The sequence below is a fragment of the Bufo gargarizans genome, chromosome 1 (genome assembly GCF_014858855.1).
Source record: "Bufo gargarizans isolate SCDJY-AF-19 chromosome 1, ASM1485885v1, whole genome shotgun sequence".
NCBI lineage: Eukaryota > Metazoa > Chordata > Amphibia > Anura > Bufonidae > Bufo > Bufo gargarizans.
The window spans coordinates 495,235,590-495,523,947 of NC_058080.1; the positions used below are offsets into that span (position 1 = coordinate 495,235,590).

General features: G+C 44.1%; 8 protein-coding genes across 14 annotated transcripts; 4 read left to right on the forward strand and 4 right to left on the reverse strand.

The window, feature by feature from the left end:
* The first annotated feature begins 8,566 nt into the window (after positions 1-8,566).
* LOC122923525 (myosin-6) lies at positions 8,567-29,665 on the forward strand. Of its 2 annotated transcripts, none has more exons than XM_044274356.1 (39): positions 8,567-8,685; positions 10,085-10,121; positions 12,537-12,739; positions 12,862-13,005; positions 13,183-13,339; positions 13,857-13,884; positions 13,969-14,074; positions 14,555-14,647; positions 14,858-14,921; positions 15,750-15,848; positions 16,005-16,108; positions 16,374-16,512; positions 16,812-16,930; positions 17,020-17,169; positions 18,163-18,333; positions 18,690-18,999; positions 19,545-19,615; positions 19,775-19,862; positions 20,200-20,317; positions 20,399-20,522; positions 20,612-20,748; positions 20,873-21,128; positions 21,244-21,486; positions 21,560-21,736; positions 21,824-21,969; positions 22,057-22,147; positions 22,345-22,734; positions 23,127-23,372; positions 23,464-23,660; positions 24,120-24,303; positions 24,379-24,544; positions 25,518-25,642; positions 27,332-27,640; positions 27,736-27,939; positions 28,096-28,221; positions 28,339-28,614; positions 28,739-28,834; positions 28,926-29,060; positions 29,550-29,665. In XM_044274356.1, the coding sequence occupies exons 3-39, from the start codon at positions 12,545-12,547 to the stop codon at positions 29,571-29,573; spliced, it is 5,808 nt and encodes a 1,935-aa protein (XP_044130291.1). In that variant the 5' UTR covers positions 8,567-8,685; positions 10,085-10,121; positions 12,537-12,544; the 3' UTR covers positions 29,574-29,665. The 2 variants fall into 2 exon arrangements, with proteins under 2 accessions (XP_044130291.1, XP_044130299.1); XM_044274364.1 differs by having other exon boundaries at positions 19,548-19,615.
* Positions 29,666-32,809: 3,144 nt separating this feature from the next.
* CMTM5 (CKLF like MARVEL transmembrane domain containing 5) lies at positions 32,810-60,040 on the reverse strand. The gene is made up of 5 exons (XM_044274376.1): positions 58,784-60,040; positions 55,252-55,404; positions 44,315-44,413; positions 35,204-35,297; positions 32,810-33,059 (listed from the first exon to the last, which is right to left on the reverse strand). The coding sequence occupies exons 1-5, from the start codon at positions 58,877-58,879 to the stop codon at positions 33,043-33,045; spliced, it is 459 nt and encodes a 152-aa protein (XP_044130311.1). The 5' UTR covers positions 58,880-60,040; the 3' UTR covers positions 32,810-33,042.
* A 5,256-nt stretch (positions 60,041-65,296) lies between these two features.
* Positions 65,297-91,975, reverse strand: LOC122928052. Its single transcript, XM_044280524.1, has 5 exons — positions 91,856-91,975; positions 79,519-79,621; positions 77,345-77,590; positions 74,223-74,327; positions 65,297-65,371 (listed from the first exon to the last, which is right to left on the reverse strand). The coding sequence occupies exons 1-5, from the start codon at positions 91,939-91,941 to the stop codon at positions 65,297-65,299; spliced, it is 615 nt and encodes a 204-aa protein (XP_044136459.1). The 5' UTR covers positions 91,942-91,975.
* Positions 91,976-96,309: 4,334 nt separating this feature from the next.
* Positions 96,310-114,148, forward strand: EFS (embryonal Fyn-associated substrate). 2 transcript variants are annotated; one of them, XM_044274389.1, is made up of 8 exons: positions 96,310-96,447; positions 96,685-96,756; positions 99,910-100,020; positions 102,587-102,898; positions 102,973-103,083; positions 105,451-106,428; positions 106,545-106,622; positions 113,558-114,148. In XM_044274389.1, the coding sequence occupies exons 2-8, from the start codon at positions 96,751-96,753 to the stop codon at positions 113,975-113,977; spliced, it is 2,016 nt and encodes a 671-aa protein (XP_044130324.1). In that variant the 5' UTR covers positions 96,310-96,447; positions 96,685-96,750; the 3' UTR covers positions 113,978-114,148. The 2 variants fall into 2 exon arrangements, with proteins under 2 accessions (XP_044130324.1, XP_044130332.1); XM_044274397.1 differs by lacking the exon at positions 99,910-100,020.
* A 5,110-nt stretch (positions 114,149-119,258) lies between these two features.
* On the reverse strand, positions 119,259-137,324 carry LOC122923558 (polyadenylate-binding protein 2). The gene is made up of 7 exons (XM_044274404.1): positions 136,969-137,324; positions 135,778-135,892; positions 134,920-134,987; positions 133,779-133,885; positions 121,700-121,787; positions 120,056-120,204; positions 119,259-119,970 (listed from the first exon to the last, which is right to left on the reverse strand). Exons 1-7 carry the CDS (start codon positions 137,290-137,292, stop codon positions 119,931-119,933), a joined length of 891 nt encoding a protein of 296 aa, XP_044130339.1. The 5' UTR covers positions 137,293-137,324; the 3' UTR covers positions 119,259-119,930.
* A 58,094-nt stretch (positions 137,325-195,418) lies between these two features.
* On the reverse strand, positions 195,419-199,136 carry BCL2L2 (BCL2 like 2). Its single transcript, XM_044274416.1, has 3 exons — positions 198,622-199,136; positions 196,436-196,859; positions 195,419-196,358 (listed from the first exon to the last, which is right to left on the reverse strand). Exons 2-3 carry the CDS (start codon positions 196,850-196,852, stop codon positions 196,209-196,211), a joined length of 567 nt encoding a protein of 188 aa, XP_044130351.1. The 5' UTR covers positions 196,853-196,859; positions 198,622-199,136; the 3' UTR covers positions 195,419-196,208.
* A 1,611-nt stretch (positions 199,137-200,747) lies between these two features.
* Positions 200,748-208,811, forward strand: PPP1R3E (protein phosphatase 1 regulatory subunit 3E). Its single transcript, XM_044288009.1, has 2 exons — positions 200,748-201,304; positions 207,002-208,811. The coding sequence occupies exons 1-2, from the start codon at positions 200,891-200,893 to the stop codon at positions 207,494-207,496; spliced, it is 909 nt and encodes a 302-aa protein (XP_044143944.1). The 5' UTR covers positions 200,748-200,890; the 3' UTR covers positions 207,497-208,811.
* Positions 208,812-214,494: 5,683 nt separating this feature from the next.
* HOMEZ (homeobox and leucine zipper encoding) lies at positions 214,495-278,939 on the forward strand. Of its 5 annotated transcripts, none has more exons than XM_044274462.1 (6): positions 214,495-214,615; positions 215,422-215,541; positions 220,660-220,759; positions 220,888-221,097; positions 228,104-228,392; positions 277,027-277,154. In XM_044274462.1, exons 1-5 carry the CDS (start codon positions 214,604-214,606, stop codon positions 228,349-228,351), a joined length of 690 nt encoding a protein of 229 aa, XP_044130397.1. In that variant the 5' UTR covers positions 214,495-214,603; the 3' UTR covers positions 228,352-228,392; positions 277,027-277,154. The 5 variants fall into 5 exon arrangements, with proteins under 5 accessions (XP_044130397.1, XP_044130388.1, XP_044130380.1 ...); XM_044274453.1 differs by lacking the exon at positions 277,027-277,154 and adding an exon at positions 238,337-239,135; XM_044274445.1 differs by lacking the exon at positions 277,027-277,154 and adding an exon at positions 232,766-234,274.
* Positions 278,940-288,358: the final 9,419 nt, after the last annotated feature.

The window sequence follows — 288,358 nt, forward strand, 5'->3', positions numbered from 1 at the left end:
GAAATAAAATGTACAGTACAGACCAAAAGTTTGGACACACCTTCTCATTCAAAGAGTTTTCTTTATTTTCATGACTATGAAAATTGTATATTCACACTGAAGGCATCAAAACTATGAATTAACACATGTGGAATTATATACATAACAAAAAAGTGTGAAACAACAGAAAATATGTCATATTCTAGGTTCTTCAAAGTAGCCACCTTTTGCTTTGATTACTGCTTTGCACACTCTTGGCATTCTCTTGATTAGCTTCAAGAGGTAGTCGCCTGAAATGGTCTTCCAACAGTCTTGAAGGAGTTCCCAGAGATGCTTAGCACTTGTTGGCCCTTTTGCCTTCACTCTGCGGTCCAGCTCACCCCAGGTCCGGTGACTGTGGAGGCCAGGTCATCTGGCGCAGCACCCCATCACTCTCCTTCATGGTCAAATAGCCCTTACACAGCCTGGAGGTGTGTTTGGGGTCATTGTCCTGTTGAAAAATAAATGATGGTCCAACTAAACGCAAACCGGATGGAATAGCATGCCGCTGCAAGATGCTGTGGTAGCCATGCTGGTTCAGTATGCCTTCAATTTTGAATAAATCCCCAACAGTGTCACCAGCAAAGCACCCCCACACCATCACACCTCCTCCTCCATGCTTCACAGTGGGAACCAGGCATGTAGAGTCCATCCGTTCACCTTTTCTGCGTCGCACAAAGACACAGTGGTTGGAACCAAAGATCTCAAATTTGGACTCATCAGACCAAAGAACAGATTTCCACTGGTCTAATGTCCATTCCTTGTGTTCTTTAGCCCAAACAAGTCTCTTCTGCTTGTTGCCTGTCCTTAGCAGTGGTTTCCTAGCAGATATTCCACCATGAAGGCCTGATTCACACAGTCTCCTCTTAACAGTTGTTCTAGAGATGTGTCTGCTGCTAGAACTCTGTGTGGCATTGACCTGGTCTCTAATCTGAGCTGCTGTCAAAGTTTTCCCAATTGTTCGGACTGACTGACCTTCATTTCTTAAAGTATTGATGGCCACTCGTTTTTCTTTACTTAGCTGCTTTTTTCTTGCCATAATACAAATTCTAACAGTATATTCAGTAGGACTATCAGCTGTGTATCCACCTGACTTCTCCACAACGCAACTGATGGTCCCAACCCCATTTATAAGGCAAGAAATCCCACTTATTAAACCTGACAGGGCACACCTGTGAAGTGAAAACCATTTCAGGTGACTACCTCTTGATGCTCATCAAGAGAATGCCAAGAGTGTGCAAAGCAGTAATCAAAGCAAAAGGTGGCTACTTTGAAGAACCTAGAATATGACATATTTTCAGTTGTTTCGCACTTTTTTGTTATGTATATAATTCCACGGGTTAATTCAAATTTTGATGCCTTCAGTGTGAATCTACAATTTTCATAGTCATGAAAATAAATAAAACTCTTTGAATGAGAAGGTCTCTAGAACAGTTGTTCTAGAGATGTGTCTGCTGCTAGAACTCTGTGTGGCATTGACCTGGTCTCTAATCTGAGCTGCTGTCAAAGTTTTCCCAATTGTTCGAACTGACTGACCTTCATTTCTTAAAGTATTGATGGCCACTCGTTTTTCTTTACTTAGCTGCTTTTTTCTTGCCATAATACAAATTCTAACAGTATATTCAGTAGGACTATCAGCTGTGTATCCACCTGACTTCTCCACAACGCAACTGATGGTCCCAACCCCATTTATAAGGCAAGAAATCCCACTTATTAAACCTGACAGGGCACACCTGTGAAGTGAAAACCATTTCAGGTGACTACCTCTTGATGCTCATCAAGAGAATGCCAAGAGTGTGCAAAGCAGTAATCAAAGCAAAAGGTGGCTACTTTGAAGAACCTAGAATATTACAGATTTTCAGTTGTTTCACACTTTTTTGTTATGTATATAATTCCACGAGTTAATTCATAATTTTGATGCCTTCAGTGTGAATCTACAATTTTCATAGTCATGAAAATAAATAAAACTCTTTGAATGAGAAGGTGTGTCCAAACTTTTGGTCTGTACTGTATGTCTGTACAGACCAATGTATCTTTAAAAACATGCCCACGAATCAGGGTCGTAAATTCACCAGATTGATGGAGTAGAGCAATGTGAGCGATTAAGGCTGAACATCATAATATGTCTATGTATGGCCAGTCTGCCTAGTAAGAACAGTATTGTAACTCAGCCATGTCAAAGCGCTAGATACCAGAAGCGCAAGTAAAAGCAGGTTTCAGCAATATCTATGTTATGGATTTAGTGGAACAACTGCAGCTAAAAACTGAGAAACTCCACAAAGGTGGATTTTGGATAGAAGGTAACTGACCAGAACAAAAAGACCTAACAGACAATCTGACAGCAAAAGATTCAGGACAGAACGGGCTTAGCAACACATTCAGACATGGAAAACTTCCGGAACTCAGGCATGCAGAGACATAGACTTGGAGCTTATTCAGACTTGAATCAAGACTTCAGGAACCCAGGCATACAAAGAAGGCCAGTCCAAACAGTAACAACTGCAGGGACCAGCAAACAAAGGGCACTAACTTCAAAAACCTAAACATACCAGAAAGTAGCAGGCTGACATGGAACTTCAAGAACCCAGATATATCAAAAAAGACCAGTCCAAACAGTAACAACTGCAGGGACCAGTGCACACATGGCAGACACTTCAGGAACCTGAATACACCAGATAATAGCAGGCAGACAAGGAATTTCAGGAATTCAAACACACTAGGCAGGGACAGGCAGATACAAGGCAAAGCTTCAGGGACTGAGACTTCAGAAGCAAACATTGTTGCACAGCGAGAGTCTGGCCACACACTTCAGATAGAACCTCCCTCAGACAGAGCTCATAACTAAATAGCATAAACTAAGGAGCACATAGACAACATATGTAGATTTAGACACAGACTGGGTAATTAACCTCTAAGGAACCAGATTGGAGAGAGTACACATCACAATAGAGCTATTCACACCCACAAATAATATGCAGCCCGTAAGCATTGAACAGAGCTGGAGGTGTACTGCCACACCGACATATGGCCCTAGATACATATCCACAAGTATTCGGCAACCAGCCCACACAGAACCTCATGAATTCAATTAAGTGATGCAACAATGTTATTGACAGACTGCATTAAGATTATTACCTGTGGAATTACCCAACTACTCTTAATCATTCAACATGGGAAACTGTGAAATGCTGCCTAAAAATCCCCTGATCCTATTATACCCTGCCTCACCCCATTTTGCACCATCTCATAAGTAAAGATACTTTAGCTTTAGATGAGTAGAAAGGGTCACTTCATTCTGTGTTGATCATTCTTTAAGGTGATAAATTGCATGAAAATGTTACACTCGTGAGCCCCTCTAGCTAACTGTATCCCTTTTATCTCTAACCCCATCTGGATTGGAAGTGAGATTAGTAGCAGTTGCAATCAGGGCTACCAGATGCTAGAGAAGAGTGTTGTATTCTTATGTAATGTCCTTGTTATAATGTAATTTATTCTATGGTATAGAGGAAGGGAAATCCACTGGCTTGGAAGTGCAAACTTAGTTTCCAGGCAAACATGACTGAAGATGAAAATGACCTTGTAGAAATTCATATCTGAACATCCAGGCTCTAAACAGGCTGAATTAGCCTAACTTTAAACCCATGATACTGCATACCTTCCAAATTTGAAAAGCCGAAGAGATGATAGCAGGAGTGCATGCCACAGCAATTTTTTTTCTACTATGCCACGCCTCTAACTTCACCTATACATCTCCAATCCTACCCAGTCCCCTTAGTGCCCCACATGATAATTATTCCCCCTTTGTGCCCACACACACAGTACTTATGTGCCATTTGTGTCCCCACACAGTAGTTATGTCTCTCTTGTTCCCTAACACTGTAGTTATGCCTCCTTTGTGCCTACACACAGTAGCTATGCCCCCTTACTGCCCCACATAGTAGTTATACCCATACTGTGCCCCCACACAGTAGTTATGTCATCCACACAGTAGATACGCCCTTTTGTGCCCCAACACAGTAGTTATACCCCATTTGTGCCCGCACACAGTAGTTATGTCTCCTTACTGCCCCCACACAATAGTTATACCTACACTGTGCCCCACACAGTAGTTATACCCCCTTACTGCCCACACAAAGTAAAGCTCACATTGTGCCCCCACACAGTAGTCATGTCCCTCTTACAGTAGTGTCCCCTGTACTGTTAATAAAAAAAACAGTAATAGTAACCTAGTCCCTTACCCCTGATGATCAAAGCACCTTCTGTGCTCCAGAGCAAGCTAGATGCAGTGACATATAGAGCCTGCTGGGCTGATTCTGCAGCCTACACAGCCCGGCAGGCGCAATATGTCACCACGTCACTCCTGCTGGGGAGAGCAGGCCAGTGAATAGTGAAGCAGGTTCCTGACAGCTCCCTGCTTCACCATTGCATTCAAATGTATCTATGTCCTCAGGACACAGAGGCAGTTAAAATCGGGACCTGCCACAACCATCTCGGGACAACCATCGAAATCAGGGATGGTTCCACCAGATACAGAACGGTGGAGAGATATGCTACTGTAGATAGACATTTCCTCTTCTTTCTTGTAGTGCTCTTTTCTGCTCTTTCATTGGGACTCATGGCTTTAATAGATTACGTTAAAGGGAATGTCATCAAACAATGACCTAATGTTTAAATCACTTTTTTATGTTAAATATATTTTTTTTGTTATAATTTCTGGAAATGTTCATTTAAATTTTCTATGTCACTATCTAACTATCTATATTTTACAGAAATACCTAAAATTGTGCAGTTTTCGCACTTCCCAATAGACATAGGAATACATTAAGACTTCCTGTTCTGTCAAAACGTCACAATTTGTAAATTCAGTTCACCGCTACGAGTAGATGGTCCAGCCACTGGTGAAGACGATGCCGGCAGCAGGTTATATACAATGTCCAAAAGATCCACATTTCACCTCAGCGGCTTCGTCAGGAAGTTGGGCTTACCTTTTGCGTTCATCATGTCCTCAGGTACGTTCCACGTATAGTACCACGGTATATCTATACATGGTCCCATATCACATCCATATTAGGCCCAGGATACCATCCGTGGGGCATTATTATATCTTGATATCCAGTGACCGATTCTATTTGTGACATTTTATTTTATATGTCTTAGTCTTGGATGTCTATGTATATATATATTTCGATGTGAGGTCCATGGACAATCAGTGATTTATTGATTCTGCTTTATAGCATATACCCCCTTCTGGGTTAATTTCACTATTTGCTATGCAGTATTGGTTGTCCATGCATCATAATTATTTTGACCTGTAGGCTATCCATGCTTATTCTTGTGTGGACACACATGGTCTCGCAATTGTGTACACTGCCCTATGTTTCTCTGTATACTGTTTACCATCCTGTCTTTTCCCTTATTTATTATACTTGAGAATAAAGTGATATTTTGATATATTATCTCCACTTGCTTTTTTTGCTCATAGATTAGATACTATACAGGTGGTATGTGTTGCTGTCTAGGTTGGACAGAGAGGTGTTTGTAGGTTTAATAGTCTTCTTGTATATTAGTCTCCTCTTTGAGTGTGTCACATCTTCGATATCCATTGTGATACAATATCAGGTTTTACATTCAGAAATGACCGTTGGCCAAGATACAGTTGAGGTCCTCTGTTCAAAGTGATTTGATAGGTGTCATGATTCAATATTTTACTAGCAATTCCTAGCAATGTTTTAGGAACAGAATGAAAACTCAGATTTTACTAACTGCATCTAACTAAACTGATCTTATATTGTGCAGAATGATTAACACATTGATGACTGGAATGCACACTGGACCCCTAATTGTGCTCTGTGGTATGTTGGACATTCATCTAGTTCCTTTATCTCATAGCCCAGATACATATTGGAGACCCTAGGAGCAAAATCTGCTGCCTGTGATGCCTTTCAGTTTAGAACGCAACCATCATGCTGGCACTGCTATGGGAGGGCACTGCATTGCTGCCACTGTTATGGAGGTTGGGGGCTGTATAAGTTCTATTTCAAGCAGCAAACCAGCCAAAACTGTTACCGTGTTATGCCTGGTGCAGAAACTATTGCCGGAACTATTCCTTCCTTATAATTGCCTGCTCATCACTGGAGGAAAGAGCTGCATTAACATGCTTCACTGTATGGGGACGAGTGATGATTACTGCAATCGTTCATCCTTAAAGGGGTTGTCCGGGTTCAGAGCTGGACCCATACATGACCTCTTCTGCACTCATTTAGCATGTCTGAGTGGAGCATCGGAGCATTTCTTTACTACCGTTGACGTCCCGGGCTTCACATGAGTATGCTAGGCAGAGACTTCTGCCTAGCAGTGATCCTGGTGACATCACTGGCACAAATGGGCGGTGTATAGCGCTGCCCTAGGCTGTTTTAGAGCTTAGGGCAGTACTACAGAACACCCATTTGTGCCGGTGACGTCACCGGGATCACTGCTAGGCGGAGGCTGTGAGGATGTGAACAAAACAGACCTGGCCCTGTACGATGCAGCACAGGGCAAAGGGGAGCATCGGAGCAAGAAATGCCCCACTCAGACACGCTAAATTAGTGAAGATGAGGTTATGTTCAGGTTCAGCTCTAAAGCCAGACCTCTTCAAAGTCTCTTTAGAGGGGATAATTCAGTAGGCGATTCTCAGGAAGGAAGCATTCCGCCTGCTTGTCAATGGAGGAGACCACGGCATTTACATGCAGCAATCTTCTCCACAGTATGAGGAGGAGCAATCGTTAATGCCATGGCTCATCCCCATACAGAATGATTGTTTGACGTCAGAAGATTGTCTTTAGACAACATAATCTGCTGCCGGCAAACTATTTAGTTGACTACACAAACGATGCTCGTTTATCAGGTAAAAGGCAGCACTTTTACACTGCCAGATAATCGCTAAGGAGCGTTCCTATGAACGCTCCTTAGCGATTATCTGCCGGATTCTAAGTGTAAAGGGACCTTTATAAAGAGTTCTTGTTTCTTGGCAGCAGGTCACACAGATCTGCTGCATAGAAATGATGAACTAATATGTTGCATCAACAATTAATTCACCTGATGAACGAGTGTTTTGCTCATTCTTGGAGTGATCGCCAGCACACGGGCTTATTATCGGGAATGAGTGTTCGTAGTAACATTTGTTCCGATAATTGGCCGACAATTGCGCATGCGATGTAAATCTGCCTTTAGTAACATACGCAAGACTATTGTGAAAGGACAGATCATATATTTCTCTTTTCAAGGACAAAATGGAAGGATTATTGAACCACAGAGTGTTTCCAGCCGTGTCTTATTATCACATTGGTCCGGCCAGCAAATATCTGCTTCTCTACTGAGGGCAGAAACACTAGCTGTGTGTGTAGAGGAATGGATTTCTATACATGTCAATTAATATTTCTTTCTGAAATACAATAAGCGCCGTTTATTCACAGGGTCTATTTTGTCTCCAAATATGAATGACATAATCACACAGTTTTTTTTGTAAAGATAAAAAATGGGTGCCTTTGTTTCCTATGGACAAAAAGAAGGGCTTTGTACAGCTACTGCGGCAAACAATGGTCGCTTTTTTCAGTCTCAAAAGCACAAGCACTCAGTGTACTGTATATCACTGACAATCGAGATGTTTCCCTGCCTCTATGATCTGCAATGGAGGAGTCAGAAGTCGATTTGTGCTTTCTTATTGCTCTATAACAAACATTTTCAATGCAAGGATCCATTTGTGTTAAGCTAACCCTGTACCATGTATAGATGATGCCATTTGACTTGCGCCACATTGAAGGTGTACTAATAACTTTCCGTGTGGTGACCACAGACATACAAGAAACACAAGTGAAGTGTCAATCTCTGCACAATACTGTGACGCTATATAGGCAATGAAATAATAAAACGACATCATTTCTAACTTGTGGTAAATGTGCTGTAAACATTATATTCAAATGTTTCCTCTCTTGACATATTAACGCAATATATATTTTGATATAAAAAAAAAGACCTATGAGGGAATGTATCGGCAAAGGCCACATAGAATTTAGAGCGCATTGGGCAGCCCTTGAGATACAGGAACACAAAGGGCATTGTGCTCAGACGCATCTTTAAATAACTTTCTGAAACAGAAGGTTGCGAAGACAGAATATTGCAGCGAGGAGTGAATTCTCCGTGTAGACAGCTCAAGGCCGCCACATCTCCTGAAATAGCTCCTCACTCTCACTCTGTCCATTGTCCTGTCCTCAGGAATGCACACAAGTGGATCCTAAATCCAGCTCTTCCAAAGAGCACTGGGGTCAAGGAGCAGAGGAGGGGGTAAGAGTGTGAAATTTTAAGAGGTACCAGCCTGTCCTTACATGGCAAACCTTTTTTGGTGTCATCTGCTGTGTGTCATTCAGGAGTTGTGTTACACAGACTGCACACACTTACGCACAACCCCCCCCATCCCCACCTAATTGCAGAAACAATGGTCCATAGGTGAATGGAGAGCTGGGCTGGACAATAGATTTAGGAAAGGAGGAGGAGGGGGGGGGGGGACATCCCACAATAGAATGAGAAAGATGACATGTTCCTAATAAGGTAGGAAGATGAGGGTATAAGAGAACAAAAGAGGGCACATGTGCTATTGTCACCAAGGCAGAGTGAGCGGCCAGGTCTGGGGTAAGTCCATTGGGCATACATACACAGCAGGTCCATGCACAGCTCTTCTATGCCAGTCAAGAAGATGACAGACCCAACTTATAATTATGAGCATCTCTGAATTTAACATAACATTTTTTTCTACAACTACTAGGTCAGTCTATAGTAGCATCTATGTAGGCATGAATGTAATTAAATGATATATAAGACACCATAACAAAGTGAAATAGAGGTACCATTAGATATTAGGGACACTTCTTAGTGCCTATTCATTACATCCCATTCTTCTTATGTTATATCCTTTTCACATGCCAGTAGCTTTACACCTGGGCTATGTCCAGGACCCGGCAGAAGATGTGCCCATACACAATACACTTCTTTATGCATATCTAGCAGGTTGTGTTCTGTATAGGATTTTAAAGCGTGATGAACAGGTTAAACAGGAATATGCATTCCAGAACTATTCGTTTAAGTGCCCTTATAGAAGAGAAACATTATTACAAGCTCAATAATAATACAAATCAATATAGTTATCTGAATAAGTATTTCCATGACACATTTTCACTCATAGGAGTTGTCCATAGGACCCTTGCTTTAGGTCCCCTCTGCACACTGACATCCATCTAAGGACGGTCATAAACATTCAATAGCTGTCCGCCGAATGATCACTTAGCCAACAGCTATCTCGCCCAACTCCCCTCATCTTCGTCTTAGGGACTGAATGGAGACAAACAGATCCCCTTAACTATAATTGGGTTTGTTCGGTTTCTGTTCAGGACTATTTTGACAGAATCTGCGACAGAGGTTACCAACAGGTCCTTCAACGCAGATGTGAACAAAACCTAGATTATTATGCCGAAAGTTTTTTTTTTTTTATGTGCTCTGGTTTTCTGTAAGATAATGGAGGGCTGTGGGGGTCTTGGGTTGTCTGCAATAATCAATGGATTGTGAGTCCATCAACTGCTTTACAATCGCTGTATATATAGCTATGCTTTCCTATTTCTTATTATAACTATTATTTGTTAAGAAAGCAATTTTGAATGATGGTGAAAAACATAGATGCACCAGTGATATAAGTAGTTATTAAGATTACACATCGTATATATAAAGGGTGTGTGCAATGTAGTATGAGTGTAAGGTAAACATGGTATTATGGTCACTTTGGGGGAGTCAATGATATACAGAGGGCTCACATAATGTTAGCATGTACTTACATCCACATTTCCTGCACCTCAGTTATCTATCAGGCATTCAGCTCATTGAACTCTCTCATCTCTGAATAGCTGGATGCCTTTTCTCTGCATCCTTTTATCACTGGACCCTTATCACTCCTTCCTCAAAAATGTTAAATACTCTGTCCCAGATTCAGCTTCTTCCATGTCTCTGCTTCACATCTGAACCTTTCTTCTCTGTTTTACAGAACGTGTCTTCTCTTTGGTCGCGTTACTGAGATCAAGGTAAGAGAAAGTGACCTTCCTTGACATATTTTTATTTATTTATTTTATGCACTTATATAGCGCTACTATATTCCGCAGCGCTTTACAGACATATTCTGAAGAGACAGTTACATTTTTATCTAGTAGATTCCCATATTTACATGGATCTAGACATTGAATACGTTCAGACATTATCAAGACACAGGAAAACTATTGTAGTTATATAGCAAGAACAATTAAATTTATTGCCTGCAACCTGCATCTAGCTGTTGTTATACTTCAACTACCAGCATGTCCTGACAGCCAAAGGGCACCAGGGTCTGCTTGGAGTTCTGAAACATCTGGGGAAACCATGGGTGTACATTATATGGAACCAGCAGAAGGACCCAGTTCGCACGGGTATATTTCATCTATTTGATTTAATGTTTGTATCAACAGTATCCCCCATAACAGTAACCTCTACAGCACCCTACCCCTTTAACAGTGAACTCCACAGTCCCCCACCCCTTAACACTGACCCCCTCACAGTGCCCCGCCACTTTAAAATGGGACCTCCACAGTAGCCCATGCCCTTAACTTTGACCTTCACAGCAGCCCCCCCCTTTTAACAGTGAGTTTCACAGCACCCCACTCCCTTGACAGTGACCTCCTCAGGGGCCAGCCCCCTTAACAGTGACCTCCACAGTACGCTGCCCCCTTAACAGTGACCTCCACAGTACCCTGCTGCCTTAACAGTGACCTCCACAGTACCCCGCTGCCTTAACAGTGACCTCTACAGTACCCTGCTGCCTTAACAGTGACCTCACAGTACCCTGCCCCCTTAACAGTGACCTCTACAGTACCCTGCTGCCTTAACAGTGACCTCCACAGTACCCTGCTGCCTTAACAGTGACCTCCACAGTACGCTGCCCCCTTAACAGTGACCTCCACAGTACCCCGCTGCCTTAACATTGACCTCTACAGTACCCTGCTGCCTTAACAGTGACCTCACAGTACCCTGCCCCCTTAACAGTGACCTCTACAGTACCCTGCTGCCTTAACAGTGACCTCTACAGTACCCTGCTGCCTTAACAGTGACCTCACAGTACCCTGCCCCCTTAACAGTGACCTCTACAGTACCCTGCTGCCTTAACAGTGACCTCTACAGTACCCTGCTGCCTTAACAGTGACCTCACAGTACCCTGCCCCCTTAACAGTGACCTCCACAGTACGCTGCCCCCTTAACAGTGACCTCACAGTACCCTGCCCCCTTAACAGTGACCTCACAGTACCCTGAGTACCTGCTGCCTTAACAGTGACCTCACAGTACCCTGCTGCCTTAACAGTGACCTCACAGTACCCTGCTGCCTTAACAGTGACCTCACAGTACCCTGCTGCCTTAACAGTGACCTCACAGTACCCTGCTGCCTTAACAGTGACCTCACAGTACCCTGCTGCCTTAACAGTGACCTCACAGTACCCTGCTGCCTTAACAGTGACCTCTACAGCAGTTGCCCCTTTAATAGTGGCCCCTGCCACTTAACAGTGACCTTCACAGTGTCTGCCCCTTTAACACTGACCTCCACAGCGGCCTGCCCCTTTAATGCTAGGGCTACATGACGACATGTGTCGCACAACATTTTGTCTCAACAATTTTTATAATGGTAGGCTATGGTGTCGCACTGCGACATGTGACATGCTGCAACTGCGACACGACAGTTGCAAAAAATCCATCCAAGATGGATTTTTCTGCGACTTTTGCGTCGCAGTCAAAGCATGTCACATGTCGCAGTGCAACACCATAGCCTACCATTATAAAAATTGTTGCACGACATTAGTGCGACATCAATGTCGCCCAACACATGTAGCAGTGTAGTTGTGCCCTATGTGTCGCAGGACAATATTCGTGTAGCCCTAGCCTAAAGCTGACCTACAGCAGTGAAGAAAAATGGCTAGGTTGTTATGGAAACCTGGAGTAAAACTGTGTGTATGTGGAGACTAAGGGCCTGTGAGCTTCTATTGGCTGATAAGGGACATGTGACCGTGTGTATGGCAGTTGGGATATGAAGAGAAAGACTTGCAGGCTTGTATTGGCTAATGCAGGTCATTTTTTGGGAATATCTCAGGAACAGTACGTCCTAGAGAGCTGTGACCCCCACAAGATTTTTTTCCAGGTAGCAAGGGATGTGTATACCAAGTTTCATTGAAATCGACGGTTGCGTTTTTGAGTGATCGCGGAACATACATACATACACACATATATACGTCCTTCTTTGTATATATAGATTTAATTAACATCAAGTTCAGAAACTTAAGGCATAAAAGAGACATCTTTATCTCCCCTTTTAAGCGTATCTCATTTTACAATAGTTAGGGAAATGATATTAATAACTTTCTTATGTCATTTATACAATGTATCTAAATATATCTAAAAAAAATATTCTTTCATTCCTGCAGACTTCACAATGGGTGACATGTCAGATTTCGGAGCTGCTGCTCCCTACCTCCGAAAGTCTGAAAAGGAACGTCTCGAAGCCCAGACGCGTATTTTTGATATCAAAACTGAAGTTTTTATCCCAGACCCCCAGCAAGAATATGTAAAAGCCAAAATCACCAGCCGAGATGGAGGGAAAGTGACAGCTGAAACTGAAGGTGGAAAGGTATGAGATAATGTGAGGACAGTGGTATAGCTTAAGAAGTACAGGCTTATAGCAAAGCACTATCAATGTGTGTCACAATGTTTTACATAGTTTGGAATCATTGCTTTTTTTTATTATTTCAGACGGTCACGGTAAAAGAGAGTGACGTTTGCCAACAAAACCCTCCCAAGTTCGATAAAATCGAGGACATGGCGATGCTGACCTTCCTGCATGAACCTGCCGTGCTGTACAACCTCAAAGAGCGTTATGCAGCCTGGATGATCTATGTGAGTGATTACTAGAGGTTTTTAAATGTCTCATAGCATAGTATATTCTGGAATTATTGCTCCCTCTAATTAGAATTTTATCCTAATGGTTTATACATCACTTCTTTTCTCACCAATAAGACAATATGATCAAGATGTTAAATTACAGCAAATACATGTTATTCTGCTTCCTCATAGACATATTCAGGACTGTTCTGTGTGACGGTGAACCCCTACAAGTGGCTTCCTGTCTACAATGCAGAGGTTGTGGCTGCTTATCGTGGCAAGAAGAGGAGTGAAGCTCCTCCTCACATCTTCTCCATCTCTGACAATGCCTATCAGTACATGCTGACAGGTCTGATTCCTTCACCTTTTTCATGTTTGTATATGTACACTTAGGGGTGCACCTAGCCTTTCTGCTGCCTGAGGCGAAAACTGAAATGGCACCCCTCCCTGCCAATTTCTTAACCTAACCACTTCCCTTCAGCCCATGGCCCTTCCGCTGCCCCCCTCTTGCACCTACCTGGTGCTGCCTGAGGTGATCGCCTCACCTGGCCTCATTGATGGTACACCCCTGTGTACACTATAAGTACAGCTACCGTTTCCACATTGTATTACTTACAGGAATTTAGGCTAGCTTCACGCAAGCGCTAGTGATCCGGCAAGCTGTTCTGGCAGGGAACACCCTGCCGAATCTCTCTTCATTCTGGCATTGGCGGGCGCATGAAAGTCTCCGTTTGGCCCCATTAACTATAATGGGGACTGGCGGAGATACATCTGCAACCCGATGCAGAGAATCGACCTAAAGAAAACCACTGCCCGCATATGTATGTATGAGACTTTTTACATAGCCTTTATTTATTCCCTCTTAGATCGTGAGAATCAGTCCATCCTTATCACGTGAGTTTATCCTTTATATTGTCTCATTCATAGACTTCAGAGTACAATCACTGCTTTGCTTATTTCTCCTTTTATGTTTCTTAGTGGAGAATCTGGTGCAGGAAAGACTGTTAACACCAAACGTGTCATCCAGTACTTTGCCAGTATTGCTGCCATTGGAGGAAAAAAGGATGCAGCCGGTGCCAACAAGGTAATGGGCATTGCAATCAAGTGGTGGGTGAAATCAGTAAAAGTACAAGTAAAAAGTGGTTGAGCTAAGAATGTAATGTAATAATAAAAAGGTATTTGCACTAGCAACGTTTATTACTTATATACAGTATAGGCTATAATGTACGCTCTCTGGGGATCTTTCCACTGGACCCCCATGATCATTATAGCTTAGGTTCTGAGTCTATGGGGCTGATGCAAATAGCTTTGTGTTATGCACAGCTCTCTTTTCCATCTTTCAGCTGCCTTTTCATTCAAACTTCTCCTTACCATGGTTGTGTAGGTTAGGAGGAATTGAGGGGTGATCAGCAATCAGACATGTATTGCCTATCCTATGGTAGATGATAAATGTTCTTAAAATAAATACCCATTTAACAGATGGTGAATGTGAGGATTGTGAATGAGAAGAATTGGAGATGAGCTATTACAGCAGGTTTGTGTAACCAATAATACTTTATTCTAGGGAACTCTGGAGGATCAAATTATCCAGGCTAATCCGGCACTGGAGGCTTTTGGCAATGCCAAGACTCTCAGGAATGACAACTCCTCACGATTTGTAAGAATCTTCATTTTACAATCCCTTTGTTTTCCATGTAGCTTTTAGTCTCATTGTTTATGTCGCACTATATACATACTCTGTTACCCATTAGAAACCTTTTATATATGTCTTATATCCTGTACATGTCTTTTCTTTCTCTGCTCTTTACTCCCACCAGTGGTGTTCAAATCTTCTGACCGTCTCTTTTTCTGTCTTCCCAATCCTCAGGGTAAATTCATCCGAATCCACTTTGGGGCATCTGGAAAGTTGGCTTCCGCTGACATAGAAACTTGTGAGTTTATTCAACTCTCTTTCTGAGGCAGATAGATTAGGGATCAACAACCATATGCCATAAGCGAAGCAATGACTGTCAAGCTCACATCAAACCCTATGGCATGGACAGCACAGATATAAATATTTCTAACCCTCCCCCTATACAGTTGTATGACAGTGTGCCAAACTGAGGAGCACACTGTCATTGTAAAGGTGGAGAAAGCATTAAATGTCTCAAATATTTTGAATGTTCTGTCCATCTCATTCCAAGCATTATTGAGTGAACTGGATCGACACACTACTGTCTTAGTTTAAGGGGGTATTCCAGTTATATCAAGTCATCCCCTACCCACAGGCCCCTGGGACTCCCACAGATCATGATAACGGGGTCCTGTACCCCCAAAATTAACCAAATTTTAGGTTGAGCAAATGCACTACCGCTCAATTCATCTCTAGGGTACTACCAGAAATACCAAGGGCTGTACTCAGCTATGTCCATCAGTTCTATAGAGATGAATAGAGCGAAAGAGCACACACTCAACTAGATGCACTATGCCTTTAAAGGGGCCCATTGAGTACATGGCCCCTGTTCTCGTGATAAGTTGCGTCCCAGCAGCAGGGACCCCACCAATCTAACAGTTATCCCCTATCCTGTGGATAGGTGATTACTTGATATAACTGGAATACCCCTTTAATGTGGAACTTTCTGTCAAGGAAGCCCAGAATGAGTTTCAGAGATCCCCATGGTTCCACTGAACCAGGATTGGGAAACACTGGTCTACACTAATGAGTATTCTCACGTTTCTATTAGCATAAAGCTAATGTGTTTTCAACATAAACTCCCCAGATCTCCTAGAGAAATCCAGGGTCATCTGCCAGCTGAAGTCTGAAAGAAATTATCACATCTTCTACCAGATCTTGTCCAACAAAAAACCTGAACTTCTTGGTGGGTATTTCTTTATGTTTACAAGGTGATACTAACCATTATTATTTAGATTCCAGTTTCATATTATATATATATATATATATATATATATAATTTTGAATAGAACAAAGTATTCTTACTTTTCTATTTCTAAAACATTGTGGTTTTTATTTGCAGACATGCTTCTGGTCACTAACAACCCATATGACTATTCCTACATCTCCCAAGGAGAAGTCACAGTCGCCTCCATAGATGACTCTGATGAACTTATAGCAACAGATGTAAGGAAACCTATATTATTTAACCTCAATAAAGTCAGTGCATCTTCCATAGTGATGGATGTTTTACAATGGTAAAACATTTTTGAGGATTGTGATTTACAAAACTCCATCACAATTAACCTCTTTTCTCATCTATTCCCAGCTAATGCCAACATGTCTTCTATTTTCTTATTTATCACATTATCTGCATTTACCAAAATATTCTAATATTCTGTCTGGTTTCTATGTGACATTCTTGCTGCCTGTTCTTTCATGCTGAACACAGAGTGCCTTTGATGTCCTGGGCTTTACTGCTGAAGAAAAAGCTGGGATCTACAAATTAACTGGCGCCATTATGCATTATGGAAATATGAGGTTCAAGCAGAAGCAAAGGGAAGAGCAGGCAGAGCCTGATGGAACTGAGGGTATGATCTATACAAATATGTTTAATGGCTCAATCCAATTATTTTATTATGTCCTTCCATTATTGCAGGCATGTGTAGTGCTACAAATGAAATATCTATCTATCTATCTATCTATCTATCTATCTATCTATCTAACTAACTATGTCTATCTATTTATCTATTTATCTATCAATTTACTGGTTTGAAAGGTTGCACAGCAATAATGTGATAACAATTCTAGCAGTGTTGGTTCCTGAGCACATATTAGATGATAAATAATCCATGTTCTGTTATTACATGAACCTTTCTTGCATTTCTAGAGGCTGACAAATCTGCTTACCTCATGGGTCTGAACTCTGCTGACCTCCTTAAGGGGTTGTGTCACCCTAGGGTCAAGGTGGGAAATGAATATGTCACCAAAGGACAGAGTGTCCAACAGGTTAAGTATTTTTATTTAATATTGGAATATGTTCTTTCTCTCTCTTTCTTGACAGTCCTTTTCATTCCAGACCATTTCTCCATATTCAGGTGTACTACTCCATCGGTGCTCTGGCCAAGTCAGTGTACGAGAAGATGTTCTTGTGGATGGTGGTGAGAATTAATGCCACTCTGGAGACCAAGCAGCCCAGACAATACTTCATTGGCGTGCTGGACATTGCAGGGTTTGAAATTTTTGATGTGAGTATTAGGTTAAAAGTGATACTGTACAAGAAAATTGTTATGTAATAACTGGTATATGGTTAAGACTACAAACCCTGTCATCTACATCAAAGACTGCAGTAGACACCAATAGAGTATCTTTCAAAATTAACTTCACACTCATTTATTTATATTATTTCTACCAGTCTCAACAGACTTGGGATTGGGTTAAACTGATTTAATCCGCTGTTAATTCAAGTAAATGTAATTGAATGATTTTTGTAAAATGTAACCGATCTATTTGTGGCTAAAGAGGCAAAAATACTGAAAAATAAATAAAATAAGTAAATTTCTAGCAGTTGTAAATTAGCAGAACCATCACATTGAGAAAACCCATGTTGAATATTGTACTATTAGCTAGCTATTATATTGTAATCCAAGAGCTTGAGCATGTTCTTGTATACTTTAAGAGAGATCAGATAAGTGCTTGGAACAAAAGAATGGAATAAAGAGGCTACACATATAGTATGGCATAAATTAGCCTCATTTGTCACCATCCAGTGTCAGCATGACTGACCATACACAGAAGATATATGTCAGCCATAAGACTTTTCAGCAAATAAGCTCTCTCATCGAATCCCCCCATACACATGCACAAGGCCAAGGCTTTTTGTGTTCTGTATGGGGGGAGAAAAGAAATCCACTGTCAGACACCTCTGGAGATGGCTTAACTGTCCGAGAACAAAAGGATTGGGCATGTTAAAATTCAAAAGTCCAGCCATTATCACTCCTGAATCTTCCATCAGTGGAGAGTCAGAAGATCCCCATACAATTTGGACTGGATGTAGCAAATATATATGTAATCAGTATTAGCTGAGGTCATTATTTATTGTGTATTTAAATACTATGATATTTTAATGTCTAAAAGTTTGTGTCAAGTGTTTATTTCCTCTTTATTCTATTTCAGAAACAGCAAAAACATCTGTGTATCCCATTGACCATCACTTATTTTCCATGTGTTTCTATCTCTAGTTTAACAGCTTTGAACAGCTCTGCATTAACTTCACTAATGAGAAGTTACAGCAGTTCTTCAACCACCACATGTTCGTGCTTGAGCAGGAGGAGTACAAAAAGGAGGGCATTGAATGGGAGTTTATAGACTTTGGCATGGACCTTCAAGCCTGTATTGATCTCATTGAGAAGGTGAGAGTATTGAAATCATGGAGTCGTGAAGTTCAATGCTAAAACCAACTTTTTCTTGTGTATATAACATGCATTTAACTGTGTGTAATTTTTGAGACGCTGTTGCCATAACCTTAAAGAGCTACCTAGACCATTGTATAATTTCAGTGATGTTGCAGGTTATGTACTCACATCAGTTATGTCAGTTATAATGCCACACCCAAGAAAGATCTGAAGAAAGACCTGGCATGAAATATTAATACAGTTTTCATATATTTACTTCATCCTTTCTAGATAATATGTATCTCTTTGTGCACATACTTTGAGTAAAGGTTCTCTTACCTTGATGTATGTTCTAACCAACCATCTCTCCACAGCCTATGGGTATCATGTCCATCCTCGAAGAGGAGTGCATGTTTCCCAAAGCCTCTGATGTGACCTTTAAAGCAAAACTGTATGATAATCATCTTGGCAAGTCCAACAACTTCCAGAAACCAAGAAACATCAAAGGGAAGCCTGAGGCTCACTTTGCTCTGGTCCACTATGCTGGTACAGTGGACTATAACATTCTTGGCTGGCTGGAGAAGAACAAAGACCCATTGAATGAGACAGTAGTGGGGCTGTACCAAAAGTCATGCCTCAAGATGTTGGCACATTTATTTGCCAATTATTCTACTGGTGATTCAGGTAAGATCTTTCTTAGTACATTCTTCTATTCATTTTAAAGAGGACCTTTCACTACAATAAAAAATCTAAACTAAGCATACAGACATGGAGAGCGGCGTCCAGGGATCTCCCTGCGCTTACTATTATCCCTGGGCGCCGCTCCGTTCTTCCGGTATAGGCTCCGGTATCTTCATATGTTCGGCTCAACTGGGGGGAGCCTGCCTGCATCTTCTTCTCCCAGGCTGGAGTGCTGGCCAATCACAGCTCATAGCCTGAGAGAAAAATAAACCTCTCAGGCTATGAGCTGAGTGCTGCGATTGGCCAGCGCTACAGCCTGGAAGAAGGAGACGCCGGCAGGCTCCACCCAGTTGAGCCAAACGTATGAAGATACCGGAGCCTATACCGGGAGAACGGAGCGGCGCCCAGGGATAATAGTAAGTGCAGGGAGATCCCTGGGCGCCGCTCTACATGTCTGTATGCTTAGTTTAGATTTTTTATTGTAGTGAAAGGTCCTCTTTACTTATCATTAAGTGACGACCAACCATATAATTTTTTCTATTTTCCAGCAGATGGGGGCAAAGGAAAAGGTGCTAAGAAAAAGGGCTCTTCTTTCCAGACAGTGTCTGCTCTGCATCGGGTGAGGATCAAGTTTTAAATATCAATCATTATTTGAGTCTTAATAATTATCACTAATTAAATATATCTTAAATGTTTCTCTCGCTGTATAGTCCTTGCTTGCTGTTTACATGTCTTGTAGGATGTGTCTTTTGTGAACAGCTGTTATGTATTTCAACAGGAGAATCTTAACAAACTAATGACCAACCTGAGAACCACTCACCCACATTTTGTGCGCTGTATTATCCCAAATGAACGGAAGGCTCCAGGTAATGTTACATGAAATATAATTTGGTTTTCTTTAGTATAGTAATGGCAATACTGGCCCAGGGTGTGTCAATGTTGTATTCCACACAGTACAGATGTTTCTACACTTTAAATACAGTTATATCCACTCCATATACTTGGTCACTGCTCCATACAACTCATCCCTAGCCTGGACATATTGATGGGTAGGGATAAGCTGCTGGGGTCCCTCGATCATGTGATAAGTGGGGATCCTTGCGGTTGGAATCTCAATAACCTAACATTTAACCTCATCAAAAGTTGTAAGCTGGAATATTCCTTTAGGTAATATCCGTGTTCTCATGGTGTGCTTTTTTGCAGGGGAGATGGACAATCCCTTGGTCATGCATCAGCTCCGCTGTAATGGTGTGCTGGAAGGTATCAGAATCTGTAGAAAAGGATTCCCCAACCGAATCCTTTATGGTGACTTTAGACAGCGGTAGGTCGGCTTTCCAACCATTTTTGGCAATCTATTTGAAATGTAATTAAACCCCAATACTAAATATTATATTTTCTATAGTTACCGAATCTTGAATCCTGCAGCTATACCTGATGGGCAATTCATAGACAGCAGAAAGGGGGCAGAAAAACTTCTAGGATCATTGGAGATTGATCACACTCAGTACAAGTTTGGACATACAAAGGTGACAACATAATAACCTTTTCGTTCATCTAAAATCATTACATTTTTCTTGAATTAAAATATCAACTACTATATCATTTTTACATACAGGTGTTCTTCAAAGCTGGACTTTTGGGTCTACTGGAGGAAATGAGGGATGAACGTCTTTCTAAAATTATTACACGAATTCAGGCACAATCTCGGGGACTATTGATGAGAAGGGAGTTTAAAAAGATTTTGGAGCGCAGGTGAATAAAGCAAATCAATAACCAGGCCTAGCAGTTTCTAATTTTATTTTCTTGTAGGACATGTGAAGTGCTCATATTATAATGCTAATATCTTTCTAATATACTTTGTGTTGCATCTTCTCAGAGATGCTCTTCTGGTAATTCAATGGAACATCCGTGCTTTTATGGGAGTCAAGAATTGGCCCTGGATGAAACTATACTTTAAAATTAAGCCTCTGTTAAAGAGTGCAGAGACAGAAAAGGAAATGGCAAACATGAAGGAAGAATTCCAGAGATTAAAAGATGCTCTGGAGAAATCTGATTCTAGACGCAAGGAGCTGGAGGAAAAGATGGTCTCTTTGCTGCAAGAGAAAAATGATCTGCAGCTACAAGTTCAATCTGTAAGTATGAAATAGGAACATATGAAAGTAGGAAAAAAGTACAATATTTTGTTTCCAGGATACAAGATGATGTGAATTCGTAGGGAATCATTTACATTTCTGCTTTAAATTTTAGGAGCAAGATAACTTAAATGATGCTGAGGAGAGATGTGACCAGCTAATCAAAAACAAGATTCAACTGGAAGCCAAACTAAAAGAGCAAACTGAAAGACTGGAAGATGAGGAGGAGATGAATGCAGAACTGACTGCTAAAAAGAGGAAACTAGAAGATGAGTGTTCTGAGCTCAAGAAGGATATTGATGACTTAGAGCTCACCTTAGCCAAAGTGGAAAAGGAGAAGCATGCTACAGAAAACAAGGTGAGAATTTTTTTCTTTTTCATGACATTTTTTTTTTTACTTTTTATGTGATACACATATTTGTTTCTTCTAGGTCAAAAACCTGACCGAAGAAATGGTAGGTTTAGATGAAATTATTGCCAAACTTACCAAAGAGAAAAAGGCTCTACAAGAGGCTCACCAGCAAACCCTTGATGACCTTCAAGCAGAAGAAGATAAGGTCAATGTTCTCACTAAATCAAAAGCCAAGCTTGAGCAGCAGGTTGATGATGTAAGTGGCACAAATCATTTCATTCTATGCATGAAGTAAAATAGTTGACTGTGATCACCACTAATGGTAACCACTTGTTCTGCACAGCTTGAAGGATCCTTGGAGCAGGAGAAGAAAATACGAATGGATCTAGAAAGAGTCAAGCGTAAACTTGAAGGTGATCTGAAATTGACACAAGAAAATGTAATGGATCTTGAGAATGACAAGCAACAGCTAGAAGAGAAGTTAAAAAAGTAATAACAGAATGCATTACATTATATAATTCAGTGTGTTCCCTACATTATGTGCATCTTATATATATAATTATCTTCCTGTTTTAGGAAAGAATTTGAGTTTAGTCAGCAAAACAGCAAAATAGAAGATGAGCAAGTACTAGGCATGCAACTACAAAAGAAACTGAAAGAGAACCAGGTATACACATTGCATTTTACCAGCAAAACATTCAGCTTGTCAACTGTCCTAATATGGTTTCAAATACAATATACCAAGTTACATGAGGGCCTTTTCTTATACATCATGATTAACTAGCATTTACCGGTATATTACTTTAAACTTACTGATTTACATTTTTCTTTGGTAACTGATATATATTTCCACCTCACCTAAAGGCACGTATTGAAGAGCTGGAGGAGGAATTGGAAGCAGAAAGAACTTCACGGGCTAAGGTAGAAAAGCTTCGCTCTGACCTTTCCAGAGAGTTGGAAGAAATTAGTGAGCGTTTGGAAGAAGCTGGAGGAGCCACCTCAGTTCAACTTGAACTCAACAAGAAACGGGAGGCAGAGTTCCTGAAACTCAGGAGAGATCTAGAAGAGTCCACTCTACAATCAGAGGCCACTGCTGCTACTCTAAGAAAGAAGCATGCTGACTCTGTGGCTGAACTCAGTGAGCAGATTGACAACCTTCAGAGAGTCAAACAAAAGCTGGAAAAGGAGAAGAGTGAACTCAAGCTGGAGCTAGATGATGTAGCATCTAACATGGAACAGGTGATAAAAGCCAAGGTGAGTAAAGGAGATTAAAAATAAATATTCTATGTATTGTCTTCTTTTTAGAGCTCTTTATTGTATATACATTAATTTATGTACTGCAGTTGTGTAATCCGTATTTGCCAAAAGCATGGCACTCCAAGGTGGAGTTTGAAACTTGGTGTTATGAAGACTAATACAGTACTACTATTACAAATGTAAATGCCAGATGCAAGTAGATAACTAAATTGGATCAGAGTATGTTAAGAATATTACAAAGACCATTTGTGACATCAACTACTTCCATATGCTCAGTGCTCTAAATTATTAATCATAATGTATTACATGTGCATTTATTTTGATTTAAGAATGCAGATATACTGTATGTTTTCTTATTAATTTATTTCATTGACATTATCTTTGCACAGGCGAACTTAGAAAAGATGTGTCGCACCTTAGAAGACCAAATGAACGAGCATCGAACCAAATATGAAGAGGCTCAAAGATCACTGAATGACTTTGTCTCCCAGAAGGCAAAGCTGCAAACAGAAAATGGAGAGCTGTCACGCAGACTAGATGAAAAGGAAGCATTAGTATCTCAGCTGACACGAGGAAAACAAACTTACACGCAACAGTTGGAGGACCTTAAGAGACAACTGGAAGAAGAGTCTAAGGTAGTCCAAGAAATGTTGTAAACAGTATCTTTAGATGAGAGTGAGAACATCTTCTTCATTTCAATGTCAAAAATGTTTTCTCTCTCTAAAGGCTAAAAATGCTTTAGCCCATGCTCTACAGTCTGCACGCCATGATTGTGATCTGCTCCGAGAGCAGTATGAGGAAGAACAAGAAGCAAAGGCAGAGTTGCAAAGAACATTGTCTAAAGCCAATTCAGAAGTGGCCCAATGGAGAAACAAATATGAAACTGATGCCATTCAAAGGACTGAGGAGCTAGAGGAGGCCAAGTGAGTCAAATCATTTACGCTATAACCACATCATTGCTCAATATACCTTTCAGATGGAATTAACAGGACTTATATATTTAAACTTGTGTATGATTATGGTACATACTTCCTTGGTTTGGTTGATATATTCTGTTTTGTTGAATTTTGCTTGGCTCCATCCCTACATTGCTCTAGTAATCCACTGCTTCTCTAACATAGGCAAGTTTCTGAATGCATCCCAGCTTTAAAATTCCTTTCAACAGAGAAGCTTTTTGCTTGGATTATGTTTCATGCTTCTGTATAAGACGAGCATAAAGCTTGTTTGTTAGAAGGCTCTTCTTCATTCGGGGCAGCCAAGGTGGGTGTAATGATTTGTGAAATGCATGATACCTGTATATATTTGCATGTGTGATGTTTAGTCACCCAAGTTTTTTTTTTTATTCTGAAAATCTGCACACTTCAATATGCCTTTTCTGGTAGGAAGAAATTGGCACAAAGGCTTCAGGAGGCAGAAGAAGCTGTAGAAGCCGTCAATGCAAAATGTTCATCTCTTGAAAAGACAAAACATCGCTTGCAGAATGAAATTGAGGACCTGATGGTAGACCTGGAGAGGTCAAATGCTGCATCTGCTGCATTGGATAAAAAACAAAGGAATTTTGATAAGGTGATTATAAGCGACTAATTAGAGAGCTTTGGAAATGTGTTGTGTTATATCTGTAACAATCTCTTTGTTATTCAGATCCTAACAGAATGGAAACAGAAATATGAAGAGTCGCAGGCTGAGTTAGAGTCCTCTCAAAAAGAAGCTCGTACACTTAGCACAGAGCTTTTTAAGCTAAAAAATGCCTATGAGGAGTCCCTGGAGCATCTTGAGACTTTGAAAAGGGAAAACAAAAACCTCCAAGGTATGTTTTAATAAACAGGCGATCATGATCTCACTAACAACCAGTAAACTTTAAATCTTACTTCCAGTTACAGCCAATGGACACTTTGATATCAAATAGTTTTTTCAACTTTGATGTGGTCATAAATCAGCCCAAAAGAGATGGGCTGGAGCGATGAACAGATTTGCTAGTGAACGGCATCCTGCAGCCTATAATGTATTGGAATAAATGCAGGCTGCAGAAGCCAAACAGTCCAAAATTCTTAAAATAAATGTATTGCAATATTTTTTAAGACCAGAATACACACAATCAAATAAAAAAATTATGATCTAAATGTGTTAATAGAGGTTGTGCCACAAAAACTATTCTACATCATTTGTAACTGCATATAATTAAACATTTACTATAGCCACTGAAGTATTCAATAAAAATGTATATGTATAGTGCCACCTGCTGTTAGTTCTTTTAATTATTTCTCTGTCCACCTCACTGAGGTGGTCGCACATGCTCAGTTTAAATCCTCAACTGCCACGAGACATATTTGTGGCCAATTTGTGGCAGTTACAGGGAAAGAGCTACAGCTACAGGAAAGAGAGGCGATGTGCCCCTGAGAAAAGACTCGCCTCCTGAGCTGCAAGCCTAAAATAAATCTAGCAGAACAATTTCAGCAATGAATGGGGAGATCTGTTGATCCATGTGAGGTACAGGGCTGGTTCTAACTTTGTGAGAAAGAGATTGTCATGTCTTCTCATGTTTTATATCAATCATGACATAGCCCCTTTAGGACAGTGACTGCTATTTAACTCTATGGTATTCTAAGCTTTTGAAAATAAATCTGAGAACCAAAACAAATGGCTGCTGTGTATAGTCACATATTATCTTGAGAGGTTTGGAAACATCAATTAACTTATATTTTTTTATAATTATTTGCATATAAATACCATGAATCCACTATTAGTATGGATTTACTATAAGAAACATTTTGTTTTCACAGAGGAAATCTCAGACCTAACAGAGCAACTTGGAGAGGGTGGAAAAAGTATACACGAACTGGAAAAAGTTAGAAAACAACTAGAGCAAGAGAAGCTGGAACTCCAGTCTGCTTTGGAAGAAGCTGAGGTGAGCAAAAATTAAAGGGGTTTTCCAGGCTCATCTACCTTCAGGATAGCTTGTCAACATCAGATTGGTGGGGGTCACACACTAGACACCCCCAACAATCAGCTGTTCCCTGCAGCTTTCTGCATCAGAAATATCACTTTAAACATAGCCAGAGGCACAGCTCTATTCAAAATGTAGTGGCCATAGTTGGTTACTGCTGCTCAGCTACCGTTCTACTCTGAGCTACGATAACCCTGCACACCCGAGAGGCTGTGGCCTGAAAGGTGGACTGGCCATAGACTCTATAGGGAAATTTTCCAGTGGGCTGACCAACCAAGCCCTCTTCGTGGCTGCCAGCTGGGTACTTAATGATCTGATGCTCTCAGTAGTAATTAATGCTAGGGGCATCAGGTACTTATGTGCCTGTCCAATGGCTGCAGGTGCCCTCAACATACATTTGAATACTGCAGTGGGGTCAGAGTTGCTAACCGTCCAGAAATTTCTGGACAGTCTGTAAAAATAGGTGACTTTTTTCCTGTGTCCGTGAAAAAAAAAAATAGATGTGTCTGTGATTTTTTTTTTAGGCTGCTGGTACATGACTAGATTATTTTTGGTGGTGATTATCATCATTTTACAGCTCACAGTAAATGCTGGTAATGAGTTCTTATCACTATATTGAGTATTAGACATGTATCACTTAAAATCTTATCATTCATTATAGTTTTCCAATTTGTCAGTAACAAATGCTGGCTGTCCGTGATTTTTGGATAAGGTGTCCATAAAAAAAGAAAAATTCTGTTTGGCAACCCTCAGTGGGGTGCAGGAGGCAGTATTTTGTGCTGCATTGTGGTATTTGGCTCTGCTGGGGTGGAGTTTTGTGCTGCACTACAGTATTGCTGGCCCTGCCTACTTCTGTTGCACCTGCCTATTTGTGTTGTCTCTGTCTACTTGTGTTGCCCCATCTTCTGTGAATTTGGACCTTCCTACAACATGGGGCTTCTTTTAGGTTTCCAGTCCACCACTGGCACAGCCACACCTTTGAACGGAGCTGTTCTTCTGGTTCTGTTCAAAGTGCTAATTCTGATGCTGAGGACTGCAGGAAACTGTTGATCTTTGGGGGTTCCAGGCATCTGACCGCCACCGATCTGATACTGATGACCTATCCTGAGGATAGGTCATCAATATGTGGAGCCTGGAAAATCCCTTAAAAGGTATTTTCCAGGACTTTGATATTTATGACCTATCTTTAGGATAAGCCATCATTATCAAATCAGTGGAGGTCTGACACCCGTAACTCCCACTGATCAGCATTCTGGCAGCTGTTGTGGCCACTGGAACAAACACAGAGAATAGAGCCAGAAGCACAGCTGCATTCACTGTGTAGTGTCTGTGATGGTGTACTGCAGCTCAGTCCCCATTCTAGTGAATGAGAGCTGAGCTGCAGTAACAGGAACGTCCACTACACAGTGTGCAGAGCTATCTGCTTCTGGCTCCATAATCTGTGTTAGTTCTTGGGGTTGGGGCTTCTGCTAGCAGCTGATCGGTGTTTGCTAGCTGTCAGATCCCTACCAAGCTAATATTGATGACCTATCCTAAAAATCAGTCATCAATATTAAAGTCCTGGAAAACCCCATTAAGTTAAGTTTAAGATATTGAAATATGGGTATGTTCTCTTGTATAGCCAGTCCAAAGTCTGACTTTTCTTTTCAGGCCTCTTTGGAGCATGAAGAAGGGAAGATCTTACGTGCCCAACTTGAGTTCAACCAAGTAAAGTCTGAGATTGAGCGCAAATTGTCAGAGAAGGATGAAGAAATGGAACAAATCAAGAGGAACCACCAGCGCTTGGTAGACTCACTTCAAACGTCGCTTGAAGCAGAGACTAGAAGCCGTAATGAGGCCCTCAGGATTAAAAAGAAGATGGAAGGAGACCTTAATGAAATGGAGATTCAGCTTAGTCAAGCCAATCGTGCTGCAGCTGAGGCCCACAAACACTTGAAGTTGGCACAAGGCAGTCTTAAGGTAAGTTGTCCAGTTGTGACGTATGAATGCTTGTTTATAAACACATTTAATTATATATTGAAAGATACTAAATAAGTTGATGTTACCATTTATAGGACACTCAAATTCATTTGGATGATACACTGAGAGTCAATGATGACCTAAAAGAAAACATAGCAATTGTGGAAAGGAGAAACATGCTGCTCCAGGCTGAATTGGAGGAATTGCGGTCTCTGGTGGAGCAGACAGAGAGAGGTCGCAAGCTTGCAGAGCAAGAATTAATAGAAACAAGTGAGAGAGTCCAACTTCTGCATTCTCAGGTTAGTATCCTGTCTTTTGTATAACTCCAAAATTGTTGATGCAACCCACCTTTCCCACCTACATGTTTTAAAAAGCCAGGTTTATTTTCCAGTTCCACATTTTGGCATTTTTATCTGTCTGGTGATGGTCATAATGTATTATGTTGTGTCATGCAGAACACAAGTCTAATCAATCAGAAGAAGAAAATGGACTCTGATAATGCCCAACTGCAGTCAGAGGTTGAAGAGGCAGGTCAGGAATGTCGCAATGCAGAAGAAAAGGCAAAGAAAGCAATTACTGATGTATGTATCTTATAAACAGAAAGTTCAAAGTATTCAGTTCTTTGCTTCCTGCATGCCATGATGACAGAAGAATTGATGCATAAATAATGAACTTTATACATATTCTTTTCACTACAGGCTGCCATGATGGCGGAAGAACTAAAGAAGGAGCAGGACACCAGTGCTCACTTGGAGAGAATGAAGAAAAATATGGAACAAACAATTAAAGATCTTCAGCAGCGCCTGGATGAGGCTGAGCAGATTGCCATGAAAGGTGGCAAGAAGCAGGTGCAGAAGCTGGAGGCTCGAGTCCGGGAACTGGACAATGAGCTGGAGGCCGAGCAGAAGCGCAATGTAGAGTCTGTAAAAGGCATGAGGAAGTATGAGCGACGCATTAAAGAACTCACTTACCAGGTATGATATAAAGGTTTATTAAAAGTTGAGTTATACAATTTGTGTGCCATTCATGTAAAATGTATAATGATAATGTATATCACAGTGTCAATGTCTTCTGTATATCTGTTCTTTGTCTTTGTAGACTGAAGAGGACAGAAAGAACTTGGCCCGCCTGCAGGACCTTGTTGATAAGCTGCAACTTAAAGTGAAAGCTTATAAGAGACAAGCAGAAGAAGCTGTAAGCTTATTGCCTTACCTAAATAGGTCCCATCTTCCTTTTGATTATTTTATGTTTAATTACAACACATTTCTTTGGGCTTTACCTATAGGAGGAACAAGCCAACACAAACTTGGCCAAATTCCGTAAACTCCAGCATGAGCTTGATGAATCAGAGGAACGTGCAGACATTGCAGAGTCTCAAGTCAATAAGTTGAGAGCCAAAACTAGAGATGTGGGAGGCAAGGTCAGTATTGGCAATTTCAATAACCATGGTGCATTTTAATACTAATTAAAGAACTCTCCCTAGAATAGTAGTAAGTCAGTAATCAGGACTATAACTCCACAACAGGACTGTTCTGTCAGTAGCTTCTACATAGGTATGACATTCACAATTCTCCTGTTGTTACTGTTCCTTATGTATGTAATTAATGATGGTGTTCTTCATTCAACAGACAATTCACATATTATATAAAATATAACCCACTGTTGATCATATCGAGTCATCCATCAGGTTCAGAGTAAATTATAGTAGACCTACCATGCCTTTATAAAGTAAAACATATCTTGCTGAAGAGAGGTCCCATTAATATGCCATAAAGTTCCATTTTAGGACAACAGTCCACAGTAGTCATAGAATAGCTTATGTTGGAATTATTCTGAATTATTTTAATTAAATTATGTAACTGTCTCATCATCACCTAATATATCTTCTTTTTGTATTCTGTCTCCACAGCAAAAACTCCATGATGAAGAGTAGATCTGTTCCAAGAAACTAGTCCTGATATTGTATTACCTACTGTACATACTATGTAACAAAGTTAAAATAAAGAGTGCAAAGTGCAACCCTCATTGATTGACTAGAATGTCTTCTGTACACATTCACGCTTGTATTGTGCTTTGTATACAATGACTTCATCAGAACTGAAAAAATGTGAACATGCAAGCCAGTATAGCCGTAAGCTCACATAGTTTTTTGCTTTTATTATACTTGGTGACTGTATACTAATCTGTGGCCGCACTATGCCTCATTATTGCACTGTGTGTGTCTTTTGTGTGTTTGCATCTGCTAACATAGTGGGGTAAAATTAGTGGTTGTGCCAAAAATTATGGTGCATGCTTGCATCACTATTTTGTTTCATTTATGACACACTAGACATGCTTTATTTGAAGACAAGTTTTGCACCAAATTTTTATCTAATCCTACTTTGTGCCTCCATTTTTGCCACATCTTTTAGAGAAAAAAAATACACTAGCTACAAGATGGTCAAAAAAAGTGGTGTAACATTCTAATAGTATAAAACCCTGTGGTGCATTGTGTTGCAAAAATGAATTTTTGTGGCACAATGTGTCCCAACAGACTACCTTACACAAAACAAAAAGTAAAAATTTACTAGCGGTGCCACCACAGGGAAAATGAAGCATTACACAGTGTCCATTCACATCAATATGTCAGTGCCAGTGTGTCTCCTGGACAGAGCCCTCCTCCATTAATCCAGAATTCACTAATACGACACTGCATTTTCTAAACTGGACAAATCATTAAAGCTGCCAACATTACATATCAGATAGAATTAGATAGAATGGCTATATGATGTTTGTATGACAATATTAAAAGGGTCATCCAACGAAAAATATTCTAAATTTTATAAACCAGCTCCTGGATCTGAATACATTTGTAATTGCATGTAATTAAACATTTAGCATAGCCACATAGTTATTCAATAAAATGTATCTGTATAGCGCCACTTGCTGTTTATTATTTACCTCATCTCTCTGTGTGGTCACACATGCTCAGTTCCATCCTTCAACTGTCACCAGTCATAGCGTCTGTTAGTGACAGTTACAGGACATGCCCCCTGAGCTGCTAACCTAAAATAAATCTAGCACATCAATTGGAACAATACATGGAGGGAGCCAGCGTTGGACTGGCCCACCAGAGTTCCAGTTGAAATTTCAATAGGCCCAAGCTCTGACACAATGAATAACCCCTAATAAAATAGAGCCCCTAAAGTCTAGGATCAGATAATTTAATCTGGAGCTAATCTTGGAATAAGATCAGGGATGGACATAACATGTGTGCAGACGGTGCAGCTGCAGAGGGGCCTAGTAGGAAAAGGGGTCTACTATCATCTTATCAAGAAAACAACAATAAAATCTGCAGGTATATCATTAAACAACTTGCTAGAAAGGAGCTCAATGATAATTGCCTCACTGACCACAAAGTAGCTGTTATATATACGGGCCCACATACTTTTCTTGTGTGGGGGCTCACTAAAGTCCATAAGGGTGGGCCCTCAGGATCATTTCTTCTGGTAGGCCCAAGGAACTTCAGTAAAACTCTGGGTAGAGTTCCGGATCCATGTAAGGTACAGAACTGGTTCTAGCTTTGTCAGAGAGAGGTTTCCATGTACTATATAATATATGATTTTCTTTCATTTACATTAATCTTGGGATAACCCCTTAAAGGGGTTGTCCAGGTTCAGAGCTGAACCTGGACAGCCCTCCATTTTCACCCCGGCAGCCCCCCTGACATGAGCATCGGAGCAGTTCATGCTCCGATGCTCTCCTTTGCCCTGCGCTAAATCGCGCAGGGCAAAGGCATTTTTCAGAGTTCCGGTGACGTACCGGGGCTCTCTATGGGGCTGACAGGCAGCCCGGTGACGTCACTGGCACTGATGGGCGGGATTTGGCTCTGCCCTAGCCAGTAAAACGGCTAGGGCAGAGCTAAAGCCCGCCCCTCAGAGCCGGTGACGTCACCGAACACACTGCTGGGCGGAAGTTACCGCCCGGCAGTGTGTTATTAAAAACGAAAGAGCCTGTGCCCTGCACGATCTAGCGCAGGGCACTGGAGCGCATCGGAGCATGAGATGCTCCGATGCTAGGCTCAGGGGGGCTGCCGGGGTGAAAATAAGGGTATGTCCGGGTTCAGCTCTGAACCCGGACAACCCCTTTAAGTGATAAAATGTTGATCTGTTATGCTGTATTTGGTTCTCGTTCTGGAATGGTGTGTGTGTATGATGTTGTCAGCTGAACATGGCCAATTGTTTGTCACTATGGCCCTTATTTATCATGCCTTCACTCCAGAATTCTGCATTCAAAAAGTTGCAAATTGGTCCTTTTGGACTTATTTGTGAAAAAAAGACCCATTTTATGACTTTTTCAAGACAGAATTCTGGAGTGAAGGCATGATAAATAATGCCCATGTGTGTGTTTATGGTGTTGTTAGTTAAACATGGCCAATTGTTTGCCACTATATAAAATAAATTGTAAACTTATGAAAAGAATAGCCAAGAAGCCCATACGCCTACATAATACTGTATATGCATACAACAAGATGGAAAGTTACTTTTATTATTCAGAAAATGAAGGGATGCTGTTCGCCATTCATGTGATGCCCACAAGATCTATATTTGCTGAATTCTCAAAATAAGTATAGGTTAAACATCAATAAACTATGAATTTGAGGGCCTAAAGCAAAATGTCAGTTGGGGCTGTACACCTCCATGGGAACCTTTTCACATTGTCTATATAGTGCAATCCGCACACAGAATGGTATAGAGCAGAAGGAGCTGAGCAGACTGATATATAGTTTTGTAGAAAAAGATGAGTTTTGTAGGTAGTATTTCCCTTTATAATCCTCTGGGTGGCTCATCAGAGCACTGCTCAGTTAATAAATTGTCATTGCAGTCGACTTTCATTTGGCCCATGACAAAAAAAGAGTAATTAAAATATCCATCATAGACAAACTTACTAAACATCATACACTTTAATAAGCATTTACATTTAGTGTGTCTAATAAGGTTATCTTCAGCCCAGAATATTGTGTAACATACGCAATCACATGAATTTTAAGCACACCTGTATAAACTCACACGACCATTAGTCATTTTGGTCGTTAAAAGGGTTGATATAATCTCATAGTCCACCCACCCTACACTTTAGTAGAACAATAAGTTACGTATGCTCATACAATTCAATAATGAGTCTTATACGTAGAATAAACACACATTTAATAGGCACAGATGTAGTACAATCTTCACATTTATGTCTCCTATATGAACTTTGATGTGTTGGCTCAGGACAGGTTTGTTGAGAAATACCGAGAATGCAGAACAAGTTGAAGGTGAAATGAGTATTGAATAGATTATAATGAGGATTTTAACCTTATGATGTCAGAATGTCTCTGTTTTAATCCCATGTGTCAGTTTTCAGTCCTTGGGTGGTCATTATGGATTAGCAGCACCTAAGATATAACCAAGTCATGACATGTGGATGTGGAGCAGCATTTGTAAACTTCCAGTCAAAAATCCATTAAATAGTTTATAAAATAAATTTGCTTTTCAGCACAAATAGACAATGTAACCACTGTGGATAGTCCTCGATCAGAAACAGACGTACAATTAGCTATGACAAAGGTGAGCACATTGTTTATGGCTCTCTAGGAAATCTTTCACAAGTGTGCCAGTAACTGTGAAACCCCTGAAATGGGCATACATGTGATGTAATGCAGACCTTCTCACACTGCGAAGCAGGTCTCACTGGGGAGGTGTCCCAAATAAATGAGAAGCTTTCACATAAGAGACAGTAGCAGAGGCTATTATTTTTTTTAACATAGAAGTTGCCTACAGGACTTTTGTGCAACTGTATAGGTGTGGTACATATGACATGTCCACTCCTGATCTATGGTATCAGTATTGTTATTTCTAATATAAACTGAAAAATATATTGTTGTTTCTTCTACTCTTACTACTAGTAAATTTAGATAGAACTAGCTATTAACATGAGGTGTGATGGAAAGACATTTCCATGGACATTTTTATTTATGCTTGATCTCAGTCATTTTTGGAAAAAAGTTCTATTTGTACAAAATATGAGACGGAGTAAAGAATTTCTCCTTGTAGGGGCACCTAGTAGGAGTAAGGAGTCTTACAGGCCATGCAATGCTCCTCTGGAAAAAAGGGTATGCAAATTTGCCCTCTTTCAAAAAAAGAAATAAAAAGGGGAGTTTTTAATGCCACCAGATGTAAGATAGCTATCCTACAAATCAATGTTCAATCTCCTAGAGGAGCTCTGCCTGGCCTATAAGACTCCTTACACCTAGCAGGCGGTCTCCCACAAGGAGAAATAGTAACTCCCGGATCCTGTCGAAGGCCTCTCAACCAGATAAGCCAGTTCTCTCTGCCCCTCACAGATGGCAATCACCCCGAAACGGCTGTCTGAAGATGAGGGACTGGCTTAGGTATAATCCTAAATGATGTCTCAAGACCTGCTTAAGACGTGGAACATTGACTTATAGGATAGCTACCTTTCATCTGGTGGCATTAGAGGCTCAGCTTCTCTTCTTGTTGGAAAGAGGGCTAATTTGCATAGAAAATATTGGAGTACATATGGTTTGAGCATTCCAATAAGGAAATGTTTCAGAATATTTGTATTTATGGATATTCTCGTGTCACTGCCTAGTTGAAGGCATCTATGTTGGTCCCATGTTCATATGTACCCGCATTGCTGGGAAAAAAAATTAATATATGCAAATGAGCTCTAGGAGCAATGGGGGCATTGCCATTACACCTAGAAACTACACTTTCTCTGCAACTGCCTGTCCTCTGCACTTTGATTAACAGGGCCAGGCAGGCGTGATGACATTTACACATGAACATGGGACCAACACAGATGCCTTCAGCTACCAAGCACACATGCAACAGGTCAGCCAGTTTCATAGGTACAAAGCTGTTGACAGATGCCCTTTAAAGGGGTTCTCCAGGAATTAAGAAAATGAAAATACTTAAATATTTATACTTAAATTTATTATAAATATATTCCCAAATACCTTTCATTAGTTATAAAGTCTTATTTTGTCAAGGGAGCAATCATTAGGAAAAATAAAATGGCTGCCGTCCCATTAGTACACACAAAACCTGTCCATATCACACAGGAAGACAAGTTACTTCACAGCGCTGAGCTCTGTCTCAGCTTCTCTGTACTTCATGTCTCCTCATGAAGTTCATTCCTATAGAGTCTGAAGTTCTTATCAGCTGTATTCAGGATCATAATCCCTGACAAACAGAGCTGAGAGGAGGATGAGGCAGCTCTTTACCTCAGTGTTATGAAATAACTCGCCCTACTGTGTGAATAGGACAGGTTTTGTGTGTTCTAATAGGAGGCAGACATTTTATTTCTCCTAATGATTACACCCTAGACAAAATGAGCCTTTATAACTAATGAAAGGTATTTGGGAATATATTTATAATAAAGTAATTTTTTACTATTTTCAATCATTTTATTTTCTTAATTCCTGGAGAATCCCTTTAAGGTCAGTATTCATCTCTATGTACGTGCAAAGGAAAAACATCATGTATATTGGGGTTCACATAAGTCAAGTGTACTCACCATCTCCGGTCTCAGCTGTCCGATCTGTCATTTCTATCTTGTAAATCATATAAGCATCATAACAGAATACTCCTACCAGTAGGAATCCAAAGAGCTGGAAAAGGACCAAATGAAGGCGTTAGAGATGTTAATGGAGAATGTCTTGGATCACACCAATTAGGTGCTATAAAAAAATAATAATATATATATACAGTCCTGTGAAAAAATTAGGACACCCTTTGAAAGCATGTGGTTTTTTGTAACATTTTTAATAAAAGGTTATTTCATCTCCGTTTCAACAATACAGAGAGATTAAAGTAATCCAACTAAACAAAGAAAACTGAAGAAAAGTCTTTTCAAGATCTTCTGTAAATGTCATTCTACAAAAATGCCTATTCTAACTGAGGAAAAAGATAGGACACCCTTGCCCCTAATAGCGAGTGTTACCTCCTTTGGCTGAAATAACTGCAGTGAGACGGTTCTTGTAGCCATCTACCAGTCTTCGACATCGGTCTGAGGAAATTTTACCCCACTCCTCAATGCAGAACTTTTTCAGCTGTGAGATGTTTGAGGGGTTTCTTGCACGTACAGCCCTTTTCAAGTCACCCCACAGCATCTCAATGGGATTCAAATCTGGACTTTGACTTGGCCATTCCAGGACTCTCCATTTCTTCTTTTTCAGCCAATCTTTGGTTGATTTACTAGTATGTTTTGGGTCATTGTCATGTTGCATGGTCCAGTTCCGCTTCAGCTTTAATTTTCTAACTGATGGTCTCACATGTTCTTCAAGCACCTTCTGATACACAGTAGAATTCATCGTGGATTCTATGATGGTGAGCTGACCAGGTCCTGCTGCAGCAAAGCAGCCCCAAACCATGACACTTCCACCTCCATGCTTCACAGTTGGTATGAGGTTATTTTCTTGGAATGCTGTGTTTGGTTTACGCCAAACATGTCCTCTGCTGTTGTGTCCAAATAATTCAATTTTGGACTCATCTGTCCAAAGAACATTATTCCAGAAGTCCTGGTCTTTGTCAACTTTATCTCTGGCAAATGTCAGTCTGGCCTCGATGTTTCTCTTGGAAAGCAAAGGTTTCCTCCTTGCACACCTCCCATGCAAGTTAAACTTGTACAGTCTCTTTCTGATTGTAGAGGCATGTACTTCTACATCAACAGTAGCCAGAGCCTGCTGTAGTTCTCGAGATGACACTTTAGGGTTTTTGGAGACCTCTTTTAGCATCTTGCGGTCTGCTCTTGGGGTGAACTTGCTGGGGCGACCAGTCCTGGGCATGTTGGCAGTTGTTTTGAAAGCCCTCCACTTGTAGACTATCTTCCGGACAGTGGAATGGCTGATTTCAAAATCTTTTGAGATCTTTTTAAATCCCTTCCCAGACTCATAGGCTGCTACAATCTTTTTTCTGAAGTCCTCTGACAGCTCTTTTGCTCTCACCATGGTGCTCACTCTCACTTCAACAGTCAGGAGCACACCAAACTAAATGTCTGAGGTTTAAATAGGGCAAGCCTCATTCAACATGCAGAGTAACGATCTACTAATTATGTGCACCTGGTGTGATATACCTGTGTGAGATCTGAGCCAATTTAAGAGGGAATACATGTGAGGGTGTCCTATCTTTTTCCTCAGTTAGAATAGGCATTTTTGTAGAATGACATTTACAGAAGATCTTGAAAAGACTTTTCTTCAGTTTTCTTTGTTTAGTTGGATTACTTTAATCTCTCTGTATTGTTGAAACGGAGATGAAATAACCTTTTATTAAAAATGTTACAAAAAACCACATGCTTTCAAAGGGTGTCCTAATTTTTTCACATGACTGTATATATATATATATATATATATATATATATATGAATTTAGAAAAGTGTATTCTATATTGTTGGACGTGAATCTCTTCCTGCAGACACTTCTCTAAACTTTTAGAATTGCTAACTTGTGTGAAACAGCACCAAATCCTTATATTAAGAGACCTTTAGGGTGTCCTAATTAGCACCAGGGAGAAAAGAGTAAATATTAGATGACTACCGCTGCTATCTGTATGGACACAATAGGCAGCAATAAGAAAGAAAGTGTTATGTGTTTATGTGTTATGAAGCCTTTTATTGAGAATTCAACAAGACAACAAGCTAATAAGGAAATGTGTGAGGGTCTCTTGCACATTGCCATGCTCCACTGCATAGTTACCTGTGCCCATGCGCGAGCCGGTCTGAAATCAAATGTGGTCATCGGGAGCAGGCAGTTCCGGGAACAGCATGATGAAGGCCCCCGGCGGCTGTTCCTGGAACTGCCTGCTCCCGCTGACCGCATTTGATTTCAGACCGGCTCGCGCACGGGCACAGGTAAGGGCTTACCTGTGCCTCGCCGGACTTGTGAGAAAAGATGGCAGCCCGTATGTGTTCGCGGGTGAACAATGCGAACTGGCCATCACTGGTGGTGAATATCTCCAAAACACTGTGTCGTACAGCGCAACATATGGCACCACCGACACACAAATTGTAGTATTCATGAGACCATACACTCGATTTATGCTCAAGAATGCACTTCCGGTCTTATTAAGCACCTCCGGACCGCCTAACGCAGATGTGTGGTCCGGAGGTGGCAGCCCTGCGCAGAGTCACGCATATATGCGTCATCTCGCGAGGGCCGGGATTTCCTGTGAACGCGCACGCGCTCACAGGAACGGAAGGTAAGAGAGTGGATCTCCAGCCTGCCAGCGGCGATCGCTCGCTGGCAGGCTGGAGATCCGAATTTTTTAACCCCTAACAGGTATATTAGACGCTGTTTTGATAACAGCGTCTAATATACCTCCTACCTGGTCCTCTGGTGGTACCTTTTGTTAGGATCGACCACCAGAGGACACAGGTAGGTCAGTAAAACACTACACTACACCCCCCCCCGTCACTTATTAACCCTTTATGAACCCCTGATCACCCATGATCACCCCATATAAACTCCCTGATCACCCCCCTGTCATTGATCACCCCCCTGTCAGGCTCCGTTCAGACGTCCGTATGATTTTTACGGATCCACGGATACATGGATCGGATCCGCAAAACACATGCGGACGTCTGAATGGAGCCTTACAGGGGGGTGATCAATGACAGGCGGGTGATCACCCATATACACTCCCTGATCACCCCCTGTCATTGATCACCCCCCTGTCATTGATCACCCCCCTGTAAGGCTCCATTCAGACGTCCGCATGATTTTTACGGATCCATGGATACATGGATCGGATCCGCAAAACACATGCGGACGTCTGAATGGAGCCTTACAGGGGGGTGATCAATGACAGGCGGGTGATCACCCATATACACTCCCTGATCACCCCCTGTCATTGATCACCCCCCTGTCATTGATCACCCCCCTGTAAGGCTCCATTCAGACGTCCGCATGATTTTTACGGATCCATGGATACATGGATCGGATCCGCAAAACACATGCGGACGTCTGAATGGAGCCTTACAGGGGGGTGATCAATGACAGGCGGGTGATCACCCATATACACTCCCTGATCACCCCCTGTCATTGATCACCCCCCTGTAAGGCTCCATTCAGACATCCGCATGATTTTTACGGATACATGGATACATGGATCGGATCCGCAAAACACATGCGGACGTCTGAATGGAGCCTTACAGGGGGTGATCAATGACAGTCGGGTGATCACCCATATACACTCCCTGATCACCCCCCTGTCATTGATCACCCCCCTGTAAGGCTCCATTCAGACGTCCGCATGTGTTTTGTGGATCCGATCCATGTATCCATGGATCCGTAAAAATCATGCGGACGTCTGAATGGAGCCTTACAGGGGGGGTGATCAGTGACAGGGGGGTGATCACCCTGATCACCCCCTGTCATTGATCACCCCCCTGTAAGGCTCCATTCAGACGTCCGCATGTGTTTGGTGGATCCGATCCATGTATCCATGGATCCGTAAAAATCATGCGGACGTCTGAATGGAGCCTTACAGGGGGGGTGATCAGTGACAGGGGGGTGATCACCCTGATCACCCCCTGTCATTGATCACCCCCCTGTAAGGCTCCATTCAGACGTCCGCATGTGTTTTGTGGATCCGATCCATGTATCCATGGATCCGTAAAAATCATGCGGATGTCTGAATGGAGCCTTACAGGGGGGGTGATCAGTGACAGGGGGGTGATCACCCTGATCACCCCCTGTCATTGATCACCTCCCTGTAAGGCTCCATTCAGACGTCCGCATGTGTTTTGTGGATCCGATCCATGGATCCATGGATCCGTAAAAATCATGCGGACGTCTGAATGGAGCCTTACAGGGGGGGTGATCAGTGACAGGGGGGTGATCACCCTGATCACCCCCTGTTATTGATCACCCCCCTGTAAGGCTCCATTCAGACGTCCGCATGTGTTTTGCGGATCCGATCCATGTATCCATGGATCCGTAAAAATCATACGGACGTCTGAATGGAGCCTTACAGGGGGGTGATCAATGACAGGGGGTGATCAGGGAGTCTATATGGGTGATCACCCCCCTGTCATTGATCACCCCCCTGTCATTGATCACCCCCCTGTCATTGATCACCCCCCTGGTAAGGCTCCATTCAGACATTTTTTTGGGCACAAGTTAGCGGAAATTTTTTGTTTGTTTTTGTTTTTGTTTTTTCTTACTAAGTCTCATATTCCACTGACTTGTGTCAAAAAATAAAATCTCACATGAACTCACCATACCCCTCACGGAATCCAAATGCGTAAAATGTTTTAGACATTTATATTCCAGACTTCTTCTCACGCTTTAGGGCCCCTAAAAAGCCAGGGCAGTATAAGTACCCCACATGTGACCCCATTTCGGAAAGAAGACACCCCAAGGTATTTGCTGAGGGGCATATTGAGTCCATGAAAGATTGAAATTTTTGTCCTAAGTTAGCGGAAAGTGAGACTTTGTGAGAAAAAAACAAAAAAAATCAATATCCGCTAACTTATGCAAAAAAAATAAAAAATTCTATGAACTCGCCAGGCCCCTCATTGAATACCTTGGGGTGTCTTCTTTCCAAAGTGGGGTCACTTGTGGGGTATTTATACTGCCCTGGCTTTTTAGGGGCCCGAAAGTGTGAGAAGAAGTCTGGGATCCAAATGTCTAAAAATGCCCTCCTAAAAGGAATTTGGGCCCCTTTGCGCATCTAGGCTGCAAAAAAGTGTCACACATGTGGTATCGCCGTACTCAGGAGAAGTTGGGCAATGTGTTTTGGGGTGTCATTTTACATATACCCATGCTGGGTGAGAAAAATATCTTGGTCAAATGCCAACTTTGTATAAATAAATTGGAAAAGTTGTCTTTTGCCAAGATATTTCTCTCACCCAGCATGGGTATATGTAAAATGACACCCCAAAACACATTCCCCAACTTCTCCTGAGTACGGCGATACCAGATGTGTGACACTTTTTTGCAGCCAAGGTGGGCAAAGGGGCACATATTCCAAAGTGCACCTTTCGGATTTCGCAGGCCATTTTTTACACATTTTGATTGCAAGGTACTTCTTACACATTTGGGCCCCTAAATTGCCAGGGCAGTATAACTACCCCACAAGTGACCCCATTTTGGAAAGAAGACACCCCAAGGTATTCCGTGAGGGGCACGGCGAGTTCCTAGAATTTTTTATTTTTTTGTCACAAGTTAGCGGAAAATGATGATTTTTTATTTTTATTTTTTTCTTACAAAGTCTCATATTCCACTAACTTGCGACAAAAAATAAAAGATTCTAGGAACTCGCCGTGCCCCTCACGGAATACCTTGGGGTGTCTTCTTTCCAAAATGGGGTCACTTGTGGCATAGTTATACTGCCCTGGCAATTTAGGAGCCCAAATGTGTGAGAAGTACCTTGCAATCAAAATGTGTAAAAAATGGCCTGCGAAATCCGAAAGGTGCACTTTGGAATATATGCCCCTTTGCCCACCTTGGCTGCAAAAAAGTGTCACACATCTGGTATCGCCGTACTCAGGAGAAGTTGGGGAATGTGTTTTGGGGTGTCATTTTACATATACCCATGCTGGGTGAGAAAAATATCTTGGTCAAATGCCAACTTTGTATAAAAAAATTGGAAAAGTTGTCTTTTGCCAAGATATTTCTCATTTTCCGCTAACTTGTGACAAAAAATAAAAAGTTCTATGAACTCACTATGCCCATCAGCGAATACCTTAGGGTGTCTACTTTCTGAAATGGGGTCATTTGTGGGGTTTTTCTACTGCCTGGGCATTGTAGAACCTCAGGAATCATGACAGGTGCTCAGAAAGTCAGAGCTGCTTCAAAAAGTGGAAATTCACATTTTTGTACCATAGTTTGTAAACGCTATAACTTTTACCCAAACCATTTTTTTTTTGCCAAACATTTTTTTTTATCAAAGACATGTAGAACTATAAATTTACCGAAAAATTTATATATGGATGTCGTTTTTTTTGCAAAATTTTACAGCTGAAAGTGAAAAATGTCATTTTTTTGCAAGAAAATCGTTACATTTCGATTAATAACAAAAAAAGTAAAAATGTCAGCAGCAATAAAATACCACCAAATGAAAGCTCTATTAGTGAGAAGAAAAGGAGGTAAAATTCATTTGGGTGGTAAGTTGCATGACCGAGCGATAAACGGTGAAAGTAGTGTAGTGCAGAAGTGTAAAAAGTGCTCTGGTCATGAAGGGGGTTTCAGCTAGCGGGGTTGAAGTGGTTAATTGACTACCTTTAATGATAATTTTTGTAGTTATCATTGAAATGAATCTATCAGGCTAAAAGTTTGTGCCATCAGACAAGTCTAATAGTTGTAAGAAAAAAATGTCTGGATCTAAGCCCTTATTGAGCAATAATTTGCAATCATCATAATAGGATCAAAAGTCTGCTATTAACAAAATTCTTTATGTGCATAGGCGTCCTTACTTTACACTGTATATGTGCATAGAGGCACAACATTTATATCTGAGTGTGCTGTTTTATATATCCAAAACCATAAACAACTAAGCAGTCTACCTGCATATAATAGAAATGCATACTTCCACACCCATGTAGTCGAGCTTCATATTTTTGACAGGTGGTGCATTGTTAAGCAACGTAAGCAAAGATTGAATGCTAAAATGACTGATTTGAGTGAAGCACATTCCCTCCACCCCTTCAAGGAAGTGTGGCCAAAGGAACACGGGGAGTTAATCCTCATTGTGACATTGCTCTGTGTTCATATGTACTGAATTGGAAATGTTAAAATGATCAATTTACACAAATTAGCATGTACAAGAATATATTTTGACTAGCCCACTATACCTACAACCTATAGCATATTTAGATTAACAAAGGGCTCTCGTTCTTATCATGTAAAAGTGTAATAGTGTATATGTAAGGCCTCATGCCCGAACATACGTATTTTGCGGTCCACAAAATACCAATACCTTGTTCATTTCACAATTTCCACAGGTCCCATTGTAAAAATGCCTATTCTTGTCTGCAAAATTGAATTTTTTTTTGGGGGGGGGGGGGGGTGGGGGGTGGACATGCTATGTGCTGCTTGCATTTTTTGCGGCCCCCATTCAAATGAATGGGTCCGTAACCAATCCACAAAAAATTTGCATCAGAAACGAAAAGGAAATACGGTCATGTGCCTGCGGGAGATAAGTCCAGGTTCACAAAACAGTAAACACTAATACCAGCTACAGGTTTCACTGGTGCTGCAAATCAAAGAAAGGAGGAATTCAAAAAAGTTGCTTTTTTATGGATTTTTTTCTATAACATGTTCTTTAGTTATTTCCTCAAATATCTAGCAATACTGATATCCATTAAATATTATAACGATAGGTGAAAAGGTTCTACTGGTCACATAGACTGCTGTTGGCGCATACTGTACCTCTGAATTTACACAGATACAAAGAGGTTTTTTTTCTCATAGATTCATAAAAAAAATCTCTGTGGAAAAAAGTGTGATGTTCCATCATATGTTCTCCCCCAGATGGAGTTCGTACGGGAGCATGATATGGACTCCAAGGCCCTGATTTATGAAGATTGGTGTGCACTACTACGGTTTTGGTAGGGTATGACGAGATGCAGGCCTTGTCATAAATGACATGCCTCCTCCGACAGTCCATCTACCCGACTGAAATCTATGGCAGCTCGGAGCGGCCGCAGATTTCAGTCATCATGGCAGTTTGTGACGTAAAAATTGATGAAGGTGCCGGGGTTGATGGCCTTGTCCACACCCTGCACTCAGCACGCCCCCTTTTCAGAAACTGGTGAGGGAGGTGTAAGAATACCAGTTGCAACTAAAAACAAAAAGTTATTTAAAAGTTATTTAAAAAGTCACAAATCTGGGGTTTTGCAACTTTTTTAAGCTTAAAAAAGGCATAGGAGGACTATTGAAGCCTCCCACCAAGTACGTTTGTACTGGGTATGTTCATGTGGCTTTGTCATATACATGAATCCTAAAAATTCTGTAGGAAAGGCCTATCACCACCTTCATTTGAAGGTGATTAAAAGGGGTTATCCAGAAATTATTTTATCCTATAATGTTGTGGTCCATGTTGCAATAAATTAGTTTCAAATAGTTTTTTTTTTTTATTCCAAACCTTTTCCCTGCTCCAGACCAGCACCACAAGACCTCTTCTGCCTGTTTGCTTCTACATCTCGTGCTGTATCGATGTGAGTCTCCCCCTTCGGAAGGTACAGCCATCAATGTACATGTTGTCATCAATGATGTTATGTACATGGGCTGTCTGCACATGTGTGGAAACTGCTTAGCACCCATGCACCTTGGGAACCCTCTTGTGTCGTTGCAGGACCATCCTTGTGAAATGTAGTCAACAAGCTCTGGGGTGTAATTGGTGGGTTTTGTGCTTGCATGTGGGTGTAGTGGGTGGGTCTATAGTCCAAGCTAAGTGGAATATCGGGAAGGAACTGGAGGGCGGAGGAGAGGTGTGTAGTGTTAGGAGGCAAACAGTAATGGAGAACAGGCACCCAGCGGCTTTGGCGCCCACTCCATGTTGACTTTATTCTTGATGCTCTTAAAGGGAGTGTCTACCTTCAGCAATCAACCCGTATCTCAAATACCACAGGCCTTCACAACAGTATTATGTCACAAGTAAAGTAACAGAGGTGCATGAAAATACTTACAGCTGCTGTAATTGCTCCTCCATCTCCTGAACTCCGTGCAGCAGCTACAATTGAGACCACCACAAAAATGACTGCGGCTGAGACACAGCGCATGAAATCCTAAATGCAACAGAGGGCTGTATCAGTACTAATGGAGACATTTACATTATTCATTTGCAGGCGATGTAATATTAAAGTTTATAGTATTTACTTTACATGGTGCATTTTATCAATGAGATAAAAGCAATTTGTTCTAAGTATGTAAGGCATGGTTCCCATAGTTTTATCACACAGGAAGGGAACAACATTGCTAATACAATACAAATTAGCACCATATTTCATTGCAGTGTTATTATACCTGTCAACTTCATTAAAGGGAACCTGTCAGGTTAAACATGGTGTTTGAGCTGCAGGTATGCTGTCATAGAGCAGGAGGACACGTGAAAAAAGAGGACGAGGTTAACAAATGCTACCTGGGTCAAAGGTATCCCAAGGGTAGTGTTAGACCAGAGGCGCCAAAGGTGATGGTAGTGGAACGGATTTGGAAGAGTAAAAGAGATGGGTTACGGGAAAATAGAGAAGGCAGCTGGAAATAGTGCTACCAAAGCTATGCAAGGATAGAGCAGGTGGAGCTGACTGATCTATAGTTTTATGGGAACTGATTCACTGATAGCTTGTGTTTCATTCATTTATATTCCTGCACATTCTGTGCTGTGAAGTCCAGGAGCCGGTCCTATCAGTGATTGACAGCCTTCCCTCTATGACTGTGTATACAGAGATAGCTTGTATTTCATTCATTTATATCCCTGCCCATTCTGTGCTGTGAGGTCCAGGAGGTGGTCCTATCAGTGATTGACAGCCTTCCCTCTATGTCTGTATATACAGAGATAGCTTGTGTTTCATTCATTTATATCCCTGCCCATTCTGTGCTGTGAAGTCCAGGAGGCGGTCCTATCAGTGATTGACAGCCTTCCCTCTATGACTATGTATACAGAGATAGCTTGTGTTTCATTCATTTATACTCCTGCCCATTCTGTGCTGTGAAGTCCAGGAGGCGGTCCTATCAGTGATTGACAGCCTTCCCTCTATGACTGTATATACAGAGATAGATTGTGTTTCATTCATTTATATTCCTGCACATTCTGTGCTGTGAAGTCCAGGAGGCGGTCCTATCAGTGATTGACAGCCTTCCCTCTATGACTGTATATAGAGAGATAGATTGTGTTTCATTCATTTATACTCCTGCCCATTCTGTGCTGTGAAGTCCAGGAGGTGGTCCTATCAGTGATTGACAGCCTTCCCCCTATGACTGTATATACAGAGATAGCTTGTGTTTCATTCATTTATATCTCTGCCCATTCTGTGCTGTGAGGTCCAGGAGGCGGTCCTATCAGTGATTGACAGCCTTCCCTCTATGACTGTATATACAGAGATAGCTTGTGTTTCATTCATTTATATCCCTGCCCATTCTGTGCTGTGAAGTCCAGGAGGCGGTCCTATCAGTGATTGACAGCCTTCCCTCTATGACTGTATATACAGAGATAGCTTGTGTTTCATTCATTTATATCTCTGCCCATTCTGTGCTGTGAGGTCCAGGAGGCGGTCCTATCAGTGATTGACAGCCTTCCCTCTATGACTGTATATACAGAGATAGCTTGTGTTTCATTCATTTATATCCCTGCCCATTCTGTGCTGTGAAGTCCAGGAGGCGGTCCTATCAGTGATTGACAGCCTTCCCTCTATGACTGTGTATACAGAGATAGCTTGTGTTTCATTCATTTATATTTTTGCACATTCTGTGCTGTGAAGTCCAGGAGGCAGTCCTATCAGTGATTGACAGCCTTCCCTCTATGACTGTGTGTCATGGTCTTACCTCCTTGCTGTTCTCCTTCGTTTGACATGTGCTGGCGGCCATCTTGGTTTCTGGGTTTCTTGTAGCCTCCCACCCTGCGGCTCCTCCTTCCCACTGGGAGGAGCTGGATGCCTAGCTCATATATATAGGAGGTCTGTGGCTTCAGTTCCCTGCTTGGTCCTCCTGTGCTCACATGCTTCTAAAACTGCTGCTGCTTCTGGTTCCTGATCCTGGCTTCGTCTGACTACCCTGCTGATTCCTGATCCTGGCTTCGTCTGACTACCCTGTTGGTTCCTGATCCTGGCTTCATCTGACTACCCTTCTGGTTCCTGATCTCAGGTTTCGCAAGACCCTGCTTCGGTTTAGCCATCCGTTTGGACTTTTGTCTTACAGCTTTATTTTCAATAAAGCCTTCTTATTTCCACTCATCTCTTGTTGTACGTCTGGTTCATGGTTCCATGACATTAGGACCAAGCCATGAATTCTGACGGTACAGGGCCATCCTCGCTACCTACGCTGGTTGCCAGACTTGATCAGCAGGATCACCTGTTGGGTCGGTTCGCTGTGGCGTTGCAAACCCTGCTTGAACGCACGGCTCATTTAGCTTCCGTTGCCGATGGGTCGGTTGTCGCTCCTGGGCCCGCTCCTACTGCCGCTCCGGTTGTTGCGCCAGAGTCTACCCCGACACCTGTTGCTGCGCCTGCGGTGTTTCGGGGTATGACCGGTTCTGCCCCCCTTCCACAGCGCTTTGGGGGAGAGCCAACTCAGTGCCGAGGTTTCCTTAACCAGGTGGGCATTTACTTCGAGTTGCTGCCACATGCCTTTCCTACTGAGAGATCAAAGGTGGGCTTCTTGATCTCGCTGCTCTCGGACAAGGCCTTGGCCTGGGCCAGCCCTTTATGGGAGAACAACAATCCGGTGGTTGCCGAGTTTTCCGGTTTTGTTGCTTCTCTTCGGGAGGTATTCGATGTGCCGGCTCGTGCTGCCTCTGCTGCGAAGCTCCTTATGTCCATCAGACAGGGTTCACGATCCGTAGCTGAATACGCCATTGAGTTTCGTACCCTGGCAGCAGAGGTGGGCTGGAATAATGAGGCTCTGGTCGCTGCTTTCTCTCATGGTCTCTCGGATGCCTTGAAGGATGAGGTTGCAGCTAAGGACCTACCTGTGGAGCTCGAGTCTCTTATTTCTTTCCTGATTTTGATTGACACCAGACTCAGGGAGAGACCTTCCTTTCAGGAGAGCCTGCGGAGGCCTTCTAACAGATTGGCGCCTACGTTTGCTGTCCCACCCGTGCCTCCCTCTCCTCCCACGCCTCCTGGGGATGACTTGTCTGGGGGTGAACCCATGCAGCTGGGGTTTGCTCGCCTGTCCGAGGGGGAGAGGGTACTCCGGAGACGCGAGGGCCGATGCATGTACTGTGGTCTCGGTGGGCATTTTCGGTTGGCATGCCCGAACCGTCCGGGAAACGCTCGCACCTGAGATCCTGTCGGGGGCAGATCTTGGGTGGAGTCTCCTCGTCCCCGGTTTCCCGTGTTGACAAACCACTGATTACTGTTGTCCTCTCCTGGGTCGGGGGCTCGGTGACGACCCAGGCGTTGGTGGACTCTGGTGCTGGTGGGTTGTTCATTGATAGTGTGTTCGCTGCCGCCAATTCCATTCCTCTGCAGCCTCGAGGTTCCCCACTGGCTCTTGAGGCGATAGACGGCAGACCCCTTCTGCCGCCACACGTGACTCATGAGACCCTTCCAGTGGGGATGGGCATTGGTGCCGTTCACAGAGAGTCGGTCTGTCTCCAGGTTATTTCGTCTCCACACTACTCGGTGGTCTTGGGGTACCCCTGGCTCCAGAAGCCTAATCCGACTTTCGATTGGAGATCGGCCGAGATCCTCTCGTGGTCACCGCAGTGTGGGGCTAGTTGCATCCATGGGCCTGTCAAGTTGCTGTGTACTTCCTCGGACTCTCTGTTGCCTCCTGAATACGAGGAGTACCGGGATGTATTCGATAAGGTGCGTGCGGTTGCCCTACCTCCGCACCGCCCATACGATTGTGCCATAGAGTTACAATCTGGTGCCGTTCCTCCTCGTGGCAAAGTCTATCCACTGTCGGTAGCGGAGAATGAGGCCATGGAGGAGTACGTGAGGGAGGCGCTTTCACGCGGACACATTCGCAAATCCTCGTCCCCGGCAGGGGCTGGATTTTTCTTTGTGAAAAAGAAGGGCGGTGAGTTGAGGCCTTGCATCGATTACAGGGGTCTCAATCGCATCACGATCAAGAACGCTTACCCGATACCCTTGATTTCCGAGCTGTTCGATCGCCTCAAAGGGGCCACGGTCTTTACCAAACTCGACCTGAGGGCGGCATATAACCTGGTAAGGATCAAGGCGGGCGATGAGTGGAAGACCGCGTTTAACACCAGGATCGGTCATTATGAATCCTTGGTTATGCCCTTTGGGTTGTGCAATGCGCCCGCAGTCTTCCAGGAATTCATCAACGATGTTTTCCGTGACCTGTTGCAGCAGTGTGTGGTGGTCTATTTGGATGACATCTTGGTATATTCTGAATCCATGGAGGCCCACATTCTGGATGTCAGACGAGTGTTGCAACGGTTACGAGAGAACAAGCTGTTCGGTAAGCTTGAGAAATGCGAATTTCACCGATCCCAGGTAACCTTCTTAGGTTACATCATTTCCGCTGAGGGGTTCTCCATGGATCCTGAGAAGGTTTCGGCTGTCTTACAGTGGCCCCAGCCCAGTGGTCTTCGTGCCCTGCAGCGCTTTTTGGGCTTCGCCAATTATTATCGGAAGTTCATCAGGGACTTTTCCATGCTAGCCAAGCCTCTCACGGATCTGACCAGGAAGGGCAGTAATCCCCAGGTCTGGCCGCCCGAGGCCATCCGAGCTTTTGAGGCTCTAAAGTCCGCCTTTGTATCGGCTCCGATTCTGTCGCATCCCAACCCTGGGTTGCCGTTTGTCCTCGAGGTGGACGCGTCTGAGACGGGAGTAGGCGCCCTCCTGTCTCAGCGTAGAACACCAGAGGGTCCTCTGCTTCCTTGTGGGTTTTACTCCCGGAAACTGTCTTCCGCGGAGTGCAACTATCAGATTGGTGACAGGGAGTTATTGGCCATCGTGCAGGCCCTTAAAGAATGGAGGCACTTGCTCGAGGGCTCGGTGGTTCCGGTTCTCATCCTGACGGACCACAAGAATCTGACCTACCTCTCTGAGGCCAAGAGATTGACACCACGTCAGGCCAGATGGGCTCTGTTCTTGTCACGTTTTAATTACGTGGTCTCCTACCTACCCGGTTCCAAGAACATCAGCGCGGATGCCTTATCACGGCAGTACTCCGAGCTGTCCGGGGAGGAGTCGATTCCGACTTCGGTCATACCTCCGAATCAGATCCTGGCCGCCATTCGCACCAGCCTGACCTCTCCCCTGGGTGAGCAGATTTTGGCGGCTCAATCTGGTGCTCCCTCTGGGAGACCCAACGGCAGGTGTTTTGTGCCTGAGGAGTTGCGCACTCGGTTGTTGCAAACCTACCATAACTCCAAGGCCGCGGGGCATCCTGGAAAGAATCAGCTGTCCTGGGCTGTTTCACGTCTGTTCTGGTGGCCTTCTCTACGTTCCGACATCGCCGCATATGTAGCGGCATGCTCCGTTTGTGCCCAGAGTAAGTCCCCTCGGCACCTTCCGTTGGGCCTTTTGCAACCCATAGCCACCGGGGAGCGTCCATGGTCACACCTGGGGATGGATTTCATTGTGGACCTCCCTGCATCCCGAGGCCATACGGTCATTCTCATGATAGTGGATCGGTTTTCCAAGATGTGCCACTGTGTACCTCTCAAGAAGTTACCCTCTGCACAAGAGTTGGCCTCGATTTTTGCCAGGGAGGTCTTCCGGTTGCACGGTTTGCCCAATGAGATTGTGTCGGATCGGGGGAGTCAGTTTGTGTCCAGGTTCTGGCGCGCCTTTTGCTCCCAGTTGGGGATTCATCTCTCTTTCTCATCGGCCTACCACCCTCAGTCCAATGGGGCCGCAGAACGATCCAATCAGGCCTTGGAGCAATTCCTTCGTTGCTATGTCTCCGATCACCAAGACAATTGGGTTGACCTCCTGCCTTGGGCTGAGTTTGCCAGGAACACGGCGGTGAACTCTTCCTCTGGGACGTCTCCCTTCATGGCCAATTATGGGTTCCAACCTGCCGTGTTACCGGAGGTATTCTCTCCCCAGGATATTCCGGCTGTGGAGGATCACCTTTCCGTCCTACGTGCTTCTTGGGTACAGATCCAGAGGTCCCTTGAGGTCTCTGCGCAGCGCCAGAGACTCCAGGCTGATCGCAGACGAGCGCCCGCTCCTTCCTACCAGGTCGGAGACCGCGTATGGTTGTCCACCCGCAACCTCAACCTTCGAGTGCCCACTCCCAAGCTGGCGCCTCGCTTTGTTGGTCCCTTCCGAGTGCTTCGCAGGGTAAACCCGGTAGCCTATGCCCTTGTGCTTCCTCCTGGCATGCGGATCTCCAACGTGTTTCATGTCTCCCTCTTGAAGCCACTGGTGTGTAATCGTTTCACTTCCTCGATTCCTCGGCCTCGTCCGGTCCAAGTGGGCAATCGTGAGGAGTATGAGGTGAGCAATATCCTGGACTCACGCCTGGTCCGCGGCCGGGTGCAGTTTTTGGTCCATTGGCGTGGTTATGGTCCAGAGGAGCGTTCCTGGGTTCCCTCCGCAGATGTCCATGCTCCTGCCTTGCTCCGAGCCTTCCACACACGCTTCCCTCAGAAACCGTTCCTTACTCCGCAGAGGAGGGGCCCTTGAGGGGGAGGTACTGTCATGGTCTTACCTCCTTGCTGTTCTCCTTCGTTTGACATGTGCTGGCGGCCATCTTGGTTTCTGGGTTTCTTGTAGCCTCCCACCCTGCGGCTCCTCCTTCCCACTGGGAGGAGCTGGATGCCTAGCTCATATATATAGGAGGTCTGTGGCTTCAGTTCCCTGCTTGGTCCTCCTGTGCTCACATGCTTCTAAGACTGCTGCTGCTTCTGGTTCCTGATCCTGGCTTCGTCTGACTACCCTGCTGATTCCTGATCCTGGCTTCGTCTGACTACCCTGTTGGTTCCTGATCCTGGCTTCATCTGACTACCCTTCTGGTTCCTGATCTCTGGTTTCGCAAGACCCTGCTTCGGTTTAGCCATCCGTTTGGACTTTTGCCTTACAGCTTTATTTTCAATAAAGCCTTCTTATTTCCACTCATCTCTTGTTGTACGTCTGGTTCATGGTTCCATGATACTGTGTATACAGAGATAGCTGTCAATCACTGATTGGACCGCCCCCTGGACTTCACAGCACAGAATGTGCAGGAGTATAAATGAATAAAATACAAGTTTTACTGAATCTTTTCCCACAAAACTATATATCAATCTGTCAGCTCCTCCTTCTCTATAAAATGTTGCCTTCAGAATAATTTACATTTTCATGGTGACAGGTTCCCTTTACATGCTACAGAAAATTAAAAGGGTTGTCTAGGATTTCAATGTTGATGGCCTGTCCTCAGGATAGGCCATCAATATCTGGTCGGCAAGGATCTGGCATCCCACACCCCTACCGATCAGATGTTTCAGAGTAGCTCCTGTGTCAGCTGTTCCCACTGAAGAACAGCCTATTTTGGTACTTAAATGGGTTGTGCAGGATTTTGATAATGATGACCTATTCTCAGGATAGGCCATTAATATCAGATTGGAAGGGGTCTGACACCCCCAGCAATCAGCCGTTACCTCGTAGCTACTCTGAAACAGCTGCTTAGTGGAGGTGTGGGGTGTTGGACCCCAGCCAATCAGATATTGATTGCCTATCCTCAGGATAAGCATGTTAATGTTAAAATCTTGGAAAGCCCTTTAAGCAGGATAAACATAGTTGTGTATTTTGCAATTTCTGTTAAATTCACAATTTAATTATATGTAATTACATTTAGGGTCTTTTTACATGGGTCAATTTCAGAACCTGACAGGAAGTGTATGTATAAATTAATTATCATTCGTTCAAAGGGCCTTTTACACACGCAATGTTCCTCATTCAGAGTTCATATTGTTGACAGCACATTGTAATAGACAATGGATGTGGACCCACTGTGCTTGTTGGTTTGACTTTAGGCTTTTCCTGAGGGCATTGCCTTTGGGGTACCCTGGTTTTCACCCTTTAACCCTTATACAGATCTGGTTTTCACTCCAGGGGAGTCACCAGGTCACTACCTCTTGGAATAGTTGAGGTATAGCTGGCAGCTGACCCATGGGGGCAAGAGACACCAGGTGCATAACACCAAGGGATCAGTCTATACTCCTAGTCAGAAAACGGGCCATGATCAGAGCAGGCAGAGTACATTTAAAGGGGTTCTCCAGGAATGAAAATATTATTTTATAATAAATATATTTACAAATACCTTTCATTACTTAGAATGGCTCGTTTTGTCTAGAGAACAATCATTAGGAGAAATGAAATGGCCGCCGTCCTATCAGGACACTCAAAACCTGTCCTAATCACACAGGAGGACAAGTTACTTCACCACAATGAGCCATAGTGCTGCCTCATCCTCCTCTCTGCTCTGCTTGTCAGAAATCATGATCCTGATTACAGGTGAATCTCTGTAGGAATGGAGATGATGAGGAGACATGAAGTACAGAGAGGAGGGTGGGGATGTGGCTAATGAGCAGCAGCACTTGTTTACAGTCTCCATTACCACAGCCCCGCATTACCACAGTCTGTCCAGTCTCCTCATGAACTAAACTGCTCAGAGATTCAGCTAAAGTTCTTATCTTTAATCAGGATCATAATCCCTGACAAGTAGAGAGGAGGAGGAGGCAGCTCTTTACCTCAGTGTTGTGAAGTAACTTGTCCTCATGTGTGATAAGGACAGGTTTTGTGTGAACTAATGAGACAGCAGCCATTTTATTTCTTCTATTGATTGCTCCCCAGAAAAAACAAGCCATTATAAATAATGAACGGTATTTGGGAATATATTTATAAAAAAGTAATATTTATGTATTTTCATTTTCTTAATTCCCGGAGAATCCCTTTAAGTTTGAAAATAGTCCAGAGAGCAGGGCAGGTGGCTCAGGGTAAACGGGTACAGGTCAAGTCAGGCTGCAGAGAAACCAGGAGACGGGCAGACATCGTTACACGGGCAAATGGATATAGCTCTTTTACAAGGTCAAGCAGACAAGAGGACCTCACGGGATCTGTACAGACCTATTGCTTAGGCAACCACTGAAGGAATCAATAGGGTATACAGTATATAGGAGCAGCGGATTAGCATTTGGACACAGCCATGAAACAGCTTACAGAGCAGGAGAAGATTAATCCTTGTAGTGTTGCAGACTGAGGTTCAAAGAATACAAGTCCTAATATACACAGGACATTGATACCCTGTCCTGCTGCCAGAGTGCTGGAACCACAACAGAGGGTGAGACAGCAGCAGACACAGGTCGCCAGCGTAAACTGCTTTTAGATCTTTGTTTCAGTTGTTTCTGTGATGTAGTGAAATATAATTACACGCACTTCATAAGTTTCAAAGGCTTTTATCGACAATTACATGACATTTATGCAAAGAGTCAGTATTTGCAGTGTTGGCCCTTCTTTTTCAGGACCTCTGCAATTCGACTGGGCATGCTCTCAATCAACTTCTGGGCCAATTCCTGACTGATAGCAACCCATTCTTTCATAATCACTTCTTGGAGTTTGTCAGAATTAGTGGGTTTTTGTTTGTCCACCCGCCTCTTGAGGATTGACCACAAGTTCTCAATGGGATTAAGATCTGGGGAGTTTCCAGGCCATGGACCCAAAATGTCAACGTTTCGGTCCCCGAGCCACTTAGTTATCACTTTTGCCTTATGGTACGGTGCTCCATCGTGCTGGAAAATGCATTGTTCTTCACCAAACTGTTGTTGGATTGTTGGAAGAAGTTGCTGTTGGAGGGTGTTTTGGTACCATTCTTTATTCATGGCTGTGTTTTTGGGCAAAATTGTGAGTGAGCCCACTCCCTTGGATGAGAAGCAACCCCACACATGAATGGTCTCAGGATGCTTTACTGTTGGCATGACACAGGACTGATGGTAGCGCTCACCTTTTCTTCTCCAGACAAGCCTTTTTCCTGATGCCCCAAACAATCGGAAAGAGGCTTCATCAGAGAATATGACTTTGCCCCAGTCATCAGCAGTCCATTCACCATATTTTCTGCAGAAGATCAATCTGTCCCTGATGTTTTTTTTTGGAGAGAAGTGGCTTCTTTGCTGCCCTTCTTGACACCAGGCCATCTTCCAAAAGTCTTCGCCTCACTGTGCGTGGAGATGCGCTCACACCTGCCTGCTGCCATTCCTGAGCAAGCTCTGCACTGGTGGCACTCCGATCCCGCAGCTGAATCCTCTTTAGGAGACGATCCTGGCGCTTGCTGGACTTTCTTGGACGCCCTGAAGCCTTCTTAACAAGAATTGAACCTCTTTCCTTGAAGTTCTTGATGATCCTATAAATTGTTGATTGAGGTGCAATCTTAGTAGCCACAATATCCTTGCCTGTGAAGCCATTTTTATGCAACACAATGATGGCTGCACGCGTTTCTTTGCAGGTCACCATGGTTAACAATGGAAGAACAATGATTTCAAGCATCACCTTCCTTTTAACAGGTCAAGTCTGCCATTTTAACCCAATCAGCCTGACATAATGATCTCCAGCCTTGTGCTCGTCAACATTCTCCCCTGAGTTAATAAGACGATTACTGAAATGATCTCAGCAGGTCCTTTAATGACAGCAATGAAATGCAATGGAAAGTTTTTTTTTTTGATTAAGTTAATTTTCATGGCAAAGAAGGACTATGCAATTCATCTGATCACTCTTCATACCATTCTGGAGTATATGCAAATTGCTATTATAAAAACTTAAGCAGCAACTTTTCCAATTTCCAATATTTATGTAATTCTCCAAACTTTTGGCCATGACTGTACACATGGCAATGTGTTTCTGACAAATGATTTTTAGTGCAACCCATGTAAAGGGGCCCTTACATGATCCTTACATGATGAGGTATAATAATATAAATGCAAACCCAATACTTTTTCTAATGTCATACACACCATGCAGGGCCAGTTGAGAGCAGTGACACGCAGATGGTAGTGACTTGAGAAAAGGATGAGGAACATGAGAGTGATTATAAGCTCAATCAGGGGGGCTGCCAAATAGGAAGATATAGAGGCTGCAAAACAGATAAATATCACAAAGCAGAGGACCTGTGGAGAGAAGAAGAGGTGGAAGGAAATGAGGATCACGTTCGACATGACATGAAAGCACTCAAGTGCAGTGGTAAACTGCAGCAGTGATGCCCACCTGGATTAATTATTAGCAACCATTTCACTAAATTTCTTTACCCCTGCCAATATTTTTAGTGATAGCAATTAATGATTAATTGATTTAGATAGTTTATTGTTTGTTTTATTTTTTTAAAGAAATGTTCTGAAATAAATTAAATAATCCAGGGGAACATCAACTTCATTTGATCCTAGTCTTCTCTACTTATTTTGACAAGCCTGATTTTTGAAGGGAATACAAATCTTATCATTAGCCAGTGGGGGGCTAACTCTCTACACCCCCGCTGATCAGCTGCTTAAGAGATGACATGATCAGCTGCTTAAGTAGATGACATGCAGATAGACGGGCAGAGGAAAACAATGATGAGCCTGCAGCGTTCACGTGTGCACTGCTGACCCTTCAAACAGCTGATTGGCAAGGGTGTGTGGGATCTCCACAGAACTTATATTGGTGGCTCCTCCAATATTCATTGAATCAGACCTAAACATTTACTGACAAAGAGAAGTGAGAAAAATGACCTTAGCTATGTAGATTCACCTTTGGTTTCCCAACCACCATTAGCATGTAAATGAATAAAGAGATTACAGGTTGCCCTTCAAAGCAAAGTGTATTATGTCCACCCCAAACAACAGGATGTTATCCTGCTATCCTCAGCTTAAATTACTAGGAAATGACTGCTTAACACTATATAAGGGACTTTGAAGAACTATGAAGGGGTTTTCCCACCTTAGACCTCTGCAATACATATTATAGGCAGCATCGGACTGGCCCATCAGATTACTAGAGGATCCTCCTGTGGACCCAGGCTTTGATACTACAGTTGACCCAAAAGGTCCAGGAGAAAAAAAACATTTGGAGCCAATAACTTTCCACCCGCTAGGGTCTATTTCCTTTAATCAGACTCTATTATATTCTATTAATGATATGGGATTTGGACCCTTAGAATAATTTCCTCTGGTGGGCCAAATAACCCCAGTCCAACCCTCGTCATAAGTGGGGGTCTCACCTCTGAGGTTCCCATATATTAGGAGAACAGGGGTTCACTGTTCCCGTTCTGCCAGGCGAAAATAATACCAGCTGCCTATAACTAATTGCCATCCTAATTGTTGCACTATTAAAAGGATTATCCGACCCCCGAAATGTCCCCCCTATATGCCTGGGCCCCTCACATGCAATATACTTACCTTGCTCCCCAGCAACCACGTCGCTGCTCTATCTCCCCGTGTGAGGGTGAAAACATCTGGTGTCGGAGGAGGAGCCGCTAATGGCAGGCTGTGACGGGCATGAGCCTCCCTAGCATCATGGGTGACGCAGCGGCAGCCGTGAGGGGACCAGGAGCTACGTGGGTGCCAGGGATCAAGATAAATATATTGCGTGTGAGGGACACAGGCATATGGGGGGACATTTCAGGGGTCAGATAACCCCTTTAAGGTACTTTCAGCTAGGCTGACTTCAGCCTGGAATGAGCTGCGATTGACGCTCATGTAAAGAAGCTTTTACATGGCCAATGTTAGTACGTTTGTTCAGCCCCATTCGGTTTGCATATATCAGAAGCAGTGATGTGCTGTCAACCAGCGAGCATTTTAATGCTTGCATAAAGAATCTGATCAACCGATAAATGAGCGTTTGCTTGTTTGACGGCTGATTGCTGCCTTTTACCCTGGCAGATGAATAAGAATGCACATTCTTATGAACACAATCATTGTCCCAGGTAAAAGGGCCTACACTCACAGTACAAAGGAAATCTGCCCCTATGTGATTTAGGGTGAACAAGAAACTCAGCCACAAGTTACACATTATCTGGATCATCCCTTTTATGAACAGAAACTAGCTTGTTAAAAGGCTCAAGGAGAATATGCAGAGACATGTTTAATGGTAATAATTCAGTGAGGTCCTAGCATAGCAGTAATATACTCTGAGGAGGCTTGACATTGAGCTACAACAGGGACACTGGTGTATGCATTCACTTCTAGCATACACATGAGCAGTGATGGCCAGTTCGCAGTGTTCGCCAGCGAACACATGCGGGCTGCCATCTTGACTCACAAGTCCGGCAATGCACAGGTAAGCTCTTACCTATGCCTGTGCCGCGAGCCGGTCTGAAATCAAATGCAGTCACCAGGAGGAGGCAGTCACTGGCCATCACTGCACATGAGTACAAGCAGACTGTAAGGTACTACTATTACCATTTTTATAATAATCAACATATTGGGGGAGATTTATCAAAACTGATGTAAAGGAAAACTGGCTTAGTTGCCCCTAGCAACCAATCAGATTCCATCTTTAATTTTTTAGAGCTTCTTTGGAAAATGAAAAGCTGAATATGATTGGTTGCTATGGGCAACTAAGCCAGTTTTCCTTTACACCATTTTTGATAAATCTCCATTGTAAAATTGGAGCTAAAATGTAAAAAAATAAAATTTTATAAAATATATAAAAACCTAATTACTTGTAGATATATATTTCTCTTTGTTATATCGCCCAGTCATATTCCACAGCACTTTCCAGACATCACTCATTGTCCCCAGAGGGACTCACAATCTAAACTCTGGAGGAAACCACACAAACACAGGGAGAACTTACAAACTCCAATTAAGTTGTTGCCCTTGGTCAGCCACTGTGCTGATAGATATAATGATAGATAGATAATAGATAGATATAATGATTGATAGATAGATAGATAGATAGATAGATAGATAGATAGATAATAGCAATTGACAGATAGATAGATAGACAGATGATAGATAGATAATAGAGATAGATAGATAGATAGATAGATAGATAGATAGATAGATAGATAGATAGATGGATATATATGAGCTAGATAGCTAGAATGATAGCTAGATATGAGATAGATAATATACAAAAGAAGGGCAGCACAGCAGAACAAAGTAAAAGAGAAACAAAGTAAAAAAAAGTCTCTTGGGTGCCAGCGGCTGTGGGGGCGATCCACCCAACCTACTTACATAAACTGACAAGATTCCACGGCACTTCCAAAAATAATGTGAGTTTATTTCACCAGAAAAAACAGCAACGTTTCAATCCACTCAGTGGGATCTTTCTCAAGCAGTGATGATCATCATCTGGTCACTGCTTGAGAAAGATCCCACTGAGTGGATTGAAACGTTGCTGTTTTTTTCTGGTGAAATAAACTCACATTATTTTTGGAAGTGCCGTGGAATCTTGTCAGTTTAGATAGATAGATAATAGAGATAGATAGATAATAGATATAGATAGAATGATAGATAGATAGATAGATAGAAGGGCAGTGTCTCACAACGTCCAAGTGCCTTTGCTTACCAGCTCTGCCAGTAGAATACGTCCTTTCAGCGAGTTGAGAAATTCTTTATCCAGAGAAAAGCTGCTGGAGCTGTCTTCACCTTCCTGTTCACTCATCCCCAGGCAGGGGCCACAGCAAAAGTATAGAAAGATGAGAGTGATGGAGAGAATGAAATCCAGAGAAGTCGAGAAGAAGCTTACTTGGTAGATGGAGTGAGAAGGGATGGGCACTTAGTAATGTGGATGGTTGTGGAGAAAAGCTGGAGAGGATGTTAAATCTACACAGTAAGTAACAGAATTTGGATTGTTAGGAAGAAGCAGGTAGGGTTATTAAGATGTTGTATGTGATACTGGGACTAGAGGGGTTAATAATTGTAAAGTTAGATGTTAGAAAATGCAGTAAATCTAATAAACTGAAGCGGAGAGGCCGGAGATGCGGAAAGTGAAGCTTCTTCCTGAGTATCTCCTGATGTTTGCATGGATGTCTGAAGTGAAGTTGCAAATGATCCAGATTTGTGTTACAGGAAGAGGGGGAGGGAAAGAGACTCAGGGAGGAAAAAGAAGGAAAGAGACCGACACAAACAGGGTTTTTTTGTGGAGTGAAAGGTTGAGATTTCTAGAAACAGAAACAGTGCAGAAGACATGAAATATGTCCGGAAAACGGTTGGAAAAATGAGTACTAAAAGGGGCAAAATAAATGGTTTTAAGAAAATGCAGTTTCTCATTTGATTGTAAGTGTTTTGTACCCCATATATCGGTGCTATAAGCTGAGGCACACTTTAAGGCCTCTTTGCAACAGGATCCCACCTCCCACTCAACATACTGGTGGCTCCTCTTGTGACAGAGGGACATTTGAGTTCCATCATAAACTAGTATTACTGTACCAGAAAATGGAAAAAGAACCCCTGGAAAACTTCATGAGATTGAGTTGAGACTGACGAGAGTATAAACTGCTAGTGGTGCTTGGTCAATGATCACACAAGCAAGGTGGTGCACCCTTTATTTTGGGTTCTGTAGCAGGGTACATGTTGAGGCAGGGTCATAATAATATTGGGTGGCATCTTCCCTTGCTGCGATACAGGCTGCCACCCTGGCATGGTAACGGTCATACAGATGCTGTGAATCCTCCTGTGGTATGATATTCCAAGATCTTTCATCTTGGACCCGTAGTTCAGCCAAGGTGGTTAGTGACTGCTGTGCATGGGAGATCCATCCCCGATCCAGTCCCAGACATTCTTAATGGGGTTGATGATCAAGCTGAAGAGGGGGGGGGGGGGGTTGTTGTGTAGCATGGGCAGCATGTAGGAGGGTGCTATCTTGTTGGAACACAACAACTCCTGAGTCACAAAAGGCAGTAGGCCTGGTCCCACAATGTCCTGGACATACCGAAGGCTGGTCAATGGTAACTCCACAAATATCAGACAGGAATGGCAACAGTAGCTAATGGTGCCGCACACCATGACACCCGCTGCTGGTCCTGTGTGTCTCTGCACTATGCATGTTGGCAGTAGGTGCTCTCCAGCCATCCTGCAAACTCTGATATGGCCAACAATGGCAAACAATAGTGTTAAGTGATGAAAGTAGGTTCTGACATACTAAATATGAGTAGAGCAGAGTATTTCTATGCCATTTATATAATAGTAGGCTGTGTTAATTTGTGTAGTTCTGTCATATTCAACTGTATTTAACATTCAAAGTGAACCTGTCAGCACCAAAGTGGGCCATAAACTGCCAGCATTACCTTAGGTAATGTTGTTTTACATGATCATCCACCTCCGACATCTTAGACAAGAAGATTAGTCAACTGCTGAGAGATTCCCTTTAACAGCTATGTTTTCTATGACAATGACACCTCGGTAAAGCACAATGGACCCCATTAAAAGTGAGCAGGCCCATCAGACACTACTACTATCCATTGTACTATGGATCCAGCAGAGTATTGTAGCTTATGTCAGCAGATTACTAGTATTCTTACTGCACCAGCGGTGTTACTGGTTAGGCATTATCCTGTATGATACTTGCACCCAGTACAATATACAAGTACTTAAGGACAGAATTTTGTTTTTGTTTTTTTATCTCTGCATTTCAAAAGCCAATAACTTATTTTCCATTGACATAGCCATAAGAGGGCTTTTTTAAATTTTTTATTTTTTTTTACGGGATGAGTTGTATTTTTTAATGCCACCATACTGGAGTATTTTTAATGTATTGTATAACGTTTAAAAAATGTTAGGGGTTACAGTAATAAAACACAATTTCACCATTGTTTTTAGGGTTATACTTTTATGTGTTCAATTAGCAGTAAAAATGACACAATGACAAAAAAAATGTGTGTTGTGTATCATATTCTGAAATCCAGAACTTGTATATTTTTCTCTCCCGAAGCTGTGTAAAGGCTGAATTTTTTTGTAGGCAGAGCTATAGTTTCAGTTTTTATTGCTAGCATTTTGGATTGCATGTAACTTTCTGATCACTTGACTTAAAAAAGACAATTCTGCCATAGTTTTTTTTTCTTTTTTTTTTCTTTTTTTTTTTACAATGTTTACCATAAATGATAAAAATCATGGTATTTTATTATTTCGGACATTTCACTTGAATAGCAGAGGCAGGGTGTAAAAGAGGCAGTAACATGGAAGGCCTAGGCCCCTCTGAAGGCCCCCAGCTACCATGAAAATACTCGGCATCACAAGATTGTGTTTGCGGGGTGCCATACGGAACACAGAGGAAATCTCCTCCCTCTGTCTAACCACTCAGATGCTGCACTCGCTATTGACCACAGCATCTGAATGGGTCAAACTGCTGGGATCAGGCCATATCTCCGATCCTTGGCACCTGCAAGCAATAGTATGGGCTTGTCATCACAGCACCAGGATTTTAGGGAGGCGAGCATTAACCCACTAATTACAGCAAGATAATAGTACAGCACTGAGCGGGAAGGGGTAGATGTAGGTGAACAAGGATATTAGGACTAATGGCTTCTGTAGAAAGTGTGTCTATAAATTCTGTTAGAGACTGAAGTGGTCATTCTCTTCTGAATAGCACTTCAAGCAATTTGCCCAAGGTCTGAATTACATGAAAACTATCACCCGGAAACCCCTGAGGTCAAATGACCAGATAACAATGTTACAACCTAAAACTATCTGCTCCTGAGATTCTATCTCAACTGATGACTTCATCCTTGTGAAGATACTGACAGGAGCCCTGATAATCATCTTTTGTCATCTACAAGGTGGTCTGTCCACTTCATGGATGACTCATTTGTTTGGAATGGCACTAAATCAGAATTTGACCTTTTTGTCCTATATATCAGTGACAACATTATGAATTTAAGATTTACACAGGAATTTCAAGAGAGAAATAGCACGGGTTTGGATGTAGTTTCAGTAGGAGTGAACGATTGGGTCAAGAGTATACCATATAGGAAGAATGACTGCTGGGAATTCGATTTTGTCAGCTCATTCTTGCCAGCAACATGTTATAGATAACATTTGATTCATAGACGCCATAATGCTACAGGTGATGTTGCCTTTGAGATTGAAATGAAAAAATCTAGTAACCGTCTCTGAGATTCATTGAATGGTGCAGAGGAGAGAGTTAAAAATATCATAGTGATTTATTAATGGAGGTGAAGAGCAGTCAGAAAATAATATCTAAAGAGAGGAGCAATGTCACATTTGTAACCACTTACAGCAATTTAGCCAGACTAATAATAAAACGATACTTACCTGACTTGGAACAGGATGAAATACTAAGGCTACATGCACACGGCCGTTGTGTGTTTTGCGGTCTGCAAATTGCGGATCCGCAAAACACAGATTGCGTCCGCGCGCGTTCCGCAATTTGCGGACCAGCACGGACAGCCATTAATGTAATTGCCTGTTCTTGTCCGCAAAACAGACAAGAATAGGACAGGTTATATTTTTTTTGCGGGGCCACGAAACGGAGCAACGGATGTGCTGTCCGCATCTTTTGCGGCCCCATTGAAGTGAATACTGCGGCTCGGATGCAGACCAAAACAACAGTCGTGTGCATGAGGCCTAAGGCAGATTTTGAAAAAAGTTGTACATTTTGTTTCAAGGAGAGTTCTCACTTTGGGAAATATCCTTTCTTCTCGCCTAGTTGTAGATGATGGTAGGAAAGACACTAGTAAAACATGGTAAAACATCATTTTTTATGTGGACATGAGAAAAATACCGGTATACCATGCACTTTTGTTTCTATGCCAAGTTTTTTTCATGAGTTATTTTGCAGACATATGAAATATGCAGCTACATCAATTCTAATACAGTGCATGTTATCTATCTGAGCACTTGTAAAGAATGTCTTCAGTATGTAGGACAAACAAAGGGTCCTTTGAAAGTTCCCATCAGACGTCATATTTATTATGCTGCTACCAATAAATCTACAGTACCCATGTTATGTAAACATTTTAGGGATGTACATGAGGCTCATTTTTCAGTTTTTAATTTTTAAAGAAGTTGAAAGAGTTTTTCAGCCCCAGCAGGGAGGTGATTATATGTCTAAGTTACTGAAATGCAAATTGTATCGGATTGTTGTATTACAAACACGGTATCCTACGAGCTTAAATTGCCGGGAGGATCTTATATTTTTTTATTAGACCCCCCACAACTATTTTTGTAGTGTTATTTGTGCTAGTGTGTGAATATGCGCTTTATTGGTTTGATGTAACATATGTTTGAATGATTGACACTTGGATAAGTCGTATATACAACTCGACTGATTGTACGCGCCTGTTTATATGACCAGATCACAGTTTTTAAGGGCAATGATGAAAAAGGACTTTGTAGTCTGAAACGCGTGAACCGGTTCCTGTGTTACACTTTATATAATGTAACTTGAATTTTAAAGATTAGAATCAATTTAGAGATTTTATGGAGATCCAAATCTGGTGATGGATATTTCCCATTTTCTGCTCCTGATTTTGGCTTCCAATACTGCATCAGGAAACCTGAATGTATGTATATATAAAACAAAAAGGACTCAATGGAAGGGAATATTGCACATTTCCTTGCAGTTTTTCTGTTGTTTTCTGAAGACTGAAGACACAGTCTGAAAGCAGAGAACAAATAATTGCCTACTGAATGTGAAGATTACAAGTTTCTTTATATATAGATTGAAAGATTGATCCAGCACTCCAGTAGTAAAGATAATAGTGACTTTTATTCCAACATGGTTAAAAAGTTGTTACACGGGGCGTGGCCTGCTGTAAGTCGCATGTGAGACGCTCCTGCTGAAATCCTGTCTATACACCCTGAGTACCTGTTGTACGCACTCTGGACCGACACAAGGGACGCACCATTCGGTGGGGATCGAGATACCATCCTCCAGGAGACAGAAATATGCCCAGGAAGGGTAAACTAACGCCTAGACCTGAACAGGAGCTTACCTTCCAACATGGCGCGGGAGAGGAGGAAGGGGAGGGGCCGCTGCATAGCAGCACCGCTCAGCAAGTATGCCCGCACACCGGAGCGAAATAAAGAGTGACACAGGGAGAATATGGCGCATGATTTTTCGTCCGAAGAGGGAGAGAAGTCCACAGATGATGATGGGCATAATGATGAGACCTCAGCAAGGCTTCCAACTAGTAAACCAAAAAAGGTGGCTGGGGATCAACATAACTCCTCTGACAAGGAACCTACCTTGAAAGATGTCATGATGGCAGTTGCAAACTGCAATACCACTCTTAAATCATTATCCCTGCAAGTGGGAAGCTTAAGGGAAGATTTGTCCTTTATAAGAAATTACCTACATAAAATTGCTGAAAGAACCACTAAAGTGGAAAAAAGAGTGTCAGACCTAGAATATGTAACAGGGCCTCTCAAAATGGTGGCCAAGACGACAGCTCGAGATATAGATGCTTTGTTTGCAAAGACAGACGACTTGGAGAATAGGTCAAGTCTCAATAACATCAGAATTGTTGATGTTCCTGAGAAAGTGGAAGGTGCCAATGCCACTGATTACATAGAAAATTGATATCTCAAAAGTTTCAAGACAAGGGACTTTTGCCTCTACAGGTGAAACTCGAAAAATGTAAATATCGTGCAAAGTTCATTTATTTCAATAATGCAACTTAAAAGGTGAAACTAACATATGAGAGACTCATTACATGTAAGGCGAGATATGTCAAGTCTTTATTTGTTATAATCTGGATGATTATGGCTTACAGCTTATGAAACCCCAAAGTCACAATCTCAGGTACCCTTTGCTCAGGGGTATGGATTAATTAGCTGACTAGAGTGTAACACTTTGAGGCCTAGAATATTGAACCTTTTCACAAAATTCTAATTTTAAGCTGCATTAATGCAATTCCTTTTAATCTGCATTACTGAAATAAATGGACTTTTGCACAATATTCTAATTTTTCGAGTTTCACCTGTATATGCTGTGGAACGGGCACACAGAGTCCCCACTAGACCACTTCCACCTGGGAGACCACCATGTCCAATTTTAGCTAAAATACTTCATTACAAGGACAGGGACACTATACTGAAACAAGCACGAGATCACCCGGATTTATCCATTAATGGTGTCCAAATGTCGCTTTATCCGGACTTCTCCACCGAAGTCCAGAAGAAAAGTGCACGCTTTCTGGACATTAAACGAAGATTTTCGTATCCTTCAGATATCTTATTCCATGCTATTCCCGGCTAAACTGAGAGTAGAGGCTATGGGCAACACACAATTTTTCGAGGATCCGGAGGAAGCACTAAAGTGGTTGGATCTACATGAAAAGCAACTGAAGATGAAAATGTTGACACATGAAGTATAGAAAATCGGGAGGACTTGCTGGTCTAATATTCTAATATGGGTTTTTTTTCCCCTGAAGGGGTGTTTAAGGTGCTTTGCTTCTTGCCCCTCCCTCATTTCCTTTTCAGTTTATTATGTTCCAGTTCGGAGGAGGGGGGTCAATACTGTTGCCGGAAGTACTGACCCAAAAGGGACTCAATATTAAGTTGAAAAGAGTAACATGTGGGACTTTATTAAGAGACTCTAGCCGGTGCAGTTTTAAGCATAGGGCTGGGTCATGTTGCAGAATATGTTGGGCAAAGGAGGGTGGTTCAGCCCAGGTTGGGTAGACTATATGGTCTATTACAGGGCACATTGTTTACAGTTTTAATATTGGGATGCAGGGTTGGGGGGGGGGGGGGCGGGAATATTGGGTACACTCCAGCATTGGTAGGTTCTCAAGGGTCGAACGACGACCTTCTAACAGATGGTTTGCGGTGCTTATGAGACAGAATTACTGGATTCTATTCAATAATGACTCACATGACTAAGATAATTAGCTGGAATGTGATGGGAATGGCCGATGCAACGAAACGCCAAAGTATATTTACATACTTGTCGAGGTTTCACCCTGCTATTTACTGCCTACAGGAGACTCATTTGACCAAACAGACAATACACACTGTGGGGAAGTCACTAGGTGCATTTGATGTTCTCCTCCCATTCCAGAGGGGTAAGCATTTTAATACATAGTAATGTCCGTTATGAATGTATTAGAGAACTTGTTAACCCTGAAGGGAGATTCATTTGTCTGTATTGTATTCTAGATGGTGTGCATATGATTTTGGTAGTAGTTTATGTTCCCCCTTCTTTTTCAATAATTCCTTTAAGACTAATACTGGATTTCTTGGCCCTATATGCAGGGACTCCCTGGATTTTAGTAGGGGACTTAAATAATAATCCTGACGAGAACTTAGATAGATGTAGGGTCGCCGGATCTGGAAGACTTGCAGGCCCTTTATCTCTAAATAATTTAATGACAGAAGCAGGCTGTTGGATGTTTGGAGGTTACAGCACCCGGCAGAGCGTAAATACTTATGTACCTCTTCCACTTACTCTTCCCTATCAAGAATTGATCTGGCCCTAGCTAATAGGGATGAGCGAACCCGAACTGTATAGTTCGGGTTCGTACCGAATTTTGGGGTGTCCGTGACACGGACCCGAACCCGGACATTTTCGTAAAAGTCCGGGTTCGGGTTCGGTGTTCGTCGCTTTCTTGGCGCTTTTTGAAAGGCTGCAAAGCAGCCAATCAACAAGCGTCATACTACTTGCCCCAAGAGGCCGTCACAGCCATGCCTACTATTGGCATGGCTGTGATTGGCCAGAGCACCATGTGACCCAGCATCTATTTAAGCTGGAGTCACATAGCGCCGCCCGTCACTCTGCTCTGATCAGCATAGGGAGAGGTTGCAGCTGCCACGTTAGGGCGAGATTAGGCAGTGATTAACTCCTCCAAAGGACTTCATTCAGAGATCGATCTGCAGCTGTGGATGATTGAACTGCTGCTATTGAATTGCTCACTGTTTTTAGGCTGCCCAGAGCATTTTTCAGTCACTTTTTTCTGGGGTGATTGGCGGCCATTTTGTGTCTTGTGGTGCGCCAGTACAAGCTGCCACCAAGTGCATTTAACCCTCAATGGTGTGGTTGTTTTTTGGCTAAATCCTACATCAGGGTCAAGCTGTCACACCAAGTGCATTTAACCAGCAATAGTCTGTTTATTTTTTGGCCATATACTACATCAGGGGCAAGCTGAGCCTGTCACCAAGTACATTTAACCCTCAATGGTGTGGTTGTTTTTTGGCTAAATCCTACATCAGGGTCAAGCTGCACACCAAGTGCATTTAACCAGCAATAGTCTGGTTATTTTTGGCCATATACTACATCAGGGGCAAGCTGAGCCTGTCACCAAGTGCATTTAACCCTCAATAGTGTGGTTGGTCAAGCTGTCACACCAAGTGCATTTAACCATCAATAGTGTGGTTATTTTTTGGCCATATCCCAGTCTAATTCTGTCAGTAAACCTATACCTGTCACCCAGCGCCTAAATACTAGGCCTCAAATTTATATCCAGCTAAATCTGTCGTTACTGCTGTACTGTTGTGGCTGGTCAAGTTATTTAGTGTCCGTCAAAGCACAGTTTTTGTTCTGGGTTGAAATACAATTCCCAATTTAGCAATTTCCTAATTTAGTGGTTTCTGCTGTATCAGAGCTATTTTAAATCTATCCCTAAAAGGGTATATCAGATTCAAGGTGCACATAGGGTCATTCTGAATAACTTCACACACACGCTACTGTGCATTTCCAAGTCTAATTCTGTCAGTAAACCTATACCTGTCACCCAGCGCCTAAATACTAGGCCTCAAATTTATATCCAGCTAAATCTTTAGTTACTGCTGTACTGTTGTGGCTGGTCAAGTTATTTAGTGTCCGTCAAAGCACAGTTTTTGTTCTGGGTTGAAATACAATTCCCAATTTAGCAATTTCCTAATTTAGTGGTTTCTGCTGTATCAGAGCTATTTTAAATCTATCCCTAAAAGGGTATATCAGATTCAAGGGTATATCAGATTCATAGGGTAATTCTGAATAACTTCACACACACGCTACTGTGCATTTCCAAGTCTAATTCTGTCAGTAAACCTATACCTGTCACCCAGCGCCTAAATAATAGGCCTCAAATTTATAGTCAGCTAAATCTGTGGTTACAGCTGTGCCTGTATTAGTGTAATACGGTACTTAAATAGATAGCCAGATAGTGTTAGTTGTCTTTAAAAAAAGGCCTGAATTTGAATTCAATACATTGGGTCAAATAATATTTTTGTTGTTGTGGTGAACGATAACAATGAGGAAAACATCTAGCAAAGGACGCGGACGCGGACATGGTCGTGGTGGTGTTAGTGGACCCTCTGGTGCTGGGAGAGGACGTGGCCGTTCTGCCACAGCCACATGTCCTAGTGTACCAACTACCTCAGGTCCCAGTAGCCGCCATAATTTACAGCGATATTTGGTGGGGCCCAATGCCGTTCTAAGGATGGTAAGGCCTGAGCAGGTACAGGCATTAGTCAATTGGGTGGCCGACAGTGGATCCAGCACGTTCACATTATCTCCCACCCAGTCTTCTGCAGAAAGCGCACAGATGGCGCCTGAAAACCAAGCCCATCAGTCTGTCACATCACCCCCATGCATACCAGGAAAACTGTCTGAGCCTCAAGTTATGCAGCAGTCTCTTATGCTGTTTGAAGACTCCGCTGGCAGGGTTTCCCAAGGGCATCCACCCAGCCCTTCCCCAGCGGTGGAAGACATAGAATGCACTGACGCACAACCACTTATGTTTCCTGATGATGAGGACATGGGAATACCACCTCAGCATGTCTCTGATGATGACGAAACACAGGTGCCAACTGCTGCGTCTTTCTGCAGTGTGCAGACTGAACAGGAGGTCAGGGATCAAGACTGGGTGGAAGACAATGCAGGGGACGATGAGGTCCTAGACCCCACATGGAATGAAGGTCGTGCCACTGACTTTCACAGTTCGGAGGAAGAGGCAGTGGTGAGACCGAGCCAACAGCGTAGCAAAAGAGGGAGCAGTGGACAAAAGCAGAACACCCACCGCCAAGAGACTCCGCCTGCTACTGACCGCCGCCATCTGGGACCGAGCACCCCAAAGGCAGCTTCAAGGAGTTCCCTGGCATGGCACTTCTTCAAACAATGTGCTGACGACAAGACCCGAGTGGTTTGCACGCTGTGCCATCAGAGCCTGAAGCGAGGCATTAACGTTCTGAACCTTAGCACAACCTGCATGACCAGGCACCGGCATGCAAAGCATGAACTGCAGTGGAGTAAACACCTTAAAAACAAGGAAGTCACTCAGGCTCCCCCTGCTACCTCTTCTGCTGCTGCCGCCTCGGCCTCTTCTGCTGCTGCCGCCTCGGCCTCTTCCTCCGCCTCTGGAGGAACATTGGCACCTGCCGCCCAGCAAACAGGGGATGTACCACCAACACCACCACCTCCGTCACCAAGCATCTCAACCATGTCACACGGCAGCGTTCAGCTCTCCATCTCACAAACATTTGAGAGAAAGCGTAAATTCCCACCTAGCCACCCTTGATCCCTGGCCCTGAATGCCAGCATTTCTAAACTACTGGCCTATGAAATGCTGTCATTTAGGCTGGTGGACACAGACAGCTTCAAACAGCTCATGTCGCTTGCTGTCCCACAGTATGTTGTTCCTAGCCGGCACTACTTCTCCAAGAGAGCCGTGCCTTCCCTGCACAACCAAGTATCCGATAAAATCAAGTGTGCACTGCGCAACGCCATCTGTGGCAAGGTCCACCTAACCACAGATACGTGGACCAGTATGCACGGCCAGGGACGCTATATCTCCCTAACTGCACACTGGGTAAATGTAGTGGCAGCTGGGCCCCAGGCGGAGAGCTGTTTGGCGCACGTCCTTCCGCCGCCAAGGATCGCAGGGCAACATTCTTTGCCTCCTGTTGCCACCTCCTCCTTCTCGGCTTCCTCCTCCTCTTCTTCCACCTGCTCATCCAGTCAGCCACACACCTTCACCACCAACTTCAGCACAGCCCGGGGTAAACGTCAGCAGGCCATTCTGAAACTCATATGTTTGGGGGACAGGCCCCACACCGTACAGGAGTTGTGGCGGGGTATAGAACAACAGACCAATGAGTGGTTGCTGCCGGTGAGCCTCAAGCCCGGCCTGGTGGTGTGCGATAATGGGCGAAATCTCGTTGCAGCTCTGGGACTAGCCGGTTTGACGCACATCCCTTGCTTGGCGCATGTGCTGAATTTGGTGGTGCAGAAGTTCATTCACACTACCCCGACATGTCAGAGCTGCTGCATAAAGTGCGGGCCGTCTGTTCGCGCCTCCGGCGTTCACATCCTGCCGCTGCTCGCCTGTCTGCGCTACAGTGTAACTTCGGCCTTCCCGCTCACCGCCTCATATGCGACGTGCCCACCAGGTGGAACTCCACCTTGCACATGCTGGACAGACTGTGCGAGCAGCAGCAGGCCATAGTGGAGTTTCAGCTGCAGCACGCACGGGTCAGTCGCACTACGGAACAGCACCACTTCACCACCAATGACTGGGCCTCCATGCGAGACCTGTGTGCCCTGTTGCGCTATTTCGAGTACTCCACCAACATGGCCAGTGGCGATGACGCCGTTATCAGCGTTACAATACCACTTCTATGTCTCCTTGAGAAAACACTTAGGGCGATGATGGAAGAGGAGGTGGCCCAGGAGGAGGAGGAGAAGGAGGAAGAGGGGTCATTTTTAGCACTTTCAGGCCAGTCTCTTTGAAGTGACTCAGAGGGAGGTTTTTTGCAACAGCAGAGGCCAGGTACAAATGTGGCCAGCCAGGGCCCACTACTGGAGGACGAGGAGGACGAGGATGAGGAGGAGGTGGAGGAGGATGAGGATGAAGCATGGTCACAGCGGGGTGGCACCCAACGCAGCTCGGGCCCATCACAGGTGCGTGGCTGGGGGGAAAGGCAGGACGATGACGATACGCCTCCCACAGAGGACAGCTTGTCCTTACCTCTGGGCAGCCTGGCACACATGAGCGACTACATGCTGCAGTGCCTGCGCAACGACAGCAGAGTTGCCCACATTTTAACGTGTGCGGACTACTGGGTTGCCACCCTGCTGGATCCACGCTACAAAGACAATGTGCCCACCTTACTTCCTTCACTGGAGCATGATAGGAAGATGCACGAGTACAAGCGCACGTTGGTAGACGCGCTACTGAGAGCATTCCCAAATGTCACAGGGGAACAAGTGGAAGCCCAAGGGCAAGGCAGAAGAGGAGCAAGAGGTCGCCAAGGCAGCTGTGTCACGGCCAGCTCCTCTGAGAGCAGGGTTAGCATGGCAGAGATGTGGAAAAGTTTTGTCAACACGCCACAGCTAACTGCACCACCACCTGATACGCAACGTGTTAGCAGGAGGCAACATTTCACTAACATGGTGGAACAGTACGTGTGCACACCCCTCCACGTACTGACTGATGGTTCGGCCCCATTCAACTTCTGAGTCTCTAAATTGTCCACGTGGCCAGAGCTAGCCTTTTATGCCTTGGAGGTGCTGTCCTGCCCGGCGGCCAGCGTTTTGTCTGAACGTGTATTCAGCACGGCAGGAGGCGTCATTACAGCCGCCTGTCTAAAGCCAATGTGGACAAGCTGACGTTCATAAAAATGAACCAGGCATGGATCCCACAGGACCTGTCCATCCCTTGTGCAGATTAGACATTAACTACCTCCCCTTAACCATATATTATTGTACTCCAGGGCACTTCCTCATTCAATCCTCTTTTTATTTTAATTTTACCATTATATTGCGGGGCAACCCAAAGTTGAATGAACATCTCCTCTGTCTGGGTGCCGGGGCCTAAATATATGACAATGGACTGTTCCAATGTTGGGTGACGTGAAGCCTGATTCTCTGCTATGACATGCAGACTGATTCTCTGCTGACATGAAGCCAGATTCTCTGTTACGGGACCTCTCTCCTCTGCCTGGGTGCTGGGCCTAAATATATGACAATGGACTGTTGCAGTGGTGGCTGACGTGAAGCCTGATTCTCTGCTATGACATGCAGACTGATTCTTTGCTGACATGAAGCCAGATTCTCTGTTACGGGACCTCTCTCCTCTGCCTGGGTGCTGGGCCTAAATATATGCCAATGGACTGTTCCAATGTTGGGTGACGTGAAGCCTGATTCTCTGCTATGACATGCAGACTGATTCTCTGCTGACATGAAGACAGATTCTCTGTTACGGGACCTCTCTCCTCTGCCTGGGTGCTGGGCCTAAATATATGACAATGGACTGTTGCAGTGGTGGCTGACGTGAAGCCTGATTCTCTGCTATGACATGCAGACTGATTCTCTGCTGACATGAAGACAGATTCTCTGTTAGGGGACCTCTCTCCTCTGCCTGGGTGCCTGGGCCTAAATATATGCCAATGGACTGTTCCAATGTTGGGTGACGTGAAGCCTGATTCTCTGCTATGACATGCAGACTGATTCTCTGCTGACATGAAGCCAGATTCTCTGTTACGGGACCTCTCTCCTCTGCCTGGGTGCTGGGCCTAAATATATGACAATGGACTGTTGCAGTGGTGGCTGACGTGAAGCCTGATTCTCTGCTATGACATGCAGACTGATTCTCTGCTGACATGAAGACAGATTCTCTGTTACGGGACCTCTCTTTTCTGCCTGGGTGCTGGGCCTAAATATATGACAATGGACTGTTCCAATGTTGGGTGACGTGAAGCCTGATTTTCTGCTATGACATGCAGACTGATTCTCTGCTGACATGAAGCCAGATTCTCTGTTACGGGACCTCTCTCCTCTGCCTGGGTGCTGGGCCTAAATATATGACAATGGACTGTTGCAGTGGTGGCTTACGTGAAGCCTGATTCTCTGCTATGACATGCAGACTGATTCTCTGCTGACATGAAGCCAGATTCTCTGTTACGGGACCTCTCTCCTCTGCCTGGGTGCTGGGCCTAAATATATGACAATGGACTGTTGCAGTGGTGGCTTACGTGAAGCCTGATTCTCTGCTATGACATGCAGACTGATTCTCTGCTGACATGAAGACAGATTCTCTGTTACGGGACCTCTCTCCTCTGCCTGGGTGCTGGGCCTAAATATATGACAATGGACTGTTGCTGTGGTGGCTGACGTGAAGCCTGATTCTCTGCTATGACATGCAGACTGATTCTCTGCTGACATGAAGACAGATTCTCTGTTACGGGACCTCTCTCCTCTGCCTGGGTGTCTGGGCCTAAATATATGCCAATGGACTGTTCCAATGTTGGGTGACGTGAAGCCTGATTCTCTGCTATGACAAGCAGACTGATTCTCTGCTGACATGAAGACAGATTCTCTGTTACGGGACCTCTCTCCTCTGCCTGGGTGCCTGGGCCTAAATATATGCCAATGGACTGTTCCAATGTTGGGTGACGTGAAGCCTGATTCTCTGCTATGACATGCAGACTGATTCTCTGCTGACATGAAGCCAGATTCTCTGTTACGGGACCTCTCTCCTCTGCCTGGGCCTAAATATATGACAATGGACTGTTGCAGTGGTGGCTGACGTGAAGCCTGATTCTCTGCTATGACATGCAGACTGATTCTCTGCTGACATGAAGACAGATTCTCTGCTGACATGAAGACAGATTCTCTGTTACGGGACCTCTCTCCTCTGCCTGGGTGCCGGGGCCTAAATATCTGAGAATGGACTGTTCCAGTGGTGGGTGACGTGAAGCCAGATTCTCTGCTATGGGACCTCTCTCCAATTGATATTGGTTAATTTTTATTTATTTTATTTTTATTTTTATTCATTTCCCTATCCACATTTGTTTGCAGGGGATTTACCTACATGTTGCTGCCTTTTGCAGCCCTCTAGCCCTTTCCTGGGCTGTTTTACAGCCTTTTTAGTGCCGAAAAGTTCGGGTCCCCATTGACTTCAATGGGGTTCGGGTTCGGGATGAAGTTCGGATCGGGTTCGGATCCCGAACCCGTACATTTCCGGGAAGTTCGGCCGAACTTCTCGAACCCGAACATCCAGGTGTCCGCTCAACTCTACTAGGTAATAACAGTATGTATCCATTGATACAATTGTTCGATTACTTACCCAGATCTTTATCGGATTATTCTCCCCTGAAGGTGGAACTTTCCTTGTTGTAGGTACTAGGCTGGGATCTATGATGTGGAGATGTAACACTTTTTGGTTGCAGGTCTTGGGAGATATGAAAGACGTTGAAGCAGCACTGCGGGAATATTTTCTTTTAAATGCAGGGATGGCCTCTGTGCACATGACGTGGAATGGTATAAAAAGCTTTTTAAGGGGGGTATTAATTAAATCTATTTGTAGGCAAAAATCCAAATCAAAGGAAGCAGATACTCGTATGCACAAGATGGTTAAGGAAGCCGAAGCAGCATATGTTTTAGCTCCCTCAGTACTGGCAAGAACACAGTTAAAAATTGCCCAAGAAAATCTGAGATGCCATCTGCTACAAGTGGCAGACAGGAAAAGATTATTTTTTAAGCAAAGCCTTTTTGTAGAAGGAGAAAGAGTGGGGCATTTGTTATCAGTCATTTCCAAAGCGCAACAGGGGTCGATTTGCATTACATAGCTAGTAGATTCTCAAGGGAACAGGAGGACAGGCACTGGGGACATTTTGGATACCCTGGAGGAGTACTATGCGTCTTTATGTACTGTACATCTAGGACCTCATGCTCAGAGTTAGAGATAGTGGATTTTCTAAATGGGATTAACCTGCCCAAAATAACGCCGGAAGCAAAGGCCTCGCTAGAAGCCCCGTTGAGTTTAGACGAACTGGAGGCAACATTGAATACCATGGCCAATGATAAAGCCCCAGGTACAGATGGTCTCCCGGGGGAGATCTATAAATGGTTACAAGAGGTGTTGCTACCTGAGTTACTGAAGGTTTTCCAATACTCATTAGAGAAGTGCACTCTTAATGAATCGATGTAGGAAGCACTTATTGTGGTAATACCGAAGCCTGGTAAAGACCCCACACTTCCGAACTCATATAGACCTATCTCGCTGCTCGCGGCTGATGTTAAGATATTGGCCAAGGCCCTTGCGATGAGATTGTCTAAAGTGATTTCTACCATACTACATTCAGATCAGACTGGCTTTATGCCCCAAAAATCTATTTCCATCAACATATGAAGAGTATTTATCAGTCTGCAGTTTGAGGCGGATAATAGGGGTGATAGAGCTGGGTTAGCACTTGACGCAGCAAAAGCCTTTGATAGTGTGAAGTGGAGGTATTTATGGTGTACACTACGTATAATGAGCTTTGGCCAACATTTTATGAAATATAGTACTTGAACCCGAGAGCGAGTATTAGAGCTAATGGACGGGTATCATCGACATTTAGGCTAGCCAGAGGGACCCGGCAGGGATGGCCACTGTCCCCTTTGCAATAGCGATTGAACCGCTAGCAGCAGCAGTGCGTAGCTCATCAATAATAAAAGAGTTCCAGTATGGCCAGATACACAACAAAGTAGCAATGTATGCAGATGACACCCTGCTGTTTCTAGGGGACACGTCGGCGTCTCTGTCGGAAGCCATGTCTCTAATGTCTGATCTGACAATAAATTGGCATAAATCAGCATTGATGTTTCTGGATAGACAGACTTCCTTGGCGATTGCTACAGAGAACAATATACCATGTGTGGACAGCATCAAATATTAAGGGATTAATAATTCACCCCGTCTTTCGGACTTTGAGGAGTTAAACTTAATGCCAATGTTCAGTCAATTCCTACAAAAGACCAGGGTGTGGTATAAGCTGTCCCTGTCCGTAGTGGGGAGAGTTAATCTATTAAAAATGATAATGATGCCCCAACTCTTATATATATTACACAATGCCCCGGTATGGATATCATTAGACAAGTTCCAGAAGATAAATACTATATATAGAGAATTGGTATGGCGGAGGGGTCACGCCAGAATTAAGCTGGAAACTCTACAATATGCAAAGTCAGCGGGGGGTCTGGCTCTGCTTAACCCTTGGATCTACTACCTCGCGGCACAATGCCAGCATTTCAGCGGTTGGATAGACCCAGACATCATTGACATGACTAGTTGGATTTTGTGGCAAAAACTAGGAGGGAAAGACCTCATGTGGGTACTAGAGGGGTCGGGAATGCCACTAGTGGATGAACGGAACGTGAGGAAAGTATGAGGAAAAGGCCAAACAATTGAGAGGTGTTACAGGTATTACTGAATATACTCCCCTATGGCATAATCGGATGCTTCCTGAGTTTTTAATCTTGAAGGGGTTCCAAATTTGGCAAAATAAAGTGTGATTAGAATAGGTAACTTATTAGACAAGGGGGTACTTAAACCATTTAATAATACACAGGAGGTCTACAACATACCAAGAGGGAAGTTCTTTAAATCAAATATTTTTTATTAAAGTTTTGTAAAAAACATTATAATATTTCAATAACAATCCCCTTTACCCGCCCACTCCCTCCCTCCCTTCCATTCTTCAGTCCTGCAACCATTTAAAGTCCAGAATTATCTCCGTCGTGTATTTTGTAATACTATACATCAGTTACATGCCCTCTTCTGCATGTCTCATGCGACCGCGAGCCTTCACTTCGTCGTTATCAGACCTCAGAATCACATTTCACACACTAGTCATATAGTTAACATCCATACCTTCCAGCATGCAGTGATTGATTTAGCTTACAATAGTATTGGTACGCTTTTAACATTATACTTTTAAATAGTGGTGTAGTATCTTAACCACAAGAACCATATTATCTCAAAACCTTTCAATCGATCCTCTCTTCTGATAGACATATCTTTCTAACCTTATTAAAGTATGTACCCTAGTTACTAGCTCTTGTAGTGTTGGCTGCTGTGGGTCAATCCAGTGTTGTGCAATACTTTTCCTAGCTTGGTATAAAATGTGCATAATGGCAGTTTTTTTCTTTGCCATTCCTGGCTGTACCTTGACACATCCTAAAACACATGTTAGTGGTGTAACATCTATATTTGCTTGAAACACAGTATTTATCAATTCCACAATTTCTATCCAGTATCTCCTAAGTTTTGGACAGTTCCACATTAGGTGAATTAGGTCTGCATTATGCTGATTACATCTTGGGCAACAGTCATCAGTTCTGTATTCCATCTTTTTTTAACAGAACTGGGGTTCTGTATACCCTGTGCATCAAGTACAATTGTGACCCCCTCTGTGCTTCACTCACCGCTATTGTTTGAAAGTTCTCCATTACTTCATCCCATAAATCCTCAGTCAGATCTCCAATATCAGACCTCCATTTTCCATACAATCCTATTGGCCTATTTTTATGTTGCATTTCCATAAGAGTTTTGTAGTGTAGGGATATCACCCCATTTGTGCTCCCCTGTGTTGTGGTGAGGTCTATTATACTATGTTTTGGTGCTTGAACAATACTTTCTTGTTTTTCTCGTGATTGTATTGCATGTCTGAGCTGTAAATATAAATCAAAGGATTTATGTGGCATATTAAATTCTTATTGTAGTTGTGCAAATTCCTTTAGGGTATTATTAGAAACTAAATGAGCCTTCCTATTAAGACCATACCGCTCCCACATCTTCATTTCTGATACTTTGCCTATTTCTTTATACATATACTTTGGCCATATTTGCGTATATTGTATATCCAGTTATTTTAGCCATAGACCAGGCTTTCCACCATATTTTGTGTATCACACCTAGTATCTGGTATTGCGTACTTCTCTTATACCCAAAAGGGAAGTTCTATCAATACTTGCAAATTAAGCACGCATACAACTCTATGTCTAAAACTGGTAGTGTCAGGGTCTCGAGGGATGCCACTTTGCATTTTATAATCTCGGGAGGTGACAAAAAGGGTATAATATCCACAATATACCAATTGCTTCTAGATAAATTTCTGGAATCACACCCACTATCCAGAATGAGAGTCTGGGAGAAAGATGTAGGAGAGATAACGAAGGAACAATGGGAGGACATTTTAGAGGCAGTACTAAATCGTCCCTACACGAAAGCAGGAAACTATCACAGCTGTTTAAAATCCCAACAAAACCCCAGTGTTTTTACAACGTATCGGTGTCAGAGCAGATGCTAAATGCCCAAGATGTCATATGGATCCAGCAGACTTACTACATATGTTGTGGCAATGCCCAAGAATGGATGAGTTTTGGACGAGTATATTGGAAATAATTCAGAGAGTCTTCTCAATACGGGTTCCTAGTGAGCCTAAAGTATGCGTTTAGGGATATATGGCTGAGGTGGGTGCAGACGAGATGGGTAGGATTGCAATAGGGAGGTTATTGTATGTAGCCAGGAAGCTAATTGCTCTTCATTGGATTCAATCGCGTCCCCCAAGGGTGGAGGAATTTCGAAGTAGGGCTAATACTATGCTGATGTATGAGAAAGCAGTATTTTTGAAGCGTGGGTGCCTCATAAGTTTGATAAGCTATGGAGTCTTTGGTTGGGGCATGTTGGTCTTTCTAGATAATTACTACCGACAGGTCTGCCAATGCTGGAATGTGGGGGGGGGGGGGGGGGGTAAAGGGGTGGGATATAGGAAGGGAGGGTTATACTTATGGTTGGGGAAGGAATACGGGAGGGGGGGGCTAGGTTAAGGTTAAACTACATTTGCAATTGCTCACAATGATTGTAATAGACATTCTAGTATGTGTGCACTGTGGTCATACGATGACACTACCTGTACTGATTGTACTAATTGTACTTTATTGTTTCTTATTGAGCTGCAAATTACAATAAAAATGATCTGATTAAAGAAAATAAAAAAAAAAAGTTGTTACACTGTGTCCATGTACAGAAGAACTGCAGAAAAATAACACCAATGACGCATTTCTCTGGGCCTTTAATCATAGGTGTCGGAAACGCGTCAGTTTAGTGCTCTTTTTCTGCTGTTCTTCCGTACATGGACACAGTGTAACGACTTTTTAACCATGTTGGAATAAAAGTCACTTTCTATTTCACTACTGGAGTGCTGGATCAATATATCAGTCTATATTCTACGACTGAAGTGGCCAAGACTTTGTGCAACCGTCTAAAGAATTTAATTTATTCGTGCTTATGTTTCTTTTATTCCCGTGTTGGAGATGGCTGAAATCAGCAGATCTGGGCTCCTTTTTACTATGTGTGAGCATACTACACAGGATTACACATAGGGGGACCAGGAATAACAGGAATATCAACATAATAAAAGAGTGGGAGGACAGTACCTACAACATATCTCAATCTAATCCTGAGTGGTAAACACCCTGCCAAGTAGAGGTAACATGTCTTACTAGCCCCACTAGTCACTTGTGAACAAAACATCCAAAAGAACCACAGAAACTGAGAGAAACCATCACACTGAGATAGAAAGAATTCAGTGACATACCTCTTGTTTTGCAGGGTTCATGCACCTGCATAATACACCTTTCACACACCTTTGAAGGGCCATAGTGGTGAGGCTGGGAACTTCACAGTTATCACATGAAAAACTGACAAAGAAAAAAGGGTATGAGTATTAACAGCGGAAAATGTCAGCACAATCTGAATCAAATGTCGATTTTGCTATGGTTTTAACCATTTGCAATGGAAAATCTTTTAAACAATATTTTTTTAATAATTTCTGCAGTTCTTCTCCCAGGGGCAAATTGGCCACAGACCTTACAGGGAAATTTCTCAGTGGGCCGATGTCGAGGGGGCCACCTGAGCCCTCCTCACGGTCGGCCAATGGAAGTTTTGGGGGATGTATTTTGTGCTGGCGGCAGTATTTTGAAATGGACTGTGGTATTTGGCTCTGTCGGGTGGTATATTGGACCACAATATGGTATGGCCGGCCCTGCCTTCCATAATTTTCGACCCGGCTAGAAAACGGGCCACATTTAGTATTTTTTCTTTAAGTTCCCAGTCCGCCCCTGTCTTCTCCTGTAATGAGTCCCAAAAAAGAAGATGGAGGCAGCATGTCCGGCATAAAAATGCCTTTAATGGGAACCGCCAAGTGAACAGACGTGCAACAAATTGTGACGTTTCGGCTGATTCACAGCCTTTATCAAACACAGTATGAATTCTAAAAGTACCTGTTTATATATTAAAACACACCCACTCCGCTTTGGGGACACCTATTACCAACAATTACATGGAGTGGCCATGGGCTCTAACGTGGCGCCCACGTACACCAATATGTTCATGGCGGAGGTGGAGGACAGACTCATTTACCAAGCAGCCCTATTTGGGAGAGCCCGGTGCTGGTGGCGCTACATCGACAACATTTTTGTGGTGTGGGGAGGCTCTCATACCTTAATGGCATGGTGCCATTGTATTATACGTAAAGAATGGCACATTCTGCAAAAAGGGTTACCCATGATAGATTAATTTGTGGGGTTCCCTATGATGGCATACAAGAGAGGGGCCAACCTACGTGATAAATTGGTGAAAACTGAGGTTGGTGAGCCCCATGGGGATGGGCAAAGGTATCTGGCACCAAGGAAGCTGGGATGCTTTCCCTGCCTTGGTTGTTGCAACTGCGGCAACATGTTAAAAGGAGATACCTTTGCCCATCCCTATAGTGGTAAGCCCTATAAGATTAAAAATTTCTTTACATGCAGATCATGGGACGTGATATATATGATCACGTGCCCGTGTGGCCTTATTTACATAGGGGAAACCACAATGGAAGCCAGGGAACGTATCAACTCCCATAAGAGCAATATTCGTAGGGCCCAGATTGATAAGCCGGTGGCAAAACATTTTCTGGAACGTGGACACTCGGTCAACCAACTCAGGTTTAGGATCATTGATTCTGTCGGCCCTCTGAGACGTGGGGGGGGACAAGGATCGGATTCTACGTAAAAAGAAGCTTAAGTGGATTTTTGAGATGAGAGCACTTCAGCCATTTGGAATGAACGTAGACTTCTCTGTGACAAATGTGTAATGGTTTCGAGTGACCTTTGAACTGGTTCTCTGTATAATGTTTTTTTTTAACTGTATTTTGATTTTTGATTAATTCACATTTACACTTGTTCCTAACCCACACTGGATTATGGCACACGGATAGATTATGGGGCTCGTTCCTGCCTGCACCCCTGCTGTGAATGTGGGTGTCTCCCACTACACGTCACTGTTGGGGGCGATGTTGGATCCTGGTTGCGTCTCTGGCAACACAGGGTTGGTCGGACGGTAGAGAGGCGGGGCTATGACGTCACCTTGGCCAGGTTTCGGCTGGAGACATGGAGGTTGGGAGCCTCCACCGGTACCTCTCCGGACGGCCCCCGGTTGTGCCAGGTGATGAGGTGTGGTAGGCGGTGAGTTCTGACCACCGCACCGCTTGATCTAGGACCCGATTGCTGACGCCGATGGCGTGGAGATATGGGGTGATCGCTTTCATCACACAGAGGTGGGCGGACCGGCTCAGAGGCGTCCTTGGCAACGGCGCACATGACATGGGAGGTTTGTGATGACGCGATGATCACCAGGGCGGAGTCGCCTGTGATCAGGTGATCTCGGGTTAGTCAGGCAGTGACGTAACTCCTTCTTCCCTGACATGTGCGCTGGTGGCCTGGGAACGCCGAGGAACATGTGTCCCTTGGGGGATAATGGATCTTATGCATATGTTAGGTGTATACTGAGACACGATGTAGGAGCACTAGAGGACGCACCCTTGATGACATCAGCACCTTATTCACTGTGTTATTGGCCACTCCTGTGTGAGTGGGTGTGTTTTAATATATTTAAACAGGTACTTTTAGAATTCATATTGTGTTTGATAAAGGCTGTGAATCAGCCGAAACGTCACAACTTGTTGCACGTCTGTTCACTTGGCGGTTCCCATTAAAGGGATTTTTATACCGGACATGCTGCCTCCATCTTCTTTTTTGGGACTTGTTGCGCAGGAGCCCTGACGAACCTTGGACTCCAGGTAGGCTGTTGCATACCGGATGACCTCAAGATCTGGTGAGTGCGATTCCACAACTATTGCTTGTTATTCTCCTGTAATGAAGCAGAACATGGAAATAGCACCACAGATGAAAACAAAATCTTAAACAGAGTCTTTTACCTCCAAAATAAGTTTCAAAGTAAGCATACCACCATGTAGGGTAAGTAAGCATACCACCATGTAGGGTAAGTAAGCATACTACCCTGTAGGGTAAGTAAGCATATCACCATGAAGGGTAAGTAAGCATATCACCATGAAGGGTAAGTAAGCATACCACCATGTAGGGTATGTAAGCATACTACCCTGTAGGGTAAGTAAGCATATCACCATGAAGGGTAAGTAAGCATACCATCATGAAGTGTAAGTAAGCATACCACCATGTAGGATAAGTAAGCATACAACCATGTAGTGTAAGCAAGCATACCACCATGTATGATAAGTAAGCATACCACAATGTAGGGTAAGAAAGCATACCGCCATGTAGGGTAAGTAAGCATACCACCATGTAGGGTAAGTAAGTATACCACCTTGTAGGATAAGTAAGCATACCATCATGAAGGGTAAGTAAGTATACCACCATGTAGGGTAAGTATACCACCATGTAGGTTAAGTAAGTATAACACCATGTAGGGTAAGTAGGTATACCACCATGTAGGGTAAGTAAGTATACCACCATGTAGGGTAAGTAAGTATAACACCATGTCGGGTAAGTAAGTATACCACCATGTAGGGTAAGTAAGTATAACACTATGTAGGGTAAGTAAGCATACCATCACGAAGGGTAAGCATACCACCATGTAGGGTAAGTAAGTATACCACCATGTAGGGTAAGTATACCACCATGTAGGGTAAGTAAGTATAACACTATGTAGGGTAAGTAAGCATACCATCACGAAGGGTAAGCATACCACCATGTAGGGTAAGTAAGTATACCACCATGTAGGGTAAGTAAGTATATAAGTGTGAACAAATATGAGGGGGCACACTCAAAAGGGAAACACAAACGGTGTATATAGTATTGATGTACTTTAATATTCTAAAATTATAAGAACATACCCCTAAAAAATTGATTAATTAAAACATACATGTACCACATACATATAGATAATGATTGGCGTGGGGACCCCACTCGTGCAGAAACTGTGTGACCAACACTCAGTACACCCGTGGCCAATCCCTGAAAATGCTAGTGGAGCATATGACAGCGTAAAGGCACTGTCCCGATCAGATGAAGCAAATAGTGACGTATAAATTCTGTCGCTACACAAGTAGCGATGCTCATATGCGAGCCCGGTCTTACCCCTCTTCACTGTCTCACCACAGCGCTGATCCCAGGTGGCCGCACACCAGCGGCGTCCCACGTGGTGTGCTCGGCCTGTGCGTGGAGTCCCACGTGACCTGGTTGTCTAGGGGACCGAATGGACGCTCCGTTGACGTCAATGTTAAGCGACTGCTCCTCCAGTCCGTGGGTTCGAGCTGATTTTCTAGCTTTACTCCTTTGGTTACCGGCTTTGTTTTTCTTTAAATAATAACACGCTCACTCTGTATCGACAGGCGCGTTTCGGGGTCTTACGCCCCTTCCTCTGGCCACTGAGGAAGGGGCGTAAGACCCTGAAACGCGTCTGGCGATACAGAGTGAGCGTGTTATTATTTAAAGGAAAACAAAGCCGGTAATCAAGAGAGTAAAGCTAGAAAATCAGCTCGAACCCACGGACTGGAGGAGCAGTCGCTTAACATTGACGTCAACGGAGCGTCCATCCGGTCCCCTAGAAAACCAGGTCACGTGGGACTCCACGCACAGGCCGAGCACACCACGTGGGACGCCGCTGGTGTGCGGCCACCTGGGATCAGTGCTGTGGTGAGACAGTGAAGAGGGGTAAGACCGGGCTCGCATATGAGCATCGCTACTTGTGTAAAGAGATTGTGAGTTACGTAACTATCCAGTGCATGTGAAGTCAGTCAAATTGACTATTGCGGATGCTGAACAACAAGTGTGCCGGACATTGAACTGTGCTATAACACAACTACTGTTTAGTCCGGTTTCGGCTAGAGTGTCACAGACACTGCGACAGAATTTATACATCACTATTTGCTTCATCTGATCGGGACAGTGCCGTTACGCTGTCATATGCTCCACGTTACCATTTGATTGGGACATTGCCGTTACGCGGTCTTATTTTTATTTTTATCGATTGGTGTATGCTACAGTGACTGGTGCACGCTTGTATAGTCGCCTCATCCGGCGGGTGTACTGAGTGTTGGTCACAAAGTTTCTGCATGAGTGGGGTCCCCACGCCAATCATTATCTATATGTATGTGGTACATGTATGTTTTAATTAATCAATCTTTTAGGGGTATGTTCTTATAATTTTAGAATATTAAAGTACATCAATACTATATACACCGTTTGTGTTTGCCTTTTGAGTGTGCCCCCTCATATTTGTTCACACTTCTTTTGCTCTCATTGGTCCTGAGGGTGGGACCTGAGGGTGAGCACCTTATCCATACAGAGAGGGGGTGAGCCTCTGTATTTCTTTTACTTACCTAAGTAAGTATATAACCATTTAGGGTAAGTAAGTATAACACCATGTAGGGTAAGTATAACACCATTTAGGGTAAGTAAGTATAACACCATGTAGGGTAAGTAAGTATAACACCATGTAGGGTAAGTAAGTATACCACCATGTAGGGTAGTAAGTATAACACTATGTAGGGTAAGTAAGAATACCATCACAAAGGGTAAGTAAGCATACCACCATGTAGGGTAAGTAAGTATACCACCATGTAGAGTAAGTAAGTATAACACCATGTAGGGTAAGTAAGTATATAACCATTTAGGGTAAGTAAGTATAACACCATGTAGGGTAAGTATAACACCATGTAGGGTAAGTAAGTATAACACCATGTATGGTAAGTAATTATAACACGATGTAGGGTAAGTAAGTATACCACCATGTAGGGTAAGTAAGTATAACACGATGTAGGGTAAGTAAGTATAACACGATGTAGGGTAAGTAAGTATACCACCATGTAGGGTAAGTAAGTATACCACCATGTAGAGTAAGTAAGTATAGCATGATGTAGGGTAAGTAAGTATACCACCATGTAGGGTAAGTAAGTATACCACCATGTAGAGTAAGTAAGTATAACACTATGTAGGGTAAGTAAGTATAACATTATGTAGCGTAAGAAGCATACCACCATGTAGGGTAAGTAAGTTTACACCATGTAGGGTAAGTAAGTTTACACCATGTAGGGTAAGTAAGTATAACACTATGTAGGGTAAGTAAGTATAACACTATGTAGGGTAAGTAAGTATACCACCATGTAGGGTAAGTAAGTATAACACGATGTAGGGTAAGTAAGTATAACACGATGTAGGGTAAGTAAGTATACCACCATGTAGAGTAAGTAAGTATAACACTATGTAGGGTAAGTAAGTATAACATTATGTAGGGTAAGTAAGTATACCACCATGTAGGGTAAGTAAGTTAACACCATGTAGGGTAAGTAAGTATAACACTATGTAGGGTAAGTAAGTATAACATTATGTAGGGTAAGTAAGTATACCACCATGTAGGGTAAGTAAGTATAACACCATGTAGGGTAAGTAAGTATAACACCATGTAGGGTAAGTAAGTATAACACTATGTAGGGTAAGTAAGTATATCATGACGTAGGGCAAGTAAGTATACCACCATGTAGGGTAAGTATACCACCATGTAGGGTAAGTAAGTATACCACCATGTAGGGTAAGTAAGTATAACACCATGTAGGGTAAGTATAACATTATGTAGGGTAAGTAAGTATACCACCATGTAGGGTAAGTAAGTTAACACCATGTAGGGTAAGTAAGTATAACACTATGTAGGGTAAGTAAGTATAACACTATGTAGGGCAAGTAAGTATACCACCATGTAGGGTAAGTAAGTATACCACCATGTAGGGTAAGTATACCACCATGTAGGGTAAGTGAGTATACCACCATGTAGGGTAAGTAAGTATACCACCATGTAGGGTAAGTAAGTATAACACCATGTAGGGTAAGTATAACATTATGTAGGGTAAGTAAGTATACCACCATGTAGGGTAAGTAAGTATAACACTATGTAGGGTAAGTAAGTATAACATTATGTAGGGTAAGTAAGTATACCACCATGTAGGGTAAGTAAGTATAACACCATGTAGGGTAAGTAAGTATAACACCATGTAGGGTAAGTAAGTATAACACCATGTAGGGTAAGTAAGTATAACACTATGTAGGGTAAGTAAGTATACCACCATGTAGAGTAAGTAAGTATATCACGATGTAGGGCAAGTAAGTATACCACCATGTAGGGTAAGTAAGTATACCACCATGTAGGGTAAGTATAACATTATGTAGGGTAAGCTCCCCCGAAACATAACCATGTCTTTCTTGTGAAAAATCGATTCTCTAATCCTGAGAAATGCTTATTTTATGCAAATTAGGTTTAAGGTGCTCTGTGGGCAGGACTGCTCCATTTGGTGCGTAATCACTACCAGCTATGAAATCTCACAGACTTTCAATTAAACAAGGAAGGTTGCTGGGTGGTGTTAATGATAGTAGAACGATTGTGCCCCAAACAGCGCCACTTTGCCTACATGCTCTGAAAACTTTTTTGCATAAACATGAAAAGAAGCATTAGAAGACTGGCTTTTCACAAGAAAGGTATGGTTATGTTTTGGGGCACCTAACTTAAATAGCAGTAGGCGTTCTTTGAAACACATTTTAGAGGTTACATCCTTTAAGATGTCCATACTCCTTTAATAACTGGTCTGGCCTACAGCTATCTCTCCCAACATCTCCATACATATATATACTTGGCTTGGCAAGGACGTATTTGTTTTAAATAGAGAGAAAGGAGAAAACTGTTGCCAGAAACTCTAGCAGTGGCTTATCTCTCAGACGTACTACGGTAAATTGAATTCACCTGATTCCCCTATCCCAGCACCACGACTTCTTCCTAGGCCAGTGACTTCACATTCAACGGTCACATTTTTTAGGTACAGCTCAGTCCCATTCAAGTGATTAGTGCTGAGCAGCGATACCAAGTACACCTGCTATCCAATAGATGGTGCTGTGCTATGTAAACTGTGAAGAGGCCACAGTGCTTACTGGAGTGGCCCAACCTCTTCAAACAGCTCATCAGGTGGAAGGCGACCACAGATCAGATATTAATGAGCTATCCTGAGGATAGGTCATCAATATGGAACCTCTGGAACACTCCTTTAATTTCTTCACAGTCTCATAAAAACTGGGTAATCCCATATCTGCAATCCATTTCTGAGGGATGTGATTTTTTTTCTTCTAGAGATTCATTGTAGTGAGTGAAAGGTCTTGTGGTTAGCATAATCATAGCAAGGAACACAAGAAGTATAGTCTTGGACAGATCAGGTTTCATGTAGAAACTGAACGTAATTGTAGAGACAGCTGACAGACAATGGAGACAGTTGTGATACAGAATGGACTTTGTGGGAGGAGACATAGTCATGAGTAGCAGATGGTCTACACCAGAGGTCCCCAGTCTTGTCTAGCTCATGGGCCATATTGAAAGATAAGAAGTGGTATAGAGTCAAATTATGGTATGGCGGAAAATTGTAATCGCGAATATGGTAAAACCAATGCACAAAATACATGTGGTTACAGACAGTTTTCTCACAGCGCAGTAATGGTCACATTGTTCTGTCCAGTGTCAATGTACCCTTAAACAGACAAAAGGTCCATAAAAGATATGAAATACTGAAAATGCATCATTTTTTTTACAATTCGCAACCAGTATTATTAATAGGAACAGATCAAACAGATCAAACAAAAACCTTCAGTGTGTAAAAATCCTTGTAAAAGTGATTTTGCGCTAATCTTAATTTTTTTGTAAATCCCTTTATTGATTTTCATGAACGAATCCATATATCACAATATGTTATAATAATCACATAACAAACTATTCTCCCTTCCCCTCCCCCCAGTCCTGTGCGCTATAATACTTACAACGCTACTAAGGGTACTTTCACAGTTGCGGCAGGACGGTTCGGACAGGCTGTTCACCCTGTCGGAGCCGTCCTTCCGCTATTTCGCCGTGCCGCCGGACCGCCGTTTCGTCCCCATTGACTATAATGGGGACGGGGCGGAGCTCCGGCGCAGTACGGCAGTTCGCGGCGAGAGGCCGCCGGACTAAAAAGTCGGACATGCAGGACTTTTAGTCCGGCGGCCTTTTGCCGTTCACTGCCGTGCTGTGCCGGAGCTCCGCCCCGTCCCCATTATAGTCAATGGGGACGGAGCGGCGGTCCGGCGGCACAGCGAAATAGCGGAAGGACGGATCCGACAGGGTGAACAGCCTGTCGTATCCGTCCTGCCGCAAGTGTGAAAGTACCCTAAGCCAGTGTTTCCCAACCAGCGTGCCTCCAGCTGTTGCAAAACTACAACTCCCAGCATGCCCAGACAGCCTTTGGCTGTGCGGGCATGCTGGGAGTTGTAGTTTTGTAACAGCTGGAGGCACACTGGTTGGGAAAAACTGCCCTAAGCAATCTTGACGTATTCAAGTCCGGTATAGAGTATGGCCATGGAGAACCTCCAATAAGTACCAGCATGTATGTTCAATGTGATTTCCGCTGTATTTTAGTATCCCTCGATAAGTGAGCAATACGTTTTTTTTAATCAAAAAAATGTCTTATTTGTTTTTCTTTGTCTGCAAAGGGTGTGTATCCAATCCATTTAAAATAAAAGTCTATGCGGCCTGTGCTCGTATTGCGGCCTGCAATACGCAAGATGCGGAGCGGAGGCATATGTCCTATTTGAATGTCCACACATGCAAACAGCGAGCACACGGCCAGTGACCGTTCATTGCGGACCGCTATTTGCGGTTTGTGTGCATAAGCCCAAAGAGAGAGGGGATTCCACTGGGTGAAGCCAATGGTGTAAGATACTCATAGGTAACATGACCATTTTACTTCTGTGCAAGGAGGCCAGGAAATTTGGTATGAAAATAAAAGTACCAGTAATTCATTGTAAGCTATAATATATATATATTGTTTTATGCGAGTAAGGATGCTGGGTGGTTGGAGAAGGAGGGCGGGGATGAAGAAGTGGGAGGGAGCTACAGTTGGTAAATAGGTCAAGCTAAGGACTTATTTGTGAACCAGTTCTTTATGTTTACATTTTTAAAGTTTACTACTCTACGAGGTGTGTGGATTTTTTTGTGTGTGTGTGTTGTGGTGGAGGGCGTGATTGCATGCTAGGGTGTGGGAAGGTGGGATCCAGGGGGCCCAAGTAAATTCTTGCCCAGGGTCCAATCAATATTAAAGCTGGCCCTGATGCCAGCACATGTCCAGCCCCGTTTGAAGTTCATCAATGACCATCTGGAAGGATCATCCAGCGGAGGCATGAGAGAGGGTCAGGTGGTCAGATGGGACCAAAAGAGTACTTTTTAATATCAACTCTACTTGCTGTGTTTGGAGGAAGAAGAAGGATGAGTACAACCCCAAGAACACTGTCCCAACCGTGAAGCATGGGGGTGGAATGATCATACTTTGGGGTGCTTTTCTGAAAGGGGAGCGGACCACTGCACCGTATTGAAGGGAGGATGGATGGGACCATGTGCGACGAGCTGGAAATACATGAGGCTCACGGTGGGCCGATGGGGGTAGTAGTTCATGTACTCACGGATAGCAGAGCCTCCCTGGGTCGGCAGTGCAGTGGATGGGAAGACAGCACTAAATCCTCCGGGGCACTCTCTATTGCAGGGAACACCAGCCAGATGGAAGTAGAGGTGCCCTTGAAGGTGTAGGTGTTTAATGTGTTTAATGTGCTGGTGGCTGGGCCCCTGTGTCTGTGTGCGGCCAAAATGTTGAGTGTAGTAGTAGTAATGAAGAGTTAGTTGAACATTTACTTGAATCAATAGTCTCAAGGCAGATGTTACAGTCCATCAATAAAGTGCATTCATATGGCACCAGTAATGATTCAGATGTTAAGGTAATTGTAATCCTTATATCAGGTTTAGGCCCCATGCACACAGCCGTGTTTCACAGCCGTGTGCGGGCCGTGGAACCGCGGCCTGGATCCCTCCTGAGAGCAGGAGTGCACGGCGTCACTGGTTGCTATGACGCCGTGCGCTCCCTGCTGCCGCCGCAATACAGTAATACACTGGTATGATCTATACCAGTGTATTACTGTACTGTGCCGGCAGCAGGGAGCGCACGGCGTCATAGCAACCAGTGACGCTGTGCGCTCCTGCTCTCAGGAGGGATCCAGGCCGCGGTTCCACGGCCCGCACACGGCCGTGAAACACGTCCGTGTGCATGGGGCCTTAGGCAATTGTCAATGGAGGGATTTTCTAATGCTGTTACTTGACAGGCAAAGACTGAGTATATTTACTCTAAGTCCCAACTATAGCACTCTGGTACTAAATATGCTGTTTTCTACTTATCTTGAGCTATCCAATAAGGGTGTTCGCCCTCGTGGCAGGCATCAGTCTTCTGCTTCATTATTTGCAGGATGCTCTCCTGAAGGAATCAGGTTTTTAGGTTTCCACTATATCCCGGAAGGATTCTAGTGAATAAGGACCATTCTGAGCACCAATTATCCATTCGTATCCCGGCACTTGGAAAGTTGCTCTCAGGCACTTATGCTGATGAGGTCCATAAGCTAGACTGAGCTGTAACCCTCACTAGGCTTGCTTCATATTTAGACATAGACTTACGGTCTTGTGCTTGGCTGCTGTAGATAAATGTTAGCTGTACTCCCTTAGCCTGGCCATAACCAAGGGGTAGAAATAGCAGACTACATGGTGGACTATGCCTTTTCCTCTCCTCCATACACACTGTACTAACTAACTTCACTTCCTGTCTACAATCCACGTGACACACCCAAGCTATATATATTATGTGGTGCCAGCACCACCTAGGGGCGAATAGGTGAAATGACAATGCCAGCCTGCTAAATACCATACAATGCAAATAAATACATAAATAGGCAGATGTTTAAAGTGTCCCTTTTACATACATATGTGGGATGCTGCCCATGTATTGTGAGATTTTGGCCAACAGCCTCCTCCCCTCAGTAAGAGCATTGAAGATGGGTCGTGGCTGGGTCTTCCAGCATGAAAATTACCCAAAACACACAGCCAGGGCAACTAAGGAGTGGCTCCGTAAGAAGCATTTCAAGGTCGTGGAGTGGCCTAGCCAGTTTCCAGACCTGAACCCAAACGAAAATCTTTGGAGGAAGCTGAAACTCAATGTAGCCCAACGACAACCTTGAAACCTGAAAGATCTGGAGAAGATCTGTATAAAGGAGTGGGCCAAAATCCCCATTGCAGTGTGTGCAAACCTGGTCAAGAACTACAGGAAACATCTGACCTCTGAAATTGCAAACAAAGGTTTCTGTACCAAATATTAATTTCTATTTTTCTATTGTATCAAATACTTATTTTGTGCAATAAATTGCTAATGAATTTCATACAATGTGATTTTCAAGATTTTTTTTTAGATTCTATCTCACAGTTGAAGTGTACCTATGATAAACAATTACAGACCTCTTTATTCTTTGTAGGTGGGAAAACTTGCAAAATCGCCAGTGTATCAAATACTTATTCCCCCCCACGGTATATATATATATATATAGTTATGAGAGCAACTTCTGGTATGTGTGGACTTATTCTTAGCGCTCAGCTGTTAGGTCACATCTGACAGCGCAGTGGAGCTAACCAGAACTGTGAATGAATTTGGAATGAAGCTGTGTCTATAAGTGGAGGAAATTCCGTTAAATTGAATATTCACCTACCCCACATAAGGAGTAACAAAGGAGTGTAGGCTCAGCAGGTGAGCTCCAGTCATCTGTGATTCATTTGCATTGTAAGCTGCCACCATGGGGTAAATGAGTGAACACAGAGGTGGCTTTGATGAGGCACGGTGGGAGAACTAGAAGCATGGCTGAGCTCCATCATGCTGCGCCGACAGCATCTCATTACAGGGGGTTTCCATGGGGGGTGGGATGCTATTTGTTGGGGGTGGATGAGTTAGCAGCACTTTTATTACAAATGACAAATATGTCCATGCAGCATCTGTGCTACTGGCAGTGTATACAGTTCTTTTTTCCTTGTTTTCCCTAAATTTTTTATTTGGCATGTAGAGTATGACAGGACGCCAATATCTCAACGTAATACGAGGTGCCAGTAGTGCGCCATATGCATGAGGCATCAGTTCAGACACTTGTCATAGTGAGGTTTTTACGCGTGAAACACGTTTTTGACAGCACGCTACTGGCCCATGTGAATACTTCCTTACATTTACCCTTTTGGGGCCGGGATTGTGGAGTTTTCTGACACTTAACGCACACCGCTGTATTACAGAATAGTGTTGTTTCTAGGGGAGGCCCAGGTTTACTGATGTCTCTGTGAATAAAATCAGTCAAAAAATAGGCACAAACTGTCACAATTTAGGGCAATTATGGTTTCCACCCTTGTTTCTGACTTGCCTAAAAGGGGTGAGACTTAGTAGGAAGGAGGTGGGGCTTTGTGGGAAAGGAGGGCCCATGTTGTAGGCGGGTCCAAATTGACAGAAGGCGGGGCACCGCAAGTGGGCGGGGACAACAGAAATACTGTAGTGCAGCACAAAATACTGCTGTACCCGCCAAATAATTCAACTGTATCACTGTCCTGAGGATGGAAAAATAGTTGAGTTCAGGAGGCAACCTGCGGCCACCGGCCAAGTGCATGAGTACCTGATACTCCTGGCATTAATGAGAGGATCAGATCATACGGTAACCAGCTGTCGGCTGTGAGGGGGGCTTGGGCGGCCCCCTGGGCAATGGCCGACCAGGAAATTTCCAGTCCACCCCTGCCCCGTACAGACTCCATGTGCCACCATAAAGGGCTCATTGACACAGGGTCACATGCTTAGATCAACTTTCATGCTGTAGATATTGAAGTTGGCATTTTCAGCTATAAAACGACACTGCTCATCTAATAGTTTAGTGAGAATTTACACAGAACTATTACTCATCTCCTTTACCACGATTATATTATATATATGTGTGTCTCTGACAAGCTGATCTGCAGTACGGGGGCACCACGGGGAACTGTGCTGGCACCGGTCCTCTTCACCCGCTACACTGCAGACTTCTCCATCAACTCCCCAGGCTGCCACCTACAGAAGTTCCCTGATGACTCTGCCATAGTCGGCCTTATCACAGGTGAGGACGACTCAGAGTACAGACAGGGAACACAGGATTTTGTGGACTGGTGTCAGCAGAACCACCAAGATGCTGGTAGTGGATTTCCGTAGATAGTGGATTTCCACTGGTAGTGGAATTTCCGTGGATTGCTTTGGTTCCGGTGAACATATAGGGAACGGACGTTGAGGTGGTGGACTCATAAGTAACTGGGTATTCACCTGAACAACAAACTGGACTGGAGCCATAACACTGACGCTCTTTTCAAAAAGGGTCCGAGCAGACTCTATCTGTTGAGGAGACTGAGGTCCTTTGGAGTGCAGAGTCAAAGAAGACCTTCTTTGAAGAGTCAAAGAAGACCTTGTTTGACTCAGTGGTGGCATCAGCCATATTCTATGGTGTGGTTTGTTGGGGGAGCAGCTTATCTGTGGCTGAGAGACAGAGATTAGATAAGCTCATTAAGAAGGCCAGCTATGTCCAAGGTTGTCCCCTTGATCCAGTGCAAAATTAACATCATTGGTAGACAATGTCCCCCAGCTCATGCTGAAGCTGTTGTGGAGCTGGAGAGCTCCTTTAGTCACAGACTACTGCATCCTAGGTGCACGAAGGAACGTTATCGCAGGTCCTTCCTCCCAGCAGCACTTAGGATTTATAACCACCACTGTTCCCAGAAACCCAGTAGTGAATTTTTTAAGTAAATTCTGTGTTATGTTTTTCTTGTATTTTACTCTTTAATTTCTAATTACCACTCTTATTTTTGCTCCTGTTGAGAATGTGATTGCTGCTGTTATGCCCAAATTTCCCCACTGAGGGACAAAGGGATTTTCTTCTTCTTCTATAGCTGGTGTTTTCCGTCTTGTCTCATTGTTCTTACGTGAACCAATCGTCTTACCTCACATTTTCAGTAGTGGGATCATCCGTCAAACACTAACGTGGACTATAGAAATAGAGGACTGGACATGAATGGTGTATGACTTCACATATACTGCATGGCTATGCTAATTCACAATATTTGACAAGTATATGAAGCGATTTTATTGTGGTTTCGCTGCATTCATGGGCTTAGTCTTATTTTTTTCTAGTAATTCTAGAAATGTTCCTAAAATGGTTTGCTAGACCGGCTTCTGTGTGGTGCTGTATGTAAAGAATGTGCTTATTACTTACTTGCATGTGGTTTTTTATAAAGTAATGTATGGAATTGTTAGAAGTCTCTCTATTCATGTGTTTCACCACTGCATTTATTAAAGAAGCACTCCCACGAAAAAAATGTATTCTGTAAGCTATTAGAATGGTACAGGATGTGAACTGTAGTGAAGGCAATCCTCTTACCAGTGACTGTATTTATCAGATATAACCTCCCTTCTGATCCTCAGCTGTGTCATGTGACCAACTCTCTGATCTCCAACTGACCCAGGACAGGAAGTCAGTTACTTCTCTATTCATTCCTATGAGGCTGACACTGAGGCTGCCATAGGAATACATGGAGAGACTGACTTCATGTCCACATATAACGGTTCTGAGGTACCAGTCGGAAATCGAAGCCGAGTTTGGTTCCAAGTTTTAAAGTGGTTTTAAGCACTCAAGTTATTCAACAAAGTCTAGCGCGACTTCGCAAATCACTAACTTTGCCTCATCGAAGGCTGTACATTTTAATGCATTAATCCGAAGTTCTGAGTGAAGCGACTTTGGATGTAGCATCCGAAGCTCACTTGGCTCATCACTACCCCTGACATCTGTGGTCTGGGGAGAGTGAGAGGCGCCCATACACACTAGATCAGGGATCAGCAACATTTGGCACTCCAGCTGCTGTGAAACTACAACTCCCAGCATGCAAACACGCTCTGCTGTTCTTCTAACTCCCATAGAAGTGAATGAAGCATGCTGGGAGTTGTAGTTTCTGAACAGCTGGAGTGCCCGGAGGTTGCTGATCCCTGCACTATATGGTCAGGCGGTATTTATCAGGTCTGCATGACCAGCTACAAACACCTATTCACAGGATAGGGGCTAAGTACCTGATCGGCAGGTGTTTGATGGATGGGGACCCTGCCAATCACGAGAATGATGGCCCTTTGGTTCCTCGTTTGAATGGAGTGGCAGTCACATAGCCTCCATGTCCGGCCAGACACTATGTATGAAAATAACTCTTTACATACCATGAACGCTACATTTTATTTAGTCTCTTCTCTACGACATATAGTAAGCTCATACCCTTGTACCCGGTCCTATCATGGCTCCCTACAACTTGAATGTAATGTAGATTGTGTGCATGAGCCTGTGATTCTCTATAGCATTCTTATTTATTGGTTTAAATTGTCCGATCCGTGCCTCCTTTCTGCGCCGTATCTCCCGGATTGCTCAAGCAAATGGGTCCGCATCCGTAATACGGTGTGCAGAAATCACGGATACTGGACGAGCGCATGCCGCCATCTTTATTTTTTTTTGCTCCTGCAGAAATGCCCTCTCTTTGTTTGCTAAACAGCCAAGATTTTTTTGCGGACACGGACTGCGCACGGGTGTGCTATCCGCATCTTTTGCGGTCCCATTGAGATGAATGGGTCCGCATCCAATTAGTAAAAAACGTGTATCGGATGTGGACCGAAACTACGGCCGCGTGCATGAGCCCTAATATTGTAATCACTTATATCATCATTACATGGAAAGAGTGTGTGTATATATATATATATCCATCCCTCCATGGTGCTGGGTCTGACAGCTCAGAAGAGGAGCAGGGGGTGATGGGGGATGGAGCCCAGAACAGAGGACCCCTGTGTGTGAGGACTGGAGGCTGGTGCTGACTGGCCCTTCTCACAAGAAACCTACTGTTCTACTGAAAACCATTCTAACAGCAGCCTTTTCATAGAAAGCTGGCCCTTGCCCGTGGCCCCTTCACTTCGCTGGAGGAAGAGACCGCTGGCAGCGGAGGGGTTAACTCGCGAGGGCCGTGCCTTCGGCGAGTAAGGTGTTAATGACGGCTGGCAGGAGCTGCCCATCCCCCCGCCCACCCAGTCTCGTACAGTGGGGCTCATCTCGTATTTCAGCGTCCTCCTCCTCCCGCCATGTCTCCTCCTCCTCCAGGTCCCTGCACTCCCATGTCTTCCCCCACCTTTGTGCCGAGTCCTTCCCTCCCCCTGCTCTCCTCCTTTGCACTGTGCTCTAGGACGAGACCCGGGACTTGTGAGGAAGGATGAACTCTTACTTTTGAGGTGAGACCCCCCCCCCCCCCCCAGACTTTTGCCCCCTCTTCCTGCTTCTCCTCCTCCTCACCTGGAGGACCCTCTGCCTCTTGGACTATGGCTGCTACTGCTTATCCTTCCATTGAGCTCTACCTGCCCAGTCTCCCCTTCACTTCCTTGTACTCACCTACCTCGGTAGGTGCCAGTGCCAGCCTTGGGATCATGTTTCCAGGCTGGGTGCCATTTTCACTGTGTTTGTTGTTGCAGGTGCCAGGCGGTGTGAGGACACAGGTAAACTCCATTGGCATGTGAGTGCCTGGCACAGAGGACGCGATGCCAGTAAGTGACCTGCTTGTGTCTGTGGTGATGTGGACGGATCCTCGCTTTAGCCCCATGTTGGTGGCTGTTTGTCCTCCGCTTGGGTGTGGGACGCGTGTTTGTATGTGGAGAAAGTCACACAGGGTGACATCATTTGGGTGTACTGTACAGTACACAGCTCGCGCTCTTGCCAGACAACTTTTTTTTCACCAGTTTTCAATCTTATTTTCTTTATTTTTTCCTTTAAACACTGAGGTTTATTAACCTTTACAGTGCCATGAATGGCCCTTAGTTTCTAGTGTCATTATTTGGAGGATTTTCTCCGTGGATTTGAGGCAGCAATTCTCTTATCTGACACGGACGTGTGTATTTCGCAGTCTGCAAAATACAAATACTGTCCGTGTTGTGTCTGCGTTTTTTGCCCACCCGTTGACTTCCGTGGTGGCAGCAAAGCATCGGACATGTTCTGTCCTTTGCAGGACAGACGTGCGGGTGCTGCTCACATCCATATGTCCGTTCTGCAATCAATAGAACATGTCCTACACTTTGCCACAAAATGCGGACCTAGGTTCCATTGAAAACAATGGGTCTGCAAAAAAACACTGCCACGACACAGACCGCATCCATATTTTGGGGACACAGGAATGGATATGGTCGTGTGGAGAACCCTAAGGCCTCATGCACACGAACGTATGTATTTTGCGGTCTGCAAAAAAAAAAAAAAACTGAATGGACGCAGAAAGAGAATACGTTTGTGTGCATGATGCTGGCTATCCCAAGCATTGCTTACAGACGTCTCCCTTTCTTCTCCACTTGCCTGTGTCTTGCATTGGGCTAGGTCCACATTACCTTTTGGAGTAGCTTTACGTTGCGCACTGGATAAGGGATAATTGATTGGTGGGAGGCCCACCGATCCTGAGAACTGGGGTCCTGTACCCCCATCGGGATGGAGCAGCAGGCCAAGTATGTGCTCTGTCGCTCCACTCGTTCTCCGTAGTTCTGCCGTAGATAGGCAAGCACTGTACTCTAAATCTAGTTGTCCCATAGAGAATGGATGGAGTGGCAGGCTGCACTCCATCAGGCCGGGTGTATGGGACCACTAGTCTCAGGATTGGTAGGGTGCCCGAGTGGTTGTGGAACCCCACGGATCAGTTAGTGATCCCTCATCCACTGGATACGGATAACTTGAGGTTGCCAGAATACCCCTCTAAAGGGGTTATCCCATAAAGACTATTATGTAACGAATAGGGCAATGACCCCCCCAAATGATAGCAATGAAAACAAAAAAAATAAAGTTGTGGATTTTGGGATGCAGCGATGAAAAATATAAAAGATAATTCTATATTTAATTTTTAATTTTTTGTGCAGCGGTAGTAGAACTGTGTGTCCTGTGGCTGTGCTGCGAACCGCAAATTGCGGTCCGCAATGCACGGGCACCAACTGTGGGCAAGCCGCATGCGGATCGTGGCCCCATTCACTTGAATGGGTTCTGCGATCCCTCCGTTCCGCAAAAAGATAGAACTTGTTCTATCTTTTTGCTGAACGGAACACCACAGAAGCGCTCCGTAGTGGTTCCGTTCTGCACCGCATCTCCGGATTTGCGGACCCATTCAAGTGAATGGGTCCACATCCGTGATGCAGAGTGGTGACACCCATATTTTAGACCTGCCGTATGTGGGCCGCAATACGGCCACGGGGGAGACACGGTCGTGTGAAAGAGGCCTTATGCTGCAAAGTGAATCCCAGAATTTACCATGTAGAAATTGACATTGTATTGTGTTTTCTGATATGTCCCCCACATCCGTACTTCCATTTCATGGCCCCACAAAAAAGATGTCCATTCATAGCGTGTCCATTCATAGGGCTGGCTGTTCCGCAAAATGCAAAACACATGGCCAGTATCCGTGTTTTGTGTACCCGCAGTTTGCGGACAGTTGTCTGAATGAGCCCCTACTTGTACATTAGACCTGCCTAGTGAAAAGGCTATTGCTTGCACTGGCCCCATGACCATGCCTAATGGTTGGCTGACCCTGCCTTCTTGGCTTGGCAACACCTTCTAGTAGTTTGGCTCTGCCTACAACTGGGCCACTTTTACTTCCCAATGCGCCCCTTGTGTACATTCGGTTTTCCTCTCTGGTATCGCCCTCTGCTGTCCTGAGGTGGACTGACATGCTCAGTAGCTTCTCTGCACTCTCCCTCCTGTCAGTGATCTCATAGTGAAGTGATCCATGTATCTTTCATCCCTACTTCTGAGATCATGGATGTATACAGCTAGATCTCTCTTTATACAGTGGTGAAGGACCCTTGCGGGAGCAGGGTCCGGCAGGCTGTTCCGGTGGGGGAACAGCCTGCCGGTCCATGCTAACACTAGCCCACCGTGCCACTGGAAGTCTGCTCCGGCCCCACTGTAATGGGGACAGGCCGGAGGTCCAACCGCAGCACGGCAAACATGTAGAGAGGCGGCCGGAATAGTACTACAGCACGCTGCGGTTTTTGTCCGGCTGTCTCTCAGCATGTTTGCCGCGCTGCGGCTGGACCTCTGGTGGCACGGTGGGCCAGTGTTGACCCTGCTGCCGCAGGTGTAAAAGTAGCCTTCAGTACCTGAGTTATGATCAGTATTCCTAATATGCAAATTAGACCTTTAGTGCAATGAGGGCGTCACCATTGCTCTTGTTGCACCCAAGCTCCACTCCTTTCCGTAGCCAGCCCCTCCCTTGCTGCTTTGATTGACAGGGCCAAGCAGTGATCCCCCCCAGGCTGCAGAAATTCTGTGGGTTTCCATAAAGTAAGATTAATAAGAGGGCTTTTCTGCCCATGTGACCTCACATCATGTAACCTCCTAATCACATTGTCCTGCTGTATTCCATTCACTGATGTGTATATGGTAGATTTAAAGGGCTTGTCCAGTAGGCCATATTTGGTACTGGGAATAAACTGCTATACAGCCCCTTTAGGACACATGCACTTCTAGTACAGAGAGCATGGTGTAAATTGTGTGGATCTGCCGCAGGTTTTACCCTCTGCAAAGGCTGGAAACTTGCAACATACGGTAAATCGGCTTGCGCTGGATTTAAAATCCTCATTGCGGTCAGGTTCTGTGCAGATTTGTGGATGAGATTTCTGATTTCTTCATGGGGTTGTCCAAGATTCTGATATTCATGATCTAACTTCCAGATAGGTCGGCGGGGGGCCGACTCCTGGTACTCTCACCAATCGGCTGTTGAAGAGAACACGGCACGGTGTGAAGTGAATGGGGATGAGCTGCAGTGGACGGCAGTGTGCTTGGTAAGCGGTGGACCCCCTCCGATCCTACGGATAGGTCATCATTAGAGTTGAGCGAAGAGCACTTCGGTTGCTTCATCCAAAGTCGCTTCGTTCAAAACTTCGGAATAACGCTGTACGGAGATCCGTCTCTGTACAGTATTAGAATGTATGGGCTCCGATGAGCTGAAGTTAGTTATTAACAAAGTCGCGCATGACTTCATTGAATAACTTCGGTAGTTGATTTTTAAAGTGGAAAACCACTTTAAAACTTGAAACCGAACTCTGCTTTGGTTCCGAGGTACTAGTCCGGAGCCCATACATGTTTTCTAATACTGTACAGGGACGAATCTCCGTACAACACTCTTCCGAAGTCTTGGATGAAGCAAAATACCATGTGCATGAGCCCTTACACTGTGGGTTTTCCATATGCAGTGCCGCTGCCCTGTCTCATCTAAGTAAACTTGTATTAACTGTTCTGGATCATCTTTTCCGAAAATGCTGCATGGTGGCATTCCTCTGTTATTCCTACTGGAAATGCATGAACAAAACTCTCACAGGGGTGTCCCTACATATGGAGCACTGACTGAATAATGTCAGTGTGCAGGGTCCCCCTTCCCGAACTAGTAAACACCCAGTTGTCAATTCATAGACTCCTAAGAGGAATAACAGAGAACCGGCACAATGCAGAGTGTTAGGAGAAGATGCTCCAGAATACTTTCTTGGGAATACAAATATATAGACATGTCGGGAGAGTTGACAGGTCCTTGTTAATGGTCTGATTGAAAGTGACTTGACCATTGTAGAAAGCCCTAATGGAAGAAATAGTTGAGAAAATTACTGGAGCAAGTTTTTTTCCTTCTAATTTTGATGGAAAGGGCTGTTGCAATGAGCAGTCACCCAGCTTTCCCACGTGCCTAGCGTGCAATGGTGCACCTGTGCCGCAGCATAGCTAGCAGTACCTAGTGAGTGTGGCTGGCCTCCACTAATGGCAGGAGACCACCATGCCCCATGTTACAGACTTCAGCAGTTTTTACTGTTGGCTGGAGCTTGGCATGAACTGCACTCCCTTAAGTGCTTCCACCCGGGTTATTCTGGGAAGACGCTGCATTATCCTAGTAATTGTGGTTTTTCTCTGCTATATAGTTAATGGGGTAATGTAAGAGAACACGATCCAAGACTATCCACAATGTTACATGGCCAAGTCCTCCTGAAAGAAGCTTCCTCCCCTTGGCCACAGAGCTATACATTCCCATTGTAAAGGCGGCCAGCTGTCTTCTCCTGTGAGCAACTGGAGGATGGGGTGATGGGAGAGCCTGTGCACGCACGTTTTCCATCAGGATGTCGGGGAGATTACGCGTTATGTTGCAGGAGCTGTCGTTGTTAGGACACGACTAGCTGTCTGAAGGTCGCAAGCTGCAAACTCGCAACTGGGTCGTACAAGGATCACCAAATAAGATGCCTTGTCCATCTCCTTTTCAGATTGCACGAGAGATGCTAGATCCGGTTTATACTGGGCATTGACTTGGACACCGTGCTCCCTTTCTCTTTATTCTGTACCAAGGATGATGTCACCGCCACATGTTCTGTTCTCTTAAAGAGACAGGATCCTTCTGCATGATGGGCGAAAGACATGGCAGGGTGAGCAGGGAGATTCTTAAGCAATACCGGACACCTTAACCTTCAGAAGCGAGCACCAGCGATGACCTTGTGTATCAAGAGGGTAGCGGTGAGCCTCCCCTGGGCCAGCTTAGGAGGTTCTGGTCTGAGATGTTCCATGAAGAATGCTGGGCATTGTGGAGTTGGCGTCTCTGGTCTGATGTTTGAATATCAGAATTGTGTGCGCTTCGGATTTCTAGTTTATTGCAATTACTCAGCGATTTGGGTGTGTCTGTATCTGATCTGGTTTTAATTGAATAGCAGCGTCTTCCTTCATATCTCTGCGGGGTTAATATGCACGCCACTGAGGGTTGCACTTTGGTTTGCAATTGGATTACTTTTTGTTCAGTGACCTTCGCTTTGTGTGATCGTTAATGCAGGAAGTATTTGTGTTTTTTACACTAATATAGCAGCATGTAATTTGTGTTATTTTTTTGTCTGACTTTTATCCTGTATATTATGAAGGCAGCACCGGTAATAATGGTAGTTTTCAGACTGAATGCATGAAGGCCCCCAGCTGTTTTATGTATTTCTTCTCTGGTCTCATTGTGACTGGGATAGAGGTGCTTCAGTAGCATGCCTGGTATTCCCCAACAGATGTGCACCATGCTCCAGAATAGGGAGCTTGTAAAGTTAGGATCAGTTCACATATGTGCCAATGCAGATTCTGGCAAAAATACAGGACACAATACCGTTACATGTAGCAGTATTTTGTCCGTCAGAATGGTGGAAACCTGATGGACCAATCCAGGTCAATGGGATCAGTGAAGTGCCATATCCTGGGTCAGGTGCTTCCAAAAAATTTTTTTTTCTTCTGTTCTTAAAGAACAGAAAAATGGAAAATGCACTATGTACACCTAGCTTCATTTGCCGTACAGTTCCTCTATCTGACTCCTGTATCTCCATCTTATATGCTTTTATTTCCACTTAGGCACAGCTGGCACAGGCCTTGTATGACAATGCTGCTGAGAGTCCGGAAGAGCTTAGCTTTCAACGAGGTGACGTGATGCTGGTTCTCGAAAAAGACCCTCCAGCCCTCAGTGGATGGTGGCGTTGCTCGCTTAGGGGGAAGCAAGGAATTGCTCCTGGAAACAGACTGCGGCTTCTCCCGGAGTCAGAATTACCAGAAAATGAATACCAAGCGCCTCGGCTTCTAGGAGCTACTGTTGTGACCTCATATCCACAAAAGCCTGAAGACAAACGAAATACTTGCAAAGATGAACAGGCCCCATCATGCACGGAGGTGAGCTAGACAAAGATCTCAATAGGTTCTGTGGCAGATAAAGTTCTGGAGACTAATTTTCTTCCTTTTCTAAGGTATATCAAGTACCACCGATTGCACGCCTGTGTATTTCACCACCTACATCTGAAGATGACATCTACAACTCTCCACGTCAGGTGGAGGTCCCTCAGCTCTGTCCACAAGAGGTGAGAACGATTTAACAACTTTAGGGTGCTTTCACATGTGCATTTTTAGGCACTTTTGCATATAGTGGTGTTTTTGGTGCACGTTTTGTGGTAAATATGGCAGCTTCAGATGATAGCTTAAGGTGTATGGGAAATATAAAAAAAAAAGAGGGACAAGTGTTTTTTGTTACTGCCATTTTTGTTAATTAAGCTTTGTTTTTTTGTCTTTGTGGCATTTTTTCAAAAACACAGCATGCTGGAGCTCTTGGCATTATTTCATGCGTTTTCACATCACTTTCTCTATAGGGGGAAAATCCATGATGAAAACACTAGTGCATAAACACAGTTTGCGAAAAGTGCAGGTGGCAAAATCCGTTTTTACAGCCCAAAATGTATGTGTTAGGACCTTAGCGTTATCGCTGTCCTGACATAATAAATAGCTGCTCCTCTTTCTTGGACAATGCTCAATAATCACTGAAAAGCTTCTGAGAATGTCCTAATTTACACTGCTTATGACTCTGTTAAACTGTGTGGTTATATCTAGATGAGCACTGGGTAGTGTCCATTAAAATAACTATGGCATAATGAAAAGTACAGCCAATTTAAATTTTCATTTTAATACTCATAAATGTGAAACAAAAAAATGCCTTCACATGCTGGTGCACTCATTGTAAAACCACAAAAATCAGGAGGTGTCTATCATTAAGTGGTTAAATGGAGTCTGTCATGTAAATATCACCAATATAACTACCAGCAATGGCCATCAGAACGCAGTAAAAGTATTATAACTATACCTTTATGTCATCTGGGTGTTTATTCCAAGTCTGGGGAAAAACGGCTCCCAAGTGCCCAGCTGGACAGGGTTATCTTTTCAAAGTGCCCAAGCCTGCCGCCCTTCCCCACTGTCTGTTCCTCCCCGCGATGTCAGGTGAAAGGGGAAGTTAAGAGTACACAGTGAGGAAGGGCAGTGGACCTCGGTGTTTTGAAAAGGAAAGCCTGTCCAGCTGGGCACTTGGGAGCTGTTTTTCATAGGGGGGGGGGGGGAAGCCTGAGACAGCAGAAAAGAAATGTTACCTCCCCAAAATACATGAATTTTAACCCCCTTAAAGGGGTTGACCACTTTTTTCATTTTGTTATATTGATGACCTAAACTCAGTAAAGGTCATCAATATGAGATTGACAAGGGTCCTACTCCTGGCACCCCCACCGATCAGCTGCTTTTCATTGTATACCTGCCCGCCGTCGCAACTACAGTGGTAAGCAGTGTAGATACACCTAAGCCTTCCCATTCAGTTCAAGGTCTCTTTCACACTACCGTATGGCTATTTCAGTGTTTTGCGGTCCATTTTTCACGGATCCGTTCCGTTTTTTTTGTTTCCGTTCCGTTTTTCCATATGGCGTATACAGTAATTACATAGAAAAAATTGGGCTGTGCATATCATTTTCAATAGATGGTTCCGCAAAAACGGAACGGATACGGAAGACATACGGATGCATTTCCGCATGTGTTCAGTTTTTTTTGCGTACCTATTGACTTGAATAGAGCCACGGAACGTGATTTGTGGGCAATATTAGGACATGTTCTATCTTTCAACGGAACGGAAATACGGAAACGACATGCATACTTTTTTTTTGCAGAACCATTGAAATGAATGGTTCCGTATACGGAATGCAAAAAACTTCCTGCAAGATGAAAAAAAACAAAAAACAAAACGGTAGTGTGAAAGAGGTGTTGAAGTGAATGGGACGGTTTAGGTGTAACCACACAGCTGCGGTTGCGACAGCAGGCAGGTAAACAATGAAGAGAAGGCTTCTCTCATCAAACAGCTGATCAGTCGGAAGTTGGCCCCCCACTGATCTGATATTGATCAAAATAAATAAGCTGCATCCTTAAAGTGATCCTCCCTGCTTTCCTAGAGCCATCTTCTCTCTTTTTTTTTTTTTTTCATTCACGCAGCCATAAGATGGCTTGTTTTTTGCGGTAGGGTGTGATAGGAACTTCGCTATGACAGACCTCAGAGCCTTCAGAAGACTGGAGGCTGTGATGGCAACCAAATAGCTCCACATAGTCTGTGTGGAAGAACCATTTGGTCCCCAGGTGCACATCGCTCCCAGGAAAAGGCCGCTCAAATACTGCGGTCGCAAGTCCCTTCGATTTCAGAGGCAGTAACAATGACATGAAGTGTCTCTGACCACTGTGCTCCAAAAACCTTATCTGCATAAAAATAAAAAAGCAGCGTCTGTCAGGATTAAAGGACCTCATTTTCACACAAAATGTATGGTTATTTTTCAGGGTACCTGCCCTACATAGAAGTAAGCTTTCTTTGAGACTGATTCTGGAGGTGATAGGCTCCATTTAGTAAGATATTTTCTACCTATATCTTGCAGGTTTACGATATGCCATCATCATTGCTGAAAGATACACAATCAATGTATGATAGCCCTGTGTTGCGCCTAAAAGAAGTAAAACATGAGGCTGTCCCACCACCTGAGGAGATTCCAGAAGACATTTATGATGTGCCACCAACATTTCAAAATGTGACACTAGAGGACGAGGAAGATGAGGGGATTTATTCCATGCCCTCTAACTTAAAACGGGTGTCTGGCCTTCAGAATCTGTATGAAGCTCCTGAAGATATTCTTAGTTGTGGCCACTTACCAGAACCTGTTGACCCACCTCAGACCCACCGTCTTTCAGTTTCCAGCACCGGCAGTGCTCGATCGGTAGATTCTGGTGGAAGTAGAGAGTCGGGTCTACCATCTCTTCTGACTAGAGATCTTCGTACTGATGGGCTCTGTACAGTGGAGTCATTGAGAGTGCAACATCAGGAGCTACAAAGGACAATGATACTTGTGAGAGATGGCCTTCAGGAAGGTGCAAGAAGAGGATGCATAGAAAATCAAGAAACAGTTCAGGGTGTTGAAGTCCTTAAAGACTTTGTTGGATTGGCACAAGTTGTTCTTCTCCACTCTTGCCAAGCCTCAGACCCATCACTACATCGAGAACTTTCTGGATATTTAGAGCAACTGGAACATGCATTGCAGGCACTACAGGACGGTGGGACCGAGTTTGTATCACTGACTCACTTAGTTCAGGAGCAAAGTGGGTGTATTGTGGCACTGGTGACTGCAAATGCAGCCCTTCTCTTCCCCCGACCTCGGCTGTCTTCTAGTGAAAGCCTTTCCCGACGGCCACTTCCTGCAATACCTGTTGCTTCCCCTGCATCACATCGCAAGGGTAGCATTCAGGATCGACCTCTGCCACCACCACCTATCCTTCATCGAACCCCTAGTGATCCTGGGGAGGATGCCGACAGTGAATACGAGAGAATTCAGTGCAGAGACAATCACTATGTTCATTTACAGGTGAGTAAAAGCTCATCCACCATTTATCCCCACTGCATCAAATACATATTGCTTTGGAACAGTCATATTCAGACACCCTTTCACCAGAATACATTTTTATCTTAAATTTCTACCAGGGTACAAATGTGCAAACCACATCAAAATCCAAAGACCAACAGAAGACTGTGGAACAGAAACCTCTACCGGAGAGAAAGGTAAGAGACTTCCTCATGCGCTGGACCTATCTTTGTGTTCAAATCAGGGCCAGGATGAGGATTTTTCATCTAAGGATCCAAACATTGATGTGTGAAAATACTAAAGCTCTTATTTATCAAGACCAGCTTTTGCTATGACTGTCTTGATAGGGCCTGCACTGCCGGAGGACCATTAATGTATGACAGCATAAATCGCCTGCATTCTCCCGCTCTCCGTGTGCTAGAATGAGATCTATGCCAGCTCGGAGCTGCCGTAGATTTCAGTCGGGGCCGATGACTCTGGACTCGCCACACCCTCTTTTTGTAGGTTTTATGAGGGCTGTGTAAAATGCAGATTGTGAATAGAAAAGTTTTTAAAATGCATTGTAAAGTCGCAGATCTACAGGATTTTGACTTTCTGCCAAAAAAGAGGCGTAAAGGGAATGATGACGACCCCTCCCCCAATCCATCAGGCTATTTGTATACAGATGACTTCTAGCCATAGTTGGCTACATATTGATATCTGGTCCAGACCTTTGTTATATTCGTCCAATTCCCAAATATTGCAGACCTGATTTACATTTCTGGAGCCTGTGCGCACTCTGAGGGAGATGTATCATTGTCACTTGGCATTAAAAAAAAAAATGGCAACTTGCTGCCACCCTCGCCACATTCTGAAACGGGGATGTGGTTTGGGAGGGGCCCTGGCAGATTTATAATCATTTCTGCCAGTTCTCTGGAATAAATGAGGTTATGAGCTGGCATAGATTTCATTCTAGGTGCATGGGCCTGCTGGAAGATGTGCGTAATTTATGGTGAGTCATTGTGCCTTTAATTGCTCCATGATTAAGAGGTAGGATAGTTTGTCCGTCATGCCCATCTAAAACCTCACCACCGTATTTCTTAATAGTTTTGAAAGTTTTAATATATTGGCAAACTATTTTTCACTTTGCTTCCTAAACCGTTTCTAAAGTAACCATATTAACATAAAAACTTAATTATTTGAATACCTATTGTGCATGGCAAAATAATAAGAGGTCTTGTGCATAGAAGTCTAACCACTGTTTTCCAATTAGTCACTGGACTGGTGAGGTAGGTCTGTCCGCACAAGGGGGGGGGGGGGTAGCCTTTATCCTGGACTATGTCTCATCTTAATGAAAATTCTCAGTGTGGCTGTCAAGCAGATGGATCCCAGTCAAGAAAATGACAAGCCTCCTGAGACTCCTTATTTTAGCAGTTACTTCGGCTCTTTCAAAAAGTTTCTGATATCAAAAAGCTTGAGGGTAGATTTAGTTCTTTGGTATCAACTACTTAATGTATATATCTCTATATAAAGAGGAGAAAGTCTGTGCATTAGATACCATTTGTATCTCTGGGCTATATAGAGGGATTGTTTTTTTGTTGCAGTAGCGGAAGGGGTTAATGAGCTAATTGCACTGCATCCTGGGAGATGCAGGTGCTTGGAGAGCTGCTGTCTACTATCATTGACTGAATGTGTGACAGAACTCTGAGTGTGAACACAGGGTTACTCATCTTCTTCCTACACCCCTGCGATCAGCTGTTTGAGGAGCGACACTACAGGAGCGCTGTGGCCGTCTCTCTATATCCCTCAGGCCCAGTGACGTCACGACTAGTATCACTGGTGTGGGTGGGGCTAAGCCCCATTCAAGTGAGTGAGCTTAGCCCCTGCCCTGCAGTTCTCCAACAATCCAATACATAGAAAGGGTCAGCTTATCGCTCAGCCCCTGCTTAAAGGAGTTGTCCAGGTTCAGAGCTAAACCTGGACATACAGTGGATATAAAAAGTCTACACACCCCTGTTAAAATGTCAGGTTTCTGTGATATAAAAAAAAATTTGACAAAGCTAAATCATTTCAGAACTTTTTCCACCTTTAATGTGACCTATAAACTGTACCACTCAATTGAAAAACAAACTGAAAACACTTAGGTAGTGGGAAGAAAAAATATAAAAATAAAATCATATGGTTGCCTAAGTGTGCACACCCTTAAACTAATACTTTGTTGAAGTACCTTTTTATTTTTATTACAGCACAGTCTTTTTGGGTATGAGTCTATCAGCATAGCACATGCAAAAACACTCCAAATCTGTCAGATTGTGAGGGCATCTCCTGTGCACAGCCCTCTTCAGATCACCCCAGAGATTTTCAATGGGATTCAGGTCTGGGCTCTGGCTGGGCCATTCCAAAACTTTAATCTTCTTCTGGTGAAGCCATTCCTTAGTTGATTTGGATGTATGCTTTGGGTCGTTGTCATGCTGAAAGATGAAGTTCCTCTTCATGTTCAGCTTTCCAGCAGAAGCCTGAAGGTTTTGTGCCAATATTGACTGGTATTTGGAACTGTTCATAATTCCCTCTAGCTTAACTAAGGCCCCAGTTCCAGCTGAAGAAAACAGCCCCTTGGCATGATGCTGCCACCACCATGCTTCACTGTGGGTATGGTGCTCTTTTGGTGATGTGCAGTGTTGTTTTTGAGCCAAACATATATGGTCTGATGAAACCAAGGTTGAAAAGATGACACCTTTTCCCACATGCTTTTGGGAGACTTCAGATGTGTTTTTGTAAAATGTAGCCTGGCTTGGATGTTTTTCTTCGTAAGACAAGGCTTTCGTCTTGCCACTCTACCCCATAGCCAAGACATATGAAGAATACAGGAGATTGTTGTCACATGTACCACACAGCCAGTACTTGCCAGATATTCCTGCAGCTCCTTTAGGCTAGGTCTACACGATGACATTTGTCGCGTGACAATAAGTTGTGCGACAGATGGGGCGCAACATTTTGTTGCACCAATGTCGCGCGTCAATTTTTATAATGGCAATCTATGGTGTCGCACTGCAACATACTGCGACGCAACAGTCGCAGAAAAATCCATCTGTAATGGATTTTTTTTCTGCGACTGTTACGTTGCAGTGCGACACCATAGACTGCCATTATAAAAATTGTCACGCGACATTGGTGCAACAAAATGTCGTCGTGTAGACCTAGCCTTAATGTTGCTGTAGGCCTCTTTGTAGCCTCCCAGACGAGTTTTATTTTCGTCTTTTCATCAATTTTGGAGAGACGTCCTGTTCTTGGTAATGTCACTGTTCTGCCATATTTCCTCCACTTGATGATGACTGTCTTCACGGTGGTCCATGGTATATCTAATGCCTTGGAAATTCTTTTGTACCCTTCTCCTGACTGATACCTTTTAACAATGAGATCCCTCTGATGCTTTGGAAGCTCTCTGTGGACCATGACTTTTGCTGTGGGATGCGACTAAGAAAATTTCAGGAAAGACCAACTAGAGCAGCTGAACTTTATTTAGGGTTAATCAGAGGCACTTTAAATAATGGCAGGTGTATGCCGACTCCTATTTAACAGGATTTAGAATGTGATTGCTTAAAGGTAACCTGTCTCCGGGCTTTTGTGTATAGAGCTGAGGAGATGGGTTGCTAGATGGCCGCTAGCACATCTGCAATACCCAGTCCCCATAGCTCTGTGTGCTTTTATTGTGGAAAAAAACCCACTATTTTATACATATGCAAATTAACCTGAGATGAGTCAGGGACAGGACAATTTGCATATGTATAAAATTAGGTTTTTTTTCACAATAAAAGCACACAGAGCTATAGGGACTGGGTATTGCAGATGTGCTAGCAACCCATGTCCTCAGCTCTATACCCAAAATCCCAGTGACAGGTTCCCTTTAATTCTGAACACAGCTACATCTCCAGTTATAAGAGGGTGTGCACACTTATGAAACCACAATATTTTATTTATTTATTTTTGGGTCTTTTTCTTCCCTCCGCCTAAAAGATTTCAGTTTGTTTTTCAATTCAGTGGTACAGTTTATAGCTCACATTAACCACCTCCGGACCGCCTAACGCAGATCTGCTGTCCGGAGGTGGCAGCTCTGCGCAGAGTCACACATATACGCGTCATCTTGCGAGAGCCGTGATTTCCTGTGAACGCGCGCGCGTTCACAGGAACAGAAGGTAAGCGAGTGGATCTCCAGCCTGCCAGCAGCGATCGCTCGCTGGCAGGCTGGAGATATTTTTTTTTTTTTTTTTTTAACCCCTAACAGGTATATTAGACGCTGTTTTGATAACTGCGTCTAATATACCTGGTCCTCTGGTGGTCTCTTGTTTGGATCGACCACCAGAGGACACAGGTAGCTGTGTAAAAGTACCAGAAAACACCACTACACTACACCCCCCCCCCGTCACTTATTAACCCCTGATCACCCATGATCACCCCATATAGACTCCCTGATCACCCCCCTGTAAGGCTCCATTCAGACGTCGGTATGATTTTTACGGCTACATGGATCGGATCCACAAAACGCATACGGACGTCTGAATGGAGCCTTACAGGGGGGTGATCAATGACAGAGGGGTGATCACCCATATAGACTCCCTGATCAACCCCGTCATTGATCACCCCCCTGTAAGGCTCCATTTAGACGTCCGTAGGATTTTTACGGATCCACGGATACATGGATCGGATCCGCAAAACACATACGGACGTCTAAATGGAGCCTTACAGGGGGGTGATCACCCATATAGACTCCTTGATCACCCCCCTGTAAGGCTCCATTCAGACGTCCGTATGCGTTTTGCGGATCCGATCCGTAAAATTCATACAGACGTCTGAATGGAGCCTTACAGGGGGGTGATCACCCCCCTGTCATTGATCACCCCCCTGGAAGGCTCCATTCAGACATTTTTTTTGGCCCAAGTTAGCGGAAATTTTTTTTTTTGTTTTTTCTTACGTCTCATATTCCACTAACTTGTGTCAAAAAATAAAATCTCACATGAACTCACCATACCCCTCACGGAACCCAAATGCGTAAAAATTTTTAGACATTTATATTCCAGACTTCTTCTCACGCTTTAGGGCCCCTAAAATGCCAGGGCAGTATAAATACCCCACATGTGACCCCCATTTTGGAAAGAAGACACCCCAAGGTATTCCGTGAGGGGCATATTGAGTCCATGAAAGATTGAAATTTTTGTCCCAAGTTAGCGGAAAGGGAGGCTTTGTGAGAAAATACAAAAAAAAAATCAATTTCCGCTAACTTGTGCCAAAAATAAAAAAATTCTAGGAACTCGCCATGCCCCTCCCGGAATACCTTGGGGTGTCTTCTTTCCAAAACGGGGTCACATGTGGGGTATTTATACTGCCCTGGCATTTTAGGGGCCCGAAAGCGTGAGAAGAAGTCTGGGATCCAAATGTCTAAAAATGCCCTCCTAAAAGGCACTTGTGGGGTAGTTATACTGCCCTGGCAATTTAGGGGCCCTAATGTGTGCGAAGTAGTTTGAAATCAAAATCTGTAAAAAATGACCGGTGAAATCCGAAAGGTGCTCTTTGGAATGTGTGCCCCTTTGCCCACCTAGGCTGCAGAAAAGTGTCACACATCTGGTATCGCCGTACTCAGGAGAAGTTGGGCAATGTGTTTTGGGGTGGCATTTTACATATACCCATGCTGGGTGAGATAAATATCTTGGTCAAATGCCAACTTTGTATAAAAAAAAAAGGGAAAAGTTGTCTTTTGCCAAGATATTTCTCTCTCACCCAGCATAGGTATATTTAAAATGACACCCCAAAATACATTCCCCAACTTCTCCTGAGTACGGCGATACCAGATGTGTGACACCTTTTTTGCAGCCTAGGTGGGCAAAGGGGCACACATTCCAAAGTGCACCTTTCGGATTTCACCGGCCATTTTTTTTTTACAGATTTTGATTGCAAACTTCTTCTCACACATATGGGCCCCTAGAATGCCAGGGCAGTAGAACTACCCCACAAGTGACCCCATTTTGGAAAGAAGACACCCCAAGGTATTATGTGATGGGCATAGTGAGTTCATGGAAGTTTTTATTTTTTGTCACAAGTTAGTGGAATATGAAACTTTGTAAGAAAAAAATAAATAAATAAATCATCATTTTCTATGAACTCACTATGCCCATCAGCGAATACCTTAGGGTGTCTACTTTCCTAAATGGGGTCATTTGTGGGGTTTTTCTACTGTCTGGGCATTGTAGAACCCCAGGAAACATGACAGGTGCTCAGAAAGTCAGAGCTGCTTCAAAAAGCGGAAATTCACATTTTTGTACCATAGTTTGTAAACGCTATAACTTTTACCCAAACCATTTTTTTTTTTTACCCAAACATTTATTTATTTATCAGACATGTAGAACAATAAATTTAGTGAAAAATGTATATATGGATGTTGTTTTTTTTGCAAAAGTTTACAACTGAAAGTGAAAAATGTCTTTTTTTTTTTTGTTGCAAAAAAATCGTTAAATTTCGATTAATAACAAAAAAAGTAAAAATGTCAGCAGCAATGAAATACCACCAAATGAAAGCTCTATTAGTGAGAAGAAAAGGAGGTAAAATTCATTTGGGTGGTAAGTTGCATGACCGAGCGATTAACGGTGAAAATAGTGTAGTGTAAAAAGTGGCCTGGTCATTAAGGGGGTTTCAGCTAGCGGGGTTGAAGTGGTTAAAGGTGGAAAAATTTCTGAAATGATTTCTTTGTCTAATTTCTTACAGCACAGAAACCTGACATTTTAACAGGGGTGTGTAGACTTTTTATATGGAGGGCAGCGCTGGTGACATCACCGGGAACACTGCTCGACGGAAGGCTCCACCTTGCGGTGTAAAAACATAAGCAAAAATGATCATGGCACGAGAGCTGAAAATGGTGATATGTCCGGGTTCAGCTCTGGACACGGACAACCCCATTAAAGTGGCTCTCTGTTCTTTTCTATAGGGTACAGCCATGCCTACTAGTGTTTAGCTGTTTCAGTAGCTCCCACAGAAAGGCATAGAGAACCGTGCATATATGCAGCCATCACCGTAATGGGTCCTGCATCTAGCAAATGTCTATGGCATAGCCTGTGGATACCCATGTTCTCACATTCATTGGCATATTTCTTCTATTCTTTCCAAGGTTGACACATGCCCAGAACCAGCTGAAGAAGATCTGCATCTGCTTCGCTTTTATGCATCTCAAAGCCATGGACATCTACAGACCCTTCAATCTTGTGTGAATACCTTTCTTGGCAGCGCAACCTCTCAACCCCCACGAGTCTTTGTAGGACACGGAAAGCAGTTGGTGATCGCCGCACACAAGCTTGTGTTCATTGGGGACACGCTTGGTCGACTGCTTAGTTGCAACCAACTTCAAGCTAAGCTTGCCGGTGAAGGAGGTGCCCTCTGCCAAGCACTGAAGGAAGTGGTTCTAGCAACAAAGGAGGCTGCTTCCCTGTACCCATCTCCTACTGCACTCAAGGCTATGGCAGTTAGCGTCTCTGTACTATGCGCCTGTGCCCGTAGCTTCACTGACCTCCTACAGAAGATGGCCAGTTGAGGCACAGCCCCTTGGATTTTGCTACAAAACGTTATGGGTTAAGAACTGGAGTAATACTATGTAGAACGCTTTAGAGGCAATGGACATTTTGTGTTTCCCCCATTTTTAAATATTTATTTTGTAATAAGACAAATTGTCTCTAGTGTATTACTGAAATACATCACACTAATCTTCTGGTTTCCATGGCTGAGCCATTCTCCTGCTTTAACCATTCTGTACAATGGGCAACACAGAGGGCACACTGTCATCAGTTATGCTTTACTCTGTTCCTGTATAACATGGCAAATTCATCAGGGCTACATGTGGAGTACGACCAAGGAACTGATGTAATGAATGTCACCCTCAAACATGCCAGCTTTGCATATTGCCCCATGTGTGGCATAGATGCCATAGCTTAGGCTACTTTCACACTTGCGTTCAGAGCGGATCAGTCTGGTGTCTGCACAGACGGATCCGCTCCTATAATGCAGACGATGGGATCCGTTCACAACGGATCCCTCTGCATTATATTTTAGAAAAAATCACGCGGATCCGTCCAGACTTTACATTGAAAGTCAATGGGGGACGGATCCGTTTGAAATTGAGCCATAGTGTGTCATCTTCAAGCGGATCCGTCCCCATTAACTTATATTGTAGTCTGGACGGATCCGTTTGCCTCCGCAGGCTGAGCAGAGGACAAATGATGCATTCTGAGCGGATCTGCATCAACTCAGAATGCATTAGGGCTGGACGGATCCGTTCGGGGCCGCTTGTGAGAGCCTTCAAACGGAACTCACAAGCGGAGCCCCGAACGCTAATGTGAAAGTAGCCCGACACTGTCAACACAGGGCAGCAGTTATAGAAAATGTTTCTTAATTAACCCACTAATCACAGCAAAATAAATATACATCTTGCAATTTCCTGCTTTGTGGGAGCAGAGCAACTCTACAGCCAGTAGTTCTGGTGCTGCTAGATGCTTTATCAATTTAACTTCTGCCTGCAACATAGCAATTAGGCTTGAAGAGGACCTGTCACCACAGAAAGCCATGCAGGCTGCATGTAATAGAGCAGATGGATATATAGCCTTGTGGGAAAGATTTGGTAAAACTTGGAATTTATACACTTTTTAAGAAGGGAGTTCCAGGATTATTTCACTGATTAACTATCCTCTGGCCAGCTCAGCAGTTTCTGATCAGTGGGGATCCAACACCCAGGACCCCTGCCGATCAGCTGTTTGAGAAGGCAGCGGCACTACAGGACACAGCAGGGACAGGCATGTGATGTTTTCTGTACCTCCATTTCTTGGATCCTGCCTCAGACACTGTAGTCTGCAGGGACATAGGACTGATCTGTGTCAGCACAGAGATACTGGAGGTTTCTAGCCTCCTCCCCACTGCACTCAGAACAGGCAGCCATTACTGTACTATATGCAGGTCCTCTTATTTGAGCATCTAGCACTAGTGTTTCCTCAGCCTTGCTCTGCAGCCCTGTTTTCTGAATGGTTGAGCTGCCAAGTTCAGTAGAAGATATGCCTTGCGAGACTACTGGCACAATTCCCTTAGGCCCCTTTCACACGGGTGAGTATTCCACGCAGATGCAATGCGTGAGTTAAACACATTGCACCCGCACTGAATACCGACCCATCCATTTCTATGGGGCTGTGCACACAAGCAGTGATTTTCACACATCACTTGTGCATTGCGTGAAAATTGCAGCATGCTCCTCTGTGCGTTTTTCACGTAATGCAGGTCCCATAGAAATGAATAGGATTGCATGAAAATCGCAAGCAAATGCGGTGCGATTTTCACGCATGGTTGCTAGGAGACGATCGGGATGGAGGCCTGCTCATTAGGGAAAATAGCATTCTGAATACAGAATGCATAGTACAATAGCACTGGAGGGGTTAAAAAAAAAAATTACTCACCTTAATCCACTTGCTCGCGCAGCCCGGCTTCTCTTCTGTCTTTTTTGCTATGTGCAGGAAAAGGGCCTGTGGTGACATCACTTTGGTAATCACATGATCTTTTACCATGGTGATTGATCATGTCACTCCGGTCATCACATGGTCCGTCACGTCACCACAGGTCCTGTTCCTGCACACAGCAAAAAGACACAACAGAAGCCGGGCTGCACGAGCAAGTGGATTAAGGGGAGTTAAATTATTTTTTAACCCCTCCAGCGCTATTGTTCTATTCATTCTGTATTCGGAATGCTATTATTTTCCCTTATAACCATGTTATAAGGGAAAATAATACAATCTACAGAACCCCAATCCCAAGCCCGAACTTCTGTGAAGAAGTTCGGGTACCAAACATGCTGATTTTTCTCACGCGCGTGCAAAATGCATTACAATGTTTTGCACTCACGCTGAAAAATCACTCATGTTCCTGCAACACCCGTGTGAAAGAGGCCTTAGGGTCCCATTCAGACATCCATAGTGCATTGTGGATCCGCAATACACCCGGCCAGCAATTGCGGAAAAGAATAGAACATGTTCTATTTTTTTTCCAGAGCCGCAGACCAGAAGATCGGGGGGAGTGCTCCGGAAATGCGGATGTGGAGAGCACATAGTGCTCTCCACATCCATAGAGCAGGGATGCTCAACTTGTGGCCCTCCAGCTGTTGTACAACTCCCACCATGCCCTTCTGTAGGCTGTCTGGGAATGATGGGAGTTGTAGTTTTGTAACAGCTGGAGGACCACAGGTTGAGCATGCCTGCCATGGAGAATGAACGGATGCAGACCCATTATACGGACATGTGAATGGAGCCTTAGTATAAATCTCAACCGTCTGTAGAGGGAGTAGAAGACTTTGCATGTGCTGCACAGCCAGGAACAAGACATTGAGCTAGTTTAGTATACTTTCACACTGGTTTTGGTCTGTTTGTGAGATCCGTTCAGGGCTCTCACAAGCGGTCCAAAACAGATCAGTTTTGCCCTAATGCATTCTGAATGGATAAGGATCCGCTCAGAATGCATCAGTTTGGCTCCGTTCAGTCTCCATTCCGCTTTGGAGGCGGACACCAAAACGCTGCTTGAAGAGTTTTGGTGTCCATCTGACGAAACTGAGCCAAACACATCCGTCCTGGCACACCATGTAAGTCAAGGGGGACGGATCCGTTTTCTATGACACAATCTGGCACAATAGAAAACAGATCAGTCTCCCATTGACTTTCAATGGTGTTAGTCTTGGCTATGTTAAAAATAATATATAAACGATTCCGTTCTGAATGGATCCGCACCAAATGCGAGTGTGAAAGTAGCCTTAGTTGAATAGGTTGCTCGTTGCTTTATTGATCTTGATTTTGGCTTTGTACCTAGGAGTGCACTTTGAAAGACCGATGGATGTAAAGAAATAGATTCAAAGTGCAGCAGTGAGGGTGCATTCACGCCAACAGATTATCTAACAAAATCGGTGTCAACGGCATCTGACCAATGATTGGTCAGAACATCTGTTGGTGTAAATGCACCCTAAGCATCATGCACACGGCTGTCTCGCAGACGTGGGGTTTCTCTCCATACCTACACACCACAAAAAATAAATAAAAGAACTTGTTCTATTTTTTATTTTTTTGCGGTACAGACCCATTCAAGTTGATCTGTTGCAGCAGCAAACTGCAGTCCCCAATGCACAGAACAGCCGAACAGAGGCAGTGTGCAAGAGGCCCAAGTCTTTGGAGACTATCAAACATGCTTGCCCGTAGACACTAATAGCATGGTGAGAATTTGCAGAATAAAATGGCAAGTGCTCAGCAGATGGTAAAACAGAGAAAGGTGGGAGATCGACCCACTGAATCTCTGTGATCAGGGTTATTAGGTAAAGGTACGTATTCTTAGTTTTTTGCCAGACATAGATTTTCTCAGCCTCTCTATACACAGGAAAAGGGACTCTTCAGAACCTCATTCTCCAGTAACACATGCAATGGGTACATTTGCAAATGTTGCACAGTGTTAAAGGCCATCTGTCAGCAGATTTGTACCCAAGACACTGACTGACCTGTTGTATGTGCACTTGGCAGCTAAAGGTATCTGTGTTGGTCTCATGTTCATATGTGCCCGCATTGCTGAGAGAAATTGTTTTATATGCAAATAAGCCTCTAGGAGCAATGGCAGTGAAAACATCACAACTGGTCTTAAAGTCAATTGAAGTGAAGAGGGCACATTTTCCAGACAGCAGAACCTCAAGATGTAACGGCAATGCCCCCATTAAAACTTCATGTGCCCACATTACTGAGAAAAAGGAACATGAGACCAACACAGATGTCTTCAGCTGCTAAGTGCACATACAACAGGCCAGCCAGCGTCATAGGTACAGATCTGCTGACAGATGCCCTTTGGAGGGGGTTTTCCAGTCATTGATTTTAGGTCATGCCTCCTGTAAAAAGAAGACTACTACTTGCCTGCTCCTCCAGTCTCCATCTTCAGGTCCCTGCCAGGAGCAACAAACTGCTGGCAATTACCAGGAAACCCCTTCATTTTTTTTTTTTTTTGCATCGCCATATTAAAACCCCCATAACTGTACTGAGCTATTTCTATTGATAGTTTTGAAGTGTGTGAGTTTTTGATCACTTTTTATACAATTTTTTTGTGGAAGGAGAAGAAACATTTTGACTTCCATTTTGCCATATGGGATAAATATTTTCAGATTTTTTTTATAGGGTGTTTTTGCACACAGTGATACCCAGTTAAAGGGGTTGTCAGGGTTCATGAAGTGCTCAAATGCTATCAGAGGGCTGCCTGGGTGAAAATATGGGTATGTCTGCGTTAACAACCCCTTTAATTGTTTATTTTAATTTTAGGGGAAGGGGGTGTTAATTTTTTTTTTTTACTTTAACAGTGCCCCTAGAGAACTTGAACAAGGAATCATTAGATTGCTTTTCCAACATGCATCACCATGGGAATGCATTAGCCTTAGGCCTCATGCACATGACCATATGTATTTTGAGGTCCACAACCTTAAAATGATCAAAACCTTGTTAGACCACCGCAGATCCATTTATTAATGGCGCATCTGTTACACGACAGATCCAGCTCTGCTTCCAGGCTTTCTGGAGGCCACAACACCGATGTTACCAGGGCCTAAGCTGTACCTAGACTGAACGCAGGAGCAGACGGGTATAATTTTCCTGTGGCATTTTGCAGAATTCATAAACTTCTACTGACCACAAAATTAAGCGTTTTAGTGAGAATGTTAACCATTGTCTGGCTGATGCTTTCTGACCAAAGCCGCCAATAAACTTTGGCCCCCTAGAAGCCTGCAATATGTATATTCTCCTTACCATTTCACAGATCAGACGACAATATCCATTTTACCATCTTTTTTTTATTTTTCTCCTTTCCCTGCCTGCCACTAGATATAAAAAAAAAAAAAATCTCAAAAAATAAAATAAGAAAAAAAATAAAATGAGAAAGACCATTCTAAAACACAAAAGACGCCCAGCTTGTTTCTTCAACAGTTTGCAGGAATCTGAGCTAGAATAAAACTAAAGAAAAGGCTGGTGTGAGGGGGCAGCTGAGTCTCTCCGGGAAACAAGCTTCTCCCACAGAAAGAAACCTGCAAAGATAAAAACACGCAAAAAAAAAAAAAGAAAACAGCAGGATGTTTAAGCAGACATCACCCTCCCTCCCCATAGCTAACATTACACTGGGAACCATTCCACTTGTGCATTTGTTATAGCCCGTTAACTCCCCCAACATGGAACAATCAGACCCCCCGTGTAACCCAGGGACAAGTCATACACTGAGAATAAGGACTGATCACCTACATTCTCTAAAATACATCAAGCTTCAGGAACCTGGCCTACCAAACCCATCTTTTGTGTTTGTAGCCTCTACATGGGGCATGGGAGCAAATGAGAAAAGGATGGTCCACAGGGGACCTCATGTTATTAATTCTCTTAAGAAATCATTCCAGTCTTCTTTTTTTCTTTTTTTTTTGTGTTTTTTGCCTCTCAGGTCTTCCTAAAGATATATTTTTAGTAAGGAGAATACCATGACGTCACTCGAGCTCGTCCCCTGAAAGAAATAAGCCTAGTGTAAGAAAAGCCAGAATATATACTCCAATCCCAACTTAGATGATCTCCACTACTCCAGCCCAGACCTGTACACGCGTCCTCTGGGCCTCGCTGTGTAGCCACTGTAGAACCTGGAACGAGAACTATAGGACGCCGCTCTAGCCCTGAATCTTGCCCGTGGATAGCCTCTGTCTGTTGTGCTTATACCAGGTCTGTTAGTCCTTTTTGGAACCACCTGTAGAAAGAGAACATTTAAAATATGCATGAAAGTTTACACTGTACAGCAAATTACTAGGTGTGACACGAGTTTGACACTTGGGTAACTACAGGACGTTCCAGGGCCTCGAGGCAGAGCGCTTCAGAAGGCCTCACAGATTCAGTTCACCTTGTATGGTAAATTATTTGATAGAACTACAGCTGAGAACTTATCTGCTTACAAATCCCCAAGCACTGAATTCCTTGTAAGACTTGCTTACCAGGATAATCTGAATAAAATGATCTGTAGCACATTGGTTGAATACAAAATAACAGGGATAGAAAAGTTGGAACGGGCGTTCGTGGCATCGTGAACGTTATTGGGAACTGCCTTTTCAAACCCCAATACCATGGGAGATTTTTATCCCCTTCGCCTAAAAGGCAAAATCACAGAGCAATACACCTGTCTTACCGTTACATACATGCAATCCACACCCCAAGACAGAGCAAAAATCCCAATAAACATTTCCAACCCTATACAAGAACATGGCTGCAGATAAATCAACTTGGCAAAAAATAAATAAATGCTAAAATCTGTCATGGACATATCCTCTAGAATCCTGTAACCTTTAAGCCTCATGCACACGCCCGTGAGATACCGGCCTGGATTCATGCTGAGTGCACGGCATCATTGGTTGCTATGACTGTGCGCCCACTGCTGTACAGTAATGTATTATCTATACGAGTATTACTGAACAGCAGCGGGCACACAGCGTCATAGCAACCAATGACCCATGCGCTCCTGCACTCAGCAGGAATCCAGGCCGGTATCTCACGGTCCGTGTTCCACAGATGTGTGCATGAGGCTTTATGTCTTGGGAAAACAAATACAAAACCCCTATAATGCCAATAAAATGTCTATTGGAAGCCAGTAGCTTGCATGTATCCTAGTACATAGCAAGCTGCAGAATGCATCCTGTGCTAAATCTGTCAGAAACTCTGAATGCTTTGTCTGCGTCCTTAAACCTCTCCCAAAGTTAAACAGAGCACACAAACTGATTCAATCTTGAGGCCCCCCAAAGAGACTACTGTCAGCCGAACTCACCTGACCGGTGAATTTAAACGCCCAATAAAATACGACTTCAAACAAAATGAAATAAGTTACTCAGTGATCCTCCAATAAAAGTTACTCAGTGATCCTCCTATATCAAGGTAAAAGGCTCATAATGCTACAAACTGCAGAAGGAGAATCTCTTGCCAACAGAAAATACATGACCAGTTTACAACAGAAGGATGTGACCAACAGACGGTGGTAAAGGGTATGACACTCAAACAAGACTTCTCCAAGAAGCCTGCCATAACCTAATTGCCAAAATGTGCAATAAGCATCGGAGCCACTGGCACATTGCTGGGTTTGTATGGTTTCACACCGAATCCAGAGATGGGAAAAGAACGGGATAGACAACTCTTAGCAGACACTGGCTAGTACTTTCACCATCAAGCATCCAATGTTAAGAAAACTGGAATCTACTTACTTTTATCTGTCGACCTCTGAACAAGGACTCGTCTAATGCCATGGATGTCCGGACTGATTCTTTATCGGAGAATTCAATGTAGGCAAACCTGCAGGAACAGATCACCAAGTCATTTCAGGAATGGTCACATTTTGTGCAGTACACTTTTCATATGGGAATTCCCCCTGAACATCAGAAACCAGAAGTCATTATGGAGCAGGGAGCATTGGAATTCCATAAATTGAGTCACTTTAAAGGATAAAAAGGCTTCACCAGTGACGTCAGTAAGTTTATGACCACTGAGGCCAGTGACTGGATGCTTCTGCACATCGACTGGGTCATCATGCCATGGGGAGTGTAGTGCAGGAAGCTCGTTCCAACAGTGCTGCTCACACTGAAGTCCCTGCTATGGAGTGGAGCTCTGTCCACTACACTGCCGTGTGGTTCCAGAGCAGACTTCTGGTAACTGAGCTGCATCTGAACAGCTGATGGACGGGGATGCAGGTGTCCGCTAGTGATAGCCTATCCCGAGTCATCACTTAAAGGCCAGAAAACACTAAGCATTGTTAATTTATAACATTTGCTAACCTTTTTACTCGGACAACCCCTAAGCTTATAATGTTACTATAACACCCATATAGCCTCCATTGTAGTGATCAGCCATGAATAAATGAGCCGTCTTCATCAGGCATGTCAACATGGCAGAAATACAAGTTGGAAAAATGCAACATGTACTTTTGCCATGGAACCTGCAGAAGCAATTCCTCTGCTGTCTGCAGTTTACACTGCTGCAGAAGCCACTGTGGATTGGATAGGTCACTGTTGTGGGTTACTTTGGGGGCTTTATTCTTCACACCTTATGTAGCCATCACCCTCGTGTAAGCATTCTCTCGATGTATGCCAATATGCACTTTGTATTTCAATAAAAAGATATTGAACCATAAATTCTACATCAAAGGTAAAAAAACCTTCTGCATATGCAGTCATATTTTCCTACTGAAAACAATGAGAAGTGTATTCCGGGTATGATATGGACTTGTATAGAGTATACATGTTAAACATTTTATGGAGGCAGCAGTGTAGCCACTTAAAATAGGGCCGAGACTGATTCAATATGATAATCGGCAGGGGTCCGACTCCCAGCACCCCCGCCAATCAGCTGGTTGCAGGGAGCGCTGCGTGCGAACAGCACAGCTCTGCGTAGCGACAACCTGGAGCATGGAGCAGTGCCGTCCGGTGCCCGTTTCAGCACACAGCAGCTACTATCGGGGTGCCAGAAGACAGATGTTCGCCAATCTGATATTGACTACATATCCTATGGACTGATGAAAATTTAAAAAGGACACCAGTTAAAGTTTCAAGTTTCTACAAAAACGAGTGGTTTATTTCTTAATCTTTTTTAATTTGCAAATCCATGCAAACCATTTCTTGTGCCTACACTGCATGTAATGGGAACCTGTCACCATGAAAATGCTGCATAATCTACAGGCAGTAGGTTATAGACCAGGAGGAGCAGAGCAGATATATAGCTTTGTGGGAAAAGTTTAAGCAAATCTTGTACTGTGTCATGAAATTCTGCTCTTTAAACGCCAAGTGGGTGGTCTGATCAGAGATCGACAGCTATGTCTACAGGGAAGGCTGATCACCACTGATAAGGTGGCCAACTTGGCTGCTGAGCTCAGAAAGAGCTGAGATTTTCATGAGAAAAACCCTTACACGTTTAGCTGAATCTTTACTCAGAACTATACACCATCCTGCCCGCTCACAATGACACCACCATATCCCCATTGTTTACACTGATGAGGCGTCCCCATTACACAGCACCTCCTTCCCGAGCCTTCAAGCAGCGCTTTGTAATTAGGTTTATGACTGCAATTAACCCCTCTACTTCACTCATTACTTTGTAAAGGAGCCAATCATGCTGCTGATCTAGAGCTTCCCTCTGCGCCAATGTAATAGCTCTGCCACTACCAGGTACAGAACACTGCCATCAAACATTAACCACCTATGTAACTATTCTGGATTTTATTTATTTTTTAATAAAAGCAGGAGGGTGTTTAGCCCTTAAGGACCAGGCCAATTTTTGCTTCAGTTTTTCTCCTCCCCTGACTTTACAACAGCCATAACATTTTACATTTTTCATTAATCAGCATTTTCAAGGGCATCATTCAATTTACCATATCTTGTACTGGGGAAAAAAATTGTGGGGTGAAACTGAAAAAAAACAAAATCAAGCTCATTCTGCAGCTCAGTATGATCACTGTGAAAGAAATTAAGTGGTTAATGAATTGTGCTCATTGGACTCCACTAAGTATTCTCCATGTTTAAAGGGGTTCTGCAGTTTGTTTAAACTGATGCTCTATCCTCTGGATAGATCAGCATCTGATCGGCAGGGGTCCGACACCCGGGACCCCCACCGATCAGCTGTTCGAGAAGGCAGCGGCGCTCCAGGAGCTTCTTGCTGTTTACTGCAGACTCAGTGACATCACGACTAGCATCAATGGCCTGGGCGGGGCTAAGCTCCAGCCAGTTCATACTAGTCGTGACGTCACTGGGCCAGCGGTAAACAGTGAGAAGGCCACGGCGCTGATGGAGTCGCTGCTGCCTTCTCAAACAGCCGATCGGCAGGGGTCCCTGACCCCCGACGATCAGATGCTGATCTATCCAGAGGATAGATCGGTTTAAACAAACTGCAGAACTCCTTTAAAGGGAACCTGTCACCAGTTTTATATTGTCCTAACTAAGGGCAACATAAATATGTGACTGATTCGCTTATCAAAATGCTGGGTCACTTTCTTTAATTGACCCAGTCAATCTGCCAACATCTTGTATTGAAAAGCTCCAGCTGATAATGTTGAGTCATGAATATTCATGAGCTCCTGACTTTCCCCGCCCACCTGCTGCTGAATGACAGTTTTTTCCCATATGAATCAGCAGCAGGGGAGTGGCTATAGCGCTGAATTAAATATACGCTGGACTCCAATCTGCTCATTAGCATGCGGCATCTTTGTGTGTATATTATGAGGTAACCATCTATCACACCAGTAAGTGAATACATCTAAGGTACTTTTTAGTAGTTAATGATTGTATATAATTATAATATAACTAATCAAATATCCACATGACAGGTTCCCTTTAAGTCTATGTTTTAATGACCGTTTGCTAGTATCCGATTACAAGTCATGAAACGCAGGATTTTACACAAGGAGAGGGGAACTGCAATATTTTACTGTGTTAAGCAGCATCCATTTTGTACGTCCCATGTTTAAAACACAGGCTATATACTTGATTAGTCTGTTCCACAATTATAAGGAACTTTAATTCTGTTGTATTAGCGAGTAGAGAAACTGCTGAGGTAGCAAGATATTACATTTAGAAAGGGACTTTCCTTCATCATTCCTTTTTCCATACACTCCTGACTGGTCACTAAGGCCTCTTTCACACTTGCGTTGTCCGGATCCGGCGTGTACTCCACTTGCCGGAATTACACGCCGGATCCGGAAAAACGCAAGTGTACTGAAAGCATTTGAAGACGGATCCATCTTCAAAATGCTTTCAGTGTTACTATGGCACCCAGGACGCTATTAATGTCCTGGTTGCCATAGTAGTAGTGGGGAGCGGTATATTTACCATCCGTGCGGCTCCCAGGGCGCTCCAGAATGACGTCAGAGCGCCCCATGCGCATGGATCATGTGATCACGTCACTCATGCGCTTGGGGCGCCCTGACGTCACTCTGGAGCGCCCCGGGAGCCGCACGGATGGTAAGTATGCTGCTCCCCCGCTCCCCACTACACTTTACCATGGCTGCCAGGACTTTAGCGTCCCGGCAGCCATGGTAACCATTGAGAAAAAGCTAAACGTCGCATCCGGCAATGCGCCGAAACGACGTTTAGCTTAAGGCCGGATCCAGATCAATGCCTTTCAATGGGCATTCATTCCGGCCTTGCGGCAAGTGTTCCGGATTTTTGGCCGGAGCAAAAAGCGCAGCATGCTGTGCTATTTGCTGCGGCCAAAAAACGTTCCGTTCCGGAACGGAAGACATCCTGAAGGACGGACTGTCCATTCAGAATGCATTAGGATAATCCTGATGAGTATTCTTCCGGCATAGAGCCCCGACGACGAAACTCTATGCCGGAAGACTATAACGCAGATGTGAAAGAGCCCTTATAAATGCTTCACTAGTTAGAGAATCCATTACACAGTAAGCGGTCTGCGTCTCTGAATCGGAGGACGCCTGATTTCTCATAGCACAAGTCAGGTGTAGTCCCCTAAATTGCAGTGACTATACAAAACCAAATTTCTGTTATTTTTTTACTACTAAAAAAAACAAAAAAAAAAAAACATGTTATTTAAACATGTTCTTTTTAGTCTCTTAGGAGGCTTCCAAACAATCTCCTGTACCACAGACTTCAACAGAATACTACTGCAGTCTACAGGATTTTCAATGGCTGCCTATGAAGCCTGCATGTGGCACAGCTTTGCAGGCAGGTTACTATGACAGGCCTGGGAGCCTTTACAAGGGAGCAGGCAGTCATAGCAATGGATCAGAGCGCACAATCTGGCCACAGTGGCTCCGATCAGCGTACAGATGTCTTGGCTGCCCATTTTGCATTAATGGGTTTACATCCGCCTTTGGACTTTTAGCACGGCAGACCATTACTTTTTTTCTACAGCATCTCTAAAAAAGGTAATACAATCTAAAAAAAATAAAACAATTATGGATTTTAGGGGGAAAAAAAATCCTAAAAATGTTTTTCATGATTAGAGCGCTACAACAATTGGTGATTTAAGAAACCCTTTAACCGCTTGCCGCCACGCTAACGCCGAAAGGCGTCATCGCGGCGGCTCTCCCAGGTCACACTAACGCCGCGCGAGATTTCCTGTGAACGCGCGCACACAGGCGCGCGCGCTCACAGGAACGGAAGGTAAGCGAGTGGATCTCCAGCATGCCAGCGGCGATCGTTCGCTGGCAGGCTGGAGATCCGAATTTTTTAACCCCTAACAGGTATATTAGACGCTGTTTTCATAACAGCGTCTAATATACCTCCTACCTGGTCCTCTGGTGGTCCCTTTTGTTAGGATCGACCACCAGAGGACTCAGGTAGGTCAGTACAGTCGCACCAAACACCACACTACACTACACCCCCCCCCCGTCACTTATTAACCCCTTATAAACCCCTGATCACCCCATATAAACTCCCTGATCACCCCCCTGTCATTGATCACCCCCCTGTCATTGATCACCCCCCTGTCATTGATCACCCCCCTGTCATTGATCACCCCCCTGTCATTGATCACCCCCCTGTCATTGATCACCCCCCTGTCATTGATCACCCCCCTGTCATTGATCACCCCCCTGTCATTGATCACCCCCCTGTCATTGATCACCCCCCTGTCATGCTCCGTTCAGACGTCCGTATGATTTTTACGGATCCACAGATACATGGATCGGATCCGCAAAAAGCATACTGACGTCTGAATGGAGCCTTACAGGGGGGTGATCAATGACAGGCGGGTGATCACCCATATACACTCCCTGATCACCCCCCTGTCATTGATCACCCCCCTGTCATTGATCACCCCCCTGTCATTGATCACCCCCCTGTCATTGATCACCCCCCTGTCATTGATCACCCCCCTGTCATTGATCACCCCCCTGTCATTGATCACCCCCCTGTCATTGATCACCCCCCTGTCATTGATCACCCCCCTGTCATTGATCACCCCCCTGTCATTGATCACCCCCCTGTCATTGATCACCCCCCTGTCATTGATCACCCCCCTGTCATTGATCACCCCCCTGTCAGGCTCCGTTCAGACGTCCGTATGATTTTTACGGATCCACGGATACATGGATCGGATCCGCAAAAAGCATGCGGACGTCTGAATGGAGCCTTACAGGGGGTGATCAATGACAGGCGGGTGATCACCCATATACACTCCCTGATCACCCCCCTGTCATTGATAACCCCCTGTAAGGCTCCATTCAGACGTCCGCATGCGTTTTGTGGATCCGATCCATGTATCCATGGATCCGTAAAAAATCATGCGGATGTCTGAATGGAGCCTTACAGGGGGGGGTGATCAGTGACAGGGGGGTGATCACCCTGATTACCCTGATCACCCCCTGTCATTGATAACCCCTCTGTAAGGCTCCATTCAGACGTCCGCATGCGTTTTGTGGATCCGATACATGTATCCATGGATCCGTAAAAAATCATGCGGATGTCTGAATGGAGCCTTACAGGGGGGTTATCAATGACAGGGGGTGATCACCTGAGTACCTGATCACCCCCTGTCACTGATCACCCCCCCTGTAAGGCTCCATTCAGACATCCGCATGATTTTTTACGGATCCATGGATACATGGATCGGATCCACAAAACGCATGCGGATGTCTGAATGGAGCCTTACAGGGGGGGTGATCAGTGACAGGGGGGTGATCACCCTGATCACCCCCTGTCATTGATAACCCCCCTGTAAGGCTCCATTCAGACGTCCGCATGCGTTTTGTGGATCCGATCCATGTATCCATGGATCCGTAAAAAATCATGCGGATGTCTGAATGGAGCCTTACAGGGGGGGTGATCAGTGACAGGGGGGTGATCACCCTGATCACCCCCTGTCATTGATAACCCCCCTGTAAGGCTCCATTCAGACGTCCGCATGCGTTTTGTGGATCCGATCCATGTATCCATGGATCCGTAAAAAATCATGCGGATGTCTGAATGGAGCCTTACCGGGGGGGTGATCAGTGCCAGGGGGGTGATCACCCATATAGACTCCCTGATCACCCCCCTGTCATTGATCACCCCCCCTGTAAGGCTCCATTCAGACATCCGCATGATTTTTTACGGATCCATGGATACATGGATCGGATCCACAGAACGCATGCGGACGTCTGAATGGAGCCTTACAGGGGGGTTATCAATGACAGGGGGTGATCAGGGTGATCACCCCCCTGTCACTGATCACCCCCCCCCCCCCCCCCCCCCCCGTAAGGCTCCATTCAGACATCCGCATGATTTTTTACGGATCCATGGATACATGGATCGGATCCACAAAACGCATGCGGACGTCTGAATGGAGCCTTACAGGGGGGTTATCAATGACAGGGGGTGATCAGGGTGATCACCCCCCTGTCACTGATCACCCCCCCTGTAAGGCTCCATTCAGACATCCGCATGATTTTTTACGGATCCATGGATACATGGATCGGATCCACAAAACGCATGCGGACGTCTGAATGGAGCCTTACAGGGGGGTGATCAGTGACAGGGGGGTGATCACCCTGATCACCCCCTGTCATTGATAACCCCCCTGTAAGGCTCCATTCAGACGTCCGCATGCGTTTTGTGGATCCGATCCATGTATCCATGGATCCGTAAAAAATCATGCGGATGTCTGAATGGAGCCTTACAGGGGGGGTGATCAGTGACAGGGGGGTGATCACCCTGATCACCCCCTGTCATTGATAACCCCCCTGTAAGGCTCCATTCAGACGTCCGCATGCGTTTTGTGGATCCGATCCATGTATCCATGGATCCGTAAAAAATCATGCGGATGTCTGAATGGAGCCTTACGGGGGGGGGGGGGGGGGGGGTGATCAGTGACAGGGGGGTGATCACCCTGATCACCCCCTGTCATTGATAACCCCCCTGTAAGGCTCCATTCAGACGTCCGCATGCGTTCTGTGGATCCGATCCATGTATCCATGGATCCGTAAAAAATCATGCGGATGTCTGAATGGAGCCTTACAGGGGGGGTGATCAATGACTCTATATGGGTGATCACCCCCCTGTCATTGATCACCCCCCCTGTCATTGATCACCCCCCCCCCCCCCCCCCCCCCCCCCGGTAAGGCTCCATTCAGACATTTTTTTTGGCACAAGTTAGCGGAAATTTTTTGTTTGTTTGTTTTTGTTTTTTCTTACTAAGTCTCATATTCCACTAACTTGTGTCAAAAAATAAAATCTCACATGGACGCACCATACCCCTCACGGAATCCAAATGCGTAAACATTTTTAGACATTTATATTCCAGACTTCTTCTCACTCTTTAGGGCCCCTAAAAAGCCAGGGCAGTATAAATACCCCACATGTGACCCCATTTCGGAAAGAAGACACCCCAAGGTATTCCGTGAGGGACATATTGAGTCCATGAAAGATTGAAATTTTTGTCCTAAGTTAGCGGAAAGTGAGACTTTGTGAGAAAAAAACAAAAAAAAAAATCAATATCCGCTAACTTATGCAAAAAAAAAAAAAAATTCTAGGAACTCGCCATGCCCCTCATTGAATACCTTGGGGTGTCTTCTTTCCAAAGTGGGGTCACATGTGGGGTATTTATACTGCCCTGGCTTTTTAGGGGCCCGAAAGTGTGAGAAGAAGTCTGGGATCCAAATGTCTAAAAATGCCCTCCTAAAAGGAATTTGGGCCCCTTTGCGCATCTAGGCTGCAAAAAAGTGTGACACATCTGGTATCGCCGTACTCAGGAGAAGTTGGGCAATGTGTTTTGGGGTGTCATTTTACATATACCCATGCTGGGTGAGAAAAATATCTTGGTCAAATGCCAACTTTGTATAAAAAAATGGGAAAAGTTGTCTTTTGCCAAGATATTTCTCTCACCCAGCATGGGTATATGTAAAATGACACCCCAAAACACATTCCCCAACTTCTCCCGAGTACGGCGATACCAGATGTGTGACACTTTTTTGATGCCAAGGTGGGCAAAGGGGCACATATTCCAAAGTGCACCTTTCGGATTTCACCGGTCATTTTTTTACAGATTTTGATTGCAAAGTACTTCTCACACATATGGGCCCCTAAATTGCCAGGGCAGTATAACTACGCCACAAGTGACCCCATTTTGGAATGAAGACACCCCAAGGTATTCCGTGAGGGGCATGGCGAGTTCCTAGAATTTTTTATTTTTTGTCGCAAGTTAGTGGAATATGAGACTTTGTAAGGAAAAAAGAGAAAAAAAAAAATCATCATTTTCCGCTAACTTGTGACAAAAAATAAAAAATTCTAGGAACTCGCCATGCCCCTCACATAATACCTTGGGGTGTCTTCTTTCCAAAATGGGGTCACTTGTGGCGTAGTTATACTGCCCTGGCAATTTAGGGGCCCAAATGTGTGAGAAGTACCTTGCAATCAAAATGTGTAAAAAATGGCCTGCAAAATCTGAAAGGTGCACTTTGGAATATGTGCCCCTTTGCCCACCTTGGCAGCAAAAAAGTGTGACACATCTGGTATCGCCGTACTCAGGAGAAGTTGGGGAATGTGTTTTGGGGTGTCATTTTACATATACCCATGCTGGGTGAGAGAAATATCTTGGCAAAAGACAACTTTTCCCATTTTTTTTATACAAAGTTGGCATTTGACCAAGATATTTCTCTCACCCAGCATGGGTATATGTAAAATGACACCCCAAAACACATTCCCCAACTTCTCCTGAGTACGGCGATACCAGATGTGTCACACTTTTTTGCAGCCAAGGTGGGCAAAGGGGCACATATTCCAAAGTGCACCTTTTGGATTTCACCGGTCATTTTTTACACATTTTGATTGCAAAGTTCTTCTCACACATTTGGGCCCCTAAATTGCCAGGGCAGTATAACTACCCCACAAGTGACCCCATTTTGGAAAGAAGACACCCCAAGGTATTCCGTGAGGGGCATGGCAAGTTTTTAGAATTTTTTATTTTTTGTCGCAAGTTAGTGGAATATGAGACTTTGTAAGAAAAAATAAAAAAAATAAAATCATCATCATTTTCCGCTAACTTGTGACAAAAAATAAAAAGTTCTATGAACTCACTATGCCCATCAGCGAATACCTTAGGGTGTCTACTTTCCGAAATGGGGTCATTTGTGGGGGTTTTCTACTGTTTGGGCATTGTAGAACCTCAGGAATCATGACAGGTGCTCAGAAAGTCAGAGCTGTTTCAAAAAGCGGAAATTCACATTTTTGTACCATAGTTTGTAAATGCTATAACTTTTACCCAAACCATTTTTTTTTGCCCAAACATTTTTTTTTATCAAAGACATGTAGAACAATAAATTTGGCGAAAAATGTATATATGGATGTCGTTTTTTTTTGCAAAATTTTACAGCTGAAAGTGAAAAATGTCATTTTTTTGCAAAAAAAATCGTTAAATTTCGATTAATAACAAAAAAAGTAAAAATGTCAGCGGCAATGAAATACCACCAAATGAAAGCTCTATTAGTGAGAAGAAAAGGAGGTAAAATTCATTTGGGTGGTAAGTTGCATGACCGAGCAATAAACCGCTAAAGTTGTGGAGTGCCGATTTGTAAAAAAGGGCCTGGTCACTAGGGGGGTATAAACCTGTGGTCCTTAAGTGGTTAAAAGGCCTACATGCAGTGTTTGATACATTGGCACAGATCTGCACATCAACTCATAACATTGGTGCCAAAAGCAACCAAAATTTAACTATCTTCCCATTATGTAATTAAAACATGCAAAAAAGCATGGGGTGCTACTGAGGGAGTATGTGGCATTTAAAGAGGACCTTTCACCGATTAGGTCACTGAACTAAGTATACAGACATGTAGAGCGGCGCCCGGGGATCTCACCGCACTTACTATTATCCCTGGGCGCCGCTCCGTTTTGCCGGTATAAGCTCTGGCCACTAGGTTATAGTAGGCAGAGATTTCAGTCACTAAATTCTGGTAGGCGGAGTCTGCCCTTGTTCTTCTGTAGCAATGGCCAATCGCAGCGCAGAGCTCCTAGCCTGAGAGGTTATTTTCTCCCAGGCTGTGAGCTCTGCAATGCGATTGGCCAGCGCTACAGAAGAACAAGGGCAGACTCCGCCTACCATAACTTTGTGACCGGAGATACAGGAGGGCAAAGTTGGAGAACGGAGCGGCGCCCAGGGATAATAGTATAGTAAGTGCAGTGAGATCCCGGGCGCCGCTCTCCATGTCTGTATTCTTAGCTCACAGTGTCATAATCGTTGAAAGGTCCTCTTTAACCCCTTAATGAACCATGACGTACAGGCAAGTCATGTTCATTGACACGAGCTGTGCCCATTCGATCAACAGCAAGGATCAGAGAAACCTCTGATTTCAGCCATTTATCTCCTTAGATGCTGCAGTCAATAGCAAATACGGAATCCATCTAGCTTCATAGGGAGTTGGGAGTGTTCCCTCTCTAATCCTCAGACCCACCTCCACAATGTGATTGTGAGGTGTTAATGCATTACCATAACAAAAAGGCTCCATTTGATGCACCACTGCTCCAACTACGAACCCTAACCAGTGTCTCCGTCTTATTTGATTGACAGTCTGTGAGATTTTAGAGTCAGTAGTGATGACGTGGGTAAAGTCATGTGCACTAAACAGAGACCCAGCCCACGGTATACCAAAAACTTGTCATAAAAATAAAAAAATAAAACATTTCTCAGGATCAGTGGACCGGGTTTTCACAAGAAAGGCATGGTTATGATTCAGGGCACCCATCTAACATGGCAGTATGGCTAACTTTAAACTAATTGTGGAGAGGACAAGTTAAGGTCCGAAACAGACTAATCTTAAGGGGTTAACATAATTGACCTCAATTATCAACATCATAACCTGTACCAACCAGAGCTCAACGATCATTTCATGAACTGCTCCAGATTTAGGAGGCCACAATGGCTGACAAGCGGTCACTTATGCATATTCCCAACTTACATCTCCAAAAAAAGCCTACAGCACAGTGTGCACAGAACTTTACCAAATTAATCACCAAGCCAGATGACGGGAACATGGGACAATGAGTGTACAACTCGGTGGCATATGTCAGCACTATATAACTGAAATAAATAACTAAAGGTTTAGCAGTTTTTCCCCCCTGGAATTACTGTAGTGCGGGCAGAACTTGTAGTGCACAATATGAGCATACACAAATGTCCATCACATGGAATAAGTCTCCAGGACTGCATTTCTAAAGTGTCCAGGGTCAGGTTCTCATAACCGTATAGCGGCATGTTTATGGCTCATACACCTGCTGAAATATAGCAGTCACAATCCCAAACAACCGGCAGGCTGCAGAGCCAACATTACTTTGGCAATGGAAGATTTTTGGGTAACTAAGGACTTACCCTTTAGGGTGACCAGTGAACTTGTCACAAAGAATGGTTACCCTGTTCACAGAGCCACAACCATGGAAGTGTGCTTCGAGTTCCTCGGCTGTTGCCCCATAATCAACCTGCAGATTAAAACAATTTTTTTTTTTAGAAGTCTAACTACCTGAATTATTGATTATATGGAGCAGAAAATCAGAGGGGTTGTCCAGCCTTTAAATGATGGCCTATCCCCAGCAGGGGCCCCGACACCCCACCGATCAGCTGTTGTGTAGTTCCATGGTCAGAGCTACAGAGTTCAGTCAATTCAATGGGGGCAGTGCTGCAGTGAGAAGCACTGTCCTCTACAATGTTGACAGTGCAGTTCTAGCAATGGAACTACACAGAACGAACAGCTGATCGGCAGAGGTGAGGAGCACCAGACGCTTGCTGCTGACCAGTTGCTGATGTCCTATCCTGCAAATAGACCATCACTTAGAAAGGTTGGTCAACCCCTTTAAAGGAGTTTACAATACTTATCCTCTTACCAACAGAGACAAGCATCTGATTGCTGGAGGTCAGACCGCTGGAACCTCAAACAATCAAAAGAATGGAGGTCCAGAAGTGCATGAGGGTGGAGCAGTGGTGGGCATATGACCACCGCTCCCTTCACTTCTGCCGAGTACGGCACTCGCTATCTCCGGCAGTCTCAAAGTAGAGAATGGAGCAGTCAGACCACCAGCAGTAAGATACTTATCCCCATCCTATGAATAGTTGGTAGGCATTAGTGGGAAATCTGATGAAGAATCTGTAGTAAAAAATAAGGCTAAATACATGTTCCAAGCTGCTTTTTGGCCTCCACTGCAGATGCACTGGTTTGTGTGGTATACTCAATCAAGACGAGGCCAAATGAACACTTTGCCTTGGTCTACCAAATGGACACGTCTAGCATGTATATCAGGAGATCACGCGGTGTACACACTGAATGGACATCACAAAGACGGTGAAAATAGCCTAAACTGTCCGGACATCAGAGCACACGTTTCAGGTCCAAAATAAAGGAAAATGAAAGGTGAACGCTGGCTGCCGTGCAGAAACCAGTCCCGTTCTCAGATTGTGGTACATGAAGGCCTATGTGTCTCCAAACCACGTTGGCATCCTATATATATGAAGCACTTACATTCCCTACGTAAATCGATCGAGCGTCAGCTTCCATCTTCTCTTCTAAGGACATAATAACTGGACCAGCTGCAGAGAGACAAGAAACATGGATGTTACCAAATACTACTAGTCCTTCCATGACAATCAGTGTGGGAAACCAGATGGAATCACTGGAAGTCTCACAGCAGAGCTGGATCTGCAGGTGCTCTAGCTTTGGCACGTCTTACTGATCTAAATCAGAGTAAGCAATGTCTGCAGTGAGCATAGCCATTCTGCAGGCAGCACGCAGGAAAAGGGCTTCATTACTCCGATACTCCAATGGCCGTCAAATGGACATTTTATAGGAAACTGTCAGTATTGGTAGAAGCCGCTGAAAAGTGGACTCCTTAGAATCACATATGTCAATGAGATATAAAACCGGGTTAAAGGGGGTATTCCACTCTGCCTCTTTCCATGACTTCCATGGACAAGTAGCAGCGAGTACGTGAACCCACTTCTCCAATTAATTCTAGCAGGTGAACTATAAGGTAACCGCTGATTGTTGGGGACGTGGGCTGTCGGACCTCCGCTGATCAGATATCGATTACTGAATGGGACGGAATTACACTGCTCCACCGCTGCAATGTGGACAGTGAAGAGAACAGCACTCATAGGAACAGTGTCCTCTTCAAACAGCTGATCAGCAGTGTCCTCTCCACCCATCTACCACTGATGACCTACATCAGAAAACCAGACAACCTGGAAGAAGTTATTCCACCTGTTATAAAGTTCTCCAGCCATGGTGGAGTGTGGCCAGTGATTACCCCCCACCCCAGGAATAAACGTTCAGTCTTGACCACCATTTATCAATGTCCAAGGCGTGGGATGCAGGTCTTACCATTGCCAGGCGGTGGGCTCATGTTCATCTGTTTCTCCACCTCATTCTGCAGCTCTTTTAGCTTGACAGCCTCCTCTTCCATTTCTCGGACACGGGCTTTGATCGCCTCCAGCTCCTGAATGAGAGGTGATAAAGTACATATAGTCATTTAGAAAGCCTATAAACCCAAACATAGGTCACATAATAGAAAACCATTTGTGGAGACATTACTACAACCCCAGGGGCTGGCAGGGACACACTGATCCGATATTGGCCTATCCTGAGCACCCCATCAAAATCCTGGACAACCCCTTGAAGGGTTTTCTGTTGAGCACTGTTTTCAGCCTAGAATGAACTATCCTTAGTCTCTAGGGCACAGGCTGCTGTTAGGGAACACACCCATCAGCTCATTTTTTGGTCTCCAGGGCTGATGGCATTTAAGTCGCCCAGTCCCTCATATCCATGGAACGCAAGCGGTTAAATAGCCGGGATCAGATTCCTAGGAACCCATCTGCTAGCGTTCAGTCAGTATGGAAGCAGGACATAGGACCCTTAGGGTTAGCTAAAACCGAGTCCCCCATAAGCAGGGATGAACACATGCACAATCCATCCTCTACTGTACCCCAGTTGCAGAGTAGGTGTGGGGAACACCATCGCTTTGGATGTCCTGCATCCATAGGACACGCGATGGCGGTGGACACGACTTGTGACCACTACCGTTTTGCGTTGAGTCAAGAGATTTGCATTGCAGACACTGGCGCAGCCGTGGGCCTACTTCAAAGCTGGGGTACAGCACCGGGTCGGTTAGGGTGGGTTCACATCACGTTTTTTCCAATCTGATTAACGTATACGTTAAACAATTGCCTCAGACTGATCCATAGAGTCCCATTAAAAAAGTACACAAGTATACGTATTTTACCGGACTCTACAGGATACAAGAGCGTGGTGGGCTACGTTTTTGTAATGTATAGGTCAAACGGAGGCATAAGACGTGATCCCCCCCTTACATCTGCATGCATAAATCATTACTGGTTATAGGGGTGTACAATATTAGGCAGAGATTGGAGGACATAGCTAGCCAGCAGTGATGTCATCACACCCAGAGCCATGCTCCTCTATGACGTCACTCCGCCTTACAATGGATGCCTGGAGCATGCTGCTCTGCCCCTCCCCCGTATCAGGCCTGGATGTCCGGGCTGCCCCAGCGCTTACCGGGTCCTCAATGGCGGGGTCCGGGCCGAGCTCTCCGGGCTCTTCCTCCTCCATCTCCTCTTCCTCCATCTCCTCCAGGACGCCCGCGCCTCCGCTCTCCGTGCTCCCCCGTCCGCCGGATCTCCTCCCTGTCGCTATTCTGCCCCCTATCCGTCGAATTCTTCTGCCCGGGCCCAACAACTCCAGGTCGAGATCTAGCCCGCCTCGCCCCATGGTTTCGTCATCGCCAACATCTTCGCCGCCACCACCTGAGCCAGGCCCACCACGAAGCCCGTTTTCATAGTCGGTCCCACGCAATGCAGCCGCCGAGGACACCGCCGCCATCTTAAGGAGAGATTGAGCGCCCGGCCTTAGAGGCAACCCTTATAACTGAGCTGGAGTTGTGGTTGGTCGATTCCGCTGCCAATCATACAGCTGCAGGCGCCAATTGGCTGGAGAAAGGCTTTTTTATGTAGTTTAAGGCGCCAGAAGAAAGTCCCGCCCATCCGGTATGTCGGGAATGGCTGAAACTGGTGTCAGTTGGGAGTCGGCGTCACACCCTGCTCCCTCCAGCACTAGGGCGGGGGCGTAAGTGACCATGGGGCCCCAGAGCAAAACCTGCTGTGATCTATAGAGGGGCTCTCCCAAAAGCACAGGGACAATATACACAGTGATGTCACAGCACAGGGACAATATACACAGTGATGTCACAGCACAGGGACAATATACACAGTGATGTCACAGCACAGGGACAATATACACAGTGATGTCACAGCACAAGGACAATATACACAGTGACGTCACAGCACAGGGACAATATACACAGTGACGTCACAGCACAGGGACAATAAACATGGTGACGTCACAGCACAGGGACAATAAACACAGTGACGTCACAGCACAGGGACAATATACAGAGTGACGTCACAGCACAGGGACAATATACAGAGTGATGTCACAGCACAGGGACAATATACAGAGTGATGTCACAGCACAGGGACAATATACAGAGTGATGTCACAGCACAGGGACAATATACAGAGTGATGTCACAGCACAGGGACAATATACACAGTGATGTCACAGCACAGGGACAATATACACAGTGATGTCACAGCACAGGGACAATATACACAGTGATGTCACAGCACAGAGACAATATACACAGTGATGTCACAGCACAGGGACAATATACAGAGTGATGTCACAGCACAGGGACAATATACAGAGTGATGTCACAGCACAGGGACAATATACAGAGTGATGTCACAGCACAGGGACAATATACACAGTGATGCCACAGCACAGGGACAATATACACAGTGATGTCACAGCACAGGGACAATATACACAGTGACGTCACAGCACAGGGACAATATACACAGTGATGTCACAGCACAGGGATAATCTCAGTGATGTCACAGCGCAGGGATAATAAACACAGTGATGTCACAGCACAGGGACAATATACACAGTGATGTCACAGCACAGGGACAATATACACAGTGATGTCACAGCACAAGGACAATATACACAGTGACATCACAGCACAGGGACAATATACACAGTGACGTCACAGCACAGGGACAATAAACATGGTGACGTCACAGCACAGGGACAATAAACACGGTGACGTCACAGCACAGGGACAATATACAGAGTGACGTCACAGCACAGGGACAATATACACAGTGACGTCACAGCACAGGGACAATAAACACAGTGATGTCACAGCACAGGGACAATATACACAGTGATGCCACAGCACAGGGACAATATACACAGTGATGTCACAGCACAGGGACAATAAACACAGTGATGTCACAGCGCAGGGATAATAAACACAGTGATGTCACAGCACAGGGACAATATACACAGTGACGTCACAGCACAGGGACAATATACACAGTGACGTCACAGCACAGAGACAATAAACAGTGATGTCACAGCACAGGGACAATATACACAGTGATGTCACAGCGCAGGGACAATATACACAGTGATGTCACAGCGCAGGGATAATAAACACAGCGATGTCACAGCACAGGGACAATATACACAGTGACGTCACAGCACAGGGACAATATACACAGTGATGTCACAGCACAGGGACAATATACACAGTGACGTCACAGCATAGGGACAATATACACAGTGACGTCACAGCACAGAGATAATAAAGAGTGATGTCACAGCACAGGGACAATAAACACTGATGTCACAGCACAGGGATAATAAACACAGTGATGTCACAGCACAGGGACAATAAACACAGTGATGTCACAGTACAGAGACAATATACACAGTGATGTCACAGCACAGGGACAATATACACAATGACGTCACAGCACAGGGACAATAAACACAGTGATGTCACAGCACAGAGACAATAAACAGTGATGTCACAGCACAGGGACAATAAACAGTGATGTCACAGCACAGGGATAATAAAACACAGTGATGTCACAGCACAGGGATAATAAAACACAGTGATGTCACAGCACAGGGACAATATACACAGTGATGTCACAGCACAGGGACAATATACACAGTGATGTCACAGCACAGGGACAATAAACACAGTGACGTCACAACACAGGGACAATAAATACAGTGATGTCACAGCACAGGGACAATAAACACGGTGATGTCACAGCACAGAGATAATAGACACAGTGATGTCACAGCACAGGGACAATAAATACAGTGATGTCACAGCACAGGGACAATAAACACAGTGATGTCACAGCACAGGGACAATATACACAGTGATGTCACAGCACAGGGACAATAAACATGGTGACGTCACAGCACAGGGACAATAAACACGGTGACGTCACAGCACAGGGACAATATACAGAGTGACGTCACAGCACAGGGACAATATACACAGTGACGTCACAGCACAGGGACAATAAACACAGTGATGTCACAGCACAGGGACAATATACACAGTGATGCCACAGCACAGGGACAATATACACAGTGATGTCACAGCACAGGGACAATAAACACAGTGATGTCACAGCGCAGGGATAATAAACACAGTGATGTCACAGCACAGGGACAATATACACAGTGACGTCACAGCACAGGGACAATATACACAGTGACGTCACAGCACAGAGACAATAAACAGTGATGTCACAGCACAGGGACAATATACACAGTGATGTCACAGCGCAGGGACAATATACACAGTGATGTCACAGCGCAGGGATAATAAACACAGCGATGTCACAGCACAGGGACAATATACACAGTGACGTCACAGCACAGGGACAATATACACAGTGATGTCACAGCACAGGGACAATATACACAGTGACGTCACAGCATAGGGACAATATACACAGTGACGTCACAGCACAGAGATAATAAAGAGTGATGTCACAGCACAGGGACAATAAACACTGATGTCACAGCACAGGGATAATAAACACAGTGATGTCACAGCACAGGGACAATAAACACAGTGATGTCACAGTACAGAGACAATATACACAGTGATGTCACAGCACAGGGACAATATACACAATGACGTCACAGCACAGGGACAATAAACACAGTGATGTCACAGCACAGAGACAATAAACAGTGATGTCACAGCACAGGGACAATAAACAGTGATGTCACAGCACAGGGATAATAAAACACAGTGATGTCACAGCACAGGGATAATAAAACACAGTGATGTCACAGCACAGGGACAATATACACAGTGATGTCACAGCACAGGGACAATATACACAGTGATGTCACAGCACAGGGACAATAAACACAGTGACGTCACAACACAGGGACAATAAATACAGTGATGTCACAGCACAGGGACAATAAACACGGTGATGTCACAGCACAGAGATAATAGACACAGTGATGTCACAGCACAGGGACAATAAATACAGTGATGTCACAGCACAGGGACAATAAACACAGTGATGTCACAGCACAGGGACAATATACACAGTGATGTCACAGCACAGTGATAATAAACACAGTGATGTCACAGCACAGGGACAATAAACAGTGATGTCACAGCACAGGGACTATAAACACAGTGATGTCACAGCACAGGGACAATAAACACAGTGATGTCACAGCACAGGGACAATAAATACAGTGATGTCACAGCACAGGGACAATAAACACGGTGATGTCACAGCACAGAGATAATAAACAGTGATGTCACAGCACAGGGATAATAAACACAGTGATGTCACAGCACAGAGATAATAAACACAGTGATGTCACAGCACAGGGACAATAAACACAGTGATGTCACAGCACAGGGACAATAAACACAGTGATGTCACAGCACAGGGACAATAAACACAGTGATGTCACAGCACAGGGACAATAAATACAGTGATGTCACAGCACAGGGACAATAAACACGGTGATGTCACAGCACAGAGATAATAAACAGTGATGTCACAGCACAGGGATAATAAACACAGTGATGTCACAGCACAGAGATAATAAACACAGTGATGTCACAGCACAGGGACAATAAACACAGTGATGTCACAGCACAGGGACAATAAACACAGTGATGTCACAGCACAGGGACAATAAACACAGTGATGTCACAGCACAGGGACAATAAACAGTGATGTCACAGCACAGAGACAATATACACAGTGATGTCACAGCACAGGGACAATATACACAGTGATGTCACAGCACAGAGACAATATACACAGTGATGTCACAGTACAGGGACAATAAACACAGTGATGTCACAGCACAGGGACAATAAACACAGTGATGTCACAGCGCAGGGATAATAACCACAGTGATGTCACAGCACAGGGATAATAACCACAGTGATGTCACAGCACAGGGACAATAAACACAGTGATGTCACAGCACAGGGACAATAAACAGTGATGTCACAATACAGGGAGAGTAAACAGTATAGGGCTAAAAAGTATGTCGCAGTACAGGAAAAAAAGGCGCTCCCCTAGTGTAACATCTCGGATAATTTTAATCTCCTGCTATCAAATAGACAGCTTCTTACCAGATAATGTTGTGCAATACCAGGCACAACACTGGGACAATGCCTATAGCTCCTTAACCTACAGGAGAACAAGGTTGCTGCACCTTCTGGCCAGAAAGTCCACATTCGAATAAATAAAAACTGGAGATTATGTGAATTTATTAAAAACTAATAAATAGATAAAAACAATAATAATTCAAGGCATGTTAGGCTCCTTTTACACTAGCGTTCGCTGGTCCGCTCGTGAGCTTCGTTTGAAGGAGCTCACGAGTGGACCCGAACGCAGCCGTCCAGCCCTGATGCAGTCTGAATGGAGCGGATCCGCTCAGACTGCATCAGTCTGGCGGCGTTCAGCCTCCGCTCCGCTCGCCTCCGCACGGACAGGCGGACAGCTGAACGCTGCTTGCAGCGTTCGGGTGTCCGCCTGGCCGTGCGGAGGCGTGCGGATCCGTCCAGACTTACAATGTAAGTCAATGGGGACGGATCCGTTTGAAGATGCCACAATGTGGCTCAATCTTCAAGCGGATCCGTCCCCCATTGACTTTACATTGAAAGTCTGGACGGATCCGTCCGAGGCTATTTTCACACTTAGCTTTTTTTTTGCAATTTTAATGCAGACGGATCCGTTCTGAACGGAGCCTCCGTCTGCATTATTATGGGCGGATCCGTTCAGAACGGATCCGCCCGAACGCTAGTGTGAAAGTAGCCTAACACGTTTCAGCTGTGGATCGCCTCCTTCCCCGGGCATAATAAACGGTGGGTCCAGTGGTGGTATACAGAATGGGGTTGCCAAGTGCTGAGACACATAGAGCATAAAATTTGCCTGCAGAGTTTCAAACCAACTACACCATTAACATCAGTGCAAAATCTGTGCACCAGGAGCTTCATGGCTTGGGTTTCAATGGCCAAGCAGCTGCATGCAAACCTTAAATCACCAAGCACAATGCCAAGCATTGGATGGAGTGGTGTAACGAACTCTGCCCTGGACTCTGGAGCAGTGGAAGCGTGCTCTGTGGAGTGATGAATCGCACTTCTCTGTCTGGCAGTCTGATGGACAACCTGACTGCATTGTGCCAACTGTAAAGTTTGGTGAAGGAGGGATAACGCTGTGGGGTTGCTTCTCTTAGTTCCAGTGAAGGGAAATATATGTGGCAATAATTATTGGAGGGGGCTCTATCTGCGTGGTACTAGTATTTTCAGGGGGATTATCTGTTTCTGCAGTATAGTATTGAGGAGCACAGTGGCCAAAGTATCGGGGTGTTGAGAAGGAGGGAGGATGATGGAAAAGTAGGAAACTAAGATGTCCTTTTGTCAAACTCTGCAGAGGCAGGAGGTGGCTGAAAGAAACCATCATGGTGGTCTGGTCCTAATGGAGTTGAGGTATGTAGCACTGTATTACCCTGTATGTTTTGTAGCACTGTATGTTATGTTTTCAAGTATGTCTTTAACAGTAAGGCTGGAGAGAAGGGGTTAGGTTGAGAATTTGGCATGGGGGAGTGCCTCTTCAATTTTTGCCTCAGACAGCAGAAAGGCTAAGTGCACCCCTGCCCCTTGCTACAAAGCACTGAGGGAAGGGGGACCCAAGCTGAATTCTTGCACCAGGGCCCATGAGCCTTTAGCTATGCCCCCTGCATCCAACATGTATTACTGGAAGGGACACATTCATATGAGAAACCAATCCCAAAAATAAGACAGGACCCCAACCACCAGCTACGTAACCCTGGGTGGCCGGGAGAGGGCAATACACATGGAAAACTTTCTAAAGTGATGGCAGATTCTATTAATAAGCTATGACTTAATAAGATGGAGAAAAAAATTTCTAATTGGCCATGTGTCCTATTTTGGTGGGCCCACAATACCGTTACCATAGGGTTTCTGCAGATGCATAGAACATGTACACATGCTATTTAATTACCCATATAAGCTTATATTAGTGGTGGGAACACACAATATTGCATTATACCCTAAGTTATAATTTTGGCACATGAAATTGCTGCAGATCCCTGGTCCCAACATGTTAGGCTTTGCCTATAGGTTAACACTAAGTAGCCCAGATTTTACAATCCCTGAATACAGAATAGATTATTATACAGCATCTCCAAGAAAGCTGATACAGTGAGCAGTGTGTGCTGAGGATCATACCTCTGTACAAGAACAATCCTGATAATTATGGAACGCGGTGAAATCAGGAAGGAGAGAGGAGGAAGCTGGAGCACACCTTAGATATCCACAGGTGTGTCAGAAATTGTAGGTTGTGGATTGTACTAAATGCAAAATCTGTGTAACTGTATACATTTCTATGCACTGAGCTCCACCTAGTGGGGACTGCAGGCAGCTAGTTTTGTAATACAGTTGCAAGAAAAAGTATGTGAACCCTTTGGAATGATATGGATTTCTGCACAAATTAGTCATAAAATGTGATCTGATCTTTATCTAAGTCACAACAACAGACAATCACAGTCTGCTTAAACTAATAACACACAAAGAATTAAATGTTACCATGTTTTTATTGAACACACCATGTAAACATTCACAGTGCAGGTGGAAAAAGTATGTGAACCCCTAGACTAATTACATCTCCAAGAGCTATTTGGAGTGAGGTGTCAGCCAACTGGAGTCCACGATATGTAAAACAGTAAACAAGAATGGATTTCATGGGAGGATACCACAGAGGAAGCCACTGCTGTCCAAAAAAATACATTGCTGCACGTTTACAGTTTGCACAAGAGCACCTGGATGTTCCACAGCAGTACTGGCAAAATATTCTGTGGACAGATGAAACCAAAGTTGAGTTGTTTGGAAGAAACACACAACATTATGTGTAGAGAAAAAGAGGCACAACACACCAAAATCAAAACCTCCTCCCAACTGTGAAGTATGGTGGTGGGGGCATCATGGTTTGGGGCTGCTTTGCTGCGTCAGGGCCTGGACGGATTGCTATCATCGAAGGAAAAATGAATTCCCAAGTTTAAGAAGACATTTTGCAGGAGAGCTTAAGGCCATCTGTCCACCAGCTGAAGCTCAACAGAAGATGGGTGTTGCAACAGGACAACAACCCAAAGCATAGAAGTAAATCAACAACAGAATGGCTTAAACAGAAGAAAATACGCCTTCTGGAGTGGCCCAGTCAGAGTCCTGACCTCAACCCGATTGAGATGCTGTGGCATGACCTCAAGAAAGCGATTCACACCAGACATCCCAAGAATATTGCTGAACTGAAATAGTTCTGTAAAGAGGAATGGTCAAGAATTACTCCTGACCGTTGTGCAGGTCTGATCTGCAACTACAGGAAACGTTTGGTTGAAGTTATTGCTGCCAAAGGAGGTTCAACCAGTTATTAAATCCAAGGGTTCACATACTTTTTCCACCTGCACTGTGAATGTTTACATGGTGTGTTCAATAAAAACATGGTAACATTTAATTCTTTGTGTGTTATTAGTTTAAGCAGACTGTGATTGTCTATTGTTGTGACTTAGATGAAGATCAGATCACATTTTATGACCAATTTGTGCAGAAATCCACATCATTCCAAAGGCTTCAAATACTTTTTCTTGCAACTGTATACCATATGAAGCGAAGCAGAGCCTTTAGTGTGTATGGAGGGTATCATTGGATTTATGCCAGTTTTCTAGTGAATACATTGAGAAATAATGTTGTTCTGAATGGTCTTCTCACCAAGGTTGTTACCCATTGTAGGAAGGCGCAAGGGTCCGTCGTTGACAGAAGGTATGTGTCACCGAGGTTCCTGGCCTCGGTTAAAGGGGTTGTCCGGGATCAAATTTTTAAAAACATGATATTTTACCATGTCTAGCTGATTTAAGGTCCCCCTATTGTGTTCCTGTATTTTTAGCACTCCTCCAGTGCTTCCACGGTCCCCCACTGTCCCCCACGGTCCCCCACTGAATATGTTCTATTAATGTATATATTAAAACTAGCATGTGAATATCGATGCATCTAGGCATTTACACATAGATGCAGTGCTTTCCTATGAATATTTATATAGAGTCATAACTTTTTTCTACAGGTTCAAACTATGCACCAGGAGTCTTCTGACCTCTGTGTTACCCTGCTCCTGACCCCATTTTCAATCTTCTTGGATATAAGATATTTAGAATACTATGATATATTTGTGTACTTCATCTGTACTCCTAATTCGCCTTTTTCCTCTATTTCTGCTATGTTGCTGTTCTGATACACACCCTAATATATGATGTAATATATGCCTTATGGAATTTGACAGCAATATCACTTTGTTATATATCTCTGTATAATCCAGAACTATGTACAATCTCCCACACAATATAACATATGTACTATAATTACTGCTTTATTATAGGCCGTGAACAAGATCTCGGGATGAGATCGAAACGTTGGCCTTAATCTATGTTTCTGGATGGATGAATAAATAACTACCTATTCTATACCTGAGTGCCGCGGTTTTATATATTATATGCTGACTAAATTACAGCTGAGCACCGGAATTTATCTACGGAGTGCCGTCCAAACGACTTCTTAATTGATTATTATTTTGTGACTGAGCACCCTCCTGATGTCTTCCATTACATTTTCATATGATAATTCAGCAGCAGAAGAGATTGTTGCTCAAGTGAATACTTCTAGCAACTTCTTACATATACCGCCTAGCGAGTTCCGAAGCCGAGATTGGGAACGAGAATCAAAAAAACTCATCTCAGCGGAATTGCATTGTACTACACTTGAAGAGTACCACAGACAGAAGAAGATTCCAAGAGGCCTCCGAGTCCACCTTCGTCCTACTCTCTTCCCTTCTAACAGTGACTACTGCAGTAAATTTGAGTCTATTATTAATAAGTGCTCTCTCGACATAATTGTCCTGAGCATTGAATTCCTTCAGAAATCAATTTCCGAATCCAAGGAAAAGTTGACGGCAATTGAAACCCAACTGGTATCCACTATTCCATTAGAAGAATGGACCGAGCTTAAATCCAAAACAGAGAAAACCCTGGATGAACACCGGAAATATCTGGAGAACAGCAAACGCAACAAATTTCTACGTGACTCTGAAGACTATCAGCTTCAAAGAGTATATCGTTGGCAATGGCAAAATACCTCGCGGGGCAACGACTTCACCTCCTTCATGGGCTACGCATCCTCTTCCTCAGGCAGCGACCGATCCACTGGATATCGGAATCAACGGTTTTTTCAAAGACGCGGTTACAGACCAGGAAGACGACGACCCACCGCACACGCTGAGGAAGGGGCCGCCACCGACCAAACCCAGACGGGAATACAGACACGCTCGCAGGTAGGAATACCGTTGTGAATATCTCATCACGGACACTATCACCTGCTGAACTTACCGTACTTTCAAAAGGCCTGTCCTTTTGTCCATACGGTACTCTCCGTTATTTTCCTTTAGAACAGGAGTTACAAAGATTTTATAGGTCTATTCGGCTTAAAACTCATTTTTCTCAATTAGCTACTTCTGGGCCACCCCCCATCATGAAGACTACTACAGAACTTTCTATTAACTCACTTAATTTGACAAATAAAAGCAGTTTTATGCCCCCAAAACATTATCACGCGGCAGAAGCCTTCATCAATCTGGTACAGCAGGACATTAATACAAATATCAAACAACTTAAGAATAGGACCATGCATATCCCCCGCAATTTGAAAAGTGAGGAACACATAGCTCTTAATACATTGAGAGAAGATAACACGATTACTATCAAACCAGCCGACAAAGGTGGGGCTATTGTCGTGATGGACACCTCAGCCTACATATTCGAAATCACTAGACAGTTAGCTGATACACTTACCTACGAAAAGGTGTCCCACAACCCTATTTTTCGAATAAGAAAAGAAGTTAATGCTCTACTTGATCATCATCTATCTGTAGGTACCATCGATAAGGCCACCTATACTTTTCTTACAAATGATAACGCAGTTACTCCTGTCTTTTATGTATTGCCTAAAATACATAAAAATCTTACCAATCCTCCAGGTAGACCGATTGTAGCCTCAACTGATTTTGTCCCCAATTTCAATCTTTCTGGAAAAAATACTCACTCCTCTAGTGAAACAAACTCGATCCTTCCTTCTAGATACAAGACATTTTCTGTCAATCATTTCTAATTTGGCCAATGTTACCCCTGAGTCTCTCTTAGTTACTCTTGATGTTAACAGCCTGTACACCTCTATCTCTCATGATAGGGGAGTCCAGGCGGTTACATCACTTCTAGCCACGTCCAATCACTCCCCGGAATCACAACATTTTTGTGTGACATTATTAAAGTACATATTACAAAATAATTATTTTATGTTTGGGGACGATTACTACCTTCAGAAACGGGGTACCGCTATGGGGGCAAATGTAGTGCCACCTTATGCGAACACCTTTATGGCTAAATTCGAAGAAGATTTCATCTATCCCCATCCACTTTTTCAAACACATGCAAATACGTGGTATCGATATATAGACGACATTTTCTGTATTTGGCAAGGGGACGCATCATCATTTTCCGATTTTTTTGATTATATTAACAGACAAGATCCTGATCTGACCTTTACTTCCCACATCGATTCACAATCTATCAGCTTTCTGGACACTGTAGTCACTAAAACACAGGAGGGAAAACTCACAACCGATTTATATAGAAAACCAACGGACCGTAACACACTTCTTCATTACTCTAGCTGTCATCCTAAAAACACAAAACATTCACTTCCACGCTCCCAGTTTAAGCGTGTAGCAAGAATTGTCAAAGACCCTATACTTAAAAATCAACGTCTGACTGAGATGGCCCAAAAATTTCAAGAGAGGGGATACCCAACCACACTTCTTCAACATGAACTCACCCTGGCCCAATCCAATTCCCTCATTACACCTAAACCACCACCCTTGCCACGGGTTCCTTTGGTATTGACTTATCATCCGATTGCACCAAAAATACAGTCAATAGTTAAAAAATACTGGCCCATTTTACATCAATCATATCCCACTGTTACTGAATTTCAACAGCCCGTCCGCATGTGCTACAAGAGACCGGCCAATTTAAAAGATAAACTGGTACGTGCCGACATAGGTCCCCTCAGACCAAAATTGAGACAAACCACCTTAGCCCCCAAGAAAACAGGTACATATCCCTGCCTCAGCTGCGCTCAATGCACTAATGTAATTAGAGGCAACAGAATTCTACACCCACACTCAGGAAAGGTATATCATGCTAGGGATTTTTTTACCTGTAACTCTTCCTATGTAGTCTATCTTATTAAGTGCCCGTGCGGATTAGCTTATGTAGGTGAGACCACTCAGAATGTTCGGGACCGGATCTCAAAACATAAATCTGACATCCGTTGCCATAAAATCAAACTTCCTATCCCGTACCATTTCATTTCCGCGAAACATCACATCAACCAACTTCAATACCAAGTGCTGGAACATGTACCGTTGGCAAGAAGAGGAGGCAATCGGATTGCACGTTTAAAACAACGTGAATCCTTTTGGATTTTTGAATTGAACACTTTGTCACCATACGGATTGAACAGGGACTTTGATTTTTGTGTTGTGTAAATATACTAATTTGATGTCTGTTTGATCAATGACTCTCTATATACTATACAGGAATAGTTCTTGAATATTCTACCCTGATTGATGTGGAACTACTGTGGAAGTTATGTATTAAATAATATTGCGATATGACATTCAATGATAATAACAATTTTTCTTTTCCCTCACTCTTTACAGACAAAATGATCCCCACAGCACATCTACAAGTGGTATGTGTTTCCACATAGTATAGTACAGTATCTTTGATAATTTTCAAGTGTATATATGCCCTCTTAGTAGTTTTGCGTAGAGATATCCATATTCACTTCCCTATTACTTTAATTGTCTTGGTGCCAAATGAACATCTTTGCCAAATGAACAATTTTCTTAATTAGTTCCTCTTTAGCTCACCATATAGGTGAGAACCGTAAATATCTGATTTTCCCTTTGCTGATGCCGCCTTACTAATTACATTATTGAGTGCCCATACCCTGAATCGCCTGATTTGAGCCACGGCGCATGCGCAATGACGCAACACGTCAGGTGACGTCACGCGCACCGGCGCGATGACGTCAGACGCACGGCGTTCCTCGCTGAGTGCGGCTATTTCATTTCACAAGCTGCGGCTCACCTGATACCTGCCATCCACCATACCAGACGTCCTCTACACTCAGGTTGGACACTATCTAGTCTCTTTGTCTCCCTCTGTTTTATTATACTTAGATGAATCACAGATACTTGGACGCTGCCTTTTCGTTTGTTTTGGCACCCATTAGACAATGCCCTTAGATTATGTTCTATTAATGTATATATTAAAACTAGCATGTGAATATCGATGCATCTAGGCATTTACACATAGATGCAGTGCTTTCCTATGAATATTTATATAGAGTCATAACTTTTTTCTACAGGTTCAAACTATGCACCAGGAGTCTTCTGACCTCTGTGTTACCCTGCTCCTGACCCCATTTTCAATCTTCTTGGATATAAGATATTTAGAATATTATGATATATTTGTGTACTTCATCTGTACTCCTAATTCGCCTTTTTCCTCTATTTCTGCTATGTTGCTGTTCTGATACACACCCTAATATATGATGTAATATATGCCTTATGGAATTTGACAGCAATATCACTTTGTTATATATCTCTGTATAATCCAGAACTATGTACAATCTCCCACACAATATAACATATGTACTATAATTACTGCTTTATTATAGGCCGTGAACAAGATCTCGGGATGAGATCGAAACGTTGGCCTTAATCTATGTTTCTGGATGGATGAATAAATAACTACCTATTCTATACCTGAGTGCCGCGGTTTTATATATTATATGCTGACTAAATTACAGCTGAGCACCGGAATTTATCTACGGAGTGCCGTCCAAACGACTTCCCCACTGAATATTGACATGTTTGTGTATATCTGTGGTAACTTCCTGACGCACTGCCTTGTGGGTCCCACAAGGCAGCGCAGCATAGCGGTGTCCGGGCTGTCCGTGCATCCTCCCCCCTCATTTATATTCCGCCTCCTGCCCGCATATACCGTCTCTCTATTTTCATAGCTAAGGCTGCACAATGCACTGTGATGTCACCGGACCAGAGGGGCGTTCCATATCCCTGAAGTTACCTCCTACAAACCTCCCTCCCTGCGCTCTGAATAATGTTTGTGGGTGCCGGTGACGTCACCGGGCTCCTTGCGAAACGGAAGAAGAGGCTTCGCTCTCCACAAAGGGGCCTGGTACGTCACTAACTTGTAGAGAAACTGCACTTCTGGCTCCAAATTTGGATACGGGGCATCAGAAAAGGAAAATAAAGATAATGCAGGCATGTATGAACAATTAAGGTGACTACAGTGCACTTAAGCAAATATCACCAATCCCGGACAACCCCTTTAAGTAAGAGCCGGTATTTTCAAGTGTCAGGGGCAGCTAGTGTTGGTTGACACGTTGCTATTTTAGTATGGCTGTAAGTAGCCAAAGTGCTGGGTGGGAGGCTGCTCCCCACGCTCAATGCCGGGTCTTTACTGGCCTATATCAAACCCAGCCAGCAGTCTCAGCTGTGGGTGTGGATTACTCCTCTCTGACAGTGGAGCGCTGTCAGTCCCTGTGTGTTTTGGGGTCTGAGAACTTGTGCCGTGCAAAAGGGCTGGGAGCCGCATGCTGAGAAACAGGCCCCTAAAGCCTGCTGTGGACCACAGGTGGAGAAACTGCAAACCAGGTGAAGGTTTTTGTTCTGTGGACTTCTCATGGTGTGAACAAATACCTAGACTGCAAAATGTCACTTTTTTGTTTTTCCTTATATGTAAATAAAACACTGAACTGTTTAAGTTGAAGACTTTGTGGTTGCCTCTGTACTGCGTCCGCTAGCCTGACTACCAGAGCAAAACCCCACACCATTCATTGCAAAAGTTTACTGTATTGTTCTGTAAATTGCTGTTGACATCACCAAATAAGATCCCGTTACAGTTTATCCTACATTTGGTATCTGAGGTGATTCTTTAGTTTTTTAAACAAGTAAACCAGGATAGGGTGTGATTTTAGGCAGGTCGTGTATACTTTACACCCCATGGGGGACATTTATCATTCCAGGTATGCCAGAATACCGGTGTCAAAGAGCGTGTGTGTCAAATTTTGCCCTGCTTGCCATTTTTCCAACAAGTGGGTGAGGCCAGGCATAGCCTTTCTGGCACATCTATTATAATCTAACACCAGGAAATAGGCATAGATTACACCTGGTCAGTTCTGGTGCATGGACATGCCTAGATACACCACTATTACTAAGAGGCCAGCACCTCTTATAGAGGATCGGTGACCACTCCTGACATGTCTGTTTTAGTAGCGACTTGCATCCCCATGTAATAACCATTCTGGGGCATCTATTCTTATGAGTCTATGTTCTCTTATTCCTGCTAGAAGTTTCTGGATAAAGGTACAAATAGGAGTTATCATCTGGGAGTCTGTCCCTGCACAGATTGACACTGGCAGCACTGAATGGATAGTGTCAAATGGTGCAGGGACACCCCCCCCCCAACTGGTAACACCCATCTGTACTTTTATCATTGGTGGCAGTGGCCACAGGGTCCCCTCCTCTTCATTGGTGGCAGTGGCAGCTTTTGATCGGAGCCCCAGCAGTGTAAGCCTGGGGATCCGATCGGTTACCATGGCAGCCAGGACGCTACTGAAGCCCTAACTGCCATGGTACGCTCCCTGCTGCTGTGTGCACAAAGCACAGGGCAGCGGGCAGTGTGTGAGGTCCTATTCACCCTGATAGAGATCTATTAGGGTGAATAGGACAAGGGGTTAGAAGATCCCAGGTTCTGGCCCCTAAGGGGGGAAATAGTTATTAAATAAAAAGTGTAAATAAAATTAAAAAAAAGTTTAAAAAAAACACCAAAATATTAAGTATAAATCACCCCCTTTCCTAATTTCACATATAAAATATATAAACAATAAATAAATAAACATATCACATATCGCCACGTCAGAAAAGTCCAAACTATTAAAATACAAAAAAATCTATGCGGTAAACGCTGGAACTGAAAAAAAAACTGCATGATTCGCCATTTTTAAAAATGCGGAATGCACGTGGCTTTTTTGGTTTATTTTTTTTACGTGGTATCGAGTATCGCAATACTTTTTTATGGTATTGAAATTGAATAAAAAATTTGGTATCGCAACAACTCTACAGTGAAGCGCCGTCTAATGAGTTCTGAAGCATTTGGCTGAATATGAGCAGATAATTTTGCCCAAAACACTTCAGAATTAATCCTGCTGCTTTTGTCAGCAGTCACATCATCAATAAATACAAGAGAACCAGTTCCATTGGCAGCCATACATGTCTACGCCATGACACTACCACCACCATGCTTCACTAATGAGGTGGTATGCTTAGGATCATGAGCAGTTCCTTTACTTCTCCATACTCTTCTCTTCTCATCACTCTGGTACAAGTTGATCTTGGTCTCATCTGTCCATAGGATGTTGTCCCAGAACTGTGAAGGCTTTTTTAGATGTCGTTTGGCAAACTCTAATCTGGCCTTCCTGTTTTTGAGGCTCACCAATGGTTTACATCTTGTGGTGAACCCTCTGTATTCACTCTGGTGAAGTCTTCTCTTGATTGTTGCCTTTGACACATATACACCTACCTCCTGGAGAGTGTTCTTGATCTGGCCAACTGTTGTGAAGGGTGTTTTCTTCACCAGGGAAATAATTGTTCGGTCATCCACCACAGTTGTTTTCCGTGGTCTTGTGGTCTTTTGGTGTTGCTGAGCTCACCGGTGTGTTACTTCTTTTTAGGAATGTTCCAAACAGTTGTTTTGGCCACGCCTAATGTTTTTGCTATCTCTCTGATAGGTTTGTTTTGTTTTTTCAGCCTAATGATGGCTTGCTTCACTGATAGTGACAGCTCTTTGGATCTGATCTTGAGAGTTGACAGCAACAGATTCCAAATGCAAATAGCACACTTGAAATGAACTCTGGACCTTTTATCTGCTCATTGTAATTGGGATAATGAGGGAATAACACACACCTGGCCATGGAACAGCTGAGAAGCCAATTGTCCCATTACTTTTGGTCCCTTATCTTGTTAGTTTCATTTCAAATCCATTGTGGTGGTGTATAGAGCCAAAAATGTTAGAATTGTGTCAATGTCCTAATATTTATGGACCTGGCTGTATAGCGAGGTGCTCTCAGGTCCTCTTTAATAATTGTGGCAATCTGATTCCAGCAGGCACAGATTAGGACAGGCATGTAACATGGTAGTCAATAGATATCCCCCATGTGTTCAGAAGCATCCCAGTTTGTCTGCACACATACCTTAAAAATAAAGTCCAAGAACACTGCACTGTCCATGTTGTCAGCAGCTACATTTCATTTGTCATTTTCCCCACTGTCTTGGTATCACTGTTCATTGTAGGGATGATCCTTCCCTTCCATAATTTACAGGGTGGGCCGCAGAAAACAGAACCACTTCGCTGGTGTGGTTTGCGTTGGGCCTCATTCAGTAACCTGAGCTCAATTGTCATTTTACCAGAGCAGTTTAACTCCTTCCCACCACAGCCAATTTTTTCCACCACATGAAGGCTTTTTTTTGCAGGATATGTTCCATTTAACTAAAAAAATGTGTGGGGAGGAATAGGGGGAAAGAAAACAATTTCATCATAGTTTTTAGGGTTTCATTTTCACAGCATTCAGTAGCCAAAATAACATGACAAACGTATTATTTGGGAACTATATTTTTTATAGATTTTGTTTTGTTTTACTACTTTAAAAAAAGTTTCACTTTTTTTTTAATTGCTTTGTGTCGCCATAATCTGACACCGATAGGTTTATTTTTCCTTTCATAAATCTGTGTTGGGTCTCATTATTTGTGGGCTGAGCTGTAGATGGTACAATTTTGGGGTACATTTAAACTTGTTGATCTTGTTGCATTAAATTTTTTGAGAGGTATGGGTTACAAAAAATATTGGGAATTTTTCCTTCTTTACAGAATAAATAACATGATATTTTAATACTTTGGTCAGGTACGGATGCAGTGATTCCGATAATGTTTACTTTTGTTATTTTAAATTTGATAAATTGGAAAAGGGGGTGTTTAGAATTTTTTATATGTTTATTAATATTTCTAAAAACTTTGGTTGGATCTGTGGCAGATGCAAAAAAATAAAAAATACAGAACCACGTGCTCTGACACTTGTCGTTATTGCAGACATTTAGCAGAGGATTATGAGAGGCCAGAGAAAATCCCAACAGGTAGGTAGGTCAATGTGGCACCTCTAATAATAAGTCTGCACACATTCTTGAATCCCAGGCTATGAGCTGTGCGCTGCGATTGGCCAGCGCTGCAGCAAGGGACACGCCTAATACAAAAACTCCGCCCAGTACAACAGAGGGAGCTGCAGACACCGGAGCCTATACCGGGCGAACGGAGCGGCGCCCAGACATACTAGTAAGTATCTGCCCACTGATATAGTTAGTTTTTAGTTTGTAAACTAGTGAAAGGTCCTCTTTAAACACCCTTAATGACCAGACCACTTTTTACAATTCTGCACTACACTACTTTCACGGTTTATTGCTCGGTCATGCAACTTACCACCCAAATGAATTTTACCTCCTTTTCTTCTCACTAATAGAGCTTTCATTTGGTGGTATTTCATTGCTGCTGACATTTTTACTTTTTTTGTTATTAATCGAAATTTACAGAAATTTTTGCAAAAAAAAATAGCATTTTTCACTTTCAGTTGTACATTTTTTTCTAAAAAACGACATCTATATATAAATTTTTCTCTAAATTTATTGTTCTACTTGTCTTTGATATTTGGGTAAAAAAAATGGTTTGGGTAAAAGTTATAGCGTTTACAAACTATGGTACAAAAATGTGAATTTCCACTTTTTGAAGCAGCTCTGATTTTCTGAACACCTGTCATGTTTCCTGAGGTTCTACAATGCCCAGACAGTAGAAAACCCCCACAAATGACCCCATTTCGGAAAGTAGACACCCTAAGGTATTCGCTGATGGGCATAGTGAGTTCATAGAACTTTTTATTTTTTGTCACAAGTTAGCAGAATTTTTTTTTTTTTTTTTTTTTTTTACCTTACAAAGTCTCATATTCCACTAACTTGTGACAAAAAATAAAACTTCGATGAACTCACTATGCCCATCACGAAATACCTTGGGGTGTCTTCTTTCTAAAATGGGGTCACTTGTGGGGTAGTTATACTGCCCTGGCATTTTAGGGGCCCAAATGTGTAAGTTGTAGTTTGAAATCAAAATGTGGTATCGCCGTACTCAGGAGAAGTTGGGCAATGTGTTTTGGGGTGTCATTTTACATATAATATCTCGGTCAAATGCCAACTTTGTATAAAAAAATTGGAAAAGTTGTCTTTTGCAGAGATATTTCTCTCACCCAGCATGGGTATTTGTAAAAAGACACCCCAAAACACATTGCTTAACTTCTCCTGAGTACGGCGATACCACATGTGTGACACTTTTTTGCAGCCTAGGTGGGCAAAGGGGCACAAATTCCAAAGAGCACCTTTAGGATTTTACAGGGCCTTTTTTACACATTTGGATTTCAAACTACTTTTCACGCATTAGGGCCCCTAAAATACCAGGGCAGTATAACTACCCAATTTTGGAAAGAAGACACCCCAAGGTATTCCGTGAGGGGCATGGCGAGTTCCTCCAATTTTTTTTTTTTGAGCACAAGTTATCGGAAATTGATATATTTTTTTTTTCTCACAAAGTCTCCCTTTCCGCTAACTTGGGACAAAAAGTTAAATCTTTCATGGACTCAATATGCCCCTCAGCGAATACCTTGGGGTGTCTTCTTTCCGAAATGGGGTCACATGTGGGGTATTTATACTGCCCTGGCATTTTAGGGGCCCTAAAGCGTGAGAAGTCTGGAATATAAATGTCTAAATTTTACGCATTTGGATTCCGTGAGGGGTATGGTGAGTTCATGTGAGATTTTATTTTTTGACACAAGTTAGTGGAATATGAGACTTTGTAAAAAAAAAAATCAATTTCCGCTAACTTGTGCCAAAAAAATGTCTAAATGGAGCCTTACAGGGGGGTGATCAATGACAGGGGGGTGATCAGGGAGTCTATATGGGGTGATCACCACCCTGTCATTGATCCCTGTAAGGCTCCATTCAGACGTCCGTATGTGTTTTGTGGATCCACGGTGTCCGTGTTTTGCGGATCCACGGATCCGCAAAACACATACGGACGTCTGAATGGAGCCTTACAGGGGGGTGATCAATGACAGGGGGGTGATCACCCCATATAGACTCCCTGATCACCCCCCTGTCATTGATCACCCCCCTGTAAGGCTCCATTCAGAGGTCCGTATGCGTTTTGCGGATCCACGGATCCATGGATGGGATCCGCAAAACACATACGGACGTCTGAATGGAGCCTTACAGGGGGGTGATCAATGACAGGGGGGTGATCAGGGAGTGTATATGGGGTGATCACCCCCCTGTCAGGCTCCATTCAGACGTCCGTATGCGTTTTGCGGATCCGATCCATGGATCCGTAAAACACATACGGACGTCTGAATGGAGCCTTACAGGGGGGTGATCATCCCATATAGACTCCCTGATCACCCCCCTGTAAGGCTCCATTCAGACGTCCGTATGTGTTTTGCGGATTCGATCCGTGGATCAGTCAAGGGGGGTGATCAATGACAGGGGGTGATCAGGGAGTCTATATGGGGTGATCAGGGGTTAATAAGGGGTTAATAAGTGACAGGGGGGGTGTAGTGCTTGGTGCTACTTTTTACAGAGCTGCCTGTGTCCTCTGGTGGTCGATCCAAGCAAAAGGGACCACCAGAGGACCAGGTCGCAGGTATATTAGACGCTGTTATCAAAACGTCTAATATACCTGTTAGGGGTTAAAATAATCGCATCTACAGCCTGCCAGCAAACGATCGATGCTGGCAGGCTGTAGATCCACTCTCTTAGGCCTCATGCACACAACAGTTTTTTTTCACAGTCCGCAAAAACGGGGTCCGTAGGTCCGTGATCCGTGACTGTTTTTTCGTTTTGGTGTCCGCCTGGCCGTGCGGTGCCAAACGGATCCGTCCTGAATTACAATGCAAGTCAATGGGGACGGATCCGTTTGACGTTGAAACAATATGGTGCAATTGCAAACAGATCCGTCCCCCATTGACTTTCAATGTAAAGTCAGGAGTCCCTTTTATACCATCGGATCGGAGTTTTCTCCAATACGATGGTATATTTTAACTTGAAGCGTCCCCATCACCCTGGGAATGCCTCTATGTTAGAATTTACTGTAGGATATGAGTTAGATCGTGAAACTCAGATCCGACAGTATATTCTAACACAGAGGCGTTCCCATGGTGATGGGGACGCTTCAGGCTAGAATATACTAAAAAAGGGTGTACATGACTGCCCCCTGCTGCAGACCCCCCCCCCCCTCCCTCCCCTGTAGTTAACTCATTGGTGGCCAGTGGGCCCCCCCTCCCTCCCCTGTAGTTAACTCATTGGTGGCCAGGGAGGGGGGGCCCACTGGCTACCAATGAGTTAACTACAGGGGAGGGAGGGGGGGGCCACTGGCTACCAATTAGTTAACTACAAGGGAGGGAGGGAGGGGGGCCCACTGGCTACCAATGAGTTAACTACAGGGGAGGGAGGGGGGCCCACTGGCTACCAATGAGTTAACTACAGGGGAGGGAGGGGGGCCCACTGGCCACCAATGAGTTAATTACAGGGGAGGGAGGGGGGGGCCGGCCGCACTGGCCACCAATGTGTTAACTACAGGGGGAGGGGGGGGGGTCGGCAGTCATGTACACAGTTCTTTTAGTATATTCTAACCTGAAGCGTCTCCATCACTATGGGAACGCCTCTGTGTTAGAATATACTGTCGGATCTGAGTTTTCACGAAACGCAGATCCGTCTGTGTAAAAGTAGCCTACGGCCACGGACCACGGACGCGGATGCCAATCTTGTGTGCATCCGTGTTTTTTCACGGACCCATTGACTTGAATGGGTCCGTGAACCATTGTCCGTCAAAAAAATAGGACAGGTCATATTTTTTTGATGGACAGGAAACACGGATCACGGATGCGGCTGCAAAACGGTGCATTTTCCGATTTTTCCACGGACCCATTGAAAGTCAATGGGTCCGCGAAAAAAAAACGGAAAACGGCACAACGGCCATGGATGCACACCATGGTCGTGTGCATGAGGCCTTACCTGCAGTTCCTGTGAACGCGCGCGCCTGTGTGCGCGCGTTCACAGGAAGTCTCGCATCTCGCGAGATGGCGCACCGATGCGTCACTCTGCCTGAGACAGCCGCCTCCGGACCGCGATCCTGCGTTAGGCAGTTAAAGGGGTTCTCTGAGAATTAAGAAACTGAAAATACTTAAATATTACTTTATTGTAAATGTATTCCCAAATACCTTTCATTAGTTATAATGGCTCATTTTATCTGGGAAGCAATCATTAGTATAAATAAAATGGCCGCGGTCCCATTAGGCTCCATTCAGATGTCCGTAGTACATTGCCGATCCGCAATACACCCAGCCGGCACCCCCATAGGACATGTTCTATTTTTTTCCAGAGCCGCAGACCGGAAGTTCGGGGGCGCACTCCGGAGTTGCGGAGAGCACATAGTGTGCTCTTTGCATCCATTCCATCCCCATAGAGAATGAATGGGTCCACAACCGTTCCGCATATTGCGGAACGGATGTGGACCCATTATACGGACGTCTGAATGGAGCCTAAGTATACACAAAACCTGTCCTACTCACACAGGAGGACAAGTTACCGCATTATTCGCCCTATAAGACGCACTGGCCCATAAGACGCACCTAGGTTTTAGAGGGGGGGGGGGGAGACAATAAGAAAAAATATTTTTCATTACACCTGAGGTCAGACCGTTAATAAGACCCCAATAAGACTTCAGATCAAAACCCCATTCCTCATATCAGTCCTCCATGCCTCTAATCAGCCCCCAGCCATATATGTAATCAGCAGCCCCAGCCATATATATAATCAGCAGCCCCCAGCCATATATGTAATCAGCAGCCCCCAGCCATATATGTAATCAGCAGCCCCCAGCCATATATGTAATCAGCAGCCCCCAGCCATATATGTAATCAGCAGCCCCCAGCCATATATGTAATCAGCAGCCCCCAGCCATATATGTAATCAGCAGCCCCCAGCCATATATGTAATCAGCAGCCCCCAGCCATATATGTAATCAGCAGCCCCCAGCCATATATGTAATCAGCAGCCCCCAGCCATATATGTAATCAGCAGCCCCCAGCCATATATGTAATCAGCAGCCCCCAGCCATATATGTAATCAGCAGCCCCCAGCCATATATGTAATCAGCAGCCCCCAGCCATATATGTAATCAGCAGCCCTCAGCCATAGATCACAAAATAAATAAACCACTTACCTCTCCTGCTCCTGGATGCTGCCACTCCTCTCCTCCAGCGCGATCCTCTTCCTCCTTCGTCGGCTGTGCTGTGAACTGGCGTGCACAGTGTGAGGTCACAGAGCGCCCTCACTCTGTGCGCAGCCACTGCACAACCACCAGCCGAGGACCAGGAAGCGGTGAGTAAAGAGCCTTCACCGCTTTCTGGTCCTCCGGTACCAGTTTGGGGGAAAAAAAAGTGTGTCTTATGGGGTGAAAAATACTGTACTTCACAACAGTGAGCTAAAGAGCTGCCTGAATACAGTTTAATATGATCTTCAGCTGAATCTCTGTGGGAATGGAGGTCATGAAGAGACATGATGTGCAGAGAGGACAGGCAGGATAGACTGTGGTCATGTGGGGCTGTGGTAATGGAGACTGCATACAAATGCTGCTGCTCATTAGCTACACCTCATCCTCCTCTCTGTACTTCATGTCTCCTCATGGACTCCTACAGAGATTCAAGTGAAGATCTTATCTGCATACAGGATCATAATCCCTGACAAGCAGAGCAGAGAGGAGGATGAGACAGATCTTTACCTCAGTGTTGTGAACTAACTTGTCCTGCTGTGTGATTAGGACAGGGTTTTGTGTGGACTAACAAGACGGTGGCCATTTTATTTCTCCTAATGATTTCACCCTAGACAAAATGATCCATTATAACTAATGACAGGTATTTGAGAATACATTTATAATAAAGTAATATTTAAGTATTTTCATTTTCTTAATTCTCGGAGAACCTCTTTAACCTGATAAATCACTGTTTTTGATAGAATTGATAACAATTAGGACATGCATGCCGCTCATTCTGAGTAATTGAATCATTAAAGGGGTTGTGTCACGAAACATATTCTACATTTTTCAAACCAGCACCTGGATCTGAATACCTTTGTAATTGCATGTAATAAAAAATTTTGTATAGCCAGTATTATTCATTTGTTCTGATGAAGGACATGATTTGATTAAAAAGTTGATTAGGGATGGAAAACATATAGAAAAGTGCAGCAAATTGAGGGCCACTCAGCTAAAATAATCTCAAATGCCTTGAAGTGGTAACCAACACCTGAAAGACATGAAAGGAAGCGGGGACCTGCTGTTTGAATGGATTAAAGAATAGCCAAAATGGCAGAGGCTCAGCCAAAGATCACCTCCAGAAATATATCAAAGATCTTAAGTTACCAGTGAGTACTGCTACAATTAGATTAAGTGAAGCTAAGTTACCAGTGAGTACTGCTACAATTGTGAAGCTAAGTTACCAGTGAGTACTGCTACAATTAGATTAAGTGAAGCTAAGTTACCAGTGAGTACTGCTACAATTAGATTAAGTGAAGCTAAGTTACCAGTAAGAACTCCCCACAAAGTCCCGTTGAAAAAAAAAAAAAGACATGTGCTAAATAGGTTAAAATGTGCAAAGGAACACATTGACTAGCCCATAGAGAAATGGCGTAACATTTTGTGGACTGATCAAATTGCAACAGTCATGATATGGGGACGTTTCTTATACCATGGTGCTGGGCCTATTTATTGCATACAATGGATCATGGATCAGTTTGAATACATCAAAATACTTGCCCTTGAAATAGGTAAGTTCACAAAATCTTGGTTACAGACAAACAGGATTGAGGTAAAGGAGTGGCCAGCCCAATCCCCTGACCTCAATCCCCTTGAGAACTTGTGTAAAAAACGCGGTTTATGAGGCAAAACCCCAAAATGCAGAAGAACTGTTGAATGTAGTCCAATCATCCTAGACTGGAATACCTGTTCAGAGGTGCAAGAAGTTGTTTGATTCCATGCAGTGATCCTATTCCCTCACACCTCCTCAGTCCATTTTCCCAGCTGTCATTACTCTCCTAACTACAATATTTTGTGAATGCCATTTTATTTTTGGGGGACGTTAGAAGGCTTAGAAGTTTTGAAGCAAATCTTAAAATTCGTCAGAAAATTTCCAAAACCCAAATTTTAAGGACCAGTTCAGGTCTGAAGTCACTTTGTTAGGCTTACATAATAGAAACCACCCAGAAATGACCCCATTTTAGAAACTACATCCCTCAAGGTATTCAAAACTGATTTTGCTAACTTTCTGAACCCTTTAGAGTGTTCCACAAGAATTAATGGAAAATGGAGATTAAATTTCTAAATTTCACTTTTTGGGCAGATTTTCCATTTTAATCTTTTTTTTTATGCTAACAAAGCAAGGGTTAACAGCCAAACAAAACTCAATATTTATTGCCCTGATTCAGTAGTTTACATAAACACCCCAAATGTGGTCATAAACTGCTGTATGGGCACACGGCAGGGCGTAGAAGGAAAGGAACGCCATATGGTTTTTGGAAGGGAGATTTCACTGGGATCATTTTAAGCTGCCATGTCACATTTGAAGACCCCCTGATGCACCCTTAGAGTAGAAACTCCCCAAAAATGACCCCTTTTTGGAAACTACAGGATAAGGTGGCAGTTTTGTTGGTACTATTTTAGGGTACATACGATTTTTGGTTGCTCTATATTACAGTTTTTGTGAGGCATGGTAAGAAAAAAATAGCTGTTTTGGCACCGTTTTAATTTTTTGTTATTTACAGTGTTCATCTGACAGGTTAAATCACATGGTATTTTTATAGAGCAGGTTGTTACAGATGAGACAATACCAAATATTACAACTTTTTTGGGTTGTGTGTTTCAGTTTTACATAATAAACCATTTTTGAAAAAAAAAATGTTGTGGCTTTTTTGTGGTTAGGTCCTGTGATATTTTTATATAGCAGGTTGTTACAGACGTGGTAATACCTAATATGTCAACTTTTTTATTTTATTTCACTTTAGCACAATAATAGCAGTTTTGAAGCAAAAAAATATATCATATTTTAGTGTCTGAGAGTGATAGCTTTTATTTTTTTTGACAGATTGTCTTAGGTAGGGTCTCATTTTTTGCGGGACGAGGTGACGGTTTGATTGGAACTATTTTGGGTAGCATACGCCTTTTTGATCGCTTGGTGTTGCCATTTTTACAGCAGGTTCTTACGGACATGGCGATACCTGATATGTATACTTTTTTATTTTTATTTAAGTTTTACAGAATAACAGCATTTTGTAAACCAAAAAATCATGTTTTAGTGTTTTCATATTCTGAGAGCCATTTTTTTACTTTTTGGGCGATTGTTTTAGGCAGGATCTCATTTTTTGCTGGATGAGATGACGGTTTGAGTGGTACAATTTTGGGGTGCTTTTGATTGCTTGCTATTACACTTTTTGTGATGTAAGGTGACAAAAAATGGCTTTTGACCGTGTTCACCTGAGTGCTTAAGTCATGTGATATTTTTATAGAGCAGGTAGTTACGGATGTGGAGATACCTAATATGTATACTTTTTTGTATTTAAGTTTTACACAATAATATATTTTTTTAAACAAAAAAAAAAATCATGTTTTAGTGTCTCCATAGTCTGAGAGCCATAGCTTTTTTTATTTTTTGGGTGATTGTCTCAGGTAGAGTATCATTTTTGTGGGATGAGATGACGGTTTGATTGGCACTATTTTGGGGTGCGTATGACTTTTTGATTGCTTGCTATTACACTTTTTGTGATGTAAGGTGACAAAAAAATAGCTTTTTTTACACCGTTTTTATTTTATCTTTTTTACAGTGTTCATCTGAGGGATTAGGTCATGTAGTATTTTTATAGAGCAGGTTGTTACGAACGCGGCGATACCTAATATGTCAACTTTTTTTTTTTTTTTACATTTAACACAATAAAAGCAGTTTTGAAACAAAAAAAATAATGTTTTAGTGTCTCCATAGTCTGAGAGCCATAGTTTTTTTTATTTTTTGGGCGATTGTCTTAGGTAGGGGCTCATTTTTTGCAGGATGAGGTGACGGTTAGATTGGTACTATTGTGGGGGGCATACGCCTTTTTGATTGCTTGGTGTTGCACTTTTAGTGATGTAAGGTGACCAAAAAAAGTTTTTTTTAGCACAGTTTTTTTTTTTTTATGGTGTTCACCTGAGGGCCGGGTTAGGTTGAGATATTTTTATAGAGGCGGTCAATACAGATGCGGCGATACCTAATATGTCTACTTTTCTTTTTTTCCCTATTTTTTTTACAATTTTTTTTACTTTATTTTGGGAAAAGGACTTTTTTTTATTTACTCGAAACTTTTAATTTTTTTGTAAAACTTTATTTTTTGTCCCACATTGGGACTTCAACTTTTGGGGGTCTGATCCCCTCTACAATGCATCACAATACCTCTGTATTGTGATGCATAGGCTGTAAGTGTATTACAGACTGTAATACACTTACAGCCTGCTTGCCTGTGAGATCCAGGGGGCTGGATCTCACAGGCTTACAGGAAGGCAGCCACGATGCCTAAGGAAGGGATCAGGCTGCCTTCCCTGCAATCGGGTCCCCCGTCACAGCAGCGCGGTGACCCGATGGAAGCTCTCTCCCTCCACACATCGCACGTGCCGCAGTCAGCGCTGACCGCGGAAGGGTTATGGCGCCGGCATCAGTGTTTTCACAGATGCCGGCGCATACAGCAGGGATCCGGCTATCAGTGACTGCCGGACCCCTGCAGCTGATCCTCCTGCACACGCCCAATCAGCCTGTCGTAATAGTACGGCGCTGGGCAGCAAGTCACGTCCAGCTGCACCATACCATTACAGCACTAGTCGGGAAGGGGTTAATAAGCTATCTTTCTGGAAACTCTCTTCATGACCCCTTACAATCTGGCTTTTGTCCCCTACACTTGCCCTTACCAAAGTGTCTAAGGTTCATCTGACAGCAAAAAGGAATGGCAACTATTCTCTTCTGGATCAGTAGATTTCCCCCATCTACTAACCCACCTAAACATGATATTTCAATTTCGGTCTGCAGCACTCCTGCTGTCTTGGGGTTATGTTTGACTCAGATGTTTCTTTTGTTCCCCATATCCAATCAATTGCACGCTCTTATTATCTGCACCTCAAGAATATCTCCAGAATCCACCCTTGCCTCATGGTAGAAACAAATAAACATTACTAATCAGTCTTCCCCTCACTAAACTCTCCCTCCTTCAGTCTGTCCTAAATGCTGCAGCCAGGTTCATCTATCCATCCACCTTCTACACTAATGCTACTAGCCTGTGCCAGTCACTTCACTGGTTGCCTGTCCACCACAGAATACAGTTCAAACTTTTCACCCTCACCCACAAAGCTCTCCCCAGTGCTGCACCTCCGTACATCTCCTCCCACATTTCTGTCTACCACCTTACTCGTGTTCTTCGTTCTGCCAGTCATCTAAAGCTTACATCATCCATAATTTGCACCTCTCAGTCATGTCTTTAAGACTTTTCCCGAGCTGAACCAGCTCTCTGGAACGCACTTCCCTGGACAATGAGGTTAATTCCTAACTTCCTTTGTTTTAAACGTGTCTTCAAAACACATCTTTTCAGGCAGGCTTTTCATGTTCCCTAAAAATTACCCTATAACCCACCACCACCATCACCCTTAGGCCTCATGCACACGACCGTTGTGTGCATCCGTGGCCGTTGTGCCGTTTTCAGTTTTTTTTCGCGGACCCATTGACTTTCAATGGGTCCGTGGAAAAATCGGAAAATGCACCGTTTTGCAGCCGAGGCCGTGATCCGTGTATCCTGTCCGTCAAAAAAATAGGACCTGTCCTATTTTTTTGACGGACAACGGTTCACGGACCCATTCAAGTCAATGGGTCCGTGAAAGAACACGGATGCACACAAGATTGGCATCCGTGTCCGTGATCCGTGGCCGTAGGTTGCTTTCATACAGACGGATCCGAAGATCCGTCTGCATAAAAGCTTTTTCAGAGGTGAGTTTTCACTTCGCGAAAACTCAGATCCGACAGTATATTCTAACACAGAGGCGTTCCCATGGTGATGGGGACGCTTCAGGTTAGAATATACTGAAAAACTGTGTACATGACTGCCCCCTGCTGCCTGGCAGGTGCTGCCAGGCGGCAGGGGGCAGACCCCCCCCCCCCCCTGTTTTTAACTCATTTGTGGCCAGTGCGGCCGCCCCCCCCCCCTCCCTCCCCTGTAGTTAACTTCTTGGTAGCCAGCCCCCCCTCCCTCACTAATTGGTGTCCAGTGGGCCCCCCCTCCGTCCGCTATAGATAACTCATTGGTGGCCAGTGGGCCCTCTCCCCTCCCACCCCCTCCTAATTAAAATCGCCCCCCTATCATTGGTGGCAGTGGTGAGTACCGATCGGAGTCCCAGTGTAATCGCTGGGGCTCCGATCGGTAACCATGGCAACCGGGACGCTACTGCAGTCCCGGTTGCCATGGTAGCTTAGCAATTTGTAGAAGCTTTATACTTACCTGAAGAGCAGCGATGTCTGTGACCGGCCGGGAGCTCCTCCTACTGGTAAGTGACAGGTCTGTGCTATAAGCAATGCGCCGCACAGACCTTTCACTTACCAGTAGGAGGAGCTCCCGGCCGGTCACAGACATCGCAGCTCTTCAGGTAAGTATGAAGCTTCTACAAATTGCTAAGCTACCATGGCAACCGGGACTGCAGTAGCGTCCCGGTTGCCATGGTTACCGATCGGAGCCCCAGCGATTACACTGGGACTCCGATCGGTACTCACCACTGCCACCAATGATAGGGGGGCGATTTTAATTAGGAGGGGGAGGGAGGGGAGAGGGCCCACTGGCCACCAACGAGTTATCTACAGCGGAGGGAGGGGGGGCCCACTGGACACCAATGAGTTATCTATAGCGGACGGAGGGGGGGCCCACTGGACACCAATGAGTTATCTATAGCGGACGGAGGGGGGGCCCACTGGACACCAATGAGTTATCTATAGCGGACGGAGGGGGGGCCCACTGGCCACCAATGAGTTATCTATAGCGGACGGAGGGGGGGCCCACTGGCCACCAATGAGTTAACTACAGGGGAGGGAGGGGGGGCCCACTGGACACCAACGAGTTTACTACAGGGGAGGGAGGGGGGGGGGCGGCCGCACAGGGGAGGGAGGGGGGGGGCGGCCGCACTGGCCACCAATGAGTTAACTACAGGGGAGGGAGGGGGGGCGGCCGCACTGGCCACCAATGAGTTAAAAACAGGGGGGGGGGGGTCTGCCCCCTGCTGCCTGGCAGCACCTGCCAGGCAGCAGGGGGCAGTCATGTACACAGTTTTTCAGTATATTCTAACCTGAAGCGTCCCCATCACCATGGGAACGCCTCTGTGTTAGAATATACTGTCGGATCTGATTTTCACGATGTAGCTCATATCCGACAGTATATTCTAACATAGAGGCGTTCCCATGGTGATGGGGACGCTTCAAGTTAAAATATACCATCGGATTGGAGAAAACTCCAATCCGATGGTATAAAAGAACTCCAGACTTTACATTGAAAGTCAATGGGGACGGATCCGTTTGAAATGGCACCATATTGTGTCAACTTCAAACGGATCCGTCCCTATTGACTTGCATTGTAATTCAGGACGGATCCGTTTGGCTCCGCACGGCCAGGCGGACGCCAAAACGACTTTTTTTTCATGTCCGTGGATCCTCCAAAAATCAAGGAAGACCCACGGACGAAAAAACGGTCACGGATCACGGACCCACGGACCCCGTTTTTTCGGACCGTGAAAAAAAACTGTCGTGTGCATGAGGCCTTATTCTGAACTGAACAACTTCTTCTGACAGTAATCCCAACACCCAAGGCACTTGCTCATGCAACTCTATTTAGTACATAGGTCGCTGGACCGCTTTGTAAAACAATCAACTTTACCTTTTGTGTCACCCCCATAAGCTCTTTCCATCAGGACCCTCACTCCTAATGTTTTAGTTGTATTAGGGTACTTTCACACTAGCGTTAAAGTTTTCCGGTATTGAGTTCCGTCCTAGAGGCTCAATACCGGAAAACACTGATCAGTTTTATCCTAATGCATTCTAAAAGGAGAGCAATCCGTTCAGTGTGCATCAGGTTGTCTTCAGTTCAGTCACTCTTACGGTATTTGGCCGGAGAAAATACTGCAGCATGCAGCGGAAAAAACGGATCCAGTTTTCCGATCTGCGCATGCGCAGACCTTTAAAAATTAGAATAAAATAAATACTGGATCCGTTTTTCCGGATGACACCAGAGACGGATCCGGTATTGCAATGCATTTGTGAGATGGATCCGCATCCGGATCCGTCTACAAATTATATCTGTTTGCATACGGATTTCCGGATCCGGCAGGCAGTTCTGGCGATGGAACTGCCTGCCGGAATCCAACAACGCAAGTGTGAAAGCACCCTTACCCTGTAATTTTGTGATGTCTTTTTATTTGTGCATGAACCCTCTGAATCGTGAAACGCTGCGGAATATGGTGGCGATATATAATTAGAGATTATTATTATTGTGAAACACAGATGTCAAGCAATTCTGAAGCAATGGTTATCCCACTAAATACTAGTTCAGTACTTCAAAGGGTTAACACAAGCTAGATAAAAGTTGTTATAGTTTTGATGTGGAATTGAATGTTTAGTATTTACAGTGCATTTGCATTTTTTTGGAAATAAAAGCTATTATAATGATTTTGCGATTTATGTGCTTTTTTTAAACTCACTGCTGTTGTTTTAACACTACGGTAGCTACTAATAAAGGTAGGAACAGTGCTCTGCACCATGTCCGACACAGGCGGGCTGTATGCAACACATAATCCCTGAGGAAGCCGTTCAGCGCAATACACGTTGGGACTCTCACACAGAGGCAACCCCCTAGTGCAGTGATGGCTAACCTCCGGCACTCCAGCTGTGGTAAAACTACAACTCCCAAGATGCACACCTGCTTGGTTGTTCTCAGAAATCCACAGAAATGAATGGAGCATGCTGGGAGGTGTAGTTTCACCACAGCTGGAGTGCCAGAGGTTAGCCATCACTACATGGTTTGTTTGGGTATTTTGTACCTTTTTAGCATGACTCCTGCACTGCTCATGTTTATCTGATACTGCATCACTCAAGTTTGCCTTAGGAGTAAATACGCTGTATGAAGAAAAGTATTGGGACACCTATACATTACGCCTACAGGACTTTTATGACATCTCGTTTTAAATTAATTGGCATTAATATGGAGCTGGTCCCACCTTTGTAGCTAAAATAGCGTCTGGGGAGGCTTTCTACAGGATTTTGAAAAGCATTTGTGATGTCAGACACTGATGTTGGATGGGAGGACCGGACTCCTAATTTACATTCTAGTTCACCCCATAGGTGTTTGATGGGTTGAGGCTTTGTGCTGGCTAGTGTTGAGCAAACTTGTGTTTTAAGTTCGGCGTCTAAAGTTCAAGTTCAGGTTATCGAAGTATCCCGTTATGGATTCTAAATTCCTTTATGGTCCGTGGTAGCGGAATCCATAACGGGATACTTCGATAACCCGAACTTTAGACGCCGAACTTAAAACACTAGTGCTGACCAGTCAAGTTCTTACACATCAAACTATGCCATTATGGAGCTTGCTTTGTGCACTGGGGCAGTCATGCTGGAACAGAAAAAGGACTTCCCCAAACTGTTCCTACAAAGTTGGAAGCATACAATTGTCCAATATGGCTTGATATGCTGAAGCATTAAGAAAGATGTCCATTCACTGAAACTGAGGGTCCTAGTCCAACCTCTGAAAAACAAACTCATAGTATTGAAGACTGCATGGCTAGAAGCTGGCGTTTATAAAACATCCTAACAGTCTGCTCCAATATTCCCTTGTAGTTGAGTGGCTTATTGTATTGCTTGCCAGTTAACTCGTGTGTAATGCGCATATATTATTATATTAGTAAAGCGCTTTCTTTAATCCGTAGTTGTTTTCAGCAATGCTTCATATATTTGTTACTCACGGATCCTAATACAATGAGCGCTCGTCTCCCACAGACAGACCTGGTTACATGCCAGCTTGAATATGCAGTGTCTCCTCTCGCGCTTCCCTGCGCATGCGTACTGGGATCTTCAAGACGCCAAGAGCCGGCCGGGGCTCTGCTGGACCGCAACACTGGTAGATATCAATGCACACCTTCAGCTTGGAAACTGCCACCAGACACGTTTCAGAACCTACTGTTCCTTCCTCAGTGGTACAAGAATAATAATCATTATGGACAAGAGGGACGAATGGAAGTCTATGTCTCAGGCCCAGATACAAACAACAGGGAATATAACAAACACAAAACAATAAGAAAAGACAAGACTTATCTGAAAGTAGAAAACTGGCAACTCCAGAAGCACCACAGAGTACAACCGACCAGCTAGTTAGAAGACAGGAAGAAAATCTATAAACCGCACTTCCAAGAGTGAGAAGCGGCTACTTATGGGAAAGGCAACACCTGAAGCAAGGGGTGTGGCATTCACCAAAACACATTCACAATAAGATCCACAGTAAACTTTTCAATTTAACCCACGAGTTGCCAGTCTCTCCCATCTCCTGGTACCTGCCATGGGAACATCCCTGACAGTACCCCCCCTTCTACGGGTGACCTCCGGGCACCCAGGACTGACCTTATCCGGGTGAGATCTATGAAAGGCATTCACTCTCTGGCTCTCGTCCCCAGATGAGTGTGGACGCAACTTAACCACTTCAACCCCGCTAGCTAAAACCCCCTTAATGACCAGGCCACTTTTTACACTTCGGCACTACACTACTTTCACCGTTTATCGCTCGGTCATGCAACTTACCACCCAAATGAATTTTACCTCCTTTTCTTCTCACTAATAGAGCTTTCATTTGGTGGTATTTTATTGCTGCTGACATTTTTACTTTTTTTGTTATTTATCAAAATGTAACGATTTTTTTGCAAAAAAATGACATTTTTCACTTTCAGCTGTAAAATTTTGCAAAAAAAACGACATCCATATATAAATTTTTCACCAAATTTATAGTTCTACATGTCTTTGATAAAAAAAAAATGGTTTGGGTAAAAGTTATAGCGTTTACACACTATGGTACAAAAATGTGAATTTCCGCTTTTTGAAACAGCTCTGATTTTCTGAGCACCTGTCATGATTCCTGAGGTTCTACAATGCCCAGACAGTAGAAAAACCCCACTAATGACCCCATTTCGGAAAGTAGACACCCTAAGGTATTCGCTGATGGGCATAGTGAGTTCATAGAACTTTTTATTTTTTGTCACAAGTTAGCGGAAAATGATGATTTATTTTTTTTTCCTTACAAAGTCTCATATTCCACTAACTTGCGACAAAAAATTAAAAATTCTAGGAAGTCGCCATGCCCCTCAGGGAATACCTTGGGGTGTCTTCTTTCCAAAATGGGGTCACTTGTGGCGTAGTTATACTGCCCTGGCAATTTAGGGGCCCATATGTGTGAGAAGTAGTTTGCAATCAAAATCTGTATGACCGGTGAAATCCGAAAGGTGCACTTTGGAATATGTGCCCCTTTGCCCACCTAGGCTGCAAAAAAGTGTCACACATCTGGTATCGCCGTACTCAGGAGAAGTTGGGCAATGTGTTTTGGGGTGTCATTTTACATATAACCATGCTGGGTGAGAGAAATATCTTGGCAAAAGACAAATTTTCCAATTTTTTTTATACAAAGTTGGCATTTGACCAAGATATTTTTCTCACCCAGCATGGGTATATGTAAAATGACACCCCAAAACACATTCTCCAACTTCTCCTGAGTACGGCGATACCAGATGTGTCACACTTTTTTGCAGCCAAGGTGGGCAAAGGGGCACATATTCCAAAGTGCACCTTTCGGATTTCGCAGGCCATTTTTTACACATTTTGATTGCAAAGTACTTCTCACACATTTGGGCCCCTAAATTGCCAGGGCAGTATAACTACCCCACAAGTGACCCCATTTTGGAAAGAAGACACCCCAAGGTATTCCGTGAGGGGCATGGCGAGTTCCTAGAATTTTTAATTTTTTGTCACAAGTTAGCGGAAAATGATGATTTTTTTTTTTTTTCCTTACAAAGTCTCATATTCCACTAACTTGCGACAAAAACTAAAAAATTCTAGGAACTCGCCATGCCCCTCACGGAATACCTTGGGGTGTCTTCTTTCCAAAATGGGGTCACTTGTGGCGTAGTTATACTGCCCTGGCAATTTAGGGGCCCAAATGTGTGAGAAGTATTTTGCAATCAAAATCTGTAAAAAATGGCCTGCGAAATCCGAAAGGTGCACTTTGGAATATGTGCCCCTTTGCCCACCTTGGCTGCAAAAAAGTGTCACACATCTGGTATCGCCGTACTCAGGAGAAGTTGGGGAATGTGTTTTGGGGTGTCATTTTACATATACCCATGCTGGGTGAGAGAAATATCTTGGCAAAAGACAACTTTTCATACAAAGTTGGCATTTGACCAAGATATTTATCTCACCCAGCATGGGTATATGTAAAATGACACCCCAAAACACATTCGCCAGCTTCTCCTGAGTACGGCGATACCACATGTGTGACACTTTTGCGCATCTAGGCTGCAAAAGTGCCCAAATTCCTTTTAGGAGGGCATTTTTAGACATTTGGATCCCAGACTTCTTTTCACGCTTTAGGGCCCCTAAAAAGCCAGGGCAGTATAAATACCCCACATGTGACCCCACTTTGGAAAGAAGACACCCCAAGGTATTCAATGAGGGGCATGGCGAGTTCATAGAAATGTTTTTTTTGGGCATAAGTTAGCGGAAATTGTTTTTTTTTTTTTTTATCTCACAAAGTCTCACTTTCTGCTAACTTAGGACAAAAATTTAAATCTTTCATGGACTCAATATGCCCCTCAGCGAATACCTTGGGGTGTCTTCTTTCCAAAATGGGGTCAGTTGTGGGGTGTTTGTACTGCCCTGGCATTTGAGGGTCTCCGCAATCATTACATGTATGGCCAGCATTAGGAGTTTCTGCTATTCTCCTTATATTGAGCATACAGATAATGAGATTTTTTTTTCCGTTCAGCCTCTGGGCTGAAAGAAAAAAATGAACGGCACAGATTTCTTCATTCGCATCGATCAATGTGGATGAAAAAATCTCTGCCAAAAAAAAAAGGAGGGGAAAGGCGTCTGCCAGGACATAGGAGCTCCGCCCAACATCCATACCCACTTAGCTCGTATGCCCTGGCAAACCAGATTTCTCCATTCACATCAATCGATGTGGATGAATAAATCATTGCCGGGATTATTTTTTTTTTACATACAAAATGTTTGCCAAAGCATAGGAACGCCGCCTCCTCCTCAGCTCGTATGCCTTGGCAAACGTATCTGTTACTGCAGAGAAGAAATCTCGTCTTGCAGCGCCGCATACACCGACTTGCGTGTGTCGATCGGTTGGTCCACCTGGAAGGTAAAAAAAAAAAAAGAAAAAACCAGGCCGCAACGCAATAATTTTATTAACTTTGGAACAGAACATATAAACTTTAACTTTTTGAACTAAACATTAACCTTTTTGCTTACTGGTGTTTTTTGTTTTTTTACCTTTATAGAACAAACCTCTCCTTCCCCATGGGTCAATGTGCAAAGCGCAAATCGCCCAAAGATGTGGCGAAGTGCGTTATGCACTTTGTCCCAGGTGAAAGGAGAGGAGAGGTTTGCAGCAGCTGTATGTGAATGGGCCCTAATAGCCCTGTGTGCCTGTCCTGGTGAGATGATCCCTATGCTAGGTGTACCTGTGTGTGGTACTTCCGGAAACACTCTACAAAGCATAGGGCAGGGTGGTCAGGACAGAAATAGCGGGTGTCACGCCTTATTCCACTCCTGCTACAGACACAACATTTTTTTCGGGGTGGCGGTCGGTTTGAGGTACCAGGAACGACACTGGGGAAATGTCGCTCGTGTAGACGGCTAACTACACTGGTGGATGGGGCCACGGAACCTCCTGGGTACAGGAGGTTCGCGATGATCTCTTCCTGAAATTTGAGGAAGGATCGTGTTCTCCCAGCCTTACTGTAGAGAACAAAACTATTATACAGAGCCAATTAAATTAAATATACAGCCACCTTCTTATACCAGCGTCTGGTTCTGCGGGACACTAAACACGGAGCCAACATCTGGTCATTGAAGTCCACCCCTCCCATGAGCAAATTATAGTCGTGGACTGAGAGGGGCTTTTCAATGACACGGGTTGCTCGCTCAATTTGGATTGTCGTGTCTGCGTGAATGGAGGAGAGCATGTAAACGTCACACTTGTCTCTCCATTTTACCGCAAGCAGTTCTTCGTTACACAGTGCGGCCCTCTGCCCCCTTGCAAGACAGGTGGTAACAAGCCGTTGGGGGAAGCCCGCGCGACTAGTTCGCGCGGTGGCACAGGCGCCAATCCGTTCTAGAAACAAATGCCTAAAGAGGGCCACACTTGTGTAAAAATTGTCCACATAAAGATGGTACCCCTTGCCGAATAAGGGTGACACCAAGTCCCAGACTGTCTTCCCACTGCTCCCCAGGTAGTCAGGGCAACCGACCGGCTCCAGGGTCTGATCTTTTCCCTCATAGATCCGAAATTTGTGGGTATAGCCTGTGGCCCTTTCACAGAGCTTATACAATTTGACCCCATACCGGGCGCGCTTGCTTGGGATGTATTGTTTGAAGCCAAGGCGCCCGGTAAAATGTATCAGGGACTCGTCTACGCAGATGTTTTGCTCAGGGGTATACAAATCTGCAAATTTCAGGTTGAAATGGTCTATGAGGGGCCGAATTTTGTGGAGCCGGTCAAAAGCAGGGTGGCCTCTGGGATGGGAGGTGCTGTTATCACTAAAGTGCAGGAAACGCAGGATGGTCTCAAATCGTGTCCTGGACATAGCAGCAGAGAACATGGGCATGTGATGAATTGGGTTCGTGGACCAATATAACCGCAATTCATGCTTTTTAGTTAGACCCATGTTGAGGAGAAGGCCCAGAAAAGTTTTAATTTCGGAAACTTGGACTGGTTTCCACCGGAAAGACTGGGCATAAGAGCTTCCAGGGTTGGCGGATATAAATTGTGTGGCATACCGATTTGTTTCGGCCACGACTAAATCCAAGAGCTCCGCAAACAAGAACAGCTCAAAAAATCCCAGGGCCGAACCGATCGCAGCTGTCTCAACCCGAACTCCAGACTGGGCAGTGAAAGGGAAAACTACAGGTGCGGCTGAAGTTGGGGACTGCCAATCAGGGTTTGCCAGCACCTCAGGGATTCTAGGGGCTCTACGGGCAAGTCTTTGCGGTGGCTGCGACGGGGTCACTACTGCTCGTGCCACCGTACCAGCTTCAACTGCCCTTCTGGTGCTCGCCACTTCACCAGGTTGTACGGCAGTGCTGGTACTAGGTCCAGGAAGGGCTGCGCTGCTGGTGTATGCCTCACCACGTAATCCGACAGCACCAGCCCCACTCTGCTGCTCTTGAAGCGGATCCTGCGCAACCTGCGGTCTAGCGACACGGGGCCGGGTACGCCTGGTGCTATCAGGGACCTCAGCCTCCTCGTCCGAACTTTGGGTCAGAGAGCCACTGCTTTCTACAGGTTCGTATTCTGACCCGCTAGATTCATCAGATGAGGGTTCCCATTCCTCATCCGACTGGGTCAGAAGCCTGTAGGCCTCTTCAGAAGAATACCCCCTGTTTGACATTTGGGAAACTAAATTTAGGGGTATTCCCTGAGACTACCCAAGAAAAAAAGCAAGCCTGTCTTACAAAGGGGAGGCTAGCGAAGTACCGGAGGCCGCTGCGGTTGATAAAAAATATCAAAAAACAGATTTTTTTATCGCCGCAGTGCGTGTAAAGTGAATGTGCAGTAATCCCCCCAAAAAAAATTTTTTGTCACTGCGGTGGGGCGGGCGTGGGTGAACGCACGTGTGGGCGACCGATCAGGCCTGATCGGGCAAACACTGCGTTTTGGGTGGAGGGCGAACTAAAGTGACACTAATACTATTATAGATCTGACCGTGATCAGTTTTGATCACTTCCAGATACTATAAAAGTACAAATGCTGATTAGCGATACGCTAATCAGCGAATAAGGGACTGCGGTGCGGTGGGCGCTAACTGATCGCTAAACTACCTAACCAAGGGACCTAAACTATCCTAAAACCTAACGGTCAATACCAGTGAAAAAAAAAAGTGACAGTTTGCACTGATCACTTTTTTCCTTTTCACTAGTGATTGACAGGGGCAAGAAGGGGTGATCAAAGGGTTAATTGGGGTGCTGGGAGGTGATCTGGGGGCTAAGTGTGGTGTTGGTGGGTACTCACAGTGATGTGTGCTCCTCTGCTGGAACCAACCGACCAAAAGAAGGAGCAGAGGAGCACAGCAGCCATATAACCACATCATATTTACTAATATGATGGGTTATCTGGCTGCCGATTCGTTTTTTTGAAAATCAGCAACCTGCCAGCCACGATCATTGGCTGGCAGGTTGCTGACGAAATTGTCTTTTGAATTTTGCCGGCCCGCGATGCGCAGGCGCGGGCCGGCTTTCCCCAAAATCTCGCGTCTCGCGAGAGGACGCACCGGTGCGTCCACCCAGAACAACAGGACCGCCGCAAAGACGCAATCCTGCGTACGGTGGTCCTGAGCCGGTTAAAGTACCATTTGCACGCTTCCCTGAACCGAATAAAATGATCACTCCCCCCTGAACTTTAGGTTCAGGAAAGGTCAGGTAGCCACTACTAGGATCAGCCAACAGTGGTCTCTGCATCTGTGAGACGGTCGAGCGGAGGTCATCCACCTCCAGAGGCAGCCCCTGTAGCTGTCCAGTCAGTGCAGCGATAACATCCATGGCTCAACTGATACAGACAACAAAATGACGGTTATTAGGCGGTTTATAATATCATGATCAGTGTGGGGGGAAAAACCACACTAAACACAGGAGGGAAGGGGAACAGTAACTGGGCCTGGAAACTAGGGAAGGAACAGGTGACCTCCTACACAACCCTAATCCGGGCCCTAACTACCTATCAATAGGAATAGACCTTGAAGGTAGGAATATTCATATTCTGGATACCTAGGCCCTTATATCCCTATAAGGCCCTGGAATGAGGTTAGGACCAGAGACAACCCATTCCTCCCCAGATGGATGAATGGAGGTCTCTGTCTCAGACCCAGATACAAACAATAGGGAATATAACAAACACAAAACAATAAGAAAAGACAAGACTTATCTGAAAGTAGAAAACTGGCAACTCCGGAAGCACCACAGAGTACAACCGACCAGCTAGTTAGAAGGCAGGAAGAAAATCTATAAACCGCACTTCCAAGAGTGAGAAGCAGCTACTTATGGGAAAGGCAAATCACCGACAAGCAACACCTGAAGCAAGGGATGTGGCATTTACCAAAACACAGACACAACAAGATCCACAGTGAACTTGTCAATTTAACCCACGAGTTGCCAGTCTCTTCGATCTCCTGGTACCTGCCACGGGAATGTCCATTCACAGGAACGTAATACCAAGCGATCAAAAAGTCATACGCACCCCAAAATCATACCAATCAAACTGTCATCTCATCCTGCAAAAAATGAGACCCTACCTAAGACAATCGCCCAAAAAAAACAAAAAACTATGGCCTCAGAATATGGATACACAAAAACATTATTTTTTTTGTTTTTAAAAATGCTGTTATTGTGTAACTGCCACCTTATCCCGTAGTTTCCAAAATGGGGTAACTTTTTGGGAGTTTCTACTCTAGGGGTGCATCAGGGGGGTCTTTAAATTTCACTTATAATTCCAGTGAAATCTGCCTTCCAAAAACCATATGGCGTTCCTTTCCTTATGCGCCCTGCCGTGTGCCCGTACAGCAGTTTACGGCCACATATGGGGTGTTTCTGTAAACTACAGAATCAGGGCAATAAATATTGAGTTTTGTTTGGCTTCTTAACCCTTGCTTTGTTACCGAAAAAAAATTGATTCAAATGGAAAATCTGCCAAAAAAGTTAAATTCTTGTGGAACTGTAATGACCGGCAACACGCACAGGGAGGAAAACAGGGAAAGCCCTGCCCAAGGGAGAGGGAAAGGTGGTGACCCCTAACTCACCTTGCAGCTGGCACCTGCCTGCCCTGACGTCCCTAGACGGGTTCCTCACCCGTGCGGCGATCACGTGCCTAAACCCTGGCTTTCCCTGAAATGAGCCCTAGATAATGATAATGGTGGGATCGCTAGTCCTCACCACTGCACTAAGAGGGAAACACCAGGGAGAGGACAGACAAACACAGACAAACACAAACACCCAGGTGGACGGCAACAATTGTCCACAAAGGTCCAACAGGGATCCGGAGGGTAGCGTTCTAAGGCAACACTCAGAGAACGCAGCAACACAGCTCCAGTGGGTCAGAATAGATGTCCAGGCAGGAAGCTCTATATCTGGCAACCAGAGAAGTGTGAGAGGGGAATATAAGGAGGATTGGGAGTGCTGGACAAGGAACAGCTGAGAGAAGGAGCTACGGATCCCTGAGTGAGCCAAAAGGGTTTGTAAAGCAAACCCAGAAAGCTACAATAAGGAAACTTCCCTATCTGACATAGAGCGTGCAGCCAACCGCTGCGACCTCCTGACCCCGGGTACAACGGAGTCAGGCGTGGCTCTTGACACCCTCGTGACAGTACCCCCCTCTCTACGAGGGGCCTCCGGACACTCAGGACCAGGTCTCTCAGGATGAGAGGCATGAAAAATCCGGACTAGCCTGTCGGCGTTTACCTCAGACGCAGGAACCCACATTCTTTCCTCGGGACCGTAACCTCTCCAGTGCACCAGATATTGGAGAGAGCGGCGGACCCGACGAGAATTAACAATTTTGGATATCTGAAATTCCAAACTACCATCCACGACAACAGGAGGGGGTGGCAGCGGTGACGGTTCTAGAGGTGGAACATATTTTTTGAGTAACGACTTATGAAAGACATTATGGATTTTAAAAGTCTGAGGTAACTCCAGGCGAAAAGCCACGGGGTTGATGATGGCTACAATCTTGTAAGGACCAATAAACCTAGGACCCAGTTTCCAAGAGGGAACCTTCAACTTGATATTCCTAGTAGACAACCACACATAGTCATTCACTCCTAGGTCCGGACCTGGCGACCGTCTCTTATCAGCCATGCATTTGTATTTACCTCCCATATTTTTCACGTTAGCTTGCACCTTCTGCCATACTGATGAAAGAGATGACGAAAACCGTTCCTCTTCGGGAACCCCAGAAGACCCCCCCTCTTTGAAAGTACAGAATTGGGGATGAAAACCATATGCACCAAGAAAAGGTGACTTGCCAGTGGATTCCTGACGGCGATTATTTATGGCAAACTCAGCTAACGGTAAATATGACGACCACAACTCTTGGTTTTCAGACACAAAACATCTTAGATATGTCTCCAGGTTTTGGTTGGTACGCTCAGTCTGTCCATTCGACTGAGGATGGAAAGCTGAGGAAAAGGACAAGTGAACCCCCAAACGGGAACAAAAAGCTTTCCAAAATTTAGAAATAAACTGGGTTCCCCGATCCGAAACAACATCGGAGGGGACCCCGTGAAGCTTCACGATCTCACTGACGAATACCTGAGCAAGAGTTTTAGCATTAGGTAGTGCGGGTAACGCAATAAAGTGTGCCATTTTGCTAAACCTGTCCACTACTACCAAAATCACTGTTTTACCCGCAGACAAAGGTAAGTCAGTGATAAAATCCATAGACAGATGTGTCCATGGTCTATTGGGAATGACGAGTGGTAATAGAGACCCTGCAGGACGTGTATGTGAAACTTTTGCGCGCGCACAGGTAGAACAAGAAGACACAAAATCCAATACATCCTGACGCAACCTTGGCCACCAAAAACGACGAGACAATAGCTCTAAGGTTGCTTTACTACCCGGGTGCCCAGCAAGTGCCGAATTATGATGTTCCTTTAATAATTCGAGACGTAGGTTCAACGGTACAAACAATTTCTCTGAGGGGCAAGAGACCGGGGCGTCCCCCTGGGCCTCTAACACCTTCCCCTCCAAAGCAGAGTGTACCGCAGAGACAACCACTCCTCTTGGTAGAATGGGTACCGGATCACTCACATTACCCCCTCCAGGGAAACAACGAGATAGTGCATCAGCCTTGGTATTCTTTACCCCAGGACGATAGGTAATCACAAAGTTAAACCTGGTAAAAAATAGCGACCACCTAGCCTGTCTAGGGGTGAGACGCTTAGCTGATTCGAGGTACAGCAGATTTTTGTGGTCCGTAAACACAGTGACGGGGTGGACTGCCCCCTCTAAAAAGTGACGCCACTCCTCAAACGCAAGTTTAATAGCTAACAGTTCCCTATTGCCAATATCGTAGTTCTGTTCCTGCTGCAGATAGTTTTTTAGAAAAGAAAGCACAAGGACGCCATTTGCCAGGAGACGGACCCTGAGACAGCACAGCCCTCACTCCCACCTCTGATGCATCGACTTCAACAATAAAAGGCTGAGAGACATCAGGTTGGACTAGTACAGGTGCTGAGGTAAACCTCTCTTTTAGAGAGGAAAAAGCAACTTTAGCGGCGTCAGACCATTTAGAAAAATCAGTCCCCTTCCTAGTCATGTCAGTAAGGGGTTTTACGATCACCGAATAATTTTTAATGAATTTCCTATAGAAATTCGCGAAGCCCAAGAACCGTTGTAGTGCTTTGAGGTTCTCAGGAAGATCCCAATCCAAAATTGCCTGGACCTTCCTAGGATCCATACGGAAACCTGACGCAGATAAATAATAACCTAGGAATTGTATCTCCTGAACGGCAAAAACACATTTTTCAATTTTAGCATATAATTCATTCGTCCGTAGGACCTGTAGTACTTGTCTGACATGCTCCTCATGTGTTTTCAGATCAGACGAATAAATTAAGATATCATCTAGGTATATTACCACAAACCTGCCGATTAGATGACTAAAAATGTCATTAACGAAATGTTGAAAGACGGCAGGAGCATTGGTCAGGCCGAAAGGCATAACTAGATTTTCATAATGCCCCTCAGGGGTGTTAAAAGCTGTTTTCCACTCATCCCCCTCTTTAATACGAATCAGATTGTAGGCCCCCCTAAGATCGAGTTTGGAGAACCACCTAGCACCCGCAATCTGGTTAAATAGGTCAGGAATGAGAGGAAGAGGGTATGGGTCTCGGATGGTTATCCGATTTAATTCACGAAAATCTAGGCAAGGACGCAGGCCCCCATCTTTCTTTTTAACAAAGAAAAACCCTGCAGCCACGGGTGAAGAAGAGGGTCTGATGTGTCCCTTAGCCAAACTCTCGGAGATATAATCCTTCATGGCTTGTCTCTCTGGACCTGAAAGATTATATAACCTGGTCTTGGGTAATTTTGCGCCGGGAATAAGGTTAACCGGGCAATCATAAGGACGATGAGGTGGTAACTTCTGACAACCCTTTTCAGAAAAAACGTCCTCAAAGTCCGAAACAAATGTAGGTAGGGTAGTTATGGAGGCGACTAAGCAATTGCTATTTAAGCAATTTTCTCTGCACGGCTCACTCCACTCCAATATCTCCCTGGCCTGCCAATCCACCACTGGATTGTGCGCTACCAACCAGGGAAGGCCCAGCACCACCGGAGTGGGAAGCCCCTCCAGAACATAACATGAGAGCATCTCGTTATGGTGGTCCCCTACCCGAAGGTGTAAATTATGAACGATGTGGGTGAGGTTTCTCTGAGACAGAGGAGCAGAATCTATAGCAAATATGGGAATAGGTCTCTGTAACGTACAGAGAGACAAACCCATAGTGCGGGCAAAATGGGCATCTATCAAATTTACCCCTGCTCCACTGTCTAGAAAGAAAGAAACAGTCTCTGTCTTATCACCAAAAACAATAACCGCTGGCAACACAAATTGCGATGTACGTATGGAGGAAACGTATACCCCCCGGCTGACATCCTCCACACAGCCTGGGGTTAGTAGTTTTCCGACGTTTTTTTTGTTTCTGAGGAAAGAAGGACAGACGTTAATGAAATGACCCCTCTCCCCACAAAAAAAAACAACCCCCACGCCTACGGCGAACCTCAGGAGGACGGACCTGACGAGTAGTTCCTCCTAGCTGCATAGGCTCGTCTAAGTCCGTACAGACTAACTGCTGCTTGGGAGGGGTTACCAATGGCTCCGGTTTTTTCAACCTGTCCCTAAGGCGTCTATCTATACGGATAGAAAGGGACATAACTGCATCAAGGGAAAAGGGGGTCTCATACAATGCAAGCGCATCCTTAACCCTTTCGGATAACCCAGAGCAGAACTGACTCCTGAGAGCCGGGTCGTTCCATTGGGTATCCGTAGCCCACCTACGGAAGTCAGAGCAATACTCCTCTACCGGCCGCTCTCCTTGTAGGAGTCTCCGTAATTTTGATTCAGCCAGTGCGACTCGGTCAGGGTCGTCATATATGAGACCCAAGGCCCCGAAAAACTCATCCACTGACCGAAGAGCCTGGGAATCAGTAGGTAAAGAGAACGCCCAGGACTGCGGGTCCCCCTGCAGCAGGGAAATAACAACACCCACCCGCTGTTCTTTATTACCAGAGGAGTAAGGACGCAGTTTAAAGTATAGTTTACAGGCCTCACGGAACGTCAAAAACTTGTCCCTTCCCCCAGAAAATCTGTCAGGGAGAGGGACCTTGGGTTCCGCAACAACCTGGTTACCAGTAGCAACCGCTGGGCTTGCGGTCTGTTGTAATTGCTGCTGTTGCTGGAGGACCGACGCCTTCAATCCTGCCACCTCCAAAGACAGGCCATGAAATTGTTCGGACAGAGCAGCAATTGGATCCATACTGGATTCTAAGTAGGTAAAAAAAATTATAATTTTTTTTTTTTTTTACCTACACAAAAATAAGGGCCAGATATAATGTAATGACCGGCAACACGCACAGGGAGGAAAACAGGGAAAGCCCTGCCCAAGGGAGAGGGAAAGGTGGTGACCCCTAACTCACCTTGCAGCTGGCACCTGCCTGCCCTGACGTCCCTAGACGGGTTCCTCACCCGTGCGGCGATCACGTGCCTAAACCCTGGCTTTCCCTGAAATGAGCCCTAGATAATGAACGGGCCGGTGGGATCGCTAGTCCTCACCACTGCACTAAGAGGGAAACACCAGGGAGAGGACAGACAAACACAGACAAACACAAACACCCAGGTGGACGGCAACAATTGTCCACAAAGGTCCAACAGGGATCCGGAGGGTAGCGTTCTAAGGCAACACTCAGAGAACGCAGCAACACAGCTCCAGTGGGTCAGAATAGATGTCCAGGCAGGAAGCTCTATATCTGGCAACCAGAGAAGTGTGAGAGGGGAATATAAGGAGGATTGGGAGTGCTGGACAAGGAACAGCTGAGAGAAGGAGCTACGGATCCCTGAGTGAGCCAAAAGGGTTTGTAAAGCAAACCCAGAAAGCTACAATAAGGAAACTTCCCTATCTGACATAGAGCGTGCAGCCAACCGCTGCGACCTCCTGACCCCGGGTACAACGGAGTCAGGCGTGGCTCTTGACACCCTCGTGACAGGAACACCTAAAGGGTTAAGAAAGTTTGTAAAATCAGTTTTGAATACCTTGAGGGATGTAGTTTCTAAATTTATGGGTGGTTTCTATTATGTAAGCCTCACAAAGTGACTTCAGACCTGAACTGGTCTTTAAAAAGTGGGTTTTGGAAATGTTGCCGATTGTTTTCAGAATTTTAGAGATTTGCTTCTAAACTTCTAAGCCTTCTAATGTCCCTAAAAAATAAAATGGCATTCAGAAAATAATCCAAACATAAAGTAGACATATGATGGGGAATATAAAGTATTAACTATTTTTGGAGATATTACTATCTATTATAAAAGTAGAAAAATGTAAATCTACAGGACTCATCTCAGGTAATTTGCATATGTATCAAATCGGTTTTTTTACACAATAAAAGCACACAGAGCTATGGGGACTGGGTATTGCTGATGTGCTAGCGGCCATCTAGCAACCCGTGTCCTCAGCTCTATACACAAAATCCAGGTGACTGGTTCCCTTTAAAGTTATTACCACATAAAGTGACATGTCAGGTTTGCAAAAAAATGGCCTGTGCAGGAAGGTGAAAAAAACTGGGGGTAGAAAGGGTTAAAGAAAGCGCTTTATTAATATAATATATGCGCATTACACACGCCTTAACTGGCAAGCAATACAATAAGCCACTCAACTACAAGGGAATATTGGAGCAGACTGTTAGGATGTTTTATAAGTTCGCTACCAATTAAGAGAACCTTGCAATTCAGTTAACACTGAAGAGAGATACAATTGCCAAATATCAACTGAAACTACTAACTGCACGCCAAAGTGAAGACAAGGAAACCGTGTTTTCAAATTTTTTTATACATAGGAATTTTTTATATGAACATTATATATGTAAGAGCTCCGCATTTAAAGGAAACCTGTCACCATGATTTTGTGCATAGAGCTGGGGACATGGGCTGCTAGATGGCCACTAGCACATCTGCAGTACCCAGTCCCATAGCTCTCTGCGCTTTTATTGTGTTAAAAAACAGTTTTGATTGATATGCAAATTACCTGATATGAGTCCTGTAGCCGGAGATGAGTCAAGCGGAAAGGAGCCCAGTACCGCCCCGCGTCCTCCGAATCTCCTCCTTGCTGGCTGACGTCACAGAGCTGGAGCGCCGAAATCTCGCGATGCGCCAGCTAGCGCATGCGTAGTTCGTTCCCTGTGCTGATGCCAGTACAGGGAATGAACATGATGCCGACACTGCGCATGCGCTAGCTCGCGCATCGCGGGATTTCGGCGCTCCAGCTCTGTGACGTCAGCCAGCAAGAAGGAGATTCGGAGGACGCGGGGCGGTGCTGGGCTCCTTTCCGCTTGACTCCTCTCCGGCTACAGGACTCATATCAGGTAATTTGCATATCAATCAAAACGTTTTTTTAACACAATAAAAGCACACAGAGCTATGGGACCTGGGTACTGCAGATGTGCTAGCGGCCATCTAGCAGCCCATGTCCCCAGCTCTATGCACAAAATCATGGTGACAGGTTTCCTTTAAAGGGACCGTGCTCATATAATAGGGTGTATGAATTGTGTGTGTGGTGGTGGGGTATTTATATTTATTGTTTTCTAGTGTGTTGTATTATATACATGAATTAGTAAAGTTAAATGCAAATTACTGTGAGCCATTTTTTAGAATTTTTTTGCCTCTACTTATATGAGTGTTGGTCAGTGTGCTGGGCTCCAGTTTAACTGGTGAGCATCCTCTATTATATTGTTAGCAAACCTCCAGGGTGAAATTACAGGCATGCTATCTTCCTAAAATCATGATACACATTTTAAAGAGGTTACACCCCTTAGGAAAATAGGTAGGGAATATGTCAGATGGTCTTTACAACTGCACTTATGCAAAACGCATTGAGAGACTGGAGTGGCAACAACCTTGCCGTATTAGAATTGTGCAGTTTGCACAAACCCTATGAAATCTAAGTAGAAACTAGTATTCTTAGTAGGATTCCTACGGCTTGCACTTCTGTGGCAGCCATGTTTCGGTGACAGGTAGCAGCTAGTTGTTTCTCCTTCCTGTTCCCTTTTAGGCGTTGCACATTAATAGCACTCAGCACAAATAACCTCAGCACTCACAGTACGTCTGTAAATTAGAATTACCATTAATATTTTATTGCATGAATACTTTGGTATTAAAGTCTTACTCCAGTAGACATGCTTGTCCACTGTCAGGTCTATGCTGCCTAGAATGCTAAAGTTAACGCCTTTCCTCCCAGCCATTCCACAAGCGATCTGATACAGTGTGATACATGTAGCTAAGTTTGCTCTTCCCCTCATTGGATACCTATGGCACACAGAGGTAACAGTTGTAATAATACAGGTCATATGTGGGGTCTGCTCTTCTGAATTTAGATGCCCGCTGGAATGGAGATAGACATTAAATAGTGACAGATAGCAGCTCATTGTTTCTCCTTCCGTTTCCCGTTTATAGCACTCAGCACAAATAATGTCAGCGCTCACATTACTTCTGTAAATAAGCATTATTATTAATATTTTATTGTATAAATACTTTAATACCAAAGTCTTAAACATAGTATATGTGTGGGATCTGCTCTCCTAAATTTAGATGCCCACCAGATAGAGATGGGTATAAAATAGAGTAGGGTCCCGCCTAGATTGAGGTCACCTTGCAGTGGTGGGTGGGCCCACATATTTTTTGAACAAAATATATTTACTAAGATAAGAACCTCATATTTATCATATCAAATGTGGTATTAGTTTATATATAGATTTTGCACTTAGTGCCTTGAGAGCGCTGTTATGTTCTGTGTTTTTCTCTTTCATTTTGGCCATGTGCAGGATGCGTTTATCATTTTTGTGTTTGATTTTATTGTATGAATATTTTAATCCCAGTCTTTATCCAGTAGCATGGACATTGCTTTTCCACTGCCAGATATATGCTGCCTAAAATGCTAATGTTAAAAGAACCATTGCTAGTGAGGGTGGGAAATCTCTAGCAATACACTACTGTATACTTTCCATTCAGAAATCCCCTATCCACAGGATAGGGTGGGGTGTTTGATCAATAGGGGTCCAACTGCTGTGGCCTCCGCAAATCACAACAGGTGCCTGTGCTCCCCATTTAAATGAAGCGGCAGACACATATGCACATCCACTGCTCCATTCAATTCTATGGGACCGCCGTAGATACCGGAATACAAGCTCTTGGCTACTTCCAGCACCCCCATAGAACTGAATGAAGTGGCAGCTGGACCTTTCAAGCAGGAGAGAACATTCCCCTCTTCTCATGATCAGAGGGGGACCACAATGGTAAGACCCTTCCAATCATTTATCCCCTATCCTGTGAAAATATGGTAAAATATTCCTTGTCCTGTAGGACTCCCACCAATCCTGAGACTGTAACACACCAGTGGTGCATATCCTTCTAAGTTTAAACTTATTAGGTAGGCTGGAGAAATTACCATTATTTAACATGTATGGCCATGTTCAGGTTGGTTTGACATACAGTTGTATGAATTCTTCAGTTTTTCATGCATTTTTTTTGAGCCAAAGCAGGCAGGCCCCACTGATCTGATACTGGTGGCCTATCCTGAGGATAGGCCATCAACATGGGCGGATTGGCCATAGACCCTACAGAGAATTTCCCGGTGGGCAAATGCCCAGGGGGCCACTTAATGTTTCCACTTGGCCATCATCAAGGTACATACGGATCTGATTATCTCAGGATTAATTAATGTAGGAGCATCAGGCCAGTGGCCTCAGGTGCCCTCCCGAATTCAATTTTATTGCCTTCCTCAGGACGATGATACAACTTCATACTATGGGGCAGGTGGCAGTATTTTGGGCTGCTCTGTGGTATTTTGTTCTGCACTACAGTATCACGGGCCCCGTCTACTTTTGTTGTCCTGCCTTCTATCAATTTGGACCCTCCAACAACATTAGGCCATCCCTGGCCATCATATCAAAATCCTGGTATATCTATTTAACCACTTAAGGACCACAGGTTTATACCCCCCTAGTGACCAGGCCCTTTTTTACAAATCGGCACTTCACAAATTTAGCGGTTTATTGCTCGGTCATGCAACTTACCACCCAAATGAATTTTACCTCCTTTTCTTCTCACTAATAGAGCTTTCATTTGGTGGTATATCATTGCCGCTGACATTTTTACTTTTTTTGTTATTAATCGAAATTTAACGATTTTTTTGCAAAAAAATGACATTTTTCACTTTCAGCTGTAAAATTTTGCAAAAAAAACGACATCCATATATAAATTTTTCGCCAAATTTATTGTTCTACATGTCTTTGATAAAAAAAAATGTTTGGGCAAAAAAAAAATGGTTTGGGTAAAAGTTATAGCATTTACAAACTATGGTACAAAAATGTGAATTTCCGCTTTTTGAAGCAGCTCTGACTTTCTGAGCACCTGTCATGTTTCCTGAGGTTCTACAATGCCCAGACAGTAGAAAACCCCCACAAATGACCCCATTTCGGAAAGTAGACACCCTAAGGTATTCGCTGATGGGCACAGTGAGTTCATAGAACTTTTTATTTTTTGTCACAAGTTAGCGGAAAATGATGATGATTTAATTTTTTTTATTTTTTCTTACAAAGTCTCATATTCCACTAACTTGCGACAAAAAATTAAAAATTCTAAAAACTTGCCATGCCTCATTCCGTGAGGGGCATGGCGAGTTCCTAGAATTTTTTATTTTTTGTCGCAAGTTAGTGGAATATGAGACTTTGTAAGGAAAAAAGAAAAAAAAAGAAAAATCATCATTTTCCGCTAACTTGTGACAAAAAATTAAAAATTCTAGGAACTCGCCATGCCCCTCACAGAATACCTTGGGGTGTCTTCTTTCCAAAATGGGGTCACTTGTGGCGTAGTTATACTGCCCTGGCAATTTAGGGGCCCAAATGTGTGAGAAGTACTTTGCAATCAAAATGTGTAAAAAATGGCCGGTGAAATCCGAAAGGTGCACTTTGGAATATGTGCCCCTTTGCCCACCATGGCATCAAAAAAGTGTGACACATCTGGTATCGCCGTACTCAGGAGAAGTTGGGGAATGTGTTTTGGGGTGTCATTTTACATATACCCATGCTGGGTGAGAGAAATATCTTGGCAAAAGACAACTTTTCCCATTTTTTTATACAAAGTTGGCATTTGACCAAGATATTTCTCTCACCCAGCATGGGTATATGTAAAATGACACCCCAAAACACATTCCCCAACTTCTCCTGAGTGCGGCGATACCACATGTGTGACACTTTTTTGCAGCCTAGATGCGCAAAGGGGCCCAAATTCCTTTTAGGAGGGCATTTTTAGACATTTGGATCCCAGACTTCTTCTCACACTTTCGGGCCCCTAAAAAGCCAGGGCAGTATAAATACCCCACATGTGACCCCACTTTGGAAAGAAGACACCCCAAGGTATTCAATGAGGGGCCTGGCGAGTTCCTAGAATTTTTTTTTTTTTTTGCATAAGTTAGCGGATATTGATTTTTTTTTGTTTTTTTCTCACAAAGTCTCACTTTCCGCTAACTTAGGACAAAAATTTCAATCTTTCATGGACTCAATATGCCCCTCACGGAATACCTTGGGGTGTCTTCTTTCCGAAATGGGGTCACATGTGGGGTATTTATACTGCCCTGGCTTTTTAGGGGCCCTAAAGCGTGAGAAGAAGTCTGGAATATAAATGTCTAAAAATGTTTACGCATTTGGATTCCGTGAGGGGTATGGTGAGTTCATGTGAGATTTTATTTTTTGACACAAGTTAGTGGAATATGAGACTTTGTAAGAAAAAACAAAAACAAAAACAAACAAAAAATTTCCGCTAACTTGTGCCAAAAAAAATGTCTGAATGGAGCCTTACCGGGGGGGGGGGGGGGGGGGGGGGGGGGGGTGATCAATGACAGGGGGGTGATCACCCATATAGACTCCCTGATCACCCCCCTGTCACTGATCACCCCCCCTGTAAGGCTCCATTCAGACATCCGCATGATTTTTTACAGATCCATGGATACATGTATCGGATCCACAGAACGCATGCGGACGTCTGAATGGAGCCTTACAGGGGGGTTATAAATGACAGGGGTGATCAGGGTAATCAGGGTGATCACCCCCCTGTCACTGATCACCCCCCCCTGTAAGGCTCCATTCAGACATCCGCATGATTTTTTACGGATCCATGGATACATGGATCGGATCCACAAAACGCATGCGGACGTCTGAATGGAGCCTTACAGGGGGGTTATCAATGACAGGGGGTGATCAGGGTAATCACCCCCCTGTCACTGATCACCCCCCCTGTAAGGCTCCATTCAGACATCCGCATGATTTTTTACGGATCCATGGATACATGGATCGGATCCACAAAACGCATGCGGACGTCTGAATGGAGCCTTACAGGGGGGTTATCAATGACAGAGGGTGATCAGGGAGTGTATATGGGTGATCACCCGCCTGTCATTGATCACCCCCTGTAAGGCTCCATTCAGACGTCCGCATGTGTTTTGCGGATCCGATCCATGTATCCATGGATCCGTAAAAATCATGCGGATGTCTGAATGGAGCCTTACAGGGGAGTGATCAATGACAGGGGGGTGATCAGGGAGTGTATATGGGTGATCACCCGCCTGTCATTGATCACCCCCCTGTAAGGCTCCATTCAGACGTCCGTATGCTTTTTGCGGATCCGATCCATGTATCCGTGGATCCGTAAAAATCATACGGACGTCTGAACGGAGCCTGACAGGGGGGTGATCAATGACAGGGCGGTGATCAATGACAGGGGGGTGATCAGGGAGTTTATATGGGGTGATCATGGGTGATCAGGGGTTTATAAGGGGTTAATAAGTGACGGGGGGGGGGGGGGTGTAGTGTAGTGTAGTGTGGTGTTTGGTGCGACTGTACTGACCTACCTGAGTCCTCTGGTGGTCGATCCTAACAAAAGGGACCACCAGAGGACCAGGTAGGAGGTATATTAGACGCTGTTATGAAAACAGCGTCTAATATACCTGTTAGGGGTTAAAAAATTCGGATCTCCAGCCTGCCAGCGAGCGATCGCCGCTGGCAGGCTGGAGATCCACTCGCTTACCTTCCGTTCCTGTGTGCGCGCGTTCACAGGAAATCTCGCGTCTCGCGAGATGACGCCTATTGGCGTTAGTGTGACCTGGGAGAGCCGCCGCGATGACGCCTTTCGACGTTAGCGTGGCGGCAAGCGGTTAAATGTATACTCTATTTTTTTTTAGATATTCACTTTATATTTAATAGAGCACTATGCATTTTTAGAATACACAGTACATAAGCTAAAATCACTGCCCTCAAGCAGCCATAAGGGATTATTCAATTGGTGCAGATTTTTTCAATAATTACTGAAAATCCACAAGACAATACTAGGTCTTTGTTGCGATTCTGGGGGACCAGAATGTGTCACTTTGACCCAGTTTTCTGTAAGGAAAAAAAAAAAAAACTCTGAAATTTGAGTTCACCATGTGGATAAACCTTTAGGCTAATTTTACAGAAGCGAATGCGTTTTCTGTGAACGAACAGCCTCCAGACTCAACCAGGACCCATTAATTTCACTGGGTATTTATGCAGCACCACAGGTTGATTGTTTCTAACGTTAGGGCTCTATGCCTGTGCTACGGACCACAAATAGCGGTCCGCAATGCATGGGCCGTGTGCACTCCACGTTGCGGAAGCGGACCCATTGACTTGAATGGGTCCTCAATATATGGCAATAGATAGGACATGTCTTATCTTTTGCTGTGTGGAGGCACTTTATAGGGCGACCGACCCGTGCCTCAGTTTCACAAAAGATAGGTCATGTCCTATCGTTAGCCGTATCTTGAGGATCATGAACCCATTCAAGTCAATGGGTCCGCATTCACAGAACGGAGTGCCCGTATATTATGGACCCACCATTTGCGGCACGGAGCCCTTATATTGCTAAAGTGAAATGTTTTGATTTAATATGGTTTGTGTAATAGCACTGCATGTATGGGTCAGGATTCAACACTTTGACTCAGCCCCTTTGAGGTTACAAGGAGATCCAGTTTAGTTGTGCTACAGAGACGACCTATGTTGCATGAGCTCCTCAGAGCTAGGCCTGAGTTTCAGAGAACCATCATCTCGGACACTACAAGTACTCAAGCAAGCTTCTCTACTACCAAAAGTGCTCTAGAGCGAAAGGAAAATTAGATGGTCCAGAATCTGCAAGGACATGCATTGGAGTCCGACAGCAATGTATTGTACACTTATGGCAGAGAGATAGATTTTGCTGATGTGAGCGAGAACATTACTAACCCACCCTTCCTTACTTGGAGATGGTTTGGACAGCCGTATCTTAAATCTGTACCCCTCAACCCTGGAATTACAGAACATACACCAAAAGCCTCAACTGGATGCCAAATGTTCTGCAGGGAGACTTTAAAAGACAGAGAGGAGTACTACAACCTCCATTATTGCTGGTACCCATCCATACATTGCTATTGGGGAATGAAATTGCACTGTTTAGCTTGGAATTTTGTTAAAATTGTTGGATGTACAGTACTACTACTCCTATCCTGCGTTTTAGTAGAGAAAGAATTGTTTATTACAACTGGCACGGTCACTGACTTCATCACCATTCGCCGCCCATTGCATCTGCATCCACACTCCTGCCTTGCACCCTGTTAAAAAACAATTAATGCAAAGGGCATTCCAACTACCACCAGGCAGGAGCCTTAATGTCAAGGTGTGCCCCAAGGGAAGAAAGGGTGCACACGCCTATTACTGCATGGCCCTAGAAAGCATCGGCGTGAGGATTGCCACAGCCACTACTACTCCCATCCTATGCTTACTCCTCCTCCTCCTGGGCTTGCTGCATATACACCAGCATCATTTTTCACTGACCATCTTTGCAATCAGGAAAAATATCACTGCACGTTCTATATTGTGAATTTTTCATGCAGACCTGGCCCCCATAAAATGAACGAGTTACGTGAAAAACGGAAGGCATCTGAATGCAATACGTTGTTCACTGATGGTTGCTAGGAGATGAGAATTAGTCTTCACACACGTGAAAAACGGAAACATTGAATGAGATCGCAGACACAGCATGAAAAGCCATGAATTTTTCACTGAACAGATCCTGACATGTTCTGTATCGCTCACGTGAAAGAGGCCTTAGGATGAGGTGCAATTAAAGACGCATCAGAAAATAAACTCATGCAGATTTGCTATGGATTTCACCATATCTGCACCACAACTGCTACGTGTGAACATACCCTCAAAGGTAATGCTTAGTAAAACGGTACACACTTGAGTCAAAACTGCTTCAAAAACCATGCTTAGGGCTTGTTCAGATCTACATCGACTTTTCCATTAGGAGCAAGAAAAAAATTGGACCTGTTAATCCCTTGAGGACAAGGCGATTTTCAGTTTTTTTACTCCCTGCCATCCTGGAGCCATAACTTTTTTATTTTTCCGTTTACATTGCTGTTCGAGGACTTGTTTTTTAGTTTTTTGCAGTACAAGTTGTACTTTCTAATGGCACCATTTTATACTGCATATTATGTACTGGGAAGCTGGAAAAAATTCAAAATCTTATGGAATTAGAAAAAAACAAAACACAATTCTGACAAAGTTTTATGCGTTTTGTTTTTATGGTGTTCCCTATGCGGTAAAACTAACCCATTACCATCATTATTCAGGTCAGTATGATTACAGCAATACCACATTTATATTGTTTTTCTTATTTTAATATAAAACAATATTCTTAACCAAATAACTTTTTATAGTTACGTCTATGGAGGTGTGTGAGGGCTCATTTTTTGTCGAGTGATCTATACTTTTAATTTATACTATACTGATACTGGAGTGTGTAGGACTCTGATCACTTTTTATTTGAAAAAAAAAACATTGAATCAGCCATTTTGATATTTTTCCTGTTAAAGAATTGAAAGGGATAAATACGTTTATATGTTTGTAGTACGGGTGTTTTGGGACATGACGATGCTAATTTTTTTTATTATAATTGCAAAAAGGTGATTTGAACTTTTTTTTTTTTAAACTTTTTTCCACTTCTATTAAAGGGCATCTATCAGCAGATTTGTACCTATGACACTGGCTGACCTGTTACATGTGCACTTGGCAGCTAAAGGCATCTGTGTTGTTACAATGTTCATGTGGCCACAATGCAGAGAAAAAGGAAGCTTTAATATGCAAATGAGCCTCTTGGAGCAACGGGAGTGGTGCCATTGCACCTAGAGGCTCTGATCTCTCTAAAACTGCCAAGTTATCTAGTTTCATAGGTACAAATCTGCTGACAGATGCCATTTAATTTCTCTTAGGGGACTTAAACATGCAATCATTAGATTGCTTGTCCCATAGACTGAAATGAATTACCATTGCAGCCTATGGGACATTCAATACATTTCTATGGAACCCTGACAAACCTAACAGAGCAGACACTAACATAAAATACACTAGTCTTACCCCCACCTGTCTTTTCATTTTTGCTAAAAAAAAAATTATAAAATAAGATGAAGACAGGTGGGAGTAAGACTAGTGAATTTTTATTCAGATTAAGAGACTGATAGGATGATATGAAAAGCTCTGTAGCTAAAATCTGGCTGACAGAATCCCTTTAAAAGCACTCCTTTAGGCCTCCTGCACACGAACGTGTGCGCCCCGTGGTCGTGCTGCAGCCCGAAAAATGCGGGCCGCAATGCACGAACACTGTCCGTGGGGCAGCCGCAGTGGATCGCGGACCCATTCACCTTAATGGGTCCGCGATCCGGCCACTCCGCAAAAAGATAGAACATGCCCTATCTTTTTGCGGAACAGAGGTACAGGATGAAACCCCACGGAAGCACTCCGTAGTGCTCCCGTAGGGTTCCGTTCCTCCGGATTTGCGGACCCATTGCAGTGAATGGGTCTGCATCCGTGATGCAGAATGCCCACGGAACAGCACCCGTTCATTGCGGATTCGTTCCTGTGCAGGAGGCCTTAAACAAATGCGGATTAGAAAGCTGCAGATTTTCTGCAGCACAAAAAAAAAAAAAAAAAACGCAGCACTTGGCGACTCGCTGAAACGCTTCCGACTGGATGCAGATTTCACTCTTTGCGATGAACACTAGTAGTATAAATGGATATGCTGCAGATTTAAAGGGGTTCTCCGGGCTTTTTCCAACCCACCCGCCGATCAGCTGTATGAGGAGACGGCGTGTGCACGTGTAGTCTCCCTTCCTGATGGTGCTATGTCTATGGCAAAGCAGCAACAAGCAGAAAGAGAGAAGGGAGATGGCACATGCATACGCCGTCTCCTCCTACAGCCGATCATCGGGGGTGCTGGGTGTCAGACACCCACCGATCTGATATTGACAACCTATCCTGAGGCTAGGTCATCAATATTAAAAGCCCGGAGAACCCCTTTAAGATCCGTACCACAGCCAAGTTTCTGCTGCCGGTCTTTTCTGCCATGTGGAAAAGAATTGCTTAGAACTCATCCCCCTTGCTGGTACCGCACAACTCTGCAGATTTGCTACCCGAAAATGCGCAATGGCAAATCTGCAGCATTTCAGTCGCGGGTGGACGTACCCCCAAGTAGGAAGTCACTTAGTAAGTTAACAATAAGGAAACAGTTGTGGCTAAGGAATCTTTAATGCATGGATAATATGTATTTGCTCCAATTTTCTTAGTAATAGTGTTCTGCAGGGGGGGGGCCACTGTTCCCTCGTGTTAGAATGACAGAGGTGGGAGCTTCGTCCCCTCAGCTGAAGACACCGATATTTAGACCCAAGGGGGACAGTTTGAAGGGGTGACGGCATACAGATGAGTACATTTAGATTCTAATATAACGAATCATCACAAGTGAAGCAGCAATACAAACCTGCATGACGCACCTATCTGCTAGTCTGCTGAGGGGTTCACAATCAAACACAATTATGGACCATCTTTTCTTCCCCCCCCCCCCAGAGGTCGGTGTAGTTCTAAGGACCATGGTGAACCACCCACTTGATGACCCTAACAAGGCAGAAGAAAGTATCTGCTGCAGAGGAAGAAGCTCCCACAAGTCCCATGACCAGCAGCAAGAAGCAATAAATACCTGCACTGCTCACAGACACAAATGCATACAGAGCAATACAGTCGGCTGTTCCATACACAGAGCATCACAGGCGCCACAGACGCGTACAAGCATGGCTTTCACACAAATCTACTTCACATGCACTGAAAAATATATATATATATATACGGCTGCAGACATGCCTACATGCATGGCGATACTACGCATTCTCTGACATACCCAACGTACATATACTGGCGGACACAACCCTGTGTACAATGCCATTCAGCTCCACACACACACAGACAGACGGTTGCGCATGGATAAGCACACTGCTTGCAATGGACATTTAGTGTCTGTTGCTTTGGGGGTCACTTGCTAGCAAACAGAGCTCCCACGGTCATAAGAGCCCCGAGAGCCACGGCCCCAGTCAGTACAGTCTTCAGCGAAGCCCAGTTTCCTTCACGTTGCCTCCGTGCTTCTTCTATAGCCCCATCTCCATAGAGAGCCAGGAAGCCGTTCTAAGGAAGAAACAAAAGCCGTTAATATTGTACAGTACGTGAGGGAAAAGACGGGCCGCGAGATAAACAAGCCTCACCCATCCGCCATTGCTCTGCATCCAGTCCCTCAAGTTGGTCTCAATGTAGGTCACCATCCAGTCTTGGATCCGTGGCAGAAGAGGAGCCATCTCCTTGTTGACACACTCTGCACAGAGCGCGGCGCCAAAGACAAAAAAAGCTACCACGCGACCCCAATTCACCCCGCCCTGAAACAAGCCACTTGCCACCTCTGCAAAATGTGTATAGGCTGTGCCGGGGGTCACGTGTATCTGTGCGGAGATTTCGCTGAAAGCCTGGCGGAAGCGATCCTCAAATTCATCTCCGGCAGCCCGCATGGCTGTGTGCAGTGGACAGGAAGCAGGTTGGTTGGCTTCTGGAACTAAGCTTCGCTGGCACAATTTATACCGTACAAAGTCTTCCACCAGGGGGCGGGTTCTCAGGTCAGACTGCGCCATGCGCTTTCTAGAAGGCAAACGCATACAGATTTTTTAATCTTTAAAAAAAAAAAAAGGGTAAAACATGCATCATCAGAGCAGATGGCAGATATTAAAGGCTAGGTGCACCTTTGGGAGCAACTTTTTTTTATTATTATTATTGCATTGTACTTAATTTGAGCTTAAAAATCATCTTTTCACTTGGTCTTCATTAAAAATATGGCTTCCTTTTCTCTGTACAGAGCCGAGATGCTCTAATAGCAGGATATGGATTTTCTGTTTTTTCCGTCATCTGGGGAGCAGATGGACTCCTCATCTCTGCTCTCTGACCTTATAAACAGTCATTATATCTAAGTTCTTATCTTACTGATAAGAATGTGGCTTAAATAAGAGTTTGAGACCTTTTAGTAGTTTAGAGATAAGGGTTATTAGATGACCGGCACAAAGTGAAAGTAGGATGCACACAGCTAGAAAAAGTCAACCCTTTGTGACAGAACGGCTCAATATTTTGAATAAAGGCCAACTTAAAATATGATTTTTAGCCAAAAATTAGTAAAACGCAATCATAAACAAAAATTGCCTCCGAAGGTGTGCATAGCCTTTAAGGGAGAACTCCAGGACAAAATGTTGAACATGGCAAGTATTCACCAGCAAGGCTTGCAGACCTCTCATGAATAACTCCTCAGCAGTGCTGCTTGATAAGGGGATGCCTCCATCTTATGAAATGATGACCTTTATGATTGTGGGGGTCCAACATCTGGGACCTCCACCAATCATGGTCTAGTGCTGCATCTCCTATGTGGTCCCTGCACTGTAATGCCATACTGCCCCATTCTCTGCCAGTGAGACAATGTACAGAGGATGCACTGCTGCAGTCCCATCACTCAGGATCAGCAGGGGTCCCCGAGATCAGAGACCCCAATACCCCAAGTGCAGCATCCAGACTCCAGTTCTTGTAGTACTTGCAGGATGACAGGCCGAACTGGATGGACAAATGTCTTTTTTCGGCCTTATGTACTATGTTACTAGTAAGGAGGGGGCGTCATGTCATATGGCATGGGAGTGATCTGCATTACTAGGCCAATGAGACCCCCCCCCCCCCCATTCTCCTGACTTAGGGTACTTTCACACTAGCATTACTCTACTCCGGTATTGAGTTCCGTCCTAGGGGCTCTATACCGGAAAAGAACTGATCAGTTTTATCCCCATGCATTCTGAATGGAGAGCAATCCGTTCAGGATGTCTGCAGTTCAGTCATTTTGACTTTTCAGGACGGAGATAATACTGTAGCATGCCGCGGTTTTATCTCCGGCCAAAATTCCGTAACGCTTGCCGGATCTGGCATTTTTTCCTATTAAAATGCATTAATGCCGAATTCCGCCCAAGTGTTTCAGCAAAACGGATCTGTCCTTTCAGTCTGTGCATACTCAGACCCCAAAAAATTTGGGAAAAAAAATAAATGCCAGATCCATTTTTCCGATTGACACTGGAGAGACGGATCCGGCATTTCAATGCATTTGTCATACGGATCAGGATCCTGATCCGTCTGACAAATGCCATCAGTTTGCACACGTTCTGACGGGTCCGGTGACGGATTACGGCGACGGAACTGCCTGACGGCATCCTCTGCCCAAGTGTGAAAGTACCCCAAGGCAGGAAGCACAGAGCCAGCAGCAGACCTGTTCATCTGAGGAGAGGGGGTGTCAGCTGCACAGAGCCCCGCCCCCTGGACACCTGCAGCCCACTCATTCAAGCCCCCTGTCTGTGAGCCTCCTGTGGCAGCCCCTCACCAGTCATGTGCTGCTGGGGGACCCCCCGTAGCCTCTTGCTGCCACTCTCATGCTGCTCTCTACCACATCGGTCCGTTCCTCTTCTTTTCGGCCGACTCCACTTCCGTTTCTGTCATGGCGACGCCCGATGACGTTGACACAGCGTCCCCAGCTCCTTTCTGATTGGACGGCGCACACCAGCCCACGGTGGAAGAAAATGCCGCCATACCATAATGTGCCGAGTATAAGGGCGCCATAGACCAACACCTCACACACTGTCAGTGGCCTCCTCACGGGTGTCCATAGCCTCATGGTGTGCGGCGCACTCGTACCGCCCGCCCAGGGGACCCGCCACCACAGCAGCCGTGCATGTTACCGAACTAAGCTGCGGCCATGCGGTACCGCATGTGTTCTCCCGGCGGCGGCCGGTGCAGTGTCATGTCCCGGTGACTGCAGCGGCGGTTTCCTCACGTGTAGTGACATGGCAGGCTCCCGTGCTGGCCGCCACTCTTCCACTGCTCTCCGGTTTCCTCATTTCCTCGCGTCTGCCCCTATACACAGCGGCTAGTGCTGGGCTCCGCCCTGCAGCTTCCCTCCAATCCGCTGCCTGGACGGGAGGAGGGGGAGGCGCAGCCTATACATAGTACCGGCGGCGCTACACTGAGCATTACGGTAGTGGTCCAGGCATCTGCAGGATGCGGAGATGCGGGAGACTGGTGATGGAGGACACGGGGTGAAAGGGCACAGGACTGCAGGCAGAGTGATCAGGTGGGATCAGAGCGGCGTGGGGTGCAGCAGAGAGGTAAGAGGGGTGTAGTGTGCAGCAGAGGTAAGAGGGGTGTGGGGTGCAGCAGAGGTAAGAGGAGTGTAGTGTGCAGCAGAGGTAAGAGGGGTGTAGTGTGCAGCAGAGGTAAGAGGGGTGTAGTGTGCAGCAGAGGTAAGGGGTGTAGTGTGCAGCAGAGGTAAGAGGGGTGTAGTGTGCAGCAGAGAGGTAAGAGGGGTGTAGTGTGCAGCAGAGAGGTAAGAGGGGTGTAGTGTGCAGCAGAGAGGTAAGAGGGGTGTAGTGTGCAGCAGAGGTAAGAGGGGTGTGGGGTGCAGCAGAGGTAAGAGGGGTGTAGTGTGCAGCAGAGGTAAGAGGGGTGTAGTGTGCAGCAGAGGTAAGAGGGGTGTAGTGTGCAGCAGAGGTAAGGGGTGTAGTGTGCAGCAGAGGTAAGAGGGGTGTAGTGTGCAGCAGAGAGGTAAGAGGGGTGTAGTGTGCAGCAGAGGTAAGAGGGGTGTGGGGTGCAGCAGAGGTAAGAGGGGTGTAGTGTGCAGCAGAGGTAAGAGGGGTGTAGTGTGCAGCAGAGAGGAAAGAGGGTTGTAGTGTGCAGCCGAGGTAAGAGGGGTGTGGGGTGCAGCAGAGGCAGAGAGGTAAGAGGGGTGTAGTGTGCAGCAGAGAGGTAAGAGGGGTGTGGGGTGCAGCAGAGGTAAGAGGGGTGTAGTGTGCAGCAGAGGGGTGTGGGGTGCAGCAGAGCGGTGTGGGGTGCAGCAGAGCGGTGTGGGGTGCAGCAGAGGCAGAGAGGTAAGAGGGGTGTAGTGTGCAGCAGAGAGGTAAGAGGGGTGTAGTGTGCAGCAGAGAGGTAAGAGGGGTGTAGTGTGCAGCAGAGGTAAGAGGGGTGTATTGTGCAGCAGAGGTAAGAGGGGTGTGGTGTGCAGCAGAGGTAAGAGGGGTGGTGTGCAGCAGAGGTAAGAGGGGTGTAGTGTGCAGCAGAGAGGTAAGAGGGGTGTAGTGTGCAGCAGAGGTAAGAGGGGTGTAGTGTGCAGCAGAGGTAAGAGGGGTGTGGGGTGGAGCAGAGGTAAGAGGGGTGTGGGGTGCAGCAGAGGTAAGAGGGGTGTAGTGTGCAGCAGAGGTAAGAGGGGTGTGGGGTGCAGCAGAGGCAGAGAGGTAAGAGGGGTGTAGTGTGCAGCAGAGGTAAGAGGGGTGTGGGGTGCAGCAGAGGCAGAGAGGTAAGAGGGGTGTAGTGTGCAGCAGAGGTAAGAGGGGTGTAGTGTGCAGCAGAGGTAAGGGGTGTAGTGTGCAGCAGAGGTAAGAGGGGTGTGGGGTGCAGCAGAGGTAAGAGGGGTGTAGTGTGCAGCAGAGGTAAGAGGGGTGTAGTGTGCAGCAGAGGTAAGAGGGGTGTAGTGTGCAGCAGAGGTGTGTGGGCAGCAAGGCAGCCTCACATCATGTACATGGCATCCTGTAGAGCATAGCTCTAGCTGCATGGCACAGAGAGGACAGCTTAGTTAGGCAGGGTGATTTTTAGAACGGGGGATGTCTCGCCCCTCACGTCCTCCCGCAGGGGACATCCCCAGAAACCTGAGTTACATTGCCGGATTGTATGAGCGAGCCTATTACCGCACAGCCAGACCCAGCATAGAGGAGCACGATGAGGCAGAAGAAGGGGCGTCCTCTCCCGGCCTCTCCTGTACAGTGAAAGACCAGACCGCTCCTCGGAGGTGGAGATCACGATCCGCGCCTGCACTGCGTGTGTCCCGGGCGGAGCGCCACCGAAGTCCGGAGACCAGGAAGAGAGTGCGCTTTGCTGATGCGTTAGGCTTGGAGCTGGAGTCTGTCCGCCACTTCAGACGTGAAGACATTCCCCGTATCCCTCCGCATGTCACCCATCGACTGCAGAAAGAGCTGCTGGAACAGCTCGGAGGTTCTTGCATGGCCAGGGAGGATGCGGTATGTGGTGCTATGTATGCTGCCCCTAAGACTATTAGATGCATGTCGTTAAAGGGGTTGTGCACCTTTTGGGCACGGGGGGGTTTGACAAATCCACCATCTTTGGCAGACCTGCTTCCTGAGGCTGGCTCCTGGTGTCTTTGCTCCCCAGACTCAGCTGGTCTCCATATAAACGTTCTGCTTGATGCCACAGCCAATCGATGGCCGCAGAGGGGACTTGCTTCCCTTGCGTCTTGACAAATGGTCACATGACACAAGGTGAGAAGGCCACCGCTGCAGCCAGCCATTAGCTATAGAGCGTTCCAACAGGAAGTTTACATCCAGAGCGAGCAGCGGAGGCCGGGGAGCGAACGTGAGGTTGATCTCACCGCTGGTTTTATTCTTCTGTTTGTTTTTGCGGATGAGAATCGCCTGTTCTATTAATGAGAGTGAGGAAAAACTGAATGCATTGAAAATCTGATATGTCTTGTGTGCATGAGCCCTACGGTCTCATTCAGACGTCCGTAAATGTCTTGCGGTCATGGGCGTTCTTCCGCATTTTGCGCGACGCACAGGCCAGCGCCATATAGAGAAGCCGCCATTGCAGACAAGAATAGGACATGCTCTGTATTATTATACATTTTTGGCCTTTTTGATGCTCAGATCTGCAGTCAGCTGTTTGGAGGAGCCAGACGTTTTGCACAACACCCTGAGAGACTTGACTGGTCGTATATTTGTTAGAAGGGTCCCAGGACATTAACTGTTCACAAAACGTTTGATATATCATAGAAATATATCTAATGTTTGGCTCAGTGGGGGTCTGAGTGCTGAGACCCCCACCGATCTCTAGAGCGAGGAGAGAGAAGCGCTCACATAGCACAATGTCTGTCCTCACTGCAGGACTTTCTATTGAGCACGTCTCAAGATATGCAAGCTCTTCTCTCTCCTCATTCTAGGGGTTGGTGGAGGTCTCAGCGCTTAGACCCTCACCAATGAAAACCTTTGATGTGTTGCTATGACATATCAAAAGCTTTATAAAAACTCAGAGGCCCTACCTATCAGAAAATCCAGGAGCAGATGTTCAGTCTCCGTGCAGAGCCACAAGCGAAATTAGACTCTGTTCACATTGCGTTTGAGCTTTCTATCGGAGCCTATATCCTGCCATATATCTTTGAGGGAAGGCTCCGGAGTATGACATGGTATACTGTAGTCCTCTACTATTACAACTAAATGGAGACTCTTATTTCCATATACAGGGTCATTGGGGCCTATGCTCATTGGGGGCTGCTCTCACAATGCATAGGCAGGACACAGGGCAGCACGTTATCTTGGTCTAGCATGTTATCTGCTGCCCTAGAGATGAATGGAGCAGAAGCACGCGTATCTGACCTTTGCTTCATTTATACAGTGTTGATTGGTGGGGGTCCCACTGGCCAGATTCCCACTGATCAGACACCTATCCCCTATAATGAGGATAGGAGATAAGTTTAAATCTTAGGACAACCCCTTTAAGTGCTGCATTTGGTGCAGGATTCAGACATTTATAACCTATCCTTGGGATAGATAATCAGATCTGTGGGAGGTCTGACTCCCAGGCCCCTTGCCAGTCAGCTACCGCCTCTTCATAGTATACCAAGCAGAGCGCCACACATTATGTAGTGGCTGTGCTCGGTATTGCAGCCCAGTGCCATTCACTCCAATGGGATTGAGCAGCAAAAAGGCCATATGACTGACAGACGTGACATCACAGGCCAGAGCGTTAACCTGAAGCCGCAGGTTCTTCCAACAGCTGATTGGAAGCCAGAGGTATTGATCACCTATCCTGAGGGTAGGTCATCGAATTCTGGACAACCAGAAAGTGTCACATTTAGGCCTCTTTCACACCGGCGAGATTTCCGCGCGGGTGCAATGTGTGAGTTGAACACATTGCACCCGCACTGAATCCAGACCCCTTCAATTTTATGGGGCTGTGCACATGAGCGGTGGTTTTCACGCATCACTTGTGCGTTGCGTGAAAATCGCAGCATGCTCTATATTGTGCGTTTTTCACGCAACGCAGGCCCCATAGAAATGAATGGGGCTGCGTGAAAATCGCAAGCATCTGCAAGCAAGTGAAGGTTTTAACCCCTCCATCACTATTTTCCTAAGCATTCTGTTTTAAGAATGCTATTATTTTCCCTTATAAAGCCGAATGCACACGTCCGAGAGCGGTCCGTGGTATGCCGGGCTGGATTCCTGTTGAGAGCAGGAGCGCACGGCGTAATTGGTTGCTATGACGCCGTGCGCTTCATACCGCCGCTGCACTACAGTAATACACTATACGAGTGTATTACTGTAGTGCAGCGGTGGCATGAAGTGCACGGCGTCATAGCAACCAATGACGCCGTGCGCTCCTGCTCTCAACAGGAATCCAGGCCGTGTTCCCACTGACCGCGGAACACGGCCGTGTGCATTCGGCCTTACCATGTTATAAGGGAAAATAATAAAATCTACAGAACACCTAACCAAAACCTGAACTTCTGTGAAGGAGTTCGGGTTTGGGTACCAAACATGCTGATTTTTCTCACTCGCATGCAAAACGCATTAAAACGCTTTGCACTCGTGGGGAGAAATCACGCATTTTCCAGCAACGCGCCCGCATCTTTTCCCGCATGTCACCTGCAACGCCCGTGTGAACCCAGCCTTAGTGTCTTTGCACTGAACATGTCATCTTAGAAGGAGGGGGTGTTTTCAGACATATTTTGCCTTGGTCCTCTGTGTGCCGCCGGGTGCATGGAGCTCTTCATCAACTTTCATCAACTTTATGCTGACCTCACTGAGGGCCACATAAAATAGTGACAGAAATGCTGATGTCAGCAGTGTGTCACTCATGAGCTAAAAGTAAGTGGTTGCTGAGAACCAGCATCATAATCATTACAGCCCAGGCCTTGAGAAGAGTCACATCTACCTGAGAAGAGTCCTGGTTATACATAATCTCCTGCTGATGATTGGCAGTTCTCTCCTAGAGAGATGGGGAGAAAACTAGGTAGAAGCCGGTCAGTCATCAGCAGGTGGGCAGGAGAGCAGGATTCATGGATAACCAGGACTCTTCTCAGGTGGCCGGGACTCTTTTCCAGGCCCAGTCTGCAATGATTGTGATGTCGGTTCTCGGCAACCACTTACTTGTAACTTATAAATGACAGACGCTGAAATCAACTCACCTGTCTCTACTGTATACTGCTGTTAGTATGGGCAGCTTAAAGGTGATGACAGGTTCCCTTTAATTCCCGGTCGGCATGTCATATAAAGAGAGTTTTCTGTCGCTTGAGTAACTGAAGCATCTTTCTGTGCAGTGAAGAAAAGGAAAGCTCTCTTCTTGGTACCTAACAGGTTCTGACCATGAGTGCGCAGTATGTCTTCTGTTACCAGATCAAAGTCAGATGGCTCTCTTACAAGTCCAGGAATAGTACGCCAGTCACTTGGGGGCTAGCAGCCTGCACTTTTATGACTGAGCTGTTTTTTTTTTTTTCCTTTCTGGAAAATTTCCATGCAAACCACTTTTTAGCCCTCTGGATAGTCCCTGATGCGATCAGTCTTTAACCCAATCCATATGGGTTTCTAATTGATGTTTTCCATTATTCATACTAGCTGGGAAACAATGCAAAGTACAAAGTACTAAAACGGTGCCCCTCAGTCATAAGGAAAGAGGGGTCCTTTGTTCTGCCCAGATGACTTTGGGTGAGTTCTAGAAAGACCAGCACCTTCACACCTTTACTCTATGTCTGACCCCGAGCTTACTATAGTACCCGTTTACAGTTTGGACACCTTCCTATGTCATTGTGCTTCTTTTCTTCTATCGTTCTACTATATTTTTTATATTGTAGACATGAAAACGATGCAGGAACACATCTGGGATTAAGTAGCAAACAAAAACGTGTTAACCAAACCAGAATATGTTTTATATTTTACATTCTTCAAAGTAGCCTGCCTTTTGCTTTGATCTTCTCTCAATCATCTTCATGAGGTAGTCGCCTTGAGTGGTTTTCCAATCGTCTTGAATTAGTTCCTAGAGGTGCGAAGCACTTGTTGACTGCTTTTCCTTCACTCTGTGGTCCAACTCATCCCAAACCAGCTTAATTGGGTCATGCCTCATTCACACGTCAGTGTCCTTGATGAAGTCCGTGATAGGGTGGTCAGTGATTCATCCGTGAAGATGTCCATAAAGGATCTGTGTTTGGTCCGTGTGTCCGTTTTTTGCTCTCTATTTTTTCTTTTCAGGCTGCACACCTGAAAATGAATTTCCATAGCATGTCCTCCTAATGGTCTGTGAAACACAGATTGCATCAATGTTACGTCCGTGTTTCTCATGGACTCATAGACTATAATAGGCGTGATGGATCCATGAGCGCAGAATAGAGCATGCATCTGTGCTAAAACCACGGACCTTGCTAAAACGCTGATGTGTGAATGAGAACTAGTTATAAATTAGAGGGGCAAAGGTTTAAAAGTAATATCAGGAAGTATTACTTTACTGAGAGAGTAGTGGATGCATGGAATAGCCTTCCTGCAGAAGTGGTAGCTGTAAATACAGTGGAGGAGTTTAAGCATGCATGGGATAGGCATAAGGCCATCCTTCATATAAGATAGGGCCAGGGGCTATCCATAGTACTTAGTATATTGGGCAGACTAGATGGGCCAAATGGTTCTGATCTGCCGACACATTCTAGGTTTCTATGTGTGCTGTATGTGGAGAACACATACAGCACTGACATATGAAGGAGGCTTTAATGTGTGTTGTAGAGGACATGTCATCTGACATAGCACTCCATGACTCTCCTTCTTGGTCAGATAGTTCTTACATAGACTGGAAGTGTGTTTGAGCCTAGGCTACTTTCACACTGGCGTTTTGGTTTCCGTTTGTGAGATCCGTTCAGGGCTCTCACAAGCAGTCCAAAACGGATCAGTATTATCCTAATGCATTGTGAATGGAAAAGGATCCGCTCAGAATGCATCAGTTTGCCTCTGATCAATCTCCATTCCACTCTCGAGGCGGACACCAAAACGCTGCTTGCAGGTTTTTGGTATCGCCTGACGATGCAGAGGCAAACTGACACAATATGGCACAATAGAAAACTGATCCGCCCCCCCCCCCCCCCCCCCCCCCACTGACTTTAAATGGTGTTCAAGACGGATCCGTTATGGCAATGTTAAAGATAATACAAACGGATCCGTTCTGAATGGATGCATGTGGTTGTATTATCGGTGCGGATCCGTCTGTGCAGATCCATGACGGATCCGCACCAAACGCGAGTGTGAAAGTAGCCTTATTGTCCTGATGAAAAACAAATGATGGTCCCACTAAGCGCAAATCAGGTGGGATGGCATGTCGCTGCAGAATACTGTGGTAGCCATGCTGGTTAATTGTGTCTTGGCACCATCACACCTCCTCCTCAGTGCTTCATGGTGGGAACCAAACAAGAATCTATCTGTTCATCTTTTCTGCATCTCACAAACACATGGATGTTGAAACCAAAAATATAAAATTTGAAGCAATCAGCAGGTGGCGCTATACTTATAGATTCCATTGAATAACTCAGCGGCTATAATACATTTTTATTTACATGCAATTACAAAAGTATTCAGATGGTTTAAAAATTGTAGAATATTTTTTTGTGGGAGGACCTTGTTGATTTAAAAATATATCATGAAATTCCTAACTTAGATGCTCTTGTTTTTCAGAGTTGGTGCGAGGCCCGTCATGCTTTATCCTCCTCGTGGATAGTAGAGCGTGGAACATGGGAGAATCAAACCTGGGAGCGAAGTGCATGGGATCACGAGACATGGGATCAGCGGGTGTGCCTGCAGAGCATGCGCTGTGAAAGCTGCTTTTTGTGGGGTTCTGTTAGGGTTCTCGATCTGGCTTATGAAAAGAGAGTAACAGTGCGATACTCTCTCAACAAATGGCTTTCTTACCAGGAGTCACATGCTCTATATGCTGCTCGTCTGTGCCATGGCGGATCGGGTCACCCTGGCACAGATCTCTTCACCTTTCGTCTCCCTCTGCCACAACTGGACCAGCCACAGGCTTCATCACTAGAGTTTGCCATTTGCTATCAAGTAGGGGATGAGGAGTTCTGGGACAACAACAAAGGCAGAAATTACAGCCTTGTTCGACCAGAAACTAGGTCTCCTCGAACTCAGGAATCTGAGGATGGATGGATTCATTTCGTATAAGAGAAAGGACAGGATGCCTGCCTTCAACATTACTGAGCGATTGCCCTTTGTCTTAAAGTATCACCAAAGACTAAAAAGAGAGGAGAAGTAAGAGCCACTACTGGGCAAGAAGGATTGGAGACCATACTAGAAGAAGAGTATTGCTTGGCTAAGGAATAAAGGGCTATAACCCAGAGCAACTGATCACACCTTTACATTCCTTAGTTTGACCTGCTTTGGACATCTGATTTCTGGTGACTACAGAATACAGAAATATGTGACTATTTTCTGTAGCAGGATTGCCTAATATATTGGGACTGTATAGATAAAGTACAAGGCGGGCGGCTTCCCTCCTGTCTTACATGTGCTCACTAGTGAACGTCACACTTTAGTTATCTATTAGTTATGGAGAAACATTGCTTTCAACAGGATCTATGGCAGTCCGTGGTTGGGCTATGGGTGAGTGTCTCAGCCCACACACCTACAGGTTGACCTATGCCCTGGACTGAGGACACAGTAATGCATAGGACGACTGTCACCTTGAATTATTAGGGTTTCTGCCTTTCATGATCTGTCTAGGGAAAAAAAAGAACACGGCCCAACGATTGACTAAATTAGAATGTGTTTTATTTAGGCGCCGTTCACATCTGCATCCTTAGCGCAGTTTCGGTCACATTTGACGGAAAAAATAGTAATAATACCTCAGTAATTAATATTTCTGGAAGGGCCCTATTCTTCATATTCTGCAAGAACGTGACAAAAGAAGAGGGAAAAACTGAAAACGATGGGGTCGGTCAAGAAAATATTAGTTTCATTTTTATTGCGGTATGTTTTATCCAAAGTGGCCTGTACTTAGTGTAAAATGACAGTAGAGATTTCCAAGGTTTCATGTTTGATCATGGCTGTGTATGACCTTGCCTTATCTGTGCCCTTAAAATAGCTGAATTGGCAGGACTGGTTCCATTGGGGCATTAGCCCCCACCAGACTCTATCCGTCTCTATCCGTAGTAAGTACCTGTACTCCACATTAAATGACCATCTTTTCTTTTATCTCTATGTTGTGCCGTTCCAACTAGAAGTTTATGAATTCATTGTCAACTGGGTGTTACCATTTGGGGTGTGGCCCTGCACCGTCTGCCAGTGCCAGCACTAATTAGACAGTGTCAGATTGTGCAGGGACATGCACCCAAATGGTCACACCCAGTTGGACCTTTATTCATAAACTTCTAGTAGGGATAAGGCTTCATTCACATCACCATTCAGCCTTTCCGAAACGGGGCAGGAAAATGGAAAGGACGGATCCGTTAAAAAAAATGATTTTGGAGCGGAGACAAAAGTTGTGCATGCAGGACTTTTGTCTGCCCTTCAAAAATCTTCTTCTAAGCAGAAACCCAACGGACCCCATTATAGTCTATGGGGTCGGTGGGCTCCGTTCGGCTCAGTTATGTGCCTAATCCGTTCTTTCCGTTTTCCTGCCCCTAAACGGGGCCAGAGAACAGAAAGGCTGAACGGTGATGTATCCTAATGGAGGAATGCCACAACATACAGTTATAGGAAAAGATGCTCCAGAAATATTATTTCATGGAGGATGCAAGTAGTTAGTAAAACAGACATGTCAGGAGAGGTGGTGAATTCAAAGTATGCTTAGAGATGGAGCAACTGCCAAGGCCCCCCATTACTCACGAGAATAGGGGAGTCTGGTCTGAAGTGAAGAGATATCTGCACTCTCCATTAGGCCTCATGAACTTGACCATATTGCGGTCGCAAGCCATGAATCTAGAGAAGGGCAAGTCAATTCTAATGAATCGATTTGTCTCATCGGCAGGACTTCTTCACCTGGTAAAGAAGCATTGAACTGCAGCAAGACTGACAGGGGCAAACATTTACACCTGCCTTGACGATTTTCTGCTGGTGCTGCTCCAGTTAGTAGAGCTTGGGCACAGGCTCTGCTTACGCGCCTGCGCAGGCAGGAAATTTTTAGGGCTAAACAAAATGTCCGGCCCTGTCAATCTTGTGGCAGGTGGACTCTTTTTTACCTCCGCGGTCACTCCCTCTTAGGTGAAGTCCTGCTGATGACACAAATCGATTCAATTATCTCTGCACAGATCCACAAAATATGGATTTCCGCCATGTGCATCCCATGAGTAGAACGGCTAAGAGTAGGACATGTTCTCTAAGTTGTGGACATCCGCATTTTTATATATTTTTTGCATTCCTCTAGAAATGAAAGGTAAGAGTGTTCGACCCACAAAAAATGCAGATTGCACGCGGATGCCAAATGCGGTCGTGCTCATGAGGCCTAATAGTGTGTGGAGCGAGCTGGAGGAGGAGATGGAAGCATAGCTCTAGCCATATTACTATTGTTATAAATGGGAACTGACTGACCACAGCTTAAGTGCCTGCCGTTCGCCTCTGTCTCTAAAGAGCTGATATTCATACCGCATACAGCTGTTTATTTCGTTTCTCAGGAGCTACGGCCTTAAAAGCTCAGGAGTGTATGGACGAAAAACAAAGAGGAATTGCCAATAAAATGCTGCCCCTTGGTTAAACAGATTGCATGCTCCCTGTTCAGTATAAATGAGGTTGTCTTCTTTGAGGCTTCTGACCTGCCTTCTGTAGTAGATCAGTGGAGCGTGAGACCTGGGTCCTGGCCATTACTAGGAAGAACACTGCCACACGGCCTCCTGCTCAAACTGCTGTGTCTGAGGACTGAGCTGGGATAGGACGGGACTTGTGTATTGTATGTATTGTGCTTGTATTTCTACTTTTTTTGTGACTTTTTTTTTTCATTTAGTGGGTTATTTATTGTAAAATGTTATACAGGCATTTTTGCAACTCCCATAGAGATGCCTAAAAGGGGAAACGTCATGAAAAACGCCTTAGCTAGAGCATGCTTTGTTAAAAATGCACAACACAATGCAAAAAAAAACTTCTGAATGTCGTAATTCACTATAAACTGTAAAATAACATCTGGATAAACAAATGAAGCAAATAAAAAAAAAAAAGCACGTAAAAAAAGCAACCTTAAAGGGGTTTCCGGGATTTTCTTATTTTAGCCCGACACCAGAACCACACAGCTCCGTCCATTGTGTAGAGGTCAATGCTGACCTGTGACAGCAGAGCTACTGTGAAACATCTGGCAGGGGATAGGCATCAATATTAAAATCCTGGAAACCCCCTTTAAGGAAGTATTGTGAGCTCCTTCGTGTAGGGCCAGCTCTGTCATACAATGTGTCCAGATGGCATCAGATAGACCCCACTGACCTTTAATGGAGTCTAAAGAATAAAGTGAAAAACCTGTGGGTGGAGGCTGATTGGCTGAGGGCACCTGACAGTAGGTCCCCCCCACAGTTCTTGCCAGCTTAAAGGGGTTTTCTCGGAGTACAATATTGATGACCTATAAATTGACATTTTCAGATGATTTTAAGCAGATTATTTAAAGGGCTGCAGCAGTGGTACAAGCATCAAGGCCCCATCACAGCATATGAAGCAGCGCTGTGCTTGGTATTGGAGCCCAGGCCTTTTCTCCAAGACCGTGTGACCAAAGAACGTAGCATCACTGGACTAGGAAGAGACTGCAGTGCTCACAGGAGCGCCAGGATCCCTTCAAACAACTGAATGGTGAGGGTTGGACCCCACGGATCTGACATTGATGACCTATCCTAAGGTCTGGCCATCAATATTTCACTCCCAGAAACCCCATTTAACATCAGGCATTGTATATAGCACAAGTTTAAAGGTGTTATCCAAACTCTAAGAGATCCCCCCCAATGCCCAGGCCCATCGTATACATTATACTTACCTGCTCCCCGGCACACGCGTCACTCCGGGTCCTAGCCTGCTATTGGCTGCACCCCAAAACGCTGATCCGCAAAATACAGATGATCTCTATGTGACATTCGTTTTTTTGTGGACTTATTGACTTCAATGGGGCCGTGTCCGTATTTGCGGCCAAGAATAGGACGTGTTCTATCTTTTGCGGAATGGACAAACTGATGCAGAAAGCACACAGACTTATGCGTTTTTGCAGAAAAAATATCGCCGATTCTATGCTGAACTTATCTTTACACCCAGCAGAGGTCATGAGGCCTTTTTGGCGTCTGTTGTGATGCTATGCATCAGTATGCTTGTTTTATGGTATGGAATGGTGCAGTAGACTATTCTATTCCATATAAAGGTATACAGTAAAAAAAACGTATAGCATGCAGCCTAGTTTTCTTTAAATGGTGGGAAACGCTGCAGCCTTCTGTTATATATACTCCAGGAGATCCTATACCTCCAATATAGGGCTCTGACGTAAAGAGAGCATATCTATGCCCAAATTGCTATCATTCCAATTCATGCATAAAGGTGAAAGCCTATTTTACATTAGAGTCTATAGATTATCTGACTAGCTAGCACAAATACCACAGAAACATCAAAGATCCTCAGGGAATGAGATGGCTTTGGTAAGCGTGGGCAGACTGCTCAGCACTATGTAAGTGTCTTCGATTTGTGCATGGTGTTTTGTCTTGTGGTTTGTACCGAGTCTAGTATATATACCATTGCTCGTGCAGTAAGCAATATTATATGTAATGTAATGAGAGGGATATTATAGAAAATATTAGCGACTAGGATATCGTGAGGCAGAATCGTATGTATGTATATAGTATCAGGTTATACATAACTTTGAATGACCAGGACATGGAAAAGTAGATCTCCAATTTGATACAGTGAGAAAGTAGAGCCATAGTCCATCAGTGCAGTCCATTTACTTCATTAGAACAGTCCAGAATCTCACAAGACTAAGAACAATGGATGAGAGATTATCAAATTAAAGAGGACCTCTGTACAGTCTAAGGGGGCCTAAAAATCCCACTGCCCTATCAGAATACACCAGTATTATAAATGGAAGATGGCGTCCTTCTACAAATTTTGCATTGGGGCCATGGAGCTTCAAGCTTTGCCACTGCCAGTAACTCCATCTCACGGAGCTCATGACATAGCATTCAGTCCTGTGATGTAATAGCGAATTATGTAGGATTTACAAATCCAGAAGAAATAGCGCTAGTGATTCGGTGTTGGGTACCTGGTGATGTAAAGAGCAGGCTATGATCTACAGTCACAGTAATGGAAGCTTTCGGGCTGAAATGTTCTACCATTGCTTTAGTACGTGTAATGTAGGAGTTGTTCCCACCTCAGAGGCCTTCACGTTGCCTTATCCTTACTCTTAAGCCTCATGCAAACGTTCCTGGAACACGGTCCGTGAGATACCGGGCTGGCATTGCAGGAGCGCACTGAGTCATTGGTTGCTATGACGCTGTGCGCTCCTACAATGCCAGTCCGGGTTCTTACGGACCGTGTTCCACGGACATCTGCATGAGGCTTAACTGTTGATTGTTATTGTCTTGTTCAAATTCCGTACAAATAATAAAATACCATATTTATTGAAATATGTACATGACTGAGGCTGGTTTATATGGGATATATAGAAAATAAAGTGTTCTTACAACTTTGGGTGGGATCATATTACTCAGTAATTGTATGTACCTTCACTGGGTACTTTTTGTGAAAATAAAACAGGTCTAAGCTATGCTTCCTGGGAAACAAATATGCAAATTAGCTTTCCTCCAGAAGGAAAGTGCGAGGCTCTACAGTGCCACCTATAGGTAGCTGCACTGTAAGGTAATGTCCAACTAGTACCCTACTCTGTATTGAAGATGGCCAAGAACTCTGAAACAGCTGTCTACAGATAAGGTTTGGATGAAAAATACCTCAAGCCTCTTAACTGGGTCAGACATTGACTTACAGGGTAGCTACCTGGTGGCACTACACAGTTTGATTCCTGAAGGAGGTCTGCTTTGCATATAGAATCAACACTACACCAGCTAGGGCTGAAACGATTACTTGAATGAATCGAGTAACTCGACACAAAAAAAAATATCCCCTATGCAAATTTGCACCATGTGACTACGGAGCGTGAGTAAGACGCTTGCTATTACCGCGCTGTGGTCTCCCGCCGGCCCGCACCATGCTGCACTGTATCCTGACTTACACACATCATCAGGATTTAGTGCACGTAAGCGTGCACTATGACCTGACGCTGTTTGACATGAGGTCCCAGTGCATCGCGTGAAGAAGAGGATGGAAGAGTGTCGGTGGCCAAACTAGCAGGAAAGGTAACTATTTGATTTCACTAGAGCTGCTGCTGGGCACTGATGGCTACTAAGTAGTGATGAGCAGCAGGGGCAATATTCGAATTCGCAATATTTAGCGAATATTTGTCATATTCGAGAACTCACGATTATTTTCTTGATTGAAAGAATCGGCAATGTAATATATATAATATGAGTTTCACTTTTTGAATTGAATTACTGAAATAAATTAACTTTTCAATGATATTCTAATTTATTAAAATGCACCTGTATATCAGTTTTGTCCAGCAGTCTAAAATAACTAGCTGGACACAACAATATATGTGAAGCCAGCCTATATTACAATGAAAGTAAACTTCATGAAGTCTTTCTGAGCCGTCTACGGATGTTTGACTGTGAGCTAATCTGTTTGCTAATCACCTTGTCACCCAAGTTGTGACATATTCGCTAGTGCCAGTGTGCACTTGGATAAAGCATATTTTCCACCACAGATGACAGGCCTGACATGTAACCCTATGTTACACAGGTCTAATAACAAGGCATGGCAGATGTGTCCATGGATATTATATGTAAAGGATATAAGGCCTTAGGATATTGAACATAAAAGGTGCCACATTTTCCATGTCCCATCTCTCCCTGAGTGTTTGTTACTCATCCCCATTGATTTACCCTCCCCCTGTAGCTGTTTCCTCTCTACCTTCAGCTCCACATTTTATCTTGGCTCCAATCCAAATTATAATCTTTTCCACATGTTTTTCCTTTTACTCCCCATAGAACTTGGCCTCTGCCGTGACAGCCTCCCCTCTCCTTCTTACCACCCTCCTTATACTCCCTCACTCTCAGCCCCCCCTTTCCTTTCCTTAAACTCATCAGACTTCCCCCTTTCCTAATACACCAGTCTCCTCTGCCACACACAGTCCTTTCATGCAGAACTCCACAAAAAGTAGAAGCTAAGAGGAAGACGCTGATTTTGGACACTGGATTGTATGTGAATATGGATTTGAAGGTATGTTCTGGGGCTTGGAATAGGTTACACGTTACATTGTAATGCGTTTGTACATTTATTACAGGTCTGGTCACAATGTGGTTACTCTAAGGTACTTTGGTCAGCTATGCTTTTATATAGGGTTACCATATATGAACCTTCAGAAAAGATTGGTTATCCCACCGCTAGCAGGATCCTTGCTACAGCTAATATAATACTGTGTAGATTCCTAAAAATGTAACGTAAATCATGTTGTAGGACACAAAAGAACATTGATATTCATGTCCTAGAAAAATAGACACTTGTTGACCATAATTTAGCAAGGAAAAATACTACTTCACCTTAAGCGAGCACTAAATGGAAATATGCCTCCACCAAATGTTCTATTCCTGGTGAGCTGCAGCATTTATGGAGAAGGCAGAGGACAATGCAAGGTGCCCTGTTCAGATGGTTTCCGTTAATAATAAGGAAGTTACATATAACATGCCATACCAGTGTTCAAAATAATCCTGCGGAGCTGAGTGATTTCTAATGTGAACCTCTGCCGAAACATAAAAACTTAAGCGTGAAAGAAGCCTTTATGATTTTACACATTACTTAATGTGAACAGCAGGTGAAGATGTTCTAATCATATGTTGTCTAAAAGGCAAGTAACCATCCAACTCCCATGAGTATAGATTTCATTGCATCAGGGCATGTGTTAATTCCCAGTGTTTGTGGGAATTTTTATCTTAAAATGTAAAGTTATTTTGAAACTGTATATGGGTACGGTTATGTTTTGCCAAAGTAAAGCCATGATCACTGATGACGTCTTTTATTCTGGACAGGTAAAACCATGGCATTTGGCAGGGCTCATGTTGGCCACAACTTACTGTACTTTCATTTCATCTGTCGCTGGTTGCAACAAAGCTCTCTGTGCAAGTGATGTCAGCAAATGTCTTTTGCAGGTAAGATAAAGGGGTAGAACTTCCAATTGTGTTTCTCTGTGAATGCTAAAGTGAAGTCATATTCTGGTTTTACATTTGCCCATTTTTGACATCACTAGTCCACAAAGTCCAGTCTTCTGCCATTTGCATCCAAGCTCCACATTGGACCCATTTCACCTGAGCATATTATGGACTAATTTCTATGGCCTCAAATCCCAGCAGAACTGCAGGTCCAAGCATGTGAACTAATAGCATCAAAGGTCCACATGATGCTGTTAGTTTGAGTGATCACATCAGTAGTCGAGCTGGAATTTTGATGCAGGCGTGCACTCATGTTAGACTTGTGTGAAAATGGCCTAATGGTGGTGTCACACACAGGCTTTTGTGGCGATTTTTGATGCCGTTTTTTGCACCAAAGCCAGGAATGGGTTAGAAGGGAATGGGAAACACTAAAGGAAGGTATCTTGCTAGATCCACTTCGGGCTTTGACTTGAGAGCCTACATAAAAAACTGATGCAAAAACTGCCACAAAACAAAAGCTGTGTGTGACTCTACCCTAATAATGTTTTCTCCAAAGTCACTAGTGCTCTGAAGATACCCATATACAGTATAGTGTTATGCCAAATAAACACCATATGAACAAATGTATTAGTACACACCTCTTAATAACTGAATTTGGGTATTTCATTCATTCCTCTGGCATTAACATCAGCACAAAAACTGTGCGCCAGGAGCTTCATGCCATGGGTTTCTATGGCCAAGCAGCTGCATGCAGACCTTACATCACCAAAAACAATGCCAAGTGTGGGATGGAGTGGTGTAAAGCATACTGCCACTAGACTCTGGAGCAGTGGAAACTTGTTCTGCAGAGGGATAAATCACACTTCTTTAACTGGCAGTCAGATAGATGAGTCAGGATTTGGTGAATGTCAAGAGTACATTACCTGCCTGACTACATTGTGCCAAAGTTTGCGAAAGAAGGGTAATGCTATGGGGTTATTTTTCAGGGGGTTGGCCTAGGCCCCTTAGTTCCAGTGAATGCAAATCTTAATACTTCAGCACACCAAGACATTTTAGACAACTGTATGTTTTCAACTTTATGGGAACAGTTTGGGGAAGACCTTTTCTTGTTCCAGCATGACTGTGCTCCAGAGCACAAAGCAAGGCCCATGAAGGCATGGTTGGGTGGGTTTGGTGTGGAAGAACTGGCCCGCACAGAACCCTAACCCAAACCACATCAAATGTCTATGGGATTGTCAGCCAGTTCCTCTCCTTTAACATTAGTGTCTGACCTCACAAATGATCTTCTAGATGAATAGGCAAAAATGTCCACAGACACACTCCAAAGTCTTGTAGAAAGCCTTCCCAGAAGAGCGGAAGCTGTTTTAGCTGCAAAGGGAAGACTAACTCTATATTAATGCCAATATATGTAGAATGGGATATCATAAAAGTTTGTATAGCTGTAACGTGCCCCAATACTTTTCTATATAATGTATGTCAGCTGGTTCCGTATAGCAGTATAAGCGGTCAAAACAGCACTGTTATTCAAGAATGGTGGTGTGAAAATTGAGATTAATATTGTTAGACAAAAAATAGTTGGATTTTTCAAAAGCAGGCAGCAGCTGGTTAATGGATACAACCATGGGGCCCTTCCTTTAAAGGGAGTCTGTCTTCAGTTTTGAGCCAACAGTATTAATAGGTGACAGAATGCCAAAGCCACAAGTGCCTAGAAGGTGGTCCATCATGTTCAGTGTCCTGGGCTCTCTACACTGTTCCTAATACCCCCTTCCCCCACTCCAAGTGACAGCTCTAGCGGTGTCCTGATTGGATGCTCACAGCAACTAACTGATAGTAGACAATGCAATGTAGACAAGTGTCCAGTCAGTGTTTGTTGAGATTATATGACTCTTTTTGATGGTATCTGCCAGGGGTATAGTTACAATCTAGCAGAATGTGCTTCTAAATGGTATAACTAGAGATTCGGCCCCTTCACCAAAGTTAGCCAAGAAATGTGATTTTTTACGAATGAATTAGTCACGAATCGCTATAAATCATGTATACCCAGGCCACTCTGCCTTACGGTACAGCCACACAGAGCGGCCGTGCTGTGGGCAGGTTGTGGCCATGCTGCGGTGAAGAACCACGCAACCAATTAGCCCACAGCTGCCTTTCATTTAATAATGAAGCCTGCACTGTTTAGTCCTTCTTCAACGTTAATGGACGTGCAGCACCTTTAAACAGGGGCTGTTGCTGGTATGGGGTTTGACTGGTTAGTTGGGGCACAATATACATACAGTGGGATGCTAAAGTTTGGGCAACCTTGTTAATCGTCATGATTTTCCTGTATAAATCGTTGGTTGTTACGATAAAAAATGTCAGTTAAATATATCATATAGGAGACACACACAGTGATATTTGAGAAGTGAAATGAAGTTTATTGGATTTACAGAAAGTGAGCTATAATTGTTTAAGCAAAATTAGGCAGGTGCATAAATTTGGGCACTGTTGTCATTTTATTGATTCCAAAACCTTTAGAACTAATTATTAAAACTCAAATTGGCTTGGTAAGCTCAGTGACCCCTGACCTACATACACAGGTGAATCCAATTATGAGAGAGTATTTAAGGGGGTCAATTGTAAGTTTCCCTCCTCTTCTGAAGAGTAGCAACATGGGGGTCTCAAAACAACTCTCAAATAACCCAAAGACAAAGATTGTTCACCATCATGGTTTAGGGGAAGGATACAGAAAGCTGTCTCAGAGATTTCAGCTGTCTGTTTCCACAGTTAGGAACATATTGAGGAAATGGAAGACCACAGGCTTAGTTCAAGTTAAGGCTCGAAGTGGCAGACCAAGAAAAATCTCGGATAGACAGAAGCAACGAATAGTGAGAACAGTCAGAGTCAACCCACAGACCAGCACCAAAGACCTACAACATCATCCTGCTGCAGATGGAGTCACTGTGCATCGTTCAAGCATTCGGCGCACTTTACACAAGGAGATGCTGTATGCGAGAGTGATGCAGAGGAAGCCTTTTCTCTGCCCACAGCGCCAAAAAGTGCCGCTTGAGGTGGGCTAAAGCACATTTGGACAAGCCAGCTTCATTTTGGAATAAGGTGCTGTGGACTGATGAAACTAAAATTGAGTTATTTGGCCATAACAAGGGGCGTTATGCATGGAGGAAAAAGAACACAGCATTCCAAGAAAAACACCTGCTACCTACAGTAAAATATGGTGGTGGTTCCATCATGCTGTGGGGCTGTGTGGTCAGTGCAGGGACTGGGAATCTTGTCAAAGTTGAGGGACGCATGGATTCCACTCAGTATCAGCAGATTCTGGAGACCAATGTCCAGGAATCAGTGACAAAGCTGAAGCTGCGCCGGGGCTGGATCTTTCAACAGGACAACGACCCTAAACACTGCTCAAAATCCACTAACGCAATTATGCAGAGGAACAAGTACAACGTTCTGGAATGGCCATCTCAGTCCCCAGACCTGAATATAATTGAAAATCTGTGGTGTGACTTAAAGAGAGCTGTCCATGCTCGGAAGCCATCACACCTGAATGAACTAAAGATGTTTTGTAAAGAGGAATGGTCCAAAATACCTTCAACCAGAATCCAGACCCTCATTGGAACCTACAGGAAGCGTTTAGAGGCTGTAATTTCTGCAAAAGGAGGATCTACTAAATATTGATTTCATTTCTTTTTTGTGGTGCCCAAATTTATGCACCTGCCTAATTTTGTTTAAACAATTATAGCACACTTTCAGAAAATCCAATAAAATGTATTTCACTGTGTGTGTCTCCTATATGATATATTTAACTGACATTTTTTATCGTAACAACCAACGATTTATATAGTAAAATTATGACGATTAACAAGGTTGCCCAAACTTTCGCATTCCACTGTAGTACTGTTGTTCTGGGCTGCAATCTCCTGCAGGTTACATGGCAGTAAACACTGAATAGTAATCAGATCTGGCATACCCACTTCTCCAACCCCAGCGCTCTCCTGTCCTACAGGTGGGAGCCTTTCTTCTGCCATCTGCTTTTCCTCCTTTTCCACATCATCTAATATCGATGAGAATATGTCATCAGGAACATCCAGCTCCTCCTCTCTCTGCATCTTGCTGACTTTTCTAGGATGGAGACTTTGAAGGATGATTTGGAAGATGTAAAGCAATAAAAAGATGAGGATGGTCATCATTAAGACCTGGCCCCCCTTAGGTATTGGTTGGCACACTGGCAGAGGAATAATAATTGCTTCCATCCTATTGGTATTGAATTACGTATCTTAGTTTAAGGGCTCATTCACATGACTGTATGAATGGGTCTGCATCTGTTCCGCAATTTTGCGAAACAGGCGCAGACCCATTCATTTCAATGGAGCCGCAAAAGATGCGGACAGCACACGGTGTGCTGTCCGCATCCGTTGTTCCGTTCCACGGTCCTGCACAAAATATAGAGCATGTCCTATTCTTGTCTGCAATCGTGGACAAGAATAGGCATTTTCTATATAGCGCCGGCTATGTGCGGTCCACAAAACACGGCACGGTCGTGTGAATGCGCCCTAAGACTGATGCTGGAATAAGTAAATGTAGTAATAAATAAAACTGACAGAGAATAAGACTCTCTGCACTCTCTCTCTCCAATATTCTTCTGTTAATCATTTTCAGCAACACTGTCCCTAGTGTATGGGCGCTTGCCACGTCTCTCCCTATGCTCAGCTAACAGGACAATGGCAGAGACCACGGGGGATGAGGGTTTTATAGGGCTGTGACATCACAGGGGATGGCTATCTGTGGATTGGCTGGCTGCGCAGCATTATGGGTGATCTCGCGTTCCTGGGCTTCTTACTTTAACTTCGTAACACATGCAGTCGCCATTTTAGGAAAAAATGATTCGTTACCACAAAGCGTGGGGAAATTCCGATTTGTTGAAAATCGAAGTTTTCCTAAACTTCTGACCGAATTCCGCTTCGAATGCTTTGCTTTGCGCAACACTAGTCATAATGGTGGGTATAGACACTACTTAAAGATGTAGTCAGCTTGTGGAAAAAGCAATATTTCCATCTTGTGGCGTCTCTCCTGTACTCATTTCCTGGATAGAGCAATATGATCTTCACATTGATCTCTCCTCAGGAGCTCTGTCAGTGCAACATGAAAGAAGATGATTGTCCCTGCTGTCAAGATTGCATGCTGTGTCTTGGGAGTCTTTGGGACCAGTGCTGCAGCTGTGTGGGTAAGTAGGCTGCATGACATCATAGCCATTTATTAGACTTGTACATTATAGATTACTATGTGAAGTGCACATTTACGAGACAACGTCTGTCCCATAACAGTTACAGTCACACTGTTTCCATATCTCAGGTTTGTGCACTGAGAATAAGGGAAGTCGTAGGCATGCGGCCCGGAGAAGTTCGCTGGAGGTGCTGTCTGTCCCACTGCCTTCTCTGTTTCAGTCCTTGAGTGAACTTCAAGGAGATGCGGCTATGGACTGGAATGTGCACACACTGCCTGTCACGAAAGAGCTGAGTCAGCAATCTCACCTGGATCATGTCCTGCTTGGTGCACACACAGGTATGTTGAAGAAGAGTGAGGGTTGTTTACTTCCATTTTTATGCCAGTTTTTGGTGTAAAAATATTTGCCACCTCTTTTTGCAACTTTGTAAATGACAATATTGACAATATTTTGTTGCACAGACATTTCACCATTTTAAATGACAGGGTCTGGACTAGGCTACATCATCGATCCCAGCATATGTACTTACATTTATGCCAGTTTCAGACGTAAAAGTAGCCGAAAAACTACTCCACTCAGGATGTGGAGTCGTTTTTCACGACAGGCGAACACAGCCGGAGGATGAGCCCAATTTATGAAGAGGCACACACCAGCCAAAGGGGAAACAAAGACCGGCATAACAAGCTGGTCTTTGTAAATTACCCCCAGTGTTTCTTCCACTGAAACTGTTCAGCTGTGACCATTCTGTTTGCATTCAGACCAGTATCACACAGAACAATTTGGTGTAAACCAGGCCATAGAAAGTGTTTAGGTTTAAATTTGGAAGACAATGTTAGGGTATGGCCACATGGTTGGGTTTCCTGATGCAGTTTTGCAAGCCAAAATCTTAAGTTAGTAAAAAAAAAAAAAAAAAAAAAAGGAAGTATAAAGGACAAATACAACTTTTATTCTTTTTGAATTTACTCCTGATTTTGGCTTCCAAAATTGCATGCAGAAACCTAATCATGTGGCTGTACCCTTAGAGGATTGTTGGGAGGGAAGCATCTCCTGCACATTATGCCATCACTTGTGCCCATATAGAATCATCTGAGAATGGGGTTGTATTAAATTTTTGATGACGCCTTATGTACATTTTATCACTAACTGCACCTTATGTCTGAGTGGAAATGGGCCCCCTTAGTTGTTGGGCCCCATAGCAGCTGCTATGCGTAATACCCTGGTAGTTACCCCCACTGGGGCAAGACTTTGTAGGAAAGGGGGCAGAGTCTAAGATGCGCCATTTTTGCACCACAATTCTGGAGTAAAATTCTGTCTCAAAGTAATACAATAGTTGGCATAAAATTAAAAATGTCTAGCTCTGCGCCACCTTTATTATCCAGCTTGAGGTACTGCGATAAATCTGGTGCAGGCTTAGACAGCCCTTCGTAAGGTCCTTTTACACAGACCGATGATCTGGCAGATTATCGGGGATGAGCATTTGTATTGAAAGGTGCCGGCGATCACCTGATAAATTAGCAAATGCTTGTTCATCAGGTGATCGTGTCGTACTGTCTAAACAATGATCTGCTGCGCAGGAGCAATGATTTCCTATGAGGACAGGCGCTGTCGCCCAGGCCACACGACCTCTAGTCGCTATGTCACTGGCCTACGGGAAGCAGCGTGAAGGCTGCGGTGCCACTGTGAGCGTTGCTGCCTTCTCAAACAGCCGATCATCGGGGAACCCAGGTGTCGCGTTTTTCAAAACCCCTATAACTCTGCAGCCGTGCGGCTGTTTCTCTTGGATTTTGTCTGAGGGTTTATGGGTAAAAGGAAACCTATACATGACATTAGATATTTTAGCTATTTTATCAATGGAGCCCAGTCTACTAATGAAAGCAGAAAACACTGACTGCCCAGAGTGCACTTTCCTCATCACAACTGCTGTGAACCACTGTTTAATAATGCAGAAAAATGAGTCAGTGCCCACATTTCAGAATCAGTATCTAGAGACTGCTCAATGGATGATAAGTGCTGCAACATAAAACCCTATAAATAGTGTGCCCACTGAACGGGTTCTGATCCCTTAAAGGGCATCTGTCAGCAGATTTGTACCTATGACACTGGCTGACCTGTTACATGTGCTCTTGGCAGCTGAAGGCATCTGTATTGGTGCCATGTTCATATGTGCCCGCATTGCTGAGAAAAGTGAAGTTTTAATATATGCAAATGAGCCTCTAGGAGTAACGGGGGCGTTGCCATTACACCTAGAGGCTCTGCTCTCTCTGCTGCGCTCTCTGCACTTTGATTGACAGGGCCAGGTGATCACATTTACACTGCCTGGGCCTTTTTAAAAGGCAGTTGCAAAAAGAGCAGAGCCTCTGGGTGTAATGGCAACACCCCCGTTGCTCCTAGAGGCTCATTTGCATATATTAAAGCTTAATTTTTCACAGCGACGCGGGCACGTATGAACATGGGACCATCACAGATGCCTTCAGCTGCCAAGTGCACATGTAACAGGTCAGCCAGTTTCATAGGTACAAACCTGCTGACAGATGCCCTTTAATGGAGTTCTTGCTGAAACCGGACAACACCGGAAAAAGCCTACAATAAAGAATTGAGCAATACTTACTTAGCAGAGCCCATGATGCTGCTCCCGTTCTCCTACCCAAGTTCTCCTTTACTTGCTGCAGCGTTGAGGTCATGTCAACTACACATGAGCGCTGCAGTCAATCGCTGGCATTAGCGGTGTACCGAAGAAGCCTGATCAGTTGACAAAGGCTAGGATGGGCTGAAACGCATCCTGTTTGTATGTTTTTTGAAGAATGAAATAAAAACCATTGAAGAACCCTAGAAACGCTGCTGGGAGTTTTCCATATTACATGATTAAAGGGGGCTCGAAGAAGCGGAATTTGGACCGCGTGCTGCACCGTATCCACTTTTGAATTCATTGTATGCTAGACACAGCTATGTACATTTAGTAGTGGCTGTACATGGTACCTTACAGCAGCTCAGTCCTGCTCATGAGAGTGGGACTAAGCTGCAGTCCCAGCCACTATGAAATGTATGGCGCTGTGCCTGATAAAGAATGGAGCGCTGCAGCGCCTTTAGTCAGTTGATGTGAGTCATACCCCCACTGATCTGCTATGGATGTCCTATCCTGAGGACAGGCGACCAATATTGTAGTCCTGGAAAATCCTTTTAACCCTTTTAAAAAAAACTGTAGTTACTCTGTGTGCATTCCGTTTCCGTATGTCGGTATTTCCATTCTGCAAAAAAAATAAAACATGTCCTATTATTGTCCGCATTACAGACAAGGATAGTACTGTTTTATTAGGGTCCAGCTGTTCCGTTCCGCAAAATACGGAACACATATGCACACGGATGTCATCCATATTTTTTGCGGATCTGTTTTTTGCAGACCGCAAAATACATACGGTCGTGTGCATGAGGCCTAATCGTGACATCACTAGTCTGCGGGAAATTGCAAGAAGGCTGCGGAGCTACTGCAAGTGCTGCTGCCTTCTTCAACAGCTGATCAGCGGAGGTCCTGGGTGTCGGACCCCTGCCAATCAGATGATGATGACTTATCCAGAGGATGGATCAGCAGTAAGAAAAACGCCATGCACCATATTTATCATACAGCATTAGCCACTGTTTATGCTTTGGATAAGCAACCGGTCAGAACTGGTGGAGTTCCCAGCAATCACATTCCCACTGATCAGTTAGTTATCCCTTATCCAGTACACAGGGAATAACTTGTAGTAACTGCAATATTCTTAAAGGGGTTGTCTCATTTCAGACATTGATGGCATATCACTAGGATATGCCATCAATGTCAGATAGGTGCTTCTCCTACCTCTTGGACCTAGTCCTATCTCCAGAACGGGACCGCCCACCATTCACCGCTAAGTTAGTAGTCGAAGCAGTTAATGGAGTGATGGCCATGCTTGCACACTGCGCTGTCCATGTACCACTATCGGACTTGAATAGTGTGCTCTCTTTCACTTTGGTGGGATCCGCACCTATCTGATATTGATTGCATATCCTAGTGAAATGCCATCAATGTATGAGATTGGAATACCCATTACTAGACATCTGGAGCAGTGAAGAGGCTAAGGGCCAGATTAATCTTAGAATGGCGGAGTACGTCAGTCTATGGCAGTGATGGCAAACCTATGGCACGGGTTCCAGAGGCAGCACTCAGAGTCCTCTCTGTGGGCACCCACGCCCTAGAAATAGTCTATGGTGTACACATATGACTTAGACTTTTCCCGCCATTTATCAGCGCAGGGCGCACTATGAACCGCACAGGCAGTGCATTGAATGTAGGCAGGCTATTATAGCTAAATTATAAAGTACATGGAAGATATACTATACTGTACTGTAGTATTCAGGTTAAATTGCCGTGTTGGCATTTTGCGATAAAAATGTGGGCTTTGGGTTACAGTTTGGGCACTCAGTCTGTAAAAGGTTCGTCATCACTGGTCTATGATAACCAGATGGACTGCCGGATGCAGTGCCTAATTTACAATGAGGTGTACACCTGGTCATAAATTAGGCACAGCATCTGGCAGTATGTGTGCCTGTACTGGTATCTATGCCAGCTGCTAGTTGGCATAGATTTCAGTGTTTTATGCCAGAAAACTTTTATGATTTTCAGGAAAGTGCGGAAGCTGGTGGAGAAACGCCACTTGCCCAAAAATTTTTGCAAATCTGCTAAAAAAATCTGTTTAAAAAATTGCAAATCTGCAGTTTGCGACTTTTCGCATCACAAAAGTGGCGTATTTTTGTGATAAAGCTGTCCTAATTGTTTAAGCCCTGATGGACTAGGCCAATGGTAAGGTTAATTGCAGAGTTGTGGGTGAACTAGGGTATGGAGAACTATATCTTTCAGCTGCAGTATTGCTGAATGAAATCATTGGGAACCTCGTAGGAAACCAGGGTTCCGGGCAATTGCTTAGTTTGCCGTTCCCTAAAACTGGCCATGTTGCAAACAAGTGGATTTAATAATTATTTATTATTTATTTTTAGGTGCCTTTTGCACCTTCGGCAATACTTTTTAACCATGTCTACAAATAGTGGTGTGGCTAAGAAGAGTGAACTGTACCAGCTGTATTAGCAGCAGGCAAACTATTGATGTAAAGCATGGCAGCCATTAGATGGTGCAAGGAAGAGAAAAGGGTCTCGCATATCTAGGAAATTACATCAAATCTATAATTATATACCAATCTATCATCATTATAAAATTATGCATTTAAGAGGATACGTAAAAGGGTTGTTCCCCTTGTGGGGACCTTTCTGCCAGACACACCTTTCCCCCACACACACGTTTCTGGACCTGAGGATGGACGCATACCTACCTGCTGTCCACCGTTGGATTCTGGCTCCTTCCATCCCCCGCTGACACTCTCTGGTCTCCATGGGTCATCATCCTGTTTGACGTGGGTCATGTGGCTGCTGCACCCAATAGCTGGCTGCAGCATTCATGTGTACCCAGTGAAATAACACCTAGCAGAATGGAGCAGGTAAGCATGCTTCCCTCTGCAAGATGTGGGGGGTTCTTGCAGAAAGGCCACCCAAGATGGATCATGGATCCTGTGAAAACGGAAGCCATGATCTGTGTAAAGTGGACTTGTTACCTTACTGTATGGTATAGTGTCTTCTTTAGGGGAAGTATATTACAAGGGCAGGTTTGCTGTATGTGTTTTTGTGATTGATGGCTGCCGTGTATCTGCATGTCTACACAGCAGCTGTCAGTCGCTGGGGAAGTATTGATTACAGTGGGCATATAACTAAGAATCCCGTGTATTCTACATTAGTCAGTTGCAGGGACGCACAACCGTTTCTGGTCCAAGGGCCACAATGTCAGATTGAACTACTCCAACGGTCACAAGAAAACGTAAAGGGGTAATGCCATCTATGGCATAGCATATTGAAAATACAGTTTATGCCATGAAAGTCTGATAGGTGCCAGTTCCACTTCCAGGACTCGCCCATTGGTTTCACCCCAGAAAGTAGGAGACCAGGCATGCATTGTGAGTTGTTGAAACAGCCCCTATAAACTACAGCAGGGATCAGCAAACTCCGACACTCCAGCTGTTGTGAAACTACAACTCCCAGCATGCTCCATCCACTGCTATGGGAGTTCTGAGAACAATAATGCAAGTGTGCATGCTAGGAGTCATAGTTTCAACACGGCTAAAGTGCCAGAGGTTGCTGAACCCTGATCTATAATGAAGATAGCTGCATGCATGCATGCATAGCCATGTTTCAGCCTTATCTACTTCTGTTTGGAGTGCCACCCAGGGGTCAGGATACCCTAATTTCCCCAACACATTGGGTCCTAGAGATGGCCCTGCCATCTAACATGGTGTCAGGGATATAAAGCAAATGATTTATATAAAAGAAAGGATCAAAGATAAAATTTCAAAGGGAATTGATCCTAGAGGTGGACATATAAAACACCTCAAAAAGTGTTCAGCATTAATCTAATTATATTGTGCAATCAGTAAAACATGGACCAAGCATCTATGCAAAAATATAAATGATTTATTATACAATAACTTAGAATACAATCAAAGCTTAATCAATATAAAATTCAATAATATGCAATAACACTCAGTAATTTGTACTGCTCTAAATTCACCACTAGATGGCTCTAACACAAATACCAGTGTTCCTTATTACCTTTCAAAGATAAAATGTAATACAACCATCTCGACCACAATTATGAGATATACTCTCAGTTTACACAGTAAACTTAATAGTGATTAGGGTAGGTACGAACCCTTTCTCTGCTCAAACACTGGCCCGTAGGTAATTTTTCTCTTCCCTAACCGCTGGTGAGGCTCCCGGCGCATGCGCAGTGTTGGCCGGTGTCCAGCTGAGAACATCCATCCGATCACCGCGCCTGCGCTCTGGCCCATAATTTTTCCCTACCCTAACCGCTGGCAAGGCTCCCAGCCGCATGCGCACTCTGCTGTAGGGAAATCTCACAAGGTAGGGAAATATAAGGTTACAGAGGCACAGAGTGGTAACACTGGCTGCAGGTTGTGCACAATGCCACAATATGGAGTCATTTCAGTTAGTAGTACATGGAACCTGTCCCTGAAACATGCTGCCTTGAAACAAGACAGCGTAGTATGGTGACAGATCCACTTTATAGATGAGGAATCATTCAATGTAACAAATATGAAATAACAGGAGACATCTGACAAATGGCGTTTTACATCCTTTATTTTAAAAATATTGATAAAAATTCACAATAGTACCAAGCATCAGGCGTAGTCACTGCTTTTATTCTGCATCTGTCTGTATGTGTGACGTATATAATAGACTAAAGGGTTTCTTTCTTCTCTACTCCAGCTGTAGCTGCTCAGTCTCCAGTGAACACATCCAGTATCTGCACGGTGATGTACTTTAAATCCTGCATGCCTATGAGACGTTGTCATGAAACCTGTGAATTTACTGGAGCCTCCAGATACCGCTGGTTTCACAATGGCTGCTGTCAGTGTGTGGGACCAGACTGCTACGGATACGGAAACAAGGAACCTCTATGCCATCAGTGTCACCCTAAAGGAGTACAGATTGCTAGGGATGCAGATACAAAGTAATACTGAAAGGATCCAAAAGAAAGGGGAAGGGAATTCCAAAGGTGAGTTTTTGAAAGACAAAATCTGTAGACAAGTGAATTCATATTATGTTTAATACTCTCAAAAGCCAAACCAGAAAAACTTCTTTAACATTGGTCTGTAAATGTAGTAAGGCTGAATATGGCTGGGCCATCTTCCCTTGTCATGTTCCAAGGCTTGTTGAAAAGTCAGACATTGACTGACAGCAGGGGTGGACTGGAAACTTAAAGTGGCCCTGGAAAAAAAACAAAAAGTGGCCCCATGTTGTAGGTGGGTCAAAATTGACAGAAGGTATGTCAACAGAAGTAGGTGGGGTGCGCAGTACCATATGGCAGAACCAAATACCACACTGCCGCCCACTCCACAGTATGAAACTGTATCACTGTCCGTCCTAAGGATGGCAATACAGTTGAATTTAGTAGGGCGCCTGCAGGTACTGTCCAGATACATACTGTAAGTACCTGATGCTTCTACATTCACTAATGCTGAGAGCATCAGTTTTTTATGTACCTGGCACGTGGTCGTGAGGAGAGCTCTGGAGGCCCCCTGGGAAATTTCCCTGTAGGGTCTATGGCTAGTCCACCCATGACTGAAAGGAAGCCACTTCCCATAGGTGACACAAGCGAGACGGTTCTCTTTTTCTGGGAGATACTTCTTTCCAATTAAACATTTTCAGTAAGTGTCCACACACAACTAGTTTCCTTAAAGGAGTTTTTTGGAATTTTGATCGTTTATGCTTAGGATAGGTCGTCAGTATCAGATTGACAGGATTCTAATTCCCGACACCTCCACTGTTCAGCTGTTCTGCAGTAGCTCCGTCGAATGTGTAGTGGATGGAGCTGGTTACTGCAGAGCTTCTACCTTTCACTTGAATACATACAGCTCTGCAGTAGCCAGCTCCATCCTCTACATAGTGGATGGACCTGTGTAGTTTCTGTGCCTATTTTGGTTGACGGAGCTACTGCAGAACAGCTGACTGGGAAGTGTGGGTGTCGGACCCTTAGGCCCCTTTCACATGAGCGAGTATTCAGCGCGGGTGCGATGCGTGAGTTGAACGCATTGCACCCACACTGAATCCTGACCCATTCATTTCTATGGGGCTGTTCACATGAGCGGTGATTTTCACGCATCACTTATGCGTTGCGTGAAAATCGCAGCATGCTCCTCTTTGTGCGTTGCGATGCGATAATCCACGCAATGCAGGCCCCATAGAAGTGAATGGTGTTGCGTGAAAATCGCAAGCATCCGCAAGCAAGTGCGGATGCGGTGCGATTTTCACGCATGGGTTCTAGGTGACAGTCTATTCACTGTATTATTTTCCCTTATAACATGGTTATAAGGGAAAATAATAGCATTCTGACTACAGAATGCATAGTATAATAGTGCTGGAAGGGTTAAAAAAATAAAAAAGTTAACTCACCTTATCCTCTTGTTCGCGTAGTTCGTTCCCGGTCTGTTCTTTGCTAGCTGTGGGCTTGGGCTAAAGGACCTGTGGTGATGTCAGATCACATGCTCCATCACCATGGTGATGGACCATGTGATTGGAGCATGTGATCTGACGTCACCACAGGTCATTCAGCCCACAGCTAGCAAAGAACAGACCGGGAACGAACTACGCGAACAAGAGGATAAGGTGAGTTAACTTTTTTATTTTTTTAACCCTTCCAGCATTATTATACTATGCATTCTGTATTCAGAATGCTATTATTTTCCCTTATAACCATGTTATAAGGGAAAATAATACAATCTTCAGAACATCAATCCCAAGCCCGAACTTCTGTGAAGAAGTTTGGGTTTGGGTACCATGACAATGTTTTGCACTCGCGCGGAAAAATCGCGCATTTTCCCGCAACGCACCCGCCTCTTATCCGGGCAAAAAACATGACGCCCGTGTGAAAGAGGCCTTACTGTTTTGATACTGATGACCTATCCTAAGGATAGCCCATCTCAAAGAACCCCTTTAGGCCCCATGCACACGACAGTATCTGTTTTGCGGTCCGCAAATCAAATGCAGTCCGTTTTGCACCCGATTTTTAACGCATCCATTGACTTCAATGGGTCTGCAGTCTGCAATTTGTGGGCAAGTATAGGACATGTTTTATCTTTTTGCTGAACGGACATAAGGATGCGGAAAGCACATGGACCATCCGTATGTCGGTTTTGCAAAAAGATAGACTATGTCTGCAAAATGCGCACCATGTCCCCATTGAAAACCATCCATCTTTTGCAGATCCAAGATTTGTGGACTGCAAGGTGGATACGGTCATGAGCATGGGGCCATTATGTGAGCCAATACCGTCCCTTAGCACATCTATAAAAAAATTCAAATGTAACAATTTAAACGGCGATGCATTTTACCAGTGTAAACAATCTTTTTATTATTAAAAGATCTTTTTGCACAAAACAAAATGTCAATCAATGTGATTGAAGAATTGAAGAATGTTTCCCAGTTCATATCCAGACACCTCTCATCTACCCAGCACCATATGTTCTAAGCATTCGCATACCTCCCAGATGTCACCTTCTTGTTTCACTAAGCCAGTAACAAAAAAAAGCCTATACAGCTCTTAACTCACTCTGTAATTAAACATGGCCGATGGATCAAGCCACATATGTCAATTCAACATCCTTGTCCTGTATTAGGTCATGCGATACGATACACTTTATTGATCCCGAAGGAAATTTCAGTATCACAGCAGCACAACATAGACATGGATCACAGTAGACAATTGACAGTATAATCCCATAGATTACTAGTCACGACAGGCCAGTACAATACACCATTGGTACAACAGTAATACAGCAGTCACCTGAAGGATTTCACACTTAGGTAGTTGTTATACATTCCGATAGCAGTCGGCACAAACGATTTCCTGTATCTTTCTTTTTTGCACCTTAGTAGGATTAGATGGACTGAAGCTGCTCCTCTGCCTCATAAACAGCTCATCTAATGGGTGTGCATTGTTCTTCATAATCGCCATGCACTTCTTTCAAATTCTTTCCTCCACTACCCCCTTAAAAAGTGTCTAGATGGCAACCAACAACCCAACCTGCCTTCCCGATAAGCTTGTTGAGCTTATTAGCGTCAGCCACCCGCACACTACTTCCCCAGCATATGATTGCGAAAAAGATGGCATTTGCCACAACAGACTGGTAGAACACATTAAACGGCCTTAGTTTCCGTAGGAAGCACAGTCTGCTCACCCCCTTTTTGTAAACCTTCTCCGTATTGCCCCTCCAGTCTAGTTTGCTGTCCAAGTGGACCCCCAAATATTTGTAACTCTCTACCTGCTCCACTTCCTGACCCTCAATAGTGACAATAGGTCATCATTTAAACATGGCTGACAGACTATTTTCGATGGTCAACCTAAGACTTCTTTATCTTGCTAGCCACATAAAGTATTAAAGGGAAAACAAAAATAAATCACTTTATTGCTTTATCCAACATACACAGATAAAAGTGCTAACAACTTAGAACCAGTAATGGTGTCACAATGTAGTATATGTCAGGGGTATATAGACCATCGGAAGGATCTTGCAATGTATGCCTGTGACCTATGCCATTGATGTATACCGCTGTATAGCGATACAGTGGCCAATGTCGCCTATAGACTCCCATGTAAAAAAAAAAAACATGTACACCATGCAGTATATGTTTTTTACTGGATTTTTTTTGTAAGGAACAGAGCAGCAAGCTGTATTATTCCAAACCGTTAAATAACTAGTATAACCTATAAATACCAGCCCAGCAGAGGCCGAAAGGACACTTTCGGCTACTATCTGGTTAATTCGGCCTTATGGTTAAAGAGGTTATACTTACCCTGTTCTCCGGCACCCGCGTCACTCCTGATCCCCACATGGCGGCCACTGTATCTCCCTGTCAAGCGGATCCAAACATCTGGTGACGGAGGGGCGGGGGGCAGACAATAGCAGGCTGCAACAGGGACGAGCCTCCCTAGCATGACCCACAATGCTAGAGAGGCTTGCCCCCGTCATGGCCTGTTATTGGCTGCACCCCCATTGTCGGATGTTTTGATCTGTGCGGCAGGGAGATGAAGCGGCCATGCGGAGATCAGGAGCGACATGGGCCAGGGTAAGTATAGCCTATATGAGGTATCCAGACATTGGCTCATTCTAGGGGTTGGATAATCCCTTTAAGCTTCATGTATGACCTCTGAGCCTTTCTGGTGAACCTGCTGAACGGGAACTGCCAATGCCGTATTAATACTAGTTAAAAAATGACTCAAACTGATATTTTGTAATGCAACGTGTTAGGATATGGCAGGAAATTGTGCAGGTACTAAGTCAAATGCTACAGTGCTTAAGTGCCATAGAATTCTCTACAGAAGGTTCACACATCATGTTTTACACGTGATTCTCACTTTTTTATTTTTAGGAAAAAACATCCTGGAGAAGGAGAAAAGATAGATACAGATCTCCTTTATACTTCTTGTCTTTCTGGGATGCATTCCATAAAAAAGCAAGATTAAAAAACACCATAAAGATGTTTGTTTCAATAGGGAGAGGTGTAATAAATCACCGTCACACTTCTGACAGCAGCTTATGTTGAAATCAAATATGCACAATGCTTCTTTTGCCCAACAGAAGACAATTGTTGCCAACATACATATTACATCATTAGTCATTTCACCAAAACTGGGTTCAGACAATATTAAAAAGGGGTTTTCTGGTACTTAGATATTGATGGCCATCCTCAGGATAGGAAAATCCACGGCACTATGGATTGTTGTGATGAATGGTCTGGTAAGTAGATGGAGCGTAGTACAAGGCAAATTACCGCCGTAAAGCAGGAGGGAACAATGTGTGGGCGTCCTTCCACTGGCACCTTATCACATGTAGGAGTGTGGTTCCATTCTCTTTATGATTTCTATCCTCAAGATAGTTCATCATTAGGCTTGAACGAATCGAGTTTCGGATCATAGATCCAAAGTTGATTAGTTTAAAAACTTAGTTTGTAATGCTTTTTCCTTACAAAATTTAAATGTATCCACTAGGTGTAGAAAAACTTCATCTCGGCCATAGTTGCGCAGGACGTCAATGAATGACTTCGCTATTCCTACCTGCGTATTGAAATTTTTTTTTTAATAGGAATCCGAAGTTGGCTTTGATACTGGTTGGTACCTCAGTACCCAGGATGACTTTGGATTCCTATTTTAAAATGTTTTTAAATGCACAGATAGGACTGGCCCACCAGGGAGGCGGAGGATTCCTCGGTGGGCCCCCAGTCTCCTGCACCCGGAGACAAGACGGAGGAGTAATTATTTCTCTTGTTTCTCAGGAGAGATAATTATTGTAGCCACTAGGTGGCAGTATCGCACAGTGATGCAGCTTCCTACTGGTGTAAATTGTACAGGAGGCAACACAGTATCTTCTAAAATTCAGGGCTGCTGGCAGTGAAGGAGGAGAGAACATGTCTGGCCATCCTTCTGCCCTCCCTGCTGTCAGAAAACTGTGAGCTCTAGGAGACTGTAAGGGGGAAATAGGGGATTTGTTTATAGTAGACTCAGATCTGTTGATCAGAGTGGCATTGGGAGGGCTCTGTCCTATGTCCCCCCAATGCCTCTGCTTTAGGTGCACCCCCATTAGTGCCACAGCTCCAGATGCCCCCAATGACCCCACTCTTAATGCACCCCTAATATTGCCTCTTCTCCAGTTAATGCCCCCCTAATACCTCTGCCATAGGATCCCCACTATTACCCTGCCTCAGGCAAACCCTAATGCCTCTGCTTTAGGTGCACCCCTGTAAATGCCCAGCTCCCGATACCCCCACTCTAAATGCACTGCTAATATTGCCTCTTCTTCAGTTACCTCTGCTCCAGGATCCCCACTATTTCCCTGCCTCAGGTGACCCTAATGTCTCTGCTTCAGTTATGACCCTCCGTTTGTGCCCTTTGCTCACATTGCTCCTCTAGCACCTTTGCTTGGGCTTTGTTTAAGGTTATTACCTGCAAAGGGGGTTGGACTTATGCCCAAAAAATTCTGCACAGTGCGTCACATTCTCCAGTATTGACACGTATGGTTTACACGGCGGTAGTGATGATTTTCTGTATTTACAGGCATCACTGCTGCCATGTAAAGAGATACTGGTGGTGGAGTGGTGGAGGATTTAAAGGGCTTGTCCAGGTTTTCAAGTTATCCTCTCCACACCATTGATGGTATGGCAGGCCACACATATGCCATGCTTCTCCATTTATTCTCTTTGGGACCACTGGAAATAGCCAGCGCTGTACTCTGCCATCTCCAGCGACCCCATAGAGAATGGATGGAGAGACGGGGCATATGCTCGACCTGCCATTCAATCAAGAAGGGGGATCAGTGGGAGCTCCAGCGTTCAGACCCCCACGGATCACATGGTTATCCCTGATCCTGTGGATAGAGGATAACTAGAAAGTAGACACAGTTCCTTTAACAGGCGAGCATTTCTACTTTAGTTTAACACATATTTTGGGCCAGATTTTTTATTTTAATTTTATTTTTATTTTTTACACCCAAAGAAAACCTTTAAGGATAGGGAATGTGAAAAGGTCCAACAGCTATGACATGACAGGTGATAAGTGTCTGATTGATGGGGTCTGACTGCTGGGACCCCCATGATCAAGGGAATGTGGTCTTAAGACCCTTGTGTACATAGATTGGTGGTAATGTGATTGAATGTCTCAGGATCCCTTTTTTCATGATAAGTGGGTATTCCAGCATTTAGACCCCAGCAATCTGATATTTATTATGGTAGGACAACTCTTAATTATAATGTAGATTATGTACAATATGAGAAGGTTAAGATTTGGTAAATTTCATGCCAGACATTTATGCTTTAAGGGGTTAAAGGGTTTGTCTCACTTCAGTAAATTGCATTTATCATGTAGTTAATACAAGGCACTTACTCATGTATTGTGAGTGCCCATATCGCCTCCTTTCCATCACATTATACACAGCACGTATCCGTGGTAATTACCACCGTGTAATCCAGAAGTGGTGGCCGTGCTTATACACGATAGGGAAAATCTGGAAGTGAGCATAGGACAACACCTTTACCTATAGTGTGCAAGCACGGCCACCGTTTCTGGATTGCAAAATGTGGTCAATACCATGGATATGTGCTGTGTATAATGTAATGGAATAGAGTCAATATGGACAATCACAGTACATTAGTAAGTGCCTTGTATTAACTTTCTTCGTGATAAATGCCAATTGCTGAAGTGAGACAACCACTTTATCCCCTTTAAGTGTGCTACACTTATTAGGGTTAGGCATAAATGTCTTGGTGTGCATTGCGTGTTTCCTATGTGTGATTGGTGTGTGCGATATACAGTCCTGATCAAAAGTTTAAGACCACTTGAAAAATGGCAAAAAATCATATTTTACATTGATGGATCTTAACAAGGTTCCAAGTAGAGCTTCAACATGCAACAAGAAGAAATGAGAGTGAGACAAAACATTTTATGAGCATTCAATTAATTGAAAATAACGATTAAACTGAAACAGGCTGTTTTTCAGCTGATCCAAATTTTAGGACGACATGCCTTTTTAAAAGGCCAAATCTGTGCAAAGATGTGGATTCGTTGTCATTTTCTGTCAGGTAGTCACACGTTGTGATGGCAAAGGCAAAAAACCTCTCCCTTTTTGAACGTGGTCGGGTTGTTGAACTGCATAAGCACGGTCTCTCCCAGCTCGCCATTGTTGCTGAGGTGGGACGCAGTAAGACAGTCATTTGGAATTTCTTAAATGATCCTGAGGCTTATGGAACAAAAAAGTCAACTTGAAGACCCCAAAAATTTTCATCAGCACTGAGCCGGAGGATCCAATTGGCTGTCCGTCAAGACACTGAACGATCCTCAACCTAAATTAAGGCCCTTACTGCTGCTGACTGCAGCCCCATAACCATCAGACGGCATCTAAGACTAAAGGGCTTCAAAAACTAAAAACGTCTTCAAAGACCTTGTCTCCTTGAACGCCACATAACTGCTCGTTTGGACTTTGCAAGAGAGCACCAAACATGGGACATTCAAAGGTGGAAGAAAGTTTTATTCTCTGATGAGAAAAAATTTAACCTTGATGGTCCTGATGGTTTCCAACGTTACTGGCATGACAAGCAGATCCTACCTGAGATGTTTTCTACACGCCCCAGTGGAGGGGGCGCAATAATGGTCTGGGGTGCTTTTTCCTTCAGTGGAACAATGGAGCTTCAGGAAGTGCAGGGGCGTCACACGGCCGCTGGCTATGTCCAGATGTTGCAGAGAGCATTCCTCATGACTGAGGGTCCTCGTCTGTGTGGTAACGACTGGGTTTATCAACAGGACAACGCTACAGTACACAATGCCCGCAGGACAAGGGACTTCTTCCAGGAGAATAACAACACTCTTTTGGCCCATCCTGTGTGTTCCCCTGATCTAAATCCAATTGAGAACCTTTGGGGATGGATGGCAAGGGAAGTTTACAAAAATGGATAACAGTTCCAGACAGTAGATGGCCTTCGTGCGGCCGTCTTCACCACTTGGAGAAATGTTCCCACTCACCTCATGGAAACGCTTGCATCAAGCATGCCAAAATGAATTTTTGAAGTGATAAACAATAACGGCGGATTTCTGTTTTGGGGGGGTTTAGTTTTTTTTTTTTAGGTGTGGTCCTAAACTTTTAAACAGGTGAAAAACAGCTTGTTTCAGTTTATTTGTTGTTTTCAATAAATTAATTGCTCAAAAATGTTTTGTCTCACTCCCATTTCTTCTTGTTGCATGTTGAAGCTCTACTTGGAACCTTGTTAAGATCCAGCCATGCTAAATATGATTTTTTGACATTTTTCAAGTGGTCTTAAACTTTTGATCAGGACTGTATGTTCTATGTATTAGTGGTGTATGTGCAGTATGTGAGCCGTGTATAAGTGTCTTGTGTGCCACATCTGTCCAATGAGTGATTGGTGTGCGCTACATGTGTCTTGTTTCTGACTGACAAGTGCAGGATATCCATATATGTGTAAATTCTGCCACATGTATGTTTGTGCATTTTGCTGTGAATGTCTACATCATACTTCATCTTTAATATTTCTGTTATCACTGTAAGTGCTCATGAACACGACCGTTGGATGTTTTATAGTCTGCAAATTGCGGATCCGCAAAACATGAATACTGGGTGTGTACATTCCACATCATGTGGAACAAAACAGCCGGCCTCTAATAGAACAGTCCTATCCTTGTCTGTAATACCGACAATAATAGGACATGTTCTACCATTTTGCAGAACGGCCATGCGGACATACAGACATGGAATGCACACGGAGTCTTTTATTTTTGTGGCCCCATTGAAGTGAAGTGAACGGTACAGACATGGAAAAAAAATAAGTTAGTGTGCAGGAGCCCTAAGGTGGGCCCCCAGAATCAGTAACCTCCAGCACCAAAAACTATACAGTGGACAGAGTTGCAAGCAGAAGGCACCATCCACTGTGTAGTTGCTGTGGGAGCTGAGCCGCAGTGCATCAGCGCCAGAAACTACACACTGGTCTGAGCCTTCTGTCCACTGTATAGTTTCCAGCACTAGTGGCTGCCGAAAACAGCTGATTGGCGAGGGGTGCCAGCATATGCTCTATGGTCTCCTTTATTTAAAATGTGTCCAATACAGGAACAAAGTGCAAAAATAGTGCAATGTTTTGACTAATCCATAGTCTTTCTCGAGCCTGCTGAGGACAGGTCATCATTATCTAATTACTGGAAAACAAAATGTATTTAAGCTCAAGTGTGAACTGTGTATAAAAAGTGATGTGTGAAGTTGGTCTTGGTATAAAATAATGTATAAAAGAATGCATTGTACAAAATTGTAACTGCCTCGACCTGTAAAGAATCAATCTTATTTCTAGATGTCCACCTTCATATAACTTTAGCTTTATTTTTATGAAATTTTGTAACTTTTAAGAAATGCATCACTTTATTTTTTCATATCATGTATTATCCAATGACAGATAAAGCGGCAGTCAGACCTGTTTTATGCACTACTAACCAAACTACATACTCTAGATGTTAAAATGGAATGTCTGGGGTGGGAACGCTTTGCCGGAAGAGCTTACTGAAAACTTTCTGAAATGTTTTTAAAAATTTCCCTACAAATACCAACAATGGCCAGGAAATTCCTTCACCACGGAAAATCCCTGAGATGGACTATAGTGGAACAATCCTACACTTCGACCAGTTTTTACAGAGAAACACCCAGAATCTTACAAACCCCCCTTTGAGTTACAGCCTTATGCTCCCACAGACTCTCTCATACAACTGAGACGTGGACTACCGTGGAATTGGTCCAGAAGATCTGGTCAACTGACTGGCTTATGTCATCTACACATTTTGTAGTCTGGAATATCTCCAAATGCAATATATGATTTATTTGGACAATCAAGATGATGTTCTGCAGTGAAACCTCTTTTGTCTACTATACAGACTGACCACTGTCATACTCCCTAATGCCCCCCTCCACCTCTACTTATTATTCCCCATTACAAATACGCACCTGTAGACCACTACCTTGGTCACATTCCATACTGTTTCTTTACTCCCATGTTATTTAGTTATTAGTTTACCTGACCACCCATGAAATCTTTGGATCTCTTGTTTGTAATGGTGGTTCCTTGTCTTTTGTTTGACGTATATAATAATTACAATCTAGAATTCTTACATGTACCCTATTTGTGTTGTACATACCATTATAAATTGGATGTCATGGGGTGTTCTTTCATTTTCTTATGTCTATAAAAAGCAATAACATTAGTCATGCTGTTTTTCACATTTCTGCTAGGCTATTAATTATGGAAATTCCATGTCTTTTTGGCACAGAAAAATGCCATGTGCGTCATTGTAAACAAAATAATCTTTTTACACGGTGCTCTCTCCATCTCCCTATTAGCTTCCAAACTGTTTATTCTTTATTCCATGAAGTGAAATATTATTTTTGGGTTGCTCCATTAAAGGGGTTGTGCCACTACTAAGGCCCCTTTCACACGAGCGTGACGGATTAGGTCCGAATGCGTTCAGTGAAACTCGCACCATTTTGCAAGCAAGTTCAGTCAGTTTTGTCTGCAATGGTGTTCAGTTTTTTCCGCGCGAGTGCAATGCGTTTTGATGCGGTTTTCACGCGTGTGATAAAAAAACTGAAGGTTTACAGACAACATCTCCTAGCAACCATCAGTGAAAAGCGCATCACACCCGCACTTGATTCCAGATGCAATCTGTTTTTCACTGAAGCGCCATTCACTTCTATGGGGCCAGGGCTGCGTGAAAAACGCAGAATATAGAACATGCTGCGTTTTTCACGCAATGCAGAACTGATGCGTGAAAAAAAACGCTCATGTACAGAGACCCATTGAAATGAATGGGTCAGGATTCAGTGCGGGTGCTATGCGTTCACGTCATGCATTGCACCCGCGCGGAAAACTCGCTCGTGTGAAAGGGGCCTAAGGCGACGTTGGTGCTAGCAAACTCCATTGCGTAAAGGTATTGCATGAGTGCTGAGGCTGTTCCTCTCTGGCGATCCAGCCACTCAGGAGTCGAAGGTTCATCCATAACTTCCTCATCCGTCTCCTCCGGACTTCCACTAGAGGGCTGTCTTCCTTTTGGCTGCTGCTCCTGGGTTCGGTCCCATCCCTTGGCGCTGCTGGGGATAGATTTTGCACTTAGGGCCTGGGGAGGCTCTGCTGGCTTCAAGGGTGGCCCTTGGGTGTAATACGAGCCGTACTGCTTCCACATTATCTCATAAAAGTCATCCCGCTCTCCTGCCATTAGAAGGGCGACTTTGGACTGCCACCGCGATGGCTCTGGGCAGCAACTTTTCCCCGCTGCTTCTGGGGCTGTCTGCTCCTTTGGGCCATCGTTTTTGCCTCTATCAGGCTGTGGAATAGGGCGGTCAGCCATTTCTCCCGCTATCAGTTCCTCTCCGGCCTCTCCACAGTAGCACTCGTCCTCCCTCTCGATTGGACTGGCCCACACTCCTCCTTCCGGTCTGCCCCCCAGGTTCACTGGCATAGAGGGGGCAGGACCAAGACCGGGAGGCATGATGCAATGTCTATGGTGGCGCAGCAGTAATTATTTTCCTGCACTTTCAAATGGGGTGTAACCCAATTTTTCCGCCGAACAGGGCGTTCTGCACAGAGATGGTGCAGTAAAATTAATAAAGAAGCTTCAGGTGGCCATTTTAGATGCATAAGAAAGTCCATTCAATTACAGCAATCAGTTCTATTGACACAAAAATATTCAGTTTTCTGACTTTTGACCATGTGATTTGTTAATAAAGGTCTTGTATAATATCCAAATGTACTTTATGATTCAAACAGGCTACTTTCCAGTTGATTTAAGGCACTTTAAAGTTTTTCTCTAATCGATATTTGCAATACACGGTGTACAGTTTATTTAAAGGCACAGAGGCATGTGATATACTTTTCACATACTGTTTGTGACGACAATTATTGCGATGTCCAAGCCACAGGGGTGTAATGAGTGTGTCACGGCTGAGGATGGGGGAAACACTCAGCCGTGCGATGCCAGAAGATGTTTGGTCGCTGCTCGGCCAGGATGACAGAATTAGGTAGCAGGTCACCTCCTATCGCGTCCCTAATACTGACCCTGACTCCTAACCGTATGAGCCAACCCTGATGGTAGGAGGGCTCATACACCGGAACCTAGGGTCCCTACTAGCCCTCAGTATTGCCCTGGACTAGGAGCAGGGTAAGACGACCTGTTCCTCCTCGGCACGGACGAACAGGAGTCTCACTGGCCAAGCTGCAAGGAGAAGGGGAACATAAACAGACATATGGATATAACAGGTGAACCAAGCAGTTCCATGCTAACCTGCCACAGCCTTGCTGACTGGAACTGGTGCTCAGATACGCTGTCCACACAAACACTAAAGAGACAGCACACACATCTAAACACACAGGTAACCAGGACATCCATAGCTGCAATAAACATAGAAGTGAAAACAACATCAACTTAACATCTTATGACCACAAGGGTGGCCCTCACTGGCAGATGGTAAATGAACCAGGAGGATGACTCCAGCTTAACAACAAGGCTGGAGTACCCCTCAGACTTCTGAACTCAGCAGAAACTAAATAGCCAGTAGCCACACCCACACAGGCACACACTGGGAAGGGAGTTAACCCTTGTAACACCAGAGAGGGTAAGGTAGCCACTTAAAGGGGAAGTGCACCCATACATAAACCTCGTGCACAACAAACAGGGAAAGTGCACACATACATAAATCCCGTGCACACCAAACAGACAAAAGGCACACCTACAAAGACAGGTTGCCAGGTGCAACCACATGCCCTTGACAGCAAGCTACCTAGCAACAGCTCAGGCTGCTATACTGACAATAACATGTTGCCAGCGGCAACCACAGTTGAGGCAACATACTTCAGCCCTCACCTGTGATTGACAACAAGACCAGACCGCAGGCAACTGCATGCGGTTCCAGGAGTCATGACCATGGTCGTGACAGAGTGAGTGTGAGTGGTTGGTGTTCCCGAGAGAGGGTAGCAGTTGTACTAAATCCTCCGGGGCACACTCTGTTGCAGGGAACACCAGCCAGATGGAGGTTGAGGTGCCCTAGATGGTAATGGGTATGCTTGGGGTGCTTTGGTGGCTAGGCCCCTGTGTTTGTGACGCCAGCACCGTATGATGCAATTAGGAGATGGAGTAGAATGAAATGAGAGAGGCAGTAGTTGAACCAAACAGGAACTTTACTTGTAAATTGTAGTCTTGCAATAAGTATAGCAGCACTTTGTCATACATACAGGTGGTGAAATGGTAAAGTTGAAAATCCCAATTAGCAGGCTCTTGTAGGTGATGTTTATAGGTTCCAGCTCAACTTTAGTAGGAGTAATGATGGTACTTTACTCTGGCTATGTAGTCTTGCAATTAATATGGATCCTCTGGAACTAATAGTATACAACCCAAGAGCGGTCTCCTTCATGGCAGGCAAACTCCCTGTTTCATTCTTTGAAAAGGTTGTCTGAACTATAGTCCAAATAGTGCCTAGTCTTGACTCTACAATGTAGGATTACTAAATCCTGCTTTTAGATTCCAAAAGTTCAAGTAGCTTACCTCCTGGGCAAGGCCCAGGAGAACAGAGCAAAGTCCGTCTCCTCTCCTAACTCCTAATCTACCCTCTAACTTCCTATGGCTGACCTATATAAATGGTGTTATAGTGACCTCTAGTGTTGGTAGTGTGTAATGCATTTCACCAGCCTAAAATAGGAATTTAGAAGCATTGACAAAGGAAAATACCATGATTAGTGCAAGATGACCTGAAAGGGCATATGGCAATTTGGAGTGGCCCATAAACACATAAGTGGGACACTACAGAAGATGAACCTTCAGTCCAGCCTGAGGTCCAGAGCACTCTGGTTCAGGTTTCCACTAAGAATATCTCTGTACTTTGCTTCATTCAGCTTCCCCTCACCTCTGACCAGTCTCCCTATCCAAGTCACTGAAAAACACCCTCACAGCATGATGCTGTCAACATCATTCTTCACTGCCGGGCCTGCGCATGCGCACTGCTGTACCCACTATGTTCAGAGGCACTAATCTTAACAGTGCGCAGGCCTGGCCGTGAGCAGTGCTTTGTGCGAGATCTCCAAGCCAGAGGAGGAGGATGAAGTAGGAGAGAAGGGCGGACCAGAGGACTGCAAGGCGAGTGGTTATCTGGGCACATAGCTGAGGGGCCTGGGCACATGCAGCCATAACTCTGCCCCTGAGCAGTTGCAACAGCTTATTTGCATAACTTTATAAGGTACTTTTTTCATGATCTCTACGTGGGACAGACACAAGAGAGGTACTATTTTAATGGGGGGGGGGGGGGGGGGGCAAACGCGATCTGAGCGGTCTAAAGCACTCATAGTAGGTGACAGACTCCCTTTAAGCCCTGCACATTTTCATCCCAGGACAGCTTAAATTCACATAGGCTGTTTCTGAAAATTAGGGACAGTCCTTGCAAATTTGGGACTGTTGGCAACTATGGCACAGGATAATGTTTATGGTACCTCATTCATCAAAGCTATCTTAGAGTAAAACAGTCTTTGCTGCCCATAGCAACTAATCAGAGCAACTAATCCATTTTATCAGAGCAGTATGATGAGTGCAGTAAAGTTGTGCAAGTATCCACCATGCCATATTCAATATAGGAGGCCTATGTAATCACAGGATGATTTAAAGCAGGCATCCTCAAACTGCAGCCCTCCAGCTGTTGCAAAACTACAACTACCAGCATGCTCGAACAGCCTATAGCAGGGCTGGCCAACCTGTGGCTCTCCAGCTGTTGTAAAACTACAACTCCCACCATGCTTTGCTGTAGGCTGATACCTGTAGGCAGTCTGGGCATGCTGGGAGTTGTAGTTTTGCAACAGCTGGAGAGCCACAGGTTGGCCATCCCTGGCCTATAGGTATAAGCCTACAGCAAGGCATTGTGGGAGTTGTAGTTTTACAACAGCTGGAGGGCCGCAGTTTGAGGATGCCTGATTTAAAGAAACACAAGAGTGTTTTGCTAATCAATATCCATACCTTACCTTTCTAGCTAAAAACAATATATAGTTGTGGCCAAAAATTTTGAGACTGACACAAATATTAGTTTTCACAAAGTTTGCTGCTAAACTGCTTTTAGATATTTGTTTCAGTTGTTTCTGTGATGTAGTGAAATATAATTACACGCACTTCATACGTTTCAAAGGCTTTTATCGACAATTACATGACATTTATGCAAAGAGTCAGTATTTGCAGTGTTGGCCCTTCTTTTTCAGGACCTCTGCAATTCGACTGGGCATGCTCTCAATCAACTTCTGGACCAATTCCTGACTGATAGCAACCCATTCTTTCATAATCACTTCTTGGAGTTTGTCAGAATTAGTGGGTTTTTGTTTGTCCACCCGCCTCTTGGGGATTGACTACAAGTTCTCAATGGGATTAAGATCTGGGGAGTTTCCAGGCCATGGACCCAAAATGTCAACGTTTTGGTCCCCGAGCCACTTAGTTATCACCTTTGCCTTATGGCACGGTGCTCCATCGTGCTGGAAAATGCATTGTTCTTCACCAAACTGTTGTTGGATTGTTGGAAGAAGTTGCTGTTGGAGGGTGTTTTGGTACCATTCTTTATTCATGGCTGTGTTTTTTTTTTCTGGGCAAAATTGTGAGTGAGCCCACTCCCTTGGATGAGAAGCAACCCCACACATGAATGGTCTCAGGATGCTTTACTGTTGGCATGACACAGGACTGATGGTAGCGCTCACCTTTTCTTCTCCGGACAAGCCTTTTTCCTGATGCCCCAAACAATTGGAAAGAGGCTTCATCGGAGAATATGACTTTGCCCCAGTCATCAGCAGCCATTCACCATATTTTCTGCAGAAGATCAATCTGTCCCTGATGTTTTTTCGGAGAGAAGTGGCTTCTTTGCTGCCCTTCTTGACACCAGGCCATCTTCCAAAAGTCTTCGCCTCACTGTGCGTGCAGATGCGCTCACACCTGCCTGCTGCCATTCCTGAGCAAGCTCTGCACTGGTGGCACTCCGATCCCGCTGCTGAATCCTCTTTAGGAGACGATCCTGGCGCTTGCTGGACTTTCTTGGACGCCCTGAAGCCTTCTTAACAAGAATTGAACCTCTTTCCTTGAAGTTCTTGATGATCCTATTGTTGATTGAGGTGCAATCTTAGTAGCCACAATATCCTTGCCTGTGAAGCCATTTTTATGCAACGCAATGATGGCTGCATGCGTTTATTTGCAGGTCACCATGGTTAACAATGGAAGAACAATGATTTCAAGCATCACCCTCCTTTTAACAGGTCAAGTCTGCCATTTTAACCCAATCAGCCTGACATAATAACCTCCAGCCTTGTGCTCGTCAACATTCTCCCCTGAGTTAACAAGACAATTACTGAAATTATCTCAGCGGGTCCTTTAATGACAGCAATGAAATGCAGTGGAAAGGTTTTTTAGGATTAAGTTAATTTTCATGGCAAAGAAGGACTATGCAATTCATCTGATCACTCTTCATAACATTCTGGAGTATATGCAAATTGCTATTATAAAAACTTAAGCAGCAACTTTTCCAATTTCAAATATTCATGTAATTCTCAAAACTTTTGGCCATGACTGTACATGGCTTGGTGCAGAAGGTGCCATGGCCAATGCAAAAAAGATAGACAACCATGTGTTCAGACACTCGTTATTGCAGACACCGAGGAGAGGACTATGAGAAGCTTGAGAAAATGAACACAAAAAATGATCCTAGCAGGTGCACATCAGCAAAAAAAACACGTTGATGTGTGCTGAAATCGCTTCATCTCAAGCAATACCAGCTGTGCAAGAGTTAAAGGAGTAGATAAAAAGACGAGTGTGGACTAATACAACTGGCTGCTGGATATAAGAGTGGACAGACATTTTGCTATATAGAAAATTAATGTATCCGATGACACATGGTTTCATCTTACTGGATCTGCTAATTCACAGAACAGTAGGTACTGGCACAGAGAACGTTTACATAAGCTGTAACAACAGCCAGGGGCGCACTGGCTATAGATCAGGGGTGCACAAACTGCGGCCCCCAACCATCTGGTAACAGACATGTATGTCTATGTCTTGTGGCTGCTCACATCTATCTTTCATGCATTCTCTCATTAGATGGGAGTCCTAGAACTGTAACTAAACAGTGATGGTATATACTGTATGTTCAATATGGCATAAATATAGTATATTAATTGTCAATACCCCTTAAAATAGTATTTTTGCCCTTGATGTTCGCCCTTGATGAAGATTCCCAGTGCGCCAATGGTCAGGGGGCTGCCTGAGCCCTCCTCATGGCCAGGTACATAACAATCTGACGCTGCCAAAGTTAATTAACACTGGGAGCACCGGATACTTATGTACCTGGCCGACGGCAGGTGCCTCCTAAATTGAGTATTGCAGGGGGAACATGAGCCAATGGTTTCCAGCCGTGCCATTTACCCCTATAGGCCCTAGGCCTAGTTTACAGTAGATTGGCACAGGTGGTTGCGAAGCGATGATATCATTGCAGCCACCTGGTCCCAGGTGTCAAGATGACGTAATAGCAACCCCCAGTCCGCAAAATGCGGAATGCACATTGCTGCTGTCCGTGTTTTGCGAATCCGTGGATCGGCAAAACACACACGGATGTGTGAATGGACCCTTATCCAGGCCATTCTGAGATTGTTTTCTCGTCACACATTGTATTTCATGACAGTGGTGAAATTGAGTTAAAACATTTATTTAAAAAAATACCAAATTTACTAAAAATTTCAAAAAATTAGCAAATTAGCAAATTTCAATTTCTCTACTTTTATAATACACTGCCTGTCCCAAAAAAAAAGTCACCACCTGGATTTAACTAAGCAAATAGGTATGAGCTTCCTATTGGATAATTACTGCATGGGCAGTTATCTTTCAGCTGGCAATAAGTTATTTAACCCCAACTGGTGAAATGAGTTGCTTCTCATTTCTTAAACTACCATGTCGAAAGACACATCTCGTGGTCGTGGAAAAAATGTTAGTCTGTTTGAGAAGGGTCAAATCATTGGCATGCATCAAGCAGAGAAAACATCGGGTCAAATCATTGGCATGCATCAAGCAGAGAAAACATCGGGTCAAATCATTGGCATGCATCAAGCAGAGAAAACATCTAAGGAAAAACTGGAAGGATAGTGGGCACCCATCGTATTCAAGTAAGAAATGTGGCAGGAAAGAAATCCTGAATGATGGTGATCGGCGATCACTTAAACGTTTGGTGAAATCAAATAAAAAAATAACAACAGTAGAACTCAGGGCTATGTTTAATAGTGAAAGTAAGAGCATTTCCACACGCAGAATGCGAACTGAACTCAAGGGATTGGGATTGGACAGCTGTGTAGCCGTAAGAAAACCACTAATCAGTGAGGCAAACCAGAAAAAAAAGGCTTCAATTTGCTAGGGAGCATAAAGATTGGACTCTGGAGCAATGGAAGAAGGTCATGTGGTCTAATGAGTCCAGATTTACCCTGTTCCAAAGTGATGGGCGCATCAGGGTAAGAAGAGAGGCAGATGAAGTGATGTGAACCCATCATACCTAGTGCCTACTGTGAAAGCCTGTGGGGGCAGTTCTATGATCTGGGGTTGCTTCAGTTGGTCAGGTCTAAGTTTAGCAACAGTATGTGCTACAAGAATGAGGTCAGCTGACATACTGAATGACCAGGTTATCCCATCAGTGGATTTTTTTTTCCCTGATGGCACGGGCATAGTCCATAGTCCAAGATGAAGATGCCATTCACCGGGCTCAAATTGTGAAAGAGTGGTTCAGGGAGCATGAGACATCATTTTCACACATGGATTGGCCACCACAGAACTTAATCCCATTGAGAATCTTTGGGATGTGCTGAAAAAGGCTTTGCGCAACTGTCAGACTATACCATTATCAATGCAAAATCTTGGTGAAAAATTTATGCAACACTGGATGGAGATAAATCTTGTGACATTGCAGAAGCTTATCGAAACAAAGCCACAGCAAATGCGTGCCATAATCAAAGCTAAAGGCTTTTTTTTGGACAGGCAGTGTAGATAGTAATAACTCCAAAAATAGTTACTACTTTACATTTCCCATATGTCTACTTTATGTTTTGATCATTTTGTGAATGCCATTTTATTTTTTGGGGATGTTAGAAGACTTAGAAGTTTAGAAGCAAATCTCAAAATATTTCAGAAAATTTCCCAAACCCACTTTTTGAGGACCAGTTCAGGTCTGAAGTCACTTTGTGAGGCTTACCTAATAGAAACCACCCAAAAATGACCCTATTTTAGAAACTACACCCTCAAGGTATTCAAAACTTATTTTACAAACTTTGTTCCACAAGAATTAATGGAAATTGAGATGAAATTTCAGAATTTCACTTTTTTGGCAGATTTTCCATTTTAATAAAAAAATTCCACTAACAAAGCAAGGGTTAACAGCCAAACAAAACTCTATATTTATGGCCCTGATTCTGTAGTTTACAGAAACACCCCATATGTGGTCGTAAACTGCTGTACGAGCACACGGCATTGCGCAGAAGGAAAGGAACGCCATATGGTTTTAGGAAGGCAGATTTCATTGGGATAATTTTAAGCTGCCATGTCACATTTGAAGACCCCCTGATGCACCCCTAAAGTAGAAACTCCAAAACATGACCCAATTTTAGAAACTACGGGATAAGGTGGCAGTTTTGTTGGTACTATTTTAGGGTACATGTAATTTTTGGTTGCTCTATATTACACTTTTTGTCAGGCAAGATAACAAAAAATAGCTGTTTTGGCAGTTTTTGTTTTATGTTATTTACTATGTTCATCTGACAGGTTAGATCATGTGGTATTTTTATAGAGCAGGTTGTTACGGACGCGGTGATACCTAATATGTATACATTTTTATTTTTATTTATGTTTTAGACAATAACAGCATTTTTTAATTTAAAAGAAAAAATCATGTTTCAGTGTCTCCTTATTCTGAGAGCTCTATTTTTTGGCGGGGGGGGGGGGGGGCAATTGTCTTAGGTAGGGTCTCATTTTTTGTGGGATGAGATGACGGTTTGATTGGTACTATTTTGGGTGCGTATGACTTTTTGATCGCTTGGTATTACACTTTTTGTGATGTAAGGTGACAAAAAATTGCTTTTTTTACAAGTTTTTTTTTATTTTATTTTTTTACGGTGTTCACCTGAGGGGTTAGGTCATGTGATATTTTTATAGAGCAAGTCATTACGGACATGGCAATACCTAATATGTATACTTTATTTATTTATGTAAGTTTTAAACAATGATATAATTTCTTAAACAAAAAAAATCCATAGTCTGAGAGCCATAGTTTTTTCAGTTTTTGGGCGATTGTCTTAGGTAAGGTATCATTTTTGCGGGATGAGATGACGGTTTGATTGCCACTATTTTGGGGTCCGTATGACTTTTTGATCGCTTGCGATTACACTTTTTTTAATGTAAGGTGACTTCTGTATTGTGATGCGTTGGCTGTAAGTGTATTACAGACTGTAATACACTTACAGCCTGCTTGCCTGTGAGATCCAGAGGGCTGGATCTCACAGGCTCTCCCGGAAGGCAGCCACGATGCCTAAGAAAGGTATCGAGCTGCCTTCTCTGCCATCGGGTCCCCGTCACAGCAGCGCGGGGACCTGATGGCTGCTTCCTCCCTGCACGGACATCGCACGTGCCATGGTCAGCCCTGACCACGGCCGTGCAGGGTTTAATGCGCCGGCAGCTGTGATTTCACCGATGCCGGCGCATACAGCAGGTGTCCGGCTATCAGTGGCTGCCGGACCCCTGCCGCGGATCTGGCGGGCGCATCTCCTGCACCCGTCCAATCAGTGCACCGTATATGTTAAGGGGTTAACTGGAAAAAAACTGACATAATTCATGTGTGAGGACCCTCATGATGGTAGATAAACGGAGAATTAACTAAATAATGATCAGCTAAAGTGTTCAGTTTCTTAACCCCTTTGTCTTTTCTTCCCCTTAACAACCCAATTCCCAGCCAACACCATCTGCTGCTATTGATCCAGGCAGTGAGGAACCCTCCCCCACTATGGCTTTTCTATCCTGCTCATTTCTATTGTTTGTGTCTTTTTTTCTGTCTTATTTTCTAGTGATCTAAAAGCAATAAAATCTTTTTGATTTTCAATCTTTTTCATCACTCTTCTAAAGCTGATTTTAAAAAAAAGTTTTGTTATTAGACAATAAGAATTGTTGCCATTTAATCATAAACAGTACCAGGGATCAGCAACCTCCGGCACTCTAGCTGTTCTGAAACTACAACTCCCACAATCCTACTTTCACTTCTGTGTGAGTTACAAGAACTGCCAAATTAATCTCTTGCCGCACATGTAACGCCGAAAGGCGTCCGCGCGGCGGCAGTCTCAGGCTCAGTGATGCCTATTGGCGTCATCTCGTGAAAGCCGAGGTGTTGCGTGAACGCGCACGCGCATGGGAAGTTGGTCTACAGCCTGCCAGCGATGATAATTCGCTGGCAGGCTGTAGATGCTTTTTTTTAACATCACAAAAGTATATTAGACGCCGTCTAATATACCTGCTACCTGGTTCTCTGGTGGTCCCTTTTGCTTAGATCGACCACCAGAGGACACAGGCAGCTCTGTAATAAGTAGCACCAATAACCACACTACACTACACCCCCCCTGTCACTTATTAACCCCTAATTAACCCCTGATCACCCCATATAGACTCCCTGATCACCCCCCTGTCATTTATCACCCCCCTGTAAGGCTCCATTCAGACGTCCGTATGTGTTTTGCGGATCCGCGGATCCGCAAAACACGGACACCAGCAATGTGCTTTCCGCATTTTGCAGATCCACACATTGCCAGAACTATATAGAAAATGCCTTTTCTTGTCCTCAATTGCGGACAAGAATAGGACATGTTCTATATTTTTGCGGAACGGAAGTGTGGACCCGGAAGTGCAGATCCGCAATTCCGGATCCGAGCGGGACAAAGTCTGTCCCCATAGAAATGAATGGGTCCGTAATTCCGTTCTGCAAAATGCGGAACAGAATTGCGGACGTGTGAATGGGGGGTCCCTTATCACCGCCAGTTAGTTAGCTACTTTTTGCCACAAGTTAACGGAAATTGATTCTTTTTTTTTGTTTATTTTGTTTTTTCTTACAAAGTCTCATATTCCACTAACTTGTGCCAAAAAATAAAATCTTACATGAACTCACCATACCCCTCACGGAATCCAAATGCGTAAAAATGCCCTGTGAAATCCTAAAGGTACTCATTGGAATTTGGGCCCCTTTGCCCACCTAGGCTGCAAAAAAGTGTCACACATGTGGTATCGCCGTACTCAGAAGAAGTAGGGCAATGTGTTTTGGGGTGTATTTTTACATATACCCATGCTGAGAGAAATATCTCTGTAAATTGACAACTTTGTATATAAAAAGTTGTCATTTACAGAGATATTTCTCACACACAGTATGGGTATATGTAAAAATACACCCCTAAACACATTGCCCTACTTCTTCTGAGTACGGCGATACCACATGTGTGACACTTTTTTGCAGCCGAGGTGCGTAAAGGGGCCGAAAGTCCAACGAGTACCTTTAGGCTTTACAGGGTTGCTCACAATTTAGCCCCGCCCAAAAGGCCAGAACAGTAAACACACCCCACAAATGACCCCATTTCGGAAAGTAGACACCCCAAGGTATTCACTGAGGGGCATAGTGAGTCCGTGGGAGATTTAATTTTTTTTTGCCAGAAGTTAGCAGAAATGGAAACTTTATTTATAAAAAAATGATATTATACATGAACTCACCATGCCCCTCCGCGAATACTTTGGGGTATCTTCTTTCTAAAATGGGGTCATTTGGGGGTATTTATATTAGCCTGGCATTCTAGCACCTCAAGAAACATGACAGGTGCTCAGAAAGTCAGAGCTGCTTAAAAATGCGGAAATTCACATTTTTGTACCATAGTTTGTAAACACTATAACTTTTGCGCAAACCAATAAATATACACTTATTGAATTTTTTTTATCAAAGACATGTAGCACAATAAAGTCTGACACAAACTTGTATAGAAATGTAATTATATTTGAACAATTTTACCAGAAAAATACACTTTTTTGGAGAAAATTGCGGTCTATTTTGATTAATATCAGAAAAACGAAAAATCTCAGCAGCAATCAAATACCACCAAATGAAAGCTCTATTAGTGAGAAGAAAAGGAGGTAAAATTCATTTGGGTGCCAAGTTGCATGACTGAGCAATAAACCGGTAAAGTTGTGAAGTGCCGATTTGTAAAAAAAGGGCCTGGTCACTAGGGGGGTATAAACCTGTGGTCCTTAAGTAGTTAAGTATGCATGCTGGGAGTTGTAGTTTCACAGCAGCTGGAGTGACTATGCAGTCACGTGACTGGCAATACAATATGTTGTTTGGATAATTTTCCTCCTGTATTTTCCTATGGTTTTCAAATGACACGTGTGTTCTGCTGTAAGGATCTGTAATACAACATCTATAGCGTGCTATGACCGATACTGTGCTTGATTTTACATAAAGGCTTTTCCCTCTCAACAGGCCACTTTCACATGGTCCATATTTGGTCAGTATTTTGTATCAGTATTAAAAGCCCCTTTACACAGGCCAGTGATCTGGGCATTTATTGGGAAGGAGGGTTGCTAGGAATGTCCTTCTCAATAATTGTTCTGTCTGAAGGTGTCGATCACTGGAAGAATGAGCAAACGATTGCTCATTGCGTGAAAGCATAGCTAACGTGAACACCAAAATCATCATTTCTGGGCAGCAGATCAGAGCTTTAATCTCCTTAATGAGCAAGCTATTATCAGAACAGAACAGTTCACACCCAATAATTGTCTTCTGTAAAGGGGTCTTTATAATCCATTGGATTACACTAGCCCGACAGAGGCCACAGGACACAACAGTAACCCAATCAACATGTTTAGCGTGTACATCAAATGCATTCACCAGTTAAATGGAGAACAAAAGAGTGTCCCATACATTAGCATACCACAAAAAATATCTGGAATAGTGTAGTATACTGCACTATTATATACAACAGTAACAACATAAGATACAGTACATCAACATTGAATATATGGATTATAAATGTTACTAATGCAACATTCACTATATACTGTACTTTGCAAATACATAGTAACATAGTAACATAGTTTATAAGGCCGAAAAAAAGACATCTGTTCATCCAGTTCGGCCTGTTATCCTGCAAGTTGATCCAGAGGAAGGAAAAAAAAAAAAAGGGAGGTAACAGCCAATTTTCCCCAGAATAACTCCCTGGATCAACAACCGATCTCTATTGGCTATAGCCTGTAATATTATTACACTCCAGAAATACGTCCAGGCCCCTCTTGAACTCTTTTACTGTACTCACCATCACCACCATCTCAGGCAGAGAGTTCCATAGTCTCACTGCTCTTACCATAAAGAATCCTCTTCTATGTTTGTGTACAAACCTTCTTTCCTCCAGACGTAGAGGATGTCCCCTCGTCACAGTCACAGTCCTGAGGATAAATAGATGATGGGATAGATCTCTGTACTGACCCCCGATTTATTTATACATAGTTATTAGATCTCCCCTCAGTCGTCTTTTTTCTAAAGTGAATAACCCCAATTTTGATAATTTTTCAGGATACTGTAGTCCTCGCATTCCAGTTATTACTTTAGTTGCCCTCCTCTGAACCCTCTCCAGCTCTGCTATGTCTGCCTTGTTCACTGGAGCCCAGAACTGTACAGAGTACTCCGTGTGTGGTCTGACCAGTGATTTGTAAAGTGGTAGGACTATGTTCTCATCACGGGCATCGTTGCCCCTTTTGATGCAACCCATTATCTTATTGGCCTTGTCAGCAGCTGCCTGACACTGGTTTCTACAGTTTAGTTTGCTGTTCACTAAAATTCCTAGGTCCTTTTTCATGTCAGTGTTACCCAGTGTTTTACCATTTAGTATGTACGGGTGACTTGCATTATTCCTTCCCATGTGCATAACCTTACATTTGTCAGTGTTAAACCTCATCTGCCACTTATCTGCCCAAGCCTCCAATCTATCCAGATCCCTCTGTAGTAGTATACTGTCCTCTTCAGTGTTAATTACTTTACACAGTTTAGTGTCATCTGCAAAAATTTATATTTTACTGTGCAATCCTTCTACAAGATCATCAATAAATATATTGAAGAGAATAGGGCCCAATACTGACCCCTGAGGTACTCCGCTAGGGACAGTGACCCAATCTGAGTGTGTACTATTAATAACCACCCTCTGTTTTCTATCAATGAGCCAGTTACTTACCCACATACAGACATTTTTCCCCAGTCCAAGCATTCTCATTTTATATACTAACCTTTTAGTATATAAAATGCTTTGGAGAAGTCCAGATATACGACATCTATTGTTTCGCCGCTGTCAAGTCTAGAACTTACATCCTCATAGAAACTGATTAAAATAGTTTGACATGACCGATCCCTCATGAAGCCATGCTGATATGGTGTTATTTGCTTATTTTTTTATTTAGGTACTCCAAGATAGAATCTCTAAGAAAAACTCAATGCATATATGTTTATAACTCAATGCATATATGTTTATTTTTGATTTATCACATCATATTTTGTATTGTTGTTTGTTTTTTTTCAAAAATTGTTAATAAAAATAATTCAAAAACCTTCAAACAGTTTACCCACGACAGATGTAGAACTTACCGGCCTATAGTTTCCGGGCTCTGTTTTTGGACCCTTTTTGAATATTGGCACCACATTTGCTATGCGCCAATCCTGTGGAACGCTCCCTGTCAGTATAGAGTCCTTAAATATCAGAAATAAGGGTCTGGCTATGACATTAACTCTTTTAAGATACGGGGGTGTATGCCATCTGGTCCTGGCGATTTTTCTATTTTTAAGACGCCGCTGTACTTCTTCCTGGGTCAGACAGGACACTTTTAATAGGGAATTTACTTTTACATTCTGCATTTCATCTGACAGTTTATTTTATTCAATGAATACAGTGGAGAAAAAAATATTTAATAGCTTTGCTTTCTCCTCATCGCTCTCTGCAACTTCCCCCTCATTACTCTGTAGAGGGCCAACAACTTCAGATTTATACTTTTTACCATTTATATAATTGAATAACATTTAGGGTTAGTTTTGCTCTCTTTGGCAATTAATCTCTCGGTCTCTAGTTTGGCTGCTTTTATTTGTTTTTTACATATTTAATTTTTTTCCTTATAGTTTTTCAGTGCTTCCTCGGTACCCTCCTGTTTTAGTGATTTAAATGCTTTCTTTTTGTCATTTATTGCTTTTTTTTACATTTCTAATAACATAGTTTTTTTTTCTTGATTCTTAACCTTTTATTCACTCTCACAACTAGATTTCAGGATGCTTTTAAAAAATATACAATTTCGTGGCTGTATCTTTTATTTTTGAGGACTTTGTCCCCGTTAGTTAGGCCTATGGCCTCTCTTTTTTTAAGTTTGGTATTTTTGTTCCTCTCTGAAGAAACACTTTTTTGACTAATAATTGGAAGGGTATTACTTTATGGTCACTATTTCCCAGGTGTCCCCCAACCTGCACATCTGTTGTTCTGTCAGGTCTATTAGTTAATACTAAGTCCAGTATGGCTGTCCCTCTAGTCGGATCCTGAACCAGTTGGGAAAGGTAGTTGTCTTTGGTTATTGCCAAGAACCTGTTTCCTTTATGAGATGTACAGGTTTCAGTTTCCCAGTCTATTATCTGGGTAGTTGAAGCCCCCCATAATAACAACCTCATTATGATCTGCCCCCTCGTCTATCTCGTTTAGGTATCATGCACACAAACTTTTTTCCGTTTCCGTTCCGTTTTTTGCGTTCCGTATACGGAACCATTCATTTCAATGGATCCACAAAAAAACGGAAGGTACTCCTTTCGCCTTCCGTTTCCATATCTCCGTTCAATTCAAACATAGAACATGTCCTATTATGGCCCGCAAATAATGATCCGTGGCTCTATTCAAGTCAATGGGTCTGCAAAAAAACTGAATGCATACGAAATGCATCCGTATGTCTTCCGTATCCGTTCCGTTTTTGCGGAACCATCTAATGAGAATGTATTTCTACCCACAGTGACGCACTTACATCTTCTCAGCTTTAGACAGGACTTGACATAAAGGCAAACCCCTCCCCTCAGGACTAGCCTCCCTGGCACTCTTCCCTCTACTCCGCTTTCTAACTGTTATCCAAATAGCTATCTCACTCTCCTGAGCCTCCATGCTACCATCCTCCTCCACATTTACCCCATAGAGTGCTTGCTCACTGAGCAGCAAACTGTGTTCAAAATTGTCAACACTTCTCAGTGTTGAAACTCGCCCGGTTAGATACTCGATGTGCAATTCCAAACGGGCAATTTGCTCACATTTTGAACAAAGATATGCACCCTCAAACGGCTGTTCCAGGACTGCATACATTAGACCAGATGTGCACTGGACTGCGTTGTCAATAATGAAACACATACTAATGTGGATTACACAAGAAAAGAGAAAAAATACAATATAGTGCAGTGATAAGAATCTAACTTACAGTAGTCCCCTCCTAAAGTCCCTGAATCTGAAGTCACGTAATCTAAAGTCACACACTTAATACAAACACACACTGAAAATCAAACACGCGAACGCTCACAAACTCGCGTTGTTTGTCTGCTTGTATACAGTAAGTGCAGCTCTCAAACCAGACAGCTTTTTTTCCTCTGGATTCAAAGTCAATTTGACCATCCACCATGGCATTTGTTTTCGTTTTAGAGGATGTGCTGATTAACTGTGTTTTGCATTGTAAATTTGGGGTGTGTCTGTCTCCATTTTTTGTTATGCACCCATCTGTCCAAGACTGTTTTTAATTCGAGCAGAATATAACTGTATCCAACTTTTCCTGAATTATTTCAGAGACCTAGACTCAAGGAGAGGTGAACCATTTTGGTGTAGAGGTCGCCTTGTAGGGGCGGATGGGCAAAAATGATTTTGATTACAATATTTGCTAAGTGCTTCATATTCGTTTACATAGGTCATATAGCATTAATGCGATTTATAATCCATATATTCAATGTGTTCAGGGTGCTGATTCACCTACGCATTTCTTTCGTTTTATAAGTAAGGGCTAGTTCACACATCAGTTATTTTGTCAATTATTTCCACCAGTTATTGTAAATCAAAACCAGTAGTGAAGCCTATTCTGAGATAAGGTATAAGGGGAAGATCTGCACCTGTTCTGTGTTTTTGACCCTCACCTGGTTTTGGCTTACAATAACTGATGGAAAAAACTGATCAAATAAATGAGGTGTAAACCAGGCCTAACTTTGTTTTTTAATTATTCCACATAACAGCATTCAACATAAAAGGGTAAGTTAAACATAAATGCACTTTTACAGTGGAACTCTATGGGTGACATATGCCACTGTATTGCATTTGTCAGAGGCATTCATTTAAAGGATGGTTCGGGAGATTTTCCCGACTTACATATTACATAGAGGCCATAATATAAAGTGAAGAGAGCCTTAGTTGGAATTTTTACAATCAGTACAGCCTGAAAAACAGTTAGATGAGCGCAGCATCCTTTATCATTGCTCACTGACCTGTAACTAGCCCAGCATTGTTACCCTTAACAAAACACAACTGAATGTGTTTCTGACATCGGCCAGTCCAAAAAAAAGTTTGTTGGAGAGAACTGCACCAAACTGGCGAGCATCAGGAAAAGTTGAAAATTTTTGTGCAAATGTAGCATACACCATTATTTGTGACTTTTTGCAGGAAAAAACAGGCATAAGGGTCCCTACACACACTGGCGTTTTTTTGGCTGTAAAAACTGTAGCATAGGGTGGGGTTGAATGGGTTGAGGCTTTACAGTAAAGAGGGCAGAGCCCAAGATGCAGCAAAATTTAAAAATCTGTCTCAAACTAAGGCAACCAGTAGTTTGTATAAAGTCTGAGAAAAGTGTCTATCCCTGCACCAGATTTATCATCCAGCCTGATCCCCTGTGATAAACCTGGTGCGGGACTAGACAGTCTGTCTAATCTTACTCCATCTTTAGGATTGGTAAACCTGGGCCACTGTGTGTTTGCCCACCATTGTTTTCATCATGGTGTTTCTTCCCTATAGAGATGATGGAAAAATGCCTAGAAAAACACTAAGGCCCCCTTTGACACGGGCGTCGCGGAAGATGTCCGGATGCATTGCGGGAAACCCGCGCGAGTGCGTTGTTCATTTTTTTCCGTGCGAGTGCAAAGTGTTTTAATGCGTTTTGCACGAGCATGATAAAAAACCGAATGTGGTACCCAGACCCGAACCCGGACTTCTTCACTGAAGTTCGGGTTTTAGTTCGGTGTTCTGTACATTCTATTATTTTCCATTATAACATGGTTATAATGGAAAATAATAGCATTTTTTTAATACAGAATGCTAAGTAAAATGTCCCCTGAAGTTAAAAAAATAATACAAAAATGACTCACCTCATCCACTTGATCGAGCAGCCGTTATCGTCTTCTTTCTTCTTCTTGCAGGACCTGTAAAAGGACCTGCGCTGACGTCATCGCGCTCACCACGTGGTGAGCGCGGTGACGTCAGCGCAGTTCCTGCTGAATGAAGATAGAAGGTCTCCTTAGCAACAATCTGTGAAAATCGCATAGCACTTTTCACACAGCCCCATTCACTTCTATGAGGCCTGGGTTTGAGCCCTCACTCTGATACTGATAAATTCCCCGGTTTTCTATTATTTAGAATATATGCCGGTATTTATTATGCCATCCAGTTCAGCCTGTTTTCTCGCCCGCACTAGAGCTGTTGTTGCTGTGCTTTGATGTCTATTTCTTTTTCAAGCCCTTTTTACCACTTTGGCCTCTTTCGCACAAGCATATTAGCAAGCCGTACATGGCTCAGATTTTCTGTTCCTAAAATCCGCTGCTAATGTGAATGTATAGGGCTATTCATATGGACATAAGATTTCCGTCAGTATTTGAAATCCGAGCATGCAAGTCCCTAGTTTTGTGGGTATTTGCTCCCAAATATGCACATTATAGTCTATTGAAATGCATACAAAATGCAGGAAGGAAGGAATACGCATGTAAGGCCTCTTGCACACAAATGTTTTTTTTTTCGTTTACGTTCCATTTACGGAACCATTCATTTCAATGGATCCGCAAGAAAAAGTATTTTTGTTTTTCTGTGACGTTCAAAGATAGAACATGTTCTAGTACTGTTCTATCAGGGGCCAGCTGTTCCATTCCGCAAAAAACGGAATGCACACGGACGTCATCTGTATTTTTTGCAGGTCTGTTTTTTGCGGACCGCAAATTGCTGAAAAAGCCATACGGTCGTGTGCAAGAGGCCTAAATCCGGATTACTGATTCACTGATGGGATATCAGTCGGAATCTATGTGTATTCTACAGGCACGATACACATGTGTGAATGCGGCCCTACTCTATATATCTGCACCGTGGGCTTGTGATCTTATTTCAGTGGGGAGAGTGGAGTGAACCACTTCCAGGCACTCTCAGCACAACAAAGGATTAAACATGCTGAAATCCGATATGCCTCCTTCCCATCCCTCCTCGACATCTTCCATTTGGAGGCAACCATGCATGTTAGGTCTTCATTTAAACTGGTGAAACTGTCCGAATCTGATCTAATGTGTATGGTCAGTATCAGTCCCAGTGTTAGCACAGTGTTCCCGCGTATGCGCCAGCCACAGTCATTTTCTTTGTCATCTTCCTGCCTTTGATTGGATGTAGACAACTAACATTAACACAGTCACATAAGGGCAAACAACCTGTCACCCTTCTTTCCTGTGTCGTATGGCATAGAGAAGTGGGTAGTCACAGGTGGCACGTACTCTCATTTATGGGAAGCTGAATGTGGTTGCAAGATTTTACAGATTCAGACATCAAAGGCTCATGACCAACTAGGAGTATACTCAGCGTCGGAGGAGCCTTTGTTACCTGATGGCTTTGCTGATGGGAAGAGAAACCATCGCACACTGTACCACATATTAGTTGTAGCACTGTCCCCAACTCCCCCTCCCCCTCTTCTTTTATAGAAATTCAATAGAACTGCAACAGCTGTGTGCGAAGAGGAGGGGGTGGGATAGAGCCAGACCTTTTGTTACTGACCATGCAGACACGCAGCCTCGTGGTTGGCTGCTCTACTTTTCCTTTGCACTAGTTTTATTGCATTTCCCTCGGTACATAAATGTAATGGGAATGAAACAAAAGCAAACTGCAAGTGTGCTTTGTGGAGCCTGCCCAACATTCAGGAAAGCTCATGGGGGTGATTTACTAAGACCGCCTTTTTAAGCCAGTCTTAGATTTCCCCCGCGCTGCTCCTCATCATACATTAGGCGAATCTAAGGACGTCCGTGCGCCTGGAGGCAAAAGTGTTTTTCGACAACATTTACTCCTAGGCGTTAGTAAATTTGCCAGGGGCCGGAGTCGGCCAAACATGGCATAAAATGGGTCATGCGACTAAATATTGTAACACTGCCAGTTAAAAAGGGACTTGTGACAATTATTATGACTAAAATAGTTGCAAGTCCCTTAATAAATTACCCCCAGGGGTGCACCTAGCCTTTCTGCTGCCTGAGGCGAAACTTAACCTAACACCCTTTGCCCCAATGAAATCGGTCATTGCCCATGATCTACCCTCTTAGGGGACATATTGAGGGTTATTTATCAAGGGACTTAATATTTTAGATGTAAAAATAGTTTCAAGTCCGCTTTTTGACCGGCTGTGCAACTCACTTGGGCGGGACGCGGACGGAGTGCTGGGGCCAGAGCCGGCCTTGGCAAATTTACTAACATGTACGCTTGGAAACAGGTGTACATGTTGGTTAAAAACTAGTTTTAGTTTTTCCGCCAGGTGCACCGCTGCCAGAGGAGTAGCCAAATTTTTGCCAAGGCGCATGCCTCGTCATAAATTAGGATAATGCTCTGGTAGCGCAAGAGGAAAGAAAGACGAGTTTGAAAACGCCGGTCATTGTAAATGTGCCCCATTATGTGGCAAAAATATATTTTAAGAATTATTTTAAAAAATGAACTAGAAAATGTAATAAAATACCAATAAAAAGGTAAAAAGAGCAAAATAAAAAACACCTCTTGGGGGACATATATGCGGAAAAATATATTTATAAAAAAGGTAAAAAAACGATAAAAATAATAAAATACAAATAAAAGGGAAAAAAGCCCACGCTAACCAAAACCATGAGGAACGTGCTAATTTATTATTAGGAGGCAGGATGGAAGGAAATGTCAGCTCTTATGCCTCATTCACATAGTCAGTGTTCGGTCGGTGATTTCTATGAGTCATTTTCGGCCAAAACCAGGTGCGGCTCTAAACACAGAACAGGTGCAGATCTTTCCCTTCTATCTTATGTCTGTGGAGGCTCCAATCTTGGTTTTGGCTCACAATCACTGATGGAAATCACTGACCAAATACTGACGTGTGAATGAAGCTTTAAGGCCCTATTACACTGCACAATTTTCAGGCCAATTACTGGGAACAAGTGTCCATATAACCATGTCACCAATCAGCTGATAAACGGGCAATCACCCATCTGTCGCTGATTTGCATCTTTAATCAGATTAATAGATTCCCAATTATCATCAGCACATCTCCCTGTGTAATCAGGAATGTGCTGCCGATAATCAATACAAGTGAATGAGGGAAGAATGAATGTGGTAGCGATCATTCCTCCCCAGTCACTTTGCATTGGCCACAGGAAGGGGAAAAAAAAAGTCCTCCACATACGTGATTAAAAAGAGTTGTGGGATAAGGGTCCATTCACACGTCAGCAGTGCATTGCGGATCCGCAATACACCCAGCCGGCACCCCCATAGAACTGCCTATTCTTGTCCGCAATTGCGGACAAGAATAGAACATGCTCTATTTTTTTCAGGAGCCGCAGACCGGAAGATCGGGGGCCGCGCTCCGGAAATGAGGATGCGAACAGCACACTGTGTGCTGTCCGCATCTTTTCCGGCCCCAATAGAGAATGAATGGGTCCGGATTTTTTCCACAACGTTCGAGCCCTGCAACGGATCAGTTCAGCCCCTAAGCATTCTGAATCGATAAGGATCCGTTCAGAATGCATCAGTTTGCCTGCATTTGGTCTCCGTTCCGCTTTTGAGGCGGACACCAAAACGCTGCTTGCAGCGTTTTTGGTATTCGCCTGACGATGCGGAGCCAAACGGGTCCGTCCTGACTTACAATGTAAGTCAATGGGGAAGGATTCGTTTTCACTGACACAATATGGTGCAATTGAAAACGGATCCGTCCCCCATTAACTTTCAATGTAAGTCAGGATGGATCCGTTTTGCACCCGCACTGAATACCGACCCATTTATTTCTATGGGGCTGTTCACATGAGCGGTGATTTTCACGCATCACTTATGCGTTGCGTGAAAATTGCAGCATGCTCCTCTTTGTGCGTTGCGGTGCGATAATCCACGCAATGCAGGCCCCATAAAAGTGAATGGGGTTGCGTGAAAATCGCAAGCATCTGCACAGTTGCTAGGAGACGATCGGGATGGGGACCCGATCATTATTATTTTCCCTCATAACATGGTTGTGTAACAGAATGCATAGTCAAATAGCGCTAGAGGGGTTAAAAGAAAAATAAAAATTAAATTTAACTCACCTTAGTCCACTTGATCGCGTAGCCCGGCATCTCCTTCTGTCTCCTTTGCTGAACAGGACCTGGGGTGAGCATTAATTACATGAACAGGACCTGTGATGACGTCACTCCGGTCATCACATGTTCCATCACCATGGTAAAAGATCATGTGACGGACCATGTGATGACCGGAGTGACGTCATCACAGGTCCTGTTCATGTCATTAATGCTCACCCCAGGTCCTGTTCAGCAAAGGAGACAGAAGGAGATGCCGGCTACGCGAACAACTGGACTAAGGTGAGTTAAATTATTATTATTATAACCCCTCCAGCGCTGTTTTACTATGCATTCTGTAGTCAGAATGCTATTATTTTCCCTTATAACCATATTATAAGGGAAAATAATACAATCTACAGAACACCGATCCCAAACCTGAACTTCTGTGAAGAAGTTCGGGTTTGGGTACCAAACATGCGCGATTTTTTTCACGCGAGTGCAAAACGCATTACAATGCTTTGCACTCGCGCAGAAAAATTGCGGGTGTTCCCGTAACGCACCCTCACATTTTCCCGCAACGCCCGTGTGAAAGGGGCCTTAGGCTAGATGCACGCAATCAGGATTGTGCGCTTAAAATCCGCACCGTAGGGCATGTACATTTTGACCTGAGGTGTGGATTTTAAAATCTGCAGCATGTCAATATATGGTATTTTTTCCTGCCCGGATTTTCTCAATTCACTTCATTGGGGAGAGGAAAATCCGCATCAACTGATGTGGATTGTCCGTACGGATTTCCCTGCGAATTTCAGTGCGGATGCTCCACACATAAATCCTGAACTTGTGCATTTACATCTTAAATCATCAGTCACCACTTTTTCCAGGCTGAACTCTGCCTGTGAAAAGGACCCTTAGATAAACATCAACCATACATGCCAATTTGGGGGGCTGCAGCTTTCTCCCCTCCACTCATTGTGAGCATGGAGAAGCTGGGAGAGATAGCTGGTATGGCTAGATGCACACAAACGTAGTTTCTTTCTGTTTTGCGGACCGTATACGGAACCATTCATTTCAATGGGTCCGCAAAAAAAACTAAAGTTACTCCGTGTGCATTCCGTTTCTGTATGTCCGTTATGCAAAAAAAATAGAACATGTCCTATTATTGTCCGCATTACAGACAAGGATAGTACTGTTCTATTAGGGGCCAGCTGTTCCGTAAAATACGGAATGCACACGGACGTTATCCGTATTTTTTGCGGATCCGTTTTTTGCAGACCGTAAAATACATACAGTCATGTGCATGAGGCCTTAGGGGATGGTCGGGGCCCTTTCTTCTTTTGCAGAGTGCTTGCAAACACTACGTTCTGCTCCTTTTTTGTAAAGTCTATTATGTTTTTTAGAACACGGGTGAAATGAGCATTCAAAAGCAACCACCCTTTAACCTGTTTGCGACATCCGGCGTAAAAGTATGGCGGATATCGGGAGTTTAAAGATGGAGCCACCAGCAGCTCAGCAGACACTGGTGGGCAGTCCCTGTTATTGGAGATTACTCTGAGCATGGCCCCAAACCCTTTAACTACCCAGATACTGCATCCCCCTAGGAGGAATAAAGAACTTGGGGGTCATTTATCAAACTGGTGTAAAGTAGAACTGGCTTAGTTGCCCATAGCAACCAATTAGATTCCACCTTTCATTTTGGACCGCTCTTTTGGAAAATGAAAGGTGGAATCTGATTGGTTGCCATGGGCAACTAAGCCAGTTCTACTTTACATCAGTTTGATAAATGACCCCAATTTTTTTTTTAAATGTAAAAAAAAAGTATTAAAAATGTTAAAATTCAAGTTACCACCCTTTCCCAATGGCACAGATAAAAAATTTAAAAATATACACAATTGGTATCACCATTAGGGATGAGCGAGTTTCATATTTTGAAGTTTGTGTGCGGGTTTGTGTTTTGGTATTTACTGAATTGCGTTATGGATTCTGTTACCGGACCGTAACGCAATTCCATAACGGAATGCCTTTAGAGGCATTCCGTTATTCATACCGTCATAATAGAAGTCTATGGGCTGCATAACGGATCCGTCCGGTTTACGCTATGCAGGAGAGGACTCCAGTATAACGTAAACCGGACTGATCCGGTATGCAGGCCATAACTTCTATTATGACGGTATGAATAACGGAATGCCTCTAAAGGCATTCCGTTATGGAATTGCGTTACAGTCCGTGGCAACCGAATCCATAACGCAATTCAGTAAATACAACACGAACTTTAAAATATGAAATTCGCTCATCCCTAATCGCCATGTCAAAAATATTAAAATATGAAATATTTATTGGGCATAACTTTTATATTTATTGTTCAACTCCCCTCCCTGTAAAGAAGTTTAATAAAAAGCGATTACGTTCCCCAAAACGTTACCAATAAACGCTTGTCCTGCAAAAAAACGAGCCCTCTGTACACAAAGTACTTTTTTTCCCCCAGTAAAGCGTAAGAAAAGCTACCTACGCTTGGCATCGCTGTAGTCGTACTGACCCACACATCACTTCTAGAGTGCGGTGAACATCATAAAACAAACAGAAAAAACAGCAATTTTTGTTTATTATTCTCAGTTTTTTAATACCATGTGGTAAATTAAATGGTGCCACTAAAAAAATACTTATCCCTCAAAATAAAAAAAAGCCCTTACACAGCTATGGGACTGGAATAGTAAAACTGCTAAGGCTCCTGAATGCCTTGTGCCACTCCGGGGATTGCAGGGGTGGTAGTCCCGGTGCTGAGGGGCACTGCTACCACTATCCCCCTGGCAATACCAGCTCCTCGGTATTCCCTAGCGACTGTCCGGTTCCAGGGCTGGAGTTTCCCTAGGCGACAGTTCACACCTCCCAGGCAGTGACGAGCCGCCATTCGTGCTGTCACGGCGGCCTCCCTCGTCAGTCCCTGGTGCCCAGCTCCCAGCATTCTCTGCCCACACGTCCCTCCCTTCCTGTTGCTGCACCAATCTGTGGGCCTCTGTGGAGCGATCCTGGCAACCACCCCCTCCCAGTCTCATCCCGTACACGCACAACAACACGGCTCCATAACACCGCCGGGCACGGACTGTTACGCCGTAGCAGGGCACCATGGCACAAAGGGCGGCCGCGGAGCTGCCCGGGGAGAGGAGCTGAGCAGCGGGCCGGGAGACCAGGTGAGAGCGCTGCGTGCTCGTGTGTACTTGTGGCGCACGGCGCGCTACGTGTGTGTTGTCTTCCTCCACGTGCGCCTGTTGTGGTGCCGTGTGAACGAGCTCCTTCACCAGTCAGTGCCGTTCACTTGGCTGTGCACACATTCAGCTGACGAGATGGCAGCGGGCGGTTAACCCCTGGGTGGCCTCGCCCGTGTCTCTTCATAGGCCTAATGTATACTACTTTTCTGCGGCTCCGGTATTTCCCCGGATTGTCTTAGTAGGGCGGGAATTCCCCGCACCCTGCGGTTTTTGGAGGTTTGTAAGGGTAGGGCTCCACATTCAGGACAGGGCAGCAACCTGCCCCACTCCAGCTGTTGTGAAACTACGATTCCCAGCATGCCACATTCTCTTCTGTGGGAGTTCTGAGAAAAGCTGAGCAAGTGTGCGTGCTGGGAGTTGTAGTTTTCTAACCCCTGGTCAGTGGTTAACACATATTTATTTATTTATTATATATATATATATATATATATATATATATATATATATATATTTTTTCCTCTCAAATAATCTGTGGTAGAATTCCAAGGCTGAAATGTCATTTGTGGAGTAGTGGCTAATCTGCTGCTTTTCCGCGCCAATAATGAGCACGCTGTGGATTATAAAATCGCCATTCTGCGCATTTTTTGTATAATACTCCATTCGAATGGTGCTGAATTGTGTCAGGATTGAGAAGCAGAATTTGCAGAAATCCTGGTGTGAACGGAACCTAGCCTAAAATAATCCTATGAGGCCGGCTTCACGTAGGGAGGTAAAGGGGTTGTTCAGGTATAGAAAAAGATGGCGGCTTTATTCCAAAACTGGTCCCACACCTTTCTTCTCCATTGAAGTGAACGGGGATGAGCTGTAATACCGCACACAACCTGTGGACAGGTGTGGCACTGGAAGAAAGCTGCCACCTAGTCCTGGACAACCCCTTTAACTCTTGATCCCTGCCACATATAAACTTGTCCTCCGCTCAGACGACAGATGTGCGTTTTTCGGCTGATCGCATTTCCATGTGTGAATACGTGCGTGCTGAATACGTTCACCACCCCTGTTCACTTTGCATGCTAAGATGATGGCTGAAAGTCAAGCTTTAAACTAGCGCCTTTTGTCGTGGGCAGGAAGTCTCCCGGATTATAGGACCCCGGGTGTCAGCATCACACTTTAGGATAGTGCCGGAAAATGCCTTTGTAACATAAATGTGTATTTTTCTATGAAAGGCGTTTATGGGATACAGGTCATATGCCTGACCTGATCACCACGGCCCAACCGCTGTGACCATCCCCCCCACCACCACAGAAGGGGACATAGCCCTCGGCAAGCGCTGTCGCTCCTTCACAAACTTTCGATTCCCCCAGCCACCCACTGTGCAGAGAACTACAGTACCCCCCAATACATTGCTGTGCGGAAGGGATAGATTGTCCGAACCGGTTAGAATCTAGCGGTATGCCTGGTGGCCAGCATACATGCATGAGCATACCCCTTTTTATAAAGGGAAAGGTAACACCCACATGTAATCCTATTTATAATTTTCCAGGAGGAATTGCAGAGCTACACTGTCCTATACAGCCGACCATCCTGTGTGATAGCGGACACTGAAAAAAGCTCGCATCTCAGGGTGTCAGCCAGGCGGAAACTCCGACCTTAGTGCCACCTTCACACAGCTGCAGATTGTTACAGTGTATCAGTGTGAGTAATTCTGTGTAAGGGTAACAGCCACATACTAAGGCCCCTTGCAGAAGAGCGTGAGCGGATTAGATCCGGATGTGTTAAGTTAAAAATGCGCGATTTCGCAAGCAAGTTCATTCAGGTTTGTCTGTGATCAGGTTCAGTTTTTATCGCGCGGGTGAAATGCGCATTGATGTGTTTTTCACGCGCGTGATAGAAAACTGAAGGTTTACAAACAACATCTCTCAGCAACCATCAGTGAAAAACGCTCTGTATCCGCGGATGCGATGCATTCCTCACGCTGCCCCATTCACTTCTGTGGGGCCAGTGTTGTGTGAAAAATGCAGACTATAGAACATGCTGCTATTTTTATGGCACGCACAAGTGATGCGTGAAAAACAACGCTCGTGTACACCGCACCATTGAAATGAATGGGTCCGGATTCAGTGCGGGCGCAATGCCTTCGCATTACACATTGTACCCGTGCTGAAAACTTGCATGTCTGAAAGGGGCCTAAAGATGTTGTGAACTGAAGACTTACACCTGGGACCCCACCATTGAGATGTTTAAGAAGGACCTGGAGCTCTCAGCTTTGTCATGACCATCGCTCACATGGCCTAGGAGCAGGTCATTGTATGCGGGCCGCAATACGGCAACGGCCGTGTGCATGAGCCCGAAGGCTGCAAGTCCAGTTGCATTTAGCAGTGAATCATGAGTGCTAACCAGAACTGCATAAAAAAACTGGTAAAATCAGAAGCAGCACAATTATGTCTTCTGCCTTGGACTCCAGACTGAGAGCTTTGACCATCACATACACCTTAGGCCTAGTTCACACGACCGTATGGCTTTTATTGTTTTTTTGCGGTCTGTTTTTCACGGATCCGTTGTTCCGTTGTGTTTCCGTTTCCTTTCCGTTTTTCCGTATGCCATGTACAGTATACAGTAATTACATAGAAAAAATTGGGCTGGCCATAACATTTTCAATAGATGGTTCAGAAAAAACGGAACGGAAACGGAAGAAATACCGTAATTTTTTTTTGCGGACACATTGACTTGAATAGAGCCACGACCCGTGATTTACGGCCAAATATAGGACAAGCTCTATCTTTCAACGGAACGGAAAACTGAAATGGAATGCATACAGAACACATTCCGTTCTTTTGCGGAACCATTGAAATGAATGGTTCCGTATACGGAACACAAAAAAACGGCCCGTACACTTGCAAAAAAACCTTTCGTGTGAACTAGGCCTTAGACAGCTGTTGGCCAAATGTTATTCCTCCTGACACCCCTCCCCCCCCATAGACCTACATGTGTCTGTCAGGTGTGCATGTGTTATTTAAGGGCTCTTTCACACTAGAGAGTTTTCCGTCCGAGTGTGATGTGTAGTGAACACACAGCATCCGGACTGAATCCTGACAATTCATTTTTAAGGTCTGTGCACATGAGCGGCGTTTTCCACGCATCATCTTTGCTTTCAGGAAAAATCGCTGCCTTTTCTATACTGTGCATTTTTCACACAGCTCTGGCTCCATACAAATAATTAGGGGTTGTGGGAGATTTGGAAGATATCTGGATGTAATGTATTTTTTCATTGATGACTAGAAGAAAAACCGTAAAAAAAAAAAAAAAAAAGGATTGGCACCCTTTTTAAATTTTTCATTTATATGTTTACAATTTTTTTTTTTTATATTTACATTTTTTTATTTATAGGTTTCAATTTTTTTACTTTTTGACAGGGTGAATCAGAGGTCAGTGCACCCTTTCCATATAGTATTGGGAGAGCCACCCACTTTTTTACATTTTATAGGAGAAAAACCAATTGAACTTGTGTGCAAAACCATACGTTTTTTCCCGAACAGATCCCGACACAATCCAGTGTGAAGGAAGCCTTAGGGCTCATACACACAAAAGTATTTTTGTCCATTCTGGTTTTATGCGGCCATATGCGGAACCATTCATTTCAATGGGGCCGCAAAAAATGGAAATGACTCTGTGTGCATTCTGTGTTCGCAAGTCCGTGGCGCAAAAAAAAACTGAACATGTCCTATTCTTGTCAGTTTCACAGACAAGGACAGGCATTGTTACAATGGATCCACACAAAAAAATGGATGTAACACGGATGTCACACGGATGTCTTCCTTTTATTTATTTATTGTGCATCCATGTTTTGCGGACCGCAGAATACATAGGGTCGTGTGCATGAGCCCTTAGGGTCACTAACTTTTCAAAAAACTTTTAATGTGTCGTAGAGATGTATCAAAAGTTTTGATTGCTGGGGGTCTAAGTGCTAAGACCAGCAAAGATCGCTAGAATGCAGATAGAGAAGCGCACACATAGCACACGCTCTCTCCTCGCCACTGAGGATGGAATTGAGATGGCCTCATAGACTTCTATGGAGCCCACCTGGTGCAGCGAGGAGAGAGAGCGTGCTTCCTTCCCTCGTTCTAGGGATCGTGGAGGTCTCGGCACTCGGACACCTACCAACCTAAACTTTGGATATTTATCTGGGGGAGAAAAACAGAACTGGATCGCACATCCACAATGCTATGCTTTGACCTAACTCTCTTCTCAGCGCAATATTAACCACTTCCCGACCGCCCATTGACTATAAACGTCCTTGGGCGTTCAGTTTATCTCTGAATGGACGTTCTGGAACGTCCATTCAGAGATGGCAGCTGCACGCTAATCGTGCAGCTGCCGAGCGGAGGGTCTGCTGTCGGTGACAGCAGGACACCCCAAAGAGAAGACAGTTCCTGGGTGTCCCTGTCTTCTAGAGCGCTGTGTATACAGATCAGGAAGCGATATGCTGCTTCCTGTCCCCGGGGCCGGGAGAGTGCAGGAGCTGTCGGGTCTTTCATAGACCTCGATCAGCCCTGCACTGAGGCTGCACAGCGCTGTATTATGCTGTACAGTCTCTCTGGGGGGTCTATTTCCCCTGTAACTGTGGCAACTATGTCAGCCCCAGTTACAGGAGAAATCAATAGTGGGGGGAAAAAAATGAAGTTAAATGTCCCCCAGATGTCTTGTATGACCTTATGGGGGACATAAAGTATAAAAAATAGGCTGTTGGGCATGTAGGCTGTTCGGGCATGCTGGAAGTTGTAGTTTTGCAACAGCTGGAGGGCCGCAGTTTGAGGATGCCTGATTTAGCCCATCAAGTGAACGGTGTAAAAAAAAAAAAAAAAGTAGACTTTGGTGGAAATTTTCTTAAAAATGGAAAAAAATTGCTTTTAAAACTTTAAACCTTCTAACGTCCTAAAAAATGTAATTACATTACTAAAATATTGCAAACATAAAGTAGATATATGGGGAATGTTAATTAATATTTTATGAGGCATCACTCTGTCTGAGACTCTTGCAGACGACCGTATGTCTTTTTCAGCATTTTGCAGCCCATTGTTCAGTTTTTGGTTTTTTTCAGTAGTGTTTCTGGTTCGTTTGCGTTTGGTTTCCGTTTTTTTTGCGGATCACAGACTGCAACTGAAGTATGTATGTGTGTGTGTGTGTATATATATATATATATATATATATATATATATATCTCTACATAGAAAAATTGGGAGGGGCATAACATTTTCTGAACGGATACGGAAGACATACGGATGCATTCCGTATGTGTTTTTCCGTTTTTGGGTATTTTTTTGCGGACCCGATGACTTGAATGGAGCCACGGAACGTGTTTTGCGGGCAATAATAGGGCATGTTCTATCTTTTAACGGAACGGAAAAACGGAAACAGAATGCATACAGAGTACATCCCGTTTTTTTTGCGTAACCATTGAAATGAATGGTTCCTTATACGGACCGTATACGGAAAGCAAAAATACGGCTTGCAAATGGGGGAAAAAAAGCGTTTGTGTGCAAGAGGCCTTAAAAGCAGAGAGATTCAAATTTAGAAAAGTGATTTTTTTCGTTAACTTGGATTTAAAAAAAAATAAAGGTAAAATATATTGACCTCAAATTTTCTATTAACATAAAGTACAATGTGTCACGAGAAAACAATCTCTGAATGACTTGGATAAGTAAAAGCATTTAAAAGTTATTACCACAAAAAGTAACATATCAGATTTGCAAAATTAGGCCTAGTCAGGAAGGGGGTAACTGGCCCGGTGTGGAAGTGGTTAAGGTGGCCAGACATAAGAACAAAGAGGGTCATTTACTATCCAGAAATATTCCTATATTAGGCGTATTTCTGACGCAGATTGCGGCGCAAAGGTTTTGTGCCGCAATCTGTGACTTTTTCTCGTTCACCCCAGGTCTAAAAAAGTGCAATGGGATGTAAACCAGCTAGGAAGCTTGCTTACATTTTGACTGGCGCTGAATCCGCAGAAGTTATGTTGAGACTGGTGCCTCTACTTTGGTGATCCACCACCAGTGCAGGGGCTTATTAAGACCGGTGTCTAAAACGTCAGTCTTAATAAATGACCCCCAAAGTGTATTGGTTCTTGGCCCCCTCCTTTCTCAAGAACAGGGCCCTGTAGAGAATGGAGAACATGGTGCCTCTCGGCTCTCCATTCAGACTGGAGTCCTGTTCTGGAGATAAATCTAGGTCCCACTTCTGGGAAGGCATATTTTATATGTCATAAACGTCCGGATGGTATAACTCCCTTTTTTTTTTTTTTATAAAATAAATTAGTACCTCACCAATCTCCTGCCACCTACATGGCAATACCCCTTTTGCTGGCGGGAGTGGTAATTCCGATGTATAAATATAGTTGTACATTTCCAGTTGGAATAGCAGAAGAATACTGCTCCGGGCACTGCTGCTCACCGCCTCCTGGTCCTGAGATCAACACACAGGAACTGGCCTGGACAGAACAGCGGGCAGCAGCGTCGAGTTCGTGAATAATGATTCTTTATTTTTAAACCATTGAACCTTTATGTAATTTCCAGACAGACTGACTACATGCTTGTAGTCTGTAACCTTGGAGACACATACTGTAAGGGAACTTTCACACTTGCGGCAGAGGATTCCGGCAGGCAGTTCCGTTGCAAACTGATGGCATTTGTCAGATGTATCCGGATGCGGATCCATCTCACAAACGCATTGAAATACCGGATTCCGTCTCTCAGCTGTCATATTTTTTTATTTTTTGCATTTTTAAAGGTCTGCACGTGATCGGAAATCCAGATCCGTTTTGCTGGAACACTTGGGGACATTCCGGCAAGTGTTCAGGATTTTTGGCCGGAGAGAAAACTGCAGCATGCTGCGGTATTTTCTCAGTCCAAAAAACGTAAGAGGGACTGAACTGATGCATCCTGAACGGATTGCTCTCCATTCAGAATGCATTAGGATAAAACTGATCAGTTATTTTCCGGTATTGAGCTCCTGTGACGGAACTCAGTGCCGGAAAAGAAAAAGTGTGAAAGTACCCTAAGTCTGAAAAGGAGCTCTCCAAACTGATTATTTTTAATCGGGGCTATCTGCAAAGTGCCTTCATTCAGTGGTCACAAAAGTTTAAAGCTCAAAATCTAATGTCTGATTAGTGGCTGCCTAACCTACCTCACATGTGCTACACCTTACCTAGTTCTTCCCAAAAAGAAATATTGGATGTACGTTACGTCTTCGCCCTCTCCTTTGGTCACATTTTATTTCCATATTGCACTTCAAAGGCTGAAAAATACCCATTCCTATAAGGAGGCCTCCATGTTGTCCCTACTTCTCACAGACTTCAGATCACACCCATGTCTTGCGGTGAGGCCACCTGCGGCTTCCTTTCGGCCCATGCTGTGACCTCTTTGTGCCTCTCATTTCCATTACTGTTCCACAGCCATTATCTAGTGGCATGCTGGGTTGTGTAGTAACCAGAAATCTACCCAAATGTGTAGAACTGGAGAGGTTCGAATGGAAGTAGTGATCATGGAGGCAGACGTTTTAAAGTTCTTGTTGGTCACCTTCAGAATTGGCTGTGTACAGATAATATATTACATTTTATGACAGTGGTCAAAGCTGGCTGTACAGTGAGTGTAGACGTCGGTAAGATAGCGACGCCATACAGCTCACTGGGAAACTGCACAGACGGATGTTTCTGCTATCTGCATAGCGAGTGGCTGGAAAATACTCTAGATCGCCAGATCGCCATCTTCTGTACGCCTCTGTGTCCTGAAAATGTACAGTTTTAGCTTGCAGCTAAAGCCTGTAGTCACCAAGGGATTGTCAGCTTTCCGTTTTGTGCACAACTTTGACACAAATATTTCTTTGTTCTCTAGTATTCTGATTAGTGCTGAGCGAAGTGAGCTTCGGTCAAAACTTCATTTAAATGCTGTACGGAGATTCGTCTCCTCACGGCATTCAAATGTATGGGCTCTGGCGAGGCAAATTTGTCATTTCCAAAGTCTTGCGGGACTTCGGTGAATAACTTTGGAATTTGATTTTTAAAATTTAAAACCATTTTAAAACATGGATCCAAACTCTGCTTTGTTACCAAGGCACCAGTCGGTACCGAAGCAGACTTCGGATCCAAGTTAAAAAATTGACTGAAGTTATTCAGCAAAGTTTCGTGAGACTTTAAGAATAACTCACTTCGCCTCGTCAGAGCCCATACATTTTAATGCTGTACAGAGACTTGTCCCTGTACATTAAAACAAAGTTTGGAGCAAATCTACTTCGAATCTAGGATCCGAAGCTTGATTTACTAAACACTGATGCTGATGACTGGCTACCACCGTTTGTAAAGGCAAGACTGGTATAATGGAAAAATTTCTTGGTTGCTGTGAGCAACTAAGCAAGTTTACTTTTACACTAGTTTTGATCACTCTCACCCAGTATGTCCTGGATGTGGTACATCACTGCTGCAGCCAATCAGTCTTCAGTGGTCTACAGCTGAGGACAGTGATTGGCTGCAGCCGTGAGGTGCAGAATCCAAGCACGTCACATGTCAAGTACTATTGTGCCAAGTGAGATGCCTGGATTGGACACTACAGGGGACATTTATCAAGAACGGATTTGATATCTCCTGCACTGCTGAAGGAAGCATTTAAATTATGACTAGGCGCAGGTCTCGTCATAAATAAGGGCACTCTCTGACAGTCCATGTAGCTAGAATTAAATTTGTGCCAGGTTGTAGCTGACTTAGACATAGCTGTGCCCACACCATACCTCCTTTTTGGAAAGTGGCAAGGGTGGCGGTAAAAGACCATTTGCACAAAAGGCGTTTAAAAAGTCACAAACTCAGGGATTGCAACTTTGTAATGGCAAAAAAACTGGTGTTGGGGTATAAGTCTCCCCCTGTGTATCCTCAAACAAAAAGAAAAAAATCCAGTGCACGTCTTGTGTGGAAAGCGGACATCTAGTGATGCTGGTATTCTGTCTTTTAAACAATTCAGTGCCGTCTACCCATGCATACCTAATGAATGGGCATGTTTCCTATGTGTTTGCCTTTTGTTCTTTCTTCCCCCCCCCCCCCCTGTTGTATGGTATACATAGTGGTTGTTATCTCCTATAGAGAAGACCAGTGGGTGCTGGGCTTCTGTGAAAGATCACAGTGGTTAATCCCATTCACTTGACTAAAGAGGTCAGGAAACAAAGGATCCTGGCCGAATAAGGGGGTGGACACCAGAGGAGGAGTTAACCTTTTGTTCTTTCATCAATGACCTGGGGTTGGATGCTGCACGCTCGTCGTCTGCGACACATTTTACACATCGGACTGGAGGCAGGGCTCCTCTCTTGACTCTCAATCGTAGTAGACAACTCCAGGTCATTCTAATAGAATTAATGGAGGTTTCTGCTTGTGAGATCACCCTGCTGGTAGTCAGACCATCTAGAATTGGTAAGTTTGGAGATGAACACAAGATGAAACCTACAGAAAGTGCTTGCAGTGTTAGAGGCTCAACGAGCACACAAACCCCCTGCTCATATGAGCTGAATTATATTGAGCAATGCTCCAGGGCAGGCATCCTCAAACTGCGGCCCTCCAGCTGTTGTAAAACTACAACTCCCACAATGCCCTGCTGTAGGCTGATACCTGTCGGCTGTTCGAGCATGCTGGGAGTTGTAGTTTTGCAACAGCTGGAGGGCAGCAGTTTGAGGATGCCTGTTCCAGGGTAACTGGCTGCTATGGTAAACTGAACCTTTCAGAACCAATAGCAACTTAGATCTTGATCTTGGTTGTTTGTAGTCTTCAGCAAGTAAGGCTCTTCTTGAGAAGAAAGAGTGACACCATTTTGAAGGTGCTAATAAATTGAAAGTTGGTCCTCTGAGGCAGATTGCCAGATTGGAGGATCTTGTGTTCTCATGTATTTAGTGCATACGGATCTGCATGTGTATTCCGAAAGAGTGCACTTTTTGGTTTAGTCACGTAATATTGTAAATGTAAACGTGAAAAATATGCTGTATTCAAATGACCACCAAAGTTGGATTGAAAAATCCAAGAAGGTCAGTACGCATAGTATATGGCTGAACTGAAAATCTCACACAAGAAATCCGGCCTAGATTAAGGGGTGGGCGTATTGATTTTCTCAATGCTTTATTCTTCCATATTACAGGACGCGTTTCGGCCCATCCAGCCTTCCTCAACTGCAGTTGTGTGTAAAATCGATACGCCTGCTGGGATTTATTTTGATTTTGAAGTGGGAGCGATCCCTTCCCGTGCAAGCAAATTTTGGGTTGTGAGCTGTCTTTCCTTTTGATTGAACTGTTAGATTAAGGGGTGGTCTGAGGTAGGTGGTCTTTTGGAGAGGATTCACTTAAAAAAAAAAAAATAATAATAAATAAATATATATATATATATATATACACACACACATACACCTAAAAAAGTAATTTTAATAAAGTTACTTAAAACCATATAAGTAGAAAGAATTTGAAGGGGTTATCTGAGATTTGCCGCAGTCCTGTGTAGCCGCCACTTCCAGGATCACCACGTGCAGTACATTGGGCACGTGATGCAGATGGTTGTATTATCATGACGGAAGCATTTTTGCTGATCTATGACGGATCCAGCAAAAAGGTTGCTGTGAAAGTTGCCTTAAGCCTTTGAAGACATTTTTTAAATCTGGACATGTCGCTGTGTGGTAATAACATCGGAATGCTTTTTATCCAAGTAATTCTCAGTCTGAGATATTGTGTGTTTTTTTTATTATTATTATTATAATTATTTTTGTTGGGGGTAAATTTCTGTTGATATGTTCTGAAAATCCAAAATGTAAATAAAATTTGTAAAAAATTTGCTGTTTTTCTGCTTTATAAGACAAATAATCATACTACACAAAAAAGCTAATAAGAACATTTACCACGTGTCTGCTTCACTTTGGTGTAGTTTTGTAAACATTTTTACTGATGAAAGTGTCCCTTTAAAAATAACTTGCTAAAACTTACTAAGTATATGAATGTATTGTATACATAGCTAGTGAGCCATATTATTTTAGGGTTGGGTGTGGAGAGATGCAAATGCACTCTGGACAGGATGCTGGGTCATATTTTAACCATTTACAATGCTATCCCGGCCTTTGTAGGTGTGCTTTGGCTACCTCACCATCCAGCTTGTAGTTGCTTTTCTCCACAGCAAGTACCAGATTAAGCAGAAGACCCAGGACAATCCCTTTTTAATTAAAACAGGTTAGAAAATTTTGTTTTTACACTCTTACATACTCTAAATATCTGCTCTTCTCTCTTTATGCAGAATATCCAAAGAGCAAACAGATTGGTCAAGATAAAGTTCTAATGAAAATCACAACTTGCCTTACACTTCCACACTTCTAATTGGACAATGTCTCCCACAGCCACCAATGCTTCTGGTGTGTATCCAGAAGACACTCCTGGACTTGTATGTTTGCCTCCTCTTTCAGATGATCTTCAGTTGATTTGGACTCAGGCAGAGCTGACGAGTGAGTTGGATGATAATCCACAGCTTATCCACACTTTTAGTTACTTTCCTTATCCTACAATGCCAGAGATTGCTTTGCTTTGCTTACGATATGGACTACAGATGGAAAAAGTGAAAGCCTGGTTTATGGTACAACGTATTCGCTGTGGTATCAGCTGGTCTTCAGAGGAAATTGAAGAGACACGTTCACGTTTGCTATACAATCAGGATCAGCTACATTTCAAGCCCCTGATGGCAGCAGCCAAGAAGTCTAATGTATTCAGAAATTTAGAAAAGCCTCCAGTTCCTTCACCAAAGCGTGATGCGGAGCAAGTAATACTTCCACACTCTCCTTGTTTGTCCTCAGGTGATGTGGCCCCGGAAGCCAAAAAACTAAGATTAAATGACATATCGCCTGAGGGGCATGGAAAAAACACTACAGAACTTAACAACGAGCAAAAAAAGAAAAGCCCAAGCCATGACCCAATAGGCATCTACATGCACTACAAAACATCTACTGACCAGTCTCCTGAACCAAAACAGAGACTGAGAAACCAAGTCAAGTATCCTGCAGAAACATATGTGTTTGTACCAGTTGAGACTGAAAAGAACTCCTCTGTGTCTTCTCCTGCCACAGATGAGGAAGCCTGTAAAATATTGTCTTCATCTTGGAATATGGATGATTCCAAGGAAATGCAAGCTCATGGGTCTAATGAGACTGGTGGTGGAACTCTCAGAGAAGACTATTACAATCGAGTTATGCGACGACAGCGAAAGACCAAAGAACAGTTGGCCATACTGAAATCCTTTTTTTTGCAGTGCCAGTGGGCTCGTCGTGAAGACTACAGACAGCTGGAGGAAATAACTGGGTTGCCAAGGGCAGACATCATCCAGTGGTTTGGAGATACACGCTATGCACTTAAACATGGACAACTGAGGTGGTTCCGTGATAGTACCCAAGAACGCCCCAAATGGCTGGATGAACCACAGCATCATGTGAATCAAAACGGAAGGCATGGTGAACATACTTCTGGAGAACATGCTAGAGTTGTAACTTTGGCTCCTGATTTAGGAACCCCAGAATCAGGAAGTAGGCCTGCAGTTAAATTGTTATTAAAGTCATCAGAACATTCTATGACTAGTACACCAGTAGTAAAATTAAAGGAACCATCGAGTCCATGCTCAGGAAAAACTATGCAAAAAGTTCCAGAAATTGATGCTGATAGGTTTGCAACTACTTCAGGGACACCAAAATCTGCACATAAGTTAATATCAACTTCCACTATAGTAGCCTCGTCAGAGCCTACTCATCAGGACCATAATCTACCTTCTTCCCAAAAAAAGTATGATGTGTTGGACAGATACTGGTCTACTCATCATTGCATACGTGAGGAAGACTTACTGTCACTTGTAAGAAAATCTGGTTTAAGTCGAAAGGAGATACTAGATTGGTTTTGTCAGAAAAATAAAGAACCTGCTGAAGTGGAGGTATGTCTGGATGAAGAAGACGACGAGCTGACAGAGCAGGAAGATGAAGTGGTTATCATTCAGGACTAGTATAATTATTACAAACATATATTTTTATTAGGAATGGTCTATTTGAATAAGGCTACATGTACACGAATGTTGTTTGTTTTCGTGTCCGGTCCGTTTTTTTTGCGGATAGGATGCGGACCTATTTATTTTAATGGGTCCGCAAAAAATGCGGACAGCACACCATGTGCTGTCCACATCAGTATGTCCGTTCCGTAGCCCCGCAAAAAAAAGAAAAAATAGAACATGTCTTATTCTTGTACATTTTAGGCATTGTTATAATTAATCCGCAAAAAAAAAACGGATGGCATCCGTTGTGGTTTTTTTTTTTTTTTTTTTTGCGAATCCGCATTTTGCGGACTGAAAAACACATACGGTTGTTTTTAGGCATGTAGCCTAAAAAAAAGAAAATGATGTTCTACCTACAATATACCATTTGTATTTATTTATGTGTAATTTAGTTTATTTCTGCTTTTACGAAGGACTATCTCACACACATTGTATTTGCATGTCCCAAAACCTAAAGGGGTTCTCTGGGACATAAACATTGATGGCCTATAATTGGGATACGATATCAATGTTTGACCTAGGGCACCAGCAAATTAGTATAATAAAGGGGTTGCGGTGACTGTGCCTGGTAATGAACTGCAGTACTATGCACAGCTTCTATAGTGCTGTTATCAGGGACACCTGAGTTTGGGCCACCAATGGTCAAACATTCATCGCCTGTTCTAAAGGTAGACATCTATATTTATGTCCCAGAAAAGGTTGGTAAGGCTGTTGTACACAGGTTTTTGTGGCCATTTTTGGTGCATTTTAGCCAAACCTAGAAACGGATGCAGCAGGAAGGGCAAGTCTCTCCTTCAAAAAAAACTGCCACAAAAAATGTGTGATACCATCCTGACTTTTTTGTAGTATGTTTCTTGCTGGAAAAAAAAATTGTATGATCATGGCAGATCTGTCAACAGATTCCATTCATTTCTGTGGGTCAAAGTTCATTGGTTTTCTTAATGGTTTTTGTTTTTAGCAACTACAGTGGTCTGTGGCTGACAGATTTTTATTTGTAATCCATTTTTATGATGTTTTCTTTTAGTTAAACGTAGGACTAGATACAAAACAATGACAATGTATTAGTCCTTCCTTTAGGCTGGTTTCACACGAGCGAGTGTTACGCTCCAGACTCGCAGCATGAGTATGAGTCAGTGGATAACACTGACAGCATTATGTCAGTGTTACCCAATACATTCCAGAACTCTAAGGCTGGGTTCAGACCTGAGCGTTTTACAGCGCGTTCCTACGCGCTGTAAAACGCTCAACAGGCTAGAACCAATGATTCCCTATGGGAATGGTTCTCACTTGAGCGTTTTACAGTGCGTACGATCGCGCTGTAAAACGCCTGACGCCCCAAGAAGTACATGAGCTTCTTTGGGGCGTCTTGTCGCGCGGTCCTGTACATAGACTTCCGGGAACGCTCGACAATGTGCGTTCGCTTGTCTCTGTATGCGCGATTGCAAACGCTGGTACAATCGCGCATACAGAGCGCTCCATCCCAAACGCTCAGGTGTGAACCCAGCGTAAGGGCTCTTTCACACAAGCGAGTTTTCCGCACGGGTGCAATGTGTGATTCGAACACATTGCGCCCGCACTGAATCGGGACCCATTAATTTCTATAGGTCTGTGTACATGAACGTTGTTTTTCACGCATCACTTGTGTGTTGCGTGAAAATCGCAGCATGTTCTATATTCTGCGCCCCGTAGAAGTGAATGGGGATGCGTGAAAAACGCATTGCATCCGCAAGCAAGTGCGGATGCAATGCGTTTTTCACTGATGGTTGATAAGAGATGTTTGTAAACATTTTAGTTTTTTATCACGTGCATGAAAAACGCATGTAAAAAAACTGAACCACTGAACGCAATCACAGACAAAACTGACTGAAATGGTGCGAGTTTTACTGAACGCTTCCGAACATAATCCGTATCGTTCGTGTACAAGAGGCCTAAGGGTTTCATAGCATCATAAATCAATATATTGCTATGTGACCCCGTCAGTGCTGGGAGGTCAGGACGGGAGCTGTCTAATACTTGCGCCGCGAGTCCAGAGCGTGACACTCGCTTGTGTGAAACCAGCCTTATACATATTTGGTTTTTGTAGCCATACCTGTTTGTATTAAAAAAAAAAAAAAAAGTGTGAAAGCAGCCTGAGGTTATACTCACACGTGGCAGATATGGGACAATATCACTATAACATATATTATTATAACTTAAATTAGCAGAATAGATGTAAAGGAGTACAGGATAAGTTTGGCAATCTACATGTTTCATGTCAACGTTTCCATAGAGTCCACAAAATTCAGTACACAGCATGCTTGATCACATCAGATGGCCATTGCAATCTCCCCTCAGAATTTAATGGAACCTGAAAAAATAAGGGATCAGTAAGAAGGTGGTGTTTGATCAATTAGTTGTACTCAATCTTGCTATCTCATGCTCTTTGGTATTTAGAAGGTGCAAAAAGAATGTGTTACTATGAAAATGTGAAATAATCTGCAGGCAGGATGTTAGAGAGCAGGAGGAGCTGAGCAGAATGATATATAGATTAGTGGGGTAAGCAGGCGGTGCTATGATTGACAGCCCTCCCTCTATGACTGTGTATACGGAGATCACTGATAGGACCGCCTAGAAGGAGCAGGAGTATAAATTACATTCATTTACATTACAAGTTATACTGAGTCTTTTCCCACAAAAATATATCTACAATCTGTCCAGCTCCTCCTGCTTTCAGTGCAGAAACCATGTTCAGTGTTACAGGTTCCCTTTAAGGGACAGCTGGGCAATATAATTGTCTTACCATATATTTACATATCTTTGTAGGCATTTTAATTGAGTCACAAGGTGTACCTTCAGCACGAAATGCAGTGTAATCTGCAGGCAGCATGGTATAGAGCAGGAGGAGCTGAGCAGATTTTTTAACGATTCAGTAAAACTTGAAACTTATACATTTCTCTCTGCTATTTCTGATTTCACTGTTCACGTATTTCTGTATACACCCTTGGGGTACATTCACACATCGTATGTGTTTTGTGGATCTGCAAAACACGGACACCGGCAATGTGCGTTTCGCATTTTGCAGACCGCACACCGCCGGCACTCTCATAGAAAATGCCTTTACTTGTCCGCAGTTGCAGATGCGGACAGCACATTACGGCCCCATTGAAAATGAATGGGTCCACACCTGTTCCGCAAAAATTGCGGAACGGATGCGGACACGTTTTGTGGACGTGTGAATGGACCCTTACACAAAGAATGCTATCAATCACTGATAACACCACCCCCGTGTACAACTAAAGTCAGACAGAAAGTGCTGGTTACAGTCCACAAAACTCATCACATGTCAGATGACTGTTGTAATCTCCCCACAGAATGTAACGGAACCTGAATAATACAGGATCAGTAGACTTTATTCCGAGCCCCTTGTGCTCGCTTCAGGGCAGGCTGCCATTTTCAAATCCAAGGCATGCTCTAAATGTTGTGGATGTGCAGCAGGTACATTTGGCAGAGGGCGGGCACCTGTCGGTATTGTGAATCTTTACATAGCAAATTGCTTTAGCTTTTCTTTAGTTCTGTTTGTTCTTCTTATGTCGCCAATTTTGTCTGTTTACTCTAAAGATCTTGGGATTTATATTTGTCACTTAACTCCAGTTTTTAGATTTACTTAAACGTGTATTGTCACATCAGATGAAAATGTGGATATGTAATCTAGAAGAGCTTTGGTTGATTTTACAAGATCACTATGTCCCAGTCACTGTTGTAATGAAGAACTTTCAGTAAAATGTCATGTCAATTTGGAACTGAATGATTATTATTATTTTTAAATAAGCCGCTAACAATCACAGATTTGTCGTACATTTTCTTGTTGAAACTACAACATTGAACACTGAAAATTGTGGGTTAGGCCTCTTTCACACAAGTGAGTTTTCCACCCAGATGCGATGTGTGTAGTGAACACACAGCATCCGGGCTAAATCCTGACCCATTCATTTCAATGGGTCTGTGCACATGAGCAGCGTTTTTCAAGCAACAGCTTTGCGTTCAGGAAAAATCGCAGCCTGTTCTATACTGTGCGTTTTTCACACAACTCTGGTTCCATAAAAGGAATGGGCTGGTGTGAAAAATGGAAGATATCTGGATGCAATGCATTTTTCACTGATGATTGCTAGGAGATGTAGAGTGTTATTCTTATTTTTTTTGTTTTTATTTTTTTCACGCGCATGAAAAACAGATACAATCCAGACGGGAAAAAATGCACACTGAATGCGATCGCAGAAAGAAATTGATTGAACTTGTTTGTAAAACCATCAGTTTTTCCCTGAACAGATCCTGACACAATCCCTATGGTGTCAAAGAGGCTAGTTTCACGCTAGCGGTAAATCCTTCCAGCAAGCTGTTCTGGCGGTTCAAAAAATCACCATGGGGATTTCTTCAGTACTGGCGGACAACTGCAGAGGCTTTGAGGTGGAATAAAAAAAGGGACCCCATTTTAGAAACCACACCCCTCACAGTATTTACCGATCGGTGTAGTGACCATTTAGACCCCACAGGTGTTTTGCAAAAATTAATTCATAGCAGATGGTGCAAAATACATTTTTACACAGATTTGCCATTTCAGTGGCCATCGTGTGCCAGTGTGACGCAAGTCTTTTTAATATTATGCTGTGCTTCCTGGTTGTATAAACACCCTATATGTGGCTCTATTCTTTTGCCCGCCCGGTTATACCCCTAGGTTTCCGGAGTAAAAAAAAAAAAAAAACACCATGTGCATTAGATGCCTAATGTGGTGATTTGCGCATCTTTTGCTGACAACTGTAGAGGCTGTGGGGTGGAAAATTAAATGAAACCTCCAAGATGTGACCATTTTGGAAACGACAGCCCTCAAGGTATTAAAGGGTTTCTGTCACCTGAAAAATGGGTATTTAGCACATTGCTAATATCAGCTGAACATAACTATATTAGTGCCATCTCACTGCCTAAAGCCTTTATTGAGAAAAACAAACTTTTATAATATGCAATTGAGCCTCTAGGAGCAGAGGGGTGTTGCACCTGCTCTTAGAGGCTCCGTTCTCCCACCTCTGGCCACGCCCTGCTACACTAGATTGACAGGGGCAGCGTTGGTCTCCTACCTCCGGCCCTGTCTATAGTGTTAGTCGCGTGCCGTTCAGTATACGGTGCAGGCGCAGTGAAGCGGTCATTTACATGCGGGAGGCACAGGAAGGTGAGAACAGCGCATCGCTGGCTGTATTCACCTTCCCTGGTCTTCTTCCAGCCCCGCTCTGTCTCCTGACACGTACAGGGTCAGGATGTAGTACAGGTAGACATGCACTATGACGTGACGCTGTGAGTTGTCAGGTCACGGTACAGCAGGGAGGGTAAGTGAATCTGGAGTAGTAGCACCGCCTAGAGCTGGAGAGGTAAGTTTCTTTAAACATCTGTTCTGAGGTCTGATTGGATGCTGGGGGGTCTGATAGGGGCTGATCCTAGGCTAATGGAGTGTGGGGAGAGTCTGAGCTGTGGTTGGGGGGTCCGATGGGGGTCAGAGGCGGGTAGGTCTGATGGGCGGCTGATGTAGGCTGGGGGGGTTCAATAGGAGATGAAGAGGGGGGGTGGGGGGGAGAGCTGAGGCAGAGAAGCAGAGAAAAGGACATTTGCGAAGGAAGAGGCAGGGCGAGTGAAAGCTGGGTGCACCCCTCTTTGGACCACCTGGGATGAACTTGGCTGCCATTAATGCCAAATAAAGGACTAGATAAATAACATTCTCAACTTAAAATTTTTGACTATGTTTGGTCAAAATGGCGCCAATACTATATGTAATATATATAGTGCAGGTGCCATTTTGTGCTACAAAAATACAGTGCTAGATTTTATTTTAAATTGAAATGCACTTTATGTAACTTGCATATGTTTAACCAAATATAGCAGTCAAATTGGCCCGCGAACTACGTTACAAATATCCGAATGGCCCTCGGCAGCAAAAAGGTTCCCCACCCCAGGTCCCAGGAGAAGGCCTTGCACTGACCATGTGATCTCCAGAACAATTTCTATCATTGCGTCCAAGACAAAAGACTCATTGCTGAAGAGGACATTCTGGCCTACACTGCCATCTTGCTTGTGCACCATGTTAGCCTTTGAGAGCATTGCCGTGAGGTCAATTAAACGCTTGTACATGAACATCTGGCTTGTACCCCAATGTCATACAAATGCCTTATAATGGTTTGTACAGGCAGAGAACAGTCTGCTGGAATTATCCAGATTTGGCCCTTCCGGATGCAAAGGTATCGCCCTCCAACCCCTATAATGGCCCCCCCGCCCCCCCCAAATGCCTGGGCATCTCATATAGGTTATACTTGCCCTCCTCTCTGGCACCCGTGTCGCTCCTGATTGCCGCACAGCTGCATCTACGGGGACGCTCGTCCCAGTCGTCAGATATTTTAATCCACGTGACAGGGAGATGCAGTGGCGGCCATGCGGGGATCAGGAGCAACGTGGGTACCGGGAAGCGGGGTAAGTATAACCTATATGAGGAGCCCAGGCATGCCTTATTCACACAGTCAGTGTTCGGTCAGTGATTATGAGCCAAATCCAGGTGCATGCCTAAATACAGAACAGGTGTAGATCTTTCCCTTATATCTTTTAATATCTGTGGAGGCTCCAATCCTGATTTTGGATCACAATTATTGATGGAAGTCACTTCCTTTAAAGTATAACTGTCGTATTTTTGTATTGAGTATTGGATTGTGATGATTAATATCACCTTGGTGGCCCTATTTCAACTTTTCACTGTGTATTCAATTACCCCTTAATTCCACAGTTGTGTTCCCTGTATTGCCTACTTTTACCTGTGCTTAAAATCAGGTTGCTAGGCATGGTCCGTCTACAGGTCCTTCTAAAAAAATTAGCATATTGTGATAAAGTTCATTATTTTACTGTAATGTACTGATAAACATTAGACTTTCATATATTTTAGATTCATTACACACAACTGAAGTAGTTCAAGCCTTTTATTGTTTTAATATTGATGATTTTGGCATACAGCTCATGAAAACCCCAAATTCCTATCTAAAAAAATTAGCATATCATGAAAAGGTTCTCTAAACGAGCTATTAACCTAATCATCTGAATCAACTAATTAACTCTAAACACCTGCAAAAGATTCCTGAGGCTTTTAAAAACTCCCAGCCTGGTTCATTACTCAAAACCGCAATCATGGGTAAGACTGCCGACCTGACTGCTGTCCAGAAGGCCATCATTGACACCCTCAAGCAAGAGGGTAAGACACAGAAAGAAATTTCTGAACGAATAGGCTGTTCCCAGAGTGCTGTATCAAGGCACCTCAGTGGGAAGTCTGTGGGAAGGAAAAAGTGTGGCAGAAAACGCTGCACAACGAGAAGAGGTGACCGGACCCTGAGGAAGATTGTGGAGAAGGACCGATTCCAGACCTTGGGGGACCTGCAGAAGCAGTGGACTGAGTTTGGAGTAGAAACATCCAGAGCCACCGTGTACAGGCGTGTGCAGGAAATGGGCTACAGGTGCCGCATTCCCCAGAAACAGCGGCAGAAGCGCCTGACCTGGGCTACAGAGAAGCAGCACTGGACTGTTGTATGTCATTCGGAAATCAAGGTGCCAGAGTCTGGAGGAAGACTGGGGAGAGGGAAATGCCAAAATGCCTGAAGTCCAGTGTCAAGTACCCACAGTCAGTGATGGTCTGGGGTGCCATGTCAGCTGCTGGTGTTGGTCCACTGTGTTTTATCAAGGGCAGGGTCAATGCAGCTAGCTATCAGGAGATTTTGGAGCACTTCATGCTTCCATCTGCTGAAAAGCTTTATGGAGATGAAGATTTCATTTTTCAGCACGACCTGGCACCTGCTCACAGTGCCAAAACCACTGGTAAATGGTTTACTGACCATGGTATTACTGTGCTCAATTGGCCTGCCAACTCTCCTGACCTGAACCCCATAGAGAATCTGTGGGATATTGGGAAGAGAAAGTTGAGACGCAAGACCCAACACTCTGGATGAGCTTAAGGTCGCTATCGAAACATCCTGGGCCTCCATAACTCCTCAGCAGTGCCACAGGCTGATTGCCTCCATGCCACGCCGCATTGAAGCAGTCATTTCTGCAAAAGGATTCCCCACCAAGTATTGAGTGCATAACTGAACATAATTATTTGAAGGTTGACTTTTTTTGTATTAAAAACACTTTTCTTTTATTGGTCGGATGAAATATGCAAATTTTTTTAGATAGGAATTTTGGGTTTTCATGAGCTGTATGCCAAAATCATCAATATTAAAACAATAAAAGGCTTGAACTACTTCAGTTGTGTGTAATGAATCTAAAATATATGAAAGTCTAATGTTTATCAGTACATTACAGAAAATAATGAACTTTATCACAATATGCAATTTTTTTTAGAAGGACCTGTATGTGTTGAAGGACGGAGGACGCAGAAGCACGCTGCGTGCAAGGTCACATTACTGACAGCCAGGGACTGTAAGTAAATGATTAAAGCCAGGTCCTCCCCAGCAGCTGATAACAGTGCCTGGGCTGTGTGCACTTCTCCCTGTCCCTGCGCTTGGCAGACGCTCCCTCACTCAGCAGAGCTGGAGAATGCAGAGTTGGAGCAGCGCAGACCAGGGAAGGGAGATCTGCCGTCTGCTCAGTGTATAAATGAAAGCAACATGTGGTAAGAGGACCCCTTTCTGCTGCAGGAGATTAACCCTTTAGGGTGGAGGGCTCTGGTTACTGACACTTTTGGGGGGCTATTGTTACTGGCTAGTGAGGGCGGGTAGGATTAGCCTCAGGATGAGGGCAGTGGCGGCCATCTTAACTGAATAGTGAGATTGCAGTTTTATGCAGACTGGTTGCTAAGGGCTGAATCTTATTAAATATGGGGTAAGTCAGTCTAATAGTAACTGATTCTGGCATATCATCATGTTATTAGTAACTACATATATGTAGGGTCTAAGTGACAGTTATCCTTTAAATCTGTGAATCAATATAAAACCATTAGGCCTCATTCGCACGTCAGTATTTGGTCAGTGATTTCCATCAGTGACTGTGAGCCAAAACCAGGATTGGAGCCGCCACAGACATAAGATAAGGGAAAGATCTGCAACTGTTCTGTGTTTAGAGCCGCACGTGGTTTTGGCTCACAATCACTGAGCAAAACACTGATGTGTGACAGGCATTAACCCCTTAAGGACCCATGACGGGTCTATTTTAAATAGCAGAGACCCGCGGCACATGTACAGTACAGACCAAAAGTTTGGACACACCTTCTCATTCAAAGAGTTTTCTTTATTTTCATGACTATGAAAATTGCTGATTCACAGTGAAGGCATCAAAACTATGAAGCAGAGGTGACTCTTGGTCTTCCTTTCCTGGGGCGGTCCGCATGTGAGCCAGTTTCTTTGTAGCACTTGATGGTTTTTGTGACTGTACTTGGGGACACTTTCAAAGTTTTCCCAATTTTTCGGACTGACTGACCTTCATTTCTTAAAAGTAATGATGGCCACTCGTTTTTCTTTACTTAGCTGCTTTTTTCTTGCCATAATACAAATTCTAA

Bases quoted from the DNA above. Each gene is read 5' to 3' on its own strand.
- LOC122923525 (XM_044274356.1), top strand. From the start codon at position 12,545: ATGGGTGACATGTCAGATTTCGGAGCTGCTGCTCCCTACCTCCGAAAG. The intron at 20,318-20,398 runs GTAGGTCGGCTT...TATTTTCTATAG, and splicing joins TATGGTGACTTTAGACAGCG to TTACCGAATCTTGAATCCTG. The intron at 27,641-27,735 runs GTAAGTTGTCCA...TACCATTTATAG, and splicing joins TGGCACAAGGCAGTCTTAAG to GACACTCAAATTCATTTGGA.
- CMTM5 (XM_044274376.1), bottom strand. From the start codon at position 58,879: ATGAGTGAACAGGAAGGTGAAGACAGCTCCAGCAGCTTTTCTCTGGAT. The intron at 44,414-55,251 runs GTGTGTATGACA...TGTTGCATTTAG, and splicing joins CTCTCAACTGGCCCTGCATG to GATTTCATGCGCTGTGTCTC. The intron at 35,298-44,314 runs GTAAGTATTTTC...GTCCTTTTCCAG, and splicing joins GAGGAGCAATTACAGCAGCT to CTCTTTGGATTCCTACTGGT.
- LOC122928052 (XM_044280524.1), bottom strand. From the start codon at position 91,941: ATGGTGGCAGCTTACAATGCAAATGAATCACAGATGACTGGAGCTCAC. The intron at 79,622-91,855 runs GTAGGTGAATAT...TTTCTTTGTCAG, and splicing joins TTTGTTACTCCTTATGTGGG to TTTTTCATGTGATAACTGTG. The intron at 77,591-79,518 runs GTATGTCACTGA...TTATATTTACAG, and splicing joins TGAACCCTGCAAAACAAGAG to CTCAGACATGCAATACAATC.
- EFS (XM_044274389.1), top strand. The intron at 100,021-102,586 runs GTAAGCGGTGGA...ATTTCCACTTAG, and splicing joins AGTGGACGGCAGTGTGCTTG to GCACAGCTGGCACAGGCCTT. The intron at 102,899-102,972 runs GTGAGCTAGACA...TCCTTTTCTAAG, and splicing joins AGGCCCCATCATGCACGGAG to GTATATCAAGTACCACCGAT.
- LOC122923558 (XM_044274404.1), bottom strand. From the start codon at position 137,292: ATGGCGGCGGTGTCCTCGGCGGCTGCATTGCGTGGGACCGACTATGAA. The intron at 135,893-136,968 runs GTAAGCGCTGGG...CCTCTCATTCAG, and splicing joins ACCCCGCCATTGAGGACCCG to GAGCTGGAGGCGATCAAAGC. The intron at 120,205-121,699 runs GTAAGTAGATTC...CTCTTTCTACAG, and splicing joins TCAGAGGTCGACAGATAAAA to GTGGTTCCAAAAAGGACTAA.
- BCL2L2 (XM_044274416.1), bottom strand. From the start codon at position 196,852: ATGGCGCAGTCTGACCTGAGAACCCGCCCCCTGGTGGAAGACTTTGTA. The intron at 196,359-196,435 runs GTGAGGCTTGTT...TTTCTTCCTTAG, and splicing joins TGCAGAGCAATGGCGGATGG to AACGGCTTCCTGGCTCTCTA.
- PPP1R3E (XM_044288009.1), top strand. From the start codon at position 200,891: ATGTCTCGCCCCTCACGTCCTCCCGCAGGGGACATCCCCAGAAACCTG. The intron at 201,305-207,001 runs GTATGTGGTGCT...CTTGTTTTTCAG, and splicing joins GCATGGCCAGGGAGGATGCG to AGTTGGTGCGAGGCCCGTCA.
- HOMEZ (XM_044274436.1), top strand. From the start codon at position 277,114: ATGTCTCCCACAGCCACCAATGCTTCTGGTGTGTATCCAGAAGACACT.